Below are 288,358 nucleotides of genomic sequence, written 5' to 3'. Positions count from 1 at the left end.
TCTTGGTAAGCCACAGTGATGCAGGTAAGTGATGCCACATCACTGATCACTACTGCCCATAATCTCCCCCAAGGCACTATGATGCAAAATTATGAATAATATTCAAAAAAGCACTTCAAGTACAAAACTGTCCTGAACTAAAAATAAAATAAAAAATGGTTTTACTATCTCTCCTTTTCAAAGCTGACTTTGTCAAAAGATGGTTAATCAGCTTCTTTCCTTAGACTGGGTGTAATAGCATATAATTGCACAGCTTTTTAATCTATACATGGCTTTTCCATTAGATGGACCTTTCAGAAGGGGGGCTTTTGAGCTAGGCAGCACTTTTCTGTGCTTCAGGTGTCTCCATCTTTAATTCATTTGCTATTCATTGTAATAAAACTAATCACAATGAATTTATTTGGCATAATGCGGATATTTTATGTCCTTTCATCATCATTCCTCGGCAATTTCAATTATAGCCATTGCCTGATACCAGCACAGCTACCTTGCATTTTCTCGTTTCGCCTCCTCAATGCATCAACGTTAGCAGCAGAATCATTTGTACCTGCTACCAGCATCAAGGAGAGTAATGATGATGAGAAAACCTTTAATCAAATTTTGAACTAAGGAGTGGGCTTGCTTAGACTCTTCAGCATCAACACAATCAAGGACTAGGCCACATTTTGCAATGTTGGAAACTCTTAGTAGACCATGCAGTTATGTCAGAGATGTTGGCCCCATCCAGCTGGCAGGGGAGCTCCCCCCCCCTCTGCCTTTGTGGCTGCATGCCTGCATCCAGTCAGCACTTTATTCTGTCTTCTCAACATTTCCACATCTGTTAATTTCACATCTTATTCCAGCTTTCACATGATGTGAAAGCTACTTTTGGAAATCTAGTGGGATCCAGCAGATGTTTAGTTCTCATTTCCATGTTAAGTGTTGCCAGGAAAAATCTGTCTGTAACACTTTCAATGCTACTTTCATCATCATGCCACCTCCCAGGCTGGCCCAAGACATTTTGGCACCTGAGGCGAATGACAAAATGGCATTCCCCCCTGCCCTATTGCCAGGGAAGAGGGGGGGGGGAGTGAAGATCTATATCAGGAACAAGGGGCATAGCTGTCAAGTCTCCCGTTTTTCACGGGAAAACCCCGTATTTAAATCTGTTTCCTGCTGTTATCCAGAATTGCATAATAATAATAATAATAATAATAATAATAATAATAATAATAATATATTATTTATACCCCGCCCATCTGGCTGGGTTTCCCCAGCCACTCTGGGCGGCTTCCAACAGAAAAATGAAATAAAATAAACATTAAAAGCCTCCCTAATCAGGGCTGCCTTCAGATGTCTTCTAAAAATCTGGTAGCTGTTTTTCTCTTTGACATCTGATGGGAGGGCGTTCCACAGGGCGGGCACCACCACTGAGAAGGCCCGCTGCCTGGCTCCCTGCAACTTGGCTTCTCGCAACGAGGGAACTGCCAGAAGGCCCTCGGTGCTGGACCTCAGTGTCCGGGCAGAACGATGGTGGTGGAGACGCTCCTTCAGGTATACTGGACCGAGGCCCTTTAGGGCTTTAAAGGTCAGCACCAACACTTTGAATTGTGCTCGGAAATGTACTGGGAGCCAATGTAGATCTTTCAAGACCAGTGTTTTGTGGTCTCGGCGGCCGCTCCCAGTCACCGTAAATCCCCCAGATTTATAAGAAAGCAGCTTCTGCCGGCCAGGGAGGCTCCTCAGCTTTATAAATGTCCCAGCTTCCGGCGGCTGCTCGCTCACTTGGCTTGCCGAGTGCTGCCGGAAATCGCCAGGCATGCGCAGAAGCAATTTCTGGTGCCCAGACATGCAGACACGGGCAGCCCGGCACCGGAAGTTGCTTCTGCTCATGCCTGGACATGCACAGAACTGATTTCCGGTGCCGCTCTGCCCATGCCTGGGCACCGGAAATTGGGCAGAGCCGGCACCGGAAGTCGCTTCTGCGCATGTCTGGACATGCGCAGAAGCGACATCTGGTGCCGCGCCGCTGCTGATCCCTTATTTCCCAATCTGGAAGTTGACAGCTATGACAAGGGGGGGAAATAAAGATCTGCATTGGGATCTGCTGCCCCTGTGAATCCTACTGCCCCAGGCAGTCATCTCACCTTGAGTTCTCTGCTCACATGATGAAATTTGGGCCAGTGTCCCAACATAAGAGTTCTTTCTTGACATCTAAAATGTGCTGCAACGTGGTGGTATATCCACCCAAAAGCCACCATTCCAAAAAGCAGCGGATACTGGAGTGTCAAATGAATGTTAGAAATCAAGACGGAAGCAGTAGCATTGCAACAAAGAAAACTAACCTAATAAACTCCACGGATGAGTGCAGCCTGTATCTGTGAGAGAATAGTACCCAGTTCATTTTGCTGAAACAACAACAGTGTTCTTTCTTTGGGAGCTGGAAACTAATACGAGCTCACACAGCTTCCTTCCTTGAAATCAATTTGCCAGTTTTCCACTAGGCTAGCTTCAAGGTTCATTCACAAAGCCCTAAATGACTTGAGCCCAAAGTACTTCAAGGACTGCCTGACCCCTTGCACTCCACCTGGTTCACTAAGATTCCCTGATGTGATGCTTCTGGTGGTTTCCTGCACCCAGGGCATAGCTGTCAAGTTTTCCCTTTTCTCGCGATGAAGCCTATTCCATAAGGGAATTTCCCTTTTAAAAAAGGGAGAACTTTTTTTTTGATCTTTTCCTTCATTAAGTAATAATGCCACCCGAAGGCAAGCCCTTGTCCTTCCAGATCTAATAAGTCAGTGTCTTTGAGTTCCATCCATTCTTTGATCCACATTATATCGGTATATCTGAAATTTCATGCATATCAGTTAAGATCTTGACCCTGCTCCACTGAATTGAAATTTCAGCCTTCATGACATAGGAAAATGGCCAAGTAAACAGCTATTTTCGTGGAGGAGGGTTTAGGGAGGTATATAAATTCAAAAAAACAAATAAAATATAATAAAATTAGATAGGCTTTCACAATATGATTTTTTCTTTAAACCAGTATTTACTGGTGTTTTACTGATGTGAATTATGTTTTAAAGATGTGTGTGTGCTTTGTTGTATTTTATATTTTGTAAGCCACCTCGGTATATTTTATGAAAGAGTGGATTGTACACTTTTCAAATCAATAGAAGAGTGTAGAGAAAGTGAAACAGGGAGAAATCCTGCTGAGACTTGATCTCATATAGGTGACAGATATGGCCAGACAGCTGAAATAGTTGCCATGCACTCTTCTAGAATGAAGCACTGAGGACAGCGTCACACAGCAATCAAATTGCCACGAGTGTTGATTTAAAACAGCCAGTACAGCATTTGATTCACAGGAGGAACAGAGTAGAATAGAGGTTTGTTTGTGAGTTTGCCCTCTCAGCTCTTCAGCTGAACAACAACACACGTCCCCTTTGGCAACAAAGAGGCCCAGATCCAGCTGTCAATATTGTATGTTAATTAATGGTGTCATCTCTGAACATCTACATATGCTAGGGATTTGAGAAAGGCCGCAGTAGGCATCCTCTAGTGATTTGTGAAGTTCCAGGACAATCAGTACCTGGCCCTCATGCTGAGAAGGCTTTCCAGCTACGCCATCTGGGCAGCCTCCTCCTTGCCGTTGCTCAAAAGAAACAGTTTGCCTACTAGGACGTAGCTAAGGCTGGGAGGTTAATAGAAGGTTGATAGAAGTGCTGGCAGATCAATGCACATGGAAGCCATATCTAAGTGCAGATCAAAGATACAGGTCAGCATACTTCACAAAACCTCCCATTTTTACCCCCGGCTCTTCCTGGATGTCATAATCAGAGTGGCCACTAATGTTCTCCCACAGTGGAGCCCAGATCCCGTTATTCCTGCCTAAGCACAATATCCCCCCCAAAAAAACTTCAGTGGAAGCTAAATGAGTCAATAGCCTGACCTGCAAGCTTCCTCAGGCAGGCTTCACATCAATCCCTAAGTGTAGTGAAATTTGCCACACCAACAGCCATACCATTACTTGGCAAATGCTGTTGAGTTCTGAAGGCACTTTGTCAAGGTTTTCATCACACTGTGCCTCACATTATCGGTTTGTCACCAGACCTAAATGATGATGTTTAAAATGGCTCTCATGACTTGTTCCAAGCAGGGCCAATCAGAGGAAGTATCGGGAAGGCCATTTGGCCCCAGGGTGTCAAGTCTACCCCCCCAAAAAATAAATTTTAACCTTTTTTTTCATTTGCTAAGTTTCACAACTAATGATTAGTGGGACCAAATTGTGACGCATTCTCTCAGCTTAAGAGCTACAAACTGAAGCAAATATGGATGTGATTTGATAAAAGATGTGATTTTTGTTAAATAATAAAGATTATGTGGTATTAACGAGTTCAAAGTGCTTTATTTTGTTTTCATGTATCATAATAAAAATAAAATAAACAATTATGGCTAGTAGCAGCCTGTCAGGGGACCACCAGGGGTCAGTAGAGAGCCCAGCAAGGCGGTGCAAGGGGTCAGGGATGCCAGGAGCTCAGAGCACCACCAGGGGAGGCCAGGAACGCCATGCCAGAGCTCTGCGGAGGGAGAGGTCTCGGATGCCAGAGAACCTGATCAGCACTTGAGCGGGTCAGGAGGGGAGGGGAACATCATCATCGCCCCGTCTCCTCAACAGTGCAGGGGTCAAGAGCGCAGAGAGGAGAGGAGGAGACAAGATACTATGCTGGAGGCAGCCCCGTCGATCGCCACTTCTGGGATCTGATGGTGACTGAATGGTCATGGAAACTTCAGCTCCATCTTGTGCATATGTTTATAGTAAAACTCTGTAAAAAACACCGGAGAGGAGTCGCGAGTCATCATCACTTGTGGAAAGCACCATCAGTGTCTTCACACAGCCTCAAAACCTGGCAGTAGCCTAAACTCTTGAACCTCTGAGGCCTGGTCCCATCCTGTTGTAAAATATAGACCAGCTATCTGTATAGACTCTAAAGCAGGAGTGGAGAATATGTGCCTTGGAATCTATGTCCCATCAGTGGCAGACTTTGGACTCTCAAATTTCAGTGGCATCCTGTGTGACGCTAAACTTCAGCACCTCCTAGCCTCTCACACTCCACTCCGTAACATTGTTTCATCCCCTCCAGCGGCACCTGTGCCCAGTGCGGCCAAACCAGTCACACTCCCCTAAAACCACCTCTGCTCCCATTATCCCTAGCCAGCATCACCAATAGTCAGGAGTGATGGGACTTGGGGGTCAGTACCATTAGAAGGGCAACGGGTTCTTCACCCATGCTCTGAAATCCAGTTATCATAAACAGCAAGTGAGGTGCTAAATCTCTGTCTGCCCTTTTCACTTCAGATTGCCTCGAGTCCTGACTCATGACTGAATGTTCACCCATACGAAAAGAAAACATACCATGTCCACAGAAAACCAGATATCATAACAGTTCTCCCCTGGCCTTCTCCCTGACATGCTGGATTTCAATGGCTTGGATTTATTTCCCCATGAGGCGCATGCCATCCTGTGAACCCTCACCTACAATCTGAAGCGATAGAGTCAAGCTACAGGTTCATTACCTCATTAACTGTTTATGAAAACTGAGCCTGTGCATCATTCGTATTCACTACCATCAATCTTTTCCCCCAACACACGCTGGGTGCCATACATAGTGGGAAACGGTTTCTCAAACAATACTGAATTTGTTTTCCTCCTTTGTTTCTCAAATTTATCTCTTGCTTGTAAAGTGACATATCGGAAGCAAAATGGCTTTTTTTCCCATTTAGGCAGAAAGATAACAGTATCTACTTCTTTGGGGCTGTTCTTTGATGATTTAAATCTGATTCCCACAGCCTGCTCTGTGGAACAAACAAAAACCCCAACTATCTGTAGTATTATATAACAAGAGGAATTAACTATCTCTACTCAGGCCAGTTTAAACTTTCCAGATTCTTTTTAATTCATTGTGAGACTTGAATATTTGACTCTCATTTTAATTATTACCTCCCACCCATATAATATTATGAAGCGCTGCTATATCTGTTGAGGAGCCTTGCTTCTGATTTCTGCCTATTGTTGAGTGCCAGCAAAAATGAAACAGGGTGGACGTAGGCTTATCTCCCTAACCCCTGTTACCAGAGATCTGGATACATCAAACTTAGGGCTTGATGTACAACACCCGTGCTTAGGGATCTGTTTGATTTCCTTCCTATAGCTTCTCTTTGCAGAGCCATGGCCAATGACTTGTCTGACTTCCCTGTCATTACGCGCAACCTGGCAGATGGCATGCCACGACTTGGATGAGCCTCATGTGCAGCACTGTAGATTCTGCTCATGGCATAGGGAGGTGGATGTCATGGCCAAAGAGCTGCCATGCGCAGCAGGTAAAAGAAACCACTGTGGACAGAGCAGTCATGTTTGTTGTCAACCCCACCCCACTCTTCCATCTGGATAAATTTATTCTCCATTATTCTTACTTTCCCATCCTTCATTTCTCAGGCTTCTATTTTCCTTGGAACACTTATCGCAGCTGAGATTCACAATGACATAAAGATAATAAATTGGCAGTAATTTCTACCCGCAAGCATTGTCCATATATTGACAACTGTATGCTGTTTGAATAGGTATGAGTGCATGTCTCCTGTATTTGCCTATCCATCTATCTTTGTTTCTCTGTCAATATGCTTCTGTGAGAGTTTCTCTCTTCCCCTCCCAACCATATTGTACTTCCTTCATAAATCTCACACAACACAATGAAGCATCTCTGTATTTATACAGTACCGATGATGCGGAAACACATCATCACATGGGGAATGGGCTCTTAACTCCTCTTCTGTTGTTTATCAAACTACTTGAGATGCATGGGGAGAATGCATCAATATTGTTAAGGTTAATGACTGACTGATTCATAATGAGAGAGAAAGAGAGACTATTTACAGGCAAATGTTCCTTAGTAATTGTTGTCATAAAAAGTGTAGATTAAAAAACAACACCATAAAACCCATACAGAAACTTTCTCCAGGAACCATCTTCAAAAACACTGGGAAGTGGGGTGCCATTAACATAACCTCCAGCTGAGATCACTGAGGGATTACACAATGAAAAGGACAACACTCATAGTGATCAGGTGAGGCACTCTGTGGGTCACTTATTCACCACCACTTCCCCTTTCCACATATCTAGGTTTGGGCACAAATTGGACCCAGACCTGCAGCATTTATGAGAGGGCGTAAATGCTTTTCAAAATCCTCCAACTGGCTTACAGCTTTGGACCAGAGTCCAATATGCAATTCAAAGCTGAGGAACAAATAGCCTTCCAGAAAGGCTATCTTTCCAGAATGTTATTAAAATACCAATGCAATAAGCATTTTAGAAAACAAACATGGAATGTTGCTATTTATTTTCCTTATAAGCAAAAAGACGAACACAAATTCATTTTATTAAAAATTTAACAGGCCCACGAGGGACCAAATAATGGTGGTTCACAACCAGATTTTGTACACCATTGTCTGACCACCTAACACAGATGATAAACCGCTTTCCCCTCCTTTCATGAACACATGATGTTGATCTAAAGGTTGAGCCCTGATTGTCTTTCCTTCTGATTCGAGCAGTCGGTAAGGCTTAATCTTCAACATATTGTCTGAAAACATCTTCTATTTGTCACAAGTGAGATACAGAATGTCCCAGATTCATTATCAAGGTGCTGTTTACTTAAGCCAAGAGTGGGGAACATCGAGCCTGGAGGTCAAGAGTGGCCTTTCAAGAATCTCTGTCAGTCCATTGAGTGTTTTACCTGGCAGGAATGAGTCCCTGAACTCTGGAAAGGCTGTTTGCTTGCCTTGATGAAGGATAGGGGTGTGGTGTGTGGGGGCTGTGTGTGTAGAAACTAGTCTACTGTAAAGGTAAAGGCCAATACTTTGGCCACCTCATGAGAAGACAAGACTCCCTGGAAAAGACCCTGATGTTGGGAAAGATGGAGGGCACAAGGAGAAGGGGACAACAGAGGACGAGATGGCTGGACAGTGTTCTTGAAGCTACAGTACAAACATGAGTTTGACCAAACTACGGGAGGCAGAGGAAGACAGGAGTGCCTGGCGTGCTATGGTCCATAGGGTCACGAAGAGTCGGACACAACTAAACAACTAAACAACAAAGGTAAAGGTAAAGGGACCCCTGACCATTAGGTCCGGTCGTGACCGGCTCTGGGGTTGCGCCGCTCATCTCACATTATTGGCTGAGGGAGCCGGCATACAGCTTCCAGGTCATGTGGCCAGCATGACAAAGCCAATTCTGGCAAACCAGAGCAGCACATGGAAACGCCATTTACCTTCCCACTGTAGCAGTACCTATTTATCTACTTGCACTTTGACGTGCTTTCGAACTGCTAGGTTGGCAGGAGCTGGGACTGAGCAATGGGAGCTCACCCCGTCGCGGGGATTCGAACCGCCGACCTTCTGGTAGGCAAGCCCTAGGCTCAGTGGTTTAACCCACAGCACCACCAGCGTCCAGTCTACTGTACAAAGGTATAAATTGCGTACATCCATTGCTTTGCTCACTTTCTACCCTCTGGTTCTACCCTCTACTGACCTGTGACCCTGGAAAACTGTCCAGAAAATGCTGTCCTTAGGTTAAATAAGGTTCCCTGCCCCCGAGCTAAGACTTTGTTGACAAAGTCTTTTCGCTGAAAAAATCATACCAATATTGGCTGTATCTTAATTTATGTGTTTGAAATAAAGGTGTGTGGGGGGGAACCCTGTCATTGGCTAAGAGGACCTCCAAAACAGGTATTTTTTCATGATAAATGGGAGAAGGCTCTTCTTGCTATCTATTCATGGTAACAAAGAAGCAACAAGGATCAAAGGCATCTGTTTGTTCCATCAAGGTTTTTGTTCTTTTTAAAAGAGAGAGAATGAGCTAAAATTCTTTGGAACTACACTTTGGGTTTTTTTTTTCAACATCTGTTTTCCTAATATATGCACAATGTGATTGAGGTTGGAAGCCGAGTCCGTCTGCAGGCTCAGATATTTCTACTGGGAACAATCAGAACACAAGGCAGACAAAGATGCCAGTGGTGAACTTTATACCATGTTAAACTGTGAAAGAATGCGAGATGACAGCAGAAGGCTCTTGCCAGCTCGCATCACTGTCTACAAAGCCCTCAGCTTTTCCTGCCATCCTTCTGGACATCCATCTCCCTTATCAGGGAAGGCTTCAGATTTCATAGCCCATGGACAGTGTTCTTACAGATCAGAAAGGGACATCATAAATTGTTAAACAAGTCGGCTTCAAGGAACTGCAGCTCTGTGTAGACCGTGTGATCCAGTTCACACAGCAGCCTGTGAACCAGCCTCTATGTGGGCAAAGGCCATGGGGCGACTGTAGCAGCAGCTGCTAATTAGCTACAAGCACCTGCAGAGAACATCTTTCCTGTCCTCTCAGCATCGCTGTCCACCGTTACTCATTCTAGCAGGGCCCGACTTCTTTTGAAAGTGGAGAAGAACAAGGATGTTGTTGCCCAGAAACTTGCATGTTCCTCAACAACTGGAGGCGGCGAGTGAGCCCAGCCACTGGAAGGTGGCACATCTTCCAAAAGGGCTGAAAGAGGTCTCTCCATAGTTTTGTTTTCTGTAAAGTTGGATACACCACCACTCTAGCCTGCAGTTACCGTATTGGCCTGAATATAAGCCTCACTTTCCCCCCAGATTCCGACTGTGAAAAGTTAAAGTGCGGCTTGAATTCACGACCATACAAAAATTGGCTTTTACGGTATCGCTGCTGAAACAGACGTACAGTAAAATGGAACGGGTGTAAGTGCCTGCGGAATTTTAAGGGAGCGGCTTATATTCAGGTACTCTCTCTCCCCCCTCCCTTGAATTTTAATGGTGAGGCTTATATTCAGATGTAGCTTATATTCGGGCAAATGCGGTGTTTAAAAAGAGAGACACCTAGTTGTTATTCTCCTGGAGCATTCAAATCAGGCTTCGTACTTTCTGAAACATCTCCAGTGTAGATATTAAACAGCATCCAATAAGCCAGGAATGGCTATGTTCAACCTTTATTCAACCGTCAGGGCTGTATTTGCCAATCACTGTGAACCACATGTCGGCAGAGTACTGTTGGGCTCAGGTACTGCTGCCAGGCTTCCCACTGGCATCCGAATGGCAGCTGTGAGAGCAAGATGCTGCACTATGGTGGCCTTTTGGTCTGATCCAGCAGAGCTTTCCTTATGCTGTTGTGCTTTAAATTCTATATATAACAAATGTCAGCTGGTTCCTGCATGTTCCTCCACTCCTTGTCCTCCAACAACTTTTTAAAAAAAATATAAACTACTAGCTGGCCTGGCCACGCGTTGCTGTGGCTCATCCCTGTGGCTCCCCCCCCCACTCTGTCCTGAACCATGACCTATTCTGCCCCCTCCTCCCCCACCCCCCAGTTCATCCCTGTGACTGTCCCCACCCTGTCCCAACCCATGAGCCATTGCTCCCCTCCCCCCCCCACCCCTGGCACATCCCTGTGACTGGTCCCAGTCCCCTCCCTGCACCCCTCCTCCTCCCACCCATCGGCTCATCCCTGTGACTCCCTCCCTGCCTGCCCCCCGGCACATCCCTGTGATTCCCCCGTGCCGGTGTCGGTGTATCCCAGCCTGTATGTCGGGTATTTGGCGTTGGGGGGAGGCAACGGTGGGGCATGGGGTGGTTTTTGGTGCGGTGTTGGCGTGGCATGCTCTGTCTGTGATGGTTGGATGCAGGGGGCTAGCGGCAGGATCCCAGCGCTGGCCTTTGTGGAGGAATGGCCTTTGTGGCAGTTATAGAATGTTGGAGAGGCAGCTTCTGGCTTCTATTTCCCAGCATGCACTTTCGTCTGAGTGGGGAGGTTTTGCACACGGGGTTTGGGGGATTTTATGTCGCACAGGTGTGACATCTGTCTTTGAAAACAGTATGGGCTTGCTCTTGTAGTCACATTTGACTTTGTGTCCAAATTTGAACCCAATCGGTCAAGCGGTTTCGTTGAACATTGGAGATGAACACACATGCCAAGTTTACATTTATATATATATATATATATATATATATATATATACCGGTAGATACTTCTAAATTCTTAACTTCCTTCTCTCTTTCTAGCTTTTAGTCACAAATTCAATTATTTGAATAATTCAATTATTACAAACTATGTGAAGTCTGTAGTGTGTTTCTTTTTCAATTTTGCCCTGCCCAATGTATTGTAGCCGTGTCGAAGCATCGTAAACACTACAAGCACAGTTGTATACCATTTTTCTTCAGTGGGGAGGGGAGAATGAAAAGGTTCTCTGGGTGATGGATGCTCCAGGGGGGCCATTATCAGCTACCAGACAAAAAGCACAGACTCACACGACTGCTGTGAAACACTTAGAACACCAGCTTTCATCTAAATGCTTTGGGCACTGTTAAGTGGCCAGAACACTTTTGGAGTGTGATTTGTTGCTGCTAAGTGTAAGGGGCAAAAATATTTAGATGATTCAAACGTTATCATTTTGGGAGAAACATTTGTCACTAAGGCTACAATTCTACGTACCTGGGAGTAAGCTGCATGAAGCATAATGGGTCTTCCTTCCAAGTGAAACATTATTATTATTATTATTATTATTATTATTATTATTATTATTATTATTATTATTATTATTTGTTGTTGTTGTTGTTGTTGTTGTTGTTGTTGTTGTTGTTGTTTAGATGTTTAGTCGTGTCCGACTCTTCGTGCCCCCATGTACCAGAGCACGCCAGGCACTCCTGTCTTCCACTGCCTCCCACAGTTTGGTCAAAACTGTGGGAGGCAGTAGTTATTATTATTTAATTAAATCCTTCTGCCCAATCCAACACACATGCCCCACCAAGCCTGCTTCAAAACAGGGTTGAAATTATACACACACACACACACACACACACACACACACACACACACACAGTGGTGTTAGTCCAGGCACCCCCAAACTTCAGCTCTCCAGATGTTTTGGACTACAATTCCCATCATCCCTGACCACTGGTCCTCTTAGCTAGGGATCATGGGAGTTGTAGGCCAAAAACATCTGGAGGGCCGCAGTTTGGGGATGCCTGTGTTAGTCCTTAAGGCTTGTTGTGGCCATTTGGTATTCAGAGAACGTCTCCTCTCCCCTGCTCCTTTAGGTGCTACAGTGTGTGCAAATAAACTGGCTGCTGAGCCAATGGATGCTAACAGGACTGGCCCACCCATTAGGCAAGGTGGGGCAACTGCCTTGATCAGCAAGACCATAGGGGCAGCAGATTCCAATGCAGATCTTTTTCCTCACCCCCACCCCTTGTTCCTGATTTAGATCTCCACTCACCCTTCTTCCCTGCTGGGGAAGGAGGAACCATTTTGTGGTTTGCCTCAGGTGCCAACCTGTCTTGAGCAGCCCTGGGAGCTAATGCTTGCAACCCCTGAACGTTCTAAAAGGTGTCCATCTTTCCTTAAATGAGCAGGTATTTCTTTCACCTGTGAAAAATATGAAGTGCCTCGTGCATTTTATTATCAAACAGTTTCTGTGTACTTACAGAGTTTCAAAGACAAGCTTTCAGCGAGTAACTATAATAAATGTGCCTCCTGTCTTTTCTCTTCCTGTACACATTTGCTTAACTCTACCTCACCTCTCAATTGTCTGTCAACAGAACAAAAATATCAATATCTAAAACTACTCTATATTATACCTTGCCTAATAATTCACAGTGAACTGATGGTGGCAAAGTGGCATTTGGGGGCTAATGATCCAACAGGCTATAAAGGAGGAGACATTTGGTGTCAAGCTGTTTGTATTAATAGTTGCATGGCACAATACAAGCCACCATTGATTTTATAGCTTTCTTGTCACTGAATGGTTTCCCTCATGTTGCATAAATGATCAATCAATGCCCACACCCTGCGGCTAATTGGCACCTAAAATAACAGCGTAAAATGTTAAAGGGGAAAAGAAAACAGATTTCTTGTACAGTCATACCTCGGTTTAAGTACGCCTCGGTTTGAGTATTTTCAGTTTAAGTACTCCGTGGACCTGTCTGGAACAGATTAATCCACTTTACATTACTTTCAATAGGAAAGTTTGCTTCAGGTTATGTACGCTTCTATTTAAGTACTCCACGGACCATCTGGAACGGATTAATCCACTTTCCATTACTTTCAATGGGAAACTTCGCTTCAGGTTATGTACGCTTCAGGTAAAGCACAGACTTCCAGAACCAATTGTGTTTGTAAACCGAGGTACCACTGTAGAGGCATGTCATGGTAGGGTTCAGTAAAAAAACCCAAAACCAAACAAACAGGAAGATGTCTCAGTTTCATTGTCTCTAGAAAAAAAAAAGGATCAATATAATAAATATATGGAAAGTGGGGGAAATGCAATAAAAATTGTTCAGGGTTTCAGCCAGTCAGTTGCACCCCCTTCCAGGAAACTCCATTACATTTTCCCTACCTGCCTTTGTTTCTCCTTTAACAATAGTCAATCAGCATTTGATCCCCACAGAGCTTGCCTCATGCTCATTGGACAGTTTTTGGAGATTTCTCCTTAGGGGTTTCCCCTCTATATATTAATTTCTCAGACTTTTCCTTTATCGAAACCCCTCTCTTCTGTGTGGAAGATGCCATTTGGGCCATAAAATGTGTGGCATATAGGGAACAGACAAGGGTGCGCAGCGAAATGACACGTGTGAGTCTGTATGGGTGGGAACCTTCAGAACTCCCCCCTCAGACAGGAGGCTGCTCAGAGTGAGGGAATGGGTGACTGCCAGCTGAGGTCATGAACTGGCAGGACGATGGGTGAGGGGTGTAGCTGGGACTGGGACACACCAGGGCAAGCAAGGAATGGGATAGGAAGTACGGAGGGTGGTGAGGAGATGGGGTTCAACGCACAGGAGCCAGAGCAGCAGGGGCCAGAGCCAGAGGGCCCCCTGTCTCCTCAAACACAGCAGGCTGTGAGCTGTAAGAAGCAATGGGTGGGGTGCTCCAGGAGTCTGAGGCAGGAAGGGCCCACAGCCCAGCTCCCTAGTTATGGGAGGAAGTGTATGATTCCTCAGCTGCAGTAGGCTTGAAACAGGTGAGGTCACCTGCCTCATCAAGCCCAGGTGCTGCAATCAGCATGCAGAAAGGGAAGCAGAGCTGAGGGGCTGTGTCTGCTCAACTGACCATGTTGAAGGATTTTGACTTGAATATTCCTGGACCTCTACAGGACTGCGGTTTGGGTTTGACTCCTGACTGTTGGACTTCAGACTTGGCTATTTGGATTGACCCTGGACTGTGTTTCCTAATCTTTGGGCTTTGGACTTTGCTTGTGTGGATTGACCCCTGGATTTTGGACTTGGCGTACTGACTTGCTGCCAGGTAGGCCAGGGGTTCAGGACAGCTGGTGAGGGGAAGGGGGTTGGGGCTAAAATTGGCAAGGGGGAGGTAAGGAAAGGGATTGACTTGTAGCTAATTAGTGTATCTTGCCATTTTATCACAACTTTTACCATATCTATCTATCTATCTATCTATCTATCTATCTATCTATCTATCTATCTATCCAATGGGGGGGGGGTTTAAATATGGCGAGGCTAGGGTAACCTTTCATAAGGAACACAATAACAGAGTATCTTGTTCTTAGACCATTGAAACAAGTCCACCCTGGATGCTTTAATATAGGTTAGGAAGCAATACATGACTTGATCTAGCCTACTCTTGGGTGTACGAACATGAGTTTGACCAAACTGTGGGAGGCAGTGGACGACAGGAGTGCCTGGCGTGCTATGGTCCATGGGGTCACGAAGAGTCGGACACGACTAAACGACTAAACAACAACAACAACTCTTGGGTGTTCTGATTTTCCTTGTAGGGTTGTGTGAATTGGTCTATTCCAGTTTCTTTATTCCTTATTTTTCTAACCATTTTAGTTCTTATTTCTATATTTCTTATTTGTGTGTGTGTGTGTTTTTAAGTTGTCATGAAAATTCATCAGGAAATGCTCCTAATTTACACATATCTGTATGCTTTTTTGCCTAATAGACACATATTTTGCAAAGCAATTTCTCCCAACAAAATGCTTTTTAATTTTATGTTCAGCAAGGTATGCATTTTACGCACACTTTATACTAGTACCGTGTTTCTCATATTATAAGACATGTCTTATATTTATTTTTTCCTCAAAAAAACACACTATGGCTTATTTTCAAGGGATGTCTTATTTTTTTCCTCCTCCTCCTGCCGCGGCCAGCGTTGCTGCTGCGCCTATCACTATGTCTTATTTTCGGGGTATGGCTTATATTCCTTGAATGCTTAAAAATCCTGCTATGGCTTATTTTATGGGTATGTCTTAAAATATGAGAAACAGGGTATGTGATTTATTTATTTTTGTACACATTACAGTGGTCCCTCGACTTACGAACTTAATCCGTTCCGAATGCACATTCGTAGGTCGAAAAGTTCGTAAGTTGAAAAGCGGTTTCCCATAGGGGAAAAAAATATTCGGAAAAATTCGTAAGTCGAGGAAACCACATTTAAAATTCGTAAGTTGAGGAAGCCGCGTTTAAAACCACCAATGGTTTCTGTTCAGATGTAGAAAAATTCGTAAGCGTGCAGCCATTTGTCCCGCTCATAAGTCAAAAACTTCGGATGTCGAGTAATTCGTAAGTCGAGGGGCCACTTTACTTGGCTGGAGAACCGCACTGCAAAATTTGTGAAGTGCAAATGTTGAAGGATGGTTGTATTTTGGTTCCCGTATAATTTCAGAAAGTTCAAATTTGGGTAGTTCCAACTTTAAATGCAAACTAAATCAAATTGCCCCACTCCCCCCCATCCCCTATCTTCTTTTAGTTATGCTGTAGTTCCTTCCTTTCGATTAGAGCTCAGTGCTGGCTTACAGGTTGAATTTCTGCCTGGCAACTTTAAGATTCTTAGTTTAGCATCCATTGTGGGGCAAAGTCTCCTCCTTTAATGTTCTTTGGATGAACTTTCTGGTCAGTTCAGTTATTTCACAATGGTTATCATTGTACCCAATAACTCTCTTCTTAAATACTCACAAGTAATAGTAATATTTCATGCGTTGGATATTGAGGGGCTGCTTTTGGATAGGTAAGTTGTTCATCACTTTCTGCTTGCTCTTCCTCTGGTCCCGTTAAGTGGATCTCTATGCAAGCCGAGATCCTGGAAATTCAAAAAGAGCTGTGAAGCATTAGGCAACAGCTTTTCTTTAAAAGTGCTTGCCTGTCTATGGATTGTTGGGGAAATATCTCACTATTTCATCTGGTCCATCATCTCCCTCCCTCTCTCTTTCTCTCTCTAGCTTATTAAAATGCAGTCTGTAGACTTAAGGATACTTTTCTTTAGCATGAGATATAAAGTATATTTATTTGGGACCAATCACAACAGAGCCCAAAAGCAATGTTCTTTGTCATTCTACACGTGCATCCGGTTGACTGCAGTGGGGGACCCAATAAATAATGGAAACAGGAGAAGTCAAGAGGTTTATTACAGCCACGTTATTACAGACCTGCAATTTCCTCTGCAGTGCTGCAGTTTTATGCATTCGCCTCAATTGCAGCAAGTATTTCTGCAGGGCTGGGGGGTGGGGGAGAGAGAAAAGAACCTGGTGGAACTGGAAACACTATACAGAATAACCAAACAGAATATAATACAGTACAGGCATTACGGTGGAGGCTATATTTTTGTTCCCTCCTATAACAGCATATCTGGGGGCAGCTGTTGAAGATAGGAATTGGAGATGGGCAAATCTGTCAATTTCGGTTTATCATTTTTCCAATCTGAAACTCAGTTCTCCACATATCTCTCTCCTCCAAAAAAAAATAAGTTTGCAATCTGTCTTGTCTTTTCATTAAGCACCCATGAAGATTCATCAGCATATATACATGCTTGCAGGGAAGTTTGTCTAATATACACATGCTTTGTATTTTATTTACACAAATATATGCATTCTTATCCACACTTTACCTTTGTATCTGCATTTTGTACATATTACTTGGCTGGAAAACTACATGGCAAATTTCACAGACGTGTATTTCGAATGATTGCTGTGTTTCAGTTTGTATAATGGTTTGGGATTGCAATTTAGGTAGGTTCGCCTTTAAATGCAAACTGAATCAAATTATCACTCGTCTCTACTAGGAATAGTTATGCTTTTAACCAAAGCATTCCATACAGTAGATTTAGTACATGCTCCACTTTTTTGTGCTTTTGAATGCACTTTAGTACTGTTCACTAAACTCTGATACATGGGAGGAGATGTAAATATCTGCTAAAAGGGGCATAATTTGCTCTACACAAGAATTATGGCACAGAGGGGAAATGCGAGAAAACCAGATGAGGTTGCTTTAATTAGGAAAAATGATTTCCTATTGTTTTACTGCAAAGAAGAGGCCACTGTTTTGTGGAGCATCTCCACCAAGCAAAGGAAACATTTCTGCCCTGCTCATACATTTGATAGTTGTCTCTTAATATGTATTCTAGTCACACTTTGTTGATGGAATACTGTCCTTTTGGGAGTTGTTTTTGGATGGGGGCAGAGAATGGTGCTAGGAGAATTAAATCATTGGTTATAATGCAGTGCTGCCTATCAGTGTTTTGTGGCTCGGAGGCCTTTCTGGACAATCAGGGTTGACTACTTGTTGTGTTTACTCCGGACATCTTTCCTCCAAGTTGCAGCTCCTATTGTGGGGAGGACCCCATTTTCCTAGCGCTGAATGTGCAGCTGTTTTTCATTCCTGGGGAAAAGTTGTTTCCTCCTCCAGATACAGTGGTACCTCGGGTTACAGACACTTCAGGTTACAGACGCTTCAAGTTACAGACTCCGCTAACCCAGAAATAGTACCTCGGGTTAAGAACTTTGCTTCAGGATGAGAACAGAAATCGTGTGCTGGCGGTGCAGCTGCAGCGGGAAGCCCCATTAGTTAAAGTAGTACCTCAGGTTAAGAACAGTTTCAGGTTAAGGACAGACCTCCAGAACGAATTAAGTTCTTAACCTGAGGTACCACTGTAGTTTCTCTATTTGCATGAGTATCACCTATTGGTTCCTATTTCTGTTATGTCATCAATTGTGAGTGCCACATAACCCCTTCATACCATGCCTATGTGAAATTCTACCAAACAGTGGGAATATGGCCAATCGCAGGCCAGGTAGATTTCCTCCTCATCACTCTCTTGCTTTCTGTCCTTCCATCCTTTGAGATCCTTGCCTCTGCCCCTTAACCTTAATACCAAGTCTCTCTCAGTCTCTCTCAGTCACATGCCTCTATTGCTAGTCCTAAGCAGCCTCAGACCATAGACATGGAAATAGGTGTGTGATGAAGGTCAGAACTAGGGCAATGGCTGATGATAACACAAAGGTGCTACTTGCACGCATGTGTGCCCCCCCCCCCGGCTGGCCCAATAGCAGAGGAAAACAGTGGTATTCCTCAATATACCTCATAAGTGGGAAAGAGGCATTCAAGGGCAGGGGGACTTATTCCCAGTGCCGGATTTATGTATAAGCTAAACAAGCTATAGCTTAGGGCCCCACTCTCTTGGGGCCCCACAAAAAAAAATTAAAGGAGAAAAAACTGGATGTACATTTACAAAATATAAGATAAAAAACAAGTAAAATAAAGCCAACATACAGCAACAGTGTTGTGTGTTGTGTAGGCTCCTATGGTGTAAGTAATGGGCCCCACCTGCTAGCCTGCTCCCTAAAATTTCACTGGTTTGCTCATTTCTATATATACCGGTAGGACGCCTACATTCTGCATGTGCAAATGGCTTTAGATACCTATTAGGTCCATAAATTACCATCTAGCATATATTCAACAACAAAAACAGCGACAATTTTGTTGTTGACAAATGACAGCTGGACATATAAAAGGCCCCATTACCTTAGATTAGGCTTAGGGCCTCATCAAATCTGGCCCTGCTTATTCCCCAGGTGAAAGGTTGAAATTTCCCCAAACACAGTTGGTTACTACCGGTATGTTCTCCCTTGAAGCATTTTGGGAATACCAACCCCTCCGGTTACTAGCAAATCAAGAGAAGGGCAGGCATAACTATGTGATCTCAGAGGTTGCCAACCTTTTGGGCCCACCTGCAAGCTGAAGAAACTGTTGTGGGTGCCACACCTTAGTATATTGGCTACAACAGAAAGAATCTTTCAAGCCTAATTTCAGTGGTGTGACCACTCTGCCATTTCAGAAAGCTTGTATATTGCATGTTTTCAAGTGTTTCCCATTGCACCACTTGACTATGAAACCTGTCGAGACCATTCAGTGAAATTAAGTTAAGACCTTAAAATCTGTTGTGTTCATTATAGAAGAACAAAATAAAATTTAAGATGCACATTCTGTCCCTGTGCTACTGTATGAACACATCCTTGTCACTTGCAAAGAAACTAGGAAGTCATAAAAGAAATTCTGCACACCACAACTTCGGTAGTACATAAATAATTACCTTTCTAATGCTATCAGTTACAAATGAGTCCACTTCATGATTTATTGCAATGAGAAACAAAAGGTTAATAAGCTCCAGCATCTCCTTCCGATGTATTTCCCCACTACTGCATTTTTAAAGGAATATTACCAGTACCAAGTGATGGCATCTCAAACCACTTGCATTTTAGATGAGCACCTTTGCAGGCTTACACTGCAATTCTAAACATCTCCATTCAAATGAAAGACAGGAAAAGATGAGCCCAGCTTGGTATGGTTCACATCTAGGAATATACAATGTCCTAAACAGATGCTTTGGGCTGTTCTGGTTAGGTGAAGTATGTTTCTATGGTTTCTATTCTGACCATCCTCCCAGATGAGCCTGGGGTGGCAAATAGCAAAGCAACAAAAACAATACAATTAAAAATAAAATAAAATAAAAAACACCTCAAAGCTAATAATGTCGGGGTTGCTGGGAACAGTGTCTTTCAGCCATCAGATATCTGGGGAAACAGGGTTTTTTAAAAAATTCCTTCTGAATATTCATAATGAGGGAGACAGATGCATATCACTAGGGAAGGCATTCCACTAATGGGGAACCACCACCAAGAAGGCCCTGTTACAAGTATGGATCAAGAAATAGAATCATAGAATCGCAAAGCTGAAAGGGAACACAAGGGTCATCTAGTTCAATCCCCCGCAGCACAGGAATCCTCTGCCCAACATGGGGCTCAAACCCATGACCCTGAGATCAAGAGTCTCAAGCTCTACTGATTGAGCTATCCCAATAAATTTGGTTCTGTCTGCATTTAATGAGAAAAGACCTAATGTACACTTCTCAAATCAATGCACAAAGTGAAACGCCATTCTTCAATATTCAATTTTCTCTTTATTTTGCCATTTATTTCTGCAACTAAATAATGTATACCAAAAGTTAATCTTTGAGGTGTTGGTGTGCATAAAATGCATATTTTAGTGAAAGTAATGTACAAAAAAAAGCATTACACTGGGGAATTGTTTGCAGAAATGTGTATATTAGTCAAAACTGCATTCAAATATATATTAAGTCAGAATAAATTTGGTAAATTTGGTTTTAAATCCCCAGAATTAAAGTTACAAGCCCTTCTGATTCATTTGTAAAAATAAAATGCCTGATTATCCATATGAAAGAATGGTGGTGAGGATGTTCGCAAACTGGCAGGGAGCTTCTGAAAGCATTGAATCTGAGGCTTCATCTGGCCAGCAGCTAAATAGATAGATAGATAGATAGATAGATAGATAGATAGATAAGGAGTTACTTCTGCCACTTGGCTACTACTAATGATCGTGAACTGATATCATCTACCGTGACTAGTGCCCCTTAGCTTTCTAATTTCACAATGTTCTTCTTCAGATCGCAGCATTAGGGGCAAAACTTAAAGCAGAGCAGGAAAAAAAATGCCTGTTGATTGCGTCACACATATATTTGGGCAATGGTGCAAGGCAGAGATAAATACTTCCATCTTCTTCATCCATTTGTGTTTGTCACTTCTTTTACGTTGTGATAAATTGGAAACAGAGGCAAGTTGAGTCTTGTGGATTTGCCTTCAAAGATAGTAGTCTATGCAGCTATTCTGCCATTTTTGGGGAGAAATCAGTGTTGTTACTTCCTTGTCTTTTACCAGGTCCAAGAATGGCTTATAATAATGAGAAAAATAGTCTATGTTGATATTCCCCCCCCCCCACACACACACTGTATTCGCCCAATATGTAATTGAGTGTTTTGTTTCTTAAATGAGAGCTGCTGCAGTGGACTCTCCAGCACATTCCTAAATTGCTTCTCTATGAATTTGTTTCTCCTCAGTTACAAAAGCTCCATCACACTCAGAGACACAGGCACAGAATACCAAGTCATCAGTGCTAGGTGCCAAAACACACACACACCAAAACACAACAATTCAGTCCTTAGTCATGCAGACAACCAGACTAAGCTGATAAATTAAACATTGTCCTTTGCTGCTTCTCAGATTAAACACACTTACATAAACGATGATACCTGAAAAATAGCTTGTTCAGGGTTGCTTTATGGAAAGTGGTGGAAATGTGATCAATGGTGAGGCTAAAGGCCATTAGGGTTGGCAAACCATTGCTGCAGTTGCTGCCAGGGCCACAACTGGCCACATCAATGGGGCTTGGCCTCAGCACCATAGGCTAGAGGTAGTCCAACCATCCTTGCAGAACAGAATTCCCAAAATTCTCGGCAATTAAGCCAAGGCCGAATTCTAGGCAACAATATGACTGACAGCTCTTCTAAGTTAGCAAGTGGGGTTGCCAGCTAGCTACTGTGTTTCCTAGTCCAACATTGACTTCTCAAGCAGTTGCATTGGGAGCTCTGAAAAACTAGTAATTTCCAAACTCTGCTAAGCCCCATCCAACAACCACCAGTGTCTGTTCTGGTTTCACCTGCCAGATTCTCCTAGAATCGTAAAGTTGGAAGAGACCACAAGGGCCATCCAGTCCAACCCCCTGCCAAGCTGGAAACACCATCAAAGCATTCCTGACATATGGCTGTCAAGCCTCTGCTTAAAGACCTCCAATGAAGGAGACTTCACCACACTCCTTGGCAGCAAATTCCACTGTCGAACAGCTCTTACTGTCAGGAAGTTCTTCCTAATGTTTAGGTGGAATCTTCTTTCTTGTAGCTTGAATCCATTGCTCCATGTCCACTTCTCTGGAGCAGCAGAAAACAACCTTTCACCCTCTTCTATATTACATCATTTTATATATTTGAACATGGCTATCATATCACCCCTTAACCTTCTCTTCTCCAGGCTAAACATACACAGCTCCCTAAGCCGTTCCTAAAGACCTCAAGCTGTCAAGCACAAACATTTTATACATAAACTAGCTTGAGCCTTAAACTAGCTTGATACATAAACTAGGAGTGCCTGGCGTGCTATGGTCCATGGGGTCACGAAGAGTCGGACACAACTAAACGACTAAACAACAACAGCTTGAGCGTTATGTTCCAGGAGTTGCGCACACATGACCATTTTCCACATAGAATATCAATTTCCAAAATAAAATGTTACAGTACCAAAAGGGGCTTGTGTAAGTGGCATTAGAGTGGCTGTCAAATGTTTAATATGCCCCCAGGAATTCACACAATCCAGAATACAAAGAGCAAAATAACAGCAGGGTCCTAAACTGTCCTTCGCTGGCGCCTGAATGAGGGATATTAACAGGATTAAGTTTATTATGAGCTGTAAAATCAAGATAGTGAGGCTGAAACCCTACCCCCCCCATCTGAATCCACTGGTTAGGGTTGCTTTTGAATGGACCATTAGCTTCTTAGTTAACTTTGCCTTTAAGATGCCACAAGGCTCTTCACCATTGTTGCAAAAGACTCCTAGTTCTGTGCACAGCTGGACCACCCCCAATTCTCCCTGGGCCTCCTGAGGGGTGAGGCATCACCGTGATGTCACAGGCAGGAAGGAGAGCCAAGTGGAAACACAGTTGGCCATGAGGTAGTATTTAGCCTTTTTGTAGGTTTTCTGCTTAATGCCAGCCTCACTTTCCTGCCTGATGTCCCCTCTGAGAATGTATTAACTTTGAAAGGGCACACACAGGAACGGTAATCGTTTTGTAAATATCTGTCGATCGTTTTGTAAATATCTGTTAATGGCTGAGTCATGCTTGTCTATTGTGCTCTATGATATACATTATGAACTGTGCGTACTTCTGCATCGGTGGAAAGTACTTGTGCAAAATAAACCAGTTGCTGTGAAAAAGAAAATGCCATATGAAAGTGCAAAAGACTGCCTGAATGGATGGAGGCCTGTTAGGAACATTCTTACTCAAGAAGCAGAGCCAATTACTCCATGAGGTGCATGCACTGGAATGAATTGCATAGATAAGTACAAATCTGCATCTGAGTTACTATAGACCAGGGATTCTAACAACCTAATCTAGAAAAAGATTAGCAGTTGGGAGTCAGAAGTCCTTGCAAATCATCTAGACTAGATTTACTAGTTGCTCTCAATCTCTATCATCTCCCCATTCTGAACTACAACCCACTGGTTCTCTTTGTTTTACAGATAATGCCAAACATTTTGAATCTGCTTATTGATTCCCTTTGGAGTCTTTGATCTAAGACTCAGAACACCTTGGTTTTAGGCTAAAGCAGCAGGGCTCTCATGCTTTTTTTCATGTCAGCATAAATATGCCTAATCTAGCCAAGCAGTCAACACAATTAAACCTTAATAAATCACTGTGGTGGGAGAGAGAGAGAGAGAGAGAGAGAGAGAGAGAGAGAGAGAGAGAGAGAGAGAGAGAGAGAGAGAGATGTGATTGCAAACAAAAATGGAGAAACCTAGACACAGATCTAGCCCCAGATCTCTCCAGGTCAGCCAACCCAACCCAGGGCATTCAGAGGCTGCCTCAACTCAATCTGGCCAAAGCCTGGATACTCCCAAATTGACTCAGTTTGGTTCAGGATTGAGGCTGCAGCTGGATCAGGTGCACAGCCCTAATTTCCATGCACATTTTATTTCAGTTAATGCATTTTGCGCCCATTACTTTGCTGGAAAACTGCACTGCAAATTTTGGAAAAAAATGTTTGTGGTTGGATTTGCATATTGTTTCAGGAAAAGAATTAGGTAATTTCACCTTTACATATGAACTGAAGGGAATTTCTCCCCCATTGCCACCGCCAAATCCTTTCTTAACATAGTATAACCATAGTATAGTATAATTGTTAGAGATTCATTCCGTGTTTGCATTCATGGGATTGTTGTTTATCACATGATGATATATGTTTACATTCCACAGTGTTGGAAGTGACAGAAACAAGATGTTACTATGTTTCCTGAAGTGGGACTATTGTCCTTTGTTCTTTCTTTTTGCTGCCTGATGCTACCCTGTTTCTCATATTTTAAGACATACCCATAAAATAAGCCATAGCAGGATTTTTAAGCATTCAAGGAATATAAGCCATACCCCGAAAATAAGACATAGTGATAGGCGCAGCAGCAATGCCGGCTGCGGCAGGAGGAGGAGGAAAAAAATAAGACATCCCTTGAAAATAAGCCATAGTGTGTATTTTTGAGGAAAAAATAAATATAAGACATGTCTTATAATATGAGAAACACGGTAGAGAGAGAGGGAGCCATGTCGCAGTACTCCGTGTGTGTTTATATGTAAATAAATGTAGATTAGCCAAATGCTGTGCTACTGAGTTCTGTTATGCAATTGCGAAATCTCTGCGCATCTGTAAGTGTGCTGATGTCAGTTGGCATCAGTCGCTGTGATGTTCAGACTGAAGAATGCTTTTGAAGCTCCCGAACAATCGACCAGGAGGGAGAGAACATGCCAGTTGGGCATGTGTCTCTACCAGGGTCCTACTCACGAGTAAGAGATCCTAAGAGGTTTCCCTTGTAGCTTAATACTGCAAGTAATGTGTGTGTGTATATGTCTTGCTTTGGGAACTTTCCATGTTCCAAAACTATTTTTTGTTTGAAATATTTTCAAAAATGCACTTTCTTTATGTTACTTAGACCTGATAGCACTTCATTTGTACCCAACTCTCTTTCTACCTAGTCTCACATTACTAATGAAGGCAATACAGAACAAAATGCATTCATCATGTTCAGAGACAGTTTCTCTACTTGTTCCAGATCACCTCGCATATATCACTAAGTGAAGCACATGGTCCTGGAAGCATGCCCGAGGTTGTGTCATAGCTGGAACTCCAGAGTTATATCATATATCATGCTCTCAAAAGCAATTTCTAGCACATTAAAAGCCTTCCTTGTTCACAGCAATGAGAACTTTGAAGTTAGCTACAATGTTTTAAAACACAGGGTGTCAAACTAAGGTCTGTTAACCACCGGTGGTCCACAAGCTCTATTCAGCTGCTCTGCAAAATAGTTGTGTCTATGCTTGGCCCTGTGCTTGATGTATTTTGCCCTACAGTGGTACAGGGAATCCACTATGTTAGTATGAGACAGTTTGAGCATCCAGGAGGCATCCCATTGGATCTCTTGCACGAAACACTTCTCAAGGCTTACTTCCTTAGATTAGAAGTTATGCCCAGATCAGGGGTTCATACTAAAACACAAGTGGCATCCCCCACTGAGGGGGGGGCAGTTCTTAACTCTCACATCCTCTAGATGTATATCTTTTGGGGCATGAGTGAAGCATCAAAATATTAGAGGTAATAAACAACAAACTGTAAAAAGAGACAACTCAATTCCATCATTTGTAATTCTTTTTGAAACATCAAAATGCTAAGTATAATTTGGTTAATATGTTTATGGTCTTTCATGAAAGTTATAGCCTTGATTTTTGTTTTCATCATCAAACAGGGCTGGAAATGTATGTATTTCATTTATATGATCCCTTTTCTCTAAGGAGAATATATGTTCTCTCCTCCATCCTTTTATCTTCACATTCATCCTTGAGGTAGATGTCTTGTGTAATAGTAATTGGCCTAAAGCAGGAATGGGGAACTTGCAGCCCTTCCAAAGTTGTTGGACTCCAAATTCCATCCGTCCCATCCAGCTTGGCCAAGGCTCAGGGACAATGGGAGCTAATGCTCAATATTGGAAGAGCCATAAATCCCCCTACTTGTCTTCAATTTTGATTTGCAAAAAAAGAGGTGTCCCTTGACTCTCAGAGGTTTGGAAAACACTAGCATAGAATGTGTGTGGTACACTTGCTCTTGCAAAACAACCACAGAGGCATCTGAAACAAGCCAAGGAGGGGAGCCAACCACCCTTGTGCTCCATAAGTACATGTTTAATTCAGTGTAAGAAAGTATACTTGACCACTCTCACCATTGTAGCCAATTCCTTTCTATCTGTCCCTTTGCACCGCCTGTCTCTAGTCTCTTCCATGCCAGGAAGTTTCATGTCTTTGATAATAGCACTAGATCAGTTCAACATAAGGCCAGGCACCAATCCTTTTTGTGGCTTGGTTATGGTATAAATGTATGCTATAAATATGGAGCTGGATGATGAAAGGTCCACCAGATCATTTTCAATCATCTGTCTGCCACCTTTGCCCAATGTTTGTTGAATTGGTTTGTTTTCCAAAGCAATGTTTTAGCCATCTGTAAGCACTATACCCAGCTGTTCCTTCCAAATTCTAACATATATGGTGGAAAGAGGGTAGTGATGGAATCTTCTTCACTAAGCAAACTCTCCCCAAGCTCTCTTCATGCTTCCTGCCTGCTCTTCTCACAGTATCTCAGCAACATTTCCCTCATGGGCGGCCAAAATAATTTTCTTTTAATCCTTCTCTTCAGCTTCTTAATGTCAAAGCCTTCCAATTTCAGCACCAAAGTGGGCTTTACCTTCTCAAAATCATGGCATCCACTGTTGCCATGTCTTGAAGCTATTTCTCTACAATTATTGTTGACTGTTGTGATTGCCCTATATAGAGAATCTTTGCTTCTTGATAGGGTATCTCGGATGTGACCGAAATGCTGGCTTCACATAATTTTTAGTTTTTGAAAAAGTGGAATTTATCCCTCAGTATTAGACTAATCATCCTTGCTTTTCCTGGCTGTGTGTTTCCCTTGTTGCCCTGGCTCTTATTGCCCTGGCTCATTTCCATCAAAGCCTCCAGCGTTAAAATTTAAATGAGATGTTACATACAAACCATTTGTGTGGTTTACCAGCATCAGTATTTTACTTTTTACTAGCAGTTTCCATGTAAGGAATGAAAGGATTCTTACAATGATTTGCTTGCTTTATAGCTGCATTGGCCATGCTAATTACTATCTATCAGTTTGAATCAAGGGCTGTGTCTTCACACTGGCTAAGTTTCCATTTGATGGACATATTTGGGGAAGGACATTAGTTCAATGATGAAAATGCATATGCAAGATACTCTGGTTCTTTTAAAGCTTTGGTTCAGTGTTATTCCTTTATTTTTTCAAAGAGAAATTGCTGATAAACCAAGAGAGCTGTGAAAGAGACCCAATAGTGCCAAGTGCAGTCAGACTGGGGCAATATTGGATTAGAAAGTTCAATATAAAACAACTTCAAATGTTCCTCTCCTAGCTCTGGTCATTAGCATCCTGACCTAAGAACCATGCCTAAGCTGAGTCACTCCTGCACTCCAACTTCAGTCATTTTATCAAATGAGATTTGTAAATATAATAAGAGCTTGCTGGATCAGGCCATCTAATCCAGCATCGTGTTCTCACAGTGGTGCACCAGATGCCTGTGAGAAACCAGCAAGCAGGATCTAGCTACTAGCTATGGCTAGTAGCTATTGATAACCTTTTCTTCCATGAGTTTGCCTCATTCTCTTTTACAGCCATCCAAGTTGGTGGCCACCACTGTACACATGTCCATGTGTTTGGTGTAAAGCCCAGAGTCAGAAAGTACAGATCTACTGAAAATTAAAATACAAGGCATTTACATCAATGTAAACTCTGTGTGTGCGCACTTGTGTGTAAATGGTAAAGAGACCCCTGACCATTAGGTCTAGTCGTGACAGACTCTGGGGTTGCGGCGCTCATCTCGAGTTATTGGCCGAGGGAGCCGGCGTACAGCTTCCAGGTCATGTGGCCAGCATGATAAAGCCGCTTCTGGCGAACCAGAGCAGCACACGGAAATGCCGTTTACCTTCCCGCTGTAGTGGTACCTATTTATCTACTTGCACTTTGACGTGCTTTCGAACTGCTAGGTTGGCAGGAGCAGGGACCGAACAATGGGCACACATGTACACATGTGTGCATTAGTGTCAAGGGCCAACCCATTTGTTCTTAAGCCTTGATCATTGGTGCCACCTTGCCAACCAGCAAAATTATGCGACTGTATAGTCCGTTGGTACAAAACCTATTCTGCAATTGACGAGAGAAAATCCTGCCCGCTTGTCCTTCACTGGCATGTGCATACAATGGAGGGATGTGAACACTGCTGTTTCCTCTTACTTGTCAATCACCAAGAGAACTTTGGGAAGTTAGTTAAAAAGCATAGACCACTTCCTACAAAGTTTTGCTTATAGCTCCACAGGGGGCAAGAATATTGATTTAGATGAACTAATGGTCTGACTCAGTATAAGGCAGTTTCCTGGGCTCCTAGTTTATATAGAGAGAGATTATTAAAATGAAAACTGAAATGTAGGGAAGAAGCCTGGAATATCCCTGATGCTTGGCCCCTACAAACCCCCTCGCCCAGCATGGATCTGGCATTTTGCCTAGTCTAAGAATCTCTTTCCATTTGATCACTTTCAGGTGAAGGCTACACTCCAAAGCAATTCCACTGAAGTATTTAGTATTTAATTCAATGGGGCACACAGCTGGTTTTATACATAGTTACAAATGTACTCAGAAACAGGTATGCCCTACTGATCTGAGTGGGACCTAAAATGTCACATCTCGAAGAAAGCAGTTAGTTAGCCAGTTTGATTAAGGCAAGGCAGTCCTTCACATTTCATGATGTACAATGTCATCTCACCTATTGCAGCTCCCAGTTATTTCAGTGTGGTTGTGGCATTCCCAGTCTGTTCTCACCTTCTTTCCTTCTGAAAGCTCTGATAAATGACACAGAATGGAAAGATCCATTAAGGATCAGAAAAATGTACCAGTAAAATATATTCTACTGTAAATATAGTTTATTATCCTATCCTTTTAACTACATGTGCAAGAATGTTTCTTCTCCCCACCTTAAAAAAAATCCTACTGTATACATTCCAACCCCATCAGCACCCACTTCGAGGGTGAAAATATATCCAATTTCAGCTATCTCCCAATTTATTAGACCCTTTTGCTTTAGTGTGCAGTTCAATTTGCCATTTAAGCTTTCCCCATATCTCTTCAGTTCTCCCCATATTTTTAAAGCTGGTGAGGGATTTCCATGCTGCTGTCATACAGGACCTAGAACAGCCCTTTAAAAATGCCTCTCTCCTTATAAGAGATGAATTGCCTTCGTCATGAATTTTCAGTCTTGTAGCTCAGTTTCCATACATTCCAGTTCTTATACAAGATTGAATTTCACCTGTTTCATTCATATTAGAAAAATATATATCCAGAAATAACTAACAGCTGTTTTATTCAACACTTAACTCAATCTGAGACCCTGTTCGTTTGAAGAGCTGTATTTCAAAATCATTGTCACTATCCATTTTGCAGGTGTTTGCACACACACACACAAAAGGACATGAACTCTTGAAGTAAGCACTTAGAGGGGGAAACAAATTTCCCCTAAAATCCAGCTGAAATTCCCTACCTTGGATTTTGATGGGGAAGATCTTCCAGTTATTTTCAGAGCGTAGATGTTTGACAAATATTTGATATTCAACTTCAGCATTTCACACTCTGAAATTTATTTGGTTGGTTGGTTAATTATAGCAGTAGCAGTCAGTACTGAACAGCACCTGACAGTTGACATGCAGTAGTGGTCAACAATTTTAACATCAACATTCAAAATAAGATTGTTGGCATGTAGTTTCATTTCTATGTCTGTGTGACTTATCAGCTGCTGGGTGGATGGGAAACATTCATTCACCTTCTTGTGAATAGGAATAAAAATGTTTCAGTTCCAACCAAGGGAGATTGCACGGGTTACATCCATAAAAAATCAACAGTTTTGCAAATGGCCATGGCATTTCCAGCTTAGTTATATACTTAAGTGCTTCACTCAGAAGGGCCTCACTCAGAATACCATCCTCCCCGATGTCCAGATACATTACGATGCCCACCACCAAGGGAAGGAATGGACCTAGAAATTCATTGGAGATCAGGAGGTCATGTTCTGAAACAGAGGGCCAGAACCTTGGACAAGGACCAAGGCGGTGGTTCAGGACCATGGTTAGTAGTCATCCATCTGATGCAGAAAATACAAGTTGTCTCAACAGTGTATTGGAGGAACTGGCAGTGATTTATAGTCTGGACTAGGTAAAGATGAAAATCCCATCTTTGGTGTGTATGCATCTGGCCAGTTAAAGAATGGGTGCCTCCTTTTTTCAGCCTTTGTTTGTTTGTTTGTTCCCATTTATTTATTTATTGGTCCCATCACCAATCTGAAGGCTTTGAGCCTTCTTCCCCTGGGGGTCCCCAGCTGATTCCCCCCCCCCCGCTTCCAACCAATCCTTGACATAGTAACTCACAACAGCACTTATCAGTAAGTTTCCAAAAACTTTAGCTGTCCTCAGACTGGATGGGAAAAATGTAAGTCTTCTTTTTTAAAAAAGTGTATTCTTTGGCACCTCTAAGTATTGAACAGCAAATATAATTAATTCAAGTAACCTAGACATAGTTTTTGAAGCTCTGAAATCCACAAACCATAATGCACAATCAGATTTAAGAAGTAATATCTTGCAATGGATAATCGACACTGATTTAGACTGTGTTACAGTTAGCTTTGCAATGAGGCTGTTGGTTTACTCCACCTCCTGATGAGATTAATTTTCAACATGTGGTGAGATGACCATCTTTCTCAAAAACATTGGGAAGCTGTTGAAGTGGCCACAAGATGGAGCAATTAGATGACAGCTCAAGCCAGCCAGCTTTGACTTTAAACATCTGATTTCTAAGACCCTGTATGAATGCATTTCTTTTCTTTCTCTAAGAAATGCTTTTTTAAAAAAATCAACTTGTTAAAATGTCAACATAGGATAAGACAAGTATTAATCTGGGTCACTGCTGAATAATATTTAGAAATCTGTGTTCAACATGTTGTGACCAACAATCTGCCCCCTTCAGAAGGTCATGAAAACTTAATTGATTCCCCCCCCCCATCCTTATTAGAAAACGCTTGCTCTTTTTAAAAACTTGAGTTGGCAATGCTTTTAAAAATAATTCTCTGACGCTCTTGCATATTCTGCATTTCAGTATGGAATTAATTCAAACTATGTGTTTTGCTTCCCATCCTAAGAAGAGAAGTGGTCTTCTTTTTGCACATTAAGCTTGTTACCTGGTGACAATCCTAAATGATCACCTTTAAAGTTGTATCTTATTTCATGTAAACTCTAGCATTTTTGGCATAATTGCTATTTAGTCACTTCCTTATCATGAATTTTGTGTGACTGTAGTCTCTCCAGTGATAATCTATATGCCCTTATGACAGTGAAGCCTCTAACTTGAACTGGTGTGATGCCACAGAATGTAGACTGGGAAGAAGTTCTGGGAAATTGTGACATCATGGGATGAGGTCACTGAGAACTAAGGCAGCCAACAGACAGATGCAGAGTGAACTGAGAAAAGGGAAACTGTGGAAGAGGTAAGTGGAGGAGAAGGTTTGAGGATAGGGGGCAAATAAGTCAAGAATTGAGGTAAGAACTGAGGTTGTGAAATCTTAAGGTGAGAAGGGACAATCTGGTATATGCAGTGTGTGTTGAAGGGTACTAGGGAAAGAGACATAAATGGTAGACAAGAGAGACATTTAGACTATTGAATATAATTTTAGTCACTGTGCCTTAAAATGGATAGCACCGGGCTGAAGGAGGTTTGGAAAAGGCAACTAAAATCAGCATGGTTGGAAAGAGTTTCCTATGAGCAAAGATCAAAGTGGTCAAGGTTTTTGTAGTTTGGGGTGAGGGGTAAGGCAAGTGTTAGTTTATAAAATTAGGAATGGAGAAGGGGGTGTTTCTCGCTTTTTATTTTCCTCCTTTAATAACCCTAAAAGTTTGATGTTGTATGATGGAAGTTAATTGGTAGGGTGCAGTATTAAAGAAAATGAACTAATTAATTTGTGGAAGCCATCAGTACCAGAAGATATAATAATGGTCCCTCGAATCGAACAGGGGCATTTAGGAATAAGGACATAAGAACTGCCTCTTGGAATCAGTCAGTTCAACCACTTCCATCTATTCCTTTGTGCAGCCATCTGTGTTTCCCCTACAAGAGTATACTGAACAGTTCAGCACAAAGTATTTTACTGAACCACACAATTGAAGAAACCCAAGAAAAGGGAAAAATGGGAGGTTTATTTGTTTTTTTTCACTTCAAGGAGCATTGCTTTGTAGCTTTGCATTGCTCTCCGCATTCCATTTCATCTAACACTTGCCAATGATCAGTGTCAAAAGAGCCTTTTGAAACTAGAAGGTGCTCTTGACAGAATCTCTGACAGTACCATCAAACCTAAACTATGAAAGTTTTACCAGTAAACACGGTCATTTGTCATCACTTTTCCTCATGGCTGGGTGTCACGAGGTGCAAAACCATCAAGTGCCGGGTTTTTCTTCTCCTCTTCCAGTGAGAACTTGGATGTGTGACTAAAAATGATGAGGGTTCAGTGGGCTAATCGGATAAAGGGAAGCAAAAATAGTCCACATTGTAGATTTGAGCAGCAGGACACACAAAGGGACAAATGAAAGGTTCACAAACTGTGCGGCAAAGAGCAAAGATTTTGTCCCTTCCCAACATCTCCCCATGAACCCAGCTTTCTGAGACAGGTTCACACCTAGAGATGGAGCCTGTCAGAGGGATAGAGATGGGCAGAATATGAATTTTACTGGGTGGGGAGTGAAATGAAAGTGGTCTGGAAAATTGGGGGATGTGACGGATGTCTCAAAAGTTTCAGGAGGGGGTTGCCGTTACCTTACTTAACCAAACAAGGTGACCAAGGGTTTTCCATTTTTCCCCTTGCTTTTTTCAACTTAAAAGTCCACACCGCCCGCAGTCTCTCTGCGACTTCCTGCCAGCCACACAGCTCAGCTCCATTTCTCAGTGCAGAAGTGTAGCTTCAAGTGGGCTTCTCGAAATCACTTACAACTCAAAAGAACAACAGGGACAAGTGAGAGAGCTCCTGCCATAAAGTTTTCATGGTGTTGAGAGATAGCATGAATTTCTCATACACTCTTGCTGTGCAGCATGACCAAAATATGCTGTTTGGGCCCATTGTGTCCTGAAAGAAACCACTTGCTCCCAGAGTTTCTCTAACTTCTCCGGTTGCTGCACTGTGAAGCAACTTCATGTCAAGAGGCGATCTAAAAAGGAAAAAAAAAGATCCAAGTATTGAAGGAAAGGTGGAGGGAAACAAAGCTAAATGCCTCACAATTATCTTCACATTGCAAGCAATATTGATTTCTTTATGAATTTCACAGAAATTTGTCAGTGGACTGTCAAGGGCAAGATTGATTCTCTTGCCCGTGGGAATGTTACAATATCAGCATAATTAGCCCCATCAGCGCATTTGCAGAATCCTTTTTGACATTTCTCCTGCGATGGCAAATTAACACCATGTTGATGGCTTCCATCTATGGCTCAGCCACCAATGAATGAAAAGATACCTTAATCTCCCTTTTCTTGAAAAGTTTCGCTATTTTTTTCTTCCCAAAGGGGATAGGGTAAAGAGCACCATTATTACTGTAATAACTGTAGAGAAGAATTAACAGGAATAGATAAAATAATAATGGCAGCTATGACTCTTTATGATGCTTTTACCAGGATGTGTTTTTCTGTTCTCCCCATATTTGCACTGAATACGTTCTAACAAAATGTTTTTTAAACAATACTTCTGAATGATATCAGGTAATATTTTCCAGTCACACAGAATACATAGCATTGTTCCACTCTGGAAGTAAGGAAGAATGTAAGCATTGATCAGAAGCAAGAAACTATGAGGAAAAATGTTTCCTGGTGACCTACTTCATGCCATGTTCTCTTACCTTGATTCCATAGCCCTCTGTCCATCTCATCCCAGTGCCACTCATGCACACTGTCCTACTCCCACTTCAGCTTTTAGGTCAGGCCTCCTCCACCTCGGTCTTCCAGATGTTTTGAGACTACAATTCCCATCATCCCTGACCACTGGTCCTGCTAGCTAGGGATCATGGGAGTTGCAGGCCAAAAACATCTGGAGAGCCGAGATTGAGGAAGCCCGCTTTAGGTATTTACACAACCTAACTTAGAAATCTTATGAGTCTTATTGAAGTTCTTTTTAAGATGCAATTCTAACCATGTCTATTCAAAAATAAGTCCTATTAAATTCAGCGGGGCTCACTCCCAGGTAAGTGGGCTAGAATTGTAGCCATGGCTTTCTTTGAAATTCCTCAAATGCTTTACTAAGCAGAAATTGCCAAATTCACAGAACTGTAGATTTGGAAGATACCCTAAGAGTCATGTAGTCCAACCCCCTGCAATGCAGGAACATAATTCCATCTAGAATTTCTCTTCACTTTTGCTAAGTTCACAGCAACTCCAGCCTTCCACATGACATCTCGCTGTGACCTAATTCAGCAGGAAAGCTCCTACCTCCACATCAAAGTTTTCTGCCCAATTACTGAAAGAAGAGAGGAGGCCAACAGCAGATGAGGAGGTGGAGATGGCTTCTCCGGGAATCCTCCATGCCCCACTGCCTTCAAAAACGTCTCCTGACCATTTTAGGCCAATGTAACATATAAAGAAGGAGTCTGTAACGAGCACTAGCCAACCTAAACTTCAATGACTGCAAGATCTGAATCTGAGGTAATCTTCACACTTTCCCTCACAGCGAGTACCACTTCTACCAGTGCTGCTTCTGCTGAAGCTCAGCCAAGCCACATTGAGATATTATTCTTGGGAGGAGGAGATTGCCAAGGCATTGCTACAGCCTCACAGTGAGCTACATCTACTACAAGTCACTTAATACCTCATAAGTAGGTAAAGCAAAAGTGTATTTTCACATTAGCAAGACTGCTGAAGTCTGAAAGCTTGTAATACCGGTAATTTATCTCACAACAGAAGGGAGCAGTTCAGCACAAAATAAAAATAAAAAATCCTTCCAATAGCACCTTAAAAGTAAAGGGTAAAGGAACCCCTGACCATTAGGTCCAGTCGTGACCGACTTTGGGGTTGCAGCGCTCATCTTGCTTTACTGGCCAAGGGAGCCGGCGTACAGCTTCCTGGTCATGTGGCCAGCAGGACAAAGCCACTTCTGGTGAACCAGAGCAGCACACGAAAACACCGTTTACCTTCCCGCTGTAGCAGTACCTATTTATCTACTTGCACTTTGACGTGCTTTCAAACTGCTAGGTGGGCAGGAGCTGGGACCGAGCAACGGGAGCTCACCCCGTTGCAGGGATTCGAACCGCCGACCTTCTGATCAGCAAGCCCTAGACTCTGTGGTTTAACCCACAGTGCCACCTGGGTCCCTTCAAAAGTATGTGGGTCAATAAAACCATTCAGATCAACCTGCATGGTGTCTCACAAGATGCAAACAGGGGCACCTGAAAATGAGGGTGAGGGAAATTTAAATGAGTAGTGTTGTGTCATGGGTTTCTTAATAGTAGTCATTGAGTGACAACATCTTCATGATAACAGCTCTTTATTTAAGACAACAAGAGAAGACTGAGCTCTGAGGACAGGGAAGCTACATTTATAGGGACAGGGAACTAGCTAGAAAGGGATACATTTTGGAGGGAACAATATCAGGCAATCAGTGCTGCCTTTTGGAGGAAACCAATAAGACAGAGGTTCCAAATACAGCAGCTTAAATGAACCAATAGTAGCTGTACCTTCTGGACCGAATAATGGGATTCGAACTGCCGACCTTCTGATCGGCAAGCCCTAGGTCCACCTGCGTCCCATAGCACCTTAGAGACCAACTAAGTTTGTTATTGGTATGAGGTATTGTGTGCATGCACACTTCTTCAGATCTGAAGAAGTATCTGAAGTAGTGTGCACATGAAAGCTCATACCAATAACAAACTTAGTTGGTCTCTTAAGGTGCTACTGGAAGGAATGGCAGAGAAAGTCAAGGGGGAAGCAAGAACTTTCCAGACAAGTCAGTTGATCCATATCCTCCCAATGCTTGAAGCAAATACAATTTTCATAAATGAATTGTAGAAGAAGAATATGCCAGAAATTAAAACAAGTCTACAATCCTAACTGTTGTTATTCACCAAAACCAGTAGGAGTTACTTTAGGGGTGGGTGCTGTTTGGGATGAAAGCATTGCAATGAAATACACGACTATTCATCTTCCAGAAATCTAACATGTGGGACAAAGCTCTCCCACTATCAAAAATCCTCCATCATTTTCCTGGTGATTTCAATGTGGGGAGGCTGATATCCAGTTGCAGTGAGAAATATGCATTTACAGTGGTACCTCGGTTTACAAACACAATTGGTTCCAGAAGTCTGTACTGTACTTAACCTGAAGCGAACTTTCCCATTGAAAGTAATGGAAAGTGGATTAATCCGTTCCGGACAGTCCGTGGAGTACTTAAACTGAAGCGTACTTAACCTGAAGCAAACTTTCCCATTGAAAGTAATGGAAAGTGGATTAATCCATTCCAGACGGGTCCACGGAGTACTTAAATGAAAATACTCAAACCGAGGCGTACTTAAACCGAGGTATGACTGTATGTTTGCAGGTTGGATTCACTGGTGTAATATGTGGTAATACCATAATACAGTACCATTGTCATCTCTCAAAAATTCCACTCATTTATCAGACATATTTTGCTTTTATGATGCTCGTTTTCCAGACTAGCTATCCTTAGTACCATTTCAAGCAAAATTCAGTGGCATTCAAAATCTCAAAACCTACACGGGTTAACACAGGCCCTTGGTGTTCTCTCTCCCTCTTTTCCCCCACCTCAATTCTATCTTCTCCTCAAGCCCTCCATGATTTCAGACACAACTTCTCCACAAACACACCACTACCTCTACTGGCTTCCTTTGGAAGTGTGTGACACCTGCACCAATTTTCTGCTGCAAAAAACCTTTCAATTCTGCTGCTATTTTATCTTCCTTCCTTCCTTCCTTCCTTCCTTCCTTCCTTCCTTCCTTCCTTCCTTCCTTCCTTCCTTCCTTCCTTCCTTCCTTTTTTATCCCTTGGGAACATATCCAAAGGTACAGCATCTGGGAAGAAGATGTCCTTGACAGCATCCTCTAAGGCTGATGGAACCAGCCAGGCTGGCAAAATTTGATACTTGACCAGTAATTGTAGAGTTATATTAAGGGAATATTTGACTTTGTGTGCTAAATACCCCAAATACTACTTCACTGCAGAAGCCAATGTATGTCTTATTTGTGGGGTGTTGTTGTTGTTGTTTTTTTAAAAAAACCCTATCCTTTATATTTCTATCTTTTCATTTAACAAATGTTACCATGCTTATTAATATTCCTCAGCAGTCAGACCTGTGTGGTAGAGCATTAATATAACATTTTTTAAAATGAAGTTCCTGTTCTACTTGAGTTACTCAGTAAATATTTGGTAATCTATCTTGATACGTTCCTGTCTGTCAAGGGCTATTGCCTGCTTGATACTTCTGCTTGAAAAACAGACACTGGCAACCAGGAAGACACTTTCCTGTGATTCTAAGTCCCTTTTTTTCTTAATTATTCATACAGCCACACAATTTTCAGCATTTTGAAGTCCCCCAGCAATGCAAGTAATTACAAGCTGCACATGGGGTTTACTTTGGTGTAAACACATAATGATGCTGAACACTGGGTGAAAAGGTTTGAACAATAACAGACCTAAACACAAGAACAAATAGATATATTTCATGAATGTTTTAATTCAAGGAACTTGAAGGCAAACCTTGCCCTAATTATTGATGGAGTCTGATCTAGCAGAATGATTCTGGGCCAAGAGAGGGAGGGATTTTATGGAATTGTGCACTTCCAAATTTCTACCCCTTTCCCCCCACATAGAATTTCTAAAGGGTAAGACCACAGAGAAGACAGTCATGTTCATATGGAATTGGGATAGGGGACTAGTGGCCATCCATATGTCATTGAACTCCAATTTCCATCAGACCCAGCCAGCAAAACCAAAAGTCAATGGATAGTTCATTTCATGTATTACAAACCATAGTTACCACCACTACTCTGCTTTTACAGGTTCAGTGGTGCCTCGACTTACAAATTAAATCTGTTCCGAAGGCACCTTTGTAGGTCGAAAAATTCGTAAGTCAAAAAACGCCATTGGAAACACGGTTTCCCATAGGAATGCATTGGAAACAGAAAAATTCGTAAGTCGAAGCAACCCTATCTAAAACGGCCGCAGTTTCCTTTTGGATGTCAAGACATTCGTAAGCGTGTGGCCATTAGCCCCATTCGTAAGTCAAAAAATTCAGTTGTCGAGTCGTTCGTAAGTCGAGGTACCACTGTATCTGAACCTAGAAACTGGATTGCTGAGTTGGGAGAAATAAATTGTGGTTGGTGCAAACCATCTCAAACTGAGCCCTAAGAGAGATTCATCCAAGACACTATTTAAACATGACAGTCGTCCTTCCACTTGCTTTCCTGGATCAGAGCAAAGGTCTGCCATAATGTTTTCAACATTCGCCCATCAGGTGTTTTGATGGAGCCCACGATCGGCTTCTCCAAAATATGCAAGTCCCAGGTTTGTAAAAAGGGTGAAGGCCTTCCCTAAAGACAGCAGCTTTCTCTTGTCAGTTTTGCAGCAACAACTATTCAGATGTACACTGTCCTGAGCGCAGTACATTTAATTCTCATGGCTAATGGCCATTGCCAGGCCTATCTTCCATGAATTTGTCTAATGCTTTTTGAAAGCCACATAAGCTAGCGACCTTTGCTGCATCCCATGGTAGTGAATTCTGTAAGTTAATTGTGCATTTTGCAAAGAAGCACTTTCCTTTGCCTTTCCTGACCCCTGTACAGCCAGTCAGTTACACTGGCTGACTCCAATCCAAGTTCTTTGAGAGTGAAAAGGCTTTTTGTATCCACTGTTCATACTTTTCTAACTTTTATCATGTCCTGCTTAATCACATTGCAGAGGGGCGGTGCGTCCTGAATCTCTAAATTGAAAGTAAATCACTGTGGTGGTGGTGTTTCCTTTTAGGGAAGATCTTGACAATTTTAGGCTGCAGCACTAGATCTACTTATCTCACTGAATTCATTATGACCCTTGTTTCCTAATAATTCCTAACACTGAATTTGCCCTTTTCACTGTAGCAGGTCATGGACGTCTCAGTTTTATTTCCTGTGAGCTTTATACTATCTTACATTTTTATGCATCCATTGTCCATGGAACTCGGGGTAGTTTATATGAGGCCTTTATCTTTTTATCCACTCAACACACTGGACAGGTAGACTAAGGCTGCAATCCTGCACTCACTTAGCTGAGTGTAAACTAGGGTTGCTATATTTTAAAAAGTGAAAATCTGGACACAAAAGTTCTTGAGCTTTGTTTGGCAAAGTTGCTGAGCTTGTTTTCCCCTTTTCTGTTTTGCTTTTTTGGACAAAAAAGATAAAAGGGCGGGAGGGTGGGAAAACCGGAGCAGCTGGGAGCCGGAAAGAGAGAGATCTCCCAGCTGCGCCCTGCCTTTATGGGGCAGGCCACATCCCCAGACCAGTCTGATTGGCTGTCTAGGGAGTGATGCAGCCAGGGATCCCACAGTCGCGCAGGGCTGGCCTCCCACCCCCTGCGCATGTGGGGAGGTTGTGAAAGCCCACAACAACAACACCTCCTCCTTAAGGCGGAAGTGGCTTTCTCACAGTGAGAGAAGCACCAGAAGGCCCTCGGAGCTGGACCTCAGTTCCCAGTATGTTGACATACCCCCATCAACGTGTGGAGTCCCGTGTAACATGAATAATGCACGAAGGGAACTAGAGCAGGGTCCCCAAACTAAGGCCCGGGGCCCGGATGCGGCCCAATCGCCTTCTAAATCCGGCCCGCGGACGGTCTGGGAATCAGCATGTTTTTACATGAGTAGAATGTGTCCTTTTATTTTAAATGCACCTCTGGGTTATTTGTGGGGCCTGCCTGGTGTTTAGAATGTGCCATTTTTATTTCAAATGCATCTCTGGGTTATTTGTGGGGCATAGGAATTTGTTCATATTTTTTTTTTCAAAATATAGTCCACCCCCCCCCCAAGGTCTGAGGGACAGTGGGCCAGCCCCCTGCTGAAAAAGTTTGCTGACCCCTGAGAGAGAGTCTTTTGACTGACAGTAAGTTCAGGACTGACAACCAGAAGGACTCTCCCCACCCCTCACCCCCAGAATGGAAATGCAGAAGATGAATTGTTAATCCAAAGAGGTGTAGCTGCCCTTGCACAGCTAACTCTTCATACCACCATGTAAAAGCAGCAGGTGATTCTAACGCTGGCTCCCGTTGACTTGATTGCTTGCAGCTGTGCTCCTGGTGCAGAGCTAACACAGCTGTAATGAATTACTTTGCTTGCCTGCTCATCTACATCATGAGATGCCAGGTGAAGGTAGCTTAAAAATCATATGGCCTGAGCCAGGTTCAAGGGATGTGGAGTTTTGATGCAGGCCTAAACCGATGTAGGTTCTGCATAGTCTGGCCAGAATGAGATCTACTCTGTGGCTACATCCCTGGGGTTCCCAGCAGCTGAAAGGAGGGGTTGTCATTTGCCGGGTATGTTAGTCTATTCTGTCATTTGCCTGGTATGTTGGTCTATACTATCCTTGTGTAAAGGGTGTGTGTGTGTCATTTGCCTGCATTCTGTTCTTGTGTATGAACTGTCCCTCGTTCAGCAGCCAGAGGGGAAAAATGGAGGGAGAGAATGGTTAAAGAATGAAACAGTATGACCCCACCCACATTTTGCTTCAACCCTACTCCCAGTCAACATGTAATGCCACAGATTGACCCCAGGGGAGGGTAGCCCTTGAGAAAAGTTTGTCCATCTCTCCTTTAGCCAGAACCATAGTGCTAAGGCCCATTCATGGTAATCAAGGCTGCCAAACTCACAAGAATATACCTAAATAAATCTCGGTGATCATGGGCTGTACCCACTGTAGCACTAAGTTAATGTTCTGTCAGTGCAAAGATTTCTCATTGCAAAATGGAGCATTCTCTCCCCCCTTTCCTCCTCCTTTGCCCCCCCCATCTGTTCTGCGTTCCCCCAACTACACCCTCCAAAGTGGATTTGGGGATGGTGGACATGCATGAGGTAGGAGGGAGGGAAACCCTTGCACTGGTACAAGAATATAGTTGAATACCACCCCATGTGTTGCACACTAATTTGGTAAAAGCTTTGCTTTCAGTCCAGTCATCTTTGAGAAGCATGCCAAAGTTCTTGTTGAAAGGAAGAAACCATTACAGTGGTACCTCAGATTACAGATGCTTCAGGTTACAGACACTTCAGGTTACAGATTCCGCTAACCCAGAAATAGTACCTTGGGTTAAGAACTTTGCTTCAAGATGAGAACAGAAATCGCGTGGCGGCAGCAGTGGGAGGCCCCATTAGCTAAAGTGGTACCTCGGGTTAAGAACGGACCTCCAGAATGAATTAAGTTCTTAACCTGAGGTACCACTGTATCAGGAAATATATTTGTATCTACTGAAGATACTGAGAGGGAGGAGAAGCAGAAATACTAATATAGATTGCGGGAATAAATTATCTTTCTTCTCCTTAGCTCTGCTTCTGTGATTTAACATTTGGCTGGATTAACTAATGGGATCCTCTCCAACCTTCCTTGTATACTTGGGCAACTATGGAGTGAACTTAACCCTTCCCATTATGGTTTAACCTTGAGATCACAAATGAGAAAGCAGCTACAATGGACATCAGACATAATTTGCAGTCACTGAATTCAAGGCTAAGCTAGCATGTAGGGCCAAATTACTACTCAGGTTTGATAATAAATTAGGAGCAATAATTTCACCTGTAGATCTCACAAATTGCTAAGGAAGGATTATAAGACTTCTGGAACGAATAAATATAACCTGTGCATGGAATGAAAACAGGTCCATTGTCGTTTGAAGCAACATATGCACAATAAGAAGCTTGATACCCGAAGAAGGCTGTATGTGTTACAATTGCCTTTTCTGTTTGGTGCTTGTTCTCATCTATTTTTTTAGTCTAAAACCTGGTCTGAAATAATCAATGCAAAATTAAGGGCATTTTGCTTTCCCCCCCCCATACATTGTTATGGAGTTTCTGCTAAATGCTGCATGTCCTTGGAATGTCCCCTTTGCTAGCAGTCTGCAATTGCAGGTCAGTTGGCATTATTCTCATATGAGACCTGATCAAAATTATAGGAGACCAAGAGGGCTTCACTCATTACAGCAAAAAAACATGTGACCAGTGAGAGAGGCTGTGAAAGCCTTCTGGCATAGTTTCCAAAAAAAGACAAGCTGCTTGCATGTTTTCTCCTTGAAAGCTCAGTAAACCAGCCCATAGTTATTCCTACAACTTCCAGCTCTATAGAACCAGTATATAAAGCCACATTGGGTGACAAGTCCTGGCTTAAGAGATCACCGCTGTAAGAAGCGGGTCCTAAGACCTTTAATCCCGCTCCTTAAAATACAATCTGAACAAAATTGGTGAAGCAGTAAAGAGTTGCTTTAATACAATACATTTTTGCAAGAGCAGTTGTCGAAAGTAGGCACACCCCAGCTTTGGCAAAGCATGAACTTATATTCCCTATACTCGAAGTGCATGTTTCCTCCCTTGCCTCCCCATTGGCTGGGTACTACAAGGTTGACAGCCTATCATGACTGCCTTATTTCCCTACTAACACCCCCACCCCGTTTACATCTCCCATTACCCTTATTTATTATTTCCCTTATTTAGTCTATGTTCCTATGCAGTTACTTGCTAAGCCAAGCTAAAACCCCACATCCTGGCCACATGCTATTAAGCATCTCTCATTATCAGTTGTGAATCGATCTGAGCTGCTGACATTTGTCTAACGTGTTACATTTGTGGTTTATGTTAAAAAGCAAGGTCCTCATTTCTCACACCACCAAAAACACTAGGGTTGTAGGGACCTCCCTTACTTCAAGTCAGTCCATTGGTTTATCTAGTTCAGTATTGTTTATCCAGACTGGCCATGGCTCTCCAGGGTTTCAGCCAGGTGTGTCTCAATGTCCTACCTGAAAATGCTGGGAATTAAACCTAGGACTTTTTGTATGCAAGGGAGGAGGTACTAAAGCACCAAGTTATGGGTGTTCCTCTATGCCAGGCATCCCCAAACTGCGGCCCTCCAGATGTTTTGGCCTACAACTCCCATGATCCCTAGCTAACAGGGATCAGGGATCAGGGATGATGGGAATTGTAGTCCAAAACATCTGGAGGGCCGAAGTTTGGGGATGCCTGCTCTATGCACTATGCAGAACAGGTTGATGATTATGTGATTTGTAGCAGGGAAGTGGTGTACAGAAAAAGATGCTCAACTCTCTGTCCCCACATACCTCTTTACACTGTCGAACTTGCAGCCAGAAGCACAGGTTAAGGCAAAGCAACTTGGTAGTAGAGGCCATATGAGGAAAACAGTGTGTGGCAATAGGATTAAGCACCCTCCCCACTTTTGCACTCTAAATCATACTGTTGCTGCAAGCCAGCTTCCCAGATCTAGCTCTGCTCCCAAATATCTAGTACAGCCCTCTGAGCCAGGAAACATTCATCTGCTCACAGTTGATTGCAATGCGAACAAATTTGAATAAATAAGATGGGTAACAATCTCCCTGTATCTCGCAGACAAATAGTCCGTTTCATTTGTCATTTTTGTGGCTATTGTGCAAAAATGATTGAGGGGAAATCTAAAAATGCATGCCACAACTAATTCCAGACGGCTCAGCTTAACCACTGTAATCACTCACAACTTGTTTTTGCCTTCCTTCCTTTAGACAATGTTGCACATGAGCAGTAAAGAGAAAAAGAAGCCTCTCTTTCCATTTAATAGGCCAGCAGGCAGCCATGAAACCTGCTGAAGACAACGTGAGGTAAGCACTACTTTGTTTCTGAAGTTGCCTAAAGTCCCTCAGACTCTCAACGGAAGCACATTAGATGGCAAAAGAGCCTAACATGTAATTATTAGGCAGGCTCGCAAAGTACCTAATATTGTAATTGTGCAGACAAATGAACCTTCCTTATTCTATGGGTATCTTTCCATCCCTCCTTTGTTTGCATGCCCTTTATTCCCTGCACATATGAAAAGGTTTTCATCCAGCTGAAATTCCCTACCTGAAAGTGTAGCTGAAATTGACAGTGGAAATGTGAACTCAGTAGTATTCAAGGTACATGTGTTGAATATTCCAAAGTCGGAGAAATGACAGAAATGTTGTGTTGCTAACAGAGAGATTGCAAAGTTCTAGAACAATGTGCAGGGTAGTCATGGTGACCTGCAAGTGGAAATGGTTATTTGGAATGAATGATGCAAGCAACTGGTATTTCTACCAACCCAGGACATGAAATTCAAGGAAGCTGCTTCTCTATTGTCATTCTTCAACGTGTTTAGTCAACCAGAAGGTCAAGCATTTCTTAGTCAAACAATAAGGGTTATGATATCTTGGGATGGGGTGATTAATTTGACAGGTAGTCTTGGGTAATGACCCCCACACTATTCTAATCCTACACTCTACCTGCACTGCAATCCTAAACGCATTCGTTGGAGCATAGGAGCCAAATCCTAGGGGCTGAGGTTCCTTTGGTTCCCAATAAAATATTTGAGGGGGCCAGCTCTCCCAAAGTAGATGGAAGTTGCCATTCAAATGGGGTGTGTGTCATGCAATTATGTGGAGCGGGGTTTGCCTGGGCCACCCCAATATTTTATTCAAGTTGGCACCCCTGCATTGGAGAGTACTGCCTAATTTAAGGGAGCAAAAGGAGCATGTTGAGAATGTGGCTGAGTGGAGCCGCCTAATTGTTGTATCTTGACATGGATGCTTTATAGCTTGTACAATTCAGTCTGCATTTAGTGCTCCACTGTTAGCGAATACACCCGATCATTTACCAGGTGGTAATTCATCGGTATGTGCGTGCAACCACTTTCTAAACTGGTCTTCTGTAAAATTGGTTACGTTTGGTTTGCAAGTCTCATTGATTTAAGCCAGGCTCACCCCCAAGCCGAAAGGTAACATTTGAATCTGGGCTTGCTTCCACTGAATGCATTTAGAAATGAACCACGTTGCTAGAGATAATGTTAAGTGCTCAGCTCACGAGCATATTTCTACTTTTATGCAAGATATTAGGAAATATTTTTGCATCTGATTTCTCCCAACTTTTGAGCACTTCACTGTCTTACTTGCAGAGAAAGGTGACTCTCTCTCTCTCTTTAAAAATAAGCTAATCTCTTGCTAGTTTATTGAAGAATTTGACCTTAAACGTAACATAAAAGAAGCTGGGAAGTAATATACAAAAATGACATCCATCAGCTGTCTTTGCAGGCTTCTCCCTCACCCCCTTTCAATAATTAATCCTCAGGTTTCCATAATACATTAATGACATCCAACACAAGAATATTTAAGCAGTTTGGATTTGGTTCAAAAAAGTTTGTTGCAGCAAAAAACACCTTCAGGGTTTATTTATTTATTTTAAGGGAATGGAATCAAAATTGTATTTGGCATGTGTGTCTGAAGTCTGCCCCCCCTTAAGATGCATGCTAAACCATTGTAAGTGTTAATGCTACTAATAAAACTGGTTGTTTATAAACCGGGCAGAAACTGAGCAGAAAAGTCTTAAGAATGGAATATTGCTCCTGCTAATAATAAGAGGTTCTAAATTTAAGTCCATAAATCATAAATAACTTTCAGACTGTAGTAGAGGGATTTTGTTGCTACTGTTAGACACTATATTCATATCTCCGAAATCACGATTTTTGTTTTGTGTGATGAGGAGGTTGAGGGGTGTGTGTGTGATTCATCTTTATTTTAAAGTGTGAAATTACACGTGCTTTCTGTGGCTTTAAAGCAGCACAAGCTTCTGTTGTGAAAGTCAGAAACTTTACTTAACAAAGAGGGAAGAACTACAAAGAGTTATGTTTAGTTGAGTGCTCTGAAATGACACTATATCAGTATGAAGAAACTTTAAAGAATGTGAGAAAACAGGTTGCCCATCTGCTTCCTCCCTAAACAAAGAACTAGGAAGTGGAACAAAACCAGAGGAGTGCATGCAGGGATAAGTCTTCACATAGCAACAGAACAATTTGGGAACAATGGGAGGAGTAAGAGCTACTACACAGAATAACACAAAGTGGGGTTGCCATGCGTCCCGAATTTCCTGGACGTAGCCAGGATTCACCCTTTGAAAACAGTGTCTGGGCAGAGATCACTGAAATCCTGGGAAATGCCATGACAAGCCATATTGGAGGTGTAGATCTTGGAAATTTTTTGTTAAAAAATAGCTCAAGAACTTTGGCCCAAAAAAGCTCAACAACATTTGTGCCCGTATTGTGTCCCTGCCACAAAGCCATCCATGGATATCTGTGCTCCATTTTAGCATACATTTAAGGAGCAGACAGGTTTTCCCCAATGAACCCTATGGTAAGCTGGGTATTGATATTCCTCCACTGCTGCTCAAACGAGCAAGCATAACCTAACAGAGAGTCAGGGAGTAAGACATGATCCACTGTAGATGACTGTTGTTAGCAACCTTTCTTGCTAGTACCCTCTGCTGAGTTGTGGGGCTGGTGAGGCCCCCTAGATTTAGAGGCCCTAGGCTTCAGCCTACTTAGCCTATACAGAAATCTGGCACTGACTGCCACAACTATCTTATTCATTACTCCAGAAAAGAATAATGAAAAGAAACAGAATCAGTAACTGGAAAAGAAATAGAAATGACTTCAGAGTCAAGTACAGTATGCAAATACAGACTTGCCAGGTCTTGCAAATAACTTTTTTTAACACTAGTACCTAGGCAGTCCAGATCAGGGGACGGAGTCAAGAGGTAGAGCCCACTCAAGTTTGGGGAGTCTGTCTATTCACCTGAAAACCTGCAACTGGTATGTGTGTGTCTGTAGAATGATCTGTCCCCAACACACACACACACAAACATTGAACATTGTCCCTGCTGAGTTACAAACCCTAATGGTACATAACAGGTGTAGCTTATAGCTGTAGTTGAGAGTCCCATACCAGAATGAGTTAATAATAATAGCATTTTTATTGACAGTTCCCATCCACTTCCTCTTGTTTCCAAAATGAATACAAAACCAATCCACTACCTTCAAAAAGATCTTCTCAGACCTTCTGAGACCCCAAATTAATTATCCCAGCACTACTTTTGCATGTCTATATTTAGCGGCGTTTAGTGTTCTTCTTTTTCCTTTTTTTTTTTTTTTTAAAAAAACCACTTTACAAAAGGGGAAAAAATTCCTCAAAGCAGCTAACACAAAGGACCAAAAAAGAGAGAAATCCATTAAAACAGACAATGCCATCTTAAAGAGCCTTCTACCAATAATAAAAACCAGATAATAAAAATAAAGGTACACATTGCAAAACACTGTTACCAAATGAGAATATAAAGGAATATTTGGAACTAAAGAAAGAAAGCCATCTTTTGAAAAGACAGCAATTAGGCCTTCTTTTTAAAAAGAACAAAAAGTCTTGTACTTTTTGCAGTATGGTGCTTTCTTGGGCTCCAAGTTGAGGACACGTGATAATGCACTCCAGTTTAACAGGTGCCCTGTTTACAGTGTTATTTATGTGAGTTGCTAGCACTATCCACTATTCAGGATTCAGCGCCATTCACGAGGTGCACAGACGTTCAACCACATTACACACCCATGTAAATGCATATGCTTGAACACTAAGGCGTGATACAGTGTACATACAACCTGCCATTCTACCTACTGCAGCTCCTTACTGCAGAACAACGGCATTTCCCCAGCATAACAAAGCATCACCTTTGGGGCTTTTAAATTGCTGGTTTAAAGGCCCAAAGATGATGGTTCTTTATGCCAGAAAAGAGGAGGGTGCAGAGTAAACAAAAACTACACACTTAGAGCAGGGGAAGTACAGTCTCCCCTCCCCCCCTTCCTGTGACCACACCGCAAAAATTACAGGCTGCAGAAGATTTCGACCCTTAGATTAATTAATCGGAAGTATACCAGATAGATGGCCCACTGCAGCTTCCTTAAATGAGTGAGTGGTTCATATAGTGCTGTATCTCTTGCATCAGAGCTGTCACTGGAAATAGATTATTCTTATCACTGGCTACAATGCTGTGTCCAGAATGATGACCTTGGAAAGTAATTTTGTTGATCAATATTTGTTGACACCGAAATTAAACAACAGTAAGTGCTTGTGGGCAAGCTGCAGAGAAAGCGAATTTCACCGCATTAAATCATATATTTATATATAATTTTCCTTTCACTCACAACTTTTGACTGCCGCGGCCGCAGAGGCACTTCAGATTTGGCTGTACGCAGCTACAATGACTAGGCAGGCAGTAATTTCTCCTTTATCTTCTACTTGTTTTCTTGCGGAGGGGTGGAGTTGTCACTTTTTTGCTTCTGTTCGCTGGCTCTGCTCTTGTGCGGCAGGCTGGCATGCCAAAACGAAGCAAGTGAGGTCTTATTCCCCTGTCACTGTCCGTGTCAAGAGAAGCTTCTCTTGCTAAACCCCTGCATGCCAGACGGTTGTTAAAGGCACAGAAGGAAAGTTAAGAAGTTGGAAGGCCTATTCACTTTCCTAGCACAAACAGTACTGTTGCCCCCCAACATAAATCGAATCTATAAGCAGTGCTGTTTGATGGATCATCCTCAGCTAGACATAGGCTTCCCCATTGCCTAGGAAGTTTTGCTTTGGGATCTATTGCCATATAGGAAAAAGCTGGGTATTTTCACATCACCACAACACAAGGCCTCCGAGTTCCTCCTTCAGGTCCCACTCAGATTCCAGATTTTGCCACCCCTTATAATGGAAACTCTATATTGGTAGCTACAACTGACTCCCTCAGGAATCAGACACCCTACAATAACCATGTAACCTTGGTCAGGCTCTCTCCAGATGTTTCTGACTGGGCAGCCACTGTTGTGTTGTCTTGTTCAGTTCTCTAACTGGCACTGCATAACCAACAGGGCTTTTTTCACCAGGAACTCATTGAAACTCAGGTGGGCGCCATTGCCATTATAAGAGAACAAGAGAGGTGTTCATGGTGAGTTCATTTTCCCAGAATAATAGCACTGATAAGAAGTATCCATGATGCTTCACTCTCAGCCTCTCCAGCCTTCATCCTGATTTGCCTACACAAAGCTTATGCAGAGGATAAATTACACTGAACCTCTTTCTTGAGCATTCATCCAGATTTGCTCATTATCCAAAAACAAGCATTTGTCTTGCAGTCACCCCCAACTTGCTCGTGGGGTGTTTATCTGCACTCCCCCCCCCCACTTTCCAAACTGCAAAGAGTCTAATTCTTTTTCAATGCTCTGTTTAAAAGTTGTGTTTGAGCAGCTGAATCATTCAATCTGCTTTAATTTTGCAAACCTGCACTTCCAGTCAGTGTGTGCTGGAATTGCTCTCCCCAAACAGTGGCAGTCTGGAGGCACCCTCTGCTCAGGTGTGGCACAATCTTCACTGCCACACTTTCCATTGAATGGGGAAATATCATAAACTAAGAGTCAGAATTGATATTTTAGGCGGCAAGCACATTTGTTGATATTGGCAAAGTTGCCTCTCTTTTTTAAATGCACCTCCTCCCAAACTGACCTTGCTTGTGTTGCAGTAACCCGATATACCAAAATTTAGCAAGGGGAGTTTCCCCCATCATTTGCCCCCATGCTGCTTAATTTCTGGATGTTAAAATTACTGGACCAGGGGCAACAAAAATAACAGCAACCCTAAGCCTGAATCTCAGCCTCCACCAGAGGTTGAACCTTGTCTATCCCAGCCACCCTTCCAGCCATATTTTGCAGGTTTCGTGTGAATAGCCAAACACTCCTTTACGTCCACAGTAGTGTTGACTGCTTGAGAAGCAATATGCTAGCAAGCTGCCTACCAGCTGCTGGCAATTAAGGCAGTTAAGTAAAGAAAGCTGGTGAGCTGGCAAGGCAGCGATAAAGCAGGGCTAGCAGATCAGATCAGCTGGATAAGTGGGTGCTTATGGCTGGAGCAGCAAAACCAGAAGCACCTGCTGGAATAAAGCTAAATTACCCCAGCCAGCACAGTCTGTTGTCACCGTACACATAATTTTCGCTTATACAGTATAATGATAATTGTAAAACTGGGGCCGGGGATGTGCTCCACGTCACAGGCTATGGCTTGTTCTTCCTTGGGCCATTTGAGCAGCAATGAGAGGATCCCAATCTGACAGAAGGAAAGGAAAATGTATGCCAGAGCTTTTAAAAAGGTGGCTCTTTTGTAAGATCACAAAGGAAGCTGTCGATTCCTGTCTTTTACTATTATTATACCCTCTCATAGATGGGTAGAAAGGCTTATCAGCAAGTAATGCAGACAACACTTCCTGAAATTCCCTTTTATGTACAACTGTTAAAGGTGTAGGAGGCTCTGTCAATGGTCACATCTGACCACGCTAATTTCTAGAAGGGTAAAGAAAATGGGGTACCATTCCATTGGTCTTTAAAAGTCCTCTTCTTTGGTCCTTCCAGACAACCCATAAAAATGTAATGTGTTTACATTTAATTAACAAGACTATAGAGAGGTGTTTAATACAATGTGATGCAACAAAGCACAATTGTATTGAATACTGTACACATTCTATAAAAAATAGTTTGCTACTTATAATTATATCCTCAATTATTTAAATCCATTTACATATTCCTACAAATCCTAAAAGATAATCAACATCATTTTCTGTGTTATTTACTATTTAATCTACTCTCTGTACTCTTAGACTTCCTCAGGCAGAGAATATGGATTCACTGGTTCTTGAACTTTGTTGCTGCGATGTATAATAAACTGCAATTTTCTGCAGAAAACATTTTCTCATTGCCAACTAGGGTTGCCATACATCTGGGAAAACCCGGACATGTCCTCTTTTCGGGAGCCAACATGCCCATCTGGGCAGATTTTTACATTTTAAAGGAAATGTCTGGGATATGCCATATCCCAGACTTTAGCTAGCCTAAAGGGAGGGGGGTTGTGTCAGGTTAGTCATATTGATTTGTATGTTTGGGGGGGGGGCACACAATAGGTCTTGTTGTGCTGTATATGTGATAAAGGAGAACCTTCACATCTACATTTTTCTGGTTCCCTGAATAATCTTATCTATCTTTTCACAATATAGTTCACCCAGTCTGGTGCTATATTAAAAACAGTTGCCAAAGCACAAATTTCACATGAATGCACAACATAATGCACTTTCTGTAGTTTTGTTTCTGCTTCACGCTCATCAGGAATAAATGCAAACATACCTGTGCCATGATTATCTGATTACTAGACAAGTTTGGTAGAGATTTGTAACTCTTTACCTAGAAAATGGAGGTAAGAGTTATTCCACAAAAGGTTATGGTACTCCCAGACTTCTAAGCATAGCTGCCAAGTTATCCCTTTTTTAAATGGATTTTCCCTTATGCTGAATAGGCTTCCTCGCGAGAAAAGGGAAAACTTGGCAGCTATGCTTCTAAGAAAGCTGAAATATAGTGCAAACACAGCTGAGACAACACTGATTATTAGCAATATCTGTAATGGGAGATTTTTCAACATAAACGTCAAAACTTAGGGTACAATGTTTATATCATTATAGAGGCCAATATTCTAGTGCTGAGCAAACCTAGTAATGCATGATGGGACATTGTGCCTGGATGTGTCTATTTCATTACCATTACAGGCTTGGATTTGGGGAATAGGACACATTTAGATAGGGACCTATTTATGTGCTTGCAGGATACAAGCTTATTTACATAGGGTAGCCAAAGAGAAAAGAGGTCAAACATCACAAAGTGACTCTTTTTGCAGCAAGGAGACAAACCTATCTGTAGTGTCACATTACAGAAGAGAATTGTTATCACAAGGACATAGTGTGTTGTCATCAATTTTCCCTTGATGCCTCAGTATAAGGCCTAAGGCCTGGATCTAGCCTTACTTTATAACTACAATCCATGCTTGTGTGAGTTAATATGCATCTGTATATTCAGCTTTTATTCAGTAGAAAACATTAGAATGTCACATGGCTGATTAAGTCCAAGGAGTAATATGCTAGCAAGGAGGATCAAAGGCTGAAACTAGATAAGCACACACTGTTGTCTTTAGTTCAAAGCAGTGGCATAGCGTGGGTTACCAGTACTCGGGGCTATTGTCAGCATCCGCATCACCCATGAGATATAAGCTGCAGAGAAAAGAAGAGTCATTCCATTGTTTGGAGAGGCCACTTGCTGGTTTGCATGGATAACATGTTTTTAATGGGGCCCAACAACAGAAACCACACAGCTGTATTGAGGCTGTTAAAATTTTGCAACCCTAACAATTTTGCACCCCCAATGCTACGCCACTGGTTCAAAACCATAAGAATATATTCTGTAGATTTCTTTTCTTCCTCAGAAATTCATAAGGAATGGTGGTGCTAATAATGTATACCTAGGTGGGTGTGAGTAATAAGCCAATCAGTCCTCTCTTGCATAAGACAAGAAATCAGCTCCACCTTTTAGTGGGGATGCGTTGCAGGTGAGCCGTCAAGCCTCCCCCCTCAGCGTGGGGAGTGGGACTGCATCCCACCTTACGTTGGGGAGGCCCGGCCACGCCAATCAGGCGGCTTGGGGTGTGTGGCCAGGGTCAATTTAAACCACAGCACGATGCTGAATCGCCCCCTTTCAGCTTCGCGCCGTGGATCTCCCGCCCTCCCACCCTTTGTTCAGGTTGCGTCATTTGGCCTTGCTATGGACTTTGGTTGGTCGCCGTTGAGGGGCTGGTAGGAATTTTTCCACTTGGCAAATTGGCACTGGCCACTTGGTTTTCACCTACTTCGTAGCAATCGTCACAACTTTGTAAGGTTTGGCAGTTAAGCATTGGAATAGCAAAGTGTGGGAGAGGGGAGGTGTGGCTATAACCTGCTCCTCCGTGCTCAAGGGTATTCCATTAAGGAATCCAATGGGGTGGATATTGTCTGAAGCCTGAGGAAGGGATAGAGCTATGCCATGACCCCAGTGGGAACCCAGGGGATGCTCGTCAGTCCACATTGGCAGGGCTCCCCCTACAGGTGGTTTACCCTTACCAGACTCCCTGCAAGGCGGGCAGGAGTCAGATGTAGTCTGTGGATGCCAATGCCTAAACCAATACTGCTCACATTCTTTAACCAATAAAGTTGTGGCCTAAATTTTGCCCATTAACATTTACCTAAAATTCTGTGTCCTTATGTCTTTATTCTCATGGGGGTGGCTTGGGGCTTTGACACACAATACAAATATGTGGGCTGAAGGCACTGTCTTTAGAAATCCAGGATTTCATCCTGCCACATCTATGAGGGGGCTCTGTCCACTGTCGTATCTAAGAGTTTTCTGAAAGCAGCCACTACGTAATTTAGTCTGTCTCTTTTAGTTTTGCCTGGGTGTGTAGTAATATGTTTTATGTGTCCACTTAAGCTTTGCTTAGATGCAGCTGGGCCATGATGCATTTATACCTGCTATGCGTCCATAAAGCTTGCAATCCCCACTCATGAGCATGTTTATGCCTTGCATCCATAAAAGAACCTGTGGTCTTGGCAAACCACCTGGCCTTGGCAGAAAACTATCTTCATCTACTAATACCTGCAAATCGAGCTGCTGTTAAAGGAACAGCTTCAGGGACTAGTCAGAAAGTTAGTAACACCCAGAGACTGAAAAAAGCAGCTGCTGACCTATTTTTGATAGGAACTTTGACCAGAATTACTAGCTTTATGCAAGGGCTGCCATGAATGCATGTGTTTATTCATTTCCTACAAAGCACTTTGTTCTACTCTCCCTTTTTTCCCCTCCATTTCGGTGCCAACCCCTGTCCTTCCTTTTTGTCTGTACCTCTGCAGAGCTCCTTGTAGCCTTCAACTCCATGACATGATGTGCTGTTTTTCAGAACGCTGTCTTTGTAAAAGAATGTCATCAAGATCCATCAAAGCTAATTTAATCCCATCAAGGTCATTATTGGAGGCATTTTTGAAAGCTTTTCTTTCATCTGAGCGGGCTCTATTTATAGTCTATCTTCAGATTTCACTTTCAATAAGAACGTTAAGAATTGCCTGACTGGATCAGACTAAAGGTCTGTTTAGTCCAGCACTCTGTCTCCCATCAGGGACCGGCCAGGATCCCCTGGGAAGCAGACAAACAAGATATGATGGAGACAGCTCTTCCCAGGAGCTCTGCCCCCACCTCAGCACCTGGAAATTAGTGGGATGCAGCAAAATGACACCATCCATCCACAAGCAGGATGTATCAGCAGCCTTGGGGAACCCCAACAGTTTGCAAAAGCACCAAAAGATTAAGAGGGAAATCCAAGGCTCCCCATCATAAGAAACCAGTCCAATTATGCCACTGAATTGTACAGTAGGAGGAAGAGGCCATGTCCAAGGTTTTGCTGGGTGCACTGAGGCTCATCCACATAGCACCAAACATGGTTTCCTGTTACACATGGCACCAACCCATTGTGGCAGAAATGGGTTAGCGGGGTGGGGGGCACAGGTTTTTTATATTTTGATACCATGGTGTCGAGAGCGTTCTAGATAACTTTCACATTTTTGACAAGTAAAAGGGGCAGTAATTGCAAAATCTTGCGGGGTGTGTGCAGGATACTGTCTCAAAGAAAATACAGTAGCAAGAGTTTGATCTTGTTAATGTACAGCTGCAAGGCTTGATTTAGTTAGAAGGGAATGGCACAGAATTTCCCAACTGCATCTCATGTTTCCTGATTCTACCAACCTGTAAATTGAAAGCTTCCAATTTATCCACATAAGCAGAACCTTTACATGGGGTTCAGGGGCTGGTTGGGAGATGGACTGCAACAGTGGGCCTTGAATTGTAGCAGTTTAGTATTCTAAGGCATGCACAAGTATGGGTAGAATTCCACAGGGTGGAGCTATATCTTACAAAGAACACCAGGCTATTGTTACAAATAGCAGCCTTGTGTCGAGTTCCCTTCGGCCTCTCCATCACATCCAGCTCAATTTGCCACAGTCCTGCCACAGTTACATAGTGTATTTTCTTTCCCCAGCTCCCCATAATGGCTGACTGGGTGGGGAAATGTTTGTCATAATGATATGGAGACATAACTCTTAAGGCACTGAAAAGTTACAGTAAGTATAATAAGGTCTGCTTGCCACTAAATAAGGCAACATGCTGAAATTCCCTTAGCATATTACAAATAATATTAATTGAGCATCATTTTGTGGCTTCTCCTACCTCACCTTTCCTTTTCCTTTTTCACTATATATTTCTTAGCCAAGAAAATTCCCCATAGCCTTCCTTTGCTGTATTGAAAGGTCTTCCTGCTGCTCTTATTTATATCAAATTCAAGTGAATTCTTTCCTCCCCGCAAACATCATATATGGGCTTGTTGACAAGCTGCTGGCTGTTGTTATGGCAGTTCCAAACTCCTTTGCATCTGACCTGACCTAATAATGACCTGGCAGAGAAAAACGAATCTGTCCCTGCTCACCAGAGTTTCAGGTTTATTAGCATCTTGATTGATGTGAGTTGATTTTCCCCCCTTCACATTCAGAAGTGGGGGATAGAGACCACCTAAAATGTCATTCTGTATTCCAAGATCTACTACTCTCTGCACGTGAAAGGAAAAGATTCTTACGGCTGAAAGAGCCATTTTATGCCAGTTTCTCATGTTCAGCCTTTTATGAGAGACACAGTATTAGGTGATTTCCTCCCCTCTGTACCCCCCCACACACACACACTGTAGACTTGGGTTCTTAATGTGTCCCATTTGGGAAGGTCTTACTTCTCCACATCCTGGAGACATACTGAGAGGGCTGAATCAGATCTTTGAGTTTGTGGCTTCTGACTGTTTTCTTCAACCTATGGTGGGCTCAGCAAAAGTCATAGAACTTTTTGGCCCAGAAGCAAAAATGTCAACTTGATGCCCTCCCTCCTTCCCACCCAGTGTCAAATCCAAAGGGTGGTGAGGATAGGCATCAGCCAGGGCTGGTGAGATCCTCCAACCGCCAAACTGCTGTCATTCTCCCCCTGCATCAGGTACTGAAAAAGCTCAGAGGCGGCATGAAGGAATGTCTTGTTCACATAACATTTGTCTCCTAGATTAAGGAGGCCCACTGTAGGTGTCTTCTCTGATCCCCCCCCCAAAAAAACCCTTGAGTCACACTGCCCAGACCAGAGCTCATTTCATAACATGAGAGACTGAGAAAGATAAGAAGCAGAAAAATTTCACACTTGGGGAATCTGCTTCCTGAGGTTATTGCTTCCCAGCAAGGTTGGCCTTAATTCCACTAGGTTTGATATATATGGTGAGCAAGGAACTGCTGCAGGCCTAGGAGAAAAGAGGCTACCCTGAGCCTGGTGGCTTTGTGAATCAGACCTCATCTCAGTACATTGCCATAAAATAGGAGGCTGAGACTAGTAATTACAAGCTCCCCGGTGTTAAAAGTTTTCAGAGATGCCTTGCTCTCCACTCCTCTGTAATTATACCCATGGTATTATACCAACTTAAGAACCCATATTAATGCTGAAATATATCTCTGTGGAATCTGATTATTCAGCATGTGAGTAATATGGAGGCAATGTTCCTCCTGTGACACCCTTGGCATAGAATGGATGTCCTATCCACCACCGGCCAGCTACCTCAGGCCAGCAAATCCCAGCCATAGAACAGTTCTGAAGGCCATATTGCCTATTCCTGCCAGGGACACGGTGATAATGGAGAAGAGTGGTTTCAGCAGCTCCTGATCAGAAGCTGCAAACTGGCTGTGATTTTATATTTCCTGAGTGAATCCAGTTAGACTTTAGCTACCTAGCCAGTAACAGAGAAGCACCAGCAGGATATCCTTGTTTCCAGTTTTCATCTTGAGTGTACTGGCAGGAGGGATGTGCCAGCATAGGTTGAAGGCTATGGATCAGGCCCTAAGACAAGGGCAGGCAATGTGGTACTCTTCGGCTGTTGTTGGAATACAGCTCCCATGATCCTCAGGCAATATGGCAATGTCAAGGATTATGGGATTTGTAATTAGTCAATGTTTGATGGGCACAATATTGGCTACCTCTGTCCTTAGTGCTCAACTGGGCAGGTCATAAATTTAATTCATCCTCACAATTCCCATGTTCTTAGGTTCACTTGAGTAGTGAAATAAGATGGATTACTTAGCTCTGGGGCAGTGGCTGTGGAAATCATATTGTACCCCTTCTATGGGAAGAGTATGTTTCAATTAGAATCTCCAGGGACCTTTTGGAAGACTTTCAACTCCATCTACATTTTAACAGTGGATTAGTGATATATCAATTAATATATGTACCAATAATCCAATTAAAACTATTCTCTGAATAAACTATCTGGCTCCACTCCAAATCTGCAGACTATTTAAACTAGCTAATGGAAACATTATGAGCCAGGCTGCATATTCTGTTTTCTAATTAAGGTAGTATTTGGCCGACACAGAACCAATTTACATGTAAAAAACCAAACAATTAAAAAAAGGTCATATAACAAAAAAGTTATGCATTTTGTGTGTGAAGATTAGACTACTCGGCATATAACAAATAAACAGAATGTGCAAACAAGATTGAACTTTACCGCACATGCACCCAGCTTGACACATGGTGGATCTGGAGCTAATCTGGCCTCTATTTGCATTTTATAATTGCCTACTATAAATTTTTAAAGGCATAATAAAATCCCTATTAAAATTTGAAAACAAGATTGCAAACATGACTCTGTATGGAAAACATCCGCACCTCTTTCCATTGAAGTTGCTGCTTAAAAATGACAAGAGCAACATCTTGGCCACATTTTGCATTGATCTGCTTGACCTGCTGCCATTGGCCAGCTTGCACACACAAGGGCTCTGTTCACACAACCTATAAACTCGAAGGAGCTGTATAATGTCACAGACACGCATGATTTGGCAGGACCGGAGAGCTCGCGCCCTTGAGGTAGGAAGGAGTCTTATGGTATGCTTTTAGGACTTCTCTAGAGCTACCTAGAGCTATTCTTCCTCACATTTTCTTATATCTGTCATGGTCATACGTAATGTATTCATAATGCCATTGACCTTGCGCCACAAAATTCACTTGTGGGCATTTGGTACTGCTATAAATGTCAAGAGGTGATGGTGCAGAGAAATTCAGCTCCATAAACGATGCCATCTAACACAAAGCCACAAACAGCCCCAGAAGAAAGATGAATGCTGGTCTGTATTGGCAAATAGGGAGAGGGATGCAAGTGCTGCTGAATCAGGCCCAAGGCCCATTTAACCAAACATCCTGTTCTTTCATAGGGATGCCCATGGGAAGCCCGCAATACGGAGACCCCTTTCACTAAAGGCAGAATGACACCTTAAAGGAACATTGGCAATAATTTTTTAGGCTAGGCTACATTGGCAGCGAAGGTGGCAAAGCAGAACTAATTTGCAGCTTCCATTGTATCCTCAAGGAACTGTGCAACTCAATTGATTCAGGTGGTCTGGAGATGCCAACCCCACAAATGTCTTTGGGGGTCAAGTCATTCAGCTTCACAGTGCCCTGGGTGCCACAGTTGTTGCACCCCCTATCAAAAGTGTCCAAAACAGCACCACCCTGTATTCCAACCAGCATGGGAACCTCTGGCTTGTGGCCTGCTGGTCCTTCTCATTCAGCCTGACAAGCCATTATGACCAAGCCATGCCTGATGTCATATAGGGCAGGTTAAAGGTAACTGGGCTGAGCTGGTCCTAAAGGGGCTCCTCAAGCACCACATATCAGCAGATCAGTGGGGCTCCAAAGTGTACTGTGTCTTTGCAAAGGAAGCTGTGCTTTGCAAGCCATGACAATCAGCTGATTGTCAAAGTGCTGTGTCACCTGATGTCAAATTTGGCACATGGGGAGTATGGGGGATAAGGATCTGGCCCACCAACCTGATAAGCGATAAGGATCAGGATCGGGCCTGCCAGCTGCCTGTTCTGCTTTGGGCTGGGGGTAAAGGAGATCCTCAGGATCTTCAGATGGCTGAGTCAAAGGTGTAATTTGTCCCTTAAGTTGAACTAGGTGTTATGATGTGCAGGAGATGATCTCTTCCCAGTGCTGCTGTTTTCAACAACAGCTCCATGTTCCTTGCACCATGTAATTCAACCGCAAGCACATGAGCATTTCAGTTGCTCCTTCCAGCAAGAGGAAAGGAAAAAGAGTGATTGCAAACAGGCTTTCCCATTAAAACTATGTACCTGCATCACCCAGTGGTAGCACTTTTCTCTGCACTGATCCTTGGACAACGCTACTGGTGCAAGTCCCATGAAGGTCAAACCAAAGCTTTTGAGGATAAAGCTCTTCAGCCCTTGCTTGTTTTTAATGAGTAAAATCAGAAAGCACACAACAAAGCAACTTCAATCAAAATTAATTTTGATTGTTTTATATATTGTTCATGACCCCCGGGTGTCAGGAACTAATGTTCCATAACCTGAAGTTTTGGAGTAATAAACTAATTAAGGTTTCTGCTCAAGGTATCCCACTCGGCTTAAAAGTAGTCTCTAAAATACTCACCGTTTAATTCCACTTGCAGAAATAGCTGCAATGAAAGCAAACATTCAGGAAAAGCTGCCAAGAGAGAGCTTTATAAAGCTGCAAGAACTTGCATCAGACAGCTCAGATATCAGATCCCTTGTAGCACATAGTCAAATAGCTTCTCTTCCGGTAAGTTGGCAGTTTGTCATGTGCTTTCTTTGAATAATCAGCATCATTACCTGAATAGGCCTTCAGAGCGAGCCGAGGTGATCAGTGGCTGCATTAAAGTGTCAGTAGCCCAGACTGACAGTTCTGTGGGCTGCAAACACAGCTGCATGCAACAACAACAAAAAAGGATGAGGCTTTTATTCCCTAAAAAAACAATGTGGGGCTTGTTTCACAAACAAAACCTTTGCAACGCCTAAAACACTGTTTTCCCTCCCACCTTTTTGTTGGAATAAACGTGCAGCCCATTTGGAGTAAGAAATTGTTTCCTGAGATCTTGGCTTGACAGGCCTTCATGTGTCAGATATTACTATTATGCAGACGAAGAAAACTTCTTATTGATCCAAATGCTCTGTAGAAACTTCATTTGAAAAGCCTGTCTGACATTTTGATTTGAGTCACCTGGCAATGCCAGGAATGTAAATGGGAGAGGGGAAAACCTAATTATAGTGGTTCTTCCTGACAAGCTCTTGAGGAGAAGCGGCCCTGTTAATGTAGTTTGGAGAAGATTATATACACCTTCTAGGTTTGGGGGAGCAATGCAATTTGCTTTGCGCCTCAGCGCCAACTTACCAGATGTGCACTTTCTGAAACAATATGCAAACTGAAACACAGCCACATCCTTTGGCATTCACACCTCTTCGAAGTTTGCAGTGCAGTTCTCCATCCCAGTAATGTGCACAAAAGCATATATGCTAGGGAAAGTGTGAATCTTAATGCATATATTAGAGAAAACAATGTACAAAAGTTAGGGGAAATTGCTTTGCAAAAAGGTGAATATTAGTCACAACTGCATACAAAAATGTATATACTAGGAGAAATTGGCACTAAAATGCTGATCATTTTCCATTATAACTGTTTTGCTTTTCTTTTAAATCATAAACTTAAGTTGGAGAACTGAACTGAAGAATAGGAAATGGAGAGAAACAAAAAAGTACATATCTGCTCGACCCTTGTTCCTTCCGAAACCAGGGCCAACTTTTGGCTTTGTGGCAATTTCTTTAGGAAGCATACATGCAATGCTCTTGGAGCTCCGTCTTCAACCACTATTGCTGTCACAAGTCTCAGTAAGCTAGGAGCCCATGAAAATTTGTCCAGTTGTCACTCATAAATGGCATCCCAAATCCATAGACTGAGGAGGAGTTTTCAAGCCATCTCTTTTTTTTTTAATTATATTTATTGAGGTTTTTAACAATAAAAAAAATACAGCACAAAAATACAAAAGCTTGAAAAATAAAAGAAGAAAAAATTAAAAAAAGGAAAAAAAAGGAAAAAAGAAAGAAAAATAGTATCTCTAACAATATCTTGTCCCCGACTTCCCCGTCCCTCCCCTCCCGGGTCAATTCCATATCCAACTTCACAACTTCTTTTTTTTATACCCCACACAATAAATTCTATTAGGTTTTGAACTATATTACTCTTAACTATTTCTAATAATTTCCTTTAGCCTATAATTTCCCCCTCAAAAGATATACCTTTGCCTAATTCAGATTCTATCCAATCTTTTAACTAAACCTCCAAACCCACCCCCTCCCTCCCCAGGTAGCAGTTTCCCTTTTTCCCCGGCCAGCGTCTTTATATCATCCAATTTCAAACCTTTTAATCCATCCATTCCTCTACCTTATATTCCTTCTTTACCCCACTCCCACTCTTAGCCAATCTAAACCATCCCATTCCTCTTTCTTCCCCTTCCATTGTTTTAATTCTTCCACCAGCCTCCCACCCTCATATTTATTTCCACTGTCCCCTATTTCCAATCTTCTGTCTGGCCTGCGTCCCCTCACTCTCACTGGGGGGGCAAAGGCCAGACTCTTTCCTCCCTCCTCAACTTGTTTGTTTCCTTCTGGGATCTGGTCGCCCTCTCTCACTGAGCAGACCAGATCCCAGGGTCTATCTTGGTCCTTAGCGTCCAAAGTCACATAGGTGATCAATGCTTCCTCTCTCACAGGTTGCATTGATTTCTCAGTCCGTTGCTCCTTATTTTCTGCCTGTTGTTCAATGATTTCTTCTTGTTGCAATTCTAAAGTCTCCATTGGATATATCTGTTGCTGGTCTTCTTTTAAAGTCTGAATATTTCCTTTCCCATGACGTATTTCCTCTGACATTTCTTTAATAAAGTCTAGAATATACTGCAGTTCGACCTCCTCCATTTGTAAGAGGGTTGTTTTGGCTGGCAGCCTTCTTTGTCCTTCTGTGTTCCCGTGGGAATTATGACTTGATCCGCCAGAGATGGTGCTATAATGTCCAGACTAGTTCCTTTGTTTATTTCCAACCATATTTATCCTTTATAATTTAAATTCTTAGTCCAACTTTTCCAATTCTCCTCTTTATTACATCGGTCAACTTAGATATAATCCAAAAAATATCACAGAGTCACAGCAGTTACTCTTTGTAAATCCTTATATTTGTCAGCTGGTCGCGGCTTTAGGTTCCTGCCCCCGGTTTCCGGGGGGGGGGGTTCTTTGTCACAATAATATGATTATCGATGCAGTCTAAAACATATATTCCCCCCCCTTAGTTCTGCCTTCTAAGGGGGTACACAAGTTCAATTTTTCAGGGGGATCCTCACCCCTTCTCTTCGATCGGCTGCAGGCAAGTTAGTTGTGTCGCAGCCTTCCGGGTAGGGGGGGGAACGACCTCCGTTTTTTATTCCCCTCCCAGGTCCAAATTCTTGTTTTTAAATCCAATAAGATTGTCTTACTCACAGTCCGAATCTTAATTTGAAGGTATCTGCCGCTCCTCTGTCTTCGGCTCGGAGCTTTCCGCTACCGAGGTAGCAATGGACCCAAGGCTCCGCCATGTACAGCCTGCTCTCGGAGGCTCCGACAGGGGCTCTCCGGGCAGTTTCCATGGCTTTCTGGAGCCCGCTGGGTATCCCAGCCCTCAGAACGCACAATCTGAGGCTTCTCCGGGAGGTCGCGGCGCCCACGCGACTCCCCCCCTCCTCGGTAGCGGTGGGTGTCTCGGGAGCCGAGACGAACCCCGCCGGCGGCTGATGGCGGCAGACCGGAAGTCCTTTCAAGCCATCTCTTGATCCAGCCAGTCTTGTTCTCCACAAAAGACACAGACACAAACTGCAGTCAGTTCCACTTGTGGTGTGGGTGTGTTTAGAAACAGGTACATATTATAAAGCAGCATTTTCCACCTTGCCAGCAACTGAAATAAAATCTAGATGTCTTGTGCTCAAAATATAATAGCTGGAAAATAATATCCTGGAAAAGAGCACAGGGAAAGCCTTTCAAAACAGCATTAAAATATTTCATCAGAAAGAACACGTTTCTGAAATCCAATGCAAGTCATTTAAATATGTGGAAAAAAATGACTTAGTGCCTCCAGGGCTTTGCCATACATTACCATAGTGGCACAGAATCTGCTTTCTGTGGTTTCAAGCCAAACTGCTTGCAGTTTTGTCTTGAAGCCTTGAACCATGTTGCTATGCCCAATCATACAGGCCTATTTCCCCCCTTGGCAGTTATTGGATTGGGAGTACCTATGCAGCTGAGCACACACACACACTATAGTGTTCCAGAATAATGCCTTAATATTCATTATGGTGCACATAATATTCATGTGCATTCATGTACACCGCAATCAGGATCTATCCATCCAAACCAGCCAATTTGAATTTTTCAACAAGGTAGAGAGGAATGTGGATGGTGAAGGAGAAAGAGTTTTGTCCTGGGAAATAGGCATCAGTACCATTCGCTAACTTCTGTTGGGAGAGTTTCTTTGCATAATGGGCTGGAGAGCCGATATCTCAATCTACCTTTAGTTGGTGCTTGAGAAGTGTGGAGATTCTGCGGTGAATGTTTTAAAATATGCTGCTAATATAAAACACGTGTTTTGGGCTGCAATACCCAATGGTGAACAATGGCAACACTGAGGGGCAAAAACGTCAGCTCTGGCTAAAGCCAAGTGCTGCTGAGTGAACTGCTTGGTAACCTATTACTGCCAGTTTGCTTGGTGTTTTTTGTTGGTGCTTCCTTCAACATTGCAAATACTGCCGGGGTAGGGGTGGGGGTGGGCACAAAAAGAAGCCATCCCTTGTTCTGCTTATATTATCAACCTCATCGTAAGTGCTTCAGGGCACTCAAAGCACGCTCAAATCCCTCATGAAAACATTACAGTCTAGCCATTTTGTTGGCAAATAGCACAAACTGCTCTATAAGTTGCTGTTCATTTTCTCTTCACATAGTTGGACTACAAGCAAAGTGGAAGAAGCAGAGGTCTTTTCTAAATCTTGAAAAACATGAAAGAAAGAAAAAAAGAAGAGAGAGAAGAGGGATTGGGTTGGATCTAGAATACATTAGTTACACTTAGATCCCATTGAAATCAAGAGGACGTATTTCATGACAAATTATTCAAACTGATTGCAGTGTGACATAAGTGTAACTAATTTGGTCTGGATCCATTCCATTATTCTTGTTTTGAAGCTAGCAGCTTTCTATCCTCTGTGTTATAATGTATTTTTTAACAAAAAAATTGATGTCAAAGATACTTGAATTAGAGCTTCATGACCAGAAGAGAATGAGATTCATGACAGAATGCTGGCCCTTCATTGCACCCATTTTAATGAGTAATGGAATTACAGTCGTAACCCTGAATAGCCTGGGTTTGAGGAATCCGGATTAGAGGAATAGAGCAACTCGCCCTGCTTAAGGAACACCTAGATATCTTGATGCTGCAGGGAATCTATGAAAAAATATTTTAAAAAATCTAATTGGTACTCTGATCGGGATTTTCTTTGGTGTGGGAAGATGATGTGTTTCTTTGCGCAAATCTCCCTTTTGTGAAATCAGCAGTACTTGGCTTCTCTCCCTTTGTCATCACAATAGGCTTCCTTTCATTGTAGGCTGAACTTCCTGCAGCAGAGAGTCTGTTCCCTATGAGATTTGGAAAAGCAGAGGCCTTAATCATTGCATGGAGCTTGTAAGAGAAGAAGAGCACTATCTGTTGCAGAACAGCTTCCAACTTGTGGAGAGCTGTAGCAGTAGTGAAAGGGGGAGCGCAACCCTGTTCCTCATACTTGATCTCTCGATGGCCTTTGATACCATTGACCATGGTATCCTCCTGGATTGACTGTGGGATGAGTATCAGAGTCACTGTATTATAGTGGTTCCATTCCTACCGGTGTGGTTGAGTCCAGTGTTGGGGAAGTGCTCTTCAATCCATGGGACTTGTGTAATGGGGGCACTATTTTGTCCGTGATGATATTTAACATCTGTATGAAGCTGTTGGGAATGTTTATGGATGGTGCATTAGGTAAAGGGGGTCTGTTGAAGCCAAACTGTGAAGTATTACTTTGAAGGAGCTGTAGCCCATTACCAGCTGGTAGAAAAATCCTCTGATTGTAGATGCTGTTGTGAATGAAAAGGACCACAGAGCCTTGGGATGCCTTTCAAGGGGTCTCAGAATTGAAAGGTAGATTGTCTTTGAATGCCCTTGCATTTGCTTTTCAGTCAAGCTACTTAATATGAATGGTACCAAACCTTTAAAATTTGCTTTAAATTGAGATGAAATTTGGGAGCTTTGCTGAATTCAAAGGATTAAAATGAAACACATGAAAAGGGACAATTTAGAGGACTAAAAGATGTGTTCCCACCTTTGTGGCCCCATTCTCTTGCAGTGAAAATGGGGAGGCTCTTCCTGATGGCTTCAGGGGTGGGCTGATGAAAATCAATTTCATGATCAGAGGATTTGCTTTTCATGCAGACAACAGTTTTCCCCATCACAATTGCTCCTAGGATTGGCACTCAAGTATAATATAATGAAGTGTCATTTTCAGTGGCATACCGTCTCCAAGGCTTGAAACTGTGACAACCTCCCTGCACTGCCCCACATAAAAGAATGAAATATAAATGAAATAAAAAACCCAGCCACCAAATATTATGACAAGACAAACCTCTGCCACTCCCTCACCCCCAAATATTTTTTTTTCTATCTTTGGGGGCCACTTTGGCTCCACCCCCACAAAATGGCCAAATGATTTGGCCTAACTCTGTTAAAAAAATAAATATGATTTAATCTTGAGGTGTGTTTTATTCCTTGAAATTTCAAACTGTTTTAAAATTCATAGGAGAATTCTTGGCAGACTACATGTAAAAGAATCTGCTTGGTAAAGTAGCAAGATTTCAAATATTAACAAATGTCAGTATAGTTTTCACTTGAAGAGACAGACTTTGCTATGGAGAAGATGGTAGTGATTCTGCCTTCTCTGACCATCAACCATCATCTCCCTGTAATAGCCACCAACACAGGTCTATGACCTTTGCCATGCTGGCCTTCTGTATCTTCTTTGTGTCCAGTCTGAAGCTCCTTAGTAATATCACACGTGGTCCTGTTCTTCCATTCTTTTCCTGAAGGACACACTAGTATTCACGTAAGGTCAGGAAACATTTTACAGCAAGCAATTTTTGATCACATTCTCAAACAGAGCAGATTATCTCAGCCTCTGTAGAATCATTTTGAAACAATTAAATACTATAGATGAATATTGCAATGGGGTGACTGAGAAACATCACCCCGTAGCTTTTTTCCAACGCTCATCTAAATCCATCTTTTGTTTCATTGTCTCCAGGGTTGACACAACCATCTGTTGAGGCGTTTAATGATTTTTGGAGAACTGCAAAGGGGAAACAAAGAAAACCAAATCTGTACCAAGCAGCACAGGGCCAATTAAAAAACAAAGCAAATAAATAGAGATGAGAATATTTCTGTATTTTCAAAAAATAAATAAAAATAAAATCAGAATTCATTTTTATTCCACATTTCCACTTCCCCCCTAGGTAAACCTAGTAGTAGTAGCAGTAGTAGTAGTAGTAAATTTATTTATACCCCGCCCATCTGGCTGGGTTACCCCAGCCACTCTGGGCGGCCCCCAACAAAATATTAAAAGCATCAAACATTAAAAACTTCCCTAAACAGGATTGCCTTCTGATGTCTTCTAAAAGTCAGATATTTATTTCCTTGACATCTAATGGGAGGGTGTTCCACAGGACGGGTGCCACTACCGAGAAGGCCCTCTGCCTGGTTTCCTGTAGCTTCACTTCTCACAGGGAGGGAACTGCCAGAAGGCCCTTGGCGGTGGATCTCAGTGTCCAGGCAGAATGATGGGGGTGGAGACGCTCCTTCAGGTATACAGGACCGAGGGGGTTTAGGGTTTATAAGTGTTTTGAATGCCGTGCTTCAGATTATAATTTCTGGAAACAGAATCTATAGTTCTTTGTTCATTTGAGGTGGCTTTCCATGAAGCCAATGCCATTTAGTATCTGAAGATCCTACATGACCTATAACTAAAATGCTGAATGCATGCCAGCATTCTTTATTTTAGAACAATAAACTGCAGATTGTGAAGCAAATTCATGATTTTTTAAAAAAGTTTTTCAATTACGTTAACTTGCAGCAATTGCTCTGGCTTCGCACTCATTGCAAGGGAGGCTTTGTAGCTCATTGGCAGAACTCACATTTCACATATAATAAGGTTCTGGGAACAACAGGCAAATGGCATATACATTTAAAGACTTTCAGGTACCAGGCAGAGATTCCATACCTACCAAGTGTCACCGGGGGGGGGGGGGGATGGAACATCTCATTTTTTTGGCGTGAGATTGCAATGGCCATTTAGGGTGCCATGCTCTCACATGCTCGATGGTGAGCCATGCTGCAACCTTGCCCTGAAAAAAAGCATGAAATGGTGCAGGTCATGTGACTCCCCCTGGAACACATCCTGTTTTTTGTTCTGAAAAGTATGGGATTCTGGGACAGAGGACAATACTGGGCTCAATGAACCAACAGTCTGAGGAGATCTAGTTCTTCATTCAGCAGTCCTGGTCATCGTAAGAGTCAGACCCACTCTCCTGATCTATTGTCAAATGCTGGGTAAAAGACAGGAATGTTTAGATTTAATTGTATAGGCAAGCTGGCCCCGTACACTAAGGCTGCCTAATGGAAAGTTAATTGTAGAGCAGTGGAAAGGCATATAATGTGAATGAGCTAGAAACAGTGGCAGATATATAGGTGTCAGGCAGCTATGCTGGAGCTGCAGAGTTAGGCATTTGGTGACGTGTCTTGTGCAGATGTGAATCAACCAGGGAGTGGTGACTGAAAAGAAGATTGAAGGCATTGAAATTTCTAAGAGTGACTTATCGTCTTGGGAAATTGCTGAAAAAGCAATGCTTCTGCAGTCCTCCCCCCACCCCACCCCCGGTATGTGTTTCTTCAAGTAACTATGCAAGGCAATATAAGAGGCAACCAATGAAACCTTTATTTATCCAAAAGTACAGCTCAAGACTCTTATGCTGACTAATTATTTTAAGGGATCTAATAGGCATATCTGCTTTTGATCAGTCGCATGTTTTTCCCCACACACCCTCCATTAACACAGGTAGTGATTTTGTTGCACCATACCAAGTTCGCCTGCATTTTCCACCTAGTGGTGCTCTGCTAGGAACCAGATCTGGCTGTTTATGAAAAGAACAAATTGAGTGAGAGCAATTTCTGTGTTATTCAAATGCTCAGATCTGATGCTTGCCGAGCTGCAAATGGAAAGAGGGCAAAATAACACGAGGCAACCAACTAAATGTGTACATTTGAGATGAAAATGATGGTAGGGGTTTTTAAAATCCATATTCAATTTTGCTGGTAATTTTCTTACCCAAAGTAATCATAACTTCTGCAACTGCTAAAACATAGGATGAAGGCATAACAACTTTAGTAGGTCATTAGAAACCATAGGTGGGATCCAAGACACATGACTGTCTCTTCTGCCCACATTCTGGGACTTTGGGGCACTCTCTGATTCCATTCTGGAGCACCTTGAGCCCACCCAAATAACCACCCTTGAAAGTCAGGGGCTTTTCCAGAGCAACCTCTGATTCAGGGCAAGGAGCTAAAGTCAGACACTAGTGCACGTACCAAAGTTCTTGGTTGGCATGCATTGGGTTCTTGGGAGACCAGACCAGCAGAATTAGAAACAGATAATCTGGTGCAAATCTTTACGATGCAAGAGCCAATTACCTTGGCCCAATAAGTCTAGACAGACACCTTGTTCCAGACTACAGATGTGTGTGGTGGAACATGTTTGAATGTTCACCCCAAGGGGGGGGAACTGTCTGCATAGAAAATTAGTACATCAAGAGAGAGGCTAGATCAGGTCTCTTGTTCCTGGTTTTCTATTTGAAATGGTTGGTTTCTTCTTTTCTTTTTCAGTCATACAGATCCCCTATCTGTAGTCTGAAATGGTGCTGTCTAGGAAGAGCTATTACACGATTCTCCATTTGTGTACTGCAGGCCACTGAAGTGGAAATAATGGAAATGTGCACTACAACCGAAGGGGTTCGGGAAGTCTTCTCATCCTGTTGCTCCATGTGCAAACCAGAGAGCTATGGATTAATGGCAAGGTTACAATATTCAATGAGAACAACACATGGTAAAATTGAAGGTAGGCTTGCCATATGTCTGGGGAAACTCGGACATGTGCTCTTTTGGGGGACCAACATGCCCACCCAGGCAAATTTTAAAGGAAATGTCCAGGTTTTGGAGGGTTTTTTGGGCTCAGACTTGGACTCAGGCTCAGGTAGCTTGGGCTAGGGCTTGCCAGCCTGAGCCAGGGAAACAGGCATGGAGGCCCCTTGTGCCTCTTTCCCTGGCTCAGGCTGTCCTATTTTTTGTTCAAGATATGGTAACCCTCATTGAACTGCCTGAGTTTGTGAGATGGGGCAGAGAAACATACAGCAAGATGGTATTACGACTAAGGCAAGCCTACCTGAATGTTAGAGGAAGAAAAGGATAACCTGACACAGGACTGCCTAGCTGAATGCCATGCCTAGACTAAACCACAGAGGAAAATGGAACACAAAACAGAAGCTCCAATTCCTAATTACCAGATTAGCCATGTCATTCAGAACTAGGCTGTTAACAGAGAATGTTGTTCCTATTAGACAGTGGTCCCCAAAACGTAACAGAAACAAAAACACCACTGGATTCTAATTGGTCACTGAAGCATGATCACATTCTCCCTGTCAGGTAAAGCAACAGATAAGGCTCCATCAAGACACAGCTCCACCCAATGTGCAACAAAGGCACATGCATACAAAAGAGCCAAACTGCTAAGTAATGGCTGGCAATCAATCTGCAAAACTGTAGAACACATATGCATATGTCAATCTGACCCAACAGACTTTTGCGGACATCTACCTGCATTGGGAAGCCTGCACACAAACAGGTGATTGTGGTGCCATTCTACTCCACCTCCAGTGCAGCTGCAGGGGCTGCAGAGATAGGGCCTAAGTACAAAAGCTGGGGATGTTTCCCATCAGGAGGCACATCAGGGTTCTGGATTTTGTTCCCGTCTGCCAAATTCCTATAGGTGCAAATGCTGCTCTTCAAACTGGATCCACATAGTATCCTACCCATAGCTGTCAAGTTCTCCCTTTTTTTAAGGGAAATTCCTTTATGCTGAATAGGCTTCCTCATGAGAAAAGGGAAAACTTGACAGCTATGATACTACCTACTATCCTACCATTGTTCAAATGCAAAGTTGGATGGGGCCTTGTATCAACTTATTTTTGCAGAAGCTGCACATACAACACAACGCAGAAAAGAACGACCATTTCATCCTTGTCATGAGAAAGGAGTCCTTAATTTATTGTCTGCACAATTCTAGTGGCATTTCAGGCTTTGTTGCATGTGTCTGCACCATTAAATTTCCTAGGAGGACTGTGTTTTCCCCCCCAATAAAACAGCATTATCTGGGGCAAAATAAATGAACAGAATGGCAGGGCTGGGTTTCCAGCAAGAAATAGTTTCTCTTCTTTAAAAGTAGGAAATTAGAACATAAATCAAAAAAAGGGAGTACCAGTTAAAATCTGGAGAAATATTTTACTGCCCTCAGTCCCAGTAACAGGTCTTCTTTGGCACTTGAGAATGGTCACAAGTAGTTTGCCTTTTTTTTTAATTCATAGAGAACAAAATTTACAAAGTCATTCATACATTTTTCTTTTTTTCTTTTGTTTGTTTTTTACTGACTTTGAAAATTGGGAATATTCAAAATACACTTTTTACCCCACTTCATTCTTTCATTATTTACAGATATGTACAAGAAAAATGTAAGAGTTCTTTTTAATTGTATTAAAAATCTTTGCTGGTCGATTTCATTATATGGATGTTCCATGGGATGACTCCATGGCTTCTGGAATGACTCCCCCCGGCACAGACTGAAAGGACATTGGGATGGGGGTTTTCACAGGGCTCTGACGAAATAGTCCTCCATTTGGTGATCTGTGTTTACACTGTATAGAGGGCATGGTAGCTGAGCTGCTCATAGGCAGCGGCAGGTTGCTACCAGAGGCACCTGTGAGTGTCCTGCTGGCACCATGAGTTGTCTGTTCTTGTAAAAAGGAGGTGACAGAAAGTTGTGTGTTCTGGTATTCACGGACAGGCTCTAGGGTCTGACTGGGTGGCATGCCCCCAATCTCCAAGGCTGAGATTTCGATGGATGCTGGGGAGAGTTGCTTGTGAGCTAAATCTTCATCGATTAAACTGTTCATACGCCTGTGGACCTGTTCCAGGTTCACTTCTTTATCCTATGAGAGAAGAGAAAAAAGTTTATTAATCCTGAAGTATTGGGGAGGCTCTATTCCCATCCAAAGAGAAAATGGTGACAAGTTTTTCTAGTTCCCATTTAATTTGTCCTTCTCCCCACAATAAAGCCTAAATGTATGTCTTTGTGGCCTCTGGGTCTAGGCTGCTATTATGGAGTCTCCTTTCACTATCTTTGCTGATTTAGATCAGCCTTCCATAACTTGTGACCTACCCAATTAACTCACCAGCCATGTATGGTGGGCCACTAGCTATTTAATAAACCTCTTCTTGTTTTCTAACAGTGAAATTAGAAAAGTCGGTGGTTGTCAAACACCTGGTAGTATATGACCAGTGGTTTGGGTGTGCTTAATCAGTAACAGGTTGTGTGGATTTGATCTAAACATGGTAGCCCAAGCATTGACCAATGGCAGATCATTTTATCACCCTAATTGTTGATTTCCATAGTATTACAGGCAGAAATCCTTTTGCCTTTAGGTCATTTGATCCTTGCATGGCTAAAGCAAAAGCAAATGTCTCTGATATTTCATGGCATGGACTCTTAAGACCAACTCAGTGCCCTTTGATTATATTGTTGCACGCCATCACAAGTCTGATTTATTTCACGTACCCGCACTGAGAAACCACAATTGCCAGTGGATTCTCGGCGCGCACAACAGATTCGTGATGTACACAGCATCAGATAAATGCTCTTTCACCCATGACAATGTACACTGGTTTCCTCCATTGTTTATGCGAAATGTCGTGCATGAAGTGGCCCTGGGAATGTAAGGGGAGAGATGCCAGGATCATAGTGAGGGGGCAAATAATTTAGCCATCAGCTTGACAGAAGACCAGGAAAGATGAATTTAACTGCAATCTATGCAAGACATGGCCTGTAATGGACAAAAGTCTCAGAAGTTGATACAGAAAGAAAACACTGGGTATTGGAGATGACGAAGGATGTTTGGATATGGATTATGACTATAAATTCAGCATCAGAAAAAAGTAAAAAGCCTACTGTGAAGACAGGTAATAGTGTGCCACAACCTGCACCAGATACAGGCGCTTGCCCCATGCACTATCCAAATCACCATGCTTTATATGAAAGTCATACAAGCCAAAAACCAATGCAAGCTGGAGGGACATTTCTTCCTGCTCAGCTGATTAACAAATGTTCAGGAAGCTAGAGGGCAAATAGTTGCGCTAACATTTATAGTTTTTACCCATGGGCCGTGAGGCTGCTGAATGGAAGACAGCAACATTGCAGCTGACGTTCGGGTTGTTGGTCGTACGACAGCACCCAGAGTAAAACAAGGACTGAGAGATTGGGTGTGTGTGTGGGGGGGCTCATTTAATCTCACAGTAAACAAGTGGTACAGTGACAATAAAGTATTTATTTATTTCAACTATGTACAATATAATATGTTCATGGCCCACCACAGAGTTTCCCATTGTACCAGCCCATTAATGTATGTAGATAGGAAACAACATGGGACAAGATAATGATCTGGGTACTGAAGTCTTTCTGCCCCTGTGGAAAGTCAGTAGTGGCACAAGAAGCAATTGTGCTATGAACCATCTCTGTGCACAGAGACATTACAGAAGTAAAGTTAGGAGATATGGTTTGCAAAGCCAGCTTCCTTAATGAATAATTATGTGCATCTTTCAAAAAGATTCTTCCCTTGACATCAAACGTATTTTGAGCTGTGAGCCAATTACGTTTATCTACAACAAACAAGAGTTGTGAGAGACACCAACATTGACATCTATGCCGGGAAGTCTATTTCGAAAAAGCTTACTGAATAGAAACTAGAATATGTCATTTGTATTTCAAGGCAACGTGGCCAGTTGGAGGTGAAAAGCTTGCCTCTCATATTTATTCAGAAAAAAACTGGCATTACTCAAATAATTATGGCAACCATATTGGGATTTTATGGGTAGGGAGTGGCAGAGATCTAGCAGTGAGCAAGTATAAAGAAAAAGTCAGAGTGACCTGTTGTTGTTTTTCCTGGTCAGTTGGGTGACTTTCTTGCACTAGGATTGGCCTGTATGGGATATTCAATTTTGTTTCTTCCCTGTAACTCTGTACTTACATCCTTGTTGTTTATCTAAATAAAAACTATAAATAAAAGAGGATTGCCATGTATCTGAAGTGGCCCCCTTACAATTTGGGGGTGCTATATGAAATCTGAGGATGTTTTGTCCCACCCCCTCTTTTAAAAGGAGAAAGGGGGGGGGGATGATGCCAGTGGATTTGTCTAACGGTCCACCACCTGGATTCAATCAATCAGAGGAAATGATGTACAGTGTAGTCCTATAGAGGGAAGCGAGTTTCATCTGTAAAGTGCCCACTTAGTTTTTACAGCACATGTAGTTTCCTTGTAGTCTTTAAAGGAAGAACATAGGCATACTAGCTAAAAGAGATGAAAACTTTAATATAGCAACTTGGCACTTTCCATCTCAGAAGGCATAAGACATGATAACGACGTTAAATCATATTCCAAATGCCACAAGAAAATGTTTTGTTTTACAGTCCCTAATGAAGATATCAATTTTCATTAGCTTTAAATGTAAAAGAGATTTGTTTTAAGACAGGTGATGCAGAAATGCATCTGCATAATATATGGAAAGTGAAGAAAAATAGATGGAAATGAAAACAGTGGTATAGCCTACATACCCACCGTTCACTATAGCAATACTGTCTTGAATTTAATATGAAGTGAAAAACAATGGATTGAATTAAATGATTTATTTGCCTTAGTGGAAATCACTCCCACTTTTAAAAGCTGGGACATTTAGTTTTGGGTGATCCCCCTATCCCAGGCATCCCCAAACTGTGGCCCTCCAGATGTTTTGGCCTACAACTCCCATGATCGCTAGCTAACAGGACCAGTGGTCAGGGATAAAGGGAATTGTACAGTAGTCCAAAACATCTGGAGGGCCGAAGTTTGGGGATGCCTGCCCTATCCACTCAAAGCCTCCTACCTCTCATGGCACAATGGGTCAGTGTGTTTGGCTGTTAACCAGAAGGTTGGTGGTTCAAGCCTACCCAGGGACGGCTGTGGGCAGGATTCCAGCCTTGCCAGGGGGTTGGACTAAATGACCCTGGGGTCCCTTCCAACTCTACAATTCTATGATTCCCAAAAGTTGCAACTGAGAGTGGGGAGACTCTTTGGAACAGATTGAGATATGATGTCAAGGACTGTAATATGCGGTGACTATCCTGACTTTTGTAAGCAGAAGCAGTTTCTGTTAAGTCATTCACAACGGGAAGCAAGCCAATGTCTTGTTCCAAAAATCTCACATTGAGGGTGTACATAAATGACTATTGGCCAAGTGGTATCTTACCACGGTGCGCAGGTAACCACTTGGTATGATGGTAATCCATGTGACATGAAGAATTGTACTTCTAGTTTAAAAATTGAGGATGTCTGTCATGTTTCCAAGAATGTGGCTGCACCCCACACTTATAATGTATAACCCACAAGGGAATAATTTTTTAATAATTCTGCATTCACTCCCTCCATTAATACTTTCCAATTTGTCTAGACCATTTGCAAGGCCATAACTCCAATTCATTCTGTCAGAATTTGAGTAGCAGAGGTTTAGTTATTATCGCCTGCCAAAGGGAAGAAATGGGAGTAACACACGTATTTTGTTGTGATTTTAAAGTAACCGCTATGCACTGTTAAGCTAAATAGATGAATAAACGGTTGGCTTTTAATATACATTAATTTACACCCCCCATTAGTCAAGGTTTTCAATACTTAGCAAGGTGTAATCACTGAACATAGATACATGTGGAAAACAAGACTCAGTGGTGTACATTAATTTAGCACTGTCAACTGACCTAGTCAAACATCACTTAATGCTACATAAAATTTGCTGACTGCATTCAGAATGCAGTTTTGCTGGGCTTAGTTTGGCAATTACTGGCACTTATTAAATCAGGCTGGAGCTATATTCCAGATCTCTTCTATGTTACAAAGTGACCGAACCTGTTCCAGAAACTACAGGGAGCCCCCAGCTGACAAACAAGGCAAGTTAGGCAGACAAATGATGAGACGGTATAATATAGCATCCATTTATTTATTTATTTCACTATTTGATATCTCAAACTTTTAGCTTAGTTTGGACAAGTGAATACTAAGAGGTGATATTATTGCCATCTACAAATAGCTGAAGGGCTGCCACATGGAAGATGGAGCAAGCTTTTTTGTGCTCCGGAGGACATGAGCTGATGGATTCAATTCACAAGGAAAGAGATTCTGAGTAAACATTAGGAAGAACTTCCTGAATGGTAGTGGAAAGTTGAGAGTGGAATGGACTGTCTGTCTCAGAAGGTAGTGAGTGGGCTCTCTTTAATTTGAGGTTTTTAATCAGAGGTTGGATGGCCATTTGGTAGGGATTTTTAGCTGTGATTCTTGAACTGCAGGGTGTCAGTTTTCATTTCATGAAAGTTCAACAATGTTTTAGTGTGAATTTTTCTTCTTCAAATGCACACGTTTTTGATAGGGAAGTTTGCCTAACACATTTTGCAAGATTCCACCTAATGCCCTCCAACTTTGTACATTGTTTTCATTAACATGGAGAACTGTATTGCAAAATTCAGAAAAAATGCAAATATCAAAGGATGGCTGCATTTTATACAGTGGTACCTCGGGTTACAAACGCTTCGGGTTACAAATGCTGCTAACCCAGAAGTAGTTGCTCCGGGTTGCGAATGTTGCCCCAGGATGAGAAGGGAAATAGTGCGCTGGCAGCGTGGCAGCAGCGGGAGGCCCCATTAGCAAAAGCACACCCCAGGTTAAGAACGACTTTGAGTTAAGAACGGACCTCCGGAACGAATTAAGCTCGTAACCCGAGGTACCACTGTACATTGTTTCAGGAAGTGTGAATTATGTAGTTTCCCCTTCAAATTTATCATCCATCCCGAGAGGTGAGTTGGAGAATATTTCATTTTGACACATAGATATAGGTTTTATTTCACAGTGAATGATTTCCCCAAGACATTCCCAATCACAAGGATTGGGGGGGGGCGTTTAAAACTGTTAGTTTTTCACCCTGATCTATGCATTCCCCAATGCAAGTCAGTGGACAGATTTCTCAGCCGAAGAAAAATCCATGGGTGGTGGAGGAAAATCCCACAATCAATGAACTTTTGGGCAAAAGAGTTCTTGCTGGGCTTTCTTTTTCCTCACACCAGTTTTTCTTGGAGATTGATGCTATTTTTTTTTCTGTTACCTCCCTCCCCCATGCAAATCAATGGGGACATTTCCATGTATGTCCAAAAATTCAGGGGTAATCCTTTGGGGTAACAGTGTCTTTGTGAGATATGAGTGAGATGTTCTACACCTCAGTCTTTCCTAGAGATCAACGTTCTTTTCCCCTACCCCTGCCCCCAATAATTCATATTGTCACAACCCTAACTGCCCTTATGAAAGAACCATTGCATCAACCAATTTAGCAGTCTTCTCCCATTCTGGCAGAAAATTAAAAGCCTTTTAAAAAAAATTAATCAAAATTTAAAGGTGCCCTGCACAACCCTCCCCCCCCAGTGTATCTTCTTATAATTTGGTGTGCATAATCCACTGGGGGGGGGGGGAGTTACCATGACCAAAAATTTCATCCACGTCTATGAAAGGGGAAATGTCACCACAGTTTTTTGATTCTCTATTGTAATGCATAGGAAGAAAACAGGGCCTCACTTTTAACAGATCTGATTTGATTATAAAATGAGTCTGGATCATGCTAGTGGCACAGCTAATCCAGCATACTCTTCTCACAGAAGCACGTTCTTAATAGTCATATAGAAAGCATTCAGATAGGCCAATCCCCTTTTCTCATATTCTCTCTCTCTCTCTTTCACACACACACACACACACAATGACTAGTATCTTCCCACAAGGTAAACCCAATGCAACTGTTGATCACAAGATAATATCAGATAATTTCACTGGGTACAAACCCTTTTGCAAGGAAATAATATTGAATATGTTTTTGTACTTAAAAAGCAGAACGGAAAGAAAGGATGCTATTTTGCCTTTGTTCATGTGGTCTCATGTTTCTGGGAGGTATCAGAGTGCTGGTGAGTCTGAAATTCTGAGAAAATACTCAGTGGGATCCTGATGCTTTGGTGTCGGTCGCTTGCAACACATTTCTTTATGTTCGCTGATCCTCAAACAAGATGAGAGCAGTAAAAGGCAATAGCCCTACCAAGTAGCCATCTCTTGTTTTCTTGGGGGGTGATACTGTTGAGTAACCATGTGCAAAATGAAAGAACCTATGCCCAAGCCCTCCTGAATCAGAGCAAAGCTACATTGAGCATAGCATCCTGTCATCCGCTGTATACAGTCAGATAAGGAAGGGCTATAGCTCAGTGCTACAGGCAGTGTGTTGCATGCAAAATCAAAGGTTCAGTACTTGGTATCTCCAGGCATGGCTGAGAAAGACTCGTGTATGCAAGCTTGCCTTCCTACAAGCTTACTGGGCAGCTTAGACCAGGCATCCCCAAACTTCGGCCCTCCAGATGTTTTGGACTACAATTCCCATCATCCCTGACCACTGGTCCTCTTAGCTAGGGATCATGGGAGTTGTAGGCCAAAATATCTGCAGGGCCGCAGTTTGGGGATGCCTGGATTAGACAGTACTCAGCTAGATGGACCAGTGCATCTTCCTATGTTCCTCCTATTCCTCCAGAGGACCCACAAACATGGCTTGAAGCTCTCTCATATTGTTGCTCCCCAGCAACTAGCAGCCAGCAGCTACCTCATAACGTGAAGTTTTCATATAAACCATAATGTCTTCTAACCTTTGATCAATTTTATTTTGCTATGTTTTCTTTTTAACTATCCTAGTTGTCTGGAGCTCCTTTGGGGAAACAGTCAAAGTAGATTTGTTTAAAAATAAATAATAAATAGACAACCTCCATCTAGGCTAGTGGCGATCAATTCCATGCATTAATTATATGCTGTGTGAAGTACTACTTTATTTTGTCTGTCCTGCATCCAGCCCTAGTCAGTTGTGTCTGATGCCCTTGAGCTGTAGTATTATGAGATACAGAAAGCTTCTCTTTCTGTTTTCTCTATACCGTGCCTAACTAAGATCGATAGTGAGCTTTTAAGCAAAACAAATTTTAAAAATGAGGCCTTGTTGGCATAATTGACAACATTTCCTGGTGTGAGTCAACATTGTTTTTTTTAGCAAAGGTTGTTTTCTAGCTGCTGTGACAAAAATGCATCTGATAGCCTGATGAAACCTTAAAGGTAAAGGGACCCCTGACCGTTAGGTCCAGTTGCGGGCGACTCTGGGGTTGTGGCACTCATCTTGCTTTACTGGCCGAGGGAACCAGTGTACAGCTTCCAGGTCATGTGGCCAGCATGACTAAGCCGCTTCTGGCGAACCAGAGCAGCGCACTGAAATGCCGTTTACCTTCCTGCTGGAGTGGTACCTATTTATGTACTTGCACTTCGTGCTTTCGAACTGCTAGGACCTTCTGATCAGCAAGCCCTAGGCTCTGTGGTTTAACCCACAGCGCCACCCGCATCCCTAATGCTGAAACCTTACAGACCTCCAAATATGTGTTCCTCATGCCAAAATATATGGGTTCTGAGAACCTGACACATTAATTACTTCCCAACAGCCAGGTGGAAGAACTAAAATGAGGGGTGTATGAAACTACCATCATCCCACAGATGAAATTTGTTGGACTTTCATATTTGCTTTGAATTTCATTCTGGTCAAACTCCAACTGCAACCAAACAGCATGTCGAACCTGTTGATACATTTCACTAGCGTCAATGCAACTCTATAGGCTTCTGTCAAATTCTTCAAATTGCAGAGGAAAAACAATTTCATGCTTTGAGTTTATTGGGGCTCACCGAGTCCATGTTTCATTAGGTTACTTTCCCACAAGAAAGAAACCTGGATTGATAGACTGAATCATAAGGAATTACAGACATAATCTAACATGAGAAAAATGAATTATACTCCAATATACTTAAGGTATTTTCACATTAACTAATCAACTGGAATTTCAAAACAGTCATGAATGGGCACTCCAACAAGCCAAGTTTCAGATAGACTGGCCCATTCCCTTGAGGAGCTCCTGTGGTTCTGCACACCCTTGAATTAGAGTTGGGTTGAGGGAGATCTTCAGTAGCAGCAGCAAATGTGTGTCTATACCAGGCATCCCCAAACTTCGGCCCTCCAGATGTTTTGGACTACAATTCCCATCTTCCCTGACCACTGGTCCTGTTAGCTAGGGATCATGAGAGTTGTAGGTCAAGACATCTGGAGGGCCGCAGTTTGATAATTCCTGGTCTATACATATATGGCAGCTGGTTTTGTAATGTTAAGGAATGGATTATAGCTCAGTAGGTGAGCACGTGCATGGCATGCAGAAGGTCTCGGGTTTGGTCCCTGGCACATCTAGTTATAAGTAACTCAGTTGCACTGTTTGGGAAGGGCATCTATGCCTGGCAAAGGAGTTGGCATGGACAGCACTGCCTAGATGCATCAATGGTCTGACACTGACTCAGAACAATACAGATAAAAAACAGCAAAGAAGGATGAACAATAACAATAACATTTTTAAGGAAAATGTGACATCACATGAGGGTTTTTGTTTTTGTTTTCATGCCAAGAGGTCTGAAAATGATCTGTTTGGAAATGACAGCATTGTAGGCTGAGGAAATGTGTGCTTTGTGCAGTTGAGGTGTGCATTCACTACAGGCAACAAAAGAGGCAGGGAGGGTGGAAAGGTTGGAGGTGTCAGGGAGTGACTGCAAGCATAGATTTTTATTTTTTTAAAAAAATTATATGTGATTTTGTAAATGCTCACCATGGTTCTGAGACCCAGCCTCACCTCATGGGCAATCTCCAAGGGGCAAAAAAACAGAGAAGAAGAAGAGGGAGGGGAAAATGATCAAATAGTGTGGCTTCTAAGAAATGTACACATAGTGGTGACAGGTGACAGATATCAGCATACTCGTCATGCAACACTGATGATAGTAAGCAAAATGTCTGCATCTTTTATTTGAATTCTCTTCCCCCCCCCCATCCCTAGGCCAGACATGCCCCAAAGTGTGTTGGGGTTTTGGTGGGAGAGGAGGAAATACTTTCTAATTTTCCCCAGATTAATATGTTACCCTTGATATTTTTTCATTGCTGATCAATCACACCCATCACTTACATGCCACATGACGTGAAATTGTCATTTCAAAGCAGGTTTTGATTTATTTCAGCTATACCTGTGTTGCATTCCAATGTACTCTTACTTGGAAATAAGCCCCACTGGATTAATTTGCTTCCAAGTCAGTATGAATAAAATGATAGTACACATCAACTGGAATATGAGTAAAAACATTCAAACAAATCAAAGTATGTTTTCCCATGTGGCCTGGCCTGGAATTAGTAGTAGTATGAATTGGTTGCCTCCCCCTTCTGAATTTTTTTGGCGGAGTTGTGCGCTCAGTCACAAATTTGCCTTCAATTCAGATATTTCCTATTTGTGGCAAAACTGGCACACTAAAAATGCACCCAAACTACTGAAAGTGACTGGCACGGTCCAGGTTAATTTGTCTGATTCTGTTAGAGGTTTGTGTTTTTCATTTTGGTGTACTACATACTCTAAAATGCCATTTTCTTCACCATTTTGGATACTGAAAAAGAATTGGATATTGGAAAAGAAAGGAAGTATACGATTTTCACCAATAAATTAGGCAATCTCGATTAGTGCTTCATTTTAGGAGTGCTTTATATATTTATTGGGGGGGGCAGGCTCACAGTGACCATTGAGGCCAATGTAGACAAGTATTTCAGATCGTGTGCATGTTGGCAGGTGTTTGGACGACCAACAGCTCTGTTCCATTCGCTTGGATCAGGATTCTATTTTGGTATAAATTTCACTGTACAAGTTAAGCCTGGTGACTAGCATTAGACCACAGGACAAGAAAAACACCTCATTGTATTTCATAACATGGCTGGGCCCCGTTTGTAGTGGCTTGCCCTCCTTGTCCTTGTGTATTGTAAAGTCACCTTCTTTGCTGAGAAACCCCTGTATAGCTTCCATGGAACCCAAGGCTGCTTGCGCTTATCTTTCATACTAATACAGGCCATATGTTATAGCTTTATAACATTCCTTCGCTACTGCCAGTTACATGTTGCAGTGGGAACACGTACATTGCCCCCTCCCCTTATTCCTCACCCTTCCCCTGGAATAGAGATGCTGGTAGATTAGAGTAATCCAGATTTCTAAACAGTTCAGTGCCTTGACTTAAAATTGTATGACCGAGAATTATCCAACCACCTATCACACAAAAAAAACCTGTCTGTCAAATGACCAGGTTTTCAACAGCTCTTCAAGTTCTATTTGCATGGTAGTTTTGGAACTCCATTCAGATGGTAGTAAAGAGCTAATGATAAGTTGATATTTCTCTGAAAAGTGTTGGAGAAGAGTAGAATGTCTTCCATTCTGCTCTATCTACACTCTGGAATCTACAGGAGATTCCACATTCCGCAACCTGGGACTTTCTGGAGTGTGACAGTTTCTGATTCCTTAAGGCTTCAATGGCAGGTTGTTTGTTTGGGTGGAAATCTGCTTTAGTAAGTATGAGTGAATACAGGCAATTGTTTCACAACTTGCTTCCAGTGCATGTAACCATTTTACAGAGCCTCAAGCACGTTACTTTCCGATGAAATCAGTGATAAATTCAAGCTCTCAGTCATCTAACCACAATTAAGGCTGCAATTAGGGATGGAAGGACCTGCTAGTTCTCCCAGTTTCTCTCTCTCTCTCTCTCTCTCTCTCTCTCTCTCTCTCTCTTTCTTTTCCCAAATATTAAATTCTGCTCTCTAGATTTCTGCCACAATTTGTGAATTTCCTCGCAAAAATTCACCAGCATTTTGGTGTGACTTTATCCTAGTGGACACATTTTTTCATACCAAGCCCCATTGTACTCTGAGTACCCATTGAACTCTGTGGTACTTACTTCTGAGTAGACAGTCAAAGGACTAGACTGTAAGCAATGAAAAATCAAGAGGATGCACATGTGAATTGGCCCTGTGTAGTAGTTAGCATGCTACTGTTCTACTGCCCTGTATTGCCAGTGACATTTTTTATTATTATTTCCTGCTCCCAAAAGTTTATTTCATCTTAGAAAATTAAAGTACAATGCAGTGATACATACATATGATTATTTATATGAGAAATTTTAGCCAAAAAAGTACACAGATTTCAGATGTGATTGAAATACATAAAAATAATAATTTAAAAAGCAACGTAAAATATAAACATACAATGAAGGGGAATATATATATTTAAAATCTTGCATTTATCTCCACATGGAATAGGGAACACAAGTTGAAAAAGCAAATAAAACAGTAAAGTAAAAAGAAAAACAGCCAGCAATAGAGTGGGGTGGGGGGAGAAGACAGTGATGAAATGGCAAAAAAGAGAGATAATAGTCCAGGCATAGGCAAACTCGGCCCTCCAGATGTTTTGGGACTACAATTCCCATCATCCCTGACCACTGGTCCTGTTAGCTAGGGATGATGGGAGTTGTAGTCCCAAAACATCTGGAGGGCTGAGTTTGCCTACGCCTGTAATAGTCTGTGTTGAGAGTAGTCCAGCTGTTGTCTGGCAGATGTTGAGAAAGACACTTCCAATCAGCCCCAGCCAGCATGGCCAAAGTGATGGTGGAAGTCCACAACATCTGGAGAGCACTATGTTGGATGTCTTGAGTGTTTTCATTCTTAAGTAGGAGGAAGGACCCAGTTCCCAAAACAGTTCAGCTAATTTTCCACTCTGAAAGTGCTTTTTAAAAAAAAAAATGAAAAAAAATGGAGGTGATACATGTCTAAGTGCAATGGATCCAGGTGGCACACAATGCCTACCATTATGCAGAACCTGTTGTGTTATTATTTTCAGTCCCCAAGAAATAGATGTTCCTCCTTCTGGCAGCTAATCTACATGATCAGAAATCCCATGCAATGTATCTCTTGCAGGACTCTACTACTTTAGATAGCCTGGAGAACAGCATTTCCAACTTAGTCCATTTATTGAGGACCACTTCACATGTTACGCAATCAGCAAGTAACATAGCTCTCTAGTGTACACCTGGCACCATATCTAGTCTCTCTTCAGTGCCAGGTGAATAATTTCCCCTAGCCTTTCCTTTAGTTTTTATGATTTTATGCTGATTCGTAGTGCAATTTGCTGGGTGATCAAATTCATTGTTTTTATTGTATTTTCATTTTTATACTGTGCACCACTCGGCGAGCCCAGGCTGCAGAGATGCTAGCAAATGTTTCAATAAATAAAACAAAGTGTGATAGCAATTCACACCTCCCATATAGGTGAACGATCAAATATTTGAATGCTCATACGTGAAATATTTCTTGCAAATACAAAATCAGCATGTTTGAGAGATACTTGTAGCATGTCCTTCTCCCTTGCATACTAGCTTTAAATATGCAGACAGTTTTTTTGTTCAAAAAGAGGGATCATTCAAACATTTCACACACACAGTTTGAAGTGATACTGTCCATCAATTGACACATTACATGGGACTGTCACTTGTGAAGCTTGACTCTTAGACAGCAGGAGTTTTTAGGATGCAAATGTTTTGAGGTAGGTTAGAATACACCCATCATTAACAGCTATGGTATTATTCAAGCTAAATACACTGAAGGGGGAGATTTTTTTATTTATTTGATACATCAAACATTGCGGTATATACCACTTACTAAGGACAAAAGAGCTCTAGGCAGTTTAAAATATTCATGAAAAATACCAATAAAATTGTATTTATTATGGTTGTGGCATTAGAGATCACAATAAGGCATAAAACATGTAAACCTGGTTAGGCTTGTAAAAAGAAAAGGCGGGGGGAAGGTTGACACTCCTACAGTGCCAGAGGCAAACCTGTAGGAACAGGTCATCTCTAGTTCAAAGGTTTTGTACTGATTTAAAAAAAAAATGGTTCGCAGGAAGTGAAGGCACTGACAATAACAAAATGCCACTATTTTAGCTCCTGCAGTGCTAATCTCACTATTGGCCCTTTAGAGGAAAGCATCTAAGAGGGAAAATACATTCTAGTAGAATGTTTTTCACATGGTCTGATAAGGAGCAGTTAGGCAAACATAAGTTGCTCTCTGGTGCTAATAGCAGCGGACCTAACAGACAGCAGTTTTCGCTACACAGCAAAATGAAGGTTAGGGAGTAGGGAAAGATACTTAGCAAAGTTAAGTACACTATCTAAAGATAGCCTTGTTGAAAGTCCCCTTTCCCACACAACTGATAAAGGTACTGGGAACCTGTCCTCCTTTACATCTTATCTTCCTTCCCAATGTGATCACATAAAAACCCTGTTTAACTGATGGCCGCAACAGATAGCAAAATAGGAATTATTGATGCCTTAAAATGTGCCAAGGGCTTCTCTCGTTGATAGTAATTTCTGGGACTCCCTTTGAACTGCTATAAAATTTTGATGTAAATTAGATTATTAATTAGGACAGGTTTAGACGGTTCAGTGTGCATTATTTTTTATCGTTATCAGGCGAAAACTGATAGTAGAGAGCTGCAAGGTATCTAGGAACTTCATAAATGTAAGCACCAATGCTATTTTTCTAGAAAAAGAGGTACCGGAACTCATCATGAATGACTCCCTTGTTCTCTTACAATGGCAATGATGCCCACCTGAGAGGTGCCAGAACTTAGTTCTGGCTGAAAAAGCCCTGATAAGGAATATCCATATTCTCAGCATAGAACACTGACCTAAATGATGGGGAACCTGTCACTCTCCAGGTATTGTTGAACTACAACTCCCATCATCTCTGATCATGAGCCATGTTACCTGGTACTGACAGAAGTGGGAATCCAGCAGGTCACACATTCCCCATCTCAGACCTAAAAGTAGCCAAGGCAGTGAATAGCTTGCAAGTCATGCCATGATCAGCATTAAAGTGGCTTCCTCTGCCTGGATACTACCTTAGAGAGGAGCTGTCTGTTTCTATGATCTACCCGAAGTTATTAATCCATTTTTCATTTCTTAAAGTATCGCCTCCTACTGAACTTAGGTTAAAATATACTCCCCAGAAGGAAATTCCCCCAAAATGTTTCAATCAAATCTTCCACGGTTGGTTTGCCTTAAAATCCTGGTTGTAAGATCCCTGCAGTGCTTGCAGGGCATAGTTGACTGAAATTCCGCACTGCTACAGTGGTCGGTGAACATGGGCTATGCAAAGTGCCTACTTGCTGGCAAAGCAGATCTTAGAAATGGGTGGTTAGCATTTTATAATGTTAGAGAGCATTCAGCAAGGAATGACTAGGCTCTGGCAATTCCAGGAGACAGTCCTATTAGCAAAACTGCAGATTCCAAAGCATTAGTGAAGATGGGAACAAAGAAAGAATCCCAACAACGAAAAAACAGCAAAGAATGGCAAAAAAGCCCCCTTCCCAAATGAACGGAGAGTTAGAATACCTTGATAGAAAAAGAAGCCGACCTCTATTTAACCATTCATTTTTGTATTTGGCTACAACTTTGGGGCATATTTTTTATTACGTGTGCTTGGGGAAATAATATGACCATTGTGCTGCATTGTAAGAACTTTGTATATAGGTAGGGCTTTTCATTATATTATTTTTAATAGTGGCATTCTTGGATATTAAGGCGGAAAGGAAGTGCCTCGCAAAATCCCTTTGCATATTACAAAAATATTAGAGCTACTCCAGGTATATCTTGTAAAATAGAAACCACTTCTGAGGACTAGGGCTGGGCAATATTTGGTTTTCAACACCGAAAACATATGAAAAAGTGGCTGGGCTGTGGAGGGAGTGAGAAGCAACCAGGAGGAAGGGAAGGAAGCAGCTGTCTGCTTGCTCAGGCAAAGGACTTCCTACTGACTCCTTCCCTCCCTCCCTCCACAACCCAGTTCTGGCCTCAGCAGAGGGAGCCTGGGAAGGTTCTCTCCCATCTGCCTGCCTGCAAGCAGGGTGGGCTGCCTCATTCTTCCTGAGACTGACTGGGAGGAAAGAGGCAGCCCGCCTAACTTGCTTGGGCGAAGGCAAACATGCAGGCAGGCAGATGGGCAAGCTGGCATACATCGTGGCTCCCTGGCTGCCACCAGCACAGGCAGGAGTGAAATGCACTGTGCTGGTGGGCCGCACACGTATTGCCAGCTCAAAATGTCTGAAACTAGTTTCAGACAATGAATTGAAATATTGCCCAGTTCCACTGAAGACCAGAGCTTAGGCTACCTACTCATGTGCATCCAGATGTACACATACTTTTTTTAAAAAAAGTTGTGCATTGCTCACACATGGTATGGCAGTTGGACTATCCCCATTACCCTTGACTATTCTGGCTGTGGACTATGGAGGTTATATTCCAATAACTTCTGAGCAAGGCTGTTGTGTGAGATACACTTTGGGCACACCTTTTAGAAAAATGTACTTGGCAGTTTGGCAAGATGTTTAAAATAGGCCCTATTTGAATGAACTAAATCAGCAATTCCATTTCCCACCGAGAACCCACCATGTTCAAAGTGGTGAGAAGAAATGCAGGGTAGAAAGCATGCATTTTAATTGGCCATCTGCCCACTGATTATAAATAATATTTTACATTTCAACCAATAGCTGATTCAATTTATACAAGTGTGCATGTATCACCAAAAGCTAATTCATTATAGGTGCCATTTTGTAAGTGAGTGAATTTTAGAAAGAAAAACAATCCTTAATACATTTCTCTCTCTCTTGCAAGTGACATTCTAGAACAAAAGGTCTAAACATTTAACTTACAAATTTATCAATTAAAAATTGTTCTCATTAATTCTGGCTGCCTCCCCTCCCCCCACCATCAGCTAACATCCTAATCCTATCAAAGTTTTCTCAGAAACAGTTCCTACTTTCTTCAATGGATTTACTTGTCCAAATATGCTTACTTACTGTACTATATAGGGGAAACAGATGTGATGCAGGAAATCCATGACCCTCCCCCCTCTTTTTTTAAGTTAATAGAACAAGGTCTGTGATTCTGGGAGACAGAATAACAATCTCTTCCCTACTTCTAATTCTCTTGTCCTGATTAAAACTGCACCGTAGGTTTTTCCCTACAGGACAAACAGTAGCCACGGGTGGAAATTTCAGTCAGGAAAATGCCACAGCTCTGTATGAGGCCTTGTCCCACCGCATTCAGATAAAAAAACAACAACTGGGAGATCCTGATCACAGTTTCCCCTAGGACACATTTGGTTTATATGTTTCTTCCACATCATGTGTAGTTGTGCCCTGAAATTTGGGCAATACTGACAGTTAGCAGTGGGCAAATCAGCATTTAGTTCATGTGTCAGTTTCACAAGGGTTTATTCAGAAGTTAGGTCCCACCTCTTCATTAATTTACGGGGGGGGGGGTTTAATATTAAAAAATGCATGAAAACTTGAATGGTATTTTTGGAACCTATTTTCTCACAAAATAAGTTTTTATTATTTCATAGTATACATTTCTATAGGCTTTTTTAAATCCCAAAGCACACACTATATATAATACACATTTGGGTGTGTCTTTTGAGCGTAGAACTGCATCACAATTTTGGAGGTGAAAAATCCAAAAAAAATAACTATGTTTCAATTCACACATTAGTCTAAGAGGCTACTTTGAATCAGGATCCACAAAGAGCAAATTCCTCAAACATCCCTACTGCCATGAACATGCAGAAGACTCAACTATTAACTGAACGAACTAAAGGTTTCAGCCCTCATACTAATAATGTGTATTTGCCCATAGATGGAATTCTCCACACATCATCTCCCTGTGAATAAGAAATGGATTCATGATACTCTTGGCTACGTGAGCAAATTCAGTAAGTTGTTTTTTGACAAAAAAAGTTCCCTTTTAAAAGAATGCACAGTGGACTTGCATACAAAATGATTTCTCTGACTTGGATGTGAAGCATGGTAGCTGAAGACTTGGAGGACAAATTGAATGAACAAGTAGGAAATCCAGACAAGTGGAATGTTAATGACAAGTAGCATTATAGAATATAAGTCTTCCCATCAGTTTGTATGTGGTAGGCATGTCAATTAGTGCAATGCTCTAGCTATTTAGAAATAAAAATTAAAAGTGATAGGCCCTGTGTTCTTCCCCAGTCGGGGTGTGGCTGCTGTCATAACCCTCTGGTACAAAACATCTGTTCAAGATGAAAAGAAGGTTAAAGTGCCTTAATGTCTCAAAGCCCAACAGAGAGGTGAGGCTGTTAAAGATTGAAACAGATGCAAACAGATGCTGTCTCTTTGCACGATATGGCTATGACAGGTTGATTATTATTGCTTTGAAATATTTGCAAGAAAAACCTTTGATAACAGGCAATTTCATATTCTAAGAGATACTTAACTAAAAGCCGCTCATTTAGCTCTGAAGAGTATTATTTTTAGAAAGACACAAGGCGGAGGGGGACATCAACCAGTGATGGGGCCTGAATGATTTATTTGTTATTAATGAGTGGAATAAAAATTCATTCATCTGTTCACACAAAGGAAAACAGCATCCCATATTTCTCTAAAAGTGCCTGCCTTATTTATGCACGGCTCCCCCACACTTCCTTTGTAAAGGGATCCTTTCCTCCACAAAGAAAACTGAGTTACATAAGAGCACATGGGAACATACTGAAGTTCCTTGCTGCCGTAGTTTGACATCATCCTCTGCAATCCCTCTCTGACTGCTTTATCAGCTAACAGCAACTGCCTACCATAGAGACCTCAAATCTTGGAATGAAATGATCTCTCCATGGTGGCAGAAGAAACCTGGGAAGGGCCTTACACAAGTTCCCATTTCACAAACAACCAGTTCAGTGGCTTTCATATATGCACCCTCCCCCCCCAAAAAAAAAATCACCAAGCTGAACACAGACCCTCCTAGAAGCTCAATAAACCTCATGCTTTTGTGGTTTACCTAGGAATGCAAAAAAAAAAAATGGGACAGGGAGGGTTGTTTAGCTCCTGTGAGATCACAATGTGTGACTATATTTGAGCTGTCTCCAGCTTGGTGAATCATGAGTTGAGTATACCCAAAGTTAAAAATATATATAAAGTTAAACTATTAAATTGTTTGAAGTCACTAGATTCCACCTGACCTATGTAGCTTGTTACTTAAGATTCATGTCACCTGGTGACTGCATTATTGCTTTTATTGCCTTAACCAAAGATCAGATGAGGGCCCCAAGTGAGGTAAATAGCCTTACAATTGCTCTCAATCTTCCCATATTCCAGGTCGAGTATTTTAACACCAAACCAGAAAGGCAAAAAGCAGTCCTTGGGGTCGAGGAGCAGGTGACGTGTGGTGCAGGACTTTGCATGGACTTATGTGGGTATGTGTCACTGGCACCAACTTGGCCAGCAGGTAAACATGGGGGTTGTGTTGTTGTTCCAAGAATCAGGAGGTGTTGAATCTGTGTATTTAAGGCAGCCCTAAACATCCTTGTCTGTCAGTTTTAACAGAGGGGGCCAAAGGCATGGTGCCTGAGCTACTCTCTTACCCCTAAAGATGGTCTCTCCATGGCAAGGTTGAGGCACAATGGTGGGGCAATGTGGGAATGTTTGCAGTGCTGCTGCTGCCCAGGCTGTATCTGCTCTATAAATAAATACAGGACTTTAGTTGCCAGAGGTGACATTTTGGTACCTTCCATAAAACACAAACATTAGGGATTTTTTTTAAAAAAAAATATGGGAAAAGGATATAACTTTTTAAAAAGAAAGAAACCTGTGCTTAAATGTAATTATCTGCAATCGTAATCCAGTGAACTGGATTTCCACAGCTTCAGTTTGATGTAAGTTTTACATTATCTACACTTAATTGTGATAAGAATAAAAGTTATGGACCTCTTTGGGTGTCTCTTGATGACAACGGTTGCTGCTCCACCACAACTCCAGGGCTGCCACCAAACAGGCCAGGAGCAGGCCCACTGCCAAAATGCAGAAGACCCCTGCAAAACTGTGAAGCTTCAGGGCCTTCCCATCCGTCTGTGCGTTGGTGTGGCTGTTCAGATCACAGCGTCCCATTCGTGGCCACCATTTCTCTTTGAACACATCCAGGTATCCAGCTTCTTGTAGTTCTAAGATCCTGCAGAGATCAATATAGGGAAAACCACAAGCATTATATTTCTACAAGGAAGGCTTGCCCAGAGGAAATCTGCAACTGAAAGAATATATAAACTTGACAATTGTAAAGGATTGTGCTACGAAAAAAAACCATATACCCAATTGCACAATGAATGAGATATATGACACTGTAAAGTTTTGCAGGAATCAATATTAACAGCACTTCAGCATTATCTTGCTGCCATGCATAATGGTCAAAAATAATGTTGAGACCAAACCTATAGTGTTGTATATGGCATTCTTCCCATTAATGGTCACAACTCTCCCTGGGCTGGAAAGAAAACTCTGCATGTGAGTATGCAAACATTACTGGGTTGCAAAGCAAGCCCACCTGTGGGTGGGTAACTGCTTCCACCCACTGCAAAAAAATGCCCCAACTGTAGGTGAGCAATGGCTTTTGGACACGTAAACATTACTTAGTACAAATGAAGCCTCACCTGTGAGTTCAGAAGCATCTCCCTGATGAAAAGCAGCCCCCAGCTGTGACCAGGCCGAGGAAGCAAGCACTGTCAAGGTGTGTTTTGAAGCACAAAACTCTGTGCTTGTAGGTAGGAGTGCAACAGGTCCTAATGGCCTTTGTACAAACCATTATAGGCAGTGATGGCCACTCCCTTGCTCAACAAAACAGCCCACGAAGAAAGGCTTGACTAAGAGACCTTAGGACAGGCATCCCCAAACTGGGGCCCTCCAGATGTTTTGGCCTACAACCAGGACCAGTGGTCCGGAAAGATGGGAATTGTAGTCCAAAACATCTGGAGGGCCGAAGTTTGGGGGTGCCTGCCTTAGGATACTAAATCTGATAGCCAGAAGAGGTACAACAGAGAACCCCCCCCCCCAACATGTCAGGCCTCATCTAGAGAATCCTCTCCCAACACATTATGAGAGGGTTTAACAGGCATACTTTCCTTGTTCTCCTGCCTATCATTTCCTTTGGTTTATGAAATTGACCTTGTTATAGTTCCAGGTCCCAAGAGCTCCAATCACTGGATAGATTAACAATGCCTGCCAAATTCCTTTGCTGCCAGATTTTTGCTCTGGGTTGGGTGAGATGTGGACACAGAAAAAAATGCACTGGCAGAATTGGGATGGGAAGCAGCCTTGATCCCCAAACAAAAGCCAACAGGTAACATGGTTTCCTGCAAATCAGCTTCTGTAGTACTGCAAGCACTACCTTACATATGCATAGCCCCATTTTGTTTGACAACTAACTGACAGGCATGAAAACCCCTGAATTAGGCACAACAGGGAAAAACCGCAAACTTCATGCAAATGCTCTGATGATTAAATCTCCAGGAGTGCTTCTGTTTAAGGATCATACCAGTCATTGACAACAGCTTTGTACTCCTCCCAAGAGATTGTGGGAAACAGAAATTCAAGTCCGGGGGGGGGGATTTATTTTCCATTGAAGCACTGCCGATCCTAAACTAGCAGATAGTTGAAGATGTCAAACAGCCCTGCCTGAGATCCTGGTGATCTACAGATAATCAGACTGGGCTGCTCTGACTCACGCAGGCTTGGTCATGTACACATTTTGTATAAGATGTAAAAAATCTGCCCCAGCTACTATAAAATATGTTTCCACCATATTGGTCTCTACAGCCACAACAGGCACTGTAACTCTCCATGTGCCCCTGATGCAATCCCACACTCCCAGGATAGAATATATAAGCTATTGGTGTTCACCAAGGTAACAGCCTGTTCGACTTTCCTTCCCCCCCCCCACTTAAATTGTCAGTTCAGACTTCCAGGAATGCTCATGTTTTGTTTCCAAAGGAAGACACACTAAACCAAATGCAGTCACTATTGCACATATTGATAATGTAGGTGACATGTTGTCCTAATGAAATGGTAATTCTGGTTCTCTGTTAAAAAATTTTGGTGGAGATCTCACAGAATGTCAATAATTATTCATTCTGCTAGTAGAAGAAGCCTCTTTTTGCAGAAGGCTAAATCTGGATCCAACCCATTATACTTTTAAAATATACATCTGGTGTTTTTAAGAGCAGAGCAAGAAGCATGAATTATGAATGTGGCAAAAAGGTGCTCGGAAACATATTCTCATACAGGTATACTCATTAGAGAGACAGAGCTGACTGCAGCTTCCTTGAGCAGCAAACCTGGGTTTGTTGCTGTGAAAAAGGTAAAGTGGCTCTTAGGAGCACCTCTAATTTGCCTTTGAACTTAGAATAATAAACCACAAATTTCTCACTGATTGTTCCCCACTTGACAGTTTTCATTAATTTGTAGCCATGGCTTTCTACTCTCACACAGTTTTTCGCGTGAGAACTAGTCCTAATTTAGAAAGGGCTGGACTGCCCCTGGGGCTTTGCAGCATGCAGAGGCTGTGAAGGCTGTTGCCTTCTGTCCCTGTGTCCCCCAAACTCACCTGAACTGAGAACCAGATGGGCCATGCTGCGACCCTGAAGAAGCAGCGGCAGAAATAAAATGCATTGCTACAAGCAATATTCACCCAGAAGCAGCTGATTAGCCAAGGCTCAAAATACCAGCAAATGGGATACTTGGCTTGATGTTGGGAAAGGGGTTCAAGCCCAAGCAGTTTTGTATTACCTTTGGGAGAAGAGATCCCTGTATGGACTGCCATGCTGGAGCGCTATCCCATATCCTTTGCTGCTGATGCTGTTTCCAATGACGGTCACGGAGCACTCATCGTCCGTCAACGCCGCGTACTCCACGACTGCAACATCCCACAAGAATGCGTAGTTGCCTTTCTTTGCCTGTAAAAACGAGGAACAAAACTTTCAGACACATCTTTAACTTTGATAGAATGTTATCATTCTCTTTCAAAAGCTATCAGTTTTGGAACAGAGAATTATTTCTGGGTTATTATTTCGGGTTAAGAACTTAATTCGTTCTGGAGGTCTGTTCTTAACCTGAAACTGTTCTTAACCCGAGGTACTATTTCTGGGTTAGCGGAGTCTGTAACCTGAAGCGTCTGTAACCCGAGGTACCACTGTCTGTGTGTGTGTGTGTATTCTCTTTTACAATTTAGAATATTCATTTAGACAACCTTAAAATACCAATGACTTTCCTTCTTCTCTTTCCATGGTTCATTTTACACATCAGAAGTCCCTGCATATTTTACAAAATTAAACCATTCAGTATTCCATTATTACATCCATCAAAACTTATTTACACTGTTGAATTTATATTACTGCTGCCAATGTTTTCAAGTTCACACATTTCCCCCATATATTCAATAAACGTTTTACATTTTTCTCTAAATGTATGCTCTTCTTGTTCTCTTATTCTATATGTTAAGTCTGCAAGTTGTGCATATTCTGACATCTTAAGCTATCATTCTTCTTAAGTTGGGACCTCGCTCGTTTTCCATTTTTGAGCTTAAGAAACACGGGCCGCAGTAGTGGCATACATACATTTTAAGAATGCTTTAAAATCACCAAATACATTTTCCCAGACCCAGATCTTCTCAAATTCACCTCTATTTTCACTATATGTGTAACATTTAGTGGTAACATAAAGGTAAAGGGACCCCTGACCATTAGGTCCAGTAATGACCGACTCTGGGGTTGCAGCGCTCATCTCACGTTATTGGCTGAGGGAGCCGGTGTACAGCTTCCAGGTCATGTGGCCAGCATGACAAAGCTGATTCTGGCAAACCAGAGCAGCACACGAAAATGCTGTTTACCTTCCCGCCGGAGCGGTGCCTATTTATCTACTTGCACTTTGACGTGCTTTCGAACTACTAGGTTGGCAGGAGCTGGAACTGAGCAACGGGAGCTCACCTCGTCACAGGGATTCGAAACCGCCGACCTTCTGATCGGCAAGCCCTAGGTTCTGTGGTTTAACCCACAGCGCCCTGCATATATGAAATCCCCCCCCCAAAAGCCATAATAAATTTCCCAAGATCAACATTCTTTTAACTTCTCCTGAATTTCCAATCTACCTTGAAGCTAAGCAGAACTTTCAATTCAAAGTTGCTTCAAATTTCACTTTAGGGGAAAAAAAAGTGGCCCGCAAATTAATGTGGCTTAGGTAAAATTCCAATGCAGAAGGACTCCTAGAATTCACCTCAAGTTTTGTATTTGTATATCAATGTGTTTTTGAAAGAAACTTGGGATGGCTTGCCAAAATCTCTCTTTGTGTGAAACAGTAACACAGTAAGAAGAAGAGTTTTGATTTGATATCCCGCTTTATCACTACCCAAAGGAGTCTCAAAGCGGCTAACATTCTCCTTTCCCTTCCTCCCCCACAACCAACACCCTGTGAAATGAGTGGGGATGAGAGACTTCAGAGAAGTGTGACTAGCCCAAGGTCACCCAGCAGCTGAATGTGGAGGAGCGAGGATGCGAACCCGGTTCCCCAGATTACGAGTCTACCGCTCTTAACCACTACACCACACTGAGTGAAAGACAGAACAAATTATGCCTTGTCAAAGACATCTAGTTCATGTATCAAAAGTGGCCCTAATGACCGTTTCATCAAACCAATTATGTCTAGCCAGCTTGAAGAAAAGTAGCCACTATGAGGGAGAGAGGAGAGCCACAATCTTCCGAAGATAATGTTTTTTAAAAAGGTTATGTCCCCCTTGCCTTCTACATATGAGTGACTTACAAGAACTGTTTAAGTCCCCTGATAAATTAAGGAGAGGATCTCGTAGATATGTGATGGCTAGTTCAGACACACGACCAAACCATGGGAGTAGATGGATGAACTTACTTATTGTAAGCCTTCCCTCTGCCCACACAAACTAAATAAATAACAACAACAACATTTATACCCCACCCATCTGTCTGGATTTCACAGAAGTATTAAAATACTGTACAATAATTTAAAATACAACTAACCTTAGATCTGGGATTGGTGCTAGGGCAGCATTCTTGCCTATCCTATGGGGTAGGAGGTGCCTTTACAGAGCATATATAAAGGGACTCCTTTGGTTCAGATAACTCCCTGATTCTGAAGGCTTATCTACAGGGGCAGCAGAGTTTCCTGGAGCCTTAAAAACCAGGCTTAGTGGGCTTTACTGTAATTAGGATAAAAATCCAAGATTTTGAGGGTGAGTTGAAAACTTACTGAAAATACAGTAGAGAGGCTATTTGAAAATAGCAAGTGAAACTAAAACTTACAAGCCTGTTTGGGGTCAGTTTTATTATTTGGGTCAATTCTCCCAATTGCTTTTCCGCAGAGATGTGGCAGCTGTCTACCATCCATATCTGAAATCCATCGTTATAAGCTGAGAGGGAGCTTTCTGGAAATAAGCAAGCTTTCTGTACCCTCACACACACCCCAACGCCTTCAAAATACCATCTAAGAATGCCAAGCCCTTTTGGAATTGAGCCAAGGCTAGTTCACCCATCACTACCTGGAAGGTGCAGGAAGTGTAAATGTTTTATATTTACACTTCGTTAAAATTAATAGATTCAATAACGCTCTTTAATTCTTCATTAAATTTTGTGGTGTGCTTTCCCCCCGTTACAAAGTAAAACTTTTCGGGTGAAAGAATGAAACAAGCCTCATTTTATTTCGGAAAAGAATAGTGTGCTTCAACTATCAGAAGTTTAGTTATTCTAAGGAAGCTTTTCTCTTGTGGCATCATAGGCTAAACGAACCGAATTCTCCCACGAGTTTCACTTGTGGCTAATATTTACTTATATTAGTGCACACCTACACATCTCTCGTCTGCAAATGCCAGCCTTAATTGGGATTCCAAACAGTGACTGCATGCTGTGTGCATGAGGAATGTAAATCATTTCCGTTAACATAAGATGTAAGAAATGTCTCTGGATGGGAATTCAGGGAGAAGAAACTTGATCGCTTTGCTTGGTTAAAGTAATCATTGACTTCCTAATACATTTAAGTAATATGTTTTTAAGTCTCCAGTGAATGTACAAAGCACAGTGGAACAGATGGGCTGGTGAATTTAATGCAAATAAATGAGTAATCATAAATGCAGGCTCCCAAGCTATTAAAAGGAAGTTTAGATCATTTCTGTTTTCTCATCAGGTTCAGGGAAGCAATAATTTTGAATGTGTAATTAAATAAGAGCAACCCCCCCCCAAAAAAAAAGGCATATGGATGTTTCTGTTTCTTTTGGGTGGTTTTTTCCCCCTCTTGCATATGGTTCTGCTAAATTTACATCAGGAATTGGGGACCAGATTAGTTGTTATTGTAATCACATGCCAAGTGCTGAAACTGCTGCTTTATGAATCACTCTCTTTAACATGCAGTAGAAGCCATACAATGTCTTGACGTCACACAACACTAGGCATCTCCTTGCTTCTGCTTGCTGAGGACAGGCAAGCACAGAAATTTGACCCAAGTCTACGAGACAGGTTCTATTAGTCATTGCAGAGGGAGAACCAGGTGCACAGCAAAAAAATTCCACAGGGGGTCAGTCCACTGTCCCTTAGACCTTGTGGGGGGGCCAGACAATATTTTGAAGGAACCCCCCCCCATGACTCTCCCCTCTCTTCTTCACAGCACTGGATGAGCCCCAGTGGCTGCTTACCTGTGCCTTGCGAGTGACAGAGGCTGGCGGCGGGACAATGAGCGGTGTGAAAGGGCTGGCTCCGGAGAGGGGCTGCTTAAAATGACGCTCAGCCAACCATGGCTCAACATGACCCAGAGCTCCCTTCCTCCTCTAGGCAGGGTGGGGAGAAGCAAGGAGGGAGGAGCCGCTGCCGGTGAGAGGGATGGGGAAAATAGCGCACATTGGCGCAGCCCAAACAATCAGAATCGTCATCCTGATCCACACAGCGATTCCCGGACCACCTGCAGGCCGGATCCAGAAGGCAATTGGGCCGGATCCGGGCCCTGGGCCGTAGTTTGCTGACCCATGCTTCAGGAACATTGGAAGCCTGGCTACATCTACGGTAGCTCAGTATTGACCACACTGACTGGCTTTTTCAAAACAGAAAAAGCGAGTGTGCACACATATGGGAGCACGTTTCCCTGCCCTCCGGCCCGCCGCGCGATCAGCGCTGGAGGAACCGGCCTGAAGCTGGGTAAGTTTGGGGAGCCCTGCTCTAACTCTTTGCGGTTTCAACACTTCTCTTAAGTGACAAATATTCTGTATTCATTCATTTTTTCCCTATTATATCTGTGAGATTAAGCACAACCAAGTATTGTTTTTGGAACCATATTTTGTCAGATAGTTTTTAAAGCAAGCCCATTCCTTTTTTTACCTTGTTGCCTGCGTGATCTCTTATTAGTTCTGTCCTTTTGGCTAGTTCGAGGTACTCACACAACTTTAATTGTCATGTCTTTCGTTGGTATTAACTCACTTTTCCAGTATTTTGCTATTAGCATTCTAGCCGCTGTTGTCAAAGAAACACTCTTTTATTTTCATTTGGGATGCTTATAGTTAGAATGCCTAATAGGAAAGCTTCAGGTTTCTTTAAAAATGTGTGTTTTAGCATTCTTTTTAGTTCCTCATAGATCATGTCCCAATTTTTTTATTTGGGGACATGCCCACCACATCATGATCATCATCATGATCATCATCATCATCATAATTTATTATTTATACCCCGCCCATCTGTCTGGGTTCCCCCAGCCACTCTGGGTGGCTTCCAACAAAACATTAAAATACATGTGGAATAGACCATGCTACTCCTATCTGGATGTCCCACAAACCCTTCTTAGTCTGCCAGTTGTGTCCCAGAGTGTGGCCACCTATATATTTAGCTTTGGGTGCTAAATAGGCCCAGTCCTGCCTATGAACCACTACCATGGCATGGCTTTAGTGGTGCTTTTTCTAAATAGAGACAAAACCAGGAGCAAATGTAACCTGAGAGACAAGGTTGCATCAGACATGTTTACTTCATCTATTTTGTATCTGTCTCTTGCTTCAGGGTTTTTACTGTCACCAGCTCTCTTGAGCCTGCGATCTGCTGACAGGAATGATAGTCCCTATCTACAGTATGCCTCCTATTTGCACCATAGGTGCTTTGGGGAAATATTATCATCCACAGGCATTCCATTTCCATTACAAGTCAATGCCTGGAGAAGAATACTGCTGTTCCAGCCTCTGCCATACAAGCTGAATGTGTCCTAGGCGGAATTTCTCCCTTTTGTTCTCCAAAGCTTTGCAGCCTGAGTCTCAAAACAAGGAAGCCATGAGATTGTCCTCTCTCACTGCGGTACTGAGGGCTGCACTGAAAAAATGGCAGAGAAACAAAATAGACCACAATCCAGCACAATAAACACAGTTAAGCCCCTTTAAATCCACAGGTTTAAGTGTGCCTAACTCTGTGCTGGTTTGCAGCCATTAAGCTTGCTGGGTCCCTCAATATCAATAATGAAGGTTTTAGCTTATAAAGGACTCTGGCCTGCACCATAAAAATAGATCATTTTCAACTATCCTCTGCCACTTTAACATTAAACAGAAGATTGCAACCATACTTTTAGATGTCTTAACTACTGCTCCACCAAAATGTCGCAAGAACAACATCTGGAGTAAAATTCAAAGGTACTTCTCTAGGTAAAACATTCAAGGAACTTAGAAGTCATAAAGTTTCAGTAAATGTTTTAGTCAATAAGGGATTAGGACAGGTCTGTTGAGAGGGGGTATGGGGTGCAGATGTACCAAGCTCACAGACAGCAGAAGCATCAGACTATGAGCTTTTATTATTACTTTTTAAAGTAAGCTGATTGGCCTCCTGTAAAGGAAGTTAGGAACCAAAATGTGCTGGCAGGCGAACCAGTGTGGCTGTTCCTGCCTTTCAGTGCTTTTAGCCAGAGTAAAGTGAGGGCTGTGATTGACAAGTGAGGTGTTGGGATACCAGGAGACAGGAATTCCTGAGGTCATAAACAGCAGCAGTATTCCTCATCCCTGCTCTTTTATTTCTCCTTGGAATCTCTACAGTTTGAGATCCAATACTCCAAAAAATGGATGTCACCCACCCCTTCACTCCAAAACTTGGGGTGTGTGTGTGTGTGTGTGTGTGTGTGTGTGTGTGTGTGTGTGTGCAAAGATTCTTAGACAACTCCAGGCACTTATTAAAAACTCACTGTATAGTTAGCTTACAGTGCAATGGTATACATGTCTATTCAAAAATAAGTATCTCTGTGTTTAATGGGGTTCATTGCGAGAGGATCTTTTGTGCACACCAAACTGGGAGCTCAGTTGAACACAAGTGGGACTCATGCATCCAAATATACAATAATTAGGCCAGATTAAGATTGGTTTAAGCCAGGCATCCCCAAACTGTGGCCCTCCAGATGTTTTGGCCCACAACTCCCATGATCTCTAGCTAACAGGACCAGTGGTCAGGGAAGATGGGAATTGTAGTCCAAAACATCTGGAGGGCCAAAGTTTGGGGATGCCTGGTTTAAGCATTGGAGCTGTATTACCTTGCAGGGGTAGAGGGGAGACCCAGAAAAAAATACCTTTATAGTCTAATGATGCATCACTCTGTTTAAAGGAAGCAAAATATGATTAGAAGTAGCCATTTTATTCCTTCTTCTATAGCTATATCCTACAAATTTGCATATGACATGTGCATGCCCATTTCATGTGCATTTTGTCAGCAAGTGTAGCAAAGAGCCCAATCCACAGTATATTGGGCCCAGAAAATCCTGTTCACACCCATGAATAAGGGTTTCTCATGTCCCCTATGTCATGTCCCCTTCTGCCATCTTCCCTCTGGAAGGCAGCATGCTAACACAAATGCCTCTCTTTCTTCAGTTAGAAGTGTGGCTGGCAGGCATGGAGAAGACATTCTAATTCCCCCGCTTTGAAATTGGAAGTTCTTATGTATTTATATTTTAGATTCTGCAAATTATCACCTTTTGATCAAATGTGCGCCTGCATGTTACTGTTTGATTGGATGTGACAGGAAGACAGCCTAATGTGAAAAGGGGGAGAAGAGAAGGGGTGTTTTATTGATAAAAAACATCAGATAAATGGGAAGAGAGCGTATTTCATATAGTTTCCGCTGAAAATTTCTGAAATGACATCAAAAGGCATAAAATGCCACCTCAAATACTTAAGGCTGAAGCAGTAATTTATAAAACAAAATTACTTGGAAGTCAAGAAGAAAATTCACTGCTTAAATCCATACAAAATATGAACCTCGTGAGGAAAGTGCGGAGTTGCGAGATGCTGGCAACTAAGAGCCCCCCCCCCAAAGAAAGGTACTAAATAAATTTGCTACTTCGTAACTCCTTTCAACTGAATGATGTGTGAAATCCCAAAAACCCTTGAATTTCTCTATCAGAAAAAAAAAATGCTGGACAATTGTATCAGCTAGATTTCACAGTAATATTTTTGAACTCATGTGTAAACTAAAGAATTAGCTCTAGTACAGTAATTATGACTATTTAATATGAGTACTAAATAGTAATTATATAACGTAGAATATTTTCCCAACCTTGTTATTACCTCTATATTGCAGATGGGGACCCAAGGCTAAAAGGTAGTGGCTTGCCTAAGACTTCCCTAGTGAGCATCTGATTAAAACAGTATTTGAATCAGGAACCTTGTGGCTCACATATGCTTACATCCTTTTTCAATACAGAACATCAGCTCTCTTCACTCTAAAGGTGTTCCTTAGTATATCTGAGGACTTCACCTGTATGCCCATCCTAAAATCTGCACTGGGGTGGGGGTGGGGAACTCTACCCTCTCTTATAGTAAAACGATTCAGACAACAAAACAAACGCTAAAGCACCTACAAAGGCAAATTTAAAGTTGCAAGGCTTATACAATGAGGCAAAACCTTTTTAACCAGCTGGATTACCTGAAAAAAACAACAACATAGTGCTCAAATTTACCTAAAGCTTCCCAAAAAACACCACTTCCACGCCTGCATCAGAGATGGAGTTGTGGGCATCACGACCCGAACACGCGTGCAGGGGTTGAGAGCTCAGCCCCTATGTGATTGGGGGGTTCCTGCCCGCATCATTCGAGGGCCGACCAATCCGGTCTGCCGGTGTGTGTGTGTGTCCTGCTTTCTTTAAGCAGTAGACGGGTGGGAACCCGGTCTCTTTCACTCCGCGCTCCAGCTGTATCAGTTCACCCGTCCACCCACCCTTTAGGCTAGCTTTGACCTTGCTGTGGACTTCGGTTGGTCGCCTTGGTTGGCCAAGGGGCCTGGTAGGACTTTTCCCACTTGGGCTAGCCAAGGGTTTTTTTTCGGCTACCTCATAGCAATTCATCACAACTATTGGTTTTGGTGGTTAGGCATTGGAAATTGCGTTAGAGCTGAGAAGGGTAGGTAGCGCCATCACCTGCCCTGCAAATGGAGGAGTATTCTGTTAAAGGATTCCGGGGGCGGTGCTTGGTCTGAAGCCTGGGGAGGTCAGGGCTGTAAGGCAATCACAGGAGTAGTTTTGGTTGATGTACATCACTGGGGCTCCTTACTGGTGGTTAACTCTTCCCGGATGTCCAACACACGGGTTGGAGTCGGACATAGACGGTTAGGTTCCAATGCCTAAGCCAATACCGCTCAACATCCGTAACCAATAAAGCTGTGGCCTTTTCGCCCATTTAAATTTATCACATGTGTCGTGTCTTATTCTCACGGGGAGGGAGGGACATTGCCACACAACATATTTTGTAAAGTTCATGTCACAAAACTGCTAAGGAAACTGAATGTTATGAGCTTGAGAGATAAAGTAGTAGATAACAACATAGGAATGACAGTGACATTTTAAAAGGACAATAGAAATCACATGAATTAGCGATCATGTGCAAATTGTTTAGATCTGTCTTGCGATTAGGCAGAATGAGGCAACTGTGTCAGGTGGCAGATTCTGGAAGTGGGGAGTGGACCTGAGGACAAAGCGAAGTGTGCCACATAACTATTGCCTTCAGCTATGGTGGAGGATGCTGTCCTATCACCTAAATGGAAGAAAGATTGAACTGCCGAGGTAATCAACTTCTGCATGTGTCATGGGAGGAGGGCAAGCACGAAGCAAAACACCTTTGGCCAACCCTGCAAATTGTCACTGAGATGAGTGTGGGATTTTTCTTCTTTTCTCATTGTCAAGTAATTTTATTTTATAAGGTGGCATTTCATGCCTTTTCCTTCTATCATCCGATGTAATTTCACAACTCCTAGGCAGAAACGGCATGAAAGGTGCTTCCTTCCCATTTGTCTGTGCAGGATTTATTTATTTTTGGCAGATATTTACTTCTCTAATATAAATGCCTCTTCACACTGATGGCTGTCTTGTGTCCCATTAACAGGTGAAGTGTGGGGATTGGATTTGTTCGAGAACTTTTAGGTCTTTACTGCCTTCCCATGCCTTAAGAAAATGGCAGTGCATTGCAAGCAGCTTAGTCCAATGGAAATATAAGAAATCTTGCTTTTTATAGTTAATATTTCAGATTAGGCTCCACTGAAGTCCAATGGCATGTCAAGTTTCCATCCATGGAAACATTTCCCCTGTTACTTTCATTTGCTAATGCTAATTTATGTTTGAAAAAATATATAATGTCTAGGCATTGTACTTGACACAAACAACTTGTCTGTTTTAACCAAAGCGCTTAGTGAGCCATGAAGAAAATACAATATGAGCATTATATTTTATTTGAAAATGTTATTAAACATTAGGCCTGGCTTATGCCAGGGTTTAATCATGGGAGTCAGCCAGGTATTGGAATGGAACTATATTGCCATTCAAGCTTTGGGGCAAAGCAGACCGAGTTACGCAATTTTAAAAAGCCATTCATGCCAGAAAATTAAGAATCGGACTTAATTTGACAATATACATTTAAATAACTTTCCAATTCTACAGTGAATCCCAAAATTGAATGCATTGGTATTCAACCAGTTTGCCCGTGTGACATTGAAACATGAATGTTAAATAAATCTATCCATAATAAATGGATGTTTATGCAATAGGTTATAAAATATGAATCTTTACATTCTTATGCATGCATTCAGCATCTGACATAATAGATGGATGTTAAATGGTGACATATGCATATGAAGATTGCAGCTGAACTCTTTGCACCCAACAAAGGGTATACATAGCAGCTGAGGCTGTATGTGTGCAGTTCTGAAAAGCAACTGTAATCCTATTACCAGCTGTTTGCCTCGAAAAAGGGGGGGGGTATATTCAGTCCTTGAAGAATAGGACTGAGGAATCAAAACCAAAAGTTCCTGTTTAGCTAGGGCAGGGATCCCCAAACTTCGGTCCTCCAGATGTTTTGGACTACAATTCCAATCTTCCCCGACCACTAGTCCTGTTAGCTAGGGATCATGGGAGTTGTAGGCCAAAACATCAGGAGGGCCGCAGTTTGGGGATGCCTGAGCTAGGGCAATGCATGCAAAACCCTGATTCCATACACTTATTTATAGCTTTTAGCCATTTTGGGGTATATGTCTGAGCCACCAGTGACATTTTTGCACCTTGAGGCAGTGTGTAATCTAGATCTTTCCCATAAAGTTCCTAAGCAGATGTGCATTATTTTGCTTCAGCATGGCTTTTGCAATGCAGGACATTCGAGCAAAGCCAGCTTCGTTCTTTCTCCTATTTCAGTAGCTTCAGAGGCAAAAGGAAACACACAGCAAGGGTTCAGTAATGAGAAAATCAGCTGAAAAGTCTGAAACTAATGCACCTGACCCAGAAAGACCACAGCTAATTAAAACAATACCCCTAGGCTGAAGATGGCAAAGAAGACAGGAAGTGAACTAATCAGGGGGCATGTGAGTATCAGGGCATGATCTAAAGCTCATTAAAGTCAATGGAAGTTTCTAACCAAGCTCAGTGGTGCCAAGAATCAAATTCATGATGCAGAACACTTTCAATAGCACAAGACATACATTACATACTCACTCTCCCAAGCGGATCCCCAAGGACAAAGCCTTCCACTTCAGGGCTATGACATGTGAAGGATGTGCATCTCAATTTGATTTAACTGGCATGTGATGTGTCATGTGCTCCTCTCCTTCACTCACTCGGGAAGATTTCTCCGCATAAGCTCATGGCTCCAATCACATGCTGTTCCCTGTCTGACAGCCAGCAAATGATTACCACGAGATAAGGAACGCTAGACTTTGAGTCGCTGCACCATACTAGTGTACTACACCGGATTTATTTCCCACTTCCGAACAGGGAGGAGACTACGGTTGCCACTGCATTTAGCCCAGAGTGAATGGGATTTATGGTGTTCTGCAGGCAAAACAGCAGAGAAATTTCCAGGAAAGCCAAAAGAGGTTTCAGTGGGCTCACTCCCCCATAGGCTGTTGTCCATATTTCACCCAAAGCAAAATTTGAAGTTAATCAGATCACTTCAATAGAGATTTCTATTGAAGTAGTAAGTGACTTGCCCAACCATTTGTTTGTTTGTTCAACTTTTATTGATTCCCATCCCCCACTCACCACCCACCCACCTCTTTCTAAACTGATGTTTATGGAAAAGTGACAAAAAGGTGAAGCAAATGTTAAATGTGCTACTGTTGTATATGCCATTTTTAAAAAATTGAAGTACCGGTAAGCTGATCTTGCTTACCTACGATGTATCTTACTGTAAAAATAGATATATATATTTTTTTCCAATAGAGCAATGACAGATATAGCACAGAGAAACATTATCATGGATAGAGTGAGATGTGTGATGGATAAGACTGGGAATGACTGCCTAGGGGGTATTACAGTTTTAAAATCCCTGATGTTAGATCGATATAGCTGCTCAAACACAACTGAAGTCACAGGGCTCTAGAAGGATGACAGTACTTCTGGGATGTGTCAGATATTTGCCTCTGTTTTCTGCCCATCAAATCTTTTAAACAACATAAATTGGTGGCCTGGGTTTTGACTTTTCATCATCCCTCCCCCAATAAAAAATAAAAAGTGTTAGTCACTGATGTAATTTCTGCCCATTCGTATTTAGAGGGAAAACCTGAAGTGAAAAGTGATGCCAACATTTACCTTTGGTACATGGGACAAACGATTGACTAATTCAGAGCTTCTCCCTATACAACAGCCTTTCTCAAACTTGGGTCCCCATCTGTTGTTAGACTACAACTCCCATCATCCCTAGCTAGCAGGACCAATGGTCAGGGATGAAGGGAGTTGCAGTGCAACAACAGCTGGGCTGGGGACCCAAATTTGGGTCGAGCAGGAAGTAAGTGTGTTCAATTCTCAAAAATGTTTAGTAAGTAAGATGTGTTAGAGGACGATACATGAAATTTCAAACTTCTTTGTGTTTTGGAAGGAGCCTGACAATTTTGACAACTTCATCAATGAACAAGTCGCAAGTGCTCTCTGCCTGTGTGGGGGCGGGAAGGGGGAGAAAATGAATGGAAGATAATTCTTTTGAGGGCTTCCCTTGTTCATACACTTCAGGACACTCCAAGTTGTGTGGTATGGATTCCATTTCTTAAATTTCTCTGTTTGGCATTTGGGAATTATGAATCTCAAGTTTTGGGAGTCCCCTGGGCAAGAAGTTTTCAGTGAGCTGCCCTCTTTGAATAGGCCCATCTTGTCTCTCTTGCTGGTGTTACTGCTGCCCATTTACTTGCCTCCCCCCCCAGTCCCCATATGCAGGGGCGGACGAAGGCTTTCCGCCGCCCGGGGCGGCACTGCGGGCATGCACATGGGGGCGGGGCGTCGCCCACCGTGCACGACACATGCGTCATACACGCATGCACGGCAGCACCGCACACGACGCATGCGTCATACATGCATGACACATGCGTCATACATGCATGACGCATGCACCGTTCACAGCGGCTCCGCAGCAGAGCTGCCGGCAAAACTCAGTCCCGTACGGGGATGCTGCCGCCGGGCTCCTCTGGCCCCCACCCCCATTGCTACGCCCCTGCCCATATGAAACCACCTGCCAGAGAGAGCAAGAGGGCAAGTCATACTGAAATTACTATTCCTGATTACAGTTGTTGGAAATTGCAGGAAGGGAGAATCCTCTTCTGGGCTTCCCGCAGGAACCTGGCTGACCACTGTGAGAACACCTTGCCAGACTAGATACACCATTGGCCTGATCCTGCAGGCTTTTCTTATGTTCTCATTGCTTCTTTTCTTCCTTGCTCACTCTGAAAGTGAACAGCCCTGAACAAGAAGCAGGAAAAGCGCAGGACCAGTAGATTCTAGGGACAGGCAACGGGTCTTATTATTATTATTATTATTATTATTATTATTATTATTATTATTATTATTATTCAATGCCTAACAATGCTGACCTCTGTCACCAGCTCTGCATAGCTGTCAGACAAATGTTAAGGGCTTTCTCCTTAAACTAAATAATCTCACCGCTCCTATAATTATGTGGAGGATAATGCCTACAGATACTGAAAGCAAGAAAACAGAGGAAAGGACATGCTTAGAGGGCTTTATATTGCCTACCATCTACCTGCACTGTGAGTAGAAGCATCCACAGTGGAATCTAAACCTTATACACAAATTACATTTTTCATTTCTTTTTTACATTAATGCAATATAATTGCGGAGTGTGCTTTAGTTCTCACACTTACCCTTGATATGGTAAATTCCCTACAATGTGACTTTTGCCTGTGATTTCCATGTGGAGAAATTTCTTTTGAACGCACAGTGTGAGGAGCTCTGTGCTTTGCTTGTGCCCTGCAGAATGACAGCTTTCAGTGGCTTCCCAAAGACATGGCAAATCTCTGATCTCAGCAAGTTGGGGGCACATTCAGGAGAGATTATCACATGGAAATAAAAGGTGAAAGTCACATTGTAGCAACTTTTCAACATCAAAAAATGAATGTGACACTCAGGCTTTCGAGAGGAGGTGAGGCGGGGGAGAGAAAGGCAGAGTTAGGTTGCATTTCTTTGTCCTGTTGATTTCCGCAGAATTTCTGCTCTCATAGCATGCAGTGCTGGAGGTTAAATTCAATTGCTCGGGGGGGGGGGGTATTTCCAGAAAATTAATGAAATTTTAGCAGAAGAGACATTACACAAGGGAAGAACGATACCATGGTACGGCTAAGATCTTTTCACTATTTTGCACTTGAGCCATATTCCCTGCATTTGTTGTCTAGTTCTACCAAGTACTCTTGGCATCTACCTTCCATTCATACTGACATATATACCACAGGAGAAATTAGGAAGTACACATATAACAAGGGTCTCCAAGTTGCAACAGGGCTAGAAGTCAGGTGGTTCCTCTATTGTTGCTCTAGTCTGAACACATCCCTTTGCCTTGTGGCATATAGACAAAATGTGCCAGCTTTGAGTTGACACTTAAAATGAATAATGCAGCAAGAGTACAGAGTTCAGTATGAAGTTTCCAATCACCTCTGATCATTGAACCCAATAACTCCCACTTGAATCTGGCAACAGCAGCAAAGGTTTGAAGGCGATTAAAATTATGTGAGCGTATATGGTAGAGGAGATATGGGGGAAGGAATGCATGACTGAGTAGAATTACGTTTCCAAAACCAACAAAAGTTGTATGGATGGGAGAATGCATAATGACATTTGACTTGGAAGTTGGACACCCGAAGCAGCTAAACAATGCAGTCTAACTGCAAACCCAGTTGCATGAAACAATATGCACCAAGACAGGAGCTGAGATATACATCCAAATACATACTATGGTATCACTGAAGACGTGCAATCCTTGCTACACCATGTTCTGCACGTTTCTTAGACTCCTACCCACTCAAACCTCTCTTGTACCTATGATACATTGACAATATTTTTATTATCTGGACACATGGACAACAGACCCTGGAAACCTTCCACCAGACATTCAATGACTTTCACCCCACCATCAACCTAACAATGAACCAATCTATGCAAGAAATACATATTTTGGACACTACTATAAAAATACAGGATGGACGTATAGACACCACCTTATACAGAAAACCAACTGACCGACAAACATATCTACATGCTTCTAGCTACCATCCCAAACATACCAAACAATCCATCGTATACAGCCAGGCCCTATGTTACAACCGCATCTGTTCCAACTCTACAGACAGAGAATCTCACCTAAGAGATCTACAGCAAACCTTTTTAGAACTAAAATATCCACCTGATGAAGTTAAACAACAGATCAACAGAGCCAGACTGATACCTAGAGAGAACCTGCTGCAAGACAGACCCCAAAAAGAAAATAACAGAACACCACTAGTCATCACATACAGCTCCCAAGTTAAAACAGTACAACGCATCATCAGAGATCTACAGCCTCTCCTGGACAATGACAGCTCCCTTTCTCAAGCTCTGGGATGAAGACCTTTCATTGCCTACAGACAGCCACCCAATCTTAAACAACTCCTCACCCACAATAATACAACCACCAGACTTAACATGGACACTGGTACCAGAGCCTGCAATAAACCCAGATGCCAACTTTGCTGCCACATACACCCAGACAACATCATTACTGCCCCCAACAACATCCAACATACCATCTCAGGACTATTTAATTGCTCATCTTCTAACATTGTGTATGCCATCAAATGCCATCAGTGCCCTTCAGCTCTCTATATTGGACAAACAGGCCAAACCCTACGCCAAAGGATAAATGGACATAAATCTGACATCAGGAACCATAAGACAGAGAAACCAGTTCAATCTCCCAGGACATTCTATACAAGATCTCAAAGCAGCTGTTTTATTACAGAGAAATTTCAGGAACAGACTGGAAAGAGAAGTTGCTGAATTGGAACTCATTACCAAGATTAAAACCATGGAGCCACCTGGGATGAATAAAGACATCGGATTCTTATCTCATTATGCATGATCAAGCTTTCTTTAGCGCCTCAGCCCTTGCCGCCCCCCCCCCCCCCAGGACTAATTGCAGTCATCAGCAGTCGTTAACAGCCATCTACAGGTTTACCACTCCCATCAGCCCATCACCCATTCCCACCCACCCCACCACCCTCTGTATATATATAAGGGTCTGACACTTCTGTTTCAAGTGTATCTGAAGAAGTGTGCATGCACACGATAGCTCATACCAAAATAAAAACTTAGTTGGTCTTTAAGGTGCTACTGAAAGAATTTTTTTTATTTTGCTTCGACTCAGACCAACACGGCTACCTACCTGTAACATGTTCTGCATAGGTTGTGAGTAGGGTGACTGAGCAAGCCAGTTAAAGCCCTGGTCCCACAATGATGATGATGACTTAAATTTGTATATTGCCCTATACCCGCAGGTCTCAGGGCAATTAGCCTCTTATCCCCTTACTGAGCAGCATGTTTTTAAAATAAAATAAAAAACAGTTCTGCTGTGACAGCTGCAATGCTCAGCTGAGTACCAGCTAGGTGTAGCCATACCCACAGTATGTTCATCTTCCAAGCTGCAGCTCAGCAGGGTGAATCCTGTTTTTTTAAAAAACAAAGAACTGAGCAAAAGGAACCTCTTCTCTCCGGAGTGCTGTGTAGCAAGCTCTGGGGGGAGAACAGATGAACCGGGACAGATTCAACACCCCACCCACCCCTGATTTGCCACACAAAAATGGAAAGGGGTTGTCTTTGTCTCGCCCCCAGAAAAACTTTCCTTTGGCAGCTGGAACTTGGCTGAGCATCCACCCAATTATTTCCACACAAGGGTTCTATGAAAGCTATATTGGGTGGGATGCAAATCTTTACACCAAAATTCCAAGCACAAATTTATACCAGACCTTGAATGGAAACCACTGGATTAGCAACTGACGCGATACATAAAATGACAAGGAGTAACACCCTTGCTGATATGAAAGAAAACTGTAGGAATCAGAAATTCACAATAAAGTGCAAGGGATGTAATGAAAGTTTTTATGGATTAGAACAATAGCCATTCACAATTGGCAGTCTGGACTCCTGCCGTGGGTTCATCAAAGGCAATATGATTTTGATTGTCACCTAAGTGCAAGCTTCAGTTCAGAGATGGGGTTGGGGTGGGGAGAGAATACAAAAAAAAAAAAATCAAAAAAATCACACCAATCTCATTCCAAACAGATTTGCAGCTTTCTTAGGAAGAATAAATGGCAATGTAATCACTATGGTTTAAATGGTTTCTTTTTTAATCTATTTTAAAATTATTAATGGCAGTTAATTGCTTTTACGGAACAGCAAACGGATTTATCCTCAATGAAAATATTAAGCGCAAACCTCCTATAGGTAAATTAATAATGCCCATATTCTTACCTTCCGGATGCCTTCAGAGGGATTTGCCACGCAGTTATCAGCTCCATTATTCTTGCTGATAGTCTTCCACAACTCAGCAAAGGTGCTGTCTTGCTCCAGAGGGTTTGTTCCTTTTGCTTTGAAGTATTCATAAACCGCAGAATCCCGGACAGTACCATAAGATACATCCATTTGTTTGGAAAGATCCTGGAATGTTCTGAAATGGAAGAAGAGTTTAAATGTTCTATCTGAAGGAAGCAAAGAAGTCTTGGGTCAAACTGCACCTCTTTGATCTCCCGGTTGTTTTATGAACTTAAAAGCAGCTTGGAAAAGGAAAACAAAATTGATAATGGCAGAAGAGTTGGGGGAGAGGGGAGGGTGTGAAGAACAAGCCACCCTATGGCTCCTTTCATGGGACTTGAGGTTTTAAGATTTTTTAGCCTGAAATCCAGTATTTCCCCTAAAAATCTAACATGACAAATAACACAATAGATCTTGTAGAAGGAAGAAAATCCTATAACTGTAGTCATAGAACATGTGTGCATTGCAGAAATGCATCTATACTGATTATTTGGCTGTCAGGTGGTGCTGTGGGTTAAACCACAAAGCCTAGGGCTTGCTGATCAGAAGGTCGGCGGTTCTAATCCCCGCGACGGGGTGAGCTCCTGTTACTCGGTTACTGCTCCTGCCAACCTAGCAGTTCGAAAGCACACCAGTGCAAGTAGATAAATAGGTACCACTCCGGCGGGAAGGTAAACAACGTTTCCGTGCACTGCTCTGGTTCGCCAGAAGCGGCTTAGTCATGCTGGCCACATGACCCGGAAGCAGTACGCCGGCTCCTTTGGCCAGTAAAGCAAGATGAGCACCGCAACCCCAGAGTCATCCGCAACTGGACCTAATGGTCAGGGGTCCCTTTACCTTTACATTTAAGGAAAATATCTTCTAATAATTGTTAATTCCGTTAAGCAAGACTAGAATCGGTTCTCTTAGTACTATTGCTCCAGCAGAGATGTGTGAAAATAGAAGAGGAGGGAACAGCTTTTTTGCAACCCCCCCCCTTCCCTACAGGCCATGCATCTCCTGAAACTGTTCTTTTTTAAAAGTGTTACACCCCTCTCCCTGTTAAAGGGTCCCTTCCATTTGATCAAAAGCATTTTCACTTGTGCAAGCAGACTAACTGGATACTTCTGAAGAAGTGTGCACGCACACAAAAGCTCATACCAATGACAAACTTAGTTGGTCTCTAAGGTGCTACTTGAAGGATTTTATTATTATTATTTTGAATAAAACCTGTTATTTCTTAAAAACTTCAATACATATATCCCAGTACTATGTGTAACCACAAGTAAGCCTTCATTGCTACCAATAAATAAAGCAATGTAAAACCATCATATTTTTAAACAATGATTGTATAATGATTCCCCCACTCCATAATTTTGCCTTGTTTTTCTTCATCCACATCAATCAGTGTAGCAAAAGGTAGCCCACTAACAATGGGTGTCTGGTCCTATTACCCTGTCTCCTTACCACCACCCACTTATTTGTCACCTAGAGTGGGATTCCTACTACCTTGTGGTGGACGACTCGTGAGTAAGGTAGGGGTATATAGTCATACCTCGGTTTAAGTACGCCTCGGTTTGAGTATTTTCAGTTTAAGTACTCCGCGGACCCGTCTGGAACAGATTAATCCACTTTCCATTACTTTCAATGGGAAAGTTCGCTTCAGGTTAAGTACGCTTCATGTTAAGTATGGACTTCCAGAACCAATTACACTCATACTTCGGGTTAAGTGCGCTTCAGGTTGAGTACTCCGCGGACCCGTCTGGAACGGATTAATCCACTTTCCATTACTATCAATGGGAAAGTTCGCTTCAGGTTATGTACGCTTCAGGTTAAGTACAGACTTCCGGAACCAATTGTGTTTGTAAACTGAGGTACCACTGTATAAATGTGCTTCAATCTGTGCAGACATTCAAGCTTTCTTTTGGCTAGCAGTTTCTCTTCTGCTGAAATTGGCTAATTTTGCACAAGTCTTTCTTCCACTTCATCATCCGCTAATGCTTAATACTTAATACTGTTTTAAGTATATCAGAGCGCTCAATGGACACACATATCTCAGCTATCAAGGGATATCTCCTAATCACCTTACCTTCCCTATGGGTTTTCTTTCAAAGTTAATGAATTCCCAGAGGGGTGGCCCTGTTACTAGTATTTGTCATTCCTAGACTTCCATTCTCTGACCTGCCTTTAGTAGCCACTTGATCCTTGGCTTTTTGTAGCACCTGATTAACTCACTTTGACAATATATTCTGCCAGTCTGGAGGCATCTTATCTGGAACTGAGATTGAGCTGGCCTCCTTTGCATTTACAAATGCAGGTACTTAATGAGTAGTACTTAATGGATGGTAAGGGAATAAACTGGAAGTGTGCTGAAGAAATTCTTAAGAGGCATGCTGAGCTTAAACAGTAGTTACAAAACGCTCTCTTCTGCATTCAGCATTAGCACAAGTGTACAATGTGTACTGAGATTAATGAATTATACATGATAGGAAAAAATAAAACCAAATCATGGATTTCACAGTGAAGACATCTTTCTGATTATTGTTCATTAATTACATACAATTAGAGCAAAACAGCATCTTGCTGTTACAGGCATATGGGCTAGAGAAGCTTTCAGAGGGTGAATCTCCTCTTCCATACTCTTCTCACCGTGCTTCATGATATCAACATAAACAAAAACAATGCTTTGATGAATGTGGGAGATCAAAATGAATTACGCAGCTGAACCTAAATATGAAAGTGCTCTGAATTATTGCTGTGACAGCCACTGCTAAATTAATATATAACTGCCACAGAACACCAGAGCTATCACTTTCATCCAGCATATTTGAAATGGTAATTTCCTTCCCTTTATTAATATTTATTCATGGGCTTTTTTAGCAGCCAGATCAACAGGGAACGTTTCAACCATCTTCATCTGGCTGGTAAATTAAGATTCCCCTTCCCCGCAAAGTGTTTTCCAACGAGAGATTGGATCACTCCTAGTTCTACATCATTTGATCGCTTGTCACTTGATAGCTCTCAGTTGTGTCGACTTGAAAAGGCTTTTTTAAATGATCACATTGGGTGATCATTATTAATCAAAGAGCACCACCGACCTAGCATTTCCTTTACCAAGTAGCAGAGCGAAAACAAAACCAAACAGGTTACTGGCATTCTCCCCGCCAATATTAAATTATCCATCCCCCTATAGTGCAAACTAAGAGACATCATTTAGAGATTGGTTCCTATAGATAGTTCCTTCTTTCTTTGTGATCTCTCCCTTGCCCCAAATATATAGCATTCTGTTATCTTTTGCTAATATTATGTTTTATTGGAAACTCCTGAAAAGGGTATAGCATTCTCAATAAAGAATGCATTTTAATTGCTGTTATTTCCCCTAAAACTGACTGTTTTTATCAACCTTTATCATCTTTTTTCCAACTTTCTTTATATGGGGTAGAGTCAGTTGGCTTGATAAACTAATGGATACTTTTAATTCTTGTTTTATGTTAATTTGTATTTTAGGAGGGATGTTCTAAAATATATTAGATTTACTATAATTCATTCGCAAATCTGCTACTTTCTGTTACTTTCCCCGTTCATTTTGGAATTGTGAGGAATTAGGGGAGATAATATACACTATTCCACTAGTAAAAATTAAGGAATATATTTTTCATTCATTTCAGAGATTTCCATCCCATCTTTCAAAATACGGTTTTCAAGGCAGCTGACAACCAATATAAAACCATTTTTAAATAGGAAAAAAAATCAGTATCTAAAATATTAACAACTAACACAGCAGCATCCATTAGACCAGCAAACCAACACAGGAATGGCAAAATTAACAATAAAAAGATAAAACGAAGAGGATCATTAATTGAAAAGCCAGTCCATCTTCTCTCTAAACTGGCCATGAGCATCGTGATTTTTTATATCTACTGAAAAATTAATTTTCATTACTCATTGCTCACTCCCTTATCTTTAGTTACATTATTTATGGACTAGGTTATTTCTGTGGAATCAGATGCCTAAGAAGATCACTACAAAACGTATCTTCATTAAGTGGAACAATAAGAGCACATGGATTTCTTGCAAGTATTTCAGCAGATTTTTTTCTGCTAATCATTAAATAGGAATGTGACCTAATAGTTGTATATCTATCAACGTTTCCCCTCTCTCTTCATAGTACATATAAACAGAAAAAAATATTTGTCTGTCTTCCTGTTCTCATTTCCTATACCTCTGTTTTTTCCATTTCACCATCCCCACAACTATTAACCCCTCAGCCTTCCAAACACAAGGCACTGTTGAGTTTCTCTGGAAACTCCTTTCCTGCAGAGCACCCTCCAGCTACCACAACAAAACTCTTCAAGCCCTTAAGCTGATTGAAACATTTAAAGTGGTTTAAGTTGCTTTAAGGACTTCTATCATTTTAAGCCCTTAAGCAGCTTTAACTAAAGCTCGCAAATAGCATCAGTCTCTAGTTGCTGAAAATTTGTGAATGGCTGGTGATGATGTCCAATATTGCCTTGGCATCCCAGATTCACCTTTTCTTCTGGGTTTAAGTATTATCCTAAGTTATTAGTGTAGGAGGCTAGTCTTTCATCAGTTTCTACTTCCGTCTTGGGATCTAACATATTATTCATGATGGAAGGCACATCTCCATTCATTCTTCAGTATCGCAGGTTCCCAAGGGATGGGACCAACTAAGTCACATTAAGTCCACCAGTTCTGAATGCTGGCCCAGTAGAGGCTTCATAAATTTGCTACCTGCCTGAAGCTGCAGAAGGGATGTCTCTTTCAACTCCTTGGCAGGGCACAATGCATGGCTAGTGTGCTTTAGTTAGCTTGGTGGATTCACAAAATACAGTTGACAGAGGGAGCAGGTTGGGCAGGTAAGACTAGGAGTGAGTGATGTGGTATTTTGTGGTCCTCCAATTTAAGCTTCCAAAGAAATGATCAGTTCCTGTAGGCCAGTGATGGCCAAACTTGGCCCTCCAGCTGTTTGGGGACTACAATTCCCATCACCCCTGACCACGGGTCCTGTTAGCTAGGGGTGATGGGAACTGTAGTCCCAAAACAGCTGAAGGGCCAAGTTTGGCCATCACTGCTGTAGGCAATACTCCCTGAACACTACTTTAATAGGTTGTACAAAGCTATAGGTTCTCCAAGCTACATGAAGCAGTGCTGAAATTGCCTCCTGGGCAAACAACATACTGTACCTAAAGATTTGGGCATGAAACACAAGATAGATGTGCAACACCCTTAAATGAAGCTGGCACAATATAAACTGCAGCTGATGAATTAAGAGGTATGCAATGCAATCTCCTTAGCACTTTCTCATATCCGTTCATTTTGCCCTTTGAGACCTAATCCCTGTTAGCTCAAGTACCAACCAATAAACCTTCCATTACTGCCGAAAATCATCTTTCTTGCTCTAATCGAATTTTAGATTCTCATCAGAGCTTAGGCTTGTTTCATTCTTTAAAGCCAGCTGCTGTGACCATTCATGAGCTTTATTTCTTTTCCTTGGCACTCTTAACTCCAAATCTTGTGCTCCCACTGCTTTAATATTACAACAGGAAGAAGATTCCACAGCCTTAATTTCCACAATATTTGCAAAATGAAGCTGCCGACGTATAGGATGCCCCATTTACTCCAACACTCAGTTCTCAAACCACCGAGGGGCTGTTTTCAAATGTGAAGACCAGTGGAGTATCAAGAGGCAATGTTCTTTGTAATAATTTTTATTACCACGATTACTGTCCATCATCTATATAGTGCCAGCCATGTGGCAAGATGCTTGTCATTGTGATCAGAGCAAAACTTCCAATGCAGAGATAAAAATGAAGCCAGTTGCAAAATAAAAATAAAAAAGTGTCATTGCTTGAGACAATCTGTTTAGACTGGAACTATTTTGCATTTTGCCAAGCCTGTTATCAACATATATCACAATAATAGATAATATTGTGGAATTAAATAAATGAAACTATAATTTCTGGTGCTTATATAGTAGGCTAAAAACCAGCTGTTAATCTGTCATCCCATTACTGTAGCCACTGGCTCATTTGCTGTGATGTCATGTTAGGCAATATTATAACTGCTCAGAGCCAATGTCAGGCAGGTTGACAAATACTGAGGCCTCTGTAGGCTATGTCATATACTAGGTTTTCCCCACGTGTACAAGAAAACAGGCATACTTGTAGTGTTCGACATTTTCCTTTCTTCTATTATACTGATAAATGACTAAGTTTTGAAGAAAGAAAGCCAACCTTTTCCTGCAATGAGGGAGAAGGAAAGACACACACATCTAGTATCTAAACGTTAGCAGTAAATATGTTTCCCAACACCCAAGTATTCTTAGGTGATATGTAATATATGACATGGTCCCACGAGGGAAATGAATGTGGTATGTTTTTTTTTTGGCAGTGTATTATGGCCTTGGCCTCAAGCTCTGAGTCAGAGGAGGGTGAGCTGCTCAGATTTGAGGCTGCTGTGTGTGACTAAAAAGTTGGTTTTTCTGGACCAGTTGGATCAAAAAGTGTTTCTCCCCCCCCCTTTCTTTCCCTGCCAGCAAATGGTTAATGAACGACAGTCTCTGATTGGCTGTGGTTCCAGGAGGGAGAGTTTAAAAGGAGAGGTTTTAAGAGACAGTGGGGGGGGGTAGAGTGAGGAAGAGGGTTGGAATAGAGGTTGGAGAGGTCAAGAGATAGGTAGGGAGACAGGTTAGGTTGAGGTAGAAAGAGTGAAAATGAGAAAGAGTTGGTTCTGGAAAACAAAACAACTTCCACTCTGAGCGTATTGTGAAGGACAGAGTGTGGTGTCCTGTAGGAAGAACAGACCGGAATTTTTTACTGGGAGGCAGAGGATGAGCCAGGAGAAGTAGGAGATGGAAAGGAGCAGCCTACTTGGGACTCAAATCTAGTCTGGAGGGGAGAGATTCTTCTAAGGAAAAGAAGAAACTCCCAAACCCAATGAAAGGAGGGGTGTGTGTGGAGAGCCCCTGGGTCTATTGCTTAAGGTACCTCAGGAGTAGGATTGTTAAAGGGGGTGGATAACTGAAAAAGTATCACAATTTAAAGGAACCAAACCTATAACGCAAAAACAACTGAGGATGAATTAAAGTGTAATCGTACTGTACTGTATACCTGAAGTAACCTAAGTTTAATCCTAAGTGTGATATACTATCTTGCCTTAAATAAATCTTTATTGTTTATTTAAATAAAACCTGTCTGAGACTCCAACTTATTAGTTACCCCCTCCCAAAGGTCCCCCGCAGGATACTCTGGGTTAGTATTTTAAGAGGAAAGGAAAAGAAACCTTCGAGTAAAGGGTTGTTCAGTGGGGTGGGGGCAATTTATCTAAGTAAGAGTGGGCCCAATGGTGTGAGAGGAAAAAGTGCCACCGCGCCTGTCAGAGGGACTCCTTAGAGGGACCCTCCCCCAGCCATCCTGACCAGCACTTGGCCCAGTGATAGCGCTAGCAGCGGGTCAGGAGGAGGGAATGAGGAATGGAGCGGGGTGAAGAGGGGGCTCTCAGACGTGTCAGAGCTGAGAAACCGACCCAGCTGGCCAGAGGGGGAAGGACAGCGCAGCGAGGTGTCAGAGCCTCTGCAACGCTCCAGCCAAAGGATGGGAGAAGGGCCGCAGCACCTTCCGGCGCCCGAATTGAGGCACGCGCCCACACGCAGGGCTAGGGGGAGGCACTTTGGGGTGCCCAGGCTTTTATGCTGGTCCAAGACACGATAGAAGCCATTGCTGGGTTCTGAATTAGACTAGGCAGTCATGTTTTCTGATATTTCTGCACTGTAAATAATATGCACAATAAAACTCTGAAAGGCAGAGCGGACTGGAGCGTCTTTACTCGAGAGTAGCCGCAACAATCCCGACAGCGCCCATCGCCACACTGGGCTATTGGGTGAAAAGCAGGACCACGCTCTTATCACTGAGCCTGACACCACCAAACCAGAGTCAAGACGTTCACAGGCACCCTGCCCTGAGATCAGAGAGCCAAATGTCTCCTGCATGGACGGTCCCACCTGCCCAGTAGCAGAGGAAACATGCCAGGCAGGAGGCTGCAGACAGCAAAGCAAGAGACACACTCATCTTCAAGCTAGCACCTGACGACTTTAAGAGTCTCCATTCTTTCAGCAAGGGCATGGAGCTTGGGAGGGCTGGGCTGGAGACAGGAGTGCTCAAGGAGCGCTCCACCTCCAACCAGTATTGAGGAAAATTGCTCCTTGGGAGTAATTTGTGCTCCTTCCTTGTTTCGGCTAGGCTGAGAGTCAAAGGCCAGCTTGGCATGACCTCTAAAATGAAATAAAAACCTGCCTGCAGAAATGCATGCAACCTTTACTGCAGCCTAAGTGGTTAACCCAGAGGTGACCAGGAAAACACTGGCCCACCTTTAAATTCAAGATCCAAATTGGAGGTTTTATTGGCATTCACTTTTGCAAGAACTAAGAATGGTTACAGTGCAAATACTTTTATGGAGAGTTTTACTGCAGCAATTACAGAAGTTGTAATATTTCTGAAAATGCTGAAATGTTTAGATTTTCTTAGTTCCTCTGCATAAATAGAGCCTTAATTACAGCTGAAGGGGAGGAGAATCATTTCAAATGCTAAGGGAGTAAAACAGTTACAGAAAAGGATAGTTAACCTTGCTGCTGCTGCTATCCTATGCAGAAATCTTTAAATATTTTTCTGTATTCATCAGGAAATGCCAGAAATAGGTCTCCCATATTGTCAACGTCGTACGTCAGTGCTTTCTTGAACCTCCCTGGATTATGTACTAAGGCTGAATTTAAGACTTGAGTATGCATTCAGATTACACCAGAGCAGCAGGAAATGTAGAAGATATGCCAAGAATCTAATATTATTTTTTAAAAGTAGGTTTCTGGTGATTATGTCTCTTGAGATGAGCTTGGAAGCCTGTGTACAGATGACCTAGTGAATCCTCAGGAATTGCGGTTGGGGTATATTTTCTAAAGGCAGGTATTCTGCAGCCATAAAGCTCCTTATCCTTCCCTATGCGCATAATTTTTATGCAGCGTAAACTAATCTCTGCAATTTTCCATGCATGTGTCTGTGTGACTGCATCCGGGTCATAGAATGTGATTTTCCTTAGCAAATGGTGTGCCACACAGGCAGGGCTGTCCCACCCAAAAGGCTCACCTCAGGTGCTTGATCTGGCCTCTGAGGAACAAGCCACTTGCTGCTGGCTCCTCTCTGGTCTCTTTTCACTCCCCCACCACCTTCAGAGCACCAGGGATGGTGTTGGCTGCAGAAGCGGTGTTGCTGTAGTTGTTGGTAAACCGCTTTGCTTCGAGGTATTTTTTTTAAAAAATATATATCAAATGGTGTATAATTTCTTCAAGAAATAAATAAGTAAAGCAACAGTGTTTAGCAAACATCTAATAAATTGGAAGAAGGCTGGTATCATTGGTAACATTTACAATTGGAGTTTAAAAGAGTAATGTCAGGGGCTGGTCTGGGTTGGAAGATTGGGGAATGCAATCGCAGGGAGATCGGTTCCTAACAGAAGAGGAGGGGGACTATTTGCCTCTGCTTCCAGCATTTCCAGAAGCAGAGAGACAGGCAGAGACAGAAGCTGCACAGCTGAGAGAGGAGCTACCCAGTTTTGATATAGTAGCTAAGCAACCAGAAGGGAGGGAGCAGCTGGGCAAGACATCAATTGAGAGTGGGGGGACCCCCTCCCTCCCCCCAAGCTCGGAGGTCCAAGTATGCCAAATAACAAAGGAGACACAGGGGAGGAGGGACCTTTCATGCGCTTCTTGCTGCGGAAGTTGGGAGGAGTCAAGAGTGAGCGACTGCTATCCTTGCAGAGAGTCTGTGTGTGCTCGCAACACGATACTGTAGTAAAAAGACTATAAATCTACCAAATGCTTGTTAATTCTTTCGGTGAGCTACCAGAAGGGAGAGGGGAACTCCCGTACTTGACAAGTAATTAGTTACCGACCATGAGTTGAGCCAATCCCCCGTGTTTCTGAAGAGTCGCTGGTCTGGGCTAAGGTTACCAGACGTCCCTGTTTCCCGGGAACAGTCCCCGGATTTACAAATCAGTCCCCATACAAAATCCATTGAAGTTGAAAAGTGTCCCCAGATTCATTGAAAAAAAATCTGGTCACCTAAGTCTGTGCATGCCTCCTGATTAGAAAGAGGCAAACCTAGAATAGTGGCACATGCAGGGATGCTACAGGATATTTCAGGTTCATGTAACATCCTACGTTTTTGACTTGGCGTGTTAGGATGGATGAGATACATAGGGTCATACATATTTTATTAGCTGCTCTGTGGCATCTGCAAAAAGATGGGGAGTAAATTCTAAAATTAACAAAGGCAAAGACTTTGTTTCACCACATAGGCCATCTGCATAATTAAAAACACACTGTATTTTAGGGCAGATGCATGTTTTGGTGACATAGGGAGGCCATGAAGGTAAGCTTTTTGCTCAGGGCCACCACACTAAGCTTTCAGCTCAATGGTGCAACTAAGCTGCTCCAACAGAAGAGTTGCCACTAAAATGAAGTGCTGCCCAGGGCATGCAGACTTCTAAGCTTCTTTGGACAGAAAATGTGTGCTATCCGTGTGCCAAATTCCCATTGCTGAGTTTAAAATTGCTTAGCTTTCTCTCTCTCTCCAACCTTCCCTCCTCCTCTCTGTCCAAGTATTAAAATCACTGAATAGACACATTTGAAGTTTCTGCCACTAACATTCTGAATAATGTAAATTTTAAATGCCTGGCTTGAATAAACAGAGTTGGGCAGGGGAATTGAGGGATGTATTTAACATCCATGTATGTCTGAATTCAAAAACACTTTATGTTTTCCAAGTGCATAAAGTGCTGACCCGGGGGGGGGCATAAGTTAACAACTGGTTAGATATAATTTGCATACAAAGAACAAAATCCGATGAATAGAGGGTCCTTCACTCCCCCCCATTGAATTTAGTGTGAAGTGGGGGGGGGGTTCACTAATGCACAATTGGTGTCCAGAATTACAGGCAATCCTCTATTTTTGAATTTTAGGCTGCTTTTGCAGAGACAATCAAATAAGAAGGTAAAAACCAATAAAATCCAAGGTGTGTAAAACAACGCAGATGTGAAAAAATGCATACAAAGTAGCACAAAAAAGCCTACCTAGAATGAAATATTACTTTAAACCCGAGTTTACTGTAAACTAGCAGACAAGCCACAACTCATTCAAATCCAAAGGCCCAGCGAAATAGAACAGGATAGAATTCAGTGCTGTGCTATGGAAAATATTCTGTCTGTGCAAGTGTTGCAACTTGCAATACAGAAATATTTTCTCTTTCCGCCCCCAACGCTATACTGGGGGTCCTCCCAGCCCCAAGACCATTTCAGGGCTGTACAGGGAGAGCGGGTGGGAGACCCACTGAAACAGGTAGAAGTCTTTGCTCATGGCTTTCACTGACGGGGCTTGTTAGTTGAATTCACCCATTACAGCAGATTGAAAGATCTATGGCAGGGTGGTTTGATGCCTGGCCTGAGGGCTGCATGTGGCTCTCGAGGCCTTTTTGGGTGGCCCTCGGAAACATTTGATGCACCTCCCCCCCCCCCCCGAGCCTTTGTGTCTCCTTCCCAAAGACAGGTATTTGAGGGGCTTTGGAAAGGAGGTGTGAAGGCTCTGGCTGTGTCCTAGAGAACATCCGCCTCCTTCCTAAAGCTTAGGTAGCACTTTCATAGCCTGATGCCTCACCTAGCTGGATTTTGGAAGGCAGCATGAGGGCTAAGGGGGGCATCCAATCCACCCCACGTGACAAGGCAGTGTGTGGCCCACGGGTCCCATGTCAAAGTGCTCTTGTGGCCCTTTCAGTATGAAAAGTTGGGCTGTCCTGGAATCCATTTGGATCTTCAGAGAGAAAGAGAGTCAAACAACTTAGGCCACAGCTTTCCAAACTATATATCACAACAAGTTAGTGTGTTAGTTACAGTGTGTGTGTCACACGAGCACTCCCCTGGGGGGCTGGAAAGCGGTTAGTTTAACCTCCGGTTTGCTAGTGAAACTGCATTTCTGTTTTACGAAATGATGCATGTCTAAAAAGTGTGTCACCATGAAAAGTTTGGAAAGTTCTGACTTAGTTGGTGCTGCCAAAAAGGCCTTGTTCCATATCATCACCAACTGCACCTATGAAGATGGGGGGTTATAAGGCAAAACCTCAAGGCAGAATGTTTATAGGAGAGAATACAGTCCTTGCAACATCACCATTACTATTACTAGTGCTTTTTCTGGGGGGGGGGGACGCAGGGGTACACATACCCCTAAACATTTTGTGAATCCAACGGGAGAGGAAACTTTTAAAAAAGTTACAATGTTAAGTTTCTTCTCTAGCACAGTGAATCATCAGTTCTGTTGCTACCCCCGATGGTGGCCTCATTTCCTGTGACAGTGTTTCCTGAGTCTCGGACAGAAGTGAGTGTTTAATATGTGAAGTAGGAATTGGAATCTAGCATAGTGATTGGTCAATTTTGTTGTATTTACTGTATTTATTTTTCCCAATTTGAATTATAAAATGGTGATTTTCTTGAGTCAAAATGAGAGTACCCCTAAATATTTTTTAAGGTGGCTTACACATAAAATAGGGACAACTAAAACATAGTGGGGATCATTAAAAAACAATTAAACGCACCCACCCTGAGCCCAAACTAGATAGGACTTCAACAACAGTCCCACATGTTTTGAAGTCTTGTGGCTGCATACACATGACACAGCACAACTGTGAGGGGAGAATAAATGCATAAAAAGATCTAGTTAATTACAGCGGGATGCTTCAGCTATAGCAAGTCTAGCAATGTAGACCAGACCAACTGAAGCACAGCAAAGCAAATGCATTTTGCATGAAATCCCATCCTGTAGAGAAATGGAATTCTATTATGTGTATCACATATTCCTTTGTGAATAATGCTGTATTAGGAGTGACCGATGGTCACTGAATTTTAAGTGCACATTTTCATAATATTTTTAGCATATGCACAAGTATTTGAAAGATTAAAACCAAGACTGTCAGATAGGCAAGATATCCAGTAAATATATTCATGGATACTGTCCTGTGGCTTTGAGCTGCGTGTGGAAATGTGCAGATAAGAATGCTTCCCTATGTCAGGGGAATGTTTTGTGCATGTAATACAGGGGACCCCTGTGCATGTCAGAAACCTTTTCATTCACAGGAGAGAAGAGGAATGCAGCAGGAGGAGGTATTTGGATCTAACTCTTTTTCATCTGGATTGGATCTGTACTCTTTTTCATCTAGATGAATTTGATGTGCCATGGACACAATCCAGCAAAATAATCAAAATAGTGAGTTGCTGAAAAGGAAGTGTTTTTCTTTAGATGCTTAACCAGGAGGCTGCCATTTTGAATTGTGGCTGCCACTTTGCATTTTCCAAGATTTCCCAAGGCTTCTGGAAGAACCAAAATGGAAGCCACATTGATTCTCTTCCTACCCCCGCCCCCCTCCAATTTTTTCATCCCATCCTGAAATATTTTAGACACAAAACAGGTAATTTTGAGTGAAATGGCTGAGAAAACACTTGTTTCCCCTACTCCAGTTGCCAGCCTAACCCAATCAATTGTAGGATTACAGACGCTGCAAAGAAAAGAAGCAAATAATGCAATTAGGTTAAACACAGAAGTGACACAAAACCACTAACTAAACATTTCAAGTAGAAACAAGGGCTTTTACTATCATTTATTCATGGTGACTTAGTATTAATTAATCTTGCACACACATGCTGAACAAGGTTTCTCCTGCCTCGGGAGTCACTATTAGCAGTTCTGGAGCTTTCCATCTAAGTGACAAGCACAGAAATCTGTTGTACAAAGCCAAATAAAATAATATGTTCCTCACAGAGTAATAGCAGACTTCTTGCCAAGGGGAAACACTATGTTGCATTTCTGTATCCTGCTTTATATATTGCTCAGATACTGAAGAAAAAAGTATGGACTATATAAGTGTCTATTTGCAGGACCCTTTCAGGACTTTTGCTGGACTGGACTGGTGAGTTTTAGCCATGCTGCCATATACAGAGTCAGTCATGAGAGAGATGAAGAGGACTCAGCACGGTTTAGATTTTAGGTGGTTGCAGATAGGTGTTTATTGTGGAATCTGTGCTTACCATGCTTTTTAATCTGGATTTACATTTTCTGGGGGAAATGCATGTTTAGGTGCCAGGCAAAAACTTTCCTCTTTAACCAGGCTTTTGGCTGATTGACATTCGCCCTTTAAAAATGTGTTGGGCGGGGGTTATTGGGTTGCTCCTGGGTTTTTTTATATTTTGATTATGTATTTTGTGATTTTATATTGTTATTTTATCCTGTGAACCGCCGTGAGACCTGCGGGGATAGGGTGACATACAAATTTAATGAATATTGGGAAAGGAAGATGGCTGCCGAATGCTTGAAGCAGGGTTTTGAGCTCTAAGGCCAATTCTAAGGCAGGTTTCTGCTCTATGACCAACCCTTAGCATTTGTTTTTATCCTCTCTTCCATTTTAATTCTTAACTCCTTTTAGTGATTCGTTTTGTTGTTTTAATTTATTGTCTTATCTCATTGTTTTATTGTTCTAACTCCCCTAAACTGTGAGGCTGCATGAAGCTGGGCTGGGCTGAGCACTTTGCTAGGCAGTGCCAAACACAAGGTCGAGCCAAAGTTTACAAGATACTAGTTATAAATCAAGGAAGAGAAACATCTTGATTATCAGAACTGTTGACCAGCGAGCCTAGGTGGCAGCTGCAGAGAGTCTCCAAAATGCTCCCTTCTGCTGGATGGCACTGACTCTGGACTCGTAAATTCAAGGCCACCACATTTGGAGATAATTGATTTCTGCAAAGTGCCGACAAATAATCATAATTATTGTGGTACTTACTAGAAAGAACTGCAAAGATCTGGGAATCATGCCAGATTGGTTAATCAGCTCCCCGGAACCCCGAAGGAGACAGAGCAAAATCACACATTATTTTCTCCAAAAGGAGAGTAAGGGGGAGCTGAATGAGTTAATTCTGGATGAGGCCGTTCCTCACCCTTCCACTGTTCTGGATTGGTCAACTCATCGTAAAGGGCTCCGACAAGATTCCAAAAATATTAATATTAAATATTACCCAATAAGCCTGCTGCTCAAGAACTGGCCTTAGCTGAGGAATCCTATAAGGCAAATATAACTTGATATAATGACCCAGAGGCCACCTTCTGAGTGAACACCCGAGGAGGAAATCCCAAAGCAGAGCCCTGAAACAAACATAATAACGGAAGTAACATCTCAGAGCCCTGGAAGGAAACCAATACGGGTATTAGAGAGGATGTGGCCCACAATATTGATGGTGACATACTACAGGACTGGCAAGTTCCAATCCAGAAAAAAAGGCTGGAATGGAACCTGATACTAATCCCTTAAGAACTTGTATTTGTCAACTACCCAAAACCGAAGGGCTTCCTCTCATGGATAGATCACATAATGCATTTCCTGAACATCCTGAATGATATGTCGCCAGGAGCGGTAAAGTCAAACGGTATTGTTTCTATAGAGTACTTACATTAATAATAGAATAATAATAATAATAATAATTTTTTTAACCCCGTTGCCACAGTGAGCCATCTGTGAGATCTCAACAAACAGTTTTCATTCGACACTTAGCTGCTGCGGACTGAAAAACTGTGATGTGCCAAAAACTAATCCCAGGGGATTAAGCTGTTAAACATGAGTAGCCTCAATTCAATGCCCAAATGGGAGGCTGCCCCCAGGCCCCTATGTACACCTCTGAAAGTTCCATGGAAGAAAGCGTGGATATAAATGAAATTGCAATTAATTAATTAATTAATTAGCCCATCCTGAGTGTGAGTTTCGCAGCTCTAATAGAATCATAGAATCATAGAGTTGGAAGAGATCACAAGGGCCATCCAGTCCAACCCCCTGCCAAGCAGGAAACACCATCAAAGCATTCTTATAGAAATAGTGGTGACTGCATTTTATATTCTAAGTTTTTATTCTCCGAATGCTTTATTACTTAGAAGGAGCTTTCAGTGGGGTGGGGTGGGGTGTTTGTTTGCATTCCTCTATGCATAAATCAGTTTAGAGAAGAGCTCCAGTTTGTTCATTAGCTTTAGGTCTAGGCTAGGGAGTGAGGGAGGGTGGAAGCATAAGCTACAGAGTAATCTTGTTTGCCAATAGGAAACGGAACAAAATAAAAGGCACTTAAGAGCAATTTATACAGATGGCTACACTTTTCAACCAAGATACAAAAATGAGCTTAATTGCGGTGTGAACGTTTTGAAACAATCATTGTGCTATTTTGTTTTTAATTTGAGTAAGCTTAAAGGGTTAACACATTTACCAACTAAGTATTTTAATATATGCAATATAATTATTAGTGAAAGAAATAAAGAAGGAAAGAAAGAAAGAAGGAAAGAAAACCAACTAAAGCGACAGGCTGAAATAAAGAGCAACTCAGTCCCAACAGCAGATTTTAGCCACTTTACCTAAATCAAGTGTATCATAAAGTTGGCATGAAACCATTCTGTTTGAATCAGACACATCTGGCAAATGACAAACGCTTTTGCCTAAAATGAAAGTAACAAACTACCTTGATTATCTATGTAGATTTGCTTCCCACCTGCTTCATATCTATTTATCCAGCTACTCAGATTTGGAGACACATCTATCAAAACTTCAGCAACAAAGATCGAAGTTGGGAAGGGGGGGGGGAGAATCTGATACAATGCCATCCTTAGTGAGGGCCCCTTTGCAGGAATGAAGGTCACACATTCCTCATTTAGGAGCAGCAACTGTTGTGTGATTATCACTAGAGCAATGGTTACCATTTTCTTCTTTCCTACAAACCACCTGAAAATTGCTGATGGTCTTGGCAGGCCACTTAATGATTTTTTCTGCCTGTGGAAGCAATTGTATTGCACTAGGCCAGATGCTTTATGATTTTTAACTGTATTTTAATTGCTTATTTTATTTCTTATATATTGTATTTTATTGTTCATACAATGTAAGAAACTAAAGAATCAATAAAATGCAATTAAAAAGTCATATGGATATTTAACATGATGAATATGCTATCTCTCATCTTCAGACACAAATCCACAGATATGCCACGGACTCCCCAAATGAAGCTCACAGACCACTAGTGGTCCATGGACCACAGCTTGAAATCATCACTAGAGTTTCTGCCCTCTGCTTCTCCAGCTAGCCATGTGTTCTAACTTAACGGCGAGCCACATTAGGAACTGGAATACAGACTTCGGGAAGAAATAAACACAAGAGCAATCACTCCAGTGACACAGGAATCGGAAGTACCAGAAAGTCCACTGAGATTGTTTGGGCTAAAAGTGGCTTCCATGTAACCTAGTGCTTGATAAAGATTCATAGCTGCCAAGTTATCCCTTTTTTACAGGGATTTTCCCTTATGCTGAATAGGCTTCCTCGCGAGAAAAGCGAAAACTTGGCAGCTATGTAAAGATTCTGAGAGGACATGATTAAAGAGTTTTCTGAAACAGATTAGTTTTGACATTTCGCATAATTATTTGTTTATTCTAACTGTTTTAAAAGGCAATCATTTATATAAGAGTTGACCATGACTTGGCTATATTTAGCAACTGAGCTGGCCAGATTTTCTTTTTGGCCAGTTAAAACTGAACATTCACATTCCCAAGAGACCACGGTATCATGCGCAGTGCTGTAAAGAAACATGGTGGCCAAGACTGGGAGCTGCCAGCCAGCTCCCGTCAGTTCACGTCAAATTGGCTTTGAATTGGGCTGAGATATTTACCAAAGCGCTGGCAAAAAGCTCAGCTCGCTGAGGAACCACTGGGGAAGCTGATGTTTCCGTGTGGCTTTGCAGCTTTGAAGAGTTGACCCCAGGAAAACTGGATGAAAAATCCCACCTCCAAGGCCCACGGAGGAACCTTGGGGTAAAATAGTCTTCCACAGGGTTGGAATTTTGGCCCCCATTCCTGTTTTCCAAGATGTACTTCTCCAACATAGCCCTCTAACAAAGCAACAGAGATGGTTGTCAATGGCTTTGCAAGGGCGCTCAGCTGAAGAGCTACTCTTAGAGAAAGCCCACCCGTATGAGATCCTTGCAGCCCAAGTATATTTGATAGTGATGGGTTTTTGTCCCCCTCCCAGTTTCACCAAGGGTAGCTCTTCAATGCAGCCTCCTTGCAGAGTCATTATCAACCATCTTTATTACTTTACTGGGGAGCTACTTTGAAGAACTATCTCGGGGAGGGGGATTACACTAGTTGCAAAAGCCCACTCTCCCACTGGGGTGTGGGCTTTTGCTTCTAACCCCATATCTTCTTTGACAAGCTCTTTATTCAATAAGCCTTTTCCCTCTCTATTTTTTTTTAATTGAAGCTACAGAAGAATCCTGGGGCTTTGAATTCTTATCTCTTATTTTGAGGCGAGCATTACTGAGCCCTAGTAGCTCATTCCTGGGCCCAACTCTGGAAAAGTCTGTTGGCATCTCTATGAGACAGATGGTGCTTCCATCCAGGTTAGGGGGCAAGGAGAATCTAATAAATAAATGAAATTACAAACTTGCAATATAGAAGTCAATAAAAGTATTGTTGTGTAGTGGTTGAAAAAATAGTGCTTTGATTAAATGGTGCTGATTTGCATGACCTACAGTGCTGGTGGTTCATTATTTCCCCTTTCATTATCCAGTTCACTGATAACACATGCACTGAAAAATGTTAATAAACTGAAGGTGGATCTGGAACTTTGCTATGGAATCAGAACAAGCAGAGGTCACTGGGGTATCACTTTGGCAATCCCATTAGTCTTATGAAAAGAAAGTCTACAAAGGACTCCCTTTGAAGTTCTTGAATCTGACAGGGCTTGTGGTATTAAAAGTTCTAGGGCACATTCTAAAGTATGCTTCCTTGATGTTGCTTCCACAGCTCGGAAAGAGAAAGAGAGAGCAGTTCATGCTTCAAGGAAGCAACAGGGAAATGCAGAGAAATACCAAAGAGACATTTGATTGCTAGAACATGTAGTGTGCACTCTGTGGAAATTATAATGTACAGCTCTTCTTATGAATAGTGTAGGCCATCCACACTGGGGAACATTTGCTATCTTACTTTATAAATTGGTAAACCATTTTCATCTCTCCAGGGGTTCGTACTAAACTTAAGCCCATCATGGCTGACTCTTTCTCAGGATGTCAATGATAGGCACGCAACAGAAAGAGGTTTCCTGTCTGTCCCTACGTTATCAGATTGAAATGCTAATGAAAATTAGACATTTTATTCTGTCACACCAGTTCCATGTGATTTGCATTGGCTGCCAATTATTATTTTTTGGCCCAATTCAAGGTGCTGGTCTTGTAAAGGCCTTAGTTACTTGGTGCCTGAGCATCTGCCTACTTCTGTAAGTTCAATCTCTGATAATCATCTAGGGCCCTCCTGGAAATCCCTTAACCTTGGAAGCAGGACTTGTGCCAACCATGGCTAGCGTTTTATCTGTTGCGTCTCTCATTCTGTAGAATGGCTTCCTAAGTGAGGTCTGTCAGTCCCCATTACTAGACTACTTCAAGGTGACTGATGAAGGCTATGTGTTTTAAAAAGTCTTTTTGATAGTTATACAAACTTTGCTGGCTCAGTTTTCTATTACTGGAATTTGTTAAACAGGTTCAATATTGTTAATTTATTATGCCTGTTTGTTTCTGTGTTAGTCTGTTTCTATCACTATCTGTTAGATGCAGATAAGCTTTTTCAACTATGAAACAGTGCTGCTCAGAGCTGGCTCACGGATAGGGCAGATGGGCCTTTAACACTGGCCTTCCATCTTCTGTTAGAAAGCCTGGAAAGCCCTTGGAAAGTCATGTATACCACACTGGGGCAATCTTTACAAATGCAGATGGTTGGAAGATGCAAGGGGGGGGGGGTTACAAAGTCATTTCAGTTGATTTGGGATTTTAAAGATTATCTCATGAAAAACAACATTCAGTGAATGTTCTTTCAAAGACATATTTATTCGTATTCCTCCTGCTCTAAGGTTCTAGTATGGTTTCTATCAGGCTCGGTTCACCTATGTATTTGTTTGATGGGTGGATTCTTATGTCTTGAGTAGCGGGCAAAGAGGTGGCAAGTTTCTGCCACAGATCTAATCCTCTTTGATTATACAGACAACAGCGGCAGAATTTGGGCTTTCAAATTTCAGTGCCCCCACTCTCTTGCCTTCCATTCTAAGTCACTGTTCTGGTGCCCCCTCAGCTTGGCACCTGGTGTGAGCGAACCAATCATGCTCCTGTAAATCTGCCTCTGCGTACAAATAATGAACGGGGCCATTGTATGGTTGCCTGGGAAATGTGCTGCCTCTATACACCCTGACAGTAGGGCAATCCTATTGTTGCTATGGAACCAGCCCACCCTTAACCACAGGAAGATGCTAGGAAGTGGTGACAGCAGAAGGGGGAATCACAATCAAGAGCAAAAGGCTTAGAGCCAAGGGTTCAACATCATCTTATCTTATTTTTAAAGGGCTAAATTATTAGATGCTGACCAATAAATTTTAAAGAGGCAGCTCCCTGCCTGAAAGACTTTAAAACAGACTGACGTGGGCAGAGAAATGAGTTCGGGAAGGTGCATCACACACAAAAGATCACTTGTGGGCTAGGTGCCCTGTGCAAATGCTGATATACGTGATTATTTCTCCTCAAGAAAACAAAGAAGGGAAGATCATTCTAATGGGGTCTTACATGACTAGGTATTCACCCTTGACATAAACAAACATGAAAACTTGGGAATTAAGGTCCAAATACTGACAACACTCCAAATCACCAGACAATAGATATGATTATATAAACAGACAGACTACACTCTTTGTGTGCAATCAAGGAACAGAGTTAAAAAGACGTACCTAAAATATTCATAAAAAACTGTAAATGTAAGAGCTCATCTGACAAAGGCTTTAATTTGGAATGCCTTTGAATTTGCAGACAGCCTACTTTTCTATGTGTCCTACTTTGTTTGTTTTCAGCGTGGCACTTAATTATTACCAGAAGGGTGCTCCTGAACCTGGGCCCTAGAATATGTATGTAGTTGTAAACACCACACACTTATCCTTGCAAGCAAGCAGCAACATGGGAATCCAGATCATCTCTAATTAAATTCAGGCACACACAGGGCTGGGGTACATAGCAGATGCCATGGCTCCGGGAAGGCAGAGTGGACAAGTGATGCCCATAGTTGGGTCAGCCCTATGTGGTGTGGTGGGAAGAGCGCTGGACTCAGATGGAGGAGATTCAGATTGCATTTCCTCTCTGCCTTGGTGGTCTTCTCTCAGATTGCTATATTATAGGGTAGCGATGAGAATAAAAGGGAAAGGCCCGTTGAGGAATCGTGTAATAGTGGGAAGGGGACATTTTAGCCCACTTGAACATTCTTTGAGGGGGCAGGATAGTAACATGGGGGAAGAGGGGTTAGCAAACTAACACTGGGAGGAAATCTCAGAAGGTGACTGGTTTTCAGATGAGTGGGTGTGACTGGCAGCTATGATTTGATGTCCTGAATCTCACTATTTCTGAAAAGAAACCTAATTCAGATGTGTGTTCCTTACAAGCCTTTAAGAAGCAAACAGCTGCTCTGTACTATGTGTTATTATAATGCTTGGGGAACTGGAAATCCATTCAAAAAAGCAAAAGCAATATGCATTAGCAGAAGAAACACACAGCAGGACTCTAGGCCTGGCACTGGATGAATCAGATGAGATTTTGGCATCCAAATGGCAATAATCAAGTAATGTTTCAAAATACCTCACAGAAATGAATGCCAGAAAACTCCTTCCAGATAAAACGTGCTAGAGGTTTGCTAGGCACAAAGGAAGCTGCCTTATTCAGTGTCAAGACTGTTGGTTCATCTAGCTCAGTAGTGTCTATATGAAGCTTCCACAAATTCAGACAGACATCTTTCCCAAACCTACATGAATTGAACCTGGGATGTTTTTTGTTTTGTTTTGTCTTGGGCTTGACAACTGGAAGGTTGGCGGTTCGAATCCATGTGATGGGGTGAGCTCCCGTTGCTCTGCCCCAGCTCCTGCCAACCTAACAGTTCAAAAGCATACCAGTGCAAGTAGATAAATAGGTACCACTGCAGCGGGAAGGTAAAGTGTTTCTGTGCACTCTGGCTTCTGTCATGGTGTTCTGTTGCACCAGAAGCAGTTTAGTCATGCTGGCTACATGACCCAGAAAGCTGTCTTTGACTTAACTTAATCGTCCAGGGGTCCTTTTTTAAAAAAACCATCACCCCACTGAAAATTGTTGAGGAGTTGGGAGAGAGTGGTTGCCTAAACCATCTAATGGAACACTTCTCCCTCCGCACACCCCATTCCATGCAGAAGCTTTGCTAGTATATTGCATACTGCCAAGGGTACCGTGGCATTGCAGCATGGTGCATCCTGCTGCCTCCACAGACGCTTTGGCTGGGTCCCCAGCAGAAAGGAGATGTAAAAAACCTTTCCTGTTGGCTGGGAAGCATTTGAATTGGTTGCAAATGGGGCAACAGCAGCCAGAACAAGGGACGGGCATGCTCGGCAAGCAGGCCTGACTGGGTCCCCTGTAGTCTTCACTCAGGTCTGCTCCTGGAGTATATAAAGAGTTTCACTGAATCTCCCTCCCTCCCTAATCTCCCTACAGTTGGGCCAGCTTCTACCATTCTTGGGGGTAGCATTTGTTTCCTGACCTTGCTGTGGATTATGATTGGTTGCCATTTTAGGGGCTAGGGAGGTGTTTGTCTTTTTGGTCAGTTGGCCAACCTGGGGGTTTTGCCTACCTCATAGCAATTGTAACAACTTTGGTGGGTAAGCCATTGGGTAAGAGACCTGGTCATGGTTGGAGGGAAGGTTGTAAGTCCCTCCAAGGGAATTGAGTAACCCATTAAAGGGATCCTAGAGGAGGTGCTCCTGTCTGGATATAGGGCCACAGCTGTCCTCAGTAGTGATCTGTGTGGAGAAGCACATATTTGACATATGTCATAGGACTTCCTCACCACTGGTTCAGCCCCTTGGAGAATCAACCAGCAGGTGGGCTGGTTGAAACAACAACAAGAGGAGGAGTTTGGATTTGATATCCCGCTTTATCACTACCCTATGGAGTCTCACAGCGGCTAACAATCTCCTTTCCCTTCCTCTTCCACAACAAACACTCTGTGAAGTGAGTGAGGATGAGAGACTTCAGGTCACCCAGCAGCTGCATGTGGGGGAGCAGGGAATCAAACCTGGCTCGCCAGATTACGAGTCCACCGCTCTTAACCACTACACCACACTGGCTCTCTACACCATGCTGGCATAGACATATACCCAATGTCTATGCCAAAACCACATCCATCTGGAATCAATAAAGTTGTGGCCTAATTTGAACCAAAAGAATATTGTCACGGGTAGTCCTTTCAAGACATGTTGCGGGATGGCAGGTCATGGCTCCTGGGGAAGTAAAGAGTTTATCACTGAGCTCAAGTGGGGGGAACTCATAGAAAACAGAGATACAGCTGAAAGGCTAAGCCATACAGTCAATCATGGAAGGAATGCAGTCATGGGGTATTCTCTGTTTGGAGGTAACAGTGGAGAAAAGTGTTCCATGGAAAATTTTAACAGGTAAGGAATTTCAAATGGAGAATATAGCAGCACTCAAGCACAAGTTCTTCTGCTGAGCTGTAAGGTTCTCAGAGAAACAAAAGACACTTTCAGCTTTTTTTTTAGAACTGAGCTAATCTACTCCAGCAACAGGGAAAGGCATACCCTCCAACATTTCTCAAATGAAAATAGGGACGTCCTATTCCAGAATAATCATAATAATTTTATTATTTGAACCCTGCCCATCTCACTGGGTTGCCCCAGCCACTCTGGATGGCTTCAACATATATATATATATAAAACATAATAAATTACTAAACATTTAAAAACTTCCCTACTGGGCTACCTTCAGATGTCTTCTAAAGCTTGTATAGTTCTCACCTCCTTGGCTCATGGGTCACATAACTCCATACCTTCCAACATTTATCCAATGAAAATAGAGGCTTCCTACCGTACACCCCAACATTTCTCAGATGAAAATAGGGGCATTCTAAGGAAAAGTGGGACATTCCAAGATCAAATCAGAAACCAGTACGGCTTTTGTAAATCTGAGACTGTACCTGGGAAATAGGGACACTTGGAGGGTCTGGAAAAGACTGAGGCCTGCAATAGTTCTTTAGTGTTAAGTTGAGATGGAAGAATCAATTAATGTTTCCAAAAAGAAATGTGGGGAGAAAATTACATATATATATTTAAGCAGGTGTCTTCAGATGAAATTGTCTTGCTGTCTCCTTTGTACATTATCACTGACTGTAACGAATCAGCTGGAAGCTGGCTCTTGCCAATTTTGTTGACAGCTGGATGCAATTGCACCTCAGGATGAATGGCTGGAAGTTTTAATCACTGACACAGAGAAAGGTAAAAAGGCTAAATGCACTACTAAGGGTAAAACTATGAAGTACTTTTATAAGCCAGGGAGATTTACCATGCTGATATATGATGTGTACTATCTTCCACTCTACTGCTTCCAAGACCTCTGCTGCTCTCAGTGCAACCACACTGTGGAAGCGTGTTCCCTTACGCACGTGCAATTTTCGGCGCATAACTATATGAAATGACACATACAACTGAGGTTACACAAATACATCCCGCAAACATTAAGGCCAGATGTTCTATGGTTTTTGCTTCATGAGCCTGTGCAGCTGTAGCCATATGGCAGATCCTAGAGCCTGCCTCTCAAGCAGAATTAACACTTTTCAATAAATAATAGCACTGCAGTTTCCCAGCATTCACAGTTTCAGAGGAAATTTTGAATTAGTTTCTGATAAGCGATGGCAAAACAAAGTTAGGCGGGGGAGGCTTTTTCATTCCAAGTGGGTGTTTCTCACTAGCTGCAACTTTCTGTCCCCAAACCTTTTCAAATGCCTTCCTTCCTGCCCAATATACCCTTCTTCATGTTTACAGATTGAGGTTGAATCCTGACAAGACAGAAGTACTGTTTTTTTTTGGGGGGGGGGACAGGAGGCGGGAAGGTGTGGAGGACTCCCTGGTCCTGAATGGGGTAACTGTGCCCCTGAAGGACCAGGTGCGCAGCCTAGGAGCCATTCTGGACTCACAGCTGTCCATGGAGGCGCAGGTTACAGTAATTCTGTGTCCAGGGAGGCTGTCTACCAGCTCCATCTGGTACACAGGCTGAGACCCTACCTACCCGCACACGTGTCTCGCCAGAGTGGTGCATGCTCTAGTTATCTCCCGCTTGAACTACTGCAATGCGCTCTATGTGGGGCTACCTTTGAAGGTGACCCGGAAACTACAACTAATCCATAATGTGGCAGCTAGACTGGTGACTGGGAGCGGCAGCCAGTCTTGAAAGACCTACATTGGCTCCCAGTACATTTCTCAGCACATTTCAAAGTGTTGGTGCTGACCTATAAAGCCCTAAATGGTCTCGGTCCAGTATACCTGAAGGAGCGTCTCCACCCCCATCGTTCTGTCTGGACACTGAGGTCCAACGCCGAGGGCCTTCTGGCGGTTGCCTCCCTGCAAGAAGTGAGGTTACAGGGATCCAGGCAGAGGGCCTTCTCAGTAGTGGCACCCTCCCTGTGGAACACCCTCCCATCAGATGTCAAGGAAATAAACAACTGACAGACTTTTAGGAGACATCTGAAGGCAGCCCTGTTTAGGGAAGCTTTTAATATCTGAAGGACTATTGTATTTTAATATTTTGTTGGAAGCCGTCCAAAGTGGCTGGGGAAACCCAGCCAGATGGGCGGGGTATAAATAACAACAACAACAACTTAAATGTTCAGGTTTCTCGGCTATGTAATAGGGAAAAGCTTTTACCTGATAGGATTGTCCATTCTGTTCACAGTGAGAAACGCCGCTAGGTTCGCTGTGTAGGATGAACACACAATAAGAGTGAAGAGCCACCAGCTACCCATCACAATCCGCAACGCCATGGAATTGACTGCAGATTCCCCACCTGAAATAGAAGAAAACGAGTGAGCTCTTGGGAACTTATTTACAAAGGCTAATGCTGGTCTATAACTCGTGTCTGGTAGTTATCTGTTAGCATTCTAAGCCAACAACTTTGGTATTTTCATGAGCATCATCATAAAAAATGATGTACAAAAAAGAAAGAAAGAAACACACATTTACACAATTGTGATATTTACCATGTGATCTGTCTGCTTGTGTAGATCAAGTTTTACACTACAGGTTGAAGGTTGTATATTTGAATACATGGCCATGGGGGGTGGAAGCCACACTCCATGCCAAAAATGTGCATTTTAGGGAGTTTAATAGTCTGCATCCCAATCCCTGAGATAACTAGTGTTTAAGGCCAGGGGGGAATATTCAACTATAAAGGAATGTTTAACCATGAGAGTAGCAGAACAAGTTCTGTAATGTACCCTTCAAGCAGTTATTTGTGAATGGTTAGTCCATGGCCTACCCTTATGTGCTGAGACTAAAAAGTAGTGAATAGCCATCAGTACTGTGTGCTTTTTTGTTTTGTTTTTGTCAGACAGAAAAATACTTGAACAAGTACCTTGCTGAACAAAGGCCCCGTATACAATCCAAATGGCACTGTGAAGTGTGGAGGAAGCAGAAGCAGGGGACTGGGAAGAGTTCTGGGCTCTTACTGCTTGGATTCGGTTCAGCACAAATATCAGGACGCCAACAACAGGGACGGCCGCAGCAATGCAAGCCCACACCGCAAAATCAAAGGGGGCAAAGAGAGAAAAGATGTTGATCTTCTCTTCTGGTTTCTTGATCAGGATTCCTACAGAATAATCCATATAGCGCTTGCTGAAGTCAACAACACTCTCCCGTTCCGGTGTGATAGTGATGGCGGAGATGGCCAAGTCAGCTCTCTGCAAAGGGAACAGAAACAATGGTCAGAGCCTTTCCTGTCCCAGTGGAACTGTTTGCCATTCAGCAGTAAAGGAGAGGTGGGAAGGAGGGAGAAAAACTGCTAGGTTCTGCTCCGAAAAAGTTATGGCGGAGAGGGGAATAAACAAGCCCCACTCCACCAAAGTCCAGGACTAGATGCAGTAATCCACTCTGGCTATTTGCAAAAAATAAAATAAAATAAAAAATTTCCTATCTAGCCCTGCCGTGCTGCAGGGTGAAGTGATTGGTGTGGGGAAGCACCACGGAGTTGGGAATAGATGAAGCTGGGAATTAGTGTCTAAATGGTGCTGTAAGGCTTTTTAAAGCCAGGAGGGGATGCTATCTGAGTTCCGCTTTAGGCAACAAAACATATTGGACTGGCACTGGCCTCTGCATATTTTCCGAGCACAATTCAAAGTGTTGGTGTTGACCTTTAAAGCCCTAAACGGCCTTGGTCCTGTATACCTGAAGGAGCGTCTCCACCCCCACCGTACAGCCTGGACACTGAGATCCAGCACCGAGGGCCTTCTGGCGGTTCCCTCATTGCGAGAAGTGAGGTTACAGGGAACCAGACAGAGGGCCTTCTCGGTAGTGGCACCCACCCTGTGGAACGCCCTTCCAACAGATGTCAAGGAAGTAAGCAGCTATCCTATTTTTAAAAGACATCTGAAGGCAGCCCTCTTTAGGTAAGCTTTTAATATTTAATGCTGTATTAATATTCAGTTGGGAGCCGCCCAGAGTGGCTGGGGAGACTCAGCCAGATGGGCGGGGTATAAATAATAAATTAGAAATTATATATTTATTATATTATTATTATTATTATTATTATTATTATTATTATTATTATTCAGAATGAAGGAGGGCTGGTGACATTATCACTGGTGTGGACACAGATTCTGGTTGGGGAAGGATGCTATGCAGTGAGGTAATTAACTTTGGGTGGATATTCTCCTGTTTCCCTCTTAGGCTGCAGGTGATGCCATGAAGGTTTCAATGTTCTACCGTTAAAGAAAGAAAGAAAGAAAGAAAGAAAGAAAGAAAGAAAGAAAGAAAGAAAGAAAGAAAGAAAGAAAGAAAGAAAGAAAGAAAGAAAGAAAGAAAGAAAGAAAACCAGCATACCACTGGGAGCCTTTCTCTCTTGCATGCTACTTTTCTGTGTAGGGGAGAGGGTATTGTGAAGAACATTCAGACTAAATGGTAAAGTCCGGGGCGGGGGAGGGGGGAGAATGCACGACATGATTTTGTTGCGCATGCAAATGAACTATAATTGCAGGACCCTTATCCATTCAAATAAATTTCAATACCCAAGGTCTGGGATTCAAAAGGTTTGGATGTGCTGAGTGGAACTGCGACTATTGACTGTTTCAAGTGGAACGGTAGGTCAGCCCATGTCATAACAAAGCTCCTTTGGAAAGTCCCCTCCTTGTCCACAGCACCTTCCCATCTGCGGCATATGTGGGGCTGCTCTTTGAAAAACGCAATTCCAAAACCACTTTAGATGTGCAAAACATTTCACTGAACCATTATGAGGAAGAAAGCACAGGGTGCTGGTGGTTGCTTATTACTGTATACAACTCACTGTATGAACTATTAATCTTATGTGCTAACTAGGTTTTGTACGCACTGTACTCTACATCAATGCAGCAATTGTGCTGCAACGGGGAATGGAAATGAACAATTGGAAACAAGGTGGAGGAGAAGTTTGCATTCCTAAAATGATTTTGCTGTGAATAGTAACATGCTGATGGTGTCTCTTTAACACTTAGCAGGAAATGGACAGATCAAAAGAGGAGTCCTATACTCCTGCCCAGGCATTCTGCCTATGTGTGAGATTTCCATATGAGCTCTATACCCGTTCCCACTCCCACTTGTGGAAGGTGAAGGACTAAAGCAGGGAGCTTCTCTGAGGCCTACACTACACAGCTTCTCCCTATACAACAGCCTTTCTCAATCTTGGGTTCCCAGATGTTGTTGGACTACAACTCCCATCATCCCTAGCTAGCAGGATCAGTGGTCAGGGATGATGGGAACTATAGTCCAAAAACTGTAGGAGGCCCAAGTCTGGGAAACCCTTATCGAGGGTTAAGAAAGGCTGCTCTACAACCTGGAGGTGGAGTTTTGCATACTCAGCCCTGATCATGTGTAGCTTTTTTCACATGTGCAAAATAGCCTATCCTGAAATGCTCCTGAAGTGGACTGATTTCAAAGCAACAAAGATAAAGATATTTCAAAGCAACAAAGATAAAGATCGAGGGTGACATGAATATCCAGGATGATGATGATGATGATGATGATGATGATAGATAAATAATTTCTACTCCGCCCATCTGGCTGGGTTTCCCCAGCCACTCTGGGTGGCTTTCAACAGAACATTAAAAACAGAATAAAACTTCAAACATTAAAAACTTCCCTAAACAGGGCTGCCTATCTCTTAAAAGTCAGATAGTTGTTCATTTCCTTGACATCTGATGGAAGGGCGTTCCACAGGGCAGGCGCCACTACTGAGATGCTTTGAAACAATGCGAAGATTAAGAATATTCCTGTACAGCATTATAGCCATAACAGTTTTTTGATGTTATGTTTTGCTTTCATTTGCATCTTAAACTTTCTCCGAGCAGAAATGCTAGGTAACAATCCATACAGTATAATGCAATAGAGCAAAAGTATTTGGAAAGGGCCACACCATTGAATATAAATGCCTAAGATTTCATTCTATCGCTATGACAATGTTCATCCTCGGTCAGAAAGGAAGTGATGTTTCCTACAAAATATATTCCAGCATCTGTGCTCCTAAGGATTAAATGGTGAAATCTGTTCTGCTTTGCTTTAAGCAGCATTCACTTAATCCAAGTGAACACAAGTGCCCCCGAATCAGTTGCGACTCAATCACTTTGAGATGTGTTTTCCATTTTCTACATTTTAAAAGTCTCTCTCTCTCTCTTTTTAAGGCAAAACTATAACTTGCTCTTTGGGAAGCCACTCAACTGTTCATTATAAAATAGCATTACTATAAAAAGCATGCATCTAGCCCACTTGGAAATCAAGGTGGAGTGGCTTTTAGTAAGAAAGCAATAGCAGAAAAGATGCCATAAAGCATGTAAGGGGACTTCATAGACTGATGTTGTGTGCATATAATGTACACCCCTATTTTTAAGTTCCATCCTTTAGCCATTTCACAAAGTTATCTGTTTTAGAGTGGCCACTGGATTTCTTCTCTAAACGTAAATGCAAATGCAATTACAAGTTCCTCCTCAGATGAAACATTTGCAGAATTTCAAGGGGAAACAAAAAAAAAGTTTGTTGATAAATCTAGCAAAGTTTCATGGGGAAAGATTCCTAGGATTTCACTTATAAGCTAAAGTGAAAGATAGGAAGTTTCTCTTTAGGTAAAATATATGAGATATTCAAAATAAGCTGATATTGTTTCAATAAGGCTAATGAAATCTTCCAAGGATTTCTGGCACATCCCAAGTATGTACATTTTGATGTTAGAAAGGCAATATTCCAAATATCAGTCCCTTTATTGCAGTAATTATTACACTGGCAATATTTTGAGGCAGGCAAAGTGGCTCCATATAGTTGACGTTACATATCCTCAATTTAGGTCAAATTCTATACCCATTTACCTGGGAGTAAGTCTCATTAAGCAGGTATAAGGGATTAAGCAGGTATAGGATTGCCTTGTTGAGTTTGTTCTCCAATTATTATTATTATTAATATTATTATTATTATTAATATACTGCCCTATACCTGGAGGTCTCAAGGCAGTTCACAGAATATATAGTCTTTCTGCCCTTACATACCTTGTTAATTAGTTCTCCAATCATGCCATTCCACGAGCTGTTATGGAGCTGTTGCCCATATCTGCCGTCTGGAGATTGATATATCTCATACTTGAAGCCCAGATTCTTCGAAAGGGCATCCAGAACATCAATGGAGAAGCCTTTATAGCGCTTGGGTTGTCCAAGTATATTCTCAGCCACCATAACAAAAGGTTCTTCCTGAGAACAAAGCAAGGTTTAAGCTGATGCTTCAATGGGAATTTAAAGATGATTAATCAAAGATAATATAGCTCACAGTATCAATGGCACCCAGAATGGTGATGTTGCCAAGCCTCCAGCACTTTAGCCTCACATTTATTGGATTGACTTTCCAAGGGGGCGGGGGGCGAGGAGAGACTTCCAGGATAAAAGTGAGAAATCTGTTACTCGTTCTTCCGTTATTCATAATTTTAAACCAACCCCAAAATAAATCTTAGAGTGGTTGTCCCCCCGAGGTACTTTTAGAGTTAATGAACTGCACTTTGGAAACCACAAGACGACAGGGGCTCCTGTAGGGTGATGGTTTCAATATGACATAGACTACACGCTCCCTTGCCAGGGGGATGCCAGCCCAACTGATTTTACTGCCGTTGCTCTTGGCTATCTATGCAAAGTGCTGCTGACATCTTCTCGGGGTAGAACAGCTCACCTCCTGGACAGACAGGAGATCTGATCATGACCCTTAACAGCTGGAGGGGAGAAAGCAAATAACAGATTGCAGGGGGAGTGTCCTGAAGATCTCACTGAAGCATTCAAAGTTGCTCTAATGCACTGAGATCTTAGAGAATAGCAAAAGCAAAAGGGGGGCAAAGAATTGAAGCTGAGAGGTGGAGGGGGCTTGCATACATCATATTGCAGACTAGAGTTTCCTTTCAACTTGGATTTGACATCACAGATAAGCAATTGGCATGCCCATACACTTTTGATACAGAAAGAAAACAACATATTGAGGTCACAATGTTCAACGCAGCAAACAACTTCTAAGCTAGGTGCTCTTTTTGCAAGTACATTGTAGGTTTCTTTTTTTCTTTTTCCAGAGCTGCAGTAGGTTAGGAAATCAGCCTTTCTTTTTTAGAAGTTCAAAATCTGAGCCATAAGTCAGATAGCATCCTGCAACATTTTAGTGTGCGTGTGGAATCCCACACCTTTTACAAAAAACAAAAACACCTAATTATCATTGTCAACGGACATTTCTAAAGGAAGTTATAAAACAAAGCATGGAGACAACTCTAAGATGTTGCCACTCGGCAGGCAGCACCTTTGCTAAGGAAGCTTAAGCACTGTTGCTAAGTTACCAGATGAAGGAATGATGACCATCCCACCTTGGACTCCCAAAGCAGTAGAAAAAAAACAGGAGAAGCCAGATGAGGGTAATGCTGAAGTAAGTTTGTTCAGGCAACTTCCTCATGTCCATGTTATTTCATCCACTCCTCAAGCATACTGCCTGGTATGAAACCGCTTACTGAAAAGAATGAAGGGGCCTACCCCTGCTTTAAATTAAGAGTGGAAACTTGGGTGAGGGGGAGAAGGATTTAGGTCTGCTGAGGGAGTTTAGAGTATGGGGAGGGAGATTGGTTTGATCCTAGCCTTGAAAGTGTGGTGGAAGGGCTTCCCCACACAAGCACAAAAAGGGGAGGTAACTTGAGGTAAACATGGGAAAGTTATGTGGGGAGACGCTTGAGGGTTAACAGGAATCTCAACTCCTACTCTGCCCTACATGACAAAGGAGGTAGAGGACAGAAATAGTCCACCCCCCTCTTCCCCCCCCCCACTTTGAAAGAAGGAGGTAAGGTGGACAGAGATGAAGCTGGGGTGGAATGGAAAGGTTTTGGGATGTGGAGTTGGGCTAAGAGGAGAGGGAATATTGAATCTCCAGTTCTCCCACCTTAAACGGAGAGAGGGAAACTCTGGGCAATTTAAAACTGAGGCAGGGAGAGCAAGCATGACAAGCAAAGTGAGCAGGGGGGCCACCCTAGTAGTATATATTTATTAGCTCTAAGTGTTACATAAGTACCATACTGTACTGCAGTGGAATATGGAAGACCACAAAAAATTATGAGCTAGATCAGGCATCCCCAAACTGCGGCCCTCCAGATGTTTTGGCCTGCAACTCCCATGATCCATAGCTAACAGGACCAGTGGTCGGGGAAGATGGGAATTGTAGTCCAAAACATCTGGAGGGCCGAAGTTTGGGGATGCCCGAGCTAGATGGACCTGTGGTCCCAACTGTTTCCTGTGTTCATGAATTGATCGCCAATGGCCTGCTCTTTTTTAAAAAAGTATTTTAAATTGCAGATCAACTTGGGTGCCTTGGCAGAAAGGCGGCATAAAAAGGCAATACATAAGTAATATTTTGATACCTTGACACAACATTCATAAACTCAAGTTTCACATGCAGTGGAGAATCTGCAAAAATGGAAATTTTTATGGCTGTTTTCCTGATTAGGCAATACCATGCATAATGCAGCATTCATGTGCTGCAGGTGACAAGAGAACTGAACAAAACCTTTAAAGTGTGTGGGGGGGAATAAAAGATGGGGAAGGAAGGGAGGGAGAGGGAGAGAGAGGGAGAGAGAGGGAGAGAGAGGGAGAGAGGGAGAGAGAGGGAGAGAGGGAGAGAGGGAGAGAGGGAGAGAGGGAGAGAGGGAGAGAGAGAGAGAGAGAGAGAGAGAGAGAGAGAGAGAGAGAGAGAGAGAGAGAGAGAGAGAGAGAGAGACTAGCAAGTAACATTTTTGAGCATTTTGCTTCCTCAACTCAAATATGGTCATACCAAGACAGTCACCACTTTCAGTGTTAATCCTTGCAAGTCACTGCCCAAGCGCCGTTCCTGCAGACTGCCGTTCATCCCCTTCTCAGAGTCCCATGTTGCCAACTGCAAATGGAAATGACACAACAAATATGAAGAATAAATAATACATTTGTAATCTTTGCATAAAATACTACAAACAGGAGTTAGATGAGAAAGATGCGTGAAAACACAAAAAAGGCTATGAGCAGAAGAACGAAATGTTCTATTATCCAAACAATTTTATGATCATAATTACAGAGCTTTAAATGGGTTGCACAAGAACATTGGTCGCCTGTATTATTTCAAAACATTCGTTCCTATAGATCATTTTTGTTCGTGTTTAGTCTATATCAAATTGTTTGTCTCTTTATCAAAATGGTTGCCTAGGAGTTCTGTTCCCATAATTATGCACATTCATCTCAGGCCATTTTTGCTTTTCTGGTTCTACTTGAATCAGTGTTGGTTTTAAGCATCTGAAACAGGCACCAGACATCACAAATCTGGACTATAATGCATACTCTGTTTAATCATGCATGCTAAGATGTTAATGGCTGTTCACCCAGTTCGGCAGTAGGCGACATTTGTGGCCCGGTGCGTGGCTTCCCCATTCTCCTGCAGCCATGCCATCTTGCCAACCGTTGCTCCGCTCCCCTGGGCGTTGCGGGGCCTGCTGGGTTCCCACCAAACCCAGATTCAAATGTTGACCTATCTGTAGCAGCCTGGGGGCGGGGCAACCGGAGCAGACCAAGTTGGAGCAGGATTCACTCAGGTCCGCTCATGAAGAACAAAAGAGGGGCCGGCACTGCCACCTGCAGCGTAGTCAGCCCGAGAGCGTTGAGGGACATCGTCAGAGGAGAAGAACCAGAGAGAGGATCATCGGCTTCTTGAGCAGAGTGGCGGCAAGGTGCGGCCTCCCCAAGCAGAGTATTGGAGTGGGTTGAGCCCTCTGAAAAGCTAAAGGCGCTGGGTCGTAATAGCCGTCCAAGCGCCATGGTGCAGTGGTAGCAAAGGCGCCATTAGGGATATTAACCACGTGGAACATTGTACCAACCTGATAAATTAAGCAAGCTGAATAATTTCAAAACTTAAAACTATGGTCGCACAGAACAGCATCACAAAGTTGGAAAGTCCATCTAACCTAATGACCTGCCGCAGTAAATGGCACACATGTTTCAAAGATAACAAAGGTGGAAACTCCTCCCACGTTGAGAAAAAGCGGATTACAAGTTATGACTCCCATTATGTAAATCAATAAAGCTGTTACCTATTTTTTTAAAAAAAAAAAAAGCCACGGACTTGGTCAGATCCTTGTCTTAATGTAATGAGAGGAGAGGCACTGTTCGGTGAACTCAGATATAGCTATAAGCTTATTACCTAAGTGTGGAAGTAACTTTTTTTCTTCTTCATTTTTAACAGTACACAAATTCTGGATCCTCTGATCACCTTCAGGGCTGGCCCACACATGAGGCAAGGTGGAGACAGTCACCTCAGGGCAGCAGGCTCCAGAAAGCTTGGTGGGACAGCAGATCCAGTCTCCGAGGAACATGTCACTTGCCGCCGCCACCTTCTCCACTGCATGCATGCCACCACGCAGTGTGAGCATACCAAAAGCTGTACAGTGGGTGTTCTTTGGCATGCAGGCATGTAGCAGAGGCGGGAGTGGCATTTTCTGTTTTGCCTCTAGCAGAAAAATGTCCTGGGCCAGCCCTGATCACCCTTAAGCACTTATGACTTACAAATCTTAAAACTGCATTCTGTAGCAGTCATCAGTTAATTTCCTTTCCAGCACATTCACGAAAATAAAAACAAACAAACCTCAGCATCCGCATTGTCTTACATTGGCTGCCATAATGCTGGGACAAAAAAAACAACATAGCAATTGAAGCCAGAGGTGGTAGGAAAAAGAGTTTGGATTTGGATTTGATATCCCGCTTTATCACTACCCAAAGGAGTCACAAAGCGGCTAACATTCTCCTTTCCCTTCCTCCCCCACAACAAACACCCTGTGAGGTGAGTGGGGCTGAAAGACTTCAGAGAAGTGTGACTAGCCCAAGGTCACCCAGCAGCTGCATGTGGAGGAGCAGAGACACGAACCTGGTTCCCCAGATTACGAGTCTTAACCACTACACCACACTGGTGTGGTGATGCCTGATCCTGATGCCTGATATTCCTGCTGGCCAGTTGACATTGCAAACAACCAGACAGCACCGTGACACCTCGTGACAAACTCTGCCACTGGGTTTTGTTCAAGGGTGCCACAACTTGGCAATCATATTCAGGAGCGCTGAGAAGAGGACATGGTGAAAGCTATTAATATAAGGGAAGGTTGCTTAGAGATCCTGTCTGCCACTGATTCTGGGCGCAAAGTGCCTGGCAGATTGTTCCTTCCAACATTTGTTTCCCAAATCACATCCCATCCCAACTCCACTCATTTTGACAATATGGCAAGGCTGTGGATGGTCCAGGGAGGCCATCATCATCCTGTGTGACCGGAGAGAGGTTGGCCACCTGGTGCTACCCAACTTTGACTGTGCCGGACCTTCCATTCCTTGGCCGCTAGGCCAATCAAAGTAGGGGCATATTTAAGACAGCAGTCAAGTGCAGCTCTCCCTGTTTGCGGACAGTTGCAGGATTTTCCACCCATCCAGACTATTAAAGGTCCACCTAGCAGGGGAGCTGGCAACTTGGCATGTGCACCTTACTATGGTTTACTTGGTATTTGGGATCAGTGAGGATTCTTTTCCTGCAAGCAAATTGGCCAGTTTGCAGGTTTTCGCCTACCTCATAGTGGATAAGGCATTGGGCTGGATCCTTAGTTGTGGGGTTACCCCATTAGAGGGGTTCAGGAGGAGTGAATCTGTCTGGGATTCCACAGAGGGACCGATGGGCCAATATACCTCTCCCAATGGTGGCCTGTGCAGGGTCGTTGCACCCAATCCATGTCAGGGGTGACTCCCCAGCACAGAGTCAACCTCACTGGGTTCCTATTAGGTAGCAGGCAAGCTGCCTGATGCTGGATACATGCCCAATGCCTTAACCAAACTTACTCTTTCCTGTAATCAAAGTTATGGCCTAATTCAGCCCAATACCAGTCTCCTGTGTACATTCTTCCAACCCTCTCTGCACCAGCCACTGAGGTTATGTGCATGTGGTGGCAATCTCTCTCTCTCTCTCTCTCTCTCTCTCTCTCTCTCTCTCTCTCTCTCTCTCTCTCTCTCTCTCTCTCTCTCTCTATATATTTAATTCCAATAACAAATCGCTTCCCATGTCAGTGATAACCAGAATTACACTATTTCATATATAAAAAAGAGTTATAACAACTTTCATAGGTAAAAATAATTTCAAATCCCATACTGATACAGCATGGGATAAAAATCTCCACTTAAAAAGACTTGTTGGACTAGGAAGGTCTTCAATAGGTGCTGAAAAGACAACAGGAACAGCATTACCTGTGATTCTTCGTTTTAGACATGAAATACTAATGTGGTGGAGTACAGAAGAAAGTAAGAGCTGCTGTTTCCCAAAGACTTCTGACTGCCTCGGAGAGAAATGAGGGGTCATTGTGCTTCTGCCAGCTTCAGTGAGGCAGAGAGAGACTAATGTGCCTGATTGCTGATGCTTCCTTCTTAGAACAAAGCTAGCCACTGTTACCTACTGATGACCATTAATGATGACACTGTCTACCTGAAGGAGACAAGTTGTGCATTGTGAGCTAATGATGATGAGGCCTACTTGAAGGAGAAGAACTGGCCATTGTGACCTAATGATGACCCTGCCTACTTAAAGGAGATGGATTGACCATTGTGATCTAATGATTGGGGGGGTCCCCCAATTATGGTCAGCCAAGACCCCAACAACTAGAAATGTGTTATCAGGGAATACAAAACCCTATTTTTCAACACATTTTCTTCCCTTTAACCTCCCTCATTGACAGCTTGGAACTTTAAGAACAGAATAAGAGTCTGCTGGAACAGGCCAATTGAGTCCAGTATCCTGTTCGGACAGTGTAAGTTGCCTGTGGAAAGCCAGCAAGCAGGATCCAAGCACAGGAACATTCTCAGCTCATGCAGTTTCCATTATTTGGTATTGAGAAGCCACAGAGACAGAGGTAGCCACCCTTTCTTTTCCCCCAGTGCAGAACGTATCCATAAAATTTGGAAGCAATCTTCACATTACTGACAACTATTGATGTCTCTTTTATACTGATGAGCTCGGCTAAGTTTTAGTAATCTAGGGTTGGCTGCTAGTTTCGTCAGTTGTCGATTCCTTGGGTTTTACCTCTGACTATTTTTTGTGTTTTATTGGAATGGTTTACATATTATCGTTTGCCACGTTGTGAGAAATTTTCTGAAATACAGGATGTAAATTTATTTTTTGGAAAGAGAAATATTAAGAATCTATTGTGTGCAAGAATTATTGCAGGAATGCTTCGACAGAGTATGATCAAATGATAATAGATTCAAGCTGAAAGGAGATTTCAGTTAAACATAACAAAGGACTTACTGACAGAAAGAGCTGTTTCACAGTAGAAGGGACTTCCTAGGAAGGTGGTGGACTCTCTTCCCTAGAGGTTTTTAGGCAAAGTTGGGTGGCCATCTGTCATGGATGCTTTATGTAGGATTCCTGCATTGCAGGGGGTTGGACTAGATGGCCCTTGGGGTCCCTTCCAACTCTACAATTCTATGATTGTATGAATACAAATCTAACCAGTGGGTCAGTTTGGTCAAACAGTGCAAGGTCGGTTTATAAGGGGAAAGGAGGTCATTGAGGTATTGCGGTCATGAGTCATAAAAAAATCCTTTGATCTTATTAAATTTAGTAATGACTAAATCTCATTGAAATCAATAAAAAGGTAGTCATTACTGGCTTTGGATGGCTTGGGACCTTTCTTTTTAAGGCTAAGTATTTGTTAAAGGTAAAGGGACCCCTGACCATTATGTCCAGTCGTGACCGACTCTGGGGTTGCATGCTCATCTCGCATTATTGGCCGAAGGAGCCGGCATACAGCTTCCAGGTCATGTGGCCAGCATCACAAAGCCGCTTCTGGCGAACCAGAGCAGCACATGGAAACGCCGTTTGCCTTCGCGCTATTTATCTACTTGCACTTTGACGTGCTTTTGAACTGCTAGATTGGCAGGAGCTGGGACCGAGCAACGGGAGCTCACCCCATTGCAGGGATTTGAACCGCCGACCTTCTGATCAGCAAGCCCTAGGCTCTGTGGTTTAACCCACAGTGCCACCTGCGTCCCTCCAAGTATTTGTTACCTTTGAATAAAGCTAAATAAATTCAGCACCAAGGCTAGGGAATTCTGGAAATCAGCCAGCATAAGTAAGATTCTCTATTATGTTTGACTCAAAAGAAAGAAAAGAGCTACAATTTGCTTCTTGCATATTAAACAGTCCAAAGAGGAGGAGAATTTCTCTAAGGCATGCTTATTGTTTCCTTTTATTTCATACCAGCCAGCACATAAAAATCTTTTTTTGTATGCAAGAGTAAAATTCTATACTGCATTCAAAAATAATGATGATGCAGATAAGGTTAATAACAGGACATAAAGAAAGCCTTTTACCAAAAAGACCTCCCCCCCCCCGATTCTTTGGACCCCTAACCATCCTATTTGTTCACAAATGTGTCGATTCTGACTTGCACTTGTTCTAGGAGGCAGGAATGCATTCTGTAGGATCGATGAATTTATGGCTACAGACACCCATTTTTGACAGCTGACCTGTCAAGATCAGTGCCTGAAAAACTAATTTCCAGCACGGTTAAACCAAATGAGCCCTGCTGCTGTTTGATAAGACTTGTACAATCGTCATTCCTTTCAGAAATTAGCTATACCTCCTTCCAGGACTCTCAGAGCCAGAGGTTACACCACAGTCATCAACTGATGCAAGAGATAACAGCTTCTAAATCTGTAGAAGTTTAGATATAAGATAAAGCAAGAGATAACAGCTCCTAAATCTGATGATGACAAACAACTGCTCATAGGAACCAGCCAGTTATATAATAAATCTGTTGGTCCCCAGAAAATATATCTGCCAAGGCAATCTAGTTTATTTCATTTATTTTTAAATTCTTGATTTACTGAATTATGAAGTTGGCTCCCTCAGTTCCCTTAGCCCAATATTTTATTTTATTTATTTATTTATTTTATTTTATTTTATTTTATTTGTTAAGTAAATACACTTAACACACAGCAGTTTTGATAGCTAACTAATTCACCAGGTGAGTTAAATGAGAAAACAGCATGTACTTAACCGGAGGAATTGATCCATGCACAAAGAGGGACAAATTCAATGCTTTAGGACAAATAATATCAGAGTTTTGATATAAGAGAAACAGAATGACAAGGACTGTGGGTAGCCTCAGCATAAGAATATTTTCAGGACGTTTAAGGCAGTAGTCTCCTTTTGTAATTTTTGAATGGTACATGGAATTTTCTTTGGGAAGGGTAAACTGTAATATTTAAAGGTGTCAGGTATTGTATGATCCACTTTACATCATTCACATTAAGAAAGTCACCAATTGGTTTAGTCAGGATTAAGCCATGCACCCATTGAATAAGCTTTTGTGCTTTCTTCTAATCTCTTGACTAATGAGCAGAAGAAAACAGTTGTGCTTCTGGTTATACCAAAACAAGTTATTGGAGAATTTCCAGCAACTTCCTCTTGGTCTAATCACAGGTGAAATATTAACTTAAGCTAGACAGAAAGAATCCTGCTTACATATGCAATTCTTATATTTGTGTTGTACTGTTTACTGTGGCAGATTGTTTCAATGGATTTTCTTTTAAACTTTCATTGGGTATTGATTTCATTTTGTAACATATTTGTGTTAAATATGTTGTCTGCTCTTTTAACATCCATAGTGAGACTATCCTTGTAACTGGAATGTCGATATTCTGAGGATAAACATAATCTGTATCCATATTGTAGGGGAAAGTATTGGAATAGCTCTGTGGCCAGTTTAGTGTGCAGCTTAGTATGCATATAGGTTTGATTGGGAGGGGGGGGGGAAACTATATAAACAGTTATACTTTACTAGCTGTCTCACTACTGGCCAAGACACCTGTGTCTGCATCTGCCAAGAGTTTTAGGGCTGAGTGGGGGAGGTGTTAGCAGACATCCAAATGCGACTTTTTAAAGGTTGCTATTCAGAATTCAGATTGCACTAAAGCCTCCTAGCACGAAGAAAAACACAATGGCTGATTCCCCGTCTCTGGAAATACAGATGTTACCCAAATCTGTTTCCATCCTTAGAAGAAACACACAGGTTTCTTGGTAGGTGGCCAAGAGAAATAGGCATCCCTTGCATTAAAATAAGTAGAGATTCGTTTTAGGTGTGCTATGTAACAGAAAGTCATTATAAAGTTGGTTAGAGTGCAATACTGATAATGCCAAGGTCGCAGGTTCAATCCCCATACGGGACAGCTGCATATTCCTGCATTGCAGGGGGTTGGACTAGATGATCCTCAGGCGCCCTTCCAGCTCTACCATTCTATGATTCTATAAGCTAAATTGGCAGGGGCGTAGCTAGCTGCTCCGGCACCCAGAGTGGTGGGGCGGGGCGAGCTGCTTACGGGGACGCAGCGCCGATCCGCGCAGGGGGGGTAGCACTGTGCTCCACCCAGGGGGGCAGCCAGCGAGCTGCCCATGGGGTCCGACTGACAGATGCAAGCCCCACACTGGGCAGCACAGGGCTCCGAGCCACCACATCACTCCCAGCAGAGATGCGTGACTCGGGTGCACTGCAAGGCCATTTGCCATGGTAAGTGCCGCCCCCCCCGCAGTGTGCCATTTTGTCACCCCCTCAGGGATGACACCTGGGGTGGGCCGCACCCCCACCCCCTTCCTACGGCCCTGCAGATTGGCTAGCTTTACCTCGTAGCTGAATAAAATGCTCACTCGGGGAGTAGAGTCCCATCTTTAGGTTGTATAAGATGGTCTTCCTCCAGTTTAGAATTCCCTGATAATATGGCTAAAGTACTTTTATCATTTAGCCTAAGGAAGAGTTCTGAAAAACTCAAAAGCTTGCACACTATTTGGATCGTGGGGCTGTCACGGTCTCTCAGCCTAACCTAGCTCACAGTGTCGCGGAGGATAAAATGGGAAAGGGAAGAAGAAGAAGAAGAAGAAGAAGAAGAAGAAGAAGAAGAAGAAGAAGAAGAAGAAGAGGAGGAGTTTGGATTTGATATCCCGCTTTATCTCTACCCGAAGGAGTCTCAAAGCGGCTAACATTCTCCTTTCCCTTCCTCCCCAACAACAAACACTCTGTGAGGTGAGTGGGGCTGAGAGACTTCAAAGAAGTGTGACTAGCCCAAGGTCACCCTGCAGCTGCATGTGGAGGAGCGGGGAATCGAACCTGGTTCACCAGATTACGAGTCTACTACTCTTAACCACTACACCACACTGGAAGAGTTGTGTATGCTGCTTTGACCTCCTTAAGGAAAGGTGGTGTATAAGCACAATATATAAGCAAACAAAGCACTTGGAAACATTTTGGATCTAACTTGGAAGATACCGAGTTCTGTACTTTTGCATCCCAGGAGGGAAGCCTAGTAAAAATGTTTCCCCCTGCTGCTAAATTAATTGTAAATGCAATTCTGGATTCCACAATCCACTCCAGCATCTTGACAGAATGAATGATTTTGTTCTACCTTCTGCACAGTGGAGCCGAGAGGTTCTGCCCATCTCTGCTGTTAATTATCTAGAGCATTACTGATCTTTGACTTGTATCCTGGGCCAGTCACAACACAACAAGGATTTGGTTTGAGATTTCTCTCTCTAGGCAGTGCATCCTAATCAATCTGAAATGCACCCAGTTCTGGCCCCTTCTGATGCAGAGGTGAGTTCTTGAATGTAAATCCTGAAAATTCCTTCCTCAGTACATAGACAAACGCAACTAGGGCAGCCAACTTCCAGAGTTCAGATCATATCCAATCAACTTGCTAAAATAGGCTTAGGTTGTTCCTTCCGGTCGATAAATGTGACTTCTGCTGGTAAAGTGCCATACAAATTAACGGTGTCATATAATGGATAATAAACCACCACTACAGAATAATGGAAGTATGAAGATTAAACAGCATGATTTTACATTGAACAAATCATTCTAGACAAACTTCATTGCCTTCCCGATACAATCACAGAATTCAAATTCAGGGGAGGGGTGGAGGAAGGGGTGGGTGGTATCTAAAATTTGGTAAGGGGTTTCAACTTTTGCTCATGAAATCTTAATCATGAGAATATGAGCATCTTTTCCTAAAAAAACAATATTGCACAGATATTTACTATCAGGGAACCACAATGCATGTAGAACAAGAAAATAATGTTCTGGAAACACTTTGTGGCAGCATCATGGTTCAGAAATATATATATATAATATACACATATACACCACTATATTTTGTAGAGGGAGATGAGCTTGCTGGTTAAGTGTCCAAGGAAGCTAGGATCATAGGAAATATAGCTCTCTGCATCTAGGGAATTCTGTAAGGGGTGTGTGCAACAGTATTGTGACTGTGGTCCCTGGTGCAACATTCATAAAATCATAGAATTGTAGAGTAGGAAGGGACCTTGAGGGTTATCAAGTCTACCCTCTTGCAATACAGGAATCTCAACTAAATTATCCATGGCAGATGTCCATCCAACCTCTGCTTTAAAACCTCCAAGGAAGGAGAGTCCACAACCTTCTGGGTTGCCATTCCACTGTCAAACAGCTCTTACCGTCAGAATGTTCTTCCTGAAATTTAGTCAGAATCTCCTTTCTTATAACTAATGTTATAAGCCATTGGTTCGAGTTCTACCCTCCAGAGCAGCAGAAAACAAGCTCACTCACATTAAGTAAGGTGGTGCTGGCAGGGAAGGAGGAAGGAACTGGCAGAGACAGAGGTATATATTGACCCATTTCAGATTAAAACTGAGCCTATGGTATACAGACAGGAAACTGTTCCAAAATGGGTCCAAGTAGGAGACACTGAAATCCAGTGTTTAGCTCATCCCCAATTCAGGACTCCCTTCAACTTGATTAAAATATAGCCTTAACAAAATATACAGCTTCGTCTTGAATTAATGGCAATGAAAGCTCACATTTTCTATAAAGGCTTACGACCCACCAAGCTGAACACAGGGCACAAGCCATTTATTGGTAGCCCATTAGATTACTGCATTTTGTTGCCAGCCTAGAACTGCAAAACCTGGGATGAGGAGAGGAAGTTTTGAGGATCTGGAAGGCCACCAGATATGATTGGCAGGCTCTGTTAATCTTCATGGGTCACAATTTATGCAACGCAGTGCTAGAGAGATACCATAAAAATGGATAGTGCTTCCTGCTACGAGGGAAAAAGGAATCTATTCTGCTGAGTTTATGATTCTTTATTGTAGAGGAGGTGAAATTCTAAAAAGTTATGTGCAGTCACATTCTGTGAGATACGTCATTAACCTAGACAAAATTCAGTGAATTGCATTCTTCTCTTTCTTGGGAATCACATGCCTTGCATTCAAATGTGTTGGGAAAGATGAAAAAATAAGTAGCAGTCTCGGCCCACACTGAGGGGAGTAAAAATACCAGTTGGTGACATGGAGGCATGGGAAATGTGAGGGGACCCACAGCAAAGGCCTATGAGGGCCACATGTGGCCCACATACTGTGCCCATGTGCTATGTAATAAAATTTTAAAACAGAGAAACATTGCAGGAACATCCATTTACTTTGCCGATTTATATATTGCTTCATGTACATACCCTGCCCTGGCACCATGTGGTGAAGTTGCGGGTTATAAAGGCAGTAAATAAATGAACAAATAATCCAAATAAAGGCTACTTAAAATATTTCTTACTGGTAGATAACACACAAAAGCACAGTTGAGACATAAATGAACCACGACCCTAGTTCAATATCCTAGCAACTGTAGTTTATATAAAGCAACTTCCCCAGTTTAGCCAAAAGAGGAAACTGCAGCAAGAGCAAACCAGTAGCAGAAGCTTTTAAACCTCCACTCCTTGGGTGCCCAGAATGAGGGGGATAAATGAGCCCCAAAACTGATACTCTTCCCTCATGGTTTGTTGTTACTGGGCCAATACCCATATCACAAGCCAACACACAAAACCAACACTGGTTTTAGTTTTGTTTTTACAATTTATGTAACTGGACCAAAGTTGCAGCCAGGGTTATCTATCTTGGCCTCACCACCATCAACTCAATCCCGCTCAATAGATTTCTCCTAAAAGATCAATCTTTTTAAGATTGCTGATTCATAGGGCAGCAACATCAATTGATTCATCAACTTGATTAAACAATTAAACATTTTCGGCTGGATGAATACAACAACAACAACGACCCAGAACAATGAGATCCTGACTCCACACAAAGCTAAGGCAACTTGTGCCATTTCAAAGGCTCACGGCAGGCTCACGGCGCTAATTTTCTTCTCCCTGCAACCAACGCCTCGATGAGCCTAAACAAAAGCCACGAGGCACCAAACTTGAAATTTGTTTATTTATTAAAGATGTATTGCACTCCCTTCTTCAGTGCTGATAACCAGGGCAGGGTACAACTTTAAATAAATTACAAAATGGAATTTATGCATACCCATAGAAGCAGCTCATCAAACGTTAAATGCAAATAAACACAGGCGGAGGCAGCTAAAAACAACAGATCAAGCTAAAGCAGTCGCTCACTACCCTCCGGAGCATCGTGGAAGCAGCCAAGACAGACACAGGGCATGTGGAAGCCAGACACCAGTGCTATTCCTGCCTGAACCTTCCTCTTGCATGCTCTACTGAGCAGCAGCAACCAGCCAGGCATCTCCTCCTGCCTCACACCCTTTGCATAAGCTTGCAAAAACTACTAAACTGCTAGTTCAGATAAACGACTTTGCAACGTCCTCATGGGAAGTGCTTTTTTTCCTCATAATGGGAGCATGCTTTCCAGAAGGTCAGCTGAAAATCAGTTAAGAAAGGACCTGTAAGTCTTTATGTGAACGCATGCTGGCAAAATTAAGTCTTTAACATGCCTGCTAATGCAATGTAAGATCCAGCCACAGTGAAGAATGCCTGAAGTTGCAAGGGATTCAATGTGCCCAACTCAAATCGATGGGACTGAACTTTGCTTAATGTTGGAGGCATTGTGGCCACAGATTCTGGAATGTGTGCTTGGCTGGATACAAATATTTAAATAGATAATGCATTTAAAAAATATTCATTTTCTTTTTGTTATTAAGATTTTTATTAGGTTTTCATAACTTTAACCAATTAATTTCAAACTTCAAATTTGTTATACATTTCTTTTATAATTTGACTTCCCACCTTCCCTTCCTTGCTGTTTTTTATAGTCATCCCTTTTATATACTGCATAATACATATTCCTCTATTACGTTACACATATCATCTAATGTATATTCCTCTATTTCATATATTATCATTTCTTCTCATTGCTCAAATTTCAAATCCTGCCCGCAATTTCATTCTGTAGTTATATATATATTTCCAAATTGTTTTTTATTTTCAAACCAACCTGTTCTGTACTGAATTTCCAGACACTGGCAGGTAAGGGAAACTTTCTCTAGTTCTGTGCAACTAGACTTAAGTTATGCTGCTCTTTCTTGCCTACAATGAGCATTGGTGATGATGAAACATTAACTTAGATCAGACCTGTACAGCTTGCAGCCATCAAGGCAAACAAGCATGCATTTGACAAACATGCCCCCTTTTCTCCCCAATTCCAGGCAAATAGAAAAAAGACAAATAAATAAATCCCAGTTTACAAAGTTCCTGGTGGACCACCACACATGACTAGGATGAAAACAGCTTGGTGCATCACAATGTGTGCAAGCGTACATTATATATTGTTATTAGGAACCAACAACCATTATAACATTTCAGAACGGTTAGTATTTTCCCTGGGTTACATTAGTGATGTCTAGGGAGGTCACACAAGCTTGAACAAATGTATTGGCTGACATCAAATACATACTGATTGGAAACAGCAGTCAACCAGAAGAGGTTGTTATAAGCACAGGTTGTTATAATGAGACACTGAAGGTTATAAATACACCGTGCCCACCTGTGGTGAAATATATTGCTCCAATTAATGCCAATCTTTAAAAGAAGAATGACAACAAAACGCTGATGAAGGCAAAAGAAGACTGAATCAGAGGAGGACATTGGCAGTTCTTAAAATGTGAGCTTAAACTTGAGTGAGAAGCAGTCACAATAAGTAATTAAAAGCAGCAGCAACAAAGAATGACAATCCATTCTGAGATACGCATATGGTAGTGGCAGCCATTTATAGTGTCATAAAAGTTTGTGTTTATTTCCCATAGGGCACAGAATTGAGAAGATGGTGCATTATTAACAAAACATTATGAGATATGTAAGCGAAGAGGGGCCAAATTGTGCAGGCACCAGGATAATGCATTCCTGTAACCTCTGTACACGTATATGCACCCACCCACCCACCCAAGCTATACTTCAGGCTAACCAAAGTTTGCCCGTGTTTGAACATTATGATAAACCATAGTTATTTTCTTTTTAAAAAACCACAAACTCAAAACCCAGAAGCAAAGGCTTACTCCTTGCAGCTTCACCAGAGGAGGGGGGGAACATTTGATCAAATCTACTTTTCCACTTATAACCTTACATTTGGAAAATAATGCATCACTTCAAAAGCCTAAAATATTGGAAACATATGGTGGGACAGGCCATTTGTCTAATAAAAATTCTGATCTGGGGCTTCCCAGGAAGTTCCAGGAAACAGTATTTACAGAGTCAGTTTTCTTGTGAGTTGAGTGTGCTGAAGAGACATATATACTGTATTTTTCCGTGTATAAGACTAGACTTTTCCCCCTAAAAATAATGTCAAAAATTAGGGGGCATCTTATACACGGATACATCTCCCCCCCCATTTTCTTAAATCTGAGTCCCCCAAAATAGGGGGCGTCTTATACATGGGGGCATCTTATAGACGGAAAAATATGGTGTGTGTGTGTGTGTGTTTAAATTCAAATAAACAGGTTGAAGAAAAGGGGTGGAATGGGGGTAAGCTAGCACAGAGATAGGCAATGCTGATCTGCAGAGAACCACCAGTTTTCCAAAGAGCAGGTGCTTCAAGCTCTCAGCTAGCCATAAAAGGCCAGACTTCTATTTCTGTGAGTTTTGCTCAAATTCCAAAGTGTTTCTCTCCTCCCCCCTCCCCTGCAGAGACAAACCATAGGTACTTAATAGCCAGCAACCATCAAAAACTGCCGAGCAAGAAGATTTTAGTTCTTGGCGTCCACTGAAAGCTCTTGTTTAGATAAACAAGAGATAAACAAAATGCCTTCAAGAGGAAAAACTCATTTTACATAGCCAGAAAGGACGTATACAATATATGTTTCATATTGGCTACATCCTATGGTTAAAGGAAAGAAGAGTGATGCTGGGATTCAGTCCAGTGATCCTCTGTGGGGAGGATGGAATATGCCAGTGTTGCAAGACTAGAAACTGACAAACACCTATGGCCTCTGTCAAAGTTATAACAAAGCAGCCAACTGGGAAATGAACAGAAGTATATAGCTGTAAAATGGCTGATGTGCATCAACATCACATAGCCCCTTTATCACACTGGAAAATATACAGTAATGCCATGAATCAATGCTATGACTTTTCCCAGCCAAATCACCGTACTATGAATGTGGATTCTCTATATCAATTGAAAGGTCTAAATTACATGTTAAGGCAAAACCATACTCAGCAAATAGAAGATAAGTGTATATTGAACGTTCACAAGTCTTCAGCATGGGTACCCTTGCCTGGTTAGGTGACTGAACAGTTTGCAAATTGTTTGGTCTGAGAAATACGATTCATACAGTCAATCCAGTCCCACAAAAAATTGGGCAATCACTAGGAACTTGAAGGAAAATAAAAGGTATTTAAGTAGAAAGTGATATGAAGAAAGGATTGGTTCTGCACAATGAGTCTATTCTGTTAAATATCAACTACTGGTTAGGGATGCAAAAAGTTATGTAGGGAAAATTCATAACTGGCATAATTGTAAAATAATAGCTGGAACACTGGCATGAGCTAACAAATATAAACAAATATTTGCTAGTACTCAGTTCTTATATACCCAGGTTTTTCTCATACATTTCCTTGTCAGCAGCTCCATACAGTGAACCAGAAACTGCTCTTAAAATTCTCTCAAATTTAAGAATCATTTTGAAGTTTGGTACTGAAGAGAAAAGAGATGGAAAACCTAGAGGTTCACCTGGAACTGCCTTAATAAAGTAGTTTTGTACTCTTAGCTTTCTGCACCAGGTGCCTAACTAATAATAATAATAATAATAATAATAATAATAATATGCAGATACAAATAAAATTGCAAATTAGGGATCAACAAATAGAAACCAGGAACAGACAAAGAAAATGTAAGTAAATTAGAAACAACAGCTAACAAAACCAACAGCAAGGATTGACTCAGTCAGAAGTCTAATTCAGCAGCTGATTAAAATCCAGTAGAAGGGGAGCCAGAGTCCAAACAGGCTTCCTTACTATTGTAACTGCAAAACCTAGGTGCAGCCACTGAACAAGCCAATTCTCATATGCCCATCAAATGACTTTCTGTTATTGATGGGAAACAAGAGAAGGGCCTCTACTGAAGATCATATAGCTTGGAGAAGTTCATACAGGAAAAGGTGATATTTCACGTTATGGTTCCCCACCCTGCTTGTAAAGTGTCCCTTCTCTTCTAGCTTTCTGAGTTGATGGAGTGAAAATGCTTTATTATAATGTTGTTTTAACACCACCACCACAACAACAACAGAAAGGGTCCTCTCAGCTACCACAAAAGATACAAGTAGCACAAATGGATATTTTTGTCATTATGCCATTTTTCTGACAGTCCCAGAAAATCTGCTCTGGAGGGGTGGAAGTCCTCCAAAACAGTATGTTAAATGGGAATCAGCCAAAAATGTATCAAAGAAACTTTGGTCCACACAAGGATGTCTCCCATGAATGGAAGAACATCTTTGAATCCAGCCCATTAATGACGTGCAACACTTAGTGCTTTAATATATTATTTACTGTAAGGAAGGCCAGGATCATTATTTCCAGATAGCAAGGTGGTGGACTTAAGTTGAAAGGGAGTGGCTTGCTTTCGACCACCAAGTGAGTCTGCAGCAGAGATAACAGTTGAACTGCAGATTTCTAGTTTTACAGCTCAGCTTACTGCTCTTCCAGAGATTAAAAAACAAACAAACAAACAAACAAACAAACCGTTTTTGTTCAACATAGGGAATTGTGCAAGGGAATTGTTTTTTTATCCAGCAGATAATTAGTTCTCTGTGAAACAAATTAGACTTACTTGGCAATATTAAGAAGGTACGCATTCTTATCTCCATAAGGTTGCAATTTAATGGTTCTATTTTACTAGGGAAACAACTAAGGATCTGTTTCCCAAAGTGTATTCCTCCCTTTTGGATTCCTCTGTGTGTGTGTGTGTGTGTGTGTGTGAGAGAGAGAGAGAGAGAGAGAGAGAGAGAGAGAGAGAGAGAGAGAGAAGAGAGAGAAAGAGAGAGAAAGAGAGAGAAAGAGAGAGAGAGAGTGTGTGTGTTTTCTGGAAGCAGAACATACCACCATCCTACTCAATTCTCATTAGTTCTTAAAAACACAGAACTTTTCCAACACTATTTATACAACAGACTCATTATTATTTGCAATATTGGCTTACTGAGCTTATCCGCTTATCCTTCTAAAAGAGGCGTGGGGATACCCTACATTGTATCACAAAGTCACATGTAAATATTTCATTATTTGGCTTGTGGTGTCTTTTCTCAAGGCATATTTAGTATTCTGGCATTATTAATTAGAAAAAAATGTCAGCTACTCTTTAAAAAAGGCTACGAGTTCAATATTCAAATTTGATTAACAGACAGAAATTATTTCTCTGAGCAGCCAATTTTATTAATCCAGATGGCATTTGGTGATAAGCATAAAGTACACAGCAAGCAGCAAAGGTATCAAAGACAGTAGAGTTCCAGTACACATAATGGCAGAGATTCAAGGCAGACACTTTTACAAAATTAAAACTAAACAGCTATCTATTTTCAATTAAAGAAGGCCTATATGTGGCCTTTTTAGATCTTAAGGCTGCCTTTGATTCAGTCGATAGGGGGCTGTTATGGTCCAAACTGGAGTCATTGGGCCTAGATCCTAGGCTACTTTACCTGATTAAAAAGCTTTACTCAAATAACACCTGTCATATAAGAATAACCCCAGGGGATGAGGTGTCAGACCCTGTGAAACAGGGCTGTGTACTTGCTCCCTCTCTTTTTAATCTCTTCTTAAATGACCTTGCCCCATTATTAAAAGTGGTGGATGCTCACAGCCCAAAACTCAATGCATCAAAAATTCCCATCCTCCTATATTCAGATGATATGATTCTGCTCTCACGGACCAGAACTGGCTTAAAGTGTTTGCTGAATTTCGAGGGGGCTCGGGGGGGGGGAGGGAGGGGGGAAGGAAACCCAACTACAAAATTAGACCTCCCTTGGATGGCATAGGCGCCTCTTGTGGCAGGAGGGGGCCTGTGGGGAGGCGGCACAAAGGAGGAGGGAAATAATGTTAATTTTTAAGAATAAGAATTGGAATTATGAATAAGAAACCCGCCATAATTATATTAAGAACTATGAAAATCAGGAAGAAGGGATCTGAGGAAGCCACAAATACAATGTCTAACAAAGTAAGAAATTGATATTTGTTTGTTTGTGTATTATGCGGGAGGATATAAATGGTTGGGGGGCTCCTTATCCCAATCTCTCCTTGTGTCTCGGGGCCTCCTGGTGGCAGAGAGGGGCAGGAGCTAAGGAGAGGGGGGTATGAGGACAAACCCAGCTTCAAAATTGGCTACCTTCGACTCGCAACACCCGCAGGATCCACTTGTGGCAGAAGGGGACTTGTGGGGGGAGGGAGGGAAGGTGGACAGAAAATGTTTTTTATGTCTTGTCTTTTTGTGTTATCATATAAAACTAATAAAAATTATTTTAAAAAATAAAATAAAGCGTTTGCTGAATTTCTGTATCAACTATCTGTCTAGAATGAAAATGAGCATGAACTTCAATAAAAGCAAAATAATGGTTTTCGGGAACTCTCGTAAGAGCTATAGTTGGGTTTTTGGTGGGAAACACATCCAGCAGGTATTTGAATTCAACTATTTGGGGATCACTTTCTATCACAGGCTCTGGTGGTCTTTGCACTGCGCAGCGGCGGTAAACGCCAGCAAGCTGTCTATGCAGGCCATAATGTGCTTTTTTGTAACAAGAGGTAACCAACACATCCCTTCTGCCCTTAAGGTTTTTAATGCCAAAGTTAGAGCTCAACTGCTCTATGGAATTCCAATCTGGATGTTAGGGTTTACCCAGTCAGTGGAACGAGTGCAGACAGCCTTTCCATTTACAATTTTTGCTGTCCCACGCTGTGTACCTTACGCAGCCTTGTGTCTAGAGGAAGGCCAACATAAGCCAGAGACAGTTGCCTAGACAAGTTTTCTTCTATGGCTAAACATTTGCTTTTCAGCAGACAAAGTTACTTAGCAAAGTTCTGTCAGACTCCTTCCCTTCCCCAGGGCTACAACTGTTTTGCACAAAGATACGGTAGCTTGGGCTTTCAGAGGATCTCCTGGGTGCTGTGGCTTTTCCAATCGCCAAGGCCATGTTAAAAACTAGGCTGTGGGACATAGAGCACCAGGAACTAATTTCAGCTGCGGAAGAAACATGTTCCCCTCTTTATTTTCGACTCTCTTGGGCGCAGGATTTTAACCTCCATTATCTACATTTTTTGTTTAACCCCCAAGAAAGAAGGGCTTTTTCGCTGACTAGGTTCAATTCTAATCCTTCTAACCTCCTCTGGAGTAGGTTCACGGCATGGCAGAAGGAGATAGGATCTGCCCATGTGATGCCCACCTGGTGGAAACTCTAGCTCACATGGACTTTAAATGTAAAATGTATGATGATCTCCACCAACAATTCCTAGACCAACTATGTATCCCAATATGGAAACCAGAGACAGGGGTCATACGCTTCTTATTACAGGGGAGAGACCAGGAGCTCACCAAGATAGTAGTTAAGTTCCTCTATTTGATTTTTTGCCGCTGAAGTACGTTACAGGACCCTGCCCTTTCTGGAGACCCATAGAGGTGAAATAGATTGCTTGCCTCTTCTCTTTGGCAAGTGACTGTACTGTTGAAATGGCGATGAGATCACACTGGCCTATTTATTTTGAATGTTTGTAAGTGATGCCAATAAAGGTTTGACGATGGTGATCTATTGTCAATGGTAAAATGTGCTTTCTGTTGTGCAAAAATTAAACCAGGTTTAATGCACTCTCATTAATTGCAATTTCTCCCATGGGGGAGGCTGCACTGCATGTCCCCTCCAATCCATTCCAACTTTCCAGTTCTATATTTGGTTTTGTCATATTGCTGATACTAAAAAAATGTGCAAACTAGCCCCTTCCTCCCACTAACCCAATGCTTTAATTAGAAAAGCCCAGTACTAGGCCGTGCTAAATTAAAACATGTGTAATTTCCCCCCTTTGCTCCCCAAACCAGCGCATACACTTTTGTGGCACCTTTTCAGGCTCTCTTTTGGGCACACTCCACCTATCTGACAATGAGCTTGTACAATAATTAAATTTGGTGTAATTACTTTACAGAGTGATCAGTGACAGTCTATTGTTCAGGAAGAATTAATCCTCCGAGTCTTCCAACAGCATTTCAGTTCCTGGTTCTAAATGAGATTTTCAAAGAATGTAATTCATAATAACTAAAATCCCTAATGCACACTAATGTAGACTTGCTTTGTAGCTCGCTGGTAAAATGCTTCTGAATTAGAATCCTTCTGGGGTAATGAGTTACCTATGCCACACTCGGCCACCTGAACTGAAGCAGGAATTTAATAAGCATCCTTAATGACTTTCATTTCTGATGCTGGGGGAAAATCTTTATTGATTTTTGGAGAGCCATGCAAAGCTGATTCTTCAATGCCTGAATTCTCTGTCCCTCTTCAGTATAATGCCTTTGGGAACGGAAGAGTCTCCTATTTACTGCATAAAAGTAAAATACCAATATTTTTTGCATACATTTCCATTTAACCAGTATAAAAAGGAGGGAGACTCCAAATTTAGCAGGTGAAAAAGCACTGGTCAAGTATACTGCTTAATTCTTACAATTCCGACCTAGTCTTCCCTGAAGTGGTAAATCTGTGTGTCAATTCTATACCTTCTGCAGGTACTGTATAGGCTTACGTGAAGGAATCCTCATTCGTGAAAAACATCGTATTTAAAAAAGAAAAGCTTGCTTGCACACCAGCTGGAAGATCCTCTTAAGCCACTGTTCTTGATCTCAGTTTAAAAGTGGATTCTGACACCCATAGGAGTAGCACGTCAGACAGAATCCTAAATCTGAAATGATTTCCCTGACATATAGTTTTCTATGTGAAGAGATTTTGTTTTGGGGTTTGCTTCTTAAGATACAGCTTTAGCACATCAAGGAGACAAAGCCTCATTGCAAACTGGCTACAAAACTTGTAGCAACACAGTAAGTGGCCTGTTTTTAAATATAGCATGTGTAAGCAAGAAAACATTGTACCAGATCATTTCTGTTCCAAAAGCCTCCAGTAAATGTGCATTGAAAAACAGCAATTTGCCTTGAACTCCTTATTGACTGGCACTTCATTTATTGCATCATTCAGGTATATACCTAAGATTTCTTTTGTATGTTCTTAAAATGTAAGTAACTGAGTTTTCAAAAACATGCATTATAAAGGTATATAAGGACTGAGAGGGGAAGCTCAGTGGCGTATAGGTAAAGAACCATGGCCCCGTTCACAAGCACATGCATGCATTTTCAAATTAATTCTGTATGGGCGACAAATGAAAGAGGTTGCACACAGATCCCTTAATGGTTATGGTGGTTGTTGTTTAGTTGTTTAGTCATGTCTGACTCTTCGTGACCGCATGGACCAGAGCACGCCAGGCACTCCTGTCTTCCACTGCCTCCCACAGTTTGGTCAGACTCATGTTGGTAGCTTCAAAAACACTGTCCAACCATCTCGTCCTCTGTTGTCCCCTTCTCCTTGTGCCCTCAGTCTTTCCCAGCATCAGGGTTATTATTACTAACCTTCCTGAATTCTAAGACCTTCTAGTGCTTGGCTCCTGAGATTTTTCTCATCCTGAAGAAACTGATTGGATAGGTAGGTTCTTATATTTCTTTCAATATTTGCTTTCCTTTCACTGGGGAAGTGCACCAGTTAAACCTTTAGCTGCTAAAGGAAGGACTATGGTTGCCATTTCCTATTTTCAAAAGTCTGCCAGTGGCACAGTTGAAGCCTGTTACAGATTGGCAGAAAATCTGACTCCTTCTTTCTGACTGGAACCTGGCAAGGTCATGGGTGTGATCAGTAGCAACTACTACTTCATTAAAGTACAGGAGTAAGCTGTATTGAATCTTTCAACTTTCAAATTCCAAAAATGAGGAGTGCTAAAAAGTTGTAACATGATTTGGGAATTGAAAAGAATTTTTGGTTAAATTAATATAATTTACTATTGCTTGGTAAGTAAAATGTGTGTAAAATTGTATAGAAATAATTAAAATGATTGCCAAGTACTTGCTGCTCAGTGGCTGCTGCTGCAGTTGTTTGTTTGTTTGTTGTTTAGCATGACCTGACATTTTCAGAACGTAAAATTATATTTGGTTTTCCAATGTCAGTTTATGTGCTTCTTGATCAAATGTAGACATACCAAGCTAAATGTTGTCCAATCACAAAAAAATAATAGATTTGTATTCCTCACATGAAAACAAGGTATTTTTAAGACCCCCTCACTGAAGAAATTTGCAGTGTTTAAGTTTACTCCCCCCCCCAAAAAATGCATGCCCTCGTACAGAAGCCCTGTCCTTCTTTGCAACTTGTCTATGGCAGCTGTAGTTGAAGATACAGCTCTGTTGACCAAGCAACTTCAGAAGGTTGAATTTTCATATAAGGGCCACATCAGGCAGGGCCATATCAAAGGGCTTATATTGCCTGCCATTCACAGGAACTGTGATGTTACACATGCTTATTCCTTTCTGTGTCTAAATAGGGCTCCAAATCTGAGCATGCACAGCCCCAAGTAACTCATAGGTTCCAGCCATAGGTCACAGGTTTCCCAATTTAGTTTGTGACAGGATCTGAGATTGGGTGAAATTGAAAATTGATGATATCCTTGCAGATAATCTAGCCCCTTGAGGCTGATGTCACTTCCCCCCCCCCAACTGGCTTCACTGAAGTCACTTTTAAATTATTTGCACATGCACAAACTGATAAAGCCATTTCTTCTTAGAAAGGCACCCAGTGAAAGTCTTGTGACTGTTTTAATAGCATGCAGCCGATAAATTGGGTTTCTGTAAGTGAAACCTATAACAGCCAAGTTGTACTGTTTAGCAAAAACAAACAAACTCAGAAACCCACTGAGAGCTTTGCTGTGTATTAACATAAGAAACACAATAAACATGAAATAACTGAAAAAATAAATAGGAGAAAAACTTGCCTGCAGACAGAGAAACAATGGTTCTTATAAGTAAGTTCTGATATGAAATATTTATTGGCTGTTTGCAATTCCGCAAATTGCTAAAAATGCCTCATGCTTGCAGGCAAATAAAAGAAAAACAGGTTACTTGCTTCTCCCCCCTCCCTCCTCCTTTCTCTTTCAATTAATTAAAGTGTGTTGAATGTGGAAAGACTTCGAAAGCATTTGACAGTATAATCCACAATGCCAGCAGAAATATGACAAGGCTAATCATTTAGTTTAAAGGAGTATAAGTTTGCCTTGCAGGCATGAGCGTCCTATCAGTTTTCTTGTGGATGGACAGTCAATAATGCTTTCCTAATCTCATATAACCGGCAGAGGCCAAACATCTTATTACAAGCCACATTTTCTAAAAAAACAAAAAAACAAAGCTGGGAAACTAATATTAGACCTGTCAGCAAAGGAGACATTGCAGTAATTATTATTATGGTAGTATTAGAGAAGGAGTAGGTGATGGGTTTGTTTTCTTTAATCAAAGCAATTATTACAATTGTAAGACTTTTAGAATTAAAAAGGCTCTGTTAATTTATCTTCCTTCTGTCCAGCCTGCCATCACTGTGCTTTATAAATGACATTTCCTGCCCACTGTATGATCTCCCTGGTTGCTATTTAGGCCACGTGGGGACAGGACATACTACCCAGTCTCAATTGCCAAAAGGTAACTACTTTTATGCACAATGCCTGAAAATGAATCATAACTTACATTTCTAACTGCAAATATTTCATTACTGCTTTATTGTATTGTGAGTAGAGTGTAGCCTTTGCTCAAAATGCATTTCAGTGCTATTACGTAAAATCTAAGTGCTGCTGTTACTAGAACTGGTAGTAAAAATTTTGTTGATATAACCTGGCAAATATAGGCTGTTACCTACTTGAGATTTTCCAGAGATTTCCCTTCATTGTGGGAAATGTGCCTCGTTCTAGGTAAACTGCTGGGGATTCTGAAAACTGTAGGTTGATGGTGGAAATCAGAGCCGATTAATCAAATCTGAATGACACAGAGTGCACCTGAAGCAGACTGGGATGTTTCCAAACATCCCACACAAAGTGGGACACAAAGTGAATCCTGTCATCAGCACCATCCTATGCCCGTCTATAGAAATGTAAGACATAATAATAAATACTGTGGTGGGTATTGCTTTTGAGCTCCTTTGACATCCTTGGGCAAGCAATTGCCTCAACACCATATTTATGGCATCGGAGTTAAAAATAAAAAATCCTCACATTATAAACTAATTAATTTAAAATATAAAGTGCATGAAATAAACTAGAATATGCTACACTACTATTGCAATTAGCTTAGTGTTTATAAAACCATGTCATGTCACGGAAGGTGGCATAGGAGAATACAGTATCCACATTTTCTGATTGTGTAATAATATAGATGCAAAGGGTGGTGTTTCTGTAACAATCATACTGTTGTTTCATGCCCTATTTTGATTTGACATCGACTATTAATCTCCATGATACAAGATCTGAAAAGCCTTTTTTCTCCTTGGTTACTGATTAGTAAACCTGTTTATTAAAACTGTTTTAAGCCTCTCTAAAGCAATCAATCATTTGCTACAGCCAAGGTACTACAGGGAATCAATAATGAACTACATTCCTGCTACATGCTAATTCAGAGTAGATTTTAGAGGGAAACTGTCTGGAAGCTTGTTATGCAATTTTATAGTTGTAGCGGGGGCTGCTTATTCATTACTACAGTAGTTTTGATGCCGAACTTAGTGCGGACACCCGATTGGGACCATTAAATTTATTCCAGGCAAACAAAGAGGGTGAGAATAACAGGGTGGTGGAGTCAGTAGGCTCCTTTAACAGAGCTATACACAGACAGAAACCAATGTCAGATGCAACTGTACAAAGAAGCTTTCAAACGTTTTGTTTCTGGATAGCAACTAGACCTAATTGCAAATGACCTCTCAACGTTACCTACTGTATGAGTGGGCAGAGATATGAAGGAAACCATCACACCAAATTTCTCCATTGGGTAGAGAAATTCTCCAACAGATTCTCATGGAAGAGACTCACCATTAGCAATGATAGTAAGACAGTGTCTTCCTTTCTCCTTAAGGTGTTTTGGTTTCATTCTTTGCATTTGAGAACAGCAGCATTGGAATCCTGGCCACTATTCCCCATCCTCTGCCATGCCCTGGACCTAGAATTGTTTGGGGACATGTGGAGGGGAAACAGCCACCTCTGCCACCAACACAAAAAGGTGGGTATGAAATCTTCAGAGAATATTATTAAGAGCATATATGAATTGTCTGCATGAGAAGTACGATTTGTGAGTCAGAATCTGATCAAGCACTATAGAAAGAACTTGCATCATTTTAACATACCAATATTTTAAAAACACAGTTAGATAAGCAACCTTATTAGAAAGCATCACTGAAAATACCCACATTTATCAGAGAAGTACATTTGTGATAAAGGTAAAGGTAAAGGGACCCCTGACAATTAGGTCCAGTCGTGACCGACTCTGGGGTTGCGGTGCTCATCTCGTGTTATTGGCCGAGGGAGCCGGCGTACAGCTTCCGGGTCATGTGGCCAGCATGACAAAGCCGCTTCTGGTGAACCAAGCAGCATACGGAAATGCCATTTACCTTCCCGCTTGGAGTGGTACCTATTTATCTACTTGCAATTTGACGTGCTTTCGAACTACTAGGTTGGCAGGAGCTGGGACCAAACAACAGGAGTTCACCCCATCGCAGGGATTCGAACCGCCGACCTTCTGATCAGCAAGCCCTAGGCTCTGTGGTTTAACCCACAGCGCCACCTGCGTCTCATACTATTAATTCCTAAACAACATTTTAGACAACTCATACATGTGAGTTGAAATAAGAAAACATGTGGACAGTTGTGCATGTGCTCATTCTGCAAACCAATTTATATGTGTAATACTGCACTGCACAGGGGAAAAAAACAACATGGCTTCACCTGTAGGCATGGGGAGCAGCCATAATTAAGCCTCTAACAGATAGGAGTATTCAGCAGTAATCATACATTACAGATAGCCAGCCTATGTTTTCTGTCCTTACTAACTTATGTGGTAAACTTTCACAAGTTCCCATGGTTATTATTAAAACATTTACTCATTTTAATCAATTAAGCTTTAGCTGGTTGGGGCTGAGATTGAAAGGCGCTTTTGTTTAATTTTTTAAGGCTATTTTGATATTGGTATATACAAAAGAGGAGGTATTAAAGCTGTCCTTTCCTTCCAAACTGTTTAATAAACAGTAAATAAACAAAACTTGTTTATTAAATTTTGAGATGTTGAAGAAAGTTCTTTTGTGATTGATTGTATCTTTTAGTGACACACCCATTTGTTTAACTGAGAGCAATTTTATATTAATTAATTATCAGAATATTGAATATTGTTTCTGACTGCCTTTGACATTAAAGTATATCTTTTTATTTTAACTTTGCCTAGGATTATACAGATTCAATAAAAACAGTCTTCAAACATATTTATAGAAGGAAGATGATTCATTGGTTTATAGTTCTAAAAATAATTCCAAGTGCTCTGAAACAGTACGTAGCTGGTATTGTGCAAAATTGTGCATCTCTGTTTATACATATTGATAACTTTATTTTTCTGTTACATTTTTAAGACACATTATTAGCAGTAGCTCCTCAGTCTTTCTAGAAACATAGACCCAGATATATCAATCTGTCAAGAACTACATGCACATTGGCATCTTAATGTGTGTTATAAACTCCCTTTCCCCAAAGCCAAACACACCACCAAATTATACAGAAAGAAGATTAAACTAGGACAGGATATATCCCTCTAATGCACATAAAGTTCTCTGTAACATCAGCTTCAGGTTTCATTAGTTTTGATGCTAATAATTCAAAGTAACTGTCAGAAGGAGGCATGTGAAAAGCACGCTGATCTTAAAAGAGTGATGAATCATATAATCATGTGGCGTTTTGAGGTAAAATGCCATTAAGTACATCAGAAACCTGGCTTGCTGTACTAAAAAAAAGGGGGGGGGGAATTCTGACTCAGATTCCAATGGTGTAAACCTGTAGCAGAGCCACTGAAATAAAAAAGCATTGGCAAGAAAAAAAAAGTGTTGGCTCCCAAAGTATGATACCAACAATTATAACAGCAAGTGTAAAAATAATTATAAAAATAAATAAATGCATCAGGTGTCAGACTACTGATTACAAGAACTGGGGAGGGAAGGAGTCTAGTAACTCCTTAATAGTGTATCGGGAACAGAACTCCACTGACAGCAGAATTTTACACAGAAACAGAAGATTTTTGAAGGTGTCTCTTCTGAGAAGTCAAGTCAGGGCTCTGTCAATACCGGAACACTGGGTCTTGATTCGGAAGTGCATATTATATGACTCATGATGAAGTCACCTTTTGGAACCCCACACCACATGGTCATGATTAATATAATTTGGGTACCAGCAGGAATACAGATGCAAATCAGAACCAAAATACTCAGCATGAACTGTCATCACTAAAGCATGCAGAGAGAGAGAGAGAGAGAGAGAGAGAGAGAGAGAGAGAGAGAGAGAGAGAGAGAGAGAGAGAGAGACTGCTATATCATCACCTTATCTTGAACTACAAGCTCCTAGTTAAACACAACTGAAAAATGCAGAGGGATATTGAAGCCACTGGGCCCATAGGTGAGTGACACAGCACATGATTGATATGCAGAAAATGTCCCAGATTCAGTCCCCGTCAAGACCAGTAAAAAGGGCTTCAAGTAGCAAATATCAGATAACAAGGCCTCAATCATCCCAGCTTCACCACACTTAAAATGAATGTTCATCCCCAGCAATCAAACTAGTATGATAGAGCTAGCATTGCTCAGAAGTACAAAAATACAAAACATTCCGGGAGGTGGGGGGATGCAAACTGAAACATGGTCAACCTTTGAAATTAGTTGCTTTCTGAATTTTTCAACGCAAAATTCTGGTACAACAACGCAAAATTCTGGTACAACAATGCAAATGCTCTGTAGGAAGGTGTGCGTTGAGGGTGTATACATGAGTGAAAACAACATGCAGAAATTCATTAGATATGTGGAGATTGCTTTGCGGAAATGCTAGGCAAAATTGTATACAAAAATGCGTATGCTAGAAGAAAGGCTGGTGAATTGCACAAACTCTGCTAGAAATTTGGAGAACTGAATTTAAGATTGGGGGAAAAAGAGAAACTAAAATTGGCAGATTCGTGCATTTCTTTCTGATTAAGTAGGAACTTGATGTTTTTAAAGCACTGTATAACCTATTTGATCAGAGGTCACAGTAGGCCTAAAAATTAAATCAATCAATAAAAATCCAGGCATATACAGTGATAATAATTGCTCTATTGTATTACCTTCAAGTTTCTGGAAAGAATGATATCCAGTTTTACATGGCATATGTCCCAAACATTATGTCTTGTTTTTAAAACCAGCTGCTTCAGCAATGGCAAGATCTTGTTTAAAATAGTAACAGGAATGAAAAGCATCAGAAAGCAAGGCTTCAACCACAACCAAGCGAAATCACAAACACTACCAGAAGTGATTTCTGCAATCTGCTTGGGAAAGTGCTAAGGGAAACAGTAAGGCTGATTCTAAGAAACAGACGATATTTAAAGAAGATGAAGCTTCTTAAAAAAAAACCTGTTTGAAATGACACAAATGAATAACCAATGATAAATGTTATCACTGGAAACAGAATGTTTCTTGTAAAATATGGCATGTGTGTGAGATGGCAGTTTTGCCTCCATTCTGGATACCTTGAGCAACAACTGATAAGGCTTGCTTTAAAAATGAAAAGAAAGCACAATGCTGTGAAACGAAACTAGTAGAAATGTGTACAACAGAGCTGCATCATACAAACATTTAATTTATGTAAATTCAACTATACACATTTGGCTGCAGCTCCCACAAAAGGGTCAAGGAACCCCTTTGCTTCCCTTGTTCCTCCTTCCCTCTTATAGGATCCCATTGGGGTGGACTGTGGTCTTTCAGATTTCAATGGCATCCTGTGCGAGACCAAAATTTGGTGCCCACCCCACCTCTTGCCTTCTATTCTGCTGAATTCATTGCATCAGAGTTGTGACACCCTGCCCTCTGATCTCATTTCCCAGTTGAAGGATCCATTCCAGCCTTTTCATTCTGCCTCAACGGGACTTGCTTGACATTGTCTCTATCTGCCTACCTTCTTCCTCCTACCTTTTTTTAAAAAAAATCCTTTCCTGGATTCTTTCCCCTTTTGGAAAGTTCTTTCTGCTGGTCAGTTGCCTGTGGAGAGCCAGCAAAGAGATGGAGAAGAAGAACCCAGGGTTCTCCTTGCCCCATGACAGTTAGTAGCCAACATGTACCAGAGCTCCACCAGCCAGAGGAGAAGGCAGGGAAGCCCTTCTCTCCCTTCATCGATCCATGTAATTCCTGATCACTGGCCCCAAAAAGGGTGCACTTTGGGGGCAATTGAAGATAATTTTGACTATACATGATTTTCAGCTTACCTGCTGACTTTAGAACCTAACCAAGACGCATTATAAAGCATTGGTCTCAGCTGGTTGGTTGGAACCCACAAGTGGATTGTGTCCAGCCTAATTTGAGTCGCACCTGAATACAGCACATCACCATTTTATTTTCCTTTGCTGGGGATGGGTGGAAGAGCAGATGGGGAGACGGGCACTTTGGAGAATAAAGGGGTGGGAACAACAACCGCAGTGAAAATAAAGAGAACCATGAAAATGTTCAGTAAAAAAAGGCAATTGGTTTTGCCTCAATTCACCCTTAAACTTTACTTCAAATCAGGATCTTAATTTATCTTCCTCTCCTCCCCTTCCATCAGTCTCCCAACTCCTCCTCCTCACAGTCCTCATTCAAAAACCCATCAGCACAAGTTCAATTAACTGCCGAGTCTTTTGTTTTCTTGAGATATACATTCGTTATGTGACAACTAAACCACAGTCTCCATCCTCTCACACCTTTCCCCACTAATTATTGATTAATTCAGTTTGCTTTCACATAGCGGGTTTTCATTTCAGTACCTTCAGACCCCAGAAGGCACCGATTCCCCCCCCCCAACAACAACAACAACAGGAGCCTAATTCTGTATGGATTTTTCAAAACCAAAATGCGACAAGGCAGACAGCTACATACACAAGACATACATATACAGCTACAAAAGGTTACACTCAGCTTCCAAGCAGACTGACAAATCATTATATTGCTTGAATCTCTATCAGGTTTCACCTACTTATAAATGCATTTCCTTCTAAGACCCCCCAACCTACATATTACACTGTGGATACATGCAATGATAAATGGCTGTGTCTCGGTTGCAAAGGACCCTTGGGAGCAGACAGTTTTACAGGGTAGAAGAGAGGGCTAGAGAGTGTGAAATCCTTTGCCTACCTGTGATTTCTCCCTGAAACATCCCAAATTGCTGTATTTCAAATAAATTTTTGCCCTGGTCAAGGTGGTTCTTCTTTAAAAAGGCAACAGACACAGGCCAATGTTAAACAGCTGAAATGCAAGAGCCGCACTCTGATTGTATTTGGTTTTTTAAAAAAATGTAAGCTGCCTTGGGGAACAGAAATAAAATAAATTTATTTCCTCTTCTACGTACCCATAGCTTTCTTTCAGTATAGCATTCTGTCTCTGCATTGGAAGATTTTACAAGGACTAGAAATAAAATATCACATTTTGTTTCCCAAGTAGGACAGGTCTTCGTTATACCAATTATACTATAATTCACCTGGAAATACCTACAAGTGGAGCTTAACATTTTCACAATTATCCTCATTCTCTCAGTGTTGGAATATTTTAAGGAATATAGCACATTTGAGAACAATTTTTCTGGACTCCATCCTGACAGTCTAAAATTGTTATCTCACAAGGCTTAAGTGTGTGAGAAATTAGAAAATATTATTTCCATAGCTAACGACTTTAGTGCTGTGAGCAAGATCAGTTCCACCAGTTGTTCTAAAATGGTAGCATTATCCCTAGGAAATTAGAATGTAACTCTCCTTGAGTGTGAACAGAAAAGCAGAAAAAAGAGAAAACATTGTTACCCTCCGCACATCTTTCCCGAATGTTTCACTGTAGCTGGTTCCAAGGATTTCAAATTGGACATAGGGGTTGGCACCATCATCTCTGAACTCCATAGCACCTGTGAGACCAGTGATGTGACCCTAAGGAAACAAGATCATCAGTTTTAGGGCATTTATTATATAGATCACAAAAGTGACTTGCAAAGTAGTGTAATGAAACTGAAAGGGTAGCATCATTTATAATAAGCACCACAAATGCCCACAATAGTCTTCAAACACAAGAACCCAATTTCTAAAAATAGAACCCATTTTCTAAAATAGAACCCATTTTCTAAAATAAATAGATTTTTTATATAAAATGTACGCTGTGTGATCTTAATCTAAAAAGGTAAAGGGACCCCTGACCGTTAGGTCCAGTCGCAGATGACTCTGAGGTTGCAGCACTCATCTCGCTCTATAGGCCGAGGGAGCCGGCATACGGCTTCTGAGTCATGTGGCCAGCATGACTAAGCCGCTTCTGGCGAACCAGAGCAGCACACGGAAATGCAGTTTACCTTCCCGCCGGAGCGGTACCTATTTATCTACTTGCACTTTGACATGCTTTCGAACTGCTAGGTTGGCAGGAGCTGGGACTGAACAATGGGAGCTCACCCCGCCATGGGGATTCAAACCGACGACCTTCTGATTGGCAAGCCCTAGGCTCTGTGGTTTAACCCACAGTGCCACCCGCGTCCCTTTATTATCTCAATCTACATCAATGAAAAATAATAATCTCTTTTTAAAAAGGTACCCATTCTGTAAAGAAACTAGAGAATGTTGGCAAAGACCATTTAATACTCATAAGCACCTGTGGGAGATTTAACACACACTAGAACTGCCAAAAGAGCAGAAAATATCTCATTTGGATCTAAAACAGAATTCTACTGAGTCCTTGTGCAGATATAAGCCATACTTGGCATGTCTGGATAATGTTGGGAACTGACCAAATCCCAGAACAGAAAACCACAGTTCTCGTTTTTCATGTCTAGAGTTGCAAGTAGGAATAGCATGACTATTCAAAGCTAGGATGCTAAATTCAAGCAGGGCACAGCAGGCTGCCTCCAACTGGGGTTCTTACCCTATGCTTTTCCTCCCTTCCAGTTTCCCCTTCTCCAAAGAAAAATAACTTACCTCAGCTAAGTAGAAGGGTGTAGAGGGCTCCAATCATGAAATGAGACACCTGGCTGCTAAATCCCATTATCCCCAGCAGCAAATGACACTCCAAGGTCATTTGCAATCAGTGAGAAGGCTTGTGGCAACAGCCAATGCTTACAATGTGACAGGCCCCTCTAATGCCTTCACCACCTGTTATTTCTTCCTCTTCCCACAAGGCTTTTGTTTTGTTGTTTCATTTTATATTTGGAAAGAAGGGGACTGGTGGGTGGGGCAGGGCAGAGGTGCTACAAAGCCCAGATAGGTCTATGTCGGCATTCACAAAACCTCTTGCAAATTCTTCCCTTCATCTGCCTTGATTCTCTCTGAATCCTGGCCAATGTGTTCCCCAGCTCACCCTGTGTTTTCCTCCTGATCCTGCCATGCCAAAGCAACATGAATTCCTTGGTAAGGAAGCTTGCCTGCTCAGTCTCCCTGCTGGGTTTCCATTTTCCTGTTCTTACCTTCTTAATCGTTTCCAGCATGGAGCGGCCTCCGTTCCAAGGCTTGGTTGATTTCCTCATGCAGTTCAGGCTTGCCATGCTGTGCCACTTCCTGTCCTCCAGCTTTCTGTGGAAGGCGTTGGCCAACATAAGCACACTGTCATAGAGATAGAGGTTGGAGACCTGAAAACAGGGGCAAAAGAAAAACATGCATATAGATATGAGGAAATTGTCAAAGAATCCCCAATATGTTTAAGGGTATAGTGGGGTAGGCAAAACCAAGCATGGAACTGATTCATATTTAAAGCAATGGCAAGCCCATCATGTAAATAATTGTTCATTACCTATTTTGCTATGATTTCACAAATGATAGCAAGATACAGAAAGAATCAGCACTCTGGTAGAGCACATGCATTATATGTAGAAATTCTGGGTTTTACTAGAATAAACCCATTGAAATTAATGGACCTAACTTAGTCATTTTCTTTACTTTGAATGGATTGACTCTGAGTAAGACTCTTGAGTAAGTCAACTGAGATTACCACCCTCTGAGTTCAATACCTGGCATCTCTCCATAGCCAGAATCCCATCTCTCTGTATTTTCCTCCCCAGATGAATTCAATGCAAAATGTTCATTCTTGACCAGGTTAGGCTGCTGACACAGAGCCCACGTAAATCTACAAATTGGATCCTCCTTTTTGAGGGTCAGCGTTGCGTGTGGGCCAGGGCACACCCAGGAGGAGGCGAGGGGGATGATCCCGAGCCCGCAGTGACCCCACGATTGTGCCATTGGCCTGTTGACCAATTAGAGAGTGGTGGTGTGATCGTGGGGGGGGGGCTTTAAAAGGTGGTGGCGCGTTGTCAGGGCTTCATCTGGCTTCACGCCACCGAACACCCGCCCACCCGCCCTAGTTCTAAGTGTTTGCTTTGGCCTTGCTCTGGACACCGGTAGGTCACCTGTTTTGGAACAAGGGCCAGGTAAGAATGTTTTCCATTTGGTGGATTGGCACTGGCCATTTGGTTTTTGCCTACCTCTTAGCAATGGTCACAACTTAGTAAGGTTAGGTGGTTAGGCATTAGCTTAGTGAGATGTGGGGTAGGCAAGGTACAGCCATCACCTGCCCCTCTAGGTACAAGGGTATTCCGTTAGAGGAATCCGTATATCTGGATCTCGTCCGAAGTCTGCTTGAGGGGCTAGGACCATGCCAGGACCCAATGGGAACCTCGGTGTGAGCTTCAGTTGGTTGCCATCGACGGAGCTCCCTCTGTTGGTGGTTTACACTTTCAGACTTCCTGCAAGGCGGGCAGGAGTCAGTTATAGTTATTGCCAATGCCTAAGCCAATACCAGACGTGGGTGGTGCTGTGGGTTAAACCACAGAGCCTAGGGCTTGCCGATCAGAAGGTTGGCAATTCGAATCCCCACGACAGGGTGAGCTCCCATTGCGCAGTCCCAACTCCTGCCCACCTAGCAGTTCGAAAGCACGTCAAAGTGCAAGTAGATAAATAGGTACCACTCCGGCGGGAAGGTAAATGGCATTTCCGTATGCTGCTTGGTTCACCAGAAGCGGCTTTGTCATGCTGGCCACATGACTCGGAAGCTGTATGCCGCCTCCCTCGGCCAATAACGCGAGATGAGCGTTACGACTGGACCTAATGGTCAGAGGTCCCTTTACCTTTACCTTTAAGCCAATACCACTCACATTTCTGTAATCAATAAAGTTGTGGCCTAGATTTTGCCCATTAATCTTTAAACTAAAATTCTCTGTCAATGTGTTTTTATTATTCCTGGGGGTGTTCACCTGGGCCTTGATGCGCAAGTCTCTCTCTCTCTCTTTTTAACCTCAGTCATTCTCCAAGCAAGCTGATATCTGAGTTTGCCTCTAACACCTTGAAAGCATGTCTAAAAATTACAAAGACAAAATTGACAGCAGATTAAATATGATTATTTTAAGAGCTCTGAATTGTGACTTGGCCTTACAGGTCCATTTTTGCATCCATGCCCAAATTATACAAGGGCAGGAAACTCTGATTGCCCTACACTTTTGATGCTATTGCACCAATATCACTAAATTTGAGAAGGTAGCTCTAGAAGACTCTAAAATCAGAGTGCCAATGGAGCTGCAAAAATAGCCAAAGTTTAACCTCAGGGGACTTGTGTCTGCAGCTCATTATTCTACCCAACTCCAGTTTTCGTCTCTTCACACCTTATTTCAAAAGCCAATGTTCAGGCAAGTATTTGTCATTTAGTTGGACTCCATGTTCTCCTTTTATACTGAGGTTCTGTAGCTCACTTACAAGCACGTTTTAAGTGTAGAAGGCAAAACCATACCATTTTGTTTAATGTACTGAAAGTGAGAGACCAGATTCCCTCCGCTCCCTGATGAATTCCATTTCACACCCACACTTCATATTAGTAATTCATTGTAGAGTTGAGTTTTAGTAGCCGGCATGAAATGCACTACACATACTCTCAGGTTTGAACTGTTCTATTATAGTTCTGGAGAGGGGAAGTCACAGCATCTTTTCCCAAGAATACACTTCCTCTTTCTCTTTATAGAAAGCTCTAGGACTGACTTCATGTTCTATCTGCCACAGTTCCTGCACTGCTATATTCCCCATCCCTGGGTATTTACCAGACAATTCCTTCTTGATGTATATATAACATGTGGTGCCTTTTCAAAAATTCTTCATTTTGAAGACTGTTCATTCTGAACATCTTCTATTTTGAAAGATGGAGATATATATATCCTTGCAAACAAAAAAACAAAAAACCCTGTTGTTCGAGGACACAGACAGCTTGCCTATTTGCCATTTCTCTCACTGTTTGCAGCAGAGATAGGAAATCTGTGGCTCACAAGATGTTGGGGGACAACAGTTTCCACAGTCACTGACCTTTGGTCCTGATAGCTGAGGCTCATAGGGGTTGGAGTCCAACAACATCCAGAGGCTCACAGGTTTCCCATGCCTGGTTTATGGTATTTAGCATGTGTGCTCTCACTCATGGCCTCTAGGTTTTTTGTTCATTGTTAATGTGTACGTATAGCTAAAGCTATGGTTTTCCCAGTAGTGATGTATGGAAGTGAGAGCTGGACCATAAAGAAGGCTGATCGCCAAAGAATTGATGCTTTTGAATTATGGTGCTGGAGGAGATTCTTGAAAGTCCCATGGACTGCAAGAAGATCAAACCTATCCATTCTGAAGAAAATCAGCCCTGAGTGCTCACTGGAAGGACAGATCCTGAAGCTGAGGTTTCAATACTTTGGCCACCTCATGAGAAGAGAAGACTCCCTGGAAAAGACCCTGATGTTTGGGAAAGATTGAGGGCACAAGGAGAGGGGGACGACAGAGGACAAGATGGTTGGGCAGTGTTCTCGAAGCTACGAACATGAGTTTGACCAAACTGCGGGAGGCAGTGGAAGACAGGAGTGCCTGGTGTGCTCTGGTCCATGGGGTCACGAAGAGTCGGACACGACTAAGCAACTAAACAACAACAAGAAAAACGTGTTCATTCTCTTTAAGGCAGAATCTACTTCTCTCTCATATGCCTGAAGCATAAGTACTTTCATATGTTTAGATGGAAAGGTAGAATGGAGGGGCAGATGTTAGTGGAAAATAGGACATTCAATAGGTCCTAATGGTGACAAGAAGTGATGGGCAGGGAATCCAAAAATCAAATATTAGAAAAGGCAGGTGCCTTTGACGTCGCTATTGACAGTGCATAGGGTTGCAACTATATTACACCAACATAAGAAGCACTACTGTAAGCAGCTGCTTATAGGTAGGAAAGCTAAGCAGAAAATGGGGGACCCAATAAATTTCTAATTGAGAAAATGAGCAAAAAGCTCATTTTTAGTATATGGCCCATGGGGTCACGAAGAGTCGGACACGACTAAACGACTAAACAACAACAACAACAGGAAAAATAGTATACACTATTTCCCATAAGCTAGTATAGTATACGCTATTGGTCACATTTCAGACCACTCTGATCCTTTGTTAGGGAAATTTACAATTTGAAAATAATTTGAAAATTACAGACCTAAACATTTTAAGCTTAATTACCAATCAGTAAAAATCATGACAGCCTTAAAACAAGAACTGTTCACAAAAAAAGTTTAGAAAACACACATGGATTCAAAGTAGAGATACACATCACTCAAACTCTGCATCTTCCACCAGCAACTTACTAAAATCACTCCACACGGAAAGGCCCCTTCAAACTTTGCAGTTCACTGCACAGAAAGAAAACAACACCACTACAAATGTGTTTCTAGATCAGGGTCAAACTAATTTCCCCCAGTTCCCTGCCATGCTTTAGATACAGCAAGAACCTTTCCAGCTACCTTTCCTCCTTTAAACATGACATTCAGAATTCCACATTGCTGTCACTTCAAATCCCTTTCAGGGGCCCCATCCATTACGGACTTATAGATGTGAACATGTTTCCCTCACACAACTCTCTTCTGGTGTCAGAGAAGATATTTACAGCATCACACTTTTGCTGCCAAAAATGGAAATGCTGTGAAGGAGGAAAGGGGGTGAAGCTTGCTTACGTTTGTTACCTCAAGCACCACCACAAATCTCAATTTGCTGCAAACACCCACTGCACATGGAGGTGCACGATAACAAGGAATTCATGTAAATTCCTCAACCGCCATGCAAAGCCTGCCCAGGTGGTCTCAAGACATGAGAAAAGAGGAAACTGAAGAATTATCTCTGGAGCAGTGTGCCTCGATTGGAAGAAAAGGAGTGCTAAGGAGAAAATAAAAACAAGGTCACCACTTTTGATTTGGGTTTACTGAGTTGTGCAGCAGTGCTGATTTTTCCTCACTACACACTTGGGAGAAGGAATACTTTATTTTATTCAGACAATTTGTTTCCTGCCCCACATCTGGAGAACTATGAGCAGGTAAAAATAACATTTCACAAAACCAAACACAATATACTAAAAATGCAATACCGGTAGAAACGACAGTTAAAACCACCTCAAGAGAAAACTTAGAAATCTGAACAAAAAGGCAGGTTTTAACCTGGTGCCTAAACTGCCTGAAATATTGGTTGATTTCAAGGGGGAGGAAGTTCCAAGGTCAGGATACCACAACAGAGAAGCCCCTTTCCTACTTTCAATACATTTCTAAATATGTATATAAGAACAGCAAGACAATCCTCTCCACTGCAAGACCCAGGGACCTTTTACTGGACACATACAAATGTACTCCTTATTACTTTCTTAGACATTTGGCTTCTGAAAAATGTTCAAAAACCGAAACACTTACTTCCGGGTTTTTGGCATTCGGGAGCCGATTCGTTTGTCAACTAAGCCGTTTGAGAACCAAGGTTCCACTGTACTAACATATGTTCCAAAGACCCCAGAATTATCTCCAGAATCAATCCATGGGCTATTGACTTTGATGAAAGGTTCTCAGAGGGGCTGTACATATAGCAATATTACTTCTAATGTTAACTAAGATCTAACATGGTGCAGTAGGAGAAATATATTATTTCCCTATTCCTTAAGAGAAATTCAGAATGGACTGCAGCAGTCAAGATCAAACTAACAGACTGCTCTTATAAACATCAGGAACTGTTTGGGCAGGCAGAAGCCATAGTAGTGACTGATACAGATATGACCCACTGGTGCTATTGAAACATCAGTCCTTCCAAATCCCTGCATAGTACGGTAAAGGTAAAGGGACCCCTGACCATTAGGTCCAGTCGTGACCGACTCTGGGGTTGCGCGCTCATCTCACATTATTGGCCGAGGGAGCCGGCGTACAGCTTCCAGGTCATGTGGCCAGCATGACAAAGCCGCTTCTGGCAAACCAGAGCAGCACATGGAAACACCGTTTACCTTCCCGCTGTAGCGGTTCCTATTTATCTACTTGCATTTTGATGTGCTTTCGAACTGCTAGGTTGGCAGGAGCTGGGACCAAGCAACGGGAGCTCACCCCGTCACAGGGATTCGAACCGCTGACCTTCTGATCAGCAAGCCCTAGGCTCAGTGGTTTAACCACAGCGCCACCTGGGTCCCTCTGCATAGTACGGTACAATTCTGCAATGCTGAAGTCAAGGAGAGAAGAGCAGAACATCGGCAAAAGGCTGTGCTGGCGCGTTTGAAAAGGGCAGCAATTACTGTCCAGTATCAAGCATTTCATTTTTCAGTAACGTTGAAAGAGTGGTGGCATTTCAATTCCAGGCAGTCTTAAAGGAAAGTAATTACTTAGATCCATTGCAATCTGGTTTCCAGCCTGGCTATTGGATGGCAACAGCCTTGATCACCCTGGTGGATGACTACACCAGGGAAAGGATGGGTTGAATGTAACCCTGTTTGTTCTTCTGGACCTCTTGGCAGCTTTCAGTACCATTGGCCATGGTTTCCTCCTAGATCATCTTATTGGATCGCCACCATTTTTTATTGGCTCTGGGCCTTTCTGAAAAGACAAACCCAATCAGTGGTGCTGGGTTCGTGTGCTTCTGTCTATGGCAGGCACCCCCAAACTTAGGCCCTCCAGATGTTTTGGACTACAATTCCCATCATCCCTGACCACTGGTCCTGTTAGCTAGGAATCATGGGAGTTGTAGGCCAAAACATCTGGAGGGCCGCAGTTTGGGGATTGCTGGTCTATGGGGTGCTGCACCTCAAGCTTGTTAATATCTTCTGTACATCATCAATGTTTTGTTGTGGTTGTTGGCTCTACAGACTGTAACAAGTTCAAAATATCCTTACATCTACAACAATCCTGTAAAGTAGTTCATATTACAGCTCAGGGTGAATAAGGTCTGAAGCTTATGTAAGGGCACTCAATGAACATGAAAAGAGCCTGCCAGGTCAGGCCAACAGCCCATCTAGTCCAGCAACCTGTTCTCAAAGTGACAAATCAGATGTCTATGACTTCATGGCTAAGATTATGTTTGAACTAAGGACTTGTAACTCAGCTCATAGCATGTGTGTTTAACTGCCTCAACCCCCCAGGGTATTATAAATGCTTTTTATATACTTTGGGTTTAGACGGAGTAACGTCAGCTGCCTCAGATCCTTTCATCCCATATTTTAAATCAGGCATCCCCAAACTTCAGCCCTCCAAATGTTTTGGACAACAATTCCCATCTCCCCTGACCACTGGTCCTGTTAGCTAGGGATCATGGGAGATGTAGGCCAAAGCATCTGGAGGGCCACAGTTTGGGGATGCCTGTTTTAAATATAAAAACTCAAAAGAACAAACTGAGTTTAGGTAAATCAGTTCCTGCAAGCACACACAAAATGTGAATAGAAATAACATTTTTTTTGTGTGTGTTTTTTAGAGAACCAGAAGCACAGAGCTGTGAAATTATTTTTCAGTAATAACAGAAACCCTACACCTTAGTTGGTAAATATATTATTTCAGGGGTAATGGATGATCTGCATCACACAGCACAACTAATAATAGAGCAGGAGTCATTTTGAAAATCTGTGCTCACAATAGTATATTTCCCTTGTTCTGTCTAGGACAACTTACTCGCAATCTAACAGTGCAACACTGTGTGCTTCTTCTTGCCTCCAGGTCACATCACTGATGACTTCCAGTGATGGCAAGACATCTGAACTTATAGGAAAAGTGCCCCATTAAGATGAAATTAGTCTCCATTGTGGGAAGCAACTATATGTTAATGCGACACATATTTCCAGTTCAAGTGTGGAGATACCCAGGTTCAGGGTAAATAGTTGAAGGCCCTCAGCCAGAAATTGTTGGTTAGTGTTTAATAGCTCATGTATGTTGTTCAACAGAGCAAAGAATGGAACAACCGTTTTGCTAGCATGCAGTGCATATTCAGGAATTGAGTAACAGACTTGCTCTAGACTTAGCTAGTTGCCTCCCCCTAGAGGAACAGGAACACAGTCTGAGACTGCTCCTGGAGTTGTCACTCAGATTCCAAGTAGTTTCAGTGGTTCATGGTGCTTTTTGCTGGCCCACCGGCTACAACTGTTCCTGGAAAAAGAGAGCCTGGCCACAGCAGTCCATGCTCCATATAAGCTCCCAGTTAGATTACTGCAATGCACTCTGCTTGGGGCTGCCCTTGAACAGGGGCGGAGCTTCATGCTCCGCCACCAGGGACAGAGAGCAGGCGCACTGCCCCCAGGGACGTGGCATGCGTTCTGGGGGCGGGGTGCACATTTTGAGGACGGGGGCACGATTTGGGGGAAAGGGGCGCGATTTGGGGGCAGGGGGCATCATGCGCAGGGGTGGGCGTGCATTTGGGGGCAGGGGGCACGTTTTGGGGGTGGGGCGAGGGGAGCCATGATGGCACCCCTGGAATCGCGCTGCCCGGGACACCCCGCACCCACCGCCCCTATCTTCCTATGCCCCTGCCCTTGAAGATGATATGCAACTTGCAGGTAGTGCAAAACGACGTACAGCGTGTGTGCCAGGACGAGCCAGGACGTACTGCGTATGTCTGCACATGCGCAGTCCATCCTGGTTGGCGCTGCTGCTCTGCTCAGGTGGCGCGCTTGGGTGGCGGCAGTGCTTGGGTGGCGGCGGGCCGGGCCAGGGAGCGCGCCACTGCCCCCGCGCTGCCCCCGCCAGACTGGAGCTAGGGGCGGCCCGCCCACTACGCCCCTCCCTTGCTACGTGCCTGCCCTGAATGGATTGGGACCATGATACTTAAGAGAGCACCTCTCACTACATATTCCTGCCTTAAACTTAAGATCTGGTGAGGTGGGAGAGGGCTCTCCTCCACAACAAATTAAAACCTGGCTTTTTACCAAGGAATTTGGCCTATGATGAGAGGAGTTTAGAATTTGACTTGCTTGTGATGTTTGCTAGTGCTCAGCATTTAAGATTTTATGCTGAACATGACCCTTATTGGTTACGCTTCATGTTTTTTTGTGTTTGATTGCTGTATCTTGCCCTGAGATCAACTGATACTTATTTATTGAATTTGTATACCGCCCTATACCTGGAGGTCTCAGGGCAGTTCACAGAACAAAATCAAAATATAAAACCACAAAATAATCAAAATGAAAACAACAACCCAATAGCTCCCCCCCCCCAAAAAAGACCCACATTAAAAAATAAAAAAAACTGATATAGCTTGGGTTAGAGGTATGTTAATAAATTAATACAGTATGGAAATGTAATTGTCTACCCTGAGGTGTAGGACTCAGGTGGAGCTGTGGATTAAACCACTGAGCCTAGGGCTTGCTGATCAGAAGGTCGGCGGTTCGAATCCCTGTGACGGGGTGAGCTCCCGTTGCTTGGTCCTAGCTCCTGCCAACCTAGCAGTTCGAAAGCACGTCAAAATACAAGTAGATAAATAGGAACCACTACAGCGGGAAGGTAAACGGCGTTTCCATGTGCTGCTCTGGTTTGCCAGGAGCGGCTTTGTCATGCTGGCCACATGACCTGGAAGCTGTACGCCGGCTCCCTCGGCCAATAATGCGAGATGAGCGTGCAACCCCAGAGTCGGTCACGACTGGACCTAATGGTCAGGGGTCCCTTTACCTTTACCCTAAGGTGTACCAATGCCCCAAATGAAAGACCTTGACAGATTTTGAATCTGAGTGGAATAAATGCACATAAAGGCAAGACTCTTCTCCTAACTCCTGTGCACTTGCTTAAATGTTAGAAGAGAACCCATGCGCATATACTTGTAGATTCTCTTTAGGCATTTAAACGTTGTTCTAGCCAGATCAAATGTCTGCAAACCAAAGCCAATATGGATCTTGAGGCCTAAAGCTTAACAGGGATGAGAAGGTCAGCAGGGCAGAAATGTGTAGCGTAAAGGAGAGCAATAGGGTAAAATGATCAAAGTGAGCGCACCCCAGAAACACCTGCAACTCATGGAAAAGTGCCACTCGGACATAAACCAGTGTGTGGCAGGTTGCCATGGCAGGGTCTTTGTGTGTGTGATGCAGCAGGCCTTCTACCACAATTCAGAATGTAGTAACATGCCTCCCCAACTCATCCTCTGCCATCCCATACACTTACCATCAAGACCTTCCATCAAAATCCTCCCACCTGAGAGATTTGGAACAAACAAAACCTAAATTTATTTAAACATTTGGCTTCATGGCTCCAAATGAGTGCCAGAAGACAATGCTGGCAAGAGATCTGATGGAATAAGGTAGGCACTGCACCGTCAAAGCACACACAATTTAGGAGCGATGTGCTCCACTGTCTGAGTTTTATGGACAGTTTTACTAGGCTTGTCAGACAGAGCTTTACAAGGTTTGTCACCAATAAAGAAAACCTTTGGGTGCTGTTCATGAGGACATTCAGAACCAAGTAGCTCCAGCAGAATTTTAGCTAATTCTATCAGATTAAAGTTAATATGCTGTGACCTAAATATTTTTTCTTTATTGGCTTATATTCTAAGTAGTTGCATTTATTTGCCCCAATAAATACTACCCTAAGAAGATGGCAGAAATCTGCTTGCTTACTATAGCAAAACGGAGCCAGCAACAGCTAATAAGAAAGATGGCCAGGTATTATTTATTACTACAGTACATATTAACTTGGTTTGATGACTACTGGACATTTCAAAAGGAAACAACAACACCGAAACACTCTTTCGAATCTGGCAGAGAAAGCAGTAAAAGTTTTACCATTAACATTCTAAGTAATCTAAGTAACATCTAAGGTCTGGCGGGGGTAGCCATGTTCAAATATATAAAAGTATGTCATATAGAGCAGGGAGAAAGGTTGTTTTCTGCTGCTCCAGAGAAGCGGACACAGAGCAATGGATTCAAACTACAAGAAAGAAGATTCCACCTAAACATTAGGAAAAACTTCCTGACAGTAAGAGCTGTTCGACAGTGGAATTTGCTGCCAAGAAGTGTGGTGGAGTCTCCTTCTTTGGAGGTCTTTAAGCAGAGGCTTGACAGCCATATGTCAAGAATGCTTTGATGATGTTTCCTGCTTGGCAGGGGGTTGGACTGGATGGCCCTTGTGGTCTCTTCCAACTCTATGATTCTAATATAATCATCACTCCTGTTCTACTGCTTCAGTTGCAACTGGTACCAGGAAGACTGAGCAGGTGCAGAATCTTCAACAGCCCAAGAGGAGATGCTTTGGCTCCAGCAATGAAATCATGTTGCAGTGGGGTGGGGTGGGGAGGTAACTTAAGAGCCCCACTGGGTCACACCAAAAAAGGCTTTTCTAGCCCAGAATCCATGGTGGTCAACCTGGTGTGTATAGGAAGCCCACCAACAGGAGATTGGGACAATAGTACTCTCGCATTAGTGTTCCTCAGCTACTAGCACTTGGAAGCAAATTGCCTCTGATCTTGGAGGTAGCATATAGTCATCATCACCAGTAGTCACTCGTAGCCTGATCCTCTATTAAAGCTGTTCAAGTTGGCAGACATCACTACATCAGATGTGCACATACCCAAAGCTTAACATCCTCTTCAGAGGGCCTGTTCTGGATGTCCCCTCCAACTAAAGTGAGGTGGGCAATCACCAAGGAGAACGGCCTTGGGGAAATCATCTTTCCTGGATGTAATCATCACGTGGAACCAGATCTTTTAAAGCAAGTCCAATGAAGAATGCCGTGTTCATTTTTTTCCTTTTCAGAAAGACTGCATTTGGCTTGGTGGCCTAGTACCTGACATTTTCCTGTCAGCAGGCAGACATGTTTGCAAGATACTTGTGCTGGGATACTTTTTGCATAAACCACCTGCTTAAATTCTCCATAATAAGCAATAACTATGAAAGGGGGAGGGCTTTGTATCTGGGTTAGCCGAATTTCACATTCCCTGGCTCAGCTGAAGACTTCTCTGCCTTGATGGGAGGCAGAAGAAATTAAGGCCAGGCCACATAGCTCAGTGGTACAGCACACACTTTGTATAAAAAAAGGTCCCAGTTTCCATCCCTGGAATCTCCCTGGAGAGCCATTCCAGTATAGACAGGGCTGAGTCTCGTGGACTAATGATGTAGCACCTTCCTGTGATTTCCTTACAATCAATGAAAAATCCTATATTCTTTCCTTTCCCCACAATTTGATCATCCTGCTTGCTTCTAGTTATGGGATAATGTATAAACATGAATCCAATGTACCAGTGAGGACATTTTGAATATAATTCTCACATTCCTGGCTATGACAGTTGGTCTAGTCTTATTTGATTTTAAAAGGATATTGGGCCAGAAATTCTGAAAGAGCTTAGGAGTGCTTAGCTCTTTCTAGGGTTGTGGTGGTTATCTATATTCACACAACCAAACCACACGAGAATATTCTCAAGTGTCAAAAATTGCAAATTTCAACACATGCCAAGGAACGCAAAAAGCAGGTAAGTCATTTCAGCAGAGCTCGTCAAAATTTTCGTGTTCAGCTTTCCTAGTCATTACATTTGTGCCTATGAAATTGCTTAATACACGGTAATAGAACGTAAGATACTTTTTACACAAAACAGCTTCTCAAGAGGATTTGACAGGAGTCAGTGCAATGGGCTGCCAATAAAATCAGATCTAAAGCATTTGGAAACTAGGGGAAGGAGATGATTGGGTTGGCCAACTTCCATTTACATCCTGTATGTGGAACACACTGAGACCTAAGCCCTTCCATTTGCATTTTTTCCTGTTCTCTTACTCCTGTGAACTTTCCTAGTAAAATCACAGGTCATGACCTCTTCCCAAGGGAAAGAGAAGAGATGAGCCTCTTACTCAATAGACATGCTACTGACCTGAAGCATCTGAAGATAACCTTCTTGTGGGTCACAGAGGAGCGAAGATATCCGGTGGTTGTTCCTCATGCATCGCTGATTGTTCTCTCTGGACAGAGGGAAGATCTGCCGTATGACGGTCATCCTCCCAAGAGCACTGTGCACCAATTCCAAAATTTCATTATCGCTGATTTCCTGTGAGGAAAGAAAGGAATTCATTAGAATCCACTTCCATGATAAATTGTACTTTGAATCATTCTTTTCTTTATTGAACTCCAGCACCTATATATTTCTGAGGACATGTTTTTTAAAAAAAACAGAAAATAACTGAGACGGAGAGAACTTGGTGCTCTTACCTAGTGAAAACTTAGCCAATCTCTGGCCTCATCTATACAGGACATTCTGTGCCTAGGAAGCATGGCTCCGAGCAGCTTTCCGCTTACCCCATCCTTTCTAGGCATGGGTCTGAGTGGCTTTGCCTTTGCCCCACTGTGTTTCCCTGGGAAGGATGCTCTTTCGTGCTAAATCGGAACAAACTGCAATAAGCAGAAAACCCAATTGTGTTAAGCCATCAATTTCGGCTCTAAACCATCAATTTCCTCCCGGGAAAGTGGCAGGGCGAGCAGAAGTGTGGATAAATTTGGTCAGTGCCTGGATGAGGAACTACATATTAATAGCTTCAAATGCTTTTATCAGGCTTCACAAGGGTATAGTGAAGTCTACGTGTAATAAGGAATAGGTAGAATAATTAAAATTGAGGAAATTTATGCTTTTACAGCATTTTTCTTCTTCATTCAGACTTATCATGTGAAGACAGTTGTGGTTGTTTTGTTGTGGTGGTTGTTAATTTCATTTATGAATCACTTCCCATGGGGCATCCTAAAGCAATGTACAATATAATCCCACCATTTGTCACAAACTGAAACTTCAATTTAAAACATTTGTTGGATTACTGTATATTTTCTCATAATAGCTATAGCAAAACTATCAACAGAACAAACAGGCACTTTTTAATCAAAGGAGCTTGCGCTTATGGCATGCATGCCCTAAAATATAAGACAATTAAATCAACCATAAAACCCACCACTCATTACACAGAGCCTATCAAGTGGCCAGAAATATAGATGTTCCTGGGGAATAATTAGGATCCTCACTAAATGGCATTCTTATGACATGTATTAATGTACTAGTAAATAACCATAGCTTATTCTGTATCTGAAGAAGTGTGCATGCACACGAAAGCTCATACCAACGACAAACTTATTTTGTCTCTAAGGTGGGAAGGAATTTTTCCTTTCCCTTTATATTTTGTTTCCACAGCTTATCAAATTTGCGTGATATGTATAAACTGAACCTATTCTTTGTAGTGTTTTCCATCCTCTGCCATAATACGATGGTGATGATGGAGGACAGATTTCAGACCAAGGTATAAATGGAAAACCATCCGAAGGTTACTAGCTAAATAACAGCTCATTTAAAAGCACTTATGTTTTTTTCTTGGAACTAAAGAAAATAAATCCAGGAAAATTCCACACACACACACCCCTCTTTCTAAATGACAGGTGCCATAGGATATTGTCAGAGCATCCCTGCTTTCTGAGGATATTCCATCTGATTGAATTGGCTATTTCAGAAGGGATAGGAAAACACATTTGACATGAGTCACCTTGTTTTGTCCTGCCCTCCACTTGTGCTTGTGGCACAACAGTGTTGCTTACTTTATGCAACTTAATCTGTATAGGAAGCGAGGTTCTTGGTGCCCGGAATAACATTACTCAAGATTATTTTCTGGGGTTTCAGGCAAGAGTGTGTCTCTTTTGCATCAGCCCTTCTTCTTTTAAAGTCAATTACATCCAATCAAGATCATACCGATGAACACAAGCTATATTAAACCCAACGGTACATGCAAAGCATTGCTTTTTGGTCTGATCAAGCATAGCTGTATTTAATAGTCTCATTATTTGCTTCCTCTTGTGGCCAGGGGAAACGCCTCGGTGGCAAATGTATTTTGAGAAGCTGACATAATTCTCACACCTTCGACCGAAAGGACATAATAATTCGAAACCAACCAATTTCCCATACAGAGTATTTATTTAAATAGTTGCCGGGGGTGGGGCTGCATAAGGAAGAAACTATTTCCACGTTTGGTTATACAGGCAACTCTCAGTTTATGCGGGGGTCACATGCCAAGGCACCACACATTTAAGTGAAATTGTATATATTTGAAACACTACTGAAAAAAAGCCTGTAAACACCCCGTTCCACCCCCTACCCCTACCCTTCTTGTGACTTTTCCGGTCACTTTCAGGGTTCGGCATGATGCACGTGTGCACGTTTGCGCACATATTGAACACACATAAATGGGGGTTGCCTGTATTAACAATGGGAAGTGTTTGAGCTTTATTGTTGTTCTTAAAACTCAGGGGTGTGGGGAAGAGATTGAGACAGACAGACAGAACCAACACATTTAGTAGCTCACACATCTAAAAATATGCTAGATGGGGGATACAGAATGTACATAAGAAGTTCTGTTAACCCCACATTCCCCTTCTAAGGCATAGATGAGATGCATAGCTGTCAACCCTCCCGTTTTTCGTGGGAAACCCCCTTATTTCAATCCGTTTCCCGCCGCTATCCCGAATTGTAGATATCCCGTAAATTTCCTGGGTTTCAAAGCAGGCTCTCCCTCCCTGCTGGCCAGAGAGACTCCACTCGGCGCCCCCCCCCCCCCGGCGAGCGAGCAGCCTGGACATGCGCAGAAGTGATTTCCGGTGCCACGCCACTGGGTGAGGCTGCTGATCCCTTATTTTCCAATCTGTAACTTGACAGCTATGATGAGATGTAGTGATCTTATTGCAATAATGGAAGGTGCAGCACCTATGTCAGTGGAAGCTACTTCTTGCTTTGCCTGTTAGCTTCTGTTAGCTTCTGTAAGAGGCAGCATCCCACAGGCGGCTAATGGTCTCTGGAGGCCTCTGGAGAAAATCGTTCTACCAACCACCACCATTTCAGCCCCCAAAATTACATACTGAATATTTAATCTTCCTGAACATCCAGGAAGTTAAACCCAAAGATTATTTTAAAGCATCTAAGGCTCCCAGTACTCAATCCATTTGTGTATTTATTTATTTGCAGACAAAGAACATAAATTATTGTGTTTGCAATACCTAGCTATTTTGCTCAGGGGAAATATTTAAATCTGCTTTAGCTGCATTCAGTTATCATAACACAAATTGCAAAATGAGACAATTATGTTTCACATTAAAAACTCCTATTTTCCTAGAGGTAATGAAGGAAAATTATAAATTTTAATGACATTAATAATTTACCAAACCAAAAAGAGTTCCATGGAAAAAAAATGTCCCTGAGAAAAATCTGAAGATTAAACTTTAATAGGCATGAGGATCATGAGGTTGATGAAAAATCTGTAGACTTATATGCAGTATTTACAGCAGGGCTAGCGCTTTAAAAACATGAAATGGATTTCCCTTACTTACCTATTTTGGTTTATAGAAGAGCAGCAACATGGGGTGACGGTTGGTTGCAGTTCTAGGTATGCAAACAAGCAGTGCTTTTTTTCCTGGGGGGACGTAGAGGTACGCATACCCCTAAACATTTTGTGAATCTAAGTTTGGCCTCATTGAGGGGCAGTATTTCAATATGAGTAGGAAAGTGAGAGTACCCCTAAACATTATTAAAGAAAAAAAGCACTGCAAACAAGCATGGGGCTCCACTCAATGACTCATGGAGGAAACAAAGCAGCTAGCACCAGCAATTTGCATGGGAGAGAACAAACAATTTGACAGTGCCAGCTGGAGTTCCTGACACTGTGGCTAGGTCTGGGCATTTTGCTTGGCCTGCTCAAACATGAGCATGATGTTACACAACCTCAGCAAGACCATTATTATGAGCCGCCACCTGCTTATTCAGTCCCCGCCCCCTGGATCCATGGGAGGGGTTAGATCCAAGGGGAGGAGGAATGATCCTGTTGCCACTGTGTAATTAGCTGGAATCCCTCCCTCACTGGGCCCACCCGTGGCTTCCACACCATCCTACTCTTACTGTATCCTCTAACTGCTCAGAAAAAAAACTGCCTTGAGTTGGCCCTGCAATACTTCTGCGGGGCTCAGGAAGCTAAAAAAAAATGTGCATCTGTTCTCCAAGATTATTAGGAAATGATATTAATTGTTGCCTCTTACTGTCTTGAGCATACCCAGCCCAAGGAGTACAAACAGCCAGTAGTTTAATTCTTTATTGCCAAAGTATGAACTTACAATGGCTAGGCAGCTGACACCCCTCCCCAGATTGTTGGAGCAACAGGGAGCCCATGCCTACATGGCAACTTAAGTGCTCTAGTCTGATGGCACATGTACAAGCAACCTGTGACTTATCAGAGATTGAAATTGTTGGTGTGCCTGGCTCTTTTAGCCCCTCCCCCTTCCACCAGATCCTAGAGAGCAGTGGTGGAGGGGACAGAGTGAGTTTTGCCAGCCCTCTCCCTTCAGGCATCACCTGTCCTTCCTCCACCATCTCTGACTTCTCAGACCCCTCCTCATCCTCCAGCTATGGCTCCTGTCTCATGGGAGGCACAAAACCCCATAAATCGCTACTCGCTTCTCCTGCATCAGCCTCTGGCCCTGCTACCTCTTCCAACCGCTCCTCAGAGCCCTGTGAGTCCCTGACACTTACTCTCTGTAGGGGAAAAAATGGTTAAACTCTTCCCACTCCACTCAGAAAAATGAAAATGTGTTAGGCATGCAGAATAAGGTGCTTGAAGACTATTATAGGGTACGGAGAACATTTTCATACCCAGCCACCATTGGAAACAAAAGGTGGACTGAAGCTTTCTTCTGCTAAAGAATATCCCAAATATTATATTCAGTAAACAGTATTGATTATATTTTAAGTTCTGTACCTCATGATCAAGATAACACCATCTTAGTTATTAATGCTCTTTCCTGTTCTGTTTCCATCAATATTAACTATGGACTGTATCCAAACTAAGTTAGTTTAACTTACTTGAAAACACTGGGACAAGTTAGACATGGCTTAAGTCTCATTTATTTCAATGAGAACTAACTTTAAGTAACTGATTATTTATAGAAGCAGTAACACCTGAAAATTTACATAAGATACATCCCAGATGCAAATAATCAAAATCACTTGAGTTTTGGAGGAAGAACATAGCGACCAATAGATTTATTAGCCAAGAATGACATCAGACAAGGGAGAAATAAAGCCACCAGCACAAACAATGAATGAGGCCACGAGGTGAAAATGGAAAGTAAGGAAGTCTAGACTACGGCAGAGACAGCAAAGTAAATAATCATCCATCATGCACTGAATGGGTAGCATGGCCTCTGACAGTCAAAATTCGAAGAGCAGGTGCTCTGCAGAATTGGGCAGAGATGGTGGAGGACATTAAATCAAGGATCCATTGGAAGTTGGAGAGAAAGAAAATTAAATAGACCAGGAATGGACAAAAATAATCATGCGGTCACATCCTAGACACATTTACTTGCAAGCAAGTTCCACTGAGTTTAGTATTTCCGGGGAAGTTTGTGTATGGTCCCAGGCCTAAAGACAAACTCTTCAGTGTCAATCCACACATTACAAATTGGTTCTGACACATGCACCTCAAAGTACATGGTGGTGGCCTAGTGTCACATTACATGGCAGCATAACCTGGGATAAGAATACTCATGCCGCCCACAGTGGAAATGTCTATATTAATTGTGGGCAAGGGCAGAGAACCTTTTTTTTTTGGCCTGGGAGCTATGTTTCTTGGCAGACACCCTTCCGGGGCTGTGTGGCAGACGTGGGTGAGACAGGTACAGATCCAGAAGGAAAAGCAGGTGAAGAAATGTATACCACTCTTAAGTTTTATTGTAAAATAATTTAAAAATTTTTTAAAAATCCGCCTAATTACAAGGCAGTCAGTGTTTACAGCTGATCAACTGCGAATTAACATTTCCAATAGACAGATTCGTAGGTGGCAGGTGGTCTTGGAAAGTAAACTTGAGGTTTTTTAAATGAGTGTTTCATCTGCTTGCAGTCCACTGGGACCATTTCTCACATGTGTTCATTTCAAAAGAACATCTTGTTGCACACCTTTTGTTGTTGTTGTTGTTCAACTTAATTTTACCGAGATATGCTGAGAAGATGCTCTTGGACGTTTCTGCACAGTAAGCCAATGTGAAGTACCAAAGTAAGTGTTTTCCTATCACTACCGTACTATAGAAACTCTGATCTAATCTCACAGTAACAGGAAAAGAACAAACATCCTCAAATATTTCTGGGATCTCATACAGAAAATTTACAATATGAATAAAGCATGACATTCTTTCCTCTGGCAATGTGTTTGACAGATAAAAGAAACAAAAGAATGGTAATGATAGCTTGTGGTGAGGTAATAAGCGGTACCCTTTGAAACTTATTGGATGTGTGTTAATCTGAATTGACTGAAAGTCATTAAAGTGAATAGCCACAAATGAAAGCCTCAAAGTCAAGTAGCAACTCTAACCTTCAGCTCTCCAACTTAGTTTAGCAACTTGTAATTAAATCTGTTTTGTGGCATTTCAGGTGACAGCAATGTGCCTGCACTTTATCTTCCCATCAAAACAAAGGGGGGGAAATTTCATTATAACCAATTTATGTCTGGAAACACTGACTGCAGCTAATGGAAGTTGCATCGACAGGGAGGTACAGCAAGGAGGAAGTTGACTTCCAGAATTAGCTAATTACAGGCCAGGGCTTGATGCGTAGCTCACTTAGAGCACTTATGGGAAATCTAAGAAAAAACAGGAAGTGCAAGTCCTTCCAGTTTTTACATTTCTTCTCTACGAATCTAAAATGGGAGTTCACACACCCTGGGATGGATCCAGAGTTGCCTTTCCATCAATGGAAGGGCTTGTTCCATTTGCAGATAGTGAATCCAGCAGTCCCCAGTGCCGCCTCCCATGTATTCTGGAGGGTCCCCTGATCACCTGGAGCAGTATTTGAAGGGCACAGAGGGCTAAAGTGAGTGAGAATGGGCAAAAATGGCCTCTCTCCCCACTCGCCAATCGGTAGAGCGCTGCCATGGGTAGACTGAGTCCATTTCCTAAAGCTTCTCCCTTGCCCTAGGCATCAGGGAGAATTCGCACAGAATAGTTAATATTAGGGCATAGCAGAATAAACAGGTCATCTTGAAGCATGGCCACTCTATATAAAATCACAGGGCAAGGATGCATAACTGAAATTGCTCTGAGGGCTACTTTTACATTTTTATTAACTCGAGAGGACTGTGCCATGAATTAATCATGGGAAAATGTTCGTGTCATATTTGTACTCAGTTTACTCACACATGCAAAACTAACGTACGCGGATGAAATATGTCGCTGCAAATCTTGCCACCACGTTTAAGGTTTTTCTTTTGCTTAATAAAACACAAAGAACAAGTACCAGGCTGTGACACAAATGTTAGGAGCTCTCTCTCTCTCTCTCTCTCTCTCTCTCTCTCTCTCTCTCTCTCTCTCTCTCACACACACACACACACACACACACACACACAGGATGGGGTGATATCTGGTTTTCAATATTGCAATATATCTGCCTGGACTATCTGCCTCCTTGCCCTTCGACATTCCTGTTTGTGCCTGCTTCAAGTAAGCTCCTTGTATCTGATTCTGGCCTGGAATCAGCTTTGTTTTTTTGACTGCATTCCTTATAGTTTGTCAGCTTGCACCGGATTTCTTGATCCTGTCTAGGTCCCCCTGTGGGATCTCTCTTGGAATTTGAATGATGCTGGTCTTGATCCTGCAGGGACTTGTGCTGTCACATTTCTGAGTGGTCAAACTGCTTACAGCCCACAGCTGTCAAAGAGATGCCTGCTTTCCTTCACATTCTTCCTTGTTCTTAAAGCCTTTTATGCTAAGCAGATCACATATCCTTTCATTTGTCCTTCCTCTCCTTTAATTTTCTTGTACATTCTGATAAATATTAACCTTGCAGCTCTGTGACTTGCATCCTGATCATCCCTTCTGAAATGCAGATAATCCAGGCATAACACAAGTTGAGAGCGGCTTGTTCCTTTTTAAAAATAAAAAATAAAAAAATCGGAATATCACTCGAATTCCCACTGAATTACAGTCATACCTTGGATCTCAAATGCCTTGGCTCCCGAACAAATCGGCTCCTGAATGATTGAAACCTGGAAGTGAGTGTTCCGGTTTTCGAATGATTTTTGGAAGCCGAAAGTCCGGTGTGGCTTCCATGGCTTCTGATTGGCTGCAGGACACTCCTGCAGCCAATTGGAAGCCACACCTTGGTTTTTGAATACGGTAGTTCTGGGAGTCAAATGGACTCCCTGAATGCATTCTGTTCAAGAACCAAGGTATTGCTGTTTGAACCAAATTGAAAGGTCCCTTTCAGACAAAACATTTGAGGAATTATGATGGACACTAACAGACTAGCCAAAAGCCATGTATCTTTCAACCTAAGGATGTTGGATGTTCGTATTCCTTTGCATGGTAGGGGTGGATTTATGCTTCAGTCTGGGCCCTAGAGCCTAGGCAATGGCCACCACATCCCATAGGCATGATTTACAATGGTAGAAGAAAACAGTCAGCTACGGACCGAAAAAGACATGCTCCATTAACAGTGCATATACTTTACATGCTGCAAAAATGCATGCCTGAGTATCTCAAATTTGAATCAAAGTCCAAAGAGCAAGTCCTCTTATGGAAGTAGGACAGAAGGTTTTACATGGTTAATTCCTTCCAATCCATACAGAAGTTCAAAACGATAAGCCACCCACCCACCAGCCCTCTGTAGCTAGACAGCATACCAAGTGCTTCTCTGTTTCCCTTGAGTAGATATTTACTCTGTTGAAATTCTCAGATTCTAGACATTTGAGAGAATGTATAGTTGTCTGTTTTAACTCAATTGAATTTTATAGAGCCTATCTATATAAGCTTGCACATTGATAGTTCTTCACTGGATTATATTTATGTACCTATTTGCACTTTGTAACCCATCATAACCCTGTCCCCGGGATTTTATCACACTATGTAGGGATTCTAATTTGTTCTTGTCTCATGAACTTTCTGATTGATACCTTTAGATCTGCATCCTGCAAATGCTTCTCCTATCTGTACTCTGTCAGTGCAAGTGGGTCCATATTTTGTGACATTTAATAAATGACGTACATATTTGTAAGCCCACAGGAGTCTTATTTCGGCAGAAGAGAGGTGAAAAATTATGCATCACATTACACGGTTTTAATTGGGGGTAGTGAATTTCAACACCTCAACAACAACAGCAACAACATCCTCCTATAAACCCTGCACAGAGTAGACAGTGCATTGTATTTATGTGAATATAAACACTGATTTCCTCTGTGCGTTTCTCGTGGTGATTTTTTACGAAGCTATTACAGCAAAAAAAGAACGAGTTCCATAAACATCACAGGGACTGGAGAAGATTCATAATGGCTTTTGGAGGTAGCAATTTTATACCCAATACCCCTTTTAATTTCCATGCATTACTGCTAACCAGACAAAAGCAATTTATAGTTCCTGTTAACATATATGGCTGCCTTCCTCCGCATGATTAGTGAGAGGGAAAGGACGCTATGAAACATGAACAAAGAAGTCTGTATTTAAACTTGATGTCCCCTATATACAGTAATACATTAGCACAAAACATCAGATAACACAGCTCTCTTTATTTAAATATTTTACCAGCCTTAAGCACATAAAGAACATACATTTATTAAGATATACAAATGTTTATAATAGTGTAAGTGGCCAGAAATTTATAAATGATCACATAGGATATTCTCTCTCCCTACCCCCACCGCCATGCTTATATTATGAGTCATTTCTCAGTGTGCAGACTTTCAATATGGGCCTTTATAAAATGCAGCTTAGGGACATTCCCCCACCCCCACCCCCCAGTATTGATATACACAACATAAATAAAGCTCAATTATCCTTTAAGTAGAATTTCGGGGGGGGGGGGCATACAAACCAAACATGTGCATTGCTTCAATGCAGAACTGGATAACAGTGATAGAATCAGTTCAGTTCTACAGAAAAGATGATAATGCATCAAGCTCAGAGAGCTAATCTTTTGTAACATTCAGACACTGCAAACTGGAGAGCAGCGGCCTTACATGTAAGCTCAGTGCTTTCTCGGTTGTCCATGGTAACAGACTGCAAGCTTACAGACCACCAAGAGCTATATATCTGCATTTCTGAGGTTTATGTGGAATAATTCTTTCTTCCCTACAAGCACAGCTAGTAGAGTAGGTCAGCATGAGAAAGAACAGGATGACAAGCCTTGCCATTTCCCGGGCACACTCGGGACTTTGTTTTGATCTTCATCATGCTGTTTATGCCAGCCAAGAAGAAGTCTGGAAATGGAGCCGTACTATTTGCATTCTGGTATTATTCAGGCTGGAGAGAGAGACAATCTCCCTGCCCTATTCCCCCACCCAGCCAACAGAAGTTAGTGTGAGAGAGTCTCCATCGCCAACGGTGTCTGCAGTAAAGCCGGATGTTTACATGTTTTGATTCTTTTGTCCAAAAATGGTACACTTGACAAGCAGGGGGAGGGATAAGAAGTATGTGAATCACGTCTGTTTTCCATCCACTGCCAGATTATCAAATAGGCAGAGTAGGCACTAGCCTATGGGCTCCATGCCTTTCAGGGGCCCCGTGACAATGGATCAAAATAATATTGATTTGATAGAGAATTACAAAAACATTTTAGGAGATCATTTGCAAGCCCCCCCCCCCAAGATTTTGACTGCCTAGGGGCCTCCACAGGGTTTAATCTGGCACTGTTTCCCTCTGAGTAATGGACACAATAAATGCTGCTTGTGGATGAGATGCGCAGGAAACCCCCAGAGGTTGGATGTCTGTTTTTGTTTCGTTTTTTGATCCTCTTCAAGGCAGGTACGCGTTGCGCTCAGGCGCCTAGGCATCTCCCACCTCCTGGTGTGGGCAGGGCTATGCCCTGCTCCACTCTGGTTGGTTGTTTCACAGTCACTTTGCTTGGGGGGGGGGTGGCCACAAAACATTACAGTCATACCTCGGTTTAAGTACACCTCGGTTTGAGTACTTTCAGTTTAAGTACTCCGTGGACCCATCTGGAATGGATTAATCCACGTTCCATTACTTTCAATGGGAAAGTTCGCTTCAGGTTAATTACGCTTCAGGTTAAGTATGGACTTCCAGAACCAATTACACTCATACTTCGGGTTAAGTACGCTTCAGTTTAAGTACTTTGCAGACCGTCTGGAACAGATTAATCCACTTTCCATTACTTTCAATGCGAAAGTTCACTTCAGGTTAAGTACGCCTCAGTTTAAGTACAGACTTCTGGAACCAATTGTGTACTTAAACCGAGGTACCACTGTATTTAATCCCTGCGTGATGTTTGCTGGACTTCTTTGACTTCATACAGCGGATCACCCACCCACCCTTTATCTGGTGCATTGGCCTTGCCATAGACATTGTTGGTCACCTGTTTTGCAATGGAGGCCTGGTAGGAATTTTTCCATCTGGCAGATGGGCAGAGCCATTTGGTTTTCGCCTACCACATAGCAAGTGCCACAACTTTGTAAGGTTTGGCGGTTAGGCATTGGATCAGCAATATGTGGGCTGGGGAGGGGAGGTGCGGGCATCACCTGCCCCTCCAAGCTCAAGGGTATTCTGTTAAAGGAATCAGGTTGGCCTGGGTCTTGTCCAAAACCCAGTGGTAGGGGCTAGGGCCATACCAGGACCCCATGGGGGCACCGGAGGGAGCATGAGTCGGTTCGCATCGGTGGGGCTCCCTCTGGCGGTGTTTCATCCTTTTATCAGATTCCCTGCAATGCGGGTGGGAGTCTGATATAGTTTGGATTATTCCAATGCCTAAACCAATACCAATCACATTCTGTATTCAATAAAGTTGTGGCCTAAATTTTGCCCAATAACTTAAATTAAAATCTGGGGTCACAGTGTCTTCATTTTTGGGGGGTGGTTGGGGTCTCAAAGCGCAAACCTAAACCCTAGCACAAGCCCAATTCCCTGCTTCAAAGCCCTGCAAAAAAAGAGATGACAGAGGGCAATAGATTGTTTTGGGGGGTGGGGGTAAGCCCCACCCCACATAACTGACCACAAGACACGGCAATGTCCATCAACTTTGCGGGCAGCCCCCTCAAATATTTTATTGCGGAGGCCAAAGGGACCCCAACCCTTAGGACAAAGAAACTGATATGTAAACCACTGAAAGTGATGGCTCTATCACAACACCTCCAACTTTCCGCAACCTCCCTTCCTCACAACTGTTGTGACTACAAAAAAGGGAGACAAGTAGGCAGATGAGAGTGAAATGGATGGGAGAAAGAGAAACAATAGACAAAGGAGCCTTTTTACACAGCCTCATTCTCTTACCTCATTAACATAGACCCAGTGACTATCCTTTGAAGCCAGGTTGGTTTCCACTGCCTAGAGAAAGAAAAGAAAAGAAAGAAATAAACAACTGAAAATAAAATAAAGGTGTTGGAAAACATTCCCCAGTTAATGTATGCCTTCTGCTACAAAGAGCTTACAATAAGTATTTTCTGGCACTTTTTGCTCTCATACAATAGTTACATAATTGGCAGTCATCTAAAGAGCTACATACTTCATTGTGAATTATATGGCTACCTCCAGTTGGGCAACTCACAAGGACACAGTGCTGCAGCATCAAAGATCATTTATTCAGTATAGGAAAATCCAGAAGGATCTGGTTTAATTCTCTTTGGTGTATATAAATCCTGTGACAGTGTTCCTTAGGGCTTCCTTTATTCATCTAACTAGGACACTGACCAAGTACGGGATCAATGCAATGAATAGGTCTTTTCTGGCTTCAGAAAGAAGGCTGAAACTGTGTACATGATTTGTCAGGCTAAATTGATGGATGCAAAACGGCAATGTGATGCAGAGGGGGAAAGGGCTTCAGAAAGAAGCTGACTTGTTAGTATTTCATATATCCAGCAGTGGAGTACTAGTAAGTGATTTCACACAGTGTGTTGTGCAAATTGCACTAATTTCCCCAGGACGTGTCCCAATTTCCCTGAAGGGAAGCTTGTTTAAATATCCCCCAGTGCCCCCCACACAAATCCCAATGTGCCCAGTATTTACTAATGATAGGCCATCGGTAAAGCACACTGAAGGGAGAAGCATTGCTTTACTAATGAAATATCAGCACCGTAAGCAAGTCCATGTTTACCCATCAATGAGATTTCCTGGAAGTGGAAAGTAAGTTAAGAGGAGCAATATGGGTTGCAGACAAAGAATGCTCCCTCTCCAATATTGTGATCATCCTGCCCTGTTCTTGCTTCATCTGATTATCTTGCTTTTCTCTTATTCTCTTTTGTGACATCCACCTTCCCTTTCATATTCTTCCTTTCTGAAGAATATGAAAGGGTGGGGAGGCAGTCATTTAAATCTGAGGTTTTGAGAGAGAGAAAATGGGAAATTCTCTTGCCTGTCAGTGTGGAGCCTTTTGGCTACCAGTGTTGCGGTGGTGGAAGATCTGCTACTAGCAACAGCAGAAGCCAGCAAAAGGGTACACAAAATTGGATACAGGTTTCAAAGATCATCTGATCTCCCAGCTGGTAACCTATCAGCTAATGGTGGCACAAGACATAGCCAGAGAGCTTTTCATTCCCTGCAGATTTTACTATTCTATAACTTTGCATGAGTCTGGACAGAACTATCTCTTCAAAAGAAAAGCACACCACAGGAACAGGTCATTTTTTTTTACCTAAGGATGTCTAAGTATGTCAGAACAACAGTGGCTATTGTTACAGAAGCAGAGCTTAGTTATTCACCCTGTGCTATTCTGTATAATATACAGTAATATACAGTACAGTAAGAGATTTAAAATTTTCTTGTGGAAATGTTTTAGAGTATGTACAGAATGACTCAGTCATTCCTATGGAGTGTGTGTGTGTGTGTGTGTCCATTTCTCATTAAATTCCCCGAGGCTCTAGACTTCATTCAGGACTAATGGCTACAGGTAGGTAGCCGTGTTGGTCTGGATCGAAGTAAAATAAAAAAATTTTCCTTCAGTAGCACCTTAAAGACCAACTAAGTTTTTATTTTGGTATGAGCTTTCGTGTGCATGCACACTTCTTCAGATACAGTGAAATGGAAGTTTCCAGGCACTTATGTAGAGAAAGGGTGGGGAGGGGTGGGGATGGGGAGGGGGGATCACTCAGAGGGGTGGTGGAAATGGGTGATTGACTGACTGATAGCTGTTGATGACCGCAAACGACTGCAAATGGTTTTGCATGAAAAAGCAAGGGTTGAGATGGCTGAAGATCGCTTATCATGTATAATGAGATAAGAACCCGATATCTCTGTTCAAACCAGGTCCCTCCATGGTTTTGAGCTTGGTGATAAGTTGCAATTCAGCAACTTCTCTTTCCAGTCTATTTCTGAAATTCTTTTGTAGTAAGACAGCTACTTTGAGATCTTGTATAGAATGTCCTGGGAGATTGAAGTGTTCTCCTACTGGTTTTTCTGTCTTCTGGTTCCTGATGTCAGATTTATGTCCATTTATCCTTTGGCGTAGGGTTTGGCCTGTTTGTCCAATATAGAGAGCTGAAGGGCACTGTTGGCATTTGATGGCATACACAATGTTAGAGGATGAGCAATTAAATAGTCCTGAGATGGTATGTTGGATGTTGTTGGGGCCAGTAATGGTGTTGTCTGGGTGTATGTGGCAGCAAAGTTGGCATCTGGGTTTATTGCAGGCTCTGGTACCAGTGTCCATGTTAAGTCTGGTGGTTGTATTATTGTGGGTGAGGAGTTGTTTAAGATTGGGTGGCTGTCTGTAGGCAATGAAAGGTCTTCCTCCCAGAGCTTGAGAAAGGGAGCGGTCATTGTCCAGGAGAGGCTGTAGATCTCTGATGATGCGTTGTACTGTTTTAGCTTGGGAGCTGTATGTGATGACTAGTGGTGTTCTGTTATTTTCTTTTTTGGGTCTGTCTTGCAGCAGGTTCTCCCTAGGTATCTGTCTGGCTCTGTTGATCTGTTGTTTAACTTCATCAGGTGGATATTTTAGTTCTAAAAAGGTTTGCTGTAGATCTCTTAGGTGAGATTCTCTGTCTGTAGAGTTGGAACAGATGCGGTTGTAACGTAAGGCCTGGCTGTATACGATGGATTGTTTGGTATGTTTGGGATGGTAGCTAGAAGCATGTAGATATGTTTGTCGGTCAGTTGGTTTTCTGTATAAGGTGGTGTCTATACGTCCATCCTGTATTTTTATAGTAGTGTCCAAAAAATGTATTTCTTGCATAGATTGGTTCATTGTTAGGTTGATGGTGGGGTGAAAGTCATTGAATGTCTGGTGGAAGGTTTCCAGGGTCTGTTGTCCATGTGTCCAGATAATAAAAATATCGTCAATGTATCGCAGGTACAGGAGAGGTTTGAGTGGGTAGGAGTTAAGGAAACGTTGTTCTAAATCTGCCATGAAGATGTTGGCATACTGTGGGGCCATGCGGGTGCCCATGGCTGTGCCGCTGATCTGGAGGAACAGGTCATCACCAAATTTGAAGTGGTTGTGGGTAAGGACAAAGTGGCAGAGTTTGGTAGCAAAGTCCGCTGTGGTTTTATCTGAAATGGTGTTCCTTATGGCTTGTAAACCATCATTGTGTGGGATGTTGGTATATAGAGATTCCACATCCATAGTGGCTAGTATAGTATTGTTAGGAAGATTGTTCAAATATTGTATTTTCCTCAGAAAATCTGTGGTGTCACGTACGTAGCTGGGAGCACTGATAGCATATGGTTTCAGAACAGAGTCCATATAGCCGGAAACACCCACTGTAATGGTGCCAATACCTGAGATGATGGGGCGTCCTGGGTTTCCTGGTTTGTGTATTTTGGGTAGAAGATAGAAAGTTCCTGGCCGAGGTTCCGCTGGTGTGTTTGTGAGGATCTGTTCTTGGATGTGTAGGGGTAGCTCCTTAATAATCTTGTTCAGTTCTTTTTTGTATGCTTGTGTGGGGTCTGAGTCCAATTTCATGTAAAAGGCAGTATTGGAAAGTTGTCTGTGGGCCTCTTGGATGTAATCAGTTTTGTTCATGATGACGACAGCTCCACCCTTGTCTGCCTCTTTAATTATAATGTCTGGGTTGTTCCTGAGATTTTCTATGGCTCTCCTTTCAGCATGGTTTAGATTTTGTTGTAAGCGATGGTGTTTTCTGGTCACAGGACTAATGGCCTGCAGCATTTCCTCCAAAAAAGAAACACAGCTTTTAAGACAGATAGTGCATTAGAAAGTGGATACTTTCCAGCTTTCATTTATTTCACCTTAAAAATACCCAAACAAATCACTTCTGCGAATTCAGTACAAAAAGAAGCACATTGAAATAGATGCATGTCCCTTTGGTTGCACCTCAAACAGATTTTAGGAAACAGATTGATTTTTTTTCTTTAAAAGGATCCCCATTAATATAATTCCTCACAATGAAAAGTAATGGATTGAATCCAGAGAACAGCAAACAGAATGTCTTGGAAGGAACCTTTTGGAAGGGGGTTCTGCTCTGTCCTGGAAAGTCACTCCTAAGAGCCAGTCAGGGGGCTCTTTGGAGGCTGATAGAGGAGGTATAATCACCAAAAGGTGAGCAGAGACACCATGCACAAGTGCAGTAAAATAGTTAGCACATGATATTGCATGGGTAGCCAAGTCTGTTGGTGACCTCAAATTATTTAGGGTGGCAAAACCAAACAGCTCTAAAAAAAGATCTCTCCCAACTGGAAGAATGGTGATCAAAATAGCAAATCTGGTTCAGGGTGAGCAAGTGTGAAGTTCTAAACAAACAAACAATCCATCTTCATATATACATTGATGGGATCTGAGCTGGAAGTGACTGGCCAGTACTGGATCCTGGGATTGTGGTGGAGAGCTCAATGAAAATGTCAACCCAACATTCTGCTGCTATTCAAAAGGTGAATGTTAGAGATCATTAGAGCAGGGTTTGACAATCAAACATCTAAGATCATAATGACTTTATACAAATGTGTGACGTGACCACACTCTGAATGCAGTGTACAGCTGCCCCGGGCTCCTTTGGAAGGACAGGATAGAAATTTAATAATAAATAAACCCAGATCTGGTTGCCACATCTCCAAATAGTTATTGCGGAGCTAAAAGAGGTTAGAAGAGGGTGACCAAAATGATCACTGACCTGGAAAAAGTCCTCTGTGTGGAAAGGCTACAACACTTAGTGTTTTTCAGTTCAGAAAATGGGAAGTACAAGAGGAAATGGTAAGAGTGTTTAAGTATGCATAGTAAGGAGGAAAAGGACACAGAGTTTTTTCCTTCCCCCCTCACAGCACTAGAACCTAGGCTCATCCAATGGAGCCGAAAGGTAGGAGTTTCAGGAAATACTTGTACAACACAGCATATAAACATGGAATTTGCAGAGTGATGGCTTGGTGGTTTTAAACTGGGAATTAGATAAATTCGCGGAAGTTAAGGCTATCAATGGCTGCTGTTCATAATGACTAAATATTACCTCAAAATAAAAACAAAATGCTGAACTAGATGGGTTGTTGGTCTGCTCTTGTAGGGCTATTCTTATGATACAATCAGAGACAAAAATAAAAAATAAAATCAGGGCTTCCCCCCCCCCCAGCTGGAACTCGGTTCCAGCACCTCTCAGGTGGGTGCTGTTGTTACTATAAGAGAACTGAAGAGGTGTTCACTATGAGTTCCAGCACCTATTTTCCTAGAAAAATAGCACTGCGCTTAATATTGTTATTGTTGCTACCACAAAATGTCACAGAAGGCAGAATTCCAAGACAAAATTCTAGAATTCTGCTCAAGCAACATCTCTGAGGACCCTTGAAAGAAGCAAAGCGGGTTTTGATAAACAAAAAATCTTTCTCATGGGAGTTCTACATATCCCACAGAAGACACTAGTGTATGTTGTTATTCAGGTTATGCTGTGGGCACCAGCTGCCTCTCGCCAGTACTGGATATATATATAGTAGTGGAAGTCCAGGGCTCATGAAGAGATTATCTATGCAGTAGGCCTGGGTTGCAGTTTCCACAGAAAATGTTGGGTATTTGGAGGTTCACGCTCAAGTGGAAAAGCTGAGGCATTTCAAAGGAATCCGAAAAGAGTTTCAGTGATAACAGACTCTCAGGAGGCTTGCACACAACTTCCAGGCAGATAAATGAACACACAACAGATAAAATGGTATTTCACAACTAAATTAAAACTTCGTGTTCTCAAAATCTATAAACTGCATAACTACTTATTAAAACACAAGAAAATGTATGCAACTGCATTAGAAAACTACGCGCCCTTTGAAAGCAGTTTGGGCCCATCCACGTTTACTGCCTCCATCTAAATGATCAGGACCTCCTGCCATGAAAATGAGATTTACTCTCATGCTGGGCTGCCATGATTTATCACACATTCCACTCTGCTCTTATTAGTATAATCTGGGACAACCAAAATTTATGCTGAAGGGAGGAATAGATACTTGTCAGCTGGCTGATCTGCCGACTGGATTGATGTGACTTACACTCCACCCTTCATCTCTTTTGTGATCCCAGAGTGGTTTTCAAAAAAGATAAAAGAAAAACACGTCAACAATTAAAATACAGCGAATTACAATTATTTTTAAAAATCGAGCAGCAGTCGATAGTAAATACCAACTCAATGCCAGCAGGATACACACAAGCAATACTGCAAAATAAAAACCAGAGGTCTTCAAATATTTACTTTTCTGCAGTTACTAACAGTTCATTCCCAATACTTACTGTACTAACACATTTGTCCTTACAGTTGGCCAAAAGATTTGGAAGTATGCATCAGAGACCACACAAATTTCACTAGAGTGAAATTGAAAAAAATAATAATATTTATACCTGGTTGGGCTCTGCGAGTGGTACCAAGTCGGGGGTATGTTTTTGTTTTTTTGTTTTTGGCAGGGATTGGAGAGCACAGAGCCTTAGCACTAAAACAATTTATTCTCCTAAACTTAAATAGCGTTAAAAGGTTTGCACGCTAGCATGAAAGCAAAACAAAAATCAACCAGCCAGCAAGTCTTCCTCCCTTTAATGCAGTTGGCATTCCACATTTACACACATTCCATTTCATCTCTGTCTTTACGGAATAGTAAATAAAGGCAAATTCCTGTACATGGATATATTCCAAGAGCTTTCAGTGAGATTTCATTTTCAAAAAGCTCAATATGTCGTAGATTATTTATATGCATGTTAACTATTGATCAACTACATGCTACACAGTCGTCAATACAAGTTAATTGCAGAGCTGTCAGGAAGGAACATTTCTTTAAAGTCACTTGCTTAACATTCTCTTAAGGAGCTTAGCCTTCCAGGGGACTTTATGTTTGGGATCTTAGCAACATGCCTCATGGTTTTAAAGACATACTGATAACAGAGTATTATGAGGGCCAATTGCTTATTTGCATGTGTATTGATCTAGTAAAGCAGAAGGGGGTTGCAGGTAGTATGTTCAAGAGCTTTAGAAATACTCAGTACAAAGAGCATCCCTCGGTGTTTTTCAAACTTTTTATTGCCCAATTCTTCCATCTCTTCATAGAATCATAGAGTTGGAAGGAACCACAAGAGCCATCTAGGCTGGATCTACACATGCGTTGCAAACTCATACAGGGAAATCTGATAGGGAAAGACGGGACTCCACAGGGCCCTGTGGTGTCACAGTATTATATCGCATGTACAACACAACAACAACACTTTTTCTTTACCAATCTATCTGAGTCCCAAGTCAAGCCACCTGCAATGAAGGAATCTTTTGTCCAATGTGGGGCTCAAACCCACAACTCTGAGATTGAGTCTCGTGCTCTATCAACTGAGCTATCAGAGTGCTCCTTTATCCAGTTTGTTTCCTATTGAAACCCTAACTAGTGGTGCACATCCTCATGTTCATCTGCATTTTATTTCTGAAATGAAAGTCAGAGACGGGTTGTGTCAATTTTACCTGACACATAGCTGCAACAACAAGCACCTGCTTATCGCCAGTGTGAGCCAGTGTGATGGAGTAAATTGATTTTGGATTTGGATGCAGAGTGAGCTTAAGCAAGTCACTATCAATTTGCCTGACCTATCTTGCAGCCAGGCAATTCTTAGCCCCACCCAAATCCCACACTGTTTATCCTGCAATGTGACTCTTTATGACTATAGAGGGAGGAGAGGATGGCATTTCATCACCTCCTGAAATCAGTAGTGCTTAAATGTGCTTAAATTTTGGATGGGTTGTGACCTTAGCATAAACACGGTGGCAAAACACTTTGGTGCATTCCATCAAGCCTTTGCCACTACAGTTCCAGCACTGGGAAACAGATCTCTTACAAACATCACAAAGGAAGATGCTGCAGATCATTCCTTTAAGATATTGTGCATTCACAAGTCTCTCCGTTGTGCTGTTGCAATCAAATCAATATGCTCATTCTTTTGTCAGCTAATGCGGAGCTTTACAATGGAAAGTAGCAGAAAGAAACTATTAATCAAACTTAGCGATGGCTCTACTTAAGAAAATAAAAGACACTGTGGTACCCTTTAGAAATTATCCTCACTGTGGCTGTAGGAGAGCTGCTTCTCTGTATGTCGCTCCCACACGGGCTCTTTCAGTGGAAAGACCCCATGCAATTGAGCCTCACCCATAATCCTTGTGTTATGAAGCAATTATGGAAACCATTGTACGATAACAACAAATACTTCATTATGGTACAAGTATATACCATCTTAGTTCATCTTCCTCATTCTCTCACACTCCTCTTCTCTGCTATTGACCACCACTCCCACAAACTTCTAAAATACAGTCAAACCTCGGTTTTCGCCTACCTCGGTGAGTGACCACTTCGGCGAGCGACCGCCGTGGATCCGGAAGTGTTTACATCCAGGTTCTGTGGTGTCAGATGCGCAGACGGCTCTATCGGTGCTTCAAGCACGTGCAGAAGCGTGCCCTAAGCGAGCGAGCGCTTTGGCGAGCGACTGCTTCCATGGAATGGATTGCGGTCGCATACCGAGGTACCACTGTATTTTATTTTGGTTCTTTCCAGATCATCTATTAAAGCAGTCTTACTCTCACCACCCATGAGGGCGAGCATTTAAATGTTCTGCCAAACATACAAGAGCTGCTCACAGAAGAACTGGCAAGTATACAGCTGGTAAAGTATCTAAAGAGCCTTTCACAATTTTAGTCTGCCAATATTTGACTACAACTCCCATCACCCCTGAAAACCAGCCATGCTGGCTCAGGATAATTGGGGTTGTAGTCCCAAAACAGCTGGGGACCCAAATTGAACGAAGGCTAACCTAAAGGGTACTATATATTGTGTCAGAACAGGATTAAGGGTGAAGTTTTCTACTGTTGTTGGCATCTGCTCGGGAGACAAAGGAGGAGTGCACCTTGGGGGGGGGAGCCAAACTACTGGAAGGTTACAGCGCCTGCTGTGGCTGTAGAGACTGATATGGGAGAGACATGGTTTGTTGCAGCGGCTGGGGCACATGAAGGTGTCTGGTGATCCTGCTGCAAATACACCACACAAAAACACACACTGTGTGTGTGTGGGGGGGAGAGAAGCAAAATATAGGAACATACATTGTAGCCATTGTTGTATAACCTACTATAACCAGAGAAATGAATATTCCTGATGTGGTGAGATTTATGGAATGACCTTCTCCGGATGCGGTTGCTGAAGAAATAGTAATACATTGGTTCAAAGGCACCACATCCAGAAGCATAGCATTCCCACCATCTTTTGACCAACCCCCCCTACTTTGTCTCTAGCAACCTGTTCTACTAAATGTTTCCATCTTGGGGATATTTGGCTTAGGTGTGTGAAGGAAGCTAGCTGGCCGGGGGGGGGGGTGTATTCTGGGATAAATGAACATCTAGGCTTCCCCCAAGCTTCAAGCAATAAATAGGCAGACTAACACCACAAGCCTTCTCATATCTGTTGAGAAGGACATCCAAGTGTGTTCTTCTAAGAACATTTAGAATTGTAGTTTTGAGAGCCGTTTCAGGCAACTATGTCTATCACCTGACTTCTCACAATCGGATATGTGAATTGATTCCATTGCAAAACAGTGTGTGGCTAAGATCACATGAGGTGATGAAAACAGTATCTATGGTGCTTCAACTACATTTGAATATATCCCCCTGATGGTTATCACGTGATGAATGTGTGAACTGATCCAGAGTTTAAATTGCACAGTAGCAACATGACGGAGATGTTTTGAGGAATATTTAAATGTATGAAAGGAGATCGGTCAGACATTTTACCAGTTTGCCTCCTGGACAGATGTGGCACCATCAATGTGTTCTTTCTGTGATCAATTTGCACTGAATACCCAATTCCAAATGGTGATTTGCATTCATGTTAAATTTGTCCCACAGTAAAATTGCACAGTACTCCAATCCTATCAATCCAGTTAAAAAGCAATTAAAGCATACTATGTTTATCTCTTTCTTTCTGCAGAATGCACATAAGCTTTATAACACATAAAGGTTAAAGACAAATTCAAACACGTTCTCTAAATATAAATTGCAGCTGAGAAAACTCTATATGTACTTTCACATGCACCCACTCTCTTTGCAAAGTCATCTAAAAAAAAGAAAAGATCTAAAACTACAGACAAGTCATATATATTTTATGTAAGTGGTTAACCCCTAAGAGATAAATGCCACACAAACAGGTAGGCCACCGAATAACAAGGCACATTGCAGAAATACTCCTGCAGCTCCACAAGCCTGAGGGGCACCGCTGGATTTCAAAAAGTACATTTAAGCCATTCCAAATTGCAGTAGCACTCCTGGAGCTAATATCGAGTTGACATTTCTATTAGAAACTCAGACATTCTGGGTTTAATATCTCAGCCATTCCAAATTGCATCGTCCCAGAACTTGGCAGGAAGGTTGTCAGCCTCAATGCTGTTTCTTGATCCCAAACTAAACTGTTTTTAAAAGATTAAGGTGTTTATAAAAATTAAGGCAACAAGGGCTAAAGTGACAAATCTTTTACCATTCAGATAAGGACTTTACAACTCAGCCCTTGCTTTTTTCATTAGAGGCCAGGGAAAAGAAAAGCCTTTTTTGGTTCAACTTGTTTTCCAGATGTTTAGTGCCAATTCTTGAAACCAGAAACAGAGAAATAATAAGTACTTCTGGGGAAACAATTATTTTTACACCGTGCTTACATATTGGGTTATCTGACCAGCTCCTCAACACCCAACGGCACCTCAGAACAGTCTGGTCCACAGAAGATTAGATTCTTCAGCGATACAGTTCAAATGAAACCTCCAATCCTGAATTATTGCTGCACAACATTATGAATATACCCACCCATATTACTGCCCCATAATGGTAAACATTTAGGAATTTAGCATATTAACAAAAAAAATTAATCAATTTGAGTCATGCAACTCAAATTGGGTCTACTAGACCGATTTTTTTCAGAGCAATGTTGACTAAAGTTGCTTCAGAGGCCTCTCTAGATTAGGGGCCCTTAAGCTTAATTAGTTTCATAGGTGATCCACCCCTGGATGTAACAAGAGACATCCTATTCCTGCCATTACCACTGCTGAACCAAACAGTCCTGCGTCCTTTTGGTCTGCAGGATTACAGCTGGACACACGGAACTGGTCAAATAGCCACTACACAAAATCTGCCATAGGAGGGAGAGGTGAAAGTTGACCCCCACCATACCTTCCCATGGGTTTGCTTTTTAGGTCAGTTACTAGCTCTTAAATTTGTTTGAGCCTGAACTTGGCACTACATACAGTATTTAATTGTGGTTGTTGTTTTTCAAATGGAAACTAAGTACACCTGAGTTAGGCTGCAATCCTAACTCTACGTACCTGGGAGTTAGCCCCATTGAATACAACAGGGCTTCATTTTGAGTAGACATGGATTGGATTGCACTGTAAGACTGGTTTTTCACATAGCTGTACTGTACATTCCTAGTAGTAGACTTGGTTGTTTACTGATTCATATGCAAGAGGAACTAATATAATCTAAAATATAATCTAAATGGAATAAAAAGGCAGCAAGCAAGCTTTCAAGTTCACCAGAACTCTTCTTCAGTGTAGATCTTAAGAAAGGGGTGTGTGTGTGTGTGTGTGTGTGTGTGTGAGAGAGAGAGAGAGAGAGAGAGAGAGAGAGAGAGAGAGAGAGAGAGAGAGTTGCTGTGCATGATGAAAAGGCAAATTGACAGCTTGTAAGAGATTGAAGATGAAATGGAAGAGGTGATCTGTAGATTTAATTAGGTTAGACTGTGCCCAGTGCAAAAATATGTAAGGCTGTAGAAAGGCACCATGGGCTAAAAGAGTCAAGGCAACCCTAGTGCTAAAATTATAAAAATAAGAGTAATTCAGATCTGTCCAATCCCCACTCCTATGGCGGAAACAATGTGCCCTACAAGTGGGCAATAGTTTGAAAAACCTTATATCTGGTGCATCACCCAAAGTTCAACTCCAGATTTGCTAAAAATAAGGGATGCCACATTTTTCTGCAGTCTTGCCCTCTGCCTTACAGGCAATCTGTGTGTTCCAATTAGTTCCAGAGGCAGATCCAAAAAATGAAAGCTTTTATATTTCCAAGGGGGAGTAGGTGTTCCTCCTTCACTGCAACATGCTTTGCCATAACCTGAGAATTTCTTTGTGCTGGGCACAGTAAACTCTCAGCCTAACCTACTTTACAGGATTGCTATGAGAATAAAAGTGAGAACCCCATACGTGATGTTTTGAGTTCCTTGAAGGAGGGATGTGATACAAATTCATTTATTTATTGTGGGAAACAATGAATGCAGACAAGCCATCCCCTGAATGTGCAAAGCGTTAGGTCTCAAACTCTGCCGATATGTGCAATACCATTGTGCTGGATCCCCCCCCCTTACACTATTTTCATTTTGCTCACTTAAAATCAGGGGTCAGCAAACTTTTTCAGCAGGGGGCCGGTCCACTGTCCCTCAGACCTTGTGGGGGGCCAGACTATATTTTGGAAAAAAAATATATGAATGAATTCCTATGCCCCACAAATAACCCAGAGATGCATTTGAAATAAAAGGACACATTCTACTCATGTAAAAACCCCAGGCAGGCCCCACAGATAACCCAGAGATGCATTTTAAATAAAAGGACACATTCTACTCATGTAAAAACATGCTGATTCCCGGACCGTCCGCAGGCCGGATTTAGAAGGTGGTTGGGCCGCATACGGCCCCCGGGCATTAGTTTGGAAACCCCTGCTTAAAACTAACATCCGCAAAAAGACTCAGCTGCAGGTTATGTATGGTTACAAAAAAAATAGGTCGTAGACATCCAGACTGAATTACATCCTACTGCAACTGACAATGACTGATCCATTTCAGTGGTCCAGAATACTTTTTTAAATTATAAAACACACTTCTGAATTTCCCATCTAGCTAGCAAGCCATAATGTTTCCCGAACATTTTCTTCATTTAAGTTTCCCTTTATTATTTCAGTGCTCCAACCTCAGGCCAAAAAGCCGAATGGCCAATACAGCAAATAGTGTTTGCTGTATTTGCAAAGCGGCAATAATGGAATGCAATTCTCTTCACTTTACACTTCACATCTTGGGAAGGAAAAAAAATAGACAGGAAGAAAAATATCAGCCTCACACAGAGCCCACTATGTGGATTTGAGAGAGAATTTTGCCTTATGTTTTGGTTCCTCTGTAGTAGCTAACTAGGGTAAATGCACTATTATGAACAGTTACACTAACAAGTAAATTGAAATATTACACTTTTTGCATGTAGTGTGTGAACTAATTTCGGCTGCATTTGATGACTACTTAAATTAGGGACTTGCATGGGAAATGATGTAACTCACTCAATATGCACATATGGCCTGATTCTCCACGCTCTTGTATTATGCACAGTAATTTGGGCGTATGCAGAGCAGCATCAATACGAGGCTTTTGACAGTGCAACCCTGCTTGTGTCTATTTATTCAGAAGTAAGTCCCACTGAATTAAATGGGGCTTCCTCTTGGGGAAATGAGCACAGGATTAGAGCGTGAAAGGACAACCAAACCCTAATTACAAATATTTCTACTGAGATGTGTTAGGATCTCCTACACACGAGTAGGACCTTGGTAAAGACACATGCCCAACTGGCATGTTTTCTCCTTCCTGGTCGATTGTTCGGGAACTTCAAAAGCTTTCTCCAGCCCTAACATCACAGCAACTGATGCCAAGAAACATCAGCACACTTACGGATCTGCAGAGTTTGCGCAGCGGAAGCGTGCTGGGTCCATAACCAATGTTAGGATCTCCTACACACGAGCAGGACCTTGCTAAAGAGCTTACAATTTTCAAATTCTAGAACTGGTTTTGGCCAGGCATTAGCTTTTTGCACCGATGACATGGAAATTACTTCTGCTCATTGGCACCGGTGCCACGAATATTTGTGATTTTACTCCCCTCGATGCAAAAAACCACACATTTGTTGTTGTGAATAAGTGTCCCAAGTATTGTTGTGGATAAATGGCCTCCTGAATAGGTCTGAAATTATCATTGGGTTCATGGAGAAAAATAGTGACTGAAGACAGAAGTTGTTACACAATTAGGCAAACTACTCAAATAATGTGCAGCAATGATTCAGATCTGCCTTATATTGATTATATAGTTTCCTGTTCTAAATGGGCTGGAGAGCCTGTGGAGTGCTGGTATAGGAGAACTGATCAAAAAGGAGAGGCAATTAGCAGCAGGGTGCAGCAATAAGGAGCAGGAAGCCAATCATAGGCAGCTGGTCCTTCAGAACCTGGGAGAGCTCCCATGGATACTAGGTGATAGTTCTGACAAAATTCAAAACCCATCTGAGTCCTAACTTTAAGCCCCAATGATCACCAGATTCATGTCTCTCACATGAGGCTGCATAAAGATTTGAAAGAAAAACATGCCTCCCTCCAACCGGGAGTAAATGGCAGTTTGGAGATGGATACTGATTGAGAAGACTAATGTGGTTCAGAATTGTTGTCAGAGTGGCCAGATCTCAACAAAGGCCCACACATTTAAATGGGGAACAAAATGTACAGATGGTAAGTTATTATTATTTTTTTAAAAAAAATACTTATACCTCATGCCCAGCATATGCAAAGTGGCTGTTATAACAGAGAAAAGAGCAAATTAAACAAAAGCTACACCAGGTAAATTAGAAACAGAATTAAGCAAAAAGATAATAAGCAACTATGAATTGTATCAACTAGTATAGTTTCTCTAGGAAGAAACTGTAAAGGCCTAACAAAAAGTATTCCAGTGTTTGCGTTCCAGTTTGCGAACGTTTTTTTGGAAGCTGAACGTTCGATGCTGCTTCCATGGCTTCTGATTGAGGGCAGGAAGCTCCTGCAGCCAATTGGAAGACACGCCTTGGTTTTCAAATGTTTTTGGAAGTCAAACAGACTTCCAGAACGAATTCCGTTCAAGAACCAAGGTGAAACTACTGAATAAAAAAAAGAGGATGGTAAGAAGCCTTCCCTTGTCTTTATACTATCCTGGACCACCAGCTGGGAGCCACTGCTAGCATCCTGACAGTACCAGCTGAAGTGTCACCTTCAACAGCAGCCTCACATAAACTGTTTTACAGTAGCCAAACTGGCAGAGGATGAAAGTATGGATCTCCCTGTCAATTTGGAGGCACAGAATGAACCGTGATGAAGATAACAACAAATCAAAATTGTGTTCACACAGCTCACAACAATCTTTTAGATATTTGTTCCACAAAATCCATATCCATTCTTGTAGGTTGTGTATTTCCAGCTCACAGTAAAGAAGAAATATCTACAGAAATGACAGGTTTTGCACATCTCCACCTATCTCACTCCAAAAGTAGTGCAGCCTCAGCTGCTTGGTGGACAATAATTCAAACTACAGGTTTACTGGTTACTTCCCCCTTAAAGTCCATATCACCACTTCTGTCAAATTGAAATGTCTCAGGGCTGTATTCTATGTCAATCATTAATCCTGGGAGGCAACATGCTGTGCACAAAACATCCTCTCCCCTAACCTCCCACCATCCTAATTGTCCTGTTTCTCTTCATTAGTTCCATTCGGCACCCTTCTCCATAATCCATATATTGGCCTTTTTCTCTCATCAAATTCCTCTCTGTCTTTTTCAACAAGGGTAAGACTTCTGTCTGTGAGTGAAACAAATCACAGAAATTGCTGTGATAGATATAAGCCACAAGAAGCTTGGCAGTCATGAAATTTTGTTGCTCTCTCATGACATTTCATATAGTCCAAAGACTCCTGTAAAATGTTTAGGAAGCACTGGTTTAATCTTCTTTTTAATAGCTGTGGTCCAAGACTTGCTATGAATATATGGAAAATTCATCAACTCCCTGATTTGGAGTTTACCTCTTCCAATAAAATAGAATAAAATAAAATGGAAAATTCAACTTTCATTTTGTTGCCTATGGGAAAATACTATTTGATGGCCCTAAGTTTCTTAGGAAAGCAATTAAGAAAGATGAATAGCCAACTTTCATGCTTTGAATTAAGTTAGTACACTACCCAGAATGCACCCATAAGAATTATTGAAGCAATGATTTTAAGAAGCTACATGAAAATTAACAAATATGAACAAACATATATGACGAACTGACAAGCAGGTTGGCAGCTCCTTGGAGTCCAATGCTTACTACCAATAATAAATAATAATCTTATCTATGTTCACTACCTTAAATAAATTTTCTTTCATTGTTAACAATCTCAGTCTCCAAAATTGGCAACTATCATCTAGCTGCTTAACTCAAAACATTTTATCTAACCACCACAAGAGACTAAACATCCTAATGGACATGCTCATGCTTTTGGACGTACCCAAAGTAGCTCTATAGGTCCTGGCCCTTCTGTTGCCAGTTCTCTCTCTTTTTCCCTTGCACAGTCTGTCCTTATGGCTTTATCTTCCTTTCTATTTCTGTGGGTATAGAAAAGTCCAGTTCTCCATTTTTTCCTTTTCCTCCTACTGCACTATCCTCTTTGGGCAACTCATTCATCCTCACAGTTTTAGGCACCTCTTGCCCTGAAAAGCAATCTTATATTTATGTCAATATTTGTCCAGTGCCAGGCACCCTTCTGGTGGTTTAGAAATAACTTCACCTTCCCCCACATGCCCACTTAAATCTGCCCCAGAGGATTGGGAGATCCACCAGAGTAGATCAGGAGATATATGGAGGTGGAGAGGCGTGGGAACTTCTGTTACCTGGGAAGAAATCCACTTTGCAGCGTTGAATGAGTAAGAGGATTGGAATAACTATGCAACCTTATGTGTCTGCTCCACACTAAATCCCATTCAGAAAAATAGAATTTCAGCCTCAGAGTACTAGTCTAATACAGAGGTCCATACCACATAACTTCCAAAAAAAAAGACTGTTAACACAAAAAGCCGCTTCTCAGTATTAGAGTGGCAGTGGCTGCCTGTTTTCCCAGCATTCATCTTGCCAATGTTCTTTCCCACTAAATACTATTATTCCTCTGCCTGTGACCCATCCACTTAATGAAGTGAAATTAATTTACCGTAATAGGAAATTTTCAGAGCCACAATCTACATGAAAGCACAAGGCTTAATACGGGAAGAACAAATGGCATTTTCATGCAAGAGTGACCACAAGCACTGAAAAGAAATTTGAAAGGACATCATACCTTTCGAAGAAGGAAAAGTATTAGCCAAGATAATATGCTGCAATAAATAAGACAAATCACCATATATATCATCAGAGCTGAAAGCAATGATGCAAATTTAGGCTGACTTTCAAAATGCTAAGCAATTATTTCCTTTCATTGAATGTGTATCTCTTCCTTTGAGCCAGGTCACTGAGTGCCTTTTCTATGCTCACAGCCACCTATATAAGTGAGCAGAATGTTTTTCCTGTGTCCGCATTCTTACAGTATTTCAACACCAAATACTTTGGGATCTTCTTGATGCTCATCTTTTTGAAACAACCAACAATACTCTTTTCGCTTAACGGTTTTGCGTCAAATCACTGCCAGAATCATGTGACCAAAGCACATATTTATTTACTTTATTGGTCTGATTTATACCCTGCCCTTCATCAATTTCATTGATTCAAGTGTTACACAGCACCCCAGTCTCAGAGCAGTGTGAGATTCCAGGGAACTTTCTGCTTACCCAGGATTGGGAAATCTACCAAGGATCATGCTTACCACTATCCGCAAATACTAGACAACTTGAAAAGGAGGAACTTAGGCTTCTTTCAACAACAGCAACATGAGTAGGTCCCCCCCCCACTTCCCATTAGGCCAATGGTTACCAATTGTGTTTTAAAGATCCCTAAGGATTTCAGAAGCTTATCGTGGGCTTCACAAAGTGATCAGCATTTATTTATTTCAGAGGTTTCCCACCCAGCCTTCACCACAAGATTCCAGGGCAGGTCACAACCATATAATCAATACTAAAAGGCAATGGAAATGATTTAAAATAAACCAAAGAATATAACACAAGCCAATAGTGTTAAAGAAGATGAACACAACCACCATTTCCTATCCTCTGCAACATAGAGCCTCAGAAATTGCTTCATGTATCTAGGATGCATTCTCTGCTGATATGGCATGGCAGTTAGTCCAGTATGAATGAGGTGAGCATCACATAATGATGTCCAAAATCCCAGTGGCATGGAAGATTCCACCAAAGTTATAGAGCAGTTCCCCAGCAAAACATTTTGATAAGTAAAGTCATTAAATACTTGCCCACCTACCTAACACAGCTACTACCGTACTATTCAAAAGTGTAGGGGTTTGGTTCAGAAAACAATGTTCTGCTGTGGTGATAGTTTTCAAAACCTCAGTTCTCTATTCCCAAGGAGCAGAAATTGACCCAAATGCTTTATATATTTTGCTACACAGAAGCTTGAAGTGAGTTAGTGACATGGCTCCAGCTTAGTAGCAAAACATGCATAGCATCCAGAAACATGAAAAATAAATGTGATTTAAGATTATTAGAAGTCATTTGTTTCCTCTTCTGTCACCCCCTAGAGCATACTTGAGTATCTTCTTGCAAACCAAAATAACTATTTTTTTTAAAAAAAAAAAAAACCTCACAAAATAGTGCATCCTTGGAAACCAGTTAGCAACAACAAAATAACTAGAACTTCTGATGCTCTCAATCACTCTCAGAGAACAGTTCAATGTATTCTGAAGCCTGGTCTTTACAGAGTGTTCCATCAATTTAGAGCATCCCTTGACAGTAGAAATCAGTGAAAAGAAATTGCTGGCTAGATCTTATATTCACCATAGGGATTACCACCCCCATGGCCAGATTCTCATCACGTGGCTGCATCACTTTGTAGAACTCACTGCAGAAGTTGAGGTCATCAGCTTGTAAGTTTATTTGCCCTCACCAGCGAACATCTTTGATATGGACTTCAGGTGGGAATACTTATGAAGTGAAGCCATAACACACTATGAACTTGGACAGCCTTTCTCAACCTTGGGTCTCATCGCCCAGATGTTCTTTGAATACAAATCCCATAATCTCCAACCTCTTGCCCCGCTGGATAGGGATGACATAAGTTTTAGTCCAACAACATCTAGAGGCCCAGTGTTGAGAATGGCTGGATTAGACCATCTAAGACAGCACTTCTTTGTCTTTGCTTTGTAGCTCTTTAGACAACAGCTCTTAGCAATATTCCTTAACAATGTTTGCCACTTCAGACTAAAAGTATGGGACTGCAACTTTAAATGTTCTCCAAAATCCATCACCCCCTCCCCCTTTAAAAATAACATAATGAAGAAAGTGGGAGCCAGAACACTTTCTCCTTGACATCTAGTTTTCTATGTGAAGAGTAGGTTTTAAAAAATAAATAAGAGTACACATTCAATCATGCCCACCTGCAGTCTGAAATGAATGAGCTGTTTGTCTTGATAGGTTCTAAACAAAAGGCATAAAAAGGTAACACATCCAACTGCATAGCTACTGTGAGCAGTGATGGGAAAACTCCCCAAGTTCACATCATAATGAGTTTTGTTTTGCTAAGCCTCCTCAGGTAACTTCCTGGAGTTTTCTTTCCTCGTGTTGCTGTTCTGATGGCTGTTTTGAAAATTATTGTTGTGGCTTTGTGTTTGTTTGTTTTTTGTCAATCATGCTGATTCTCTGATTGGGAGCCTTATTATATTTTCATATTATTATGAAATGTTTTGATTTGTTAACCACCATGAGTTTCTGTTAAAACTAAAGAGGACATAAGCTTTCATAGTTGATAATAAAATAAATAAACTTTTCAGAAGGGGGGGGGGAATTGGTAGTTTTCATGAGAGCTATCCGTGGTAGCCTGAAAAACTGGGGCACTTGGGAAATCTTACTATCAAACCCCTCCTCCCCTAATAAAATTGATCTTGTGAAGCAGGCAGCAGGGAGAGCTGGGAAAATGAATTTGTATAGGAACTGAAGCTATAATTTCTATACATCCAAAGGCAGTGGACTCTCCTTGGCATGCTGCTGTTTCTAATCAGCCCCGGCCATCCATGGTTGTCCACGTTTGAGGGAACAGGCCTGGCTGGTGGCAAATGAATTATGAGCTGGACCTGAACTTCTCTGCTTGGTTCATAATAGATTTGGTGATGAGTAAACCCTTGTCATTACAAGTCTCCACCCCGTCTTCCAAACTAAAGACTCTTCCAGATGCCCTGTTTATTGCGCATTCATTCTGATCTGCTTCCGCAAAGCTTATAAAAGCAGAGGTTAGCCTATGCTCAATCTTTATTGAGCATTCATTCTGATTTGGTTGCAGAGTGGTTACACAACAATGCACATTCATCCAGATCTACTTGCCGGGTGTTTACATGGCCTCACATTAATCATTCTTTCTTTCCACACTCTTCAGAGCATTTTCCTGTCACTTTCCTCACTGCAAAATGTCTGTTACATTTTTGAAGTGGATTTGCTGTGCTAGGAAGACAGGACTCTTTAATCTACTTTAATTGCCCTAACCTAAATTTCCAGTAACGGAACCCCTCCCATAAAATAGCGACAGTCTGGAGGCAACTTAACAGAGCAATTATTTCCATCCAGTGTTTGTGACTGACAGATCTACTGGTTATCGTAAATCTACTCCAGGAAAGAATGGAATGCTAGAAAATGCAAGGTGACAGAGTTGCAGAAAATATTTTTGAGCTAAATATGAAGCACTTCAGCTGCTCATTCCCATTTTCCTGTATTTTGCCTTGAATGTGGAAGTTTTAGCATCTTGAAGTGCACAAAGGAAGGATTCTGCCAATGCCTCTGTTATTGCTCAGAGTTGCAGGTGGGGATGAAGAGTTTGTCGTCTTCATCTTGGAGTAAATAGCCGTGGCTAGGGATGGAGGTGGGATTGCATTGGATGGATTGATACACAGCATTGTCTCAAACTGACCTGATTGAGCTTGATCTGCAAGAGACCACCTCTCGCATCGAGCACCTGCTTCTGCCCAAGTTGCTTGTGCATTTTGACTAAATTTATGTGAAGTTGCATGCAAAACCACACATGTATTTTTATGTATATGTACAAAAAAGTCCAGCACCAGTTGGTACTATATTTCCACAGTGTGATTATATAATAATTAATCCATAAGTATTTTATACAGCTATATGCATTGTTTTATGTTCTGCTAATGTGCTGGTTACTTTAGGAAATGTGTAGAATATGCATGTATTTTAATATTTTGTTGGAAGCTGCCCAGAGTGGCTGGGGAATCCCAGCCAGATGGGCGGGGTATAAATAAATTATTTACTACTACTACTACTACTACTACTACCACATCTACAATAATGCATATAACATCATCTATAATGTGCAATAATTGCTCATATTTTAGTAGAACCGGGGGTGGGGGTGGGGAGAGTAACTTGCTTCTCATTGAGATCAAGGAGCAATATGGGAATTAGAAAAAATCTGTGCAGATAAATCCAGTGTTGAGATTTTCAGAATATTCCACCTCTAGCTGAGATGCATAATAGTAGGGGGCAACTCTTCCAAAGCCTCTATTATAATGCTCACAGTGGGGTGGAGGTGGCTGAAGAGCCATTTGCCAGGGAGATTGAGTAGCTGAAGTATATAAAGCAGGGGGTCTGTCAAAACCTTTTGTTCACATTAGGTGAAGGGAGATAAAGTGCAGGCCCGTCTTGCTCATTGGGTCTACTGGCGCACTGCGCCAGGGCTCTGAGCACCCAGGGGGCACCCAGGGGCGCCCCAGTGGGTGGGGGAGCTGCGCGGCGGCCTCCCTTTTCCTTCCTGCATGCCTACCAGCTGCGCCGCCCAGGGGAGAGCAGGGAGGTAAGCGAGACAGAGCAGGCACTAGGACCCTGTTCCGCCCTGCAGCGCCAGGATCATCCCTCATTCCGGCACTGCGTTTCATTGGTAGAGGCAACACCACACGGCAGCAGCTCTACCAATGAAATGCAGCGCCAGGGCCATCCCTGCTGGTGGGAAGCCTCCGTGGCGCCCATCTGGCCTCCGCTGCCGGCGGGAGGGCTCCGGACTGCAGGAGGGCCTTCGTAAGCCCTCCGGCAGTCCGGAGCTCTCCCTGCTGGCTCCGCGGGGGGGGGGGGAGAGAGAGAGAGAGCCGACCTCCTTCCCATCCTTGGGATCCCGAGCAAGCCCAGGGCTTGAGGCTACCTGCTGCCCGCCCTTCCTCATTGCAGCCAGGGCACAGCAGGTGATTTTTCCCAGAGGTGAGTCCCCGTCCCTGCACTCTGACTCGGAGCCGGGAGCCGCGCAGCCTGGAGGGAAAGGGGGGGGGCACCGGAGAAATTTTTGCACCACGGCACTGGATACCCTTAAGACAGCCCTGATGAAATGTCATTCGCAACTAACTATAGCATATCAGTGGCTGGAAGAAATGTTCCTTCAGCCTCCCACCCCCACCCCCGTTCAAAATATGGTCACAGTTTAAAATTATTTGCCAGTGAGGGACATAAATTATCAACAAATATTTTGTACAAATAATGTTGGAGAGAATGTTCAGGACTCTGATCACTAGGTTTCTGTTCCAATATTCAAAGATGAAAAACTGAGCATATGCATTCTAAAAAAAAAACCACACACACCCCAAAACCACATGCCGTTGTTAACAAACTTTTCAGTAATTGCATGGAAGAGCAGGAGCACATGGGATGAATAAAGCTGCTTATTTGAAGAAATTATGATGATTATAGCTAATTGAACTCTTACCCTCTTACCCTCGGCTCAACTCTGGCGCACGCTGATGTTGCATGCTATTTCAGTGGAGAGTTCTGCAGTTGTTTTCTTTCAAATTAGTTGGTTACTTCAATTAGTAAGTGGTCGGCAGGCAGCCACATTAAGCATAAAAGCCTTGGCAGGAAATCCAATAACTCTCTCACACACATTTATTATCGGAGAAACCCTTCTGGAGGTTGAGTCAAACCACACCTCCCTTTTACTTGTCCTCAAATTCATTTCTTTTCCTATGCGCTTTACACTCTTTTTCCTATGCTCTGTGCACTCATCCCACGATTAAAAAAAAAACCCTGCTGATTTCAGCAGGACACAGTGTCCTTGCAAAAGGAAGGCAAATGGTTTGAAATTATATTTATCTTCTGTTTCCCAGGTCATCTGAAACAAGAAAGCCGAATAACAACTTTTTCTATGTGGAATGTAAACAGTTCCATCTTCTGCAAACACTGAGCTAAACTGTCTTTAAGATCCAGTAGATTAGTTGTGTTGGAGCCAAGTTATATGGCAGATCCATAACTAGATCTCTCAACCACAATTTTTTGTGTGTGTTAGAAATAAATAGATACAGGTATAGGTATAGGTATAGGTATAATGTCATGGGGGAAGTACTTGGGGCAATGTCAGGAACTGCTGATCGAATCCAACTGAACTACAGGTGTCCACCTTCTCTGTGAATAATTCCGTCACATTGCCTCCACCTAACCAGGCTGTCTATTGCATTCTCTGGCCGTGAAGGAGAATAAAGGCGTTCTTGTTCCAGATGAGCCTTGCTTGCACAACACATTATTCTTTAGCTCTGGTGTGCTCCTGTATCTTAGCATTTTCTTGGGTCTTGTCTCCTGGTTTAAACTCTGGCTCTACTTTGCTCTTCAAGTCCTGACACTTGGCTTACCACTTGGCCCTCTTGTTCGGCCCTTTGCTCATAACTTATCTCTTACTCTTTGGTTCCTGACTCATAGCTTGTCCTGTGACTTCTGGTTTCCAGCTCCTGGATCACCCCAGACTGCTCTCAGGCCACCCGTAAACCTTTCCTCTGTGCCACTTTTGTGGTAAAAATCATAGCTGCCATTAGCCCCATTGCGCAAAAGATACAAGTACCTGACTTTTCCCCATCAGGGCTTATAGCAAACTTTTCCTGAACTTTAATCAGAAAAAAAATTACATAGTGGGAAAGTGTTTACTCCCCCCTCCCACTCCTCTAGTGTCCCTGTCCTGCTCAATTGACCTCTCTTCCTATCAATCTAATGCTACTGTAAATCTCATACTTGGTACTGATCCTACAAACTGAATAACTATTGCTGTGAACAGTTACATTGGACCAAAAATGGGAAGTGGATGGCGCTGTGGTCTACACGACTGAGCCTCTTTGGCTTACTGATCGGAAGTTTGACAGTTCAAATCCCCGCGACAGGGTGAGTTCCCATTGCTCAGTCCCAACTCCTGCCAATCTAGCAGTTCAAAAGCATGCCAGTGCAAGTAAATAAATAGGTATCACTGTGGTGGGAAGGTAAACAACGTTTCTGTGTACTCTTGTTTCCGTCATGGTGTCCCGTTGCACCAGAAGCGGTTTAGCCACATGAACCAGAAAGCTTTCAGTGGACAATTGCCAGCTCCCTCAGCCTGCAACCGAGATGAGCGCCACAACCCCATAGTCACCTTTGACTGGACTCAACCATCCAAGGGGCCTTTACCTTTACCTTCCTGTCTCAAATACTTATGCTTAGATTATTTATTAAAACAAACAAACCCTGAGTAGATCTATTCATGAATCTTCTGCCTCATGTAATTTTGGCCTTCAGCCTTTATACCGCAGCATGAGTTTCCATCAGCAAAGAGTATACAAATCTCTTGCTCTACTATTCTTAAAACCAGTGAAGAGTCTCTTTGAGACACAATGGTTCCCGCTGCCTGCTCAGAATGTTGGAGGAAACAAAAGAGTTGCCATCACTCATGATATGCACCTTCATCTCAACATTGCCTTTCTTCGCATTTTTACAAAGATTTCAGTAGTGCTTCAAAAACCTGTCTGACCAGATGCAAGAGATGAAAGAAATGAGTGTGCACACCATGAGTAAAAGTTATCATCACCTTTGACTATTAAAAATTCTGCCATCCAATGCCATCTGCTGCCTTCAGGAAGTGTTTCTAACAGTTCATGAAGGAAGTTCATTGTAGGCAGAATGAAGAGAGGTTTAATTGTTGGAGGTGAGGCAAAAACCTCCATCTCAAGATTCTGAGCGTGAAATTTATTTCTAGTCTTCCCTCTAATGGTTCCTGCATCCATCTCCTGGCTTGCATCTGAATAGGTTACTTCACAATGCTATTATATAGTTATTAAATACATACCCAACACTACCTACAAGGAGCCCAGAGTGGCATACATTTGGTTTTCCCATTTTGTATTAAAACATTGTGTGAGACAGGTTAGGCTGAGAGACAGTAACTAAGATTCCTGGCTGAGTAGAGATCTGAACTAATCTCCTTCCTCTCTGTCCACTGCTCCTAGCCACTGTGCCACAGCTGAAAGAGAGTTCAGAAAGATTGTTGAATCCAGTACCAACATTCCTTTTTACCTAAGACATTGTATACTGGTAAGTGACTACCTAGACAGCATCTTAAAAAGCAGAGACATCACCTTGCTGACAAAGGTCCATATAGTTAAAGCTATGGTTTCCCCAGTAGTGATGTATGGAAGTGAGAGCTGGACCATAAAGAAGGCTGATTGCCAAAGAATTTATGCTTTTGAATTATGGTGCTGGAGGAGACTCTTCAGAGTCCCATGGACTGCAAGAAGATCAAACCTATGCATTCTTAAGAAAATCAGCCCTGAGTGCTCACTGGAAGGACAGATCGTGAAGCTGAGGCTCCAATACTTTGGCCACCTCATGAGAAGAGAAGACTCCCTGGAAAAGATCCTGATGCTGGGAAAGATTGAGGGCACAAGGAGAAGGGAATGACAGAGGACGAGATGGTTGGACAGTGTTCTCAAAGTTACCAACATGAGTTTGACCAAACTGCAGGAGGCAACAGAGGACAGGAGTGCCTGGCGTGCTCTGGTCCATGGGGTCACGAAGAGTCAGACACGACTAAATGACTAAACAACAACAACAAAGTGACTACCTCTCTGCTTGTTTCCCTGAAAGGTTACTGCACTTATCGTCAAAATGCCATTGTGCACACAATGGCAGGCAAGAAATTAGGCCAAGATAGATAGATAGATAGATGATAGATTAGATAGATAGATAGATAGATAGATAGATAGATAGATAGATAGATAGATAGATAGATTAGATAGATAGAGAGATAGACAGATGACAGATAGTATGTGTGTGTTGCATATTTTCAACCACCTGTTTTGTAGTGCATTTTTGAAGAACACAGTGGTGGCTATTTTCCTGATTAGAAATATCATGGCATTTTCACGAGAAAATAGACCATACTCAGAGAAAATATTAATTTCTTGTGCTAAAGCACTTCACTTTCCTTTTCCCCTCCTTTAAATCATATGATGAGAATGACTTTAGAAGCCTTTTAGGTTTAACTGGTTCTTTCTTCAGCTGGTTGCAAACAGTGTACTCTCATTTGAACAGCAAGGGGGCACTTTTCAAAAGCCTAGTCAGGCAACTATTGCTAATGATTCATAATATTAAATCCATCTGAAATCAAGGGTGTTTTCTGAGAGTGCTATTAGGTTTCTGATGCTTTCCATACAGTCCAATTTACTCTCCTCTAATATAACAATTCAACTGCTTTGCCCAGCTCCTTACAGTTTTCATGAAATAAACATTAGCAATAATCAGCAAGGAATAGAGGGTGTTTGCCTTCCCCCTTGTTCTTCTTCCATTCATTTATTTTTATTTTGCTACAAGTCACAATTATCTTCCAATGGACTTTTCCCTATGTGATTATGAGCAGATAAAAAAATGAAAAAGTCTATAAAAATAATAATAATTTAGCAAGCCACCCGGTTACATATATATGCATATAAATAAATCCTGACAATTTGTAGATGTTAAAAAAGAAATGGAAAAAAAGCCTTGGGAAGCAGGAATTTGAAATGGGGCAGTGGGAATATAGTCCCATAGACATTTTTTATATATACTCAAAAATCCCCCTCTCTCAAAAGCTGCTTTTCATGCCATGGGTTCGACAGGGAATTAATATAGACAGTGGGGAAAGCAAATGTCCAGATAGGGCCCTGAGTTTTTCCACATGAGACTAAATCCCAAGGGTTATGTGTGCTTAGCAATCATCATATCCAAGAATCAGCAGAAAATAGGCGTAAATTGAGAAGGGTTTCCTCTTGGGTTTCTGTGAGACAAGATGAAAATATTGTCTTCTATATTGGAGGAAGATGTTTTAGGCATAACTTATTCTCTGGAAAAGTACATAGAATCCTGCCAGAAACAGAATGAATTAAAGGATTGGTGGCAGGGGGAGCTGGAGCTTCTGCTTTTGCTGCAGACCCATAATAAAGAACAGCAGGACAGATGATCAAACATTTTCTTCAAAAAATGTTATGTTCAGTCATGGTTTCCTTTTCCCCCAACTGAAAACTGACACAAGTTCCCAACTTCTAAAGGGCTAATTATGTGGGAGTCTGATCAAACACTCCAAAAGATTTCATTTTCTAAACCGTCATAACCAATGAGAATGGGGTGAAAATATTTTTTTTTCCTGGTAATTTACGTCAAACTTTTTTTGCAGATTTAAGTCAGAAAAAGTAGGTGAGAAAAGCCTTTTCTTTTCCTTTTTTTTTTTTGAAACGATATTTTGTTTTTCTTCATTTTGAAAAGATTAGAATTGAGGGGTTGTGGGGGACAAGAAATTCCAACCCAGCAACACAAGTTAGAATAAAAGCAAAAAAGTGATAGTAGAACCTTAAAATATTGTACACCTTTACAGACCGAAATATAATTAAATTAACATGTATTTAAATGTATTTTTTGTAGAGAATAAATGGCAGAGATCCAATTCCTTTAACATGTCAAGACTGAAATTTAGCAAAGGAAAACCAAAACAACAGCTATGCACAAACATTTCATCCTTCTTGAGCACTCAGGGTGGCCATTCGAAATATTTTTTAAAAATCAGTTCCGGTGGTTTTAGGAAACATATGTTGGAAGAGCAGAAATGAATGTGATGATTTTGCTATATAAACCTGGCCTTCAATAGGGACAATGGACTCTTCTTCCATGTTAATCATTATAAGAACCGTTCCTCATTAAGTTCAGTTTGCTATCATGTAACCTTGTATATTCCTGCGTATAAGACTACTTTTTAACCCAGGAAAAGCTTCTCAAAAGTTGGGGGTCGTCTTATACGCCGGGTCGTATTTCTTATACAGCAAGTATATCCCAAACTCTATATTTTAACTGGAAAAGTTGGGGGTCTTATATGCCCAGTCGTCTTATACGCTGGAATATATGGTATATCCAAGTTCTTAGAAAGAGGACAACATTCTGTTTAACTATCCTGGAGTTTTTGTTGCCAGCTGATCTGACCTGGTATCTGAGAAAGTAAGTTAATAGCCTACAATAAATTATGATGTAATAAATAATAATCAAATTGAGCTGTTTGACAGTGGAATGGTCTCCCTTGGGAGGTTGTGGACTCTCCTTCCTTGGAGGTTTTTAAGCAGAGGTTGGGTGGCCATGGTTTAGATGAGATTCCTGCATTGCAGGGGGTTGGAGTAGATAACCCTTGGGGTCTCTTCCAGCCCTATGTCTATATGGATATAGGTGCCTGTAACTGCAAACAGACTTGGCCATCCCAGAATATTTCCCCATCACTTCCCACCAGTCAAAACTTCACCTGCTAAATTTCTGCTCGTCGCATTGCCTTCGGCAGCTCAGAAAATTGGCAACCAGTTGGCAGAGTGAAACAAGGAAGTAAGCGAACAAGCAAGCTGGGAAATAGACCTCAGCTACAAGAAAGCACTGTAATTTAAATTTATAGCTTGCAAGTTTAATTCCACAGGTCAGTTGTGGTTCAAATTAGGTATTATTTGATCTCCCGGGAGTGAAAACCCTGTCTTCCATGGAACTAGGCAAGTTACAGCAACATTGTAATTAAACCTGTGGTGTCACAAATCTGTAGCCACTCCGCTCTGACATCTCAGCAAAGTTAATCAGAACTAGAGACTACGAGGGAAATGTTTTCTAAACCAGCAAAGTGGGATGAATGTAATAAATCCCTAATTCATGACACAAGCGTGTGTTTTCCTCAAGAGGGCAGATCCGGGCTCACTGTGGGCTACAAGATACAGTGGCAGTCGGTGAACAAAATTACAAATAGTATCATGAAATCAACTGAAGATTGCACTAAGCTCTTTTGAGACCCGCGAGTAACTGTTGCACAAGGAAACCCTCAATTACACCATCAGTGCCAAATGATGTTGTTTCTTACTCAACAATATTTCCCCTGCAAAGCAGTTCTCTGCAATCAGCCAAGTAAAATATTTCTTAAAATGAGGGACGCTGAAACAGAAGCTGGTGCAGTTTTGGGATTGAAATGTCACTCCGGGAAGAAAAGGGGGGGATGAGTGTCCTCAAAGAGATATTACTTGCAGTTTGCCCTGTGGAAAGGCATTAGCAGTGGTGATGGCCAAAAAAAGCACACTGGAATTGGCAGTGATAAAATGTCAGGCAACAAGTTGGGGGGAAGATAATGCCTGGCGGGCAAAACTCAAGTCCAAATGGGCTTCCGCTGCCAAGACTCTCACTAATATCTTGCTCCTTGCAGGAGGAAAGGACTCCGGGGAAATCTAGAAATACTTTCATTTGGTGGTGGGGAATGTGTGCGTGATAAAAAGAGAGAATGATAATATGGAATCAAGACATTTCTCATCCATAGCAGAAGACAGGATTCCATCAAAATATTACTCCTGATGTTCGCATTTATGAAGCGCTTTTAGTATCCAAAACACTCCACATGCACTCTCACTGTAAACCTTACAACAAACCAGAAATGTGGGTCACTATTATCATACCCATTTTGTAGGTGGGTGTCTGAGATAGGCTTTGAGTGATTTGAAAAATTTGGGAATGTACCATATACCGGTATATGGTAAAGGTAAAGGGACCCCTGACCATTAGGTCCAGTCGTGACTGACTCTGGGGTTGCGGTGCTCATCTCGCATTATTGGCTGAGGGAGCCGGTGTACAGCTTCCAGGTCATGTGGCCAGCATGACAAAGGCGCTTCTGGCAAACCAGAGCAGCACATGGAAACGCCGTTTACCTTCCCGCTGTAGCAGTTCCTATTTATCTACTTGCATTTTGACATGCTTTCAAACTGCTAGGTTGGCAGGAGCTGGGACCAAGCAACGGGAGCTCACCCCATCACAGGGATTCGAACCGCCGACCTTCTGATCAGCAAGCCCTAGGCTCAGTGGTTTAACCCACAGCGCCACCTGGGTCCCTACCAGTATATGGTAAGCATTATTATATTGGATTCCTAGAACCTGAGAGTTTAAATGTGAACATTTAGCATTTGGGTAAAGTCAGGACTGAAGTCAAACAGGACACAAGTTTTCGGATGTGAGGTAGATGCGGTTATTTGAAGTTTCTACAAGTGCTAATAAGGAACAGGTGAAGTTTTAAAAGAACTCTGCTAATAAATACATTCTATTATAAGAAATAATTACTTTCTGTATCTACCAGCTGTCATAATGAAAAATCAAAGAGCTGCTTCTCTTTTTTTAAAAAAAGACAATTTCCACCAAGACTTATCTAATGTGTTTGCATTTATATTGGTTTAAAAACAAGTTTTCTTTTGTATGTAGGTGGTAGCAGTAATTAAAATTGTATTTTACCAGTGATACTGTTTGCTTTCAGTGAATTGCTCTAACTTGAGACGCCATGGAATTTCCATCAGAGGTACACAGTATATTTCATGTGCGATAGCAGAGCCCCCTTTTAACTCCTCAATTTGAAGAGCTGTCCAAGGGCAGTCCTATTGGAAGGGCTGTTAGTCTGAGCCTGTTTTAAAGCCAAGAAACCCTAAAGCAGAGGCAGCAGAGTCTGAATCTGCCCATCAACAGTTATATACGAATTTTATGCAAACACTCTTTTGTCCTTTTCTCTCTCTTTCCCCCTGAAACTTTTGGTCACTCTGTCACGTTTGCTGGTATTTGGTGGGTATCTATGCTATGCCTCCCTTCAATATACCCTCCAATATTTCTGCAACGAAAATAGAGATGTCCTGTTCATTATTATATTAACAACAACAACACCCTGCCCATCTTGCCCCAGCCACTCTGGATGGCTTCCAACATATATAAAAACAAAGAAACATTTTTAAAAAAACCCTTCCCTATACAGGGCTACCTTCTAAAGGTTGTATAGTTACTTATCTCCTTGACTCAGGGGGGTCACATAACTCCAAACCCTCTAACATTTATCCAATGAAAATAGGGACATCTTAAGGAAAAGCAGGACATTCCAGGATCAAATCAGAAACTTCTGTAATGGCTTCTGTAAATTCAGAACTGTCCATAAGGTCACTTGGAAGACATGCTTCAAGGATTACAGGGCAGTTCTTAAGAATTGCTTGTACTGTAACACTTTATTTTCGCAACTCTGCATTAAGCAGAAAGAGGGATTGGTCTAAGATCACACAAGGTCTTGAACTTGAACACAGGGACTTGAATGCATGTCCTACTCTGTGTGTTCAACACCCCACTGGCTTGTCATTGGATTGCTGTACTTTGTCCCCACCACACACCATGATCCATCACTGTTGATGTATTTAATGAAATAGCCCAGCAGGAGAGCACTTCCATTTTCAATTTTGTGCTAAAGGCATTTACTTGGTTTATAAAAGAAACTTGAACAGATTTCCAACAGATTTCCAATTATACTTAGAGTCACACTGCAAGCGTGTGATATCATTATTTTTTTGCTTTAATTGTAATAGTGAAACAATTATTTGCATCTTTACAGTTTCTGGAGAGGTTATTATGGCATAGAAAGAAGCCACAATCTGGGCTGCTCCCTCTTGGCCTAGGAGCCCAAACATGATCCTAAGGGCAGGGTGAGGAGGAGTCACCGCCATTAATATGAACACCTGAATCTGACTTTGTCCACCTAGGTTCACAAAACCTTATCTGGCAACAGGCAACAGCCTTTCACAGTTAAGTCTTCAGCAGAGCTCTTTCCTCTGCTCCTTGAGATGCCTTGAACTGGAGATAGCAGGCATTGCATCATTTTGCATGCAAAGCATGCACTTCCCCACTTAGCTATGATAATTTCCTGCTGTTCTGGGTCTCTTATGTAATATGAGATATAGAAATTGGATCTAATTAATTCTCTAGGATCACAAATTCAATAATTCAGAACCCCACTCCCGTGGATGCTGTACTATAATAGTAGTTCCACCATCATAAAATGATCTTTAACTTTCTCACACAAAGAATTATTCAGACTGTAACTATTTCTCATTTGCTACTTTTGTCGTTCTGTCTTATCTTGGAATTCCGAAACCTATTACACTTTTTACAAATGCACTTTAGGAAAACAACAAAGGCATTGTTGGAAACAAGAAAGATGGAGGGAGCTTGCCAGCTAAACACAAATCCTTGAGATACTGTAGTTCTAATATCTTAAAGTGCCCCAGTGCACTTTATATTGTATTATATGGATATTATGCAAATTTCCAAGAGACCATTAACAGAAACCAACCTTCATCGAATGATAATTTTTACAATACACTTGGAAACTTTATGATACCAGATCATGAAATTATCAATCAGAAGCCACATTCATTTTACTTATTTTCCAGTGGGCAATTTGGATTATATTATATGTGGACATATATTTTATGCTTATAAAAATGAGGCATTTTTAATTGAAATTTATGGAAAATTAAAGGTACTTTGCTTCCACATATCAAAAGACAGCATTAAACATGGCAAAGGGTAATCTGGAGCATACAATTTTCAAACATTGTCCCTAATAAATCTTGCTAATTTTTTAGAATTCCGTCTTCCCTCAAAACTCCTCAGATGTTTTGCCAGAAGAGGAAGCTCTACTTTTGTTTCAAAGTACACTTCAGAACCAGATTAAGTTTTGGTGACAATTCTGCTGCACAGAGCTTCCTTGACATTTTTAAATGAGACTTCAAGCCTCCACAAACAGAAAATCAAAGATTTTCTTTACATTTCTGCAGCAAATGGGATCATCAGAGCCATGCAAACACTTGATCTACTTCAATGGACACTAATGGCTTGAATGTCTCAATTTACTATGGTGTTGGTCTGTATTGCTGCCCTCAACAGGACACTGGGTCAGTGTCACCACATTAACCGCAAATGTGTGCCAGAACCCCCTGAAATATTACTAAGGGTTTCATTACTAAGGGTCACCATTTAAATCAATATTGTTACACACCACCCCAATCTCTGAGCCATGTGAGATTTTGGGGTACCATGCACACTTACCCAGGGTCTGTCTTTCAATTTGAAGAATAAGGCACATATATGCAACCTGAATCTAGATGGGACAGGGGGATCAGAGCATCACTTTCCAAGAGGTTTCCCTTCGTCTCATGACTGCAATCTGGCAGCAAAAAAGCCATGCCTCCTTCTGGCACCCCCCTCCCAACTTCCTCCTGTCAGCTTACATCCCACCGTTCCTAAGCTTTCCTTGTCTCTGCCTTTTCTAACTCATGGAGATGCCCCGCTCCTTTGATGTGCTCATAGCCATCGCCTCGAAGGAAATTAGGCTGACTCCATTTCTCTCTTAACTCACACCGATTTCCTAGGATTATGAAGAATCTAATACACAACTCGGGAAGTTCATCTAACCTAATTAGTCTTTCACACATGCTAATCAAAAATCTCAAGGGCCATCACGTGGAAGAGGGAACAGACTCGTTTTCTTCTGCTCTGGAGGGTAGGACTTGAACCAATGACTTAAAGCAGGCAAACTCGGCCCTCCAGGTGATTTGGGACTACAACTCCCATCATCCTTAGCTAACAGGACCAGTGGTCAGGGATGATGGGACTTGTAGTCCCAAAACATATGGAAGGCTGAGTTTGCCTATGCCTGGCTTAAAGTTACAAGAAAGGAGATTTCAACTAAACACCAGGAAGAACTTTCTGGCAGTAAGAACTGTTTGACTGTGGAACAGTCTCCCTTGGGAGGTTGTGGCCCTTGGAGGTTTTTAAGCAGAAGTTGGATGGACATTTGTCATGGATGCTTTAGCTGAGATTCTTGCCTTGCAGGGGCTTGGACTAGATGACCCTTGGAGTCCCTTCCAACTCTACAATTATATTATTAGAAGCATCTGGTACACAGGTCAAATACAGACATGGGTCTATTTTAAACACACATGAGTCTGGCTATTTCCCAGTTCTAACACACAAGCACTAATTGAATTCTAGTGTATACTGAACCCTGGCATTTAGAACCCACAAACCTATAACAATATGCATATTCAATAAGTTCAACAGGATGCAGGTGAGCACTGTGATGGGAGGAATGTGTGTCAAGATTGAGGCATTTCACTGTAGACTTTGTTGTTTGTCTTTAGTATGGTCATATAACAGTCACTATTTCACTCTCCCATTACCAGAGGGCCTTCTCAGTAGTGGCGCCCGCCCTGTGGAATGCCCTCCCACCAGATGTCAAGGAAATAAACAACTATCTGGCTTTTAGAAGACATCTGAAGGCAGCCCTGTTTAGGAAAGTTTTTAATGTTTGATGTTTTCTTGTGTTTTTAAATTCTGTTGGAAGCCTCCCTGGGGAGTGGCTGGGGAGGCCCGGCCAGGTGGGCAGGGTATAAGTAATAAATTATTATTAGCACACACCCCAGAAGGGAAGTCAGTAGTTCTTTGTTGCATCCGTCGATACAAAAAAAAAGGGGGGGGGATCTCTGACTGACCAGTCACACAGTCAGATTACGGTACCTTTAGTTAAAGTCTGGTTAACATATTTCGAATGCTTAGGGTCTTGATGTTTTTAAAAGAAAGGAGGGATCCATTGCCTTGATGAAGAGGTAGGATATGTATCTACCTCTATTAGTGGTTTGCTTTCCAAGTTATAGATGTTGACAAGCTTTGCTAAAATACTTCCAACAATTAAAATATGAGAAAGACGGTGGCTTAATAAGGAACAAGAGGAAGTAATGAAGCTTGGCAGATGATTCTGTGGAATTGCTGAACGACAACTTAATGTGACACTTATTTAATGGAATCCTCAATTTTGCAAGATTGACACTGCTGGCTCAAAGCAGCATTGCCACAAGCACAGTTCCAGAAGAGTATCTGGTCCATATACTAGAGGGCAGATATCCAGATAACTCTCCACTGAACCTTTTATAATTGCCAACCCAAACATAAACCTCTGACCTAAAGCACTTATGTGCAGTTGTCCACCAAGTTGGAGAACTAGTCAGTAGCATGCTATCTGTTAGCCTCAGGTGCCTCCATTACATTATTCATTGAAGCAAAGGCGGGGATTCAGCTCTCAATCTCCCAGGATGTTACTCAGTTTCTGACCTTAAGGGCATCACATCGTAGGAAAATATGCTTAGGGGTCAGATAGAAAGTGAGACTGCTGAGTTGCAGTTCATTTGCAGATTTGATAATATATCTCCTGGCTTTGCATGAGCTTGGAAATGGCTACAGCTGGTTCAGAGAGTTGTATCGCCACATGGGCAGGCCATTTCTCATTATCACTTCAAAGGACTCTTATTCACCAGAATGCTAAATCGGGGCAGGAAGAACCTGCAGTCTGGATCCAGCCTGCCATACCACTTTAAGGGCTCAGCCACACTTCCATTTGCCCCACAGCTTTCCCTCTGGAAAGGGTTTTTTACTGCAGAATTGGACCAAACAGCAATAAGGTTTTCCTTTCCTTTCCTTTCTTTCTTTCTTTTCTTTTTTTGCATATTCTTTTATTAAAGCTATTTTATGCTACAACAAAATAAAATAACCTAATCAATATAAAATCAAAAGCAGAAAAGAGGGGGGGGGAGAAAGGTGCTTCTGTTTCTCCATCTGTCAGCTACATAAAAATAATTATCCAAAATATTTGCTCCAAAATAAACACCCCAATCGTCTACTTTCTATAAACAGCAATAAGGTTTTCCATGGATTGTTCTTTGTTCCAAATTAGTAGTAAAGAGCGTGTTTTCCTGGAGAAAGCTCCAGGCAATGCAAAACCACTCAGGACAAGCAGAAAAATCTCTCAGACCCATGTTTTCTAGGCAGCAAACAAGAAGGAGTGTGGATGAACCCTAACTTGGCCTCTTTTCCTTCTGCAAAGTCAGTGCCATTTTTCTAGAAAAAATAGGTGCTGGAACTCACCATGATCACTTGCCTTGCTCTCTTACAATGGCAATGGCGCTCACCTGAAACTCCAGCTCAAAAAGAAAGAAAGAAAGAAAGAAAGAAAGAAAGAAAGAAAGAAGCCCTGTGCAAAGTTGCTATTGCTAGGAGGACTTAGCACTCAGAACACAAAAAGGATCATTCCTTCCTGTTGCCAAAGACCTCTTAGCAATGATGCCACACCAGAGGGAAAAGAGGCAACTTTGAAAAGTAAGGAAAACGTGCTTTCCTGTCCACTGCAGTGATGTGCTGAATAGTGAAGCTCCTCTCCTCCTAGCCCAGCACTGTTATGGGAGGAAAACCATTTTCTCAGCACTTCAGATACCAATTTCTGAATAACAGTAGCTTTTCCTCCCTATCTCATTCTAGGGATATAAGGAATGGAAGCTGTCCTCACCGCACAGCTCTGTGGGGGGGATATCCCCCCCCCCCCGCTCATCGACCATACAGCAGAGAGTGGAGCTGAATATTTGTGTGGTCTGCATATGTGCTGCATGTTCAGTGAATGTGTGTGTATGTTCTTGAAAGGAAGGGAGGGAGGGAGGGAGGGAGGGAGGGAGGGAGGGAGGGAGGGAGAGAAGGAGACGGAGATAAATCACTGATCATATAGTATTGTGCTAGATTTACTGTGTGGATTGGAATTACATAGCGATCCAAAAATTCTGTTGGTTCCTTACAGGGTCCATTCAGAAACACCATGGTGCACCTGTAGCAGCAAAACCGGATGCCTAAATCTGCCCCAGCTGCAACAAATCATGTGTCTCCTGAATCTGTTTCTACTCACACAGCAAATAACAGCTTACCTGGGATTTCAAGACCGTCTCCCACCCAAGGCAGTTTAGAACAGGCATCCCCAAACTGCGGCCCTCCAGATGTTTTGGCCTACAACTCCCATGATCCCTAGCTAACAGGACCAGTGGTCAGGGATGATGGGAATTGTAGTCCAAAACATCTGGAGGGCTGAAGTTTGGGGATGCCTGGTTTAGAGTGTCAGATCTGCTTGGTTTTTTTACCTGCACTGTGTGTGTGTCATTATTTTGTCTTATTAACGTTGTCCAAATTCCTTTAGCACTTCAACCTTTCTAGCTCTATGCTACACACCCAGGTTTACTTGACAGGTAGTCCATCTCGGTGCGTCTCTGGTTGCTTATTAGCCCGATGTATTACAAATGCAGTTATCTTTCATTCCAATGCAAACAAAGCCTGCCACCTTTTTCCGAAAATGAAGAAACAACTTAGAAGAAACGCTGTAAAGTGAGACAACACCTGTAAGGTAGGAAAGAAAATTACACTGGCGTTGTGCAGGATTAAATCATGTTCAGCTCAGCTCCTCAAACAAGGGAGACTGGGCGAGTGGGTGGTGTTATTTCCAGAACAGCAGGCACTGGAAACACGAAAAGGATATTAACCATCTCTGGAAATTAGACTAAGAGGTATATGGTCTCTGTTGCACACACACTTTCTCATCTAACAGAGCTGTGAATGTTCAAGCTGTTCCGCCCCCTCCTCCCCACCCTCTGATCTCATCTTTGTCATGAGGACTAAATGTTTATTGCAAAGGAAGATATAAACCGCCTGCCCTTCCTGACATTTATTGAACCAATACTCAGCATTAAGTTTCCTCTCTGGCATCCTAGAGTGAGATAAATAGGGATTTAAATGGCAGAGAGCAGCAGAGGCTCTGTAGATTTTTATTTATGCATTCATTCTCCCAGGGTTAGAAATAAAGATGTACCAGAAAACAACATGTGCTAGCCTATAAAAGTTAACAGTAACGCCAGACTAGAGGATTTCTGAAGGAAATTGCAGGTAATCACTCTTGCTTTCACACACACATGCACACTTCTACTGCATCTCACAACCCATATGCATGAAAGCTGGTTTGCAGTAGTCCATCGGACTCTGGCAGTGGGACCCAGGATGGGAGATGCAGATGGAAAGGTTTGCATGCTCAATTATAGTGAATTGAGATCTGGGACATAGTTGAAAAGGTGAAAAACCTGACTCTGGAGAAACAAGGAATAGTTGGGTAATCCCCCACAAGTGAAGACCCTATACATTCTCTTGTATAAATGACTGGTTACCACTCCTATGGGAAAAGTAAGAAATTGTACTTAGGGACAACATTACATTTTGCATATCATCCCTGACCCTAAGATGGCCTGGCCTAACCTAACCGGGATCCCAGCAAGATGCAACATGGTCAAAATGAGTCTTTAGGGCAGAATCATGCCTGCCACTTTTCCCCTCCCCTGATAACATCTAGCAACACAAAACTTGTGTCATATCTTCACCATACAGAGAGTTTCGATGCCCCATTCCCTTCTATTCCACTTCATGCTGCTGCCATTGTTCAGACTGCAATACTTTCTATCTCTTATTCAATATACACTCGTACCTTGGTTTTCAAACAGCTTAGTTCTTGAACGTTTTGGCTCCTGAACGCCGCAAACCTGGTCTGCGAAGTATTTTTGGAAGCTGAACATCCAACATGGCTTCCGTGGCTTCTGATTGGCTGCAGAAACTTCCTGCAGCCAATCAGAAGCTGTGCCTTGGTTTCCAAATGTTTTGGAAATCAAACGGACTTCTGGAATGGATTCCTTTTGAGAACCAAGGTACGACTGTAATGAACAACATCCCACTAGTCTTTGTTTTTTTATCTTGTATATTTGTTGTGAATCACCATGAGATCTTCAGATGAAGCACAATATAAATAATAATAATAATAATAATAATAATAATAATAATAATTAATATGGTGGTGGTGGTGATGTACCTTGCATCATTTAGCTTAAATAAATAAATAAATTTAACCAGGCAAATAATATATATACAGGGTGTGTGTGTGTGTGTGTACACACACACACGCACAATATATATATATATATATATATATATATATATATATATATATATATATATATGGCTTGTGGTGCAGCCTAAAATGTCAAGACAAAGAAACAAACATGTTCTTAAAATGCACTTTGTATCCCCATATTTTTTAAGCCTATCAGGTCACCATGCATCAAATTGTTTCTCTAATGGACTTTGCATAATTATGGCGGTGACAGAATAATTTTTCTCAAACTCCAGCGTCTAGTGATATTCGTCAGAATGACACAAGAGGTTTCCCTGACTTTCTGAAATCCTAGCCTAGGAGCTTTACCTTACGTAATTTATTTATTTAACCTATTTATATGCCACATCACAGATTAACCTCGCTAAGCAGGGCAGCATTGCTTACATGGGGATTCCCATGACAAGTGCATGAATAGCAGCACATTTAACCCCAAAGTGGGGCAGGAATGACAGAGCAGTGTAGCTTATCTGGCTTCTCAATGTTGCATGTCACTGCCAGTTACTAAGAGGGAGGTGGAGGACAGTAACTGGCAGAGGTTTACGTGCATTGGAAAGCCAGGTAACAATGTGCTGTTCAAGCACTTGTCATGGGAATCCTTCCTCCCTCCACCCATAGCATATTCCACTGGTGACAAGGGTTAAATATGCTGCTCCTTTGACAGGGATAAAAAACTGGTAAGAGCCAAAGCCTTAAAGAGGACACACAAAAATACCATCAGAGGAGATTGACAGCAATGTCTCAAAGCTGCTGCTCTGGCTGGCTCTCCCAATAATTGATTTTCTCCAACCATGGCTTCCCTCAAAGAATCCTGGGAAACGTAGTTTGTTAAGGATGCTAAGAGTTGTTAAGATACCCCTGTTCTTCTTCCAGAGCTGCAGTTCCCAGGTTTCCTTGGGACGAGGGATTGTTAAACCACTCTGGGAATTGTAGGGTTCTGGGGTGAATATGGGTCTTCTAGCAACTCCAAGCACCCTTATCATGCTATAGTTCTGAGGCTTCTGGGGAGGAAGCCATGAATTAAAAGTAGCATCATAGTGCTTTAAGTACCTAGTGCAGAGGTAGTCTCTGGGACTTGCAGCATTGATTTCAATGCTATTTAATAATGACTGCATTTCTCTGAACTGAGAGCAATAAAAGTAAAATATTCATACTTGCTATTAGAAAGATGTTAATAGTGAGCAAAATAATTTATATATTAAATAACTCCCCATTTAGAACTGGGGTTTATTTACTATTAGCAATGTGTTGTTCATTCAGATATGAAGGTACTTTAGCCAATGGCAGTTAAAAGAATAGCCTTATTTGTAATAATCTTTGATAGTTGAATAAATAAAATCATGGCAACCCTTGTTATCCAGTACATTCTCGCATCCCAAACAAGATCTCTTGGCTGACTTCAGTCAGTGTCTGTAAAATTTATGGGAGTGCTTCCGACTTGTTGACATAAATTACATTTATAGAGTCTCTTGATTACAATAGCAGCACAGAAATGTTCTACAAGCAATATGAATATATTAAGTTAATCTACAAACAACTGTTTGTTCAGAATCAAAATCAGTGTGGGGGATGAGGGTTCTTCTCAAGGCGCATATTTAAAGAATCCCTCATCCATATGTCGCCAAGCCTTTGGCAATTATAGCGAAAGCAGAGATGGTTCAATTTGATGTGTGTAAAATATCCCTGGGAAACTTTGCTAAATGATTATGCTTTGTTCCACTTTAGCTTCCTTCAAATCCACACAGATGTTGCACCAGAGCCAGACCCTCCAAATTTTCCCAGATTTCTTCTTCAGGCAAAATTTGATTCAAATCTCAAAAAGCCCACTCAAGACTTTTCATATAGATCTTATTATTTAAACATTTTGAAACAGGTTCCCTTCAAATTCACCTCAATGTTTGTCTCAGGTATCATTCAGTAGCAAATCGGGTCCTCCCTGCAAGAGAGGGCACATGTTGCGGTGAGGCCTGGAGACTGACCTCCAGTGTTGTGGGTGGGTAAGATTGGTCCGCCACAACAATCGATTGGTAGGTCCATCGATGTTGGGTTCAATCTGGCCAATGGGGCACAGTCCAAACGGATCGTATTTGATGCAGCCAAGACAGCAATGCATTGGTGGCGAGGGAAGCTTGGAGAACCTGCTCTAGTCTTTCTACTGTGGTGGGTCAGGCAGGTGGAGGAAGGAAGCAGATGGAGAAAAGGCAGGCAGGCAAAAGCGGGCAAAATAATGGCAGCGGGGAGATGAGTGGGGAGGGAAGGGGGACAAACCAATTCTCTGCCTCTAAGATGCTCCTGAGGCAGGGGTACTGCGTCAGCTCAGGAAAGTACAATGGCAATCTAGATCCTACCTACAGACCTTGTGGTTCCTTGCAAAAGCATTTGAATTACAGTGGTACCCCTGGTTACAAACTTAATTCATTCTAGAGGTCCGATCTTAACCTGAAACTGTTCTTAACCTGAGGTACCACTTTAGCTAATGGGTCCTGTACAGGCAAGGAGACAAGACCTCCCTTCGGATGCAGATAAGCTATTTCCAAGCACAAAAATCCCTATGCAAAGAATATCATTGCCACATTCAGAGAATCGGTTCTTCATGTGAAAGATGTCCCATGCAGCCATATGTTTTAGACTAAGAAAGAAGGCTGGAACACAAGCATAGGCCAGCTCTCTCTGGCTCTTCACTCTGAGTTTTAATCATTTTCCCTGGGGACCCTGAGAGAAGGCTACCTTGAAATTTTATGGCCATCTATGAGCCCTGACAATTCTGGATTTAGTAGCTGCATAACAGGGAGAAATTCAGCAGGTACAGCTTTTCCCAAGGCTGTCCTTGCTGAATATTTGTCGTCATGCAGCTGTTAAAGCCTGGGGGCAAAGCAGGGAACTGACCTACAGCCTGGGATTTATCATCTCCTATTATGCCTAACTACACCTCACCATTCAGTAGAGCTGCATCTGCGATTTTACCATCCTTTTTTTAAAAAAAACGCAAACCTTCAAATGTATGGGTGGTTTTTTTAAAAAAAGCAAACCAATGTTGACTAGTTGCCAAGCAGCATCTGTTCAGAAAATGCAAGTATCAACTATTTCTCTAGTCTCTCATCCATGATACAGCCATAGTTTGGCCTCTGGCTTAAATTACAATAAGTCCTCCAAGGGGCTCTATTAACAATACATCCCCTGCATACACAATCATATATTTTTCTGTGCCAAGAGACTCCCAGGTTAGTTTAGCCCCAGGCCTCTAAAACGTCTATGTGGCCCAGCTTCCAGGGCAGATTTTCCGACAACTGAGATTCCTGAAGATGTCGACAAACAACACCAGCTTATCAACCAATTTAAAACAGCATCCAACCTCGCAGCACACAGTTTGCGCTAGATGAAATTACACAAAGTAGGGCAAAACAAACAATGAGAAAAGTCTCCGAGAAGTGAAACAAACCTGTGCAGGCTAGTAGTTTAATTTGCATGCGCTCAAAATACATGATAATATTAGCCTACGTAACTTTTCATAGTGGGGTTCTTGTCTGAATTTATGGTTGCTGGTAGATGTGTTTGCTTTTACATCTATGCACACACACAGTGGTCTCTGTAGGAGCAGAAACTAACCCATTAATTTCCAACCAAGGCCTACAGCCAAATGTTTGGCTGGTTATTTCAAATGAGTAAGAGTGGACTATTCTTCACTGCTGCAGCCCCTAGCAATGGGCATCTCTTATCTGCCCATTCTCCTTCCCAGTTTTCCTTCCTTTCTCGGGTCCCTCTCAACCTCCCTGTCTCAGTCCTCCTTTCATAGGTCCCCTTCTTCTGCTACCTACTTTGTCCCTCCCTCTTTCCCCCTGCCTCTTGTCCTGAAGTATCCCTCCCAGCATTTGAGCAACCATGAACAGCAAAGCTCTTAAGGTGAGAGCAGCTGAATTAATGATCGGGAGAGACTTATTTGCCCACTCCACCCTTTTAAAAAAAATGTGTTATTTAAAGATTTTCTTGGGTTACAAAAGTACATACTTAAGTTCCTGCTTTCAGTTCATACAATCCTTTATACAGATCAGTTATATTTGATGTGAGACACTAATGTTAGAAACTGTATAAGGTTGAGGGAGAAGACAGGTGGTGGGGGGTGGAGAGCGAAGGGGAGTAGTAAACTTTCATTCTTTAATGTAGTGGTATGCACAAGGTTTTTGTGTCAGCGTTATGTGGGTAAATTCTGTTTCTGTTCATTTATTAGTTTTTGTTGGCGGTGATAGATATTGACCCTTTAAATCCATCTCAGCCAAAAGAAGGGAACTCACTTTGAAGCTAATCTAGATGGTACTTAACACCACAGAAGCTGGTGCTGACACAGCGAGAAACCTCACCAAAATTCTGGATAGGTTGCACCTCTACCGGCGCATACCTTCACATGTGGTGGGATTGCCCCCAAATCCAACCCTTTTGGACATCAGTCCTACAAGAAATGTGGTATTAGAAGCCACTGCAAAACTGGCTTTTTTAAGTATCTCCCAAGACAACAACACACACTCACACTACAAAGAACTCATAAGCCACCTATTCTCAGCAGCCAGGAGCATCATAACTAGACACTGGAGGGACTTGTCAGAACATGGACCAAGTCATATGGGAAACAGCCCTCCTAGAAAAACTAAACAACAAACTGAAACTATCACACAGACAAACAAAAGAGGCGCCTTCACCCCTTTATTACATACACAGCCCAACAAGAAAGCAAGAACCCACCAACAGCCTACAAGTCAATATGGTTAATTTGACCTAACAACACCTCCCGCTCACACACACAAACCTCACTGCAGTCACTGAAGGCAACTCTTTTTTGAGAGACAGAGCAAGGTCACTGATAAAATATTACTTTGCCACTACACTAGCACAGTGTAGTATAGAGCAGGGGTGGCCAACTGCCAAGAGACTGCGATCTACTCACAGAGTTAAAAACTGGTAGTGATCTACCCCCTTTTGGGGGGTTCAGGTCAAAGTTGTTGAGCTTTTTAGGGGAGCCACAGTTGTTCAGCCTCTTTGGGGGGAGCCAATAATCTACCAGTGATCTACCGCAGACGCCCAGTGATCTACCTATTGGACATGCCTGGTATAGAGGAAAGGGATGTTTCCACATGTTAAGTGAGTGGGATTGTGTAGAAGACTTTCCTCCATTGCTTATAGTGTACCTCTTCCCCCCCCCAACTGTCCCAGCTGCATAGAGCTTATATAGTCAAAAGCCTGAAGTGGATTTGGGTTGCAGCCATGTTGTAAATGCATCCGTACCTATTATGAGATAGCACAATGCATTTAAGCAGCATCCAGATTGCCTAGACATATAGATAAAAGCTCTTTCATGGTGTTGTAATAAAATACCTATTGATTTTAATGGTACCATTCAAACAGCAGGTACCACTTGACATAAATAAGAGGAGTACAATCTGGATATCCTCAGTTCCCTTGAAACAGTCCACATCATTAGCCTCTGATACAATCAAATCTTTTCAAATTTAATTAGATTTTTTAAATCTCAATTCTCTCAGTTTTATCTGCTCCATAAATTTTAACTGGTTCATCAATGCTCCTACTATGAAGATAACTTATTTAGATTTACAAGTGCCAATGTGCAATAAATACCAGCTTCCATGAGCGTTTTAGTAAATGTTTCTGTTCCAAAGCCGTTAATCACATGCTTCTCTTGCTTTGCTGTTAAGATTACTGGGCTGGTTGCTGTGAGTTCACTGCAGTCGCTGACATGTCTTTGGAACAAGGGCACATCTGTTGTGCCAGTTCAGTGTCACAGCCTATGATGCTGTGCCTGCAGCACAAACCAAACCACCTTGTTTTTGTGCAGCAGGGAAGCATCAAGAAACCCCATTAATGTAATATGTAGAGTCAAGTTATGCAAACTGCATTGTCATGGAGTAGAGCTTTAGGGATCGTCCAAACTTCCACTTGTCCCATGCCTAGAAAGCATGGGTCTGAGTGATTTCCTGCTTGACCTGCATTTAATAGGCATGGGTTGTGTTTTGCTATACAACACTAACATAAGTGTTAGATGCAGGTGTTTGTTTGTTTGTTTTTGATGAGTGTATTGAACCCTACTGGAATCTTGTACATATGTCAATAAAGGTTTGAGACTCTATAGGAATGAGTTCGAGTGGTTTTGCCTTTGCCCAGCCATCTTCCCTTAGAAAACCCATTCTTTACTGCTAAATCGGAACAAATAGCAACGTGCAGAAAACATGATTGCCGTTGGTTCCAATTCAGTGCTAAACAGGAGGGCAACCAAGGAGTGAAGCGAGGTCTTTTTGCATCCACAGCAGATGCTCTACCACTGAGCTATAGCCTTCTCTCAATAAGGCATGTAAAAAAAAAGTTTGGGGTAGGTAGAGGCATCAACACATTCCAGCCTGGGATGTATATAAAGCATTTCAGAATGTTGTCAGTAGAGATGAGCAAGCTCTCTGAAGCTGTCCTTGGATTAATTTGATAATGATTCAGAGGAGGGTGAACAAGATGATCAAAGGTCTGGAAACCAAGCCTTATGAGGATTAGTTGAAGGAGATGAGTATGTTTAGCCTAGTAAAGAGACAACTGGGAGGAGATACCATAGCCACCTTCAAACATCTAAAGGGCTGCCACATGGAGGATGGAGCAAGTTTATTTTCTCCTGCTCTAAAGGCTAGGACCCGAACAAACAGATTCAAGTTACTAGAAAGGAGATTCCAACTAAACATCAGGAAGAACTTTCTGACAGTAAGAGCTGTTCAACCATGAGATGGACTCACTCGGGAGGCAGTGGACTTTCCTTCCCTGGAATTTTTTAAGTAGAGGTTGGATGGCCATCCATCATGTATGATTTACCATAGTTGAGATTCCTGAATCACAGGGGGTTGTACTAGATGACCTTCAGGGTCCCTTTCAACTCTACAATTCTGTGATCCTATACTATCTGAATACATTCATCAAAAAGAATATTATTATTATTTTCATTTGTGAATCACATTCCACATATATGTCCCAAGGTGATTTACAAACAGACCCTTTAAAACTGTTAAATATTTTTTTAAAGCAGGACAAGAACAGAGCAGAGATTTTAATTTAACACAAGATGAACACTCAAGGCAAAAAACTTTTTTTATCTAGGTGGAAAAGCTTGAACAAACATGCCCCCCCCCCCAATTTGGAGTCAGAATGTGCAGATAAGAGACCCCTGTTGTGTCTCAGCAGGAATACATTTTCACAGAGTAACATGGTGCCAGGTTTTTTACAGGCAACGTTTTTTTGCTCTCAATCTTTGTCTTCCTTGGTATTGTTAAGCAGCAGGCCCTATAAGGAAAGAGTGGGGATAAGCAGCTGGCTCTTGCTCAGCCCACAATGAAGTCAAGTCTTCCCTATGAACTTCTGTGTAGCTGTGTGCCTGGCTGCATAATTGCTAGGATGTGTGGCCCAGGCAGAGCAGAGCAGAGCAGAGCAGAGCAGAGCAGTCACTTCTGGGTTATGCAGGTTGGGCAGTTCACATATCTGAATGCTCTGCTATGCCACAAAACTCCTCTTATGTCAGGAAATTCTCATATTAGGGACAAGAGTTTTCAGTAGGGATCAGAGATAGGCTCCGTCAATTTCAGTTTCATGTCTTATGCATTTATATACATTTATATACAGTATATGCATTTATTTTGCATTTATATACACACTTTACCCTAGCAGATGCGTTTTCAAAATTATTACTTGGCTGGAGAACAGCATTGCAAGATTTAGAGAAGTATGGATTCTGAAAGAGGGCCGAGTGTTGGTTCGCAGACTCTTTCATAAAGGGCGAATTAATTTCCCTTTTAAATGAGAACTTAGTCATATTTCTCACTCATCCCTAGTTTTCAGTTTGTCTTCCACTTGACATGCTTAGTTTTACATGTTGTATGGGAATAACTGCAAACTGGGTGGCAGTGGAAAGTGAAACAATCCAGGGAAAGCTTAACTGTGAGAGCTTGCATCTTTACATTTTTATGTAGAATGGAAATGGAAGGGGATGTAATCATTTGTAAGCAAGAAAGAGAACAGCTCGCCTAGGCATGACTGTAAAGGTGTTGGAGAAATATACGCACCCACCTCCATGCAGATAAAGCACCAACAAACAGAAACAGGGTGCATATATTCGCACATTGGCCTAGATAACTCAAAAGCAACTCCTCCGCTGTGCTTAGCCAATGCCGCACAGTAATCATAACTCTATACAGCATCAGCAGAGTTTGTATGTGTGGCTATGGCATCCTGTCAGTGGCAGCAACACTGTTTGCCAGGATACAGAAAGGTGACAGTGAAGTCAAATGAACTCCAGGTGGATGGTGGTGAAATTCAGTGCCAACAACCCAGAGCCCTTCATCCTTGCCGCTGTCTTGTCCCATTTGGGCGAATGCTGTGCTGCCCCTGCTCACAGCCTCATGTGCCACTCCTTCGGCCATGAGCTTAAAGGAAACGAAAGTTGGGGCAGCAGGACATTCAGCACCAGAAGAGAGCTTGGAGTGCAAGTTGCAAGCTGGGCTGCAAAGCAACTACTCTATTCTGAACTTAAAAATGGGAAGCGTCATGCTGGTGGTCAACAAAAGGGGCTTAAAGACTCTCTCAAGGCAAATCTAAAAAATGTAGTATAAACAACAACAACAACAACAATTGGGAAACACTGGCCTGCAAGGGCTCCAATTGGAGAACAGGCTTTACCAAAGGTGTCATGGGCTTTGAAGATGCTCAAACTCAGGAGAAAAGGGAGAAACATGCTAAGGGGAAGGGACGCTTGGCAAACCCTCACCATGATCAACTCCCACCCGGAAACCTATGTCCCCACTGTGAAAGGACGTGTGGATCCAGAATTGGCCTCCACAGTCACTTACGGGCTCACTGTTAAACCATGTTTATGGAAGGCAATCTTACTCGGCTACGAGTGATCGCCAAAGAAGAAGAAGCAAGATGCCACCCTGCCTTCATTTCCTATGGCATGCCTGCAGCACTTTGCATTTGGGGATGCCCTGCCCATTTAACTGCTCCGAGATCTGCAGCTAGACAGAACAGAGGAAACCCCTCAGGGTTCCAGGGTTGTAAATGTGCCCTGGCTGCTCTGGCCAGATGGACTGTTCTGTGAGTATCTGGGAACAGAACTCCTCTAGCTGCACCGAACCAGATATATATGTGGCCTTTGGCTATGGGATTATGACCACTGTCTCCAATATAAGGATGACATCTAATATGTTGCAAACCTACATGGCTTTTATTTGACAGTCATAAATGATTGCCATAGTACTGTAGCATACATATAGTATGATAGAATGGATATATCCCAGTTGTGCCATACAGTTGCAACCCTAGAATATACCGCTCTGTGCATCTTTATAACTATGCATAAATGAAGGACCATTTACAATTTCCAGTCCCTGAAGCAATAAAGCTCTCCACATCAAGCTATATTTCATTTTAGTAAATCTTCATATACATCGCCTTTCTGAAATATTTGCTATTTGGGGGATACAATCACATTCCAATTTAATATTATCCCGCCCCGCCCCCCCCCAAAAAAATCACAGCATTTGCTAACGGGAAAGTGTTAGCATTCTGTCAAAGCTGGAAGCACTGATCATTTTGAAATTTGTTAATTTTTAAATATTTCCATCACAGAATGCCCTTTCATTGAAATGGTAGCCCGTTAAAAAGACTTACTGGAAAAATGTACAGCAGCCCTGGTGAAATGGACGCAAATATTTGCACAAATTAAATACTACAGCCACTGCTATAAAATGGAGGGGAGTACTGTTGCTGTCACTACTGAGGAGCAGAGATGATCCCTGCTCTCTTCACAGTCTTGATAAAGTGGTTCCTTTTCTGGGTCTTGGATTGGTTCAGAAATTTGAGAGCACGGGGGGGGGGGGATCCCCAAAAGATAATGGATCACTTTCAGATTAATCCAGGACATCTTCAGAGAGCTTGCTCCTCTGTACTAACATGCTGCAATGCGTGGAAACATCCCAGGCTTGTATGTGTGTCTGCCTCCACCTACCCCCAAACAATCTTTCTTTTTACATGCCTTATTGCATTATTGGTAGAGCATCTCTTTTGCATGCAAAGGGTCCTGGCTTCAGTCCTTGGTATCTCAAGGTAGGGGATGCTGAACATTCCTGTCTGAAACTCAAACAAGCTATTCTCATTCAATGTTGACAATCCTGAGCTACAAGGACCAATTACCTGACTTGCAACAATATAGTTTTCCATAAGACTCTCTGAGTTTCTTCCAATTTTGTCCCAACCAGGAACCTCAAAATCTGCCTCACATTTTCAGTTTAAGTGAAATCTAGTTGTGAGTCAATTTGAGGACTAAACATCCCCCCCCCCTCTCTCCTGTCTATGGTGGTGTGGATAAAATTGCCTTGGCCGAATGGGAAGTCAATGGATCTGAACAGCTTTCTATGTGGAAACATCTCCCATGGAAAGACATTTGAAAGAGGTTTCCATGTGGCAGCCATTCTGGGCACGCTGGCCTTTCTTCCTGTTGCACCGAGGACATGAGCGAATTTTCAGCACATGAATATTTCTCTGTCGTGGCAGAGAAAGACAAGAAGCAATGTACAAATAAAGCATAATGTACATGAAGGAAAACCACTGTCCTGTCACAGTGAGAAATTGGTCAATTGCAAAGCAATTTCCATTAACCATCTTGCTTACAATGTACATTTTAATGCAGCATTTAGGAAGTAAAAACAATGTTTATGTACATACTCCATCAAATCTAAAAATGTGCCATATTACACACTATAATTAGCAGTGGCTTGACAAATTAATTAGACTCATTATTCCCTGCATTCGCAACTGCCACTTAACACATTTTTTTCCTCTGTGAAAATATCCTCCAAATTGCAACCATTATTAAAAATGAGAAATGTCATTTCCCCCCTTTGTATGTTGCTTAGGTAGTGAAGTTTAGGAAGAAGAAAGAGGGAAAATATAATTTGGAAAGAGTGCATCACAATATTGCATAGTTAAAAGAATCAAAGGCAAGGGGTTTCATCAGTAATCTTCCACAATCACCAAAGGGATGGGGGTGTCAATCAAGATCTGACCTTGTCCATGCAGGCCACATCCCACACTAAGACTGTGAATGTTATACAGTAATACCTCCGTGAATGCCTGCCTTGTCTAGTGTCCATTCCGGCAAATGTCTGTGGCAAACCCGGAAGTACCGGAATGGGTTACTTCCGGGTTTGCCGCTCACGTAAATTGCGCTTCGTGCATGTGCAGAAGCACAAACCGCTCTCTGTGTGTGTGCAGATGCGGCGCTTTGCCCTGCGTCCTTTTCAGCTAGCAGCCGGGGCTCCAGAATCGACCCCGGCCGCAAAACGAGGTATGACTGTACTGCACAAAAAGGGGTAGCTACTGTTGCCAGATTTCATGGCAACATTAGTTCCAATGTAACATACAACTGTTTTAAAGCATCACTCATGGCAAAACACACTTGGGAAAGGTCAGTTTCGATAAGTCATGAAGAAAACATGAAAAAAACCCTCCCCAAGTGATTGTTCATGTCAGCCTTCAGAGTTGCCACCAAATCCTGTCTACAACAAAATAAAAATTAAGGCAAAAATAATAAAAGTTCAACATGGATATTTATACATCCTTGCCTACAACTAAAATTAACCAAAGATTTTTTAAAAACTCTTCCTATAACCTCCCCCTTCAATTATGCTTTAATGCCTGCAGAGTGCTAAAGCTCAGTGGATGGGAAGTCTCAGCATAGACTGTAGGGCTGATCCTGCTGTAATGTATTTCCCATTGTTTCTTTATTTCAGGTAAACCCTTCATCACAATAAACTTATGCTTGGGTATGGGACTCTGTCCAGGCCTCAGGAATATGTAAATAGTTTCAAGCAATCCCCCATACTCACAAAAGACATTGTTTGCATGGTTAATGTAAAAGGAGTTCTGTTGGATTAGACTAAAAGCCCATCAAATCCACCATCCTATTCTCAAGGTGGTCAACCAATATACTATGGAAATCCTGCAAGCAGCTCATTAGCTCAATAGTTCCTTAGCAACTGATATCCAGAGGCATATGAGGGCCATTATGACTAGTAGCAAAGGCCAACCTTATCTTCCATGAATTTCCCTTTTAAAGCCATCCAGGTTGGCTTTAAAGCCATCACTAAATCTCACGACAACCAGTTTCAGAGTTTAGCTGTTTCCTGTGTGAAAATGTGCTTTCTCTTGATTGTCATAACTCTCTCACGATTCCCCTTCACTGGAGACTCTGATTCTAGTACTAAAGAGACTGAAAAAATTACTTTCTCTCACTATTCATAATGGTATATCTATCTTGTCCCTGCTACTTCACTCTCCCCCCCCCCCGAAGTAAAAATTCCTGATTTACCGTACTCAAATCAGTTGCCCCAGAACCTTGATTATTTTGGCTGTCCTTTTCTGCATCTTTTTTTCACTCTATTTGTTGTCAGGCACGTTCTCCCAAGATTTGGGTTCCAGTACCCACCACAATGAAGGACATTGCTACCATCCAGTGTCAGAACCAGGGCTTAGGGGAAGATGAAATGAGAAAGAGTGTTTTAGAATTTATTTTAAATGGAATGGACTAGTAGTACTTAACAACAGGGGTATCCTGCTACTGTCCAGATGTTGTTGGACTGCAACTTCCATCATTCTTGATCATTTGCCATGCTGCCTGGGGCTGATAGGAGCTATGATTCAACATCATCTATATGGTACCACATTGGATAGCCCTGGTTAAGAGAAAGTGACTTATCTATCCATTTGAGTTCAACAGAGCAAGATACATTAATGCTGTAGCTTGAAAGAGCTGCAGGAAAGTTGTTTTACAGCTGAAGCCATTTCTACTTCTCCGCCACTCCATTTAGAGTCACTTTAGAAGGGTTGCCTTGTCTAAGGCAGACTCTCCTTCCTTATTTCTTTCACCCTTTGATTGTACATCACTGTGTAATATTAATTCACATGCAGATCAAGCATTTACTTCCTGTTAGCAGAGATAAGTCAGTCCAACAATGCAATCGAATTTCTATGCAAGAATAATAATAAAATTGTCCACTTACAGATTATTTTTAAATAAAAGGAAGGAAACTGTTTAAAGTGTGATACATTATGCAAATGCTTCTTCTGCAAAGCTTGAACTGAACAAAAAGCTAGTTGGACAGGGATATAAGAGGAGTGAATACGGGGGGGGGGGGGCTGAATGTCAGTAGAAGTATATTAACATTTTTTAAAAAAACGCTTCCATGCCTTCAGCTGAGAAACACAGCCCTTAAATCCATCAAATGGTCCAAAGGCACAAAAATTGGTCAAGATATCAGTTTTGCTTTGGGTCTGACCATGTAAGCTGTTTGAAACAGAACCAAAAATAAGCCACTCTGAGGATGAAATAAAGACATTAGGGTGAGCACAAGGTAGTCACAAAAAAACATCTCTCTCAGATCTTGTGTTCCCCCTCTTCCCTATAACGTCTAGAGCAGGAGCAGGAATTATTTTCAACCCAAGTGGCAGCATTCCTTTCTGGCCAATCTTCTTGGAGCCACATGGCAATGGTGGGTGGAGCCAGAAGCAAAAGTGGGTGTGGCCCAATGGATGTGATTCCCTCCTTTGTTTAGGAGGCTCCATTCTAGCCTTCCTTGCAAAAGGCAGAGGTTTCTACTAGTGCTGTGCCAAAATGTGTCCTCCAATTTCTCAAAAGTCTGCTACCTGTGCAAGAGGCTTCTGTTTTTCTGCCTCGTTCGCAGAGCACTTGAGAAACCCTTTAGAACAGGCATCCCCAAACTTTGGCCCTCCAGATGTTTTGGACTACAATTCCCATCTTCCCCGACCACTGGTCCTGTTAGCTAGGGATCATGGGAGTTGTAGGCCAAAACATCTGGAGGGCCGCAGTTTGGGGATGCCTGCTTTAGAACTTTGGTGGGTGCAAGGTTTTGAGTTCACCTTATTGTCACAAGGAGGCTAAGGGCAGTAGTAGTAGTAGTGGTTGTGTGTGTGTGTGTGTGTGTGTGTGTCCATATATTATGCCAAGTGCTACCATTCCACGCTCTGTCAATTTTTGTTTAAAACCTTCAGACAAGTGGGTTTATTTCTACTACATCGATGAAGAAACTGTTCTACAACTTAATTCATCTCTGTCAGAAAGTTTCCTTTCTTAAAATGTGAATCTTTTAGTTTTGACTTGTTAATCCCCAGAGTGTTTTACTACATGATTCTGGTTCCAGAATAATAGAATAAATCTTTTTTTAAAAAAGTTATTCCATTCACACTATGCTCATAGTATTTGAATAAAACCGAGGTCTTTGTATCTGCACTCATTAACCACCATGTTAGGCTTGTCTGTCACTGGCAGGAACGCATCCCAGTTTTCCTCAGTATGAAAAGTTGTTCAACTATTTTCCTGTCATACCCATAGAAATATAAGGATACACTGATAACTCCTCAGCCTTTTATTCAAAGTTGTCAGTTGTCACCAGCACCCACAGTTTGCACCCTGTTAGTGGGTGGGCCTGAAGTTATATTTGGATTCCTTGAATACATACAGAGACATATTAGCTATTACTTTGCATATCTTCACCCCCAAGTGAAATAAAGCCAAACGACATTACCCTGGCCTCTTTACATTCTCCCTATTGAAGGTATCCTTGTTTTACCCTCTCCCTCCCATGATGGCTGGTGCCCATTAGAACTGGTAGGGCAGAAAGAAGAAGAAGAAGAACAAATCCATTTATTGTGAGGACCATGCCTGTACACAAATATCAACAACAATAATTAAAAATATTAAAATTCATTGCATACTATCCCAACAAAACCTTCATCCCACAAAACAGGAAGAGAAGGAAAACAAGCAATGAGTTAAACAGATGATGAAGGGGTCTTTACTTTATCATCCATAAATCTTTCCCTGGCTTTCATGGCCTTCATCACAAAGACCGCTACCACATGGGTGGAAGAAGAGTTTGGATTTGATATCCCACTTTATCACTACCTGAAGGAGTCTCAAAGCGGCTAACATTCTCCTTTCCCTTCCTCCCCCAAAACAAACACTCTGTGAGGTGAGTGGGGCTGAGAGACTTCAAAGAAGTGTGACTTGCCCAAGCTCACCCAGCAGCTGCATGTGGAGGAGCGGAGATGTGAACCCGGTTCACCAGATTACGAGTCTACCACTCTTAACCACTACACCACACTGAAAGCAGGAAGATCAACATTAGGTACAGTCAGAGACAATGACAGGCAGTGCCAACCATAGGTGCTAACTCCCTGTGGTGCCTGAGCATCCACAAAATTCCCCATGAAGGGGCTGGGCACCCACAAATTTTGATGCAGCATGCATGGCACCCACGGCCCTGGGCACCTACGGGGGCGTGGCCAAGTTGGCACTCCTGGTGCCAACTAATTCTGGTTTTGTCCTTGCTGAGTTCTGCAAGGGCAACCTCACATTCATGGGGCATGGAAATAGGAAGGCAGGCAGGTGAGGGCTGACTGAGGTTGGTGGAACAATATCTCTGTAGCCTTTATAGATTAGCCTCGCTGCTCACCTCCCTCTGTTTTCTCCCCCTCTGCCAAAAGGTTGCAAGGACCTTTCCCCCGCTCTTTTTGTGCCCCTGTTTTTCTTATATATTGATCATGCTTTAAATACACAAGCCTGGGCCCAGTGAACTGTACAGTTAGCTACTATGTCTTGGGTTTCTCAAACAGCAGGCTGCTCGTGCTGCAGGAAAAACAGCTTTCAAAATGGGCAGCTGAACTGCAAGCCAGGAGACAAACATGGAGCTCTCAATCCAGTGTTTAACTTGGAACGTGGAGGCAAAGGAGGCATTTGCATGAGGGAATCAGTAGGTGTGGTGGGGAGATTGCTTAACTTCCCCCCATTTTAGCCTGCAATCTTCTCCCTTAATCATTCCCCCCTCCCCACTTTCTCCCCAGTGAGTTCCAGTAACAGAAATAATGTCCAGCGGTAAGAAAAGAAAAAAAGTTGAAGCATACAACCCCTCCAGCCAATTCTGCGTTGCAAATCTCCCTCCTATTGTACAGCATGGATTTATGATCACTTCCTTTTTTTCTTTTTTTCTTAAGCACAAAATATAGAAAATGTGGTATAGAAGATGTAAAAATGAATAAGCATTATAAAAAAAAACCTAGTAACTGACAAGAATGAGTTTAGGAAATGTGTATTTTCCAAAGTAATATATAATTCTGTCTCAAGGGGAACTTCAAATAGAGTTTATTATACAGTATGCCAGCCTGCCTATCAAAGGAGGATATATATATTTTAACCCACTAAGCATGCACAAAGTAATCTTTCAGATTCCATTTTATAATATTCTTAACAATAATTTTAGTAGGATTGAAGTCTCGCTGGTGTTTCTGGCAGTAAGATTCTCCGGACTAAATTATTATTTTGCAGTCCTGTTTTTGTTTAAGCAAACAATTGATACATGGTGTCCATTGCTTAGAGGCTGCAGCATCAACTGGTAACATGAATGCATAGATATAATCACCAGACAGAGCTTTCAAATTCCTTCAAACACAATGCTTTTCACTGGACAGCTCCCACATCCATCTGCCCGAGTTATCAAGTACTCAAGTGCTGTGTGTGGTTGTATGAACTGACCATTAAGTTTGGCTTAACCTAAAAATAATGCTAAAAATCAAAATATAGCATCTGCCATTAAGGGAGGGATCAAAGAGTAAATTGCACACTAACATCACACAACAATACTGAATGCTGAAAGGAACAGTTTCAAAAACAAGTGTCAATGGTTTGGCTGGAAGAAACCCCAGAATGGAACATGAAAGAAAGGAGGTTGCCTAAAACATGATTTTTTTCAATAAAACATTTACCAGCATGTGTATATTCTTCAAGACCAAGAGCGACCAAAAAACGGGCTGTCAGATAAAAAAATTGCAAAATTCTGCAGGCCTGCAATGGAAGTGTTGCTCTGGGGGGGGGGGGGAGAGGACATCTGTTACAGTCTAGGGAGAGGTCATGTTCTAGAATCTAGAATTCTCGGTCACAAAGGAGCCATCTAGCAACAGTAGTTACACTTTTGGCAAAAGGCAAAAATAAAGGAGCTTGACTTCTCCCTGGATCGCACTGCACACAATTATTACAACAATTAGGCTATATACTTGCCATGAACACTTAAAACACCCCCACCCCAGGAGTGCTGGGATCTGTAGTTTCTTATGTAGCTTAGTGAGCAATAAACTACACCTCTTGGGATTCTTTGGGGTACAGAATGGTGTGTATGCAACCCTAGTAGATCCAGTGATCCCCTGCAAAAGATTTCCTGCCTCTTTTTCATGGCACTTTAGAATCTAATCAAAATTTATTTATAACTCAACAGCTTACCCTATCATTGCAATGTTGTTGTGGACAGTGTTTCCCCCCTCTTTCCATTAAATGTTTAACCAGTGCTCTGTAGCCTACCCAGAAGCTATGCTTCCTGGTCTGAAAGAGCCCCGTGGGGCAAGTTACCTCTTGATGTGAGCTTTAATCAAAGCATGGAAAGCCAGAGAGATGGGGTACCAACTGACTGAGACTAGTGTGGCCACTGATGTTGTTTTTAGAGGAAGCTCTTATTTTATCTTTAAAAAAAGTCTTTTAAAAAAGAAAATAAATAAATGTGTTTTTTTTAAAAAAAGAACAAAGTGGAAAATCAACCACTTGGTGTCATGAGTGCAAGAGGCAGCCTTGTCATCTTCTCATTAAAGCCCTGTTGTTGTTGTTGTTGTTGTTGTTGTTGTTGTTGTTGTTGTTGTTGTTGTTGTTGTTACTATTTATTAAATTTATATACAATTGTATTCTGAATCAAAGTAAAGTTATCGCACCATCGCAAATAATGCTTGGAGGTAGAGTGGTCAGCCAATGCTATAACCAATTCGGTCACCTGGGTAATCAGTGAAGCAATTATATACGGGTAAACACTGCTGTGCCCGAAGTGCACTATACACATTGGTTCAGGCATTCAGCATTCTTTAGCACTCACTCTCTCTCTGTCTGTCTGTGTGTGTGTGTGTACAACACACAAGTAAGCAAAGATAAGGAGCATAAATGAATACTATTATAGCAGGATGAAAGCAGTAAAAGGTTGGACACTATCACTGAACTTATTGTTCCAAAACATTACAAAAAATACCCATTTCTCCATAGCCCTGTTAGGCTGATTTATATGTATTCTTTTATAATATGCTAGCTTAATCAGAGTTACTATGGACCAATTTTTCTCAATTAGTTCAGCTATATAGTAGGAGATATACTCCCCCCCCCACCCATTTTAAGCAGCAGTTATTAGGTTGAACACTGTTTCTTGATCGTATTCCAGAATAACGTATTTTAGATAACCAAGCAGGAATATTTTAGGTTCAAAGAGTACATAGGTTCTGGGACCACAGCAATCCCCCCCTCCATTTTTTATTTTTATTTTTTAGGGAGATGGCCACCTCATTGTTCAGAGGGCACTTGGCCCCACCCCTGAATCTTTGCAACTTTGTGGGACATTGCATTGTCAGAATATCATGCCAGGCCCCCTCAATCATTTTGAGAAGCTGGCGTCTCTGAAAGTGCTTATGGTATCCTAACATACGAGAGGTATTAGCCTGAAGGGATTTCCAAAATATTTCTATTTGCGAACAATTCCTGGAAATATATATGTAATCTGTTTTGTTTAATCTAAATATTTATCTGACCCTAACTTGTATATTTTATTCAACTTGTAATGTTTTATATATACCACTGATAGAATAGTTCTCCTTTAGGACTGCCAAAATTATATTGGAATGGAAGTTGTCCCAAACCCATTTCTATTGTTACCTTGTTAATCTCTTATCCAAACCTTATACCCCTTTTCTCATAGATGTATTCTGCTTCTGATCCAAGGTTAACCAAATGTCATAGAATCTTGCAATTATGCTTTTATCCAAATGAGATATAATTATAATTTCCCATGTTCTCTCTTTCTTGACTTCCACATATTTTTGTATTGGAGAGGAGGCTGCATCTCTAATTTGAAAATATTGGAAATGTGGAGGCCTTCTTCCTTCCTCAATTGTGACCTCAATTGACAGAATGACATCATGAATCATTCTGTATTTTGCCATTTCTTGAAATCTTTAACTACCCAAGATTCTGGATTTAGAAATTATAAAATGGAAAAGTTAAAGGCGACAAACCCACAGATATCCTATTTTTAATTTCATACCCAGTAGCTAATACTGAAGGAAGAATTTCAAATTTAGAGACCTGATAGCTTTCTTTAAACCATAGGAGATATTTAAGCTTCCTCTGCCTCCAGTACAGCATTCAGCATTTTTACTGCTTTCTGTGGATGTACATAATTGACCAATTTGATCACTGGGCATAACATTTTGGCACTTAATCAATAAAGCAAGTCAAATGTTGGAGGGAGTGGGGAAATTGGGAAGGGGGCAGTGAAAATCACCGCAAGCTTTAATAGCACAGAAAGCCCTGACAGTAAACATGCCAGTTCCTGCTATTGACATTTTAAATAATGACATGTACTGCCTGAACACCTCGATGTCTCATTCCTCAGTGATTAGATGTAAGACCCAATCAGGTAATAATTTATACGTACAGGATGCATAAACATAATCAGAAACAAACCTAGATAACAAAAACACATATTTAGGTCTAAGTTTAGCACTGTGTGATTTGCAGCTGCTCACAAATGATCTAGTGGCAGTGACAAGTCCCAGACAGAATAATTGGGTGAGACTGGCCCTTCTTGAAGTCACTTCTATCTCGCAGGATATTATTATTATTATTATTATTATTATTATTATTCAAATGTTCTTCTCAGAATTGGTAATGAGCTCCTCATGAGGTAGACTTCAGTTTTAAGGACTTGGGGGGGGTGCAAAGTATTATAATATTGCCTTTAAGGTCTGACACATAAGATTTCTGTATGCACTTTTAGTATAGGTTTGTTAGGTTGTATCCAATGGTGGGGGAGAGCACTTTTGCCCATGCAAAGCGGGGATTTGTGTTTTGTCCATCTACTCTACCTGCTGCATCCTCCTTCCCCGCAGACACAATAAACCTTCCCCTGAGGACAGGTGCACCCTCCAGAATAGTGTGAGATATGGGGCAGAAGGCGCCCACCCTGTGGAATGCCCTCCCATCAGTGATGTTGGGGGGGGGGTCTATGGTAAGTTCCTCTGGAAGTGTACAGCACGCTCAAAGAATGGTTGGGAGGGTGGCAGAAAGACTAAGAGGAGGAAAAACTGAGTCAAGCAGGCCAAGAAAGAAAGTTGGCAATGGCTCTAGAGCAGCAATATTTAGTTGATAAATCAATAAATGGAATGAAACACCCGATTAACCAGACAGGACCCCACCGGTATGTATAACATAAATGCACATATAATAGAATCACAGCACAGTTCCTATTTTATAATTTATCATCTTATATAATTGGTCAGCTACTGCCCACCTTAAGCCAAGTGGCCCCAATTAATAAAATGCCGACCCGTCACTTCCTACCTGCTTCAATGGGTGTTTGGAGCTGAAAATATCACTCAACAAGTAGACTGAACTTCTGCACTAAGAAAGAAAGGGGGGGGGGAAAGAAACCCACCTGCGTCTCTACAGCCACATTTCGACTTCACCCCCAAAGGCACACTCCTCCGTTGTCTCCCGAAACAGATGGATGCCAACAATATATAATTTATCAGCCTACGATATATATATGAGCATCCTATTCTCTTAAACATGCATACAAATCAACAAGCTATAAACATCCATTACTGCATACCTCAGCCATATGTTATGTTATTTTTATCTCTTTCAGTGTGAAAGTACTAAATGATTCTGTTTAAAATTTCTTCATGTAACGTTCTATTACTAGCTCTCCTGTAATCGAACAGGGTCACTGAGCAGCCAAATTCTATACGTATTTCTATACATATCCCAATCCATTTAACTGGTGTCTTGGTAGTTAATAACGAAGTTTATATTCTTTACTTCATGGTAGATGTGCACCGTTAACACTAGGTTAATTTAGTAAACTTAATATATTAATATAGTGTATTATTATATGGTAGACTTTATTGTTCATCCAGTGTGTTGTTTACGCACTGCTGAACCATTTTTTTTGGGGGGGGGGAGCTACGTTGTTTCATTTTAATCAAAGGCAAAATAAGGCTAGAAATCCACCCACAGGATTAATCTCAGTAAAATCCATTGTGTTGAGATTAAAATGCAGGGATACATTGCATTAACCCAGATAGTTAATAAAGCAGGGATACATGGAATTAACCCAGATGGTTAATAAACTTTGCACATTATTTGGAATTAAGATTACAGCAAATGGCTTCTTGACTAGAAGACAAATTATTTGTGAATTGTCAATGCCAGTGGTGTGCTAAAACTACTCACATATTTTCCCACAAACATTTTTGGCAGTTATAAGAACACCCACCACATTCTTAATGATTTTTGGCAACACTTTGGGGGGGGGGGAAATACAAGCAAATGTTTGCTTGTTTTTTGTGTTTTGTTTTTTTACATTGTTAGCATTCTTTCCTTTGGCTTGTTCTCAGAGACATTATCTGGCTACATGGCATTGTGACACCCTAATGGGTTAGGATCGCACGTGTGATTTGTTTCATTAGTGTTCACTTTCAACCTCTCTTATTTTCCCTGAATGACATTACCATGTAGTCCAATTTGATTGGGTATGTGGTGCCATGATGCATGATACCTAACTGACTGAGATTGCCACCCATTCACTAATTTAGTAAGGAGGAAGTTGCAGCAGCTGGAGAAAAAAAAATGACACTGACACAGCAGTGGTGTCAAATTGTGTTGAGAAAGGTGAGTACAGTGGTACCTTGCTTTAAGAACAGCTTAATTTATGAACAACCTGGATTAAGAACGCTGCAAACCCAGAAGTAGGTGTTTTGGTTTGTGAACTTTGCCTTGGAATAAGAACATGTTTTGCTTCCTGCTGAGTGTGTTCCATCTGTAAATTGCGTCCCCCGCTGCTATGGGAAAGCACGCCTTGGTTTAAGAACAGACTTCCGGAACGGATTAAGTTCATAAACCAAGGTACCACTGTATCTGTAAAGTCTAATTTCTAGCCCACCAAATTAGCTTAATTTTAGAAGGTTATGATTAAAACTGGGGAAGCTGCAGCCTAGTTGTCATCAGTTCACCATTGTTGGGTGGGCAGTTGGTATTCAGATACGCAAACATTGAATATTAAAAGCTTGATAATAAGCTAATAAGCATGTTTAAATAATCTCTGTGTTATATGTTGACTATGTCTTGGCAATACTAAAAATGATTAAATTCTCTTCTCTTACTACCTGGGTACAATAATATGCATGCACAAAGGAGTGAACAAAGGGCATGTTGCACATACATTAAGCCAACTAAAAAATGATTAAAACATAAGCTTGAAATCACTTACTCTGCATTAGTATGATTAATGGAGCCGGTCTATCGGTAAGACATTGCAACAGTCCTGAGAAATGGCACAATTACTTCTTTTGAATAGGAAAGTTAAAAGACTTGTTACTAAAGGGCAGTGAGTACCATTTGGCGGTTAATTAGCACTTCTAGTGAACCGCACCATTAAACACTGTAAACATAATTCCCAACCTGATCACTTTCTGACATCCCTATTGGTATGAAATAAATTGAAATGAATGGCAATATTGATTGCTCCTCTGTTAATTAAAAACTGGCAATCATTCCTGAAATTTAAAAGGTGATTCACTGACCACTTATATGAGCTTTAGTCTGAGTACACACTACCAAAGGGCCAAAGGGTTTGCCTTTTATCAACTTAGCCTCGTAAGAGGACAACTCTGTAAAACCAGTGTAATAAATTAGTTATTGATAAAATGTAGGACAGAGGTAAAACAGATTTAGAGGAAAATATCAAGAGAATTCTCCCTGCGGTTTACTAATAAATAAATAAACCCCTATTTTGATTTAATATTTTTACATGCCCAGTAATGGCTATTCAGTTCTGAAAAAAATGATCTCCTTGTTTCCATCCAGCAATATAATTCTATTATTCTAAAAGAACCATAGAACTGATAGGGAAGCAGAACGTCTAAACTCAAGGGAAGTCTAGCTCCAAGAAACAGATGTTAAAATCAACATTTCAAAACGCTAGAGTGAATTTTTGAAAATCCAGTCAATTCCAAATTTCTCCAACATTTCCAAAGAGCTGCCCCCATCTGCCTCAACCTCTGAAATTCACTAGAAGTATGTACGCAAAACAGCAGCAGGAGAACACACAAGTGACCTAAAAGAAGGGGCAAAATGAAATTTAGCTGGAGAACCAGGGTTGAGAAGTAGAATTGACAGGGCTGGTACAAGTGATTAAGTTGCCTGAGCGGAGTGGTGGTTCTGCAGTTGCCGCCTCCTCTCCCACCTCACTACCCCCATTTCCTCCTCATTCCCTACTCACTTACATTTTACAAGTGATTTAATGCTGGTAGTATCTCTGCCTCCCTTGCCTCCTTGCTTTGCTCTCAAAAAGAGCCATGGGGATCCTTCCTCAGAGTGAGGCATTCTGAGCTAGGTGTTCAGGATTGTGGACTGAATCCAGATTTTCCTCCCACCAGTAAGAGCATCCCTTGAATAGAATTACAGTATTCTGCCAATTTCTTTCTTCCCCTTCAACCCCGGCCGGCACCCTTTTATGGATACTGGCAGCTGAAAAGAGAATGGGAATTCAGCCCCCCAAAAAACCCACCTCTCTCCCTCTCTGCCAGTAAGATATCTCTGTCAGATCAAAAGTCTTCAATGGATGGAAGAACCCTTCCCACCTGCAGAAGGCAAAGGGTAGCTTCAACCCAGGAATATGAAAGCGTTCAAAATTTAGGTAGGGGAAGGCGACAGAGAATTGCCCAACTTCTGATGCCGAATTAAGGACTGAACGCAGGTCAAGTGATCATACACGTAAAATAAATTGCACTTTTCAAAACCATTAGCACCTGAATGCTTCTTTTAAACAACAAGAGACTATTTACTGGTGAAAATTGTTCTCACCGAGTGAAATGTTGTTTAGTTAATAATCTGATTTTAACGGACAAATTCAGCAATGCATTTCAATTGTCTTTTCATGTAGTCAAGGCCTCAAGAAACCAAGGAAAGTGTAAGATAGCTATTAAAAATTGTAAGTTAGCAGTTATTGAAAGGAAAAACTACCTTATTCTTCCACCCCATTCTCTATAGGTAAAGGTTAAAGGTACCCATTCCCTATAAGAGGAAGACATAAGAATCAGAGAAGCCTTAAAAGTAAACATATACCTTTAAGAGGCCTCTATTTTTTAACTTTTACAAAGATATCTTGACTAGCAGCAAGAACACAGTTACTTCATTTTACCTTTCTTGAGTTCAGGCTGCTCACAGGTAAATTTTTGTTTGGGAAGTTTGAAGAAAATCCATTCAGTCACTTTGGAAGTTAGCAGAGCATGAAAGCTCAGATGGTATATATTTTGTGCTCTGATAGCTTAATCTAAACAGTTTTTGAAAATTCAAAAACAGGGAAGGAATGCTAAGTTAGGTAATACTCATACGAACAATTACTCCATGGGCTACAGACCATAATTCTCTTTCAGCTCTCCTCACAATGTAAATGGAGGTAAAGTGATGCAAACAGACATGCAAATTACAATTTAACAGCAGTCCTATTTAAATAATGCAATTGTGAGTGTATATACTCGAAGCGTGGGCATCACAAAAGAGAAGATTCTCCTGCTTAAATGTCTCTAGGTATGTAACACATTTTTTCCTTACATAAAAACACAACCTTTAAAAAGAGACCCTTTTTTTGAGGGGGGGGGTGGGCACAAAAGAACACTCAAGGCGATCATACTAAGTGTTGGCTTACAACCTATTCATACATGTTCAAGTGATGGTCTGCATGTGCTAATGAGCCATCACAGAAATTAGTCACCACAGAAATAACTTCAATTTCATTACACACACATTGTGTTCATTGCAACCAGTGCACACAATTTAGGAATCAACTCACACAATTCAGCATCATTAAGCTCCAATTCATACACTCCATGAGGCATCACAGGGTAGAGGCACAGAACCCCTCTGTCCACCCCAGTATGCCATGCTCAATTTGTCTTCCTCTTCTCAACTGCCTGTTGCCATTGTTACCAGCACTACTGAATTTGTTGCAGAATCCTGCCGCCAACACTATTGCCAGTTTCCCTCTGATTTAATTGATTCCGATTTCTCTTTCCCCATTGTGTTGCCACTGCTCTGCCCCAATGCCTCTGCGTTGACTTGGCTACTGATTCCTTCCGCTTTCAATGCTTCTAGCACAACTGTAATGAAGAGGAAGGTGTGTGTGGGAAAGCCATTCTCATGTGCCTTCCTCTGCATTTAAACCGACCATACCATGGCCTACCAAACAGCTGTCTGAGTGGCTGAGGGAAGTGTAATAGCAATGGGAAGACGAAGCATATTTTCTCTCCCATCATAGCCAGCAATACCTCTCTCTGTGAGAATGACTGTGTGCATGAGAATGTCCCCCGGCACACAGTGTCTGCTGGGATGCAGTCCCCAACCACTGCATATGGCCCTTGGGGGCAAAAAGGTTGCCTACTTTTCATGCACACAGTTCAGGGGTCAATAATGTAAACAGTACAAGGGTCCATATTTGGAACATTCTGTTACAGCAGGGTTGCATAACCTCCCCCCCCCCCCGGCACCCCCTGCAAAAGCAACTTCTGCCAGCAATTATAGATCTTCAGGAATCTGCCTGCTGTGTTGAGCTTGTGTGTGTGTCTGTGTCTGTCTGTGTCTGTCTTTTTAATCAGCTGGTGCTGATTGTCCCATTGTTGTGTCGGTGAGAGCAGTGCTTTTTTCTACTCTGTCCAAACCAGCAAGATTATCAGGATGCAGATCTCCCCCTCCACCTGTTCATAGTTTTGGTTTTGCCATCTCTTTGCAAAAGGGCCCCATCTCTAGTGAGCACAGTTCTTTGAATTAAATTAATTAATTAATGAACAATTACTTATACCCCACCCCTCTGGCCAGGCCTCCCCAGCCACTCTGGGTGTCTCCCAACAGAATATTAAAAACACAATAAAACATGAAACTTTAAAAACTTCCCTAAACAGGGCTGCCTTCAGATGTCTCTTAAAAGCAAGAAAGTTGCTTATTTCCTTGACATCTGATGGGAGGGCGTTCTACAGGGTGGGTGCCACTACCAAGAAGGCCCTCTGCCTGGTTCCTTGTAACCTCACTTCTCGCAGTGAGGGAACCACCAGAAGGCCCTCGGAGCCGGACCTCAGTGTCCAGGCTGAACGATGGGGGTGGAGATGCTCCTTCATGTGCACTGGGCCAAGGCTGTTTATGTTGGCACCACTGATATAAAGTCTTAAAAAGGATTAAGGCACAAGAAGCAGCACTCCATCCTGTTTCCTCTCTAACAGAAATAATAACAGCACCAGCCTTCTCATATTAGTGCCATGCCAGATAGTGTAGGATCATGGAGACACCTCCCCTTCCCTCCCAAGCATAAGCAACTTTTCTGTCCCACACCTTTCAACCTGCCCCTGCCTCACCAATGAGGAGCCGCCATTTGTATTTGATAACAGGAATGCAAAAGTTCTATATTTCTTTGAAACCTAGAAGCACTCACAAACCTACAGTTCATAGACACACAAGAGTTGTAAGTTGCAATGTACACAGAAGCCACCTGCCATCTTGTCCCAACCCTTCCCCCATTTTCACAAAAATAATTGCAAGTGAGCAAGCAAAAAGCAGATGTACACTCTCTCTACCAATGTGCTCTCTTAGCAAATTGGGGGTGTGTGTGTGTGTCATAGTCTCATTGCTGAGCAGCAATGTGCAGAAAACAGTGGAGGGGAAGTCCAGCCAGCCAGAAGAATCTCTGAGGTGTACTTGCCTGGAGGCAGAGTCAGCATCCGAAGTTAAGTCACGTCCTAGGGTCGGGAAACAGCAGTCCATGTGGTCAGCTTGTCCAGGGGTCAGGGAATCCAGTGATCAGGGGGTCAAGGATCAAAACGATCCGGAAGCAGCAAGGTAGGACCAGCAAATACAAGTGTTGATACCAGTATCTTTCAGCTGCTGGAAGCTCTGCTTAATAAAGCTCGAGTCAGCTGGTTCTCATCAGGGCCTTCTCCTCCTTGCCCTTGAAGGCTGATCAGCTGCAGGTGGAGTCACTCTGCCTTCTTCCCCTTCAGGCTGCTTTTCAGCAAGCAAAGCTGACTTCTGGTCCATGGTAGGGTGAGACTCAAACCAGCAACCACACCCTTCTCCTGGCTAGCTACACAGAATGTGTTTTGAGGTGTGAGTGTGGCCTTAGGGCAGGCTTCCTCAAACTCGGCCCTCCAGATGTTTTTGACCTACAACTCCCATGATCCCTAGCTAGCAGGACCAGTGGTCAGGGATGATGGGAATTGTAGTCTCAAAACATCTGGAGGGCTGAGTTTGAGGAAGCATGCCTTAGGGAAATGTACTGAGCATGCTCTTCAAGGCAGCCCTATAAAGCCATCCCTGAGATTGCTGGAAAGGTCTTGTAACAACAGATGGAAAAAGAGCCTTTCCATGTAGGACTGAATTTTAGCCAGCCTAATCAGTCACAGTTTTGTTTTTTCTGCTTAGAGACACTTGGGAGGGACCTCTTTGCAAATCGTGTCCTCCCTCAAAGAGGGTGCATGTTGCAGTGCGACCTGGCAACTGAACCCTGTGTTTTGAGTGGGTTCGATTGGATAGCCACAACACCCTATTGGTAGGTCCCTTGATGCTGGGTTGAATCAGGCCAATGGGACGCTAGCCAAACCAATCAAGGGACCTATATATGCCCATGCACGTGACTCAGAGCTTCCTCTTTTGGTCAGTGCATTGGAACATCCGCCCACCTCTCCCTATTTTTAGGGCTTGCGCGCTTGACCTTACTATGCTGTCGTGTGTCATCTGTTGTTAGGACAGGGGCACAGCAGGAATTTTCCCCACTTGGCTGATTGGCTGGTGCCACTTGGGTTTCGCCTGCCATGTAGCAAATCGTCACAACTTGTAAGGTTGTGGATAGGCTCTGGTTCAGGTGATAGGGATGGGGGAACGCTCTCGCCACCCCTATGTGAAGGGTATTCCATTAAAGGAATCCAGGGACTCAATGGATTGGTCAACCCTGCGAGGGGTTGTGCCTGTGCCTGTGTCCAGGGGAACATCTGGGTGGTGGACATAGCATGTCCCCTGCTTTCCGCCATTCCAGGTGTTCACCCTAGACTGACCTATGCTGGTGCCCTGGGTGAGCTCTACCTGCAACGGTGCAGGGAGCCAGTCGAACCAGAGCCTATGCAACCACTCACCTGATGTAATCAATAAAGTTGTGGACTAAATTCTGCCAAAAACCAAACCAAAATTTGATTCTTGTCTGAATTTATTTATAGGTGAGGTTTAAAGGTCTAAACACGCAATAGTTATACTTCTGGATTACAACTGGTTGCAGAGACTCAGTCAGTCAGAGAACAACAGATTGACAAAAATGTTTTCAGAGCTCGTCAGACAGGAGAATAAAGTTTGTGTTGGACAGGAAAGTGTGTGTGGCTTTTATGTTTTGGAGGGATTTCTTAAAGAACTGCTGAGCTGTTCGAGGGAGGGGTCTACCCCTGTAGTGCTAGCTCCAATGACAACATACAAAATATAAAAAGGACTGGGATGTGCACTTGATTTTAAAACAGTTATGTTCTGTCTCCACTTCCCACTCTGGCTACGTAGCTCCCCTCCTCAATAATGAAATCCAGCTCTTCCCACAGTTGTCATCCTAAATTGCAGATTGTCAAACACTCTGAGACCGCTTGCGATGTAACACACAATATAAACATAACACATTATTGAGAAAGTTGTACACATATTGTGCTGGAGTTCTGATTATTCAGCTTCCTCCAAAACGGTGCCTCCTATCACAAGCTGATTTCAGCCCCTTATTTCAGATTCATCAAGTGATAAAGGAGTCATGTAGGTTTCTTTCTTGAACTGTAATTTCCACTGACAAGCATTTTCTAAGTGATAGAACATTTTGAAAAGGCAAATTAAATGAAACATACAGGAGTAAAAATTGCGTGATTTCCCAATCACAGTGTGAGGGGTACATTAAATGAAAAGAGAAATGGGGAGGAAAAGTTTTCAGTTATACGGCAAAGTGTAAACAAGTTATTATGTGAAAACATGCACAGAGGCTACAGAAATAGTACTTTATAAACATGACAATACAGTCAGAGATCACAGATTAAGTGGGCTCAAATGATTGCTAAACTATCCACTCAGTCATTTCCACTGTTAGATCATCTTAATTATTTTTTTGGTTTTTATTAGATTTCTATAGTGCCCTTCATCTGAGGATCACAGAGCAGTTTACAATATAAAAACAGAAGAATGCATAACATAGTAACAAACAAACACAATAGAACTTCCACACACAGTTTAAAAGGTTGTTTAATTAGCCAAAGGCCTGGAAGAAGATGAATGTAACGAAGGTGCCAGGTGAGCGCCCCCCCCCCCCAGGAGAGCTTTTCACAAATGAGGAGCCACTGCAGAAAAAGACTGTTCTCATGTTGCCACGCCTCCAGACCTCTCATGGAGGAGGTGCATGAAGAAGAGCCTCAGATTATGACCCGAGTTGATTACTGTTCAAGAAAGAAATCTCCATGACTCTATTATCACTTGATGAATCTGAAATAAGGGACTGACATCAGCTTGTGATAGGAGGTACAGTGGTACCTCGGGTTGCAGACACAATCCATTCCGGGGTGCCGTTCGCACCCCGAATAGTCCGCAACCAGAGCGGCGCTTCTGCGCATGCACAAATCGCGACGGAGTGCTTCTGCGCATGCGCATGCGGCGAAACCCAAAAGTAAACACTTCCAGGTTTGCCGCGTTCGCAAGTTGAAAAGACGCAACATGAAGCGGACGCAACATGAGGTATGACTGTACTGTTTCGGTGGAAGCTGAATATTTAGAACTCCAGCTCAATACGTATGCACCGTACTTTTCCATCTATTAGATGCCCCGTGTATAAGGAAAACACACACACACCCCAATTTTGGGAGACTCAATTTTAAGAAAATGAGAGGAGATGGCCCAAAGTTGTTGAGCATCTCCCCCCATTCAGCTGCGGGCAGGAAACACTCCCTAGATCATTTCCCGCGCTCAGGTATGGAGTGTTTCCCTCTCGCAGCAGCATCGAGGGAAGTTGCGCCCCAGCCAGCCAGCTGGTTGGCTGGAGGGCACCTTCCCCCATGCCGCTGTGCATGGGAAACAATCCAGGAAGTGCTTCCCATGCACAGTGGCATCTCTCCCCCCATGCCACTATCCATGTATTGGACGACCCAAGTTTTTCACATAGTTTTTGTGTCAAAAAAATCTCATCCAATACATGGAAAAATACGGTATGTACTTACATTGTGTGCTGCATCACAAGCAGCCTCAGGACATAACTGTTTCACGTTCAGATATAACCAAGTTCAGTGCCTCTTGGTGACTAAACTATATAAAATAATGACACTATCCACACAAGTTTAGTGGTCATGGGCACCTGGTGTAGTGGATTCTAGCCTAAATGAATCCCATTGTGTGCTTTCAGGTGGTTAGTTGATTTTATCACCTCTATAACAATGTGGTTTACCGTTAGTCCTTCAATGAGAATATCTGGGCAAGATGCTGAGTGATAGCCTTAAACTTGCAAAACAGTAAAGAGCCATAGGAGGGTCAAACGACGAGAAAGACCTTTAGATCTGTATGAACATAAGGGACTGGAGGTGCACCAAATTTCGCTATTAAAATTCTTCATGCCAAATGCCAAATGCAAAATGTAGATTGTTCTAAATGTGAACAAGTTACTTCGGAACTCAAATTGTGTTGTTTTAGATCTCTTGATTTCTTCCAACTGTCAATTAATGTCACATCCTTAAAGAAAAAAATGGCAGGTTACCAGTCAAAGGATTTCAGATGGAAAATGCATGTCAGCTATTGAATCCTATAGAGTACTAAAGGCCATTACATGTCAGTTATCATATGAAGGGGAAATATGGTTGCATTCCATTTATCAAATATTATGACATATAAATAAAAACATATAAAAATGCAATATAATGGAAGAAACCAGGTTAATTGGTTCTGCACATATAGTTGTTTCATCCACACACATTACAAGCAACATGTAATGGCTCCCGTTCCATTGGGCATGTAAAGAAGACCTTTATCAACGAGGAATCAGTAAACAGATAGCAGCTTTCACAAAAGGCCAGGAGGAAAAGGGGCTACTTCCATAGGAGTATCAGGAAGACCAAACTTGTCTAACAATTACCAATAGTGCTTCATAAAGCAGTTAAATCAAAGTCTAGAGCATTGCAAGTGCATCTAATCTGTTGCCAAAGAAGAACTCAACAACAACAAAAGAACCAGCTGTGCATGACATTCATGTAGAAGTCACCAATAATCATTATGCATCTGTCACACAGGCAGCTAAATAATTAAAATCTGAATCTCAAATGTAAATATATTAATCATACACCTTTAAAAAATTACACATAGTTGATTTATTTATCTGATGTCCTTTCAAATGCTGGTGTTCTGGGAAAGCTAATGAGCCACACTGGGTGCCTTAGCTTAGATTGTTTTCAAATTTCATGAAGTGAGATAATGCAAATAAAGAGCGGGTTTGCAGTGAGCCTTCCAAAGCCCCGATAAGGTGTTAATAAACCTTGGCAAATCCTGATTATAGCTGTCTTATTACACACTTTGTTCCAATTTCCACAGCACTGCTAAATCAAAGTAACTAAAGTGCTAAAAAGTTGCATTTATATTGGATCACCTGGACAAGCGGTGATACATTGCAAAGCATGATACACAAAATGTTCGCTTTCCTCCCTGAAGCTCTTACCACCATGACAAATTTGCACGGCTGTATTTCTTTTCCGGGAAACCTAAACCCTACAGAACACAATTTTTCAGTTTAAATGTTTATTATTATTTGTACTATTTAAACAGCCACCAGCAAATGAAAGTTTGTGAATCCTAGCAATCCTATAAATGTGCTCCCCTAAGATACTATTGAGAAGGCTGAAATGGGACTCACCAGCTGGCTGTAGCAATTTTCAGAGATTGTCAAACGCCATAGCCAAATGGAGGCTTCCGGCCTCATAGTTCATAGACCAGCCCTCCCACTACCGTATTTTTTCGCACCATAAGACACACTTATTCCCTCCCAAAAAGGAAGGGGAAATTGAAGGCAAGAACCAGAGCCAGAGCCAGAGCTGTGCGCAGTGGGAAACCAGCTCTTGGGATGCTTCCATGACAATGAGCCGGGAGGAGAGCTCCGCCCCTCCTCCCAGCTTCCATCTTTCCTTCCTTCCTTCCTTCCTTCCTTCCTTCCTTCCTTCCTTCCTTCCTTCCTTCCTTCCTCTCTCTCTCTCTCTCTCTCTCTCTCTCCTCTCTCTCCCTCTCTCTCCTTCCTTCCCTCCTTCCCTCCCTCTCTCTTTCAACTTGAATAAAACATTGGGGGGGGGCAGGTAAGCCCCACCTCACATACCGTATCAGCCTTTCTCAACCTGTGGGTCCCCAGCTGTTGTTGAACTACAACTCCCATCGCCCCTAGCTAGCAAGGCCAGAGCTCAGGGGTAATGGGAGTTGAGGGATGATGGGAGTTGTAGTCCAACAACATCTGGGGACCCACAGGTTGAGAACTGCTGCAATTGATCTCAAGACAAAGTGCATGCACACTATATTAATGACAATGCCCATCAATATAGGGGGGAACAACTTCCTCAAATATTTAATGGGGGGTGAAGGCACCTAGGCCTCTAGGAGTTGGCTGCTTTGCCTAGAACAATTCAAGAAAGCAAAAAAAAATATATTCTTCTTTTCCTCCTCCAAAAACAAGGTGTGTCCTATGGTATGAAGCGAAAAATACGGTATTCCATATCTCCCATTTCTCTGAGTCATCAGTACTCATTTCCAGTTTAAGTCCCTGCATCCTTTGAACAAAAGGTACACATTAACAGAGAACAGATAATTCCTTTTTACCCACCATGCTGTGTGTGTGTGTAGTTGCTACCCTGCACACCCCAACTACTCTATTTTACAGGAGAGTTGTTGCCATGAAAGAACCCTCCAGAGATAGATTTCTCCTTTTTTGTTCTATTATAACACCTCTGGCATTTATTCTTGTCAACTTTGTTTAAATTGTGAGACTCACGGTGCAATCCTGTGCATACCTATTCCAAATTAAGTCCCATTGAATTTAATTAGATTCTGTTCCGGGTAAGTGTGTTATACGATTGCAGCATTAATTAATGTTCAGAAAGATATAACTCTTAACAGAGTGTCATTCAATTACAACTTTGTTTTTCTGAGGCAGCAAGCAGAGCCACCCCATCAAAACAAAATCAATAAAGTGAAACACAGAAAATCCGTTGCAATATTAATACCAGTAAACACCGGAGAGCTAAACAATTTAAGAAAAATAATTCCTATGCTACTTAAGTGCTTTTATATGAAGTAGCTCGCCTTTTCCATTCAGAAACAAACTCATATTTATGGGGATATAAAATAGTACGCATTGTAGTGCACTTTCCCAAGCATAAATGCTATTAAGATGCACTCCTCGCGTACCCATTCTTGTCGGATTTTTGGTGCTTGTGTTTGACCATTTTGCCTTGAATGTGCCAAATGTGAATATATGAGCAGAGGTGCATCTGGCCGATGTTTGCAAGTGTGTGCGTTTTTAAATCCATTCAGCAGACAGTGCAAGTCTCCCAGGTCAGTGCTTGGTCGGCTCCATTCCAATACTTATTTGCAGTTGAGTCTGCCTCTGCAGATAATGTGATGGCTGCAGAATGAGGCAGAAAAATGTGATTGGAATTGTAAGCAGGCAGCGGCAGTTGCTAAATCTGCTAAACAATACAAATTAGGAGAGGTTCTCTGAGCAATGTGGTTAGAATGCCACAGCTTTCTCTTCTGCCAGAAAATCCACGCCCAACCTGAACCTCAGTGATCACAATGATGGGAATTACACAAATGATGTAAACATAACTGTTTGGGGGCAAGGGCAGTATATTGTGGGCATAAACTCTATTCAACATTGGTGCACTGTGACAGTTGGTTCAAAATGGGGCTACCCATGTTGCATGTCCCTTGGGCAAGACTGAAAGAGGAAACAGAAAGAATATTCTTCCATAATGGAGGAGTTTGTGTCCAGACTGAAGAGGAAAATATTGATGGGGGACAGGGGCATACTTTAGTAATATGTGTCAGGGGATCAACAGGGATCTGATCGGCAAGCCTAAGAGGCTCAGTGGTTTAGACCACAACGCCACCCGTGTCCCTAAGAAAAAGACTTATATGTGGTTAAATGGCAGAAGTAATTACCGTAGTCAAATCTGGGATACAAAGAGCAAAATATCAACAAGGTGCTACAGTGTCCCTCCTTGCTGTTGAGTGAGAGAAATGAGGCAGGACAGGAAATTTAAACTCAACAGTGAAATCAAGCCAAGTAGGCTGCGATCCTAATTCCACTTGCCTGGCAGGAAGCCCTACAGCATTCAGTGGAACTTATTACTGTGTAGACATGGTTAGGATTGCAGCCATAGATGGATTTGTTATGAGCCATTAGCCACTTCATTAACTTTGTCTTTAAGGTATCGCAAGACGCTTGGTTGGTTTTGCTGCCAAACACTAGCAGGGCTACCCTTTTGGAAATTAATTAAAAAGGAACATGGCAGCATGGTATCTGATTTGTAAATACCTGTTGATCGCTGAGTCTACTGTGTGTGACTACTGTGGATTACAAGATATATAAAAAGTTTGTATATTTTTGTATCAGCAGACAAAAAAATGGAAGAAAGATGGTTGATTGGTATGACTCAACATCTAAGTCTTTTGCTATCTAATGATGTTCTAGTGCCAGCCTGAACTTTTATGACAAAGCTCATTCTGATTCACTGCAAACTTGTATTTATTTTTTCTTGTAACTTGCTGCAAATTGCATTCCCTGTTTCTTCAGAATCATACCAGAAGGCTGTTCCGTGACATTCTTTCTCAGATGTGTCACCTTCACGAATATCTTGGGTGTTATTTTTGTTCTCCTCTGCTTATATTTGCATAGTTTCCTTCCTTCTCTGTGTTCTTTGCCTGAGAAATATATTTGGGGGCATAGCCTCACCTCTCAGCAGAAAGTCACCTGTCAATGTCTTTCTGAAAAGGGGAAGATTTCAAGCAAATATTTTGTGGATTCACAGCCACTTGAGGAACGGATTGTTTTAGAGAGCAAGGGTTGACCTGGGGTTGAATGATTGGCTATTGTGGATAGAGCCACATGTCATATTTAACAGGTAACCAGCTACCACAGCAACACCACTTGCCATAGAATTCAAGCCTACCTGCTTGGATTCCTGTCTGTCACTGCAAAAACACCAGAACTTTCGGTTCAGCATTGATATTCCATCTATTCCTCACTGTGCCAGCTAACTACTGCATCACTCCTGTTTATGCATTTATAATTTCTGTTTTACCATGATTTCCCCTTGCTGGCTAATACTAAATTCCTTGAGGTAATCAAGGTATTCATAGCACATTCAATCCTGTGTGCACACACACAATTCTTTACCCAGGAAAGACTCCAATAATCCCCAAAACAGACTTCCATTCTACCGCCATAGCTGATTGGTGAGGGAATCTCGAGCTCCGAGGTTCCCTAGCACTGTGAGGGAGGGGGGAGCCACAAGAGCGCCATGGATCCCCAAAAGAGCCCCAGATTGAGCTTTCTGGGGACGTGGGGACTCAGCTGCACCCTGAAATGTTTCCTCTGCTCCCCTGAGACAGGGTAAAGTGGAGAAGGGTTGAATTTAGCAAAATCTCTGTAAAATATTTTCTTTTGGACTGGGGAAAGTCCCCACATAAGCTGGAGTCGGGTCCCTGGAGGGATCGGCGAGCCGCCATTATGACGTCACAAAAGGAAAGAATTTCTTTACCTCTTTGAGGTCGTGAACTGCCAGCTTCAAAGAGAGAGCAAAATATATGACTGTGATAAGAAATTTGACAATTGCTCTTTCTGCAAATGATTATAAGACTATCAAGGTATGAAGAAGAATTGAAAATGCTAGTTTGCAACCAGCTCGGATTCAATTTCTGTTTTTGAGGTTTGGAGATATTTCCTGTTTTGTAACCTCGGCTGTAACTCATGAAATTTGAGACCAAGATGCCAACAGACATAATAACACCTGACTTTGCTGACTTCCAAGAGGAACTTTTAAAATTGTTATGGGAAATCATAAGTGAGGTACATCAGAATACAATACATTGAAAAGATAGATCAGAAATGCTTGGAAACCGAAAAAGAATGGAGATGCCAGAGAGTACAGAGGAGAAAAATTAACATTTATCTGTTTTGGACATTGTAAATGATTTTAAAGAAGAAGAGAAAGGGATGAATCAAATTGGTGAAAAAAATCACCAAGATCCAGCTCGGAACATTGCTCACTCTGTGAGTTGGGGGGAGCAAGACCCATGCTTGGGACAAAAAATTTCTGAAGGAGGACCAGGGTGGAACATTGTTCTCCCTGTGAGAGAGGGAGAGCAGGACCTATACTGGGGACAGAATTTAATGAAATTAAAAATTCCCAAAGGATTGGAAAGCGGTAATTCTGGTGGTTGGCATCGGGTAGCAGTTAGAGAATTGGGGGGGGGAGCAGAGGGGGAAGAAAGATGTGTGCCTGACAGATTGTGACAGAATTGGAGTGGGGTGAGAAGTAATAATGGACAATATTTTCGGACTGGTCAAGATGGATTACTGTATGGAACTCGCTGAACCATCTGGGAGATTCCGAGACCAGATGTATAAATGTTATAGGGATAGTAGAAGATAGGCTTAAAATTATGGATATCTTTGGGAATCATTTTTAGGCTAATGGGTGAAATTGAAGATGGATATTGAGAAATTAATTAAAGGTAGTCAATATTGGATGATTATAGATTAAGATTAAGAATAATAATAATAATAATAATTGTTTATGAATTAGAGGAAGATAAAAACTTTTAAGTGTTAGAAAATGGTTTAAGATATAATATGAAAATTGCTAAGGAGGAATTGAAAATGGACCCAATGAGGGGGGAATCGAAGAAGTCCACAATGTTAAGTGACAAGAAATAATGTTGTTATAGTTATTTATTTATTTTTATTTTTTGTCTTTTTGTCTTTTTTGTTATTGTTGTTTTATTTTAGAAAATGAATAAAGATCGTTTGAAGGGGGGGAAAAGAATCCCCAAATCAGCACCCTCCAGTGGACATCCTTGTAAGGCGCGTGTACTGGCAGATTCAAAGATCTGGTGTCAGCTGCCAACAGGTTCAGTATTTGGTGGGGGGGGAGCTTTAAAATAAACTGTGCACTTGCTACCATCAAGTTCAAGTCTCTTAATGCAAAAATCCTAAAACTGGAGACTGAGAGACCTGCAAAACTCTAACATTGGTTATCTCACTGGAATTTCTTCCGGAATGTTGGCAAAGTAAAGCTATGTTTGGTTGTGTCCTGCTCACCTTGATGGGTCTCAGGGCAGTATCAAGCAGGTCGGGCACCCTGGCGCTGAGGGGCGGAGATCGCTCCGACGCCCCCGCCCTTGCAGGGCGCAGCATGGTTTCCGCGCAGCTTTGCCACGCGGCGCCCTGGCGCACCGCGCCACCAGGGCTCTACCTAGAGCCAGCCCTGATGGGTCTACTGCCCATTCACTGATTCTCTCCATTATCCCATCTCACTTTCTCCTTCCATCACTATCAAACACACAAAAGCCACTGCTGCTCATTGAACTATTAGACTCATAGGGCAACAGGGGCAGGGGAATATAGTACCCTGCTAGATCTATCACCTTACATGTGTGCCGTGCAAATTAAGAAGGCAAAGTGAAGGAAAATAAAGTTAGCTCTATGCCAGATAAATGTTCATGGCTATCATGAAGTGCTGAAGACTGCAAGAGCAATCCTGCCAATGGTCCACACCAGACAACTTTTAAAGGCAACAGCTGCAGCCAACACACAACATAAAAATAGCTGTAGCAGAACATAACTGCACCTTAAATTCCCTTTATGAGAATTTCCCTCTGACTTCCCTTGAATTTAATGAATGTATCATCACACTTCTTTAGAATATAAGAGCCTTTGTTGGATCGGAAAGGCATTCACATGGTACACAACCAGATGCCTCTAGAAACCCACAAGCAGATCATGAGCACAACAACCCTCTCCTGCTTGTGATCCCCAGCACCTGCCTAATACTGGAGGTAAGTACAATGAGTATGGTACTTAAAAGACATGCACTGATTTCCAGCTTCCTTCTTGATTTTTACTGTACCAGCCAGAACTCACTGGAACTCAGCTCTGACACCTCTCAGGTAGGTGTCATTGCCATTATAAGACAACAAGGGAAGTGTTCATGGTGAGATCTGGCAACTCATTTTCTAGAAAAATAGCACAGTATAAAGCCATAACTGGCTTAGGGCTAAGGTATTTGAAAGCATGCTTCCTCCCATATGCCCAGCAATTATTTTCAAAGGAGGACCTGCTTTCAGGGCTTAGGCAAGGGGACAGAGAGTAGGCAGGGGGTAATGCCCTCCTTGTAGAATACCCTACTTGGCACCATTGTTACTACCTTTGTGGGAGTCCAGCAAACCTTGCCCTATTTGCCCATGCCTTTTCACATAAAGCTATATTAGTGCTGGCTCTTTACCTTCCTGATTATATACGTTAGGGGTGTAATTAGAACTGTATGTTTGGCGTTCATACTCGTAAGCTACCTCGAGTGCTATTTTAGTGGGAAAACAGGCTATGCATTTTCTAAATAAACAACTGAGAATTCAAGTCCACTGATTTCAATGGGCTTAAGAGCACCTAATTGTGTTGGTAGTCAGGACTAAGTGAGCTCTGCACCCACCCCACCCCCAAAAAGTGTGTGTGTGTGTGTGTGTGTGTGTGTGTGTGTGTGTGTGTGTGTGTGTTTGTATCCAATTACAGGTAGGTAGCCATGTTGGTCTGCCGGAGTTGAAACAAAATTTAAAAAATTCCTCCAGTAGCACCTTAGAGACCAACTAAGTTTGTCATTGGTATGAGCTTTTGTGTGCATTCACACTTCTTCAGATACCAAATTTGTGTATCCAAATTTCATTTACAAAAGAAATCCAACATGTTTAGTAAAGAAAAGCAAGTCCAGTAGCATAGGAAGATAGGGGCGGTGGGGGTGCGGCACCCTGGGCAACGATATCCCAGGGGCGCCATTGCGGCTGCCCGCCCCACCCCCAAAATGTGCACCCTGTCCCCAAAACGCACCCTGCGCCCCGCCACATCCCTGGGGACAGCACGCCTGCTCTCCGCCCCCGGTGCAAGTCCAGTTGTAGTCCAGTTGCAGACTTCTACTGTATGTGGCAAAAACTAGGAAGTACTTGTTGTCTACGGAAAATAAGCTTCCAAAGAACACTTGCCAATCTCTTGTCATGAATTAATTTGGCCAAACTCATGGCTTCAGCTTTTGACTGCATTCTGGTGCTACTAGGGACAGGCCAAGTCTACTCTTTGAAACACAAGTGACTGAATACGTGAGAAAAAATAAAATAATCTCCTTAGCTGATAACAGAGATGACAGCACGAATGTTTACTGTGGACTTGCTAGTTACTGTGTGGAGAGAATGTATGATTTACAAAGCAAAGGAGGAACACATTTCCCCCATGAGAGAGTAGAGGCTAGAAACCGTAGGATTAATTCTATTGGGGCACAAGGGAATGTGGAGTGTGAAATGGAGTTCAACAAACAAGACTGGGGAGAAACCAATGAGAAAAAAAGAAATGGACGGGGACAACAAAAACCATGCTATTCAACAAAACAGCTTAATGATCTACAAAAAAGCTAAAATGACATAAAAATGTATTTCAGAAAGTAAAGAAAAATGAGGAAAGTTGTGCATTATCTGGGTTACATTTCTTACTAACACACTTAAGGTCAATCAGGATTCATAGCCCCACACTGCAGATGAGACAGGGAACAAGGCCAGAATTTAGGCTGAAATGGCTTGCTCATGGCCACCATTTAAGTTCATGACACAGGTGAGGTTTGAACTAAATGCCCACTCTCTTGGCCACCGTACTACGCTACACCTACTTTTCATAAATAGACTTCTTTGGGGACATTCTCAAAAGTAAGGAGAAGACTGTGCTGCAATTTCAGGTATAACTATTTGCAACCCACATTAATTTGGCTTTCTTGTTTCTCTATGATAATCAAAGAACACACTTTGCAATGTTTTCTAAGCGCTAGCACCCTCTAGTGTGTACCACTGCATGGCTAGTCTTAAGCATTTTAAACAATATTAGTGTGCCTTGGACGTTTCTGCCATCTCCTATTATGTTGGTTTTCAGGCTGTGTTTCCATGGAAGCTTATTACAGGTTCCTCAATGAATAGATCAGGAGTGGTAAATAAGCTTCCCTGAAATACAGCTTGTCCACTGCTAGTAGTGATCTTCCCCAGAAATGTGCATCTGGAGAAGAATGTTGGATTCATCCTAGGACATGGGCATAGCCAAAGGGGGAGCAGAGGGGGCAGCTGCCCCCCATCAAGTAAATACAGTAAATAAAAATACTTAACAGATAGCTCGGTTCTGCTCCCCCAACATAAAACCTGATCCATGTCTTAAGATGCACTTTAATTCTCATGAATCAGTGATAAGGCCCAGGAAAACCTGCCCAGTGCACTTTAGAATGCACAGCAGAAACTTCAGCAAAAATTGTGGTATTAAACTTCTGCCTTCATTTGTGTTTTATTAGGCCCTCCAATCAGACTACCTTAGGCGACCAAGGGCTCAAATGTCAGTGAATCTAACCTTTTTCTTCATTTATTCTATGAGTCATCGTGACCTGGAGTCCAGCTGTGACCAGGACATGGATGTTACAGAGACACTGCGGCAGGAGTTAGACTGGTCTCCTGACTTTGACCTTGATGCTGGTGATCAGGGGACCACTGAACCAAATTCCACAGCACCTGGGCCCGTAAACAGAGCTGGTACCCTTACAGGCACCTTCCCCTGGGCCCAAACTATGTTGCCAGCCCAACAGCAAAGGGAGTACACCAGGTAGGGCTTAGCCATGAGCCTGCACAAGCTCAGGCTTGTACACTTGCCTCTCTCATCTTTCTCTTCTGTGAGGAAGAGAGCAGAAGAGCCTGAGGCTTGTTTTCATGACCTCTAATCATAACTTAGCATTGCATCCAAATTGGCTGTATATGTATTAAATTTACAAAGTAAAAGTGCATACTGATTACCTCTTGGCAATTAATGCACATATTAATCTATACTAAGTAATACTGTTTATACTTTTTTTTTGCTGTATAAGATGCTGCTCAATGATAATATTTCATGTTGCCCTGAAGGAAGGCTTCCTTTTCTAAAACACACAGAGCATCCTGCCACTTGTCCTCTCCTGCTCCTTCAACTTCTTGGTGCTGTCCATTGTGTCCTATTCTGGATAAGGCCCAGCACAGTCAGAAGCTCCAACATACACAGATTTAGGGGTCAGATTTTGTTGTTATCGCATAAATATCTTCAAACGCCAAAAAGAAACATAATGAGGGTGTGCCCTTACAGAGAAGCTACTTTGCAAGGAAAAATAGGTTAGCCCCAGAAAGATGAGGAGCAGGCGTTTAGCATTCTTTGTTGTGCCATGGCAAGCTACGCAAGTAATATTTGGTTCATTGTTCTCTCACAATAAAATGAGTTTTGCTGCAGTAATTGGAAGAGTATTTTAAACTATCCTTGATTGCCATGTATTGTTGGAGGAACAATAAGCAGGTTAGCTTTGTTCAGCTACTATGACAGAGCTGGGTGAACCTCAAAAGCAGAATGTTCTGCAAGTTTCAAAATATTTGGATTATTTCTTTTTCTTTCTTTTTCTTTTTTACTCTTCAGAATGTTTCTGTCTGGAGACAGACAGTAGTGCTTCCCTGCCTTCAGAGTGTAGGTGACAGTATTGTATCACCTCCAATAAAGAGGGTTTTTTTTGTATTTGTAGCACTGTAAAAACCTGTAAAGCCTATATAACTGGAGATTCTAACTGGATGAGGACAAAGAAAAGTTTGTATACATCATGAATACTGATGACATTTACCATGCCTTCTCAAAACCTAGTGTTTGTCCCCAACCTACATGATCCTATATAACCAGGGATTGGGGGGAAGATGGATCTAGCCTATGGGCAAGATTGTGACCTCCCCCTTCCTCTGCAGGTCAACTTTGAAAAGTGGGTGGAACCACACACCAGTCATTCATGTGACATCACAATGACACCACAGTGTCCTGTTTTCCTTTTACTTCCTCTGAAATAAAACCATGTGGACAAATGCGCAGCATATTGCAAACATGGACAATCATATAATATGTCAGAGGTAGAGTACCGTGTTTCTCCTATTTTAAGACACGTCTTATATTTATTTTACTCAAGAAAAATAAGCATATGGCTTATTTTCAAGGGATGTCTTAAAATACACTGGGGGAAGACTGGGGGAAGAAGGTGAAAGGCTGTAGCAGGTAAACAGGGCTGGTGAAGAAATCTCAGCCTTTTACCAGGGGACGCTGTGGCTTTAAACCACTCCAAGAAGTGATCGGGTGGGTTTCCTCCCCGCCCTGCTTGAACAAACGTCTCCTCCCTGCTCCGTTGCCTCCCTGCTCCGTTGCCTCGCTTACCCGGGCTCCGGTGTCTGATTAAATGAGAAGGAAGTGTGGGAGTGAAGCTCTCCCTTTAAGAGGCAGCCTGCAAAGGCAATTTCAACAATTCGGCATTGCAGGCTGCCTCTTAAAGGGAGAGCATCGCAGCCTTCACTCCCAAACTTCCTTCTCGTTTAATCAGACATCGGAGTGCAGGTGGGGGGGGCAGGGAGGAAAAGAGGATCGCTGAAAAGGGGAGGGGGAGAAAGAAAGAAGGACGGGGCGGGGGAGGTTCGCGGAGGTGAGAAAGCGAGCGAGGCAACAGAGCAGGGAGCGGAAATCACAACTTAACTCCTCTTTCCTGGGAGTAAGTTCCATTGAACTCAGTGGTGCTTACTTTGGAGTAGAGGATGTATAGGACTGCCTTGCACACAATGACTTTAAAACTTTCAGCATTGCAGGATGGCATTCCACAGCTCTCGCTCTTCCCCTCTTGTTCACATAGGCAGACTGGGGATGCCGCCGCCGCAGCCAAACACCCATTAAAATCGGAGAGGGAGGAGGGGGAATCTTGAGAATCTGGGACCTTTCTCCCACCCCCTGACCAGCAAGGGAGGGCTTGTTTTCTTCTCTCTCTCTCTCTCTCTCTCTCTCTCTCTCTCTCTCTCTCTCTCTCTCACACACACACACACACAGACATTCACTCACTCACTGTTTCTGCCTTCCGCCTCTCCAAACCAACTCTTCAACCCAGAAATCAAGGGGACGGAGGAAGCCAGCGAGATCCTCGGACTCGCTGCTGCTGGCTCCTGGAGGCAGCCTGCCGGGTCGGCGGCGCCCAGCAATACCACGCAGAGCTCCCCAAGCCTCCTGGAGCCAGCAGCAGCAAGAGGGCAGGAGGCTTGGGGCGCTCCGCGCAGCGCTGCTGAGCACCGACCCGGCAGGCCGCCTCCTCCTCCTGCCGCGGCCGTCGTGCTTGGTCCCGCTGGCTGGCTGGGGCGCTTGGCGGTCTTGCTCCGCGCAGCTCATGGGTATGGCTTATTTTTGGGGTATGTCTTATATTTCTTCAACTCAGGAAAATCCTGCCATGGCTTATTTTGTAGGGATGACTTAAAATATGAGAAACACGGTATATAGGCATGCCTTGGGCAAAATGGCTTCAAGGGCCAAATGGGGAGAGCTGGGAGTTCCACTGCTATACAAAGTTTCCTTCCCAGTGAGGTCTTCTCTCTTTAATGTACATATTTGCATGGCCATATCTCTTCTGAAAGTATTTGCTTTGTAATTTCTGTTAATGGCTTTAATCTCCTTCTCTGTGATATGGTCCATTGTACCACTTAAGCTCATAACATACCCTTTAATGAATGTTGTGTATTGAAAATGCCATGGGAAGTAAAATGTGGCAGTGCAAGGTTAGAGGAGCATTTACTTAATGTACAATAAAAATATCATAAAAAACTTAATGGGATGAAACATGTTGAAATGACTACTATATGTTCAGCAATGTCATCTGATTTGAAATAATATAGTTGATATTAACAGAATTCTATTTGAGCTAGGAATTACTGCTATACTTAAAGAAAGTTCCCCTACTGTAGCCCTAAATTCCACATAAACACAATAATTTTGGGCACAATCCAGCCACAGTTTAGTGCACTGAAACCCCATTGATTTGAATCAGAGAGAATGAAGCATGTACTTAAAACTTCTATTGAAATCAAAGGGATTTCAATGTGCTTAACTTTAACTGGATTGTCCTCCAAATTAGTTGGATTGTCCCCTCAGAAGCCTGCTGTGGTAAGCTTGGAAGGCACTTGAAAAATTAAATGAATTATCTCCATGGGGATTTGGATGCCATTGTTGTGACAGGTCCAAGTGAGTTGCCCAGTGCACCATCCAGTCTGGTATTATGGGATCAAATTTGGCTCTTGAAGCCTGAAGAGGTGGACAAGGTTCTTGTGGTTGTTGGCCAACCCAACCCTTGCCTATCATGGCTGCTTCAAACAAGCAAGATGGGGGTGTTTACCAGGGGGTCCGGAAAGCGGCAAATGCATTTTTCTGCATGGTAGTAGAATCAGCCATTATTAAAGCAGCTGTAGTGTGGCCACTTCTCAAAACCCTCACTCTATATCCAGAGATGCAAGCACTGATCTCAGCAGAGGTAAGGACATCCTGAACAGTTCCATGCAGAATGCAGACTAAATACACCATGGGAGCAGAACTCAGGTGTTGTTTTGGCAGCAGACATCTCCAGACTACATCTTGGATAGCAGCTGTTTCAGCAGCTAGCCCCGCCTTTTCCGAAAGTAGCTAGCTGCTGGGGGAGAGTGAGAGACCCTAGTTTCACCAGGGCTTCTGAGCTACAGTCCTCTGCATCAGAAGAGGACAACACAGGAGAGGTGAAGAGGCACCACAAGCTCTTCCTACTCTGAATCTTTGGCATCATCCCGTGAAGCCATTGAGAACAGTCATTAGGGGATTGGAGCTGAGGTATCACCAGCATAAAGATGACACCAATCTCTGTTTCTCTGTTATATCTGTGCCAGGTGTGGCTGTACGTCCTGGACCAGTGCTTAGAGACCATGGGGGGCTGCTGGATGAGGGCCAATAAGGTGGTGCTGACAAGATGGAGGACTACTAAGTGTATTGTTTGTGTGCCCAGGTGGGTTGCCTATTCTAGACAGAGTTGCACTCCTTCTGATGAATAGCTATGTAACCAGTATTGCTCTGGCGTCCCTTATTTTTTTTTTTTTTTTTGCCACAGAGGCTAGGAGCCAACTGAAGCACTAGCTATGGTTCTTCCTCCACCAACACAGCCTGGCCACACAGCTGGTAACTCCAAAACTGGAATTCTGGAATATGCTCTATGAGGGGCTCCCCATGAGGTTAGTTCAACATGCCTATTATGTTGGGGAAATGTGAAAACTAAGTTCCATGTTTTGTCTTAAATAGCATTGTTCTTAAGCACCACAGCTGATGTGAACTAACCATTACCTTTTGGTGATTGTGGCAACAGAATTGGGACATTTTCTTTGCTGCCCACAGCAGCATGATAATCAGATTTCATTTTAAATATCTATGCAATGACAAGAAAAGGACCTTTATTAAATCTAAATGAATTCTTTATCCAAACAGACTAATTAATGCATCAATATTATCCTCAGTATCAGACTTCCTGGAAAATAATTTGGCAAAGCTGTAGATTTCTATTTTTATTTCCCTTTTGAAAAGACTAGTCTTGCCCTTTCAGAAAACATGTATTAGTATTACAATTTGGAAATGGAACATACGGCGGGTGTTCTTCCCTTTTATCTCTGTACCACATCTGAAATAAATAGTGAAACGCTGAATAATTTGAAACAAAATAAAAAATTCGTTCCAGTAGCACCTTAGAGACCAACTAAATTTATCACCCTCTCTGAGTCTGCAGGTGATGAGCCATACTGATCCAGGATTGAAAGCACTTTTAAATCACTTAATATTTAAAAATCTGTAAGTGATAAGCAAAAATACAACACAAAATAATAAAACACTGTAATAAAGACAGGTATTAGCAGAGACCTCTCATCTTGCTGCCAATTCCCATTCTCACACTGTTCAAGGTGGCTCTTCAATCCTCCAAAACATTTTTTTAAAAATGAAGTTAGGTCACATATTTAGCTGGTGCCAAACTCGTTGGTTTAAATTCATATCTAGAGAGGTGGGGGATGTCTGAGGAAAGAGAGTGCTGAAAACTTGGATGCTGAAACCTCCCCCAATATCTTTCCTAATGTCTTTTTTTCTCCTGGTGGGCTCTGATACCAACAGTGAGATCATCTGAGAAAGAAAACCACTAAGGACAAGTGAATATGAAGAGCTATGCTACAGATAGCCAACGTGGAACCTTCCCATCAGCCGTGGCTGTGGAAAGTACCATGTTGGCAGCCTCTCAGTTAAAAGGGGGATATACAGAGAGGCAAGACAGTGATAACAGCAAGAACGTTTATTGAACTAACAGAACTTGACAACAGGAGCAAAGCAACTGGGCAAAGGGCAAAGCTTATATACATTTCTGAAGGCCTGGGCCACTCCCACTCCCAATGTGATTGGCTGCCTAAACTTCCAAGCTGTGAATCATGACTCAGTTTAAGGGTCAATGCCAGTAGCCCAAATCTGATAGTGCTACATGATTGGATATCATGCATCAAATCAGAAGGGGCACGGGTGGCACTGTGGTCTGAACCACTGGGCCTCTTAGGCTTGCCGATCAGAAGGTCGGCGGTTCGAATCCCCGTGACAGAGTGAGCTCCCGTTGCTCTGTCCCAGCTCTTGCCAACCTAGCAGTTCGAAAACTCGCCAGTGCAAGTAGATAAATAGGTGCTGCAGTGATGGGAAGGCAAACAGTGTTTCCATGTGCTCTGAATTCCGTCACGGTGTTCCGTTGCGCCATAAGTGGTTTAGTCCTGCTGTCCACATGACCTAGAAAGCTGTCTGTGGACAAATGCCGGCTCCCTCAGCCTGAAAGCAAGATAAGTGCCACAACCCCATGGGCGCCTTTGACTGGACTTAACTGTCCAGGGGTCCTTTACCTTTTATCGAATCAGAACACAGGGGCTCAGAATCCTTAGTCCAGACTCAAGCTCAGGAAAACACAGACCACTGAATACATAACATCACCCATTCTCTTTTGCCCTAAATGCCATACACCCCATTACCATCACCACCACCTAAATTATTGAGCAGATCCAGACTTAAACCAATGGGTCTGCATGTGTCACGTGTTTGATCCTGTGAATTATTAAATGCTAGGCAATCAATGAATGTGCAAACACTGGACCTAATTTTCTGAGCACTGAGAGTCAAATGATACACAAAGCTACTTGCATCACTTGTAGCTGCAGAAATCAAATGATACACAAAGCTACTTGCATCACTTGTAGCTGCAGAAATCTGTTTAAAATAGTCAACAGCAGCTGTTGGGGAGTGGAGTGGGCTAGCAGGAGGGCTTTGCACCTGGACCTGACAAAAATCACCATGCTGAAGCTGTTAGACCTTGGAAGGGAACTTCCTCTGGCATCAGTGGGAACTGAAAATAGCAGGGGGTGGCAGTGAGATAGTTGTCAGGACCATAGTGTGAAAGAAAATGTTGATCTCCTCCCATGTGTCATGTCCTAATAATGACTGAGGTCCTTCAACAGCTGCTACAAACATT

At 42.2% G+C, this 288,358-nt stretch overlaps 1 protein-coding gene across 1 annotated transcript; it reads right to left on the bottom strand.

Annotated features, from left to right (window-relative positions):
• Positions 1-70,405: 70,405 nt before the first annotated feature.
• Positions 70,406-201,497, bottom strand: GRID1 (glutamate ionotropic receptor delta type subunit 1). Its single transcript, XM_060275205.2, has 12 exons — positions 201,450-201,497; positions 189,049-189,222; positions 176,409-176,570; positions 174,775-174,894; positions 144,127-144,228; positions 141,339-141,536; positions 137,192-137,516; positions 136,486-136,624; positions 110,570-110,765; positions 93,080-93,246; positions 90,233-90,473; positions 70,406-71,360 (listed from the first exon to the last, which is right to left on the bottom strand). Exons 2-12 carry the CDS (start codon positions 189,169-189,171, stop codon positions 70,932-70,934), a joined length of 2,202 nt encoding a protein of 733 aa, XP_060131188.2. The 5' UTR covers positions 189,172-189,222; positions 201,450-201,497; the 3' UTR covers positions 70,406-70,931.
• Positions 201,498-288,358: the final 86,861 nt, after the last annotated feature.

The sequence above is a fragment of the Zootoca vivipara genome, chromosome 5 (assembly GCF_965207765.1).
Source record: "Zootoca vivipara chromosome 5, rZooViv2.hap1.1, whole genome shotgun sequence".
In the NCBI taxonomy this organism is placed as follows: Eukaryota; Metazoa; Chordata; class Lepidosauria; order Squamata; family Lacertidae; genus Zootoca; species Zootoca vivipara.
This window is presented reverse-complemented; position numbering and strand designations above follow the sequence as displayed.

Bases quoted from the DNA above. Each gene is read 5' to 3' on its own strand.
- GRID1 (XM_060275205.2), bottom strand. From the start codon at position 189,171: ATGACCGTCATACGGCAGATCTTCCCTCTGTCCAGAGAGAACAATCAG. The intron at 90,474-93,079 runs GTAATACAAAAC...TGATCTCTGCAG, and splicing joins AGGGATCTCTTCTCCCAAAG to GATCTTAGAACTACAAGAAG. The intron at 71,361-90,232 runs GTCCATAACTTT...CTTCTCTCATAG, and splicing joins ATCAAGAGACACCCAAAGAG to GATAAAGAAGTGAACCTGGA.